The 288,358-nt window shown below is 36.7% G+C and overlaps 5 protein-coding genes across 6 annotated transcripts in view; 2 read left to right on the top strand and 3 right to left on the bottom strand.

The window, feature by feature from the left end:
• LOC149812039 (uncharacterized) overlaps positions 1-8,136 on the bottom strand; it is a 19,860-nt gene extending 11,724 nt beyond the window's left edge. The window contains exons 1-4 of the mRNA XM_089993730.1: positions 8,026-8,136; positions 5,851-6,028; positions 4,999-5,040; positions 4,857-4,916 (exon numbers count right to left, since the gene is read on the bottom strand). Coding sequence (XP_089849856.1) covers positions 4,857-4,916; positions 4,999-5,040; positions 5,851-6,028; positions 8,026-8,132 — 387 coding nt within the window. The 5' untranslated portion in view covers positions 8,133-8,136. The remainder of the gene's footprint in view (positions 1-4,856; positions 4,917-4,998; positions 5,041-5,850; positions 6,029-8,025) is intronic.
• Positions 8,137-44,955: 36,819 nt separating this feature from the next.
• LOC149812038 (beta-xylosidase/alpha-L-arabinofuranosidase 1-like) lies at positions 44,956-53,590 on the bottom strand. Its single transcript, XM_089993729.1, has 6 exons — positions 53,272-53,590; positions 52,095-52,264; positions 51,886-51,983; positions 51,104-51,454; positions 46,083-46,499; positions 44,956-45,762 (listed from the first exon to the last, which is right to left on the bottom strand). The coding sequence occupies exons 1-6, from the start codon at positions 53,533-53,535 to the stop codon at positions 45,188-45,190; spliced, it is 1,875 nt and encodes a 624-aa protein (XP_089849855.1). The 5' UTR covers positions 53,536-53,590; the 3' UTR covers positions 44,956-45,187.
• Positions 53,591-54,365: 775 nt separating this feature from the next.
• LOC149812037 (beta-D-xylosidase 4-like) lies at positions 54,366-55,606 on the bottom strand. The gene is made up of 4 exons (XM_089992964.1): positions 55,202-55,606; positions 54,631-54,702; positions 54,514-54,519; positions 54,366-54,428 (listed from the first exon to the last, which is right to left on the bottom strand). The coding sequence occupies exons 1-4, from the start codon at positions 55,604-55,606 to the stop codon at positions 54,366-54,368; spliced, it is 546 nt and encodes a 181-aa protein (XP_089849090.1).
• Positions 55,607-172,408: 116,802 nt separating this feature from the next.
• Positions 172,409-282,454, top strand: LOC149812036 (Protein kinase superfamily protein). Of its 2 annotated transcripts, XM_089993161.1 has the most exons (21): positions 172,410-172,892; positions 176,719-176,763; positions 178,017-178,055; positions 180,129-180,299; positions 180,397-180,549; positions 180,707-180,742; positions 222,331-222,374; positions 223,726-223,816; positions 223,901-223,942; positions 224,031-224,139; positions 226,628-226,742; positions 226,871-226,920; positions 238,483-238,561; positions 254,145-254,195; positions 258,595-258,736; positions 258,893-258,937; positions 264,938-265,039; positions 265,150-265,191; positions 270,678-270,860; positions 281,882-282,004; positions 282,074-282,454. In XM_089993161.1, exons 1-21 carry the CDS (start codon positions 172,497-172,499, stop codon positions 282,176-282,178), a joined length of 2,163 nt encoding a protein of 720 aa, XP_089849287.1. In that variant the 5' UTR covers positions 172,410-172,496; the 3' UTR covers positions 282,179-282,454. The 2 variants fall into 2 exon arrangements, with proteins under 2 accessions (XP_089849286.1, XP_089849287.1); XM_089993160.1 differs by having other exon boundaries at positions 172,409-172,892; positions 281,882-282,454.
• A 3,991-nt stretch (positions 282,455-286,445) lies between these two features.
• Positions 286,446-288,358, top strand: part of LOC149812035 (cytochrome P450 78A11-like) — a 2,123-nt gene continuing 210 nt past the window's right edge. The window contains exons 1-2 of the mRNA XM_089993718.1: positions 286,446-287,459; positions 287,741-288,358. The exon at positions 287,741-288,358 is cut by the window's right edge and continues 210 nt beyond it. Of these exons, the coding sequence (XP_089849844.1) occupies positions 286,446-287,459; positions 287,741-288,226 (1,500 nt within the window). The 3' untranslated portion in view covers positions 288,227-288,358. The remainder of the gene's footprint in view (positions 287,460-287,740) is intronic.

Here is a 288,358-nt window from a genome sequence, read left to right as displayed (position 1 = left end):
GGTATTTCCTTCTATTTGTGCCACTCTTTTTTAATCTTTCAAGAGCCCCTATACATGGAGTTTTGGGTTTTGAGGTTGTTCAAAGTGGTCATTTGGGTGAAAGGTTATGGGAATACATTTTGGTCATCAAGAATGTAGTGCTCCACTGCTTTATCTAGCAGCATGATGCTTGTATTGCTCTTGGCATGTAATTAAAGAGAGACTCAATAATGAAATTCAACTTGCAAACATACCTCCTTGCTCTGCCTATGAGAATTCAATTGTTTGCTTCATGTAGATAGCTTTTTTTAACTCATCATGAAAAAAAATATTTTTAACATTCAGCTAAAATAATAACCAATTGAATTATAACATGAGGGATAATACAATTCTGATGCTAACTATTTTTTCATTGGGCTAAATGTCTCTTTATAATCTATGCTTTGTTGTTGGTTATATCCCTTAGTAACCAACCTAGCCTTGAATCACTCTATGTTGTCATCTAATTTATACTTAATTTTGTAAACCCACTTGTTGTCAACTACGTTTTGATTTTGGGTCTCTCAATAATGGATCACGTATCATTTTAATATATGGCCTCATTTTCATCTTTTATAGCTTGATTCTTTAGCTTTCAATACTTCACTTATAAAAACTTGGAAATCAATTATAAAATTTTTATAAGAAACAAACTTTGCAATCAAATGTTTGGCTTTGATGGACCTCCTTAATTCTTCATTTTGATTCTAATTCTAATCACTTACCATTATTTCATTTTGTTGTTGAGCCTATTGATTTTCTTCTGCACTTAATTTCCTTCTTTTGTATGTTATGATCTCTTTCTGAACTGTCCTTTATCAGGTGCAAGGTTGTGCTGATTTTCATAATCATGTTGGAGGCTAATTTTTTTTATTCAATTTGATAAACTACTCAAACTCGTCTCCAACATATGACGGATCTTGAAATTGAGTTGATGACATGTTGATTTTAGGAGGCTGACAGATAAAAAATACTTTATTATGCTGATCATAAGCTGTCAGAGCAGCATTAATATGCAAAATGTCCCTATAACACAAAGCATTATTGAAAGTAACATGTATAGATATATAAACATGTCTCCTTTGCCCAAAAAAGCACTTATAACCTTTATGTAGATCAGAATATCCCACAAAAATACATAATTCAGGTTGAGATCAAGTTTCTTTTTATGAGACTGATCAATATTCATGTAACATAAGCATCCGAAACTTCTCAACATTGAGTAATCAGCTTTAGAATCTCACAACAATTTGTCTGGGGTTCTATTATCAATCCCAACATCTGACAATCTATTTATAAGAAAAGTGGCAGTATGAAATGCCTTTGTCCATAAAAATTTTGGAACTCCACTAGCAAACATTAATGAGAGACCCACTTCGGTTATATACCAATATTTTTTATACGTTTTGATGGGCCTAGGTTCAGTTTTAGGGGTTTGACTAGGTTATGATAGGCTTGGGTTAAGTCAAAGGTCAAGTTCTGGGAAAACAGGTTCGGATGGCCTGACAAATTCTAAAGAAAAATCACTTTCTCCTAAAATACAACTCTATAAATAATGAAAAATTAGGGGATGAATTAGGACACATCAGGAAAGCTGGGGTTAAAAATTGAGGTTCCTGGAAATTCAGGTTGTAGAGATAAAATTTTGCAAAATTTGGGTTTTGTTTTGGATTTAGATTCTGTTCAGTTTCTGACAGACCCTAAGAGAGTGAGTTATTTTCCTCAGAATAAAATTTAGAAAAACCTCAGAAAATAGGGTTAGGCTGGGGATAGGTTAGGAAAAGTCTGGATGAAATTTTAAAGGCTAGGTCATTCTGGTTTGGGATTTAAAAATCAGCAAAGTCACAACATGGGTTGGGTTCAGGTCTGATTCAGGATTATTTTTGGGCAACACTAGCAAAATGAAAATAAGTTTTGATCAAGCTGGGGAAAGGGTTTGCCTTGAAGGCCACAAACTCAAAAGAGTTGACGAGGTGGGCCTTAAGGAGGCCCTTAAGATCTTTAGAGCAACCTATGATGCTCTACTTTGCTCGATCTCTATGAAAGAACTACAAGATGGTGAAAGGTTGGAATAAATGAGGTTCGAATTGTAAGAGATCCTTAATCAATTTTAAAAAGTTTTTTTCAACGTGACTGAATTTCCTCCTTAAAGGTATCAAGACCATTATAACACTCAACCCAGGTGTTGGACCTGTGAGTGTTAGGCCCTATTATTATGCATATTCTCAAAAGGGCAAAATCAAAAGACTTGTTCAGGAAATGCTCGATAACAAGGTGATCTGACCTAGTTCTAGTCTCTACTCTTCTCCCGTACTCTTGGTATGAAAGAAGGACAACACTTGGAGCTTTTGCATGGATTATAGGGCGAAAGCAGTAACCATGAAAGACAAGCACCCCATTTTGATCATTGACAAGCTCTTGGACGAATTGCATTGAGCTCTGGTCTTCACCAAGATAGATCTTCAGTATGACGAGTGAAGACATTCAAAAAATGGCATTTCAAACACATGACAAGCAGTTTAAGTTTCTCGTAATGCCTTTTCGACTAACCAATGCCCCTGCTACATTTCAAAGAGTCATGAATGATGTCTTTCGGCCAATGATATGTAAATATGTCATATTTTTTGATGACATATTGATCTATAGTCAATCATGGGAAGAGCATTTAGAGCATGTAAGGGTTGTTTTCCAAACCCTCAAGGCGCACCACTTCATGGAGAAGAGATTCAAGTATACATTTGGACATCCGAGAGTGTTCTACCTTGGACACATCGTGGATTAATAAGGCATGAGTGCGGATCACGAGAAGATCGAGGCCATGCTCTCTTGACCTAAACTCGCATCTCTTAAGGCTTTGAGGGGATTCCTGGGGTTGACTGGCTACTACCAAAGGTTCATAAGGAATTACGGAATCATCGCAGCCTTGTTGACCTCCATGTTGAAAAAGAACACCTTTGCTTGGTGGAAAAAATCTGAGCTTGCTTTTAAGAAGCTCAAGCAGACTATGTGTGAGGCACCAATGCTAGCTCTTCCAGATTTTTTCAAAGAATTCATCATCGAGACAGATACTTGTGATAGCGGGACCGGGGCAATGCTAATACAAGAATTCCACCCATTGGATTTCATAAGAGCCTCTTAAACTGTGCCAGGGCTCTATCAACTTATTAAAAAGGATATGCTCACAATCATGCTCGCTCTTAAGAAATTGAGATTGTATTTGCTTGGAAGACATTTCGTGGTCCGTACCGAGCACAAGAGTCTCAAGTACCTCATGGAGCAGTGTATATTAACCCCACTTCAGCAGAAATGGGTGGCCAAGATGATGGGGTACGACTTCGAGCTGCAATACAAGAGATAAGAGAACCGTGTCACTGACGCTCTATCCTGACGATTTGAGGAAGAAAGATTAGAAGCCTTCGTGGTTGCATCAAGACTTGTGCTTGCAGAAGGTTTCTTGCCTAGTGAACTAGGCAAATTCCAAGGAAGAGGGGGTGATACAGATCCATTAGAGATCCAATCTGTATCAACAATGAATGAAGCAGAGCAAGCAAAGATCCAACTCAATTCAGCCTTGGGCGGAGCATAGCGCGACACAGAGCATGAGGCGGAGTGGAGTAGCAATGGTGGACCTAGATCCAAGGAGGGGCTTACTGGCCCATGTATGGCCCACCTAGATGTCGACCTCCCCTTGGGAGGAGCCTAGAAGGGCATGCAAGGGGGGAAACTCCAAAGAGACCTTGGTTTTATGAGAGCCTCTTGGTTTGTGAAAGGCTCATAGGATTTTTAATTTCATGTTTAATTTTATTTAAGTCTTTCTTATTAGAAGTGATGGCTTTAAAAGCCCCTTGAGCTTATATATAGTGCTCATTTTTGTAAGCTTGAAAAGAAGGAATTATATGGAATTGTCTCGCTCTCATTCTCAAGAAATCACCCTTCCCACCCCCCCCCTATTGGGACAGTTTTCTCTAACTCTCTCACCATCTTCCCTTGGCCCCCATGCCCTCTCTCTCTTTTCCCTTTCTTCTATCTCCTGTAAGTCCCTTCTTCTAGACTTGTTCACCCTGTCCTAGGGCTCATCCAGTTTGTGTAAGATGGTCCAAACCCTTATGAGGATTAGAACTACGTAAAAGCACAAAGTAGATCCAACTCTACTTAGTAGATCACATCAAGTCTCCCGTGGAATCAACTCAACTCTCATACCAAGGTGTTCGTGTGTTACATCCGGATGGACCAGACCTTTCTTCAACCTTAGGACATCCAGCTCAAGTTTTGTAAGTCCCTAGAACCTAGTCCCTAAGTCCTTCTTAGCATAAAACCTCACCTAAACCCAAATATGGAAACACCACTCTGTTGTTGTGATTTCAGAATTTACTCTAACTTAGAAATTTTATTTCTCTCAATCTGTACTTAGTCCAGACCTGACCTTAGACTCCCCTATATGTCTTAAACCTACCCTCCAAAAATCGAATCCTAGTAGCTCTTGTGCTTGTGCCATTTTGGCTTGTGTTTGTGCCTCTTGTGAGGTGTGTGAGCCCATATTCTATTTTATTACATGGTATCAAAGCCTTGAGCTCTTGATTCTTGTGGACAAAGTGTTTGTGTGGATGTGAGCTCATGGATTGTATGATCGTGAGTTCGTGGTCTTCAAAGAGCTTTGTTATCCATCATTTTTTCTTCTTCCTCTTACTATCTTGTTCTTCATCATGGAGGATTGAACCACATTGAACAATTAAGAGAATCAGAGAATCAACTGAGTCAGACTTGATGTAGTGTATTGATTCTCTGAATCGTTTTGAAAATCGGAAGGCAAAGCAATGCATCCAGGATAATCAACTTACCATTTGGATTGAGCCACATTGAACAACACCATGTGGCGACACAGATATAATAGCCATTGTCTGAAAAATAAACAATAGATCAATAAAACATCATCAGATTGAAATCATGTAAAAAACAATATGATTGTAATAGCTACCATACCTGTATTCCAATTGCAAACTGGTGGTACCAATCAGCAGAGTTCTGCAAGGGACAAGGAAAAAGAAAAACAAGGGAATCAGTGAAAATAGTTTCAGATAGTTTAGTATCATTATGAGCACATACAAAAAACAAAAAAATTGTGAACTAGTTTAAGAGAGGTCCCCATTAAGATTACAAATTTTATCAGAAATGCATGAAAACTAAAAAATATACCAAAAATCTATCAAGAAACTGAAGAATAGCGAATGACCACTATAGAAACAAACCAGAGGAACCAACAGTTTCCAATCAGTGCTTGAAAGCATATCATGGTGTTCCAAATTCTCCAAATTCAGACTGATCTGATCATCTAGTGAGCAATCTATTGATTTCATAACATGCTAAATCTTCCAAAGGAGACATGCCATGAAATTGAAATATTGTCCTCTGAGCTAGTTTGCAGTTTCAACTCACTAGAACTATTTAGCAGTAGAAGATGGCTTTCTTTTAAGTATTCTACAAACCATTCTGACTAAGGATGCAGATTGTGAAGTCTTGAGTTGTGGGACATGGTTCACTAGTAAGGGTTTTGCACCCAAGTAGAAATGGACATGAGGCAGGGAAAATGATGGTCCTTGTGCAAGATGGGTGGGGTTTATTCTGCAAGTGTAGCCCAAGAAAAACAGTAGTTAATTGCAAGCATATCCTGAGTATCGAAGAAGCCAAGAAGGATAAATTTTTAAAAATTATAACTATCTTGTTTCTCTCACATAGAAAATCAGCAAAAATTTCTGCATATTAGTACATTGGTCAATAAGTTTAATAGCACATAATGAAAAACATAAACCAAATAGTGCTACAGAAATTCAAGACCTTCACTAAAGCTGGATGCCTCTTCCAAAACTTGGCTTGTCCTTGCCTCGTGTTCTTGGTGTCTAAACCCAACTCACTGCGAACAACTGTAAACAACTTTTGAAGGGGTTCAGTGTCACTCCTACCAACTAGTATTTCCATGTACTCTGCTGTCTTAATAAAAACCTCCATTACCTTACTGCAAGATTGATGAGGCAAGGTCAAAATTCAAACAAATAAATGGCAGCCAGAATTGAACTCAAAGTAGAAATAAGAAATAAATAGCATCATTCTACAATGTCATCTGAATGTTATCTGCTTAGAAGTGTAGAACCCATTTGCCATCTGGGTGACTATACTTTTCAAGCTTTTCTCGAGACACTGGATCAATGAGTGCCTGATATGCCTTGAATATATACTCAACAAAATATTTATGACTCTGAAAATAGCAAGGACGTGTGTCTGTCGAAAAAAAAACACAACGCAAACACAGAAAAGAAAAATGGAAAAGACAAACAACAATAGCACAATATCCAACTTCAAAGCAATACCCAAATAGACATGGTTCTGCAATTCTTAAGAGTTGAAAATCAAAACTTAATAGTTTTCAGGATTGAATGGACTTTATAGATACTTCTAGTTGCATACATTCTAATGGATGTAGGTCTACATTGGGCATGAGCTTGGGCCATAAACTAAGAGAAACTTGTTGAAGAGAGACTTTGAAAGGACAACAATAGGTTGAATTCTTTCCTGATTTCATATGTATTTCATTGTGGAGCATATGAACTGATTATAGATTTGCTGCTTGTTAGAAGAATTCATTTTTCATAAGCAATGGGCTAATTATTTTGGTATCACAAGAATATACAGATTCAATTACAGTTTGCTTCAGCAGGGCACAGTAATAAATATTTGAAGATGGTCATGCATTGGCCAGCAACTTGTGTATTACAAGATTTTACTTCAAATCGGTCAAAAATACAAGTTATCTGGATTGTGGCAGATATTTGGCCAAAAGCAGCAAAGCCCACATAATTAAGCATGAAACTGAAAAATGGAACAAAAAAGAGTTATTTCTTGTATTCTCAGTCATAGTCTTTGAAGGCAATGAATTTACTGTGAACATCGTCTGCAGTTTGAGAGAATTTCAGATTCTTCTTTGGGTGAGATTTGCAGGGTTGATTGTTGCCAAATGAGCACATCAACTGATAGCATTTCAAAATCTTCTTTGGATTTGCATGACAAAACCATCAGAAGACTGTTTGCTAGCCATGTATATACCTAAGCAAGCAAATAACTCACTTACTGACCTGCCTATGCACATGTGCCGGTTGGATCAGAAATACTGTAGCAAAATTTAATGTTCATCTACCAGTGATCTAACGACAATTTCAACAAACTGTAGAACAGAGAAAAATCTGTCAGGAAACATGGGCTTTTAGACATGCCACATAATTAGGCTAATCAACATGGTTTCAAGAAAACAAATCTATCATCATCTAATATCATACCTTAACATCAACAATGAATTTACCTTACAATCGGAATATATGAACCATGCACAAAGATCTAGCAATATCAACAGCTATTCAAAGAAACAAATTTTAAAAAACGCACGATCTATTCAAAGAAACAAATTTAAAAATGCCCAACCAAGTGCTTATTTTTTTTCTCCATTTCAGGTGCCAGAATATTTGGTCATCTCTAAGATTCGATTTCTAGGGAGGAGAGGAGCAAAACTACTGTCTGCACACGAAATTACATCATGGGGCTCCTAACAGCTGCCTCGTAAGGATGCTGTTAAAATCCACTAAAACTTAATTCCATCGCCCCTCCCAATGCCACCCTCCTCTCCCAAATAGTGTTTTCAATAGTTGGAGATGATAGGGATTTCATGAATCCCCCATCATCGCTCTCAACTACAGCTCCCAAAAAGAGCCTTAGAGGAACACCTTATTCATATATCCAACAAAAATAGCATCCAACGCCCCCCCACCAGCTACCAAATGCCTCAATCACAAAAAAAAATGAAGAACCCACAAACCTAATCAGCTTCAAGAAACAGATATCAAAGAAATACCCACACCCATGAGCCCAACAAGTTGTCAAACAACTCCAGTCACTACAAATGAAGATGAAAAACACACCATGAAGCTTGTAGTATACAGGGGGAGAGAGAGAGAGAGAGATCACCTGTGACAGTTGATGCTGGCCCTAAGGAGAGACAATCCCAGCATGGCTACGAGAAAAACCAAGCGTGAAGCAGCTCCTCCGCTCCCCTCGACAACTCGATGATCCATTTTTATGTACATAAACAAAATGAAGGCCTTAGTCTTTAAAAAGGGCCTGTTTTCACATGGTCAGACTCTTTTTGGGATAATGGATAAAACATGGATCTCTGTAGATAATCTTCCCATTTTTTACTAAATGGTGTCCGTTACTGTATGCCAAAACTACATGAATTAGATAACCTCAGTGGCACTCCATCAAGAATACCAAATAGACACATGCACTGAAAATAACCGAATGGATTGGAAATTGTCATTACATATTTCTAATGATTGAATTGGTGAGAGTTCGTCTCTTTTGACAAATTTAGTCACACACACACTTTTATTAGCATTCCTCAGAAAGGCTAAAACAAATGTTCATCCAGAAACATATAATGTTTAAGTTCATTTTTAATGCTTACTTTTATGCTATCATAATCAACGTCACACATCCGTTTATGAAAGACAAAAAATCTTCTAATTTTTCTCTCTTGACGTGAGGCAATTATCATTGCCTTAAACCATCATGTTCATCAGCATGATTTTCATAATACTATTTAACAGAGGCTGTTTTTCATAACTATGATGATATCAGAACTTTACCTTGGTTACACTAAATGGCCTTCACTGTGAGATTGCTCTGGCTCATACAACTATTATGTTACTTGGCACACCTACAAATCCTCCTAAGGTAGAGATCTATAGATGGTAACATATGAACTCAAAGATTCTTTTGAGCAAGTTCTTTCTTCACATGAAGTTGGTGTATGAGTGGTAACTGGTATTAAGTTGGGCATAACCATTTGCAATCAGCCCTTCCATGGGTCTCTCTACTCTGCCTGTATCAACTTCAACAACATCCATATGCATTGCCTTCTAGCTACCTTATAAGTGAGCAAGTAATTAACTCCAAGGTCTTGTACTTTTCAAGGACTTCCATTGCAGATGCCTTCCATGGGTCTCTCTACTCTGCCTGTATCAACTATGTTTGTCAACTTTCTGTTCATTTAGTCTTGCTCACAGTCACTGGGATCCTACACTGCTTTAGTGCTTTTATGGTACTAAGAACTTTTTATTCAGATTTAGAGGATAATTAAATACTTTACTATAGACCAAATATAGTTGCATTATTTACCATGAATAGCAACCACAAAACCCACCAACAACTGGTTTTTGTACTGCATTCATTTCAATGATGTGAGTGGGCTAAAGGCTCCCATCTTTAAAAGGTTAAAACTGAAAAATGGATGCAGCACAAACTTATTCTGCATGGATGACCATTCATGATATGCAAGCTGTTAGTATATTTTCATGCACTGAATGGTGTGTAATGAAACGAGAATGTGCACAAGATACCTCTAAGGGCTACAAAGATACACAAGTGTGCACAAATACAATAAGCTACTTATGGTCAAGATGCAACTTCACAAAAGATAGCACAAGCGCAAGCCATCAAAGGGCTACAACACATAAAAATAACTAATTTTATTTAACATAAAATGCTCAAGGAAGCATGACATACAATATGGGAGAGATCCCATATAGACAGAGAAAAGAAGGGAGTAGGGGGCTAGTCCAACTAGTCGTTGGGCTAGTCCAACAGCTAGATTGACTGGCCGTTGGGCTAGTCCCAATGAATAGAAATGAATATAAAAATAAAAATTACAAAACTGCTCTTAATGGGTAGGGCTTATAACATAAGGGAAAAAAATGCCTCTAGATGGCATAACTTATTACATATATGTCATAATAAAGATAAAATACACACACACACACACACACACACACACATATATATATATATATATATATATATATATATATATATATATATATATATATCATACAAATTAACACTTTCCCTCAAACTTATGGTGTGATAACCGAAATTTTGTCTAGTAGGAAGTGAAATCAAGGTGACAAAAGCTCTTTGGTGAAGAAATCAACCAACTGATATTTGGGGGGCTCTGCTTGTGTGGCAGGAGAAGTTAGTACTTGTCACCTTGTATTGGGACGTTGCAAGTTCGAATCCCTATGGTATAGTTGTATAACTGACAGGGGTCTGCCTAACCCCAGTTTTTTCTGTAAAAAAAAAAAGAAAAAAAATATGAGTCTTCTTCAAAAAAAATCACCTACATAATGACAATCCATTTCGATATGCTTTTAGTGCTTTTGTGAAATGTATGGTTGCTAGTTATGTATATTGCACTTTTGTTGTCTCAACATAGTCTTTAGGGCATTTGCAAGCAAACCCACATGTCTTCAAGTAATCTCATTAGCCACACAAATTCTGATGTTGTAGTAATCATCACACGATATTCAGTTTCAGTAGATGATAAGTATACTTTTTGTTGTTTTTTACACTTTTAAGACACAAGAAAATCACCTAAAAAAACACAAAAACTAGTAGTTGAGTGTTTGTCATTAGGATCTCCTCCCAAATCTGATTCATAATAACCAATTAACTCTAGTGAGGATGAAGGTTGGCTAACCCCCTAATTGTCTCTATCAGTAATGATCATGTCATTGACATAAAGAAGCAAAATAACGATACTTGCATCAAATTTCTTAATAAACATAGCAGTATTTAAAAAGCAAAATGAGGAAGAGTTTCAGATTAAGGGGAGCGATGTTCATTTTTGGCTCAAGAATGACAACGAAAAAGATGATGCAATATAAAAGTAAAAGATATTAACAAAGTTGTTGTCGATTAAGAATCATAACATGAGTACAGTGTGGACATCAAAAAGTGTTCGAGAATGACAAAATTTGACTATACAAGTGATACATGAAAATATCTTAAAGCAACGATAGATATTGCACATGTGTAATCTTCAAAAACAATGTAAGAACTATGACCCAAGGATATGAACCTACATTAATATTATAATGTTGAACTTGCAAATATTGAACTCAAGTAGCATTGTCCTATGGACATTGAGCTTCGTGACTGCTTTGTATCTTAGGCTTGAATTTGAGAGTACTAAGTTTGCTCTTCTTTATAGAAATGGTGTTTTCTCTATTGTAGAGACACTTGAAGAATTGACTATGGAAGAAAATATGCTAAAAAAATATACTACTAAAGATGAAGATATTGTATTTGCCATGTCTAAGCTCGGAAAACACACATACCTACAAGCCTCCTTATTTTGTAAGGCATTTTAATGATCATGTTTGACGCTCTAAAATTTGCAAAAATTTTGACCAATTTTTTTTTTAAATGATTTTAAATGATATTTAAAGGAGAACACATTGAAAGAAAACTTGGTTTGTGAAAACGAATCAAGAGAAAACATTCTCAACATTGAACTGAACTCAAGATTCAAAATCAACTATGTTTTCTTTATCATTCAAAAGAAAGTTAATCGGTATACAGTCCATTTACAAAATTCAAAATTTAAAATACGTAGAAGTCCCAAAACACACAGCAATCTCAAGACTAAAATGGTCCATGATCCAACTTCAGAAATACTTGATCCTCGCATCCATCGCCACCAAGCGCACCTACTCATAAGTACCTGAAAAAGGGAAAGTAAGCATAGGTGAGACCAACTATTATCTCGGTAAGTAACTTGACCTTCAATCTTGCGATAGTGAACACGACATGGTCTACAAGCACACAAGACCTACCAAAGATCCAAGGTACAACTATAAGTGGTACAAACATTCCTCTTTGAAAAAACTCAGCACATAAATACATTCTCTAACTTTAGAGAAAAATACCAATAATATGTCACATAGACCAAGACATGCACAATCCTAAATGCATGCACATATTTTAATTACTTTCTCCATTTAGGTTTTTCTTTTGCTTTCTATACAATACAAATGCAATTACTTGTTCCATTATTAATTTCGTGTGTCCAAGGGAAAACACTTCCTAGTACGTTATAGGCTTACCGGTTTACAAAGGGGTATATTTTCAAACATAGATAATTTTAGTATTTTATTAACCCCAAGAGCATACGGTTATACCAACACCAAAAGTCCAAAACCCATTGTCAAAGATTTCTTTTCTTGAAAAAGTCATAATGCACTACCACTAGCGTGCATAGCTCGGCCTCCTCTATAAGGAGTTCTTATCCCCTAAGCTACCATGGTTGAGAACTGATCCACTCTCAGTGACCAAAAGATGAGGCCTCACCCATAACATGTCAACAGTCAGCTTACGGGATTGGTGCTAACTCGCTCAATGAACAAGTCCATTTATAGGTCACCCTATCTTTGAGGGCGTAATCTTAATCTCAATGTAACTTGTTTAAAATTTAGTTCATATGTATTAATGCAAGTTATTTAGGTACGCACACCAGTACCCTGGGCATTTTCCCAACCAGCTACACATAATTTTATTATGCAATATGCATTATTTTTGTGTAAATACTCTTTCATGTATGGGGTTACTCTTGTACCCTAATGTGCATCATATCATGCATACAACGATATATTGCCCACATCAGCACTACAACTTCATATTGCAACCCTCACAAATACGAGCCAAACAAGACCATACATGCTTAAACCTCATAATGTTATGTTGTCATGTGCTTATAACCACGCTTATCGGCTAAACTAAAAGGAAAAGAGCATAAATTTATACATGTATAACCTTCTCATGCATGGATGCCAACATACTTATGCATTTAAATATAAATCGGGTCTCTCCTTTGACCATCCAACCCATACCAGTGAATAAAGCTAAAAATACAACAAACACAGGTCTACCTACATGTTCTCTAGATTATTCACTTGAATCATAGGCTTAACAGCCTTTAATTGATCTCAAAACATCAATATATCAGATTTTGGGGCACATGAGTCAACTCTTCTATGCACAGGAGTCGACTCACAGGCCAAATAGATAAAATACAACTCCTAGGAGTCGACTCTCCTAGTTTAGGAGTCGACTCTCAGGGTACAAGGGTCAACTTTTTTCAGAAAGAGTTGACTCTCCCACTGCAGGAATCGACTCTTGGTCTGCAAGGGTCGACTCTGTAGGGAGCAAGAGTAGACTCTTTTGAAAATTCAGCTAAAGCAGGAACATGGGTCAGCTCTCCTTTTGAAGAGAGTCGACTCTTTCAAAACAAGAGTCAACTCCTCTGAACAGGAGTCAACTCATTTGAAAATAGGTCGACTCTTCATAAATAGGAGTCGACTCTTGTTTTAAAAACATGGGTTGATCTTGTCGAAAGAGAGAGGAGTCAACACCCAGAAGTAGGGGTCGACCCTCGGGCCTGCCCAACCTTCTGTAAACAGTAGGGGTCGACTCCTACCTGTTATAGAATCGAGTAGCTCTCAAAAATCAATTTATGAGTTAAAAAATGCCACAAAAATGTAGTTTTACCCCCAACAACTCTATCCCAACATATAGAGGGTTAAAACAAAAGATCTGGCACATATCATTCGTAAAATCCCAAGCATAAAATAGATTCTTAAACATTCATAACATGAATACGAACTTGAGTTGCATAAGCTAAAGAATAGATGTTTCAAACCAATGTTCATTTCCAACGTAGCTTTTACCCATAAGCCTAAACATCAACACCACTAAAAGCAATTAAACCCAAGAAACATGCTCAAACAATTATTCTCACATGAAATCTATTGCACATTCAATTTCTAAAAATTTTATCTTTAAAACATGGGTTTTCCTTAAAAACAATAGTCTTGATTTCAAATAAAACATTCTTTAAAACAATCATCTAGTTAGAACAAAATTTCAGTATGTGTATTGGTCAAAAAAACTAGATTTTCAAACATACTTTGCAATATAAACGAGTTACAAAATTTCTATTTATCTAACATGTACATAATCATATTTATAAAACTTTAGAAACAAGAGAGAGCTAAAAAAAATTTAATTCATAAAGTTGTTACAGAAAATCAATTTGTGAATACTTTATGCAATAGCAACTAATACAGATTTGCATATACACTTTTCTCAATAGCTACAGAAACATATCTCTTTGTTCTCAAAACATAACTCAAGGAAAGACTTGTCAAAACACATAGTCAAGTTGAAAATTCATGAAAAACATGAATGCATATTATAGATACAATAACATTGGTCCAACCAACCAATGCATAGATGTTTTGGGCTGGTTCAACCAAAACCCAAGCACAAAAGTCCAAAAATTACACATATTCCACATATTTTTTCGCAAAATCCACTCAAAAGTCGACTCTCCCAAGCACAAGAGTCGACTCTAGGCTAAGCCGAGCATAAACAATGCCCATGAGTCAACTCTCTTGACTCAGGAGTCGAGCTTCGAGCAAACTGCACTAAAAACAACATAAAGGAGTCGACTCTCCTTTTCACTGCATAAAGGAGTCGACTCTTTTGGTTCAGGAGTCCACTCTTTTACAGAAGTCGACTCTTTTTTATGAGTCAACTCAATCATAAAAGGAGTCGACTCTTTCAAAAAGGAGTCTACTCTTTTTGCCTCACAACAACACCAGATAGAACATGCATAGAGGATTTAGCCCTTGTTCTTCTGGAGTCAACCTTTAGACTAACCAAAATGTGAAAATGCATAGGGGTCAACCCCAGAAATGTAGGAGTCAACCCCTAAGGCATTTTTAGTTCAGTCCTACACTTTTGAAACTCTGAAAACTCGAGGTTTGAAGCACCCAACTCGCTTGAAACTCAACCCCAACATATCTAGGGGTGTTTCAAAAAGCTAAATACATCAACAACCAATTTTTTAACAATTAAAAAACATTCTAAGCATGTCATTCCACAACAACACATCCAAACATTCAAAGCATATTTTTTCATAAAAATCACCATAAAACTGCTTGTAATCCTAGCAAGCTCACTGTCTACAAAATAAAAAATGGAGTGCCTATCTTGAATCTCTATATTCGCATGTATAGGTTCACTAAACGCATTGTGCGCATCTCGCACACACCAACACAGACTCTCGGCTACCACACACAAACAAGAGAGTTGTTCACACCGAAACACATCCCCAAACACAAACTGAGGTACCTTTGAACACCATTCTAGCCACAACAACTCCAGTAATGATGCAACTCAAGCACAGGTTGGTGGTGAAGCTGGTGGGTCATCTACCAAAAGAGGGAGAAGGTATGAGTGTGTAGGGAGAGAGAGCACAAGAGAGAAAAAAGGAAAACTTGTCTCCCCCTTGAGCTTAAATAGGCTATCACAAAAACTAGGGTATGGATCTAGGCAAAGCTGCATCCAAGTGGTTCAAATCTGGTTGAGTTCCAACCAGATCCCAAAACTAAAGGGATGTGGGCTCTTAGTTAGCCCACTAGTTGACCTAACCAAAAGGTAAACATCACAAAACGCAAAACAACCAAGTGGCAAGGTCCACTTGACCTTGACAAGTCTGACCTGTTGGGGTTGGCTGAGCTGGGTAGCAGTTGTTGCCTCAACCAAAATGACCAAATTGCCCTTAAAAAGAAAAAAATGCTCATTAAGCCCAAATCTAACGCTTTTCTTAAAACAAATTATAAGAATGCCATTTGACCAATTTAAACAATATAGAATATGTCCTCTCACACAATTGATTGACTTAGTCAACTCAAAGTTGGATAACTGTCATCCAAGATGAAATTGCCCTCAAAACAACCTAAAATTGACTGAAATACCCTTAAAACTTGTCAGGCATGCTACAAACTCATTACAACTTCGTTTTCAATGAAATGAAGGCCATTCTTCTCAAAAAATTCATAAGAACATAACTAGACATAACACTTGCATGAAAAATCTATCTACATTTCCATTTTCTAGAAATTACAGAAGTCAAGAAAAAATTATCGGATATTACATCATGAGACCAAGAAGAAGATAATATGTCACTATCACAACAAACTGGGTCACATCAAATATTTTTGCCCAAAGAGAAGAAAAGAAGAAAGAAAAGTGGCATATGTGAGACGTTTATTTGGTAAGAGTAGTGTTGATAAAGGCTCAAAAAGCATTGCATCAATGTCTCTTTCTCAACTAATGGAGACTCTATAATCACTTTTCAAGAATCGATCACCTTCACTCTTCGGTGTTGCAATATTCACGAATTGAATCTCTCTGTTATATTAGATGTTAAACATCCATATTTTTTTCTTGAAAAGTGAGATATAGCTCAAAACTACGGTTTCATGTCGATCACAATATATTGATATGCGGCTTGATCTTGCTCCCAAATTTTTTCAAGAAAATATGTGTATTGTGGTTTCATAACTACTCGAGCTATGCTTCATCAAAGTGCACTGAGTGGTGAACTAAACTTTTTAGCAAAGTTCTCTCTCAAATATTTCATGCAATATCCTATATGACACTATGGCCATGTATGAGGGACAACATGCAAAAGCTTTGTGTGCCTAGCTAAGATAACTACCAATGGTCTTCTCTCTCTGAACTCATCAAAGTATAAGAGTTCTTCCTTTAGACACTCCAAAAATTATGTACACGACTTCTTGGACTTATTATCCACAACTACAAATGCTACTAAAAACAACTCACTATAAAGATCAATAGTATGAGCCAAAAACAATATATCAATATATTTTTCTTTTAGGAACGTGTCACCTACCATAAAAATTGGATGACATTCTTTTAAAAAGTCATTGATGCACAAATGAAAAGATAAAAATAGATACTTAAATCGATCTCTCCTATCAGTCTCAATGGCTCCTAGTGTAAAAACCAATGATTTTTCAATATTTTTTATCAATTATAAATATGATAATAATGTTTTACGATTTATCTTATGTTATTGGAGTGCACAATTGCATTCGCTTCAAAATTTTGAAAAGAATGAAAGTGATTTCGTCAAAATCAAAGCTCGTATAAGCCTAGAACATGCCCGACAATTTTAAGGGTACAATGATAATTTTAGTAGTTTCCAGTAGGGATCATAGTAACCTAAGGGTCATGGTCATCCATACCCTTGTTGACCAAACTCAATGAATTGTACAATCATTTTTGTCCAATTCTCAGTTTTTTAATTAAAGTTTGCATTTGATGTTAAATAAAATTAAGAATTCAATTAGGGATCTAGTTAGAAAAAATTAAAACCCAACTAGACTCTAACCAAACTGAACCAACCAGACTAGATCTGATTGAGTTTATCTAGATCTTACCCAAGATCCAAACCCATACCTTTCCTCAACAAACCACACATGGGTTTACACCCATAGTTTTGCTTAATACTTGTTTAAAGAAGTCTTCCACATAAATGGCTTGGTGTTGCCACTTGGCAACATCGAAGCTCCCTTCCTCCCCTATTTAAAGGCCCTCACCCCTCTATTTTTCACTCATTCACAGCTCACTCGCCCTTCACCTCTTCTCTCCCTAACTTCTCTCCTCTTTTCTCTTCTTTCTTTCTTTTTCCATCTGCCTCCCACGATGATGTATGCACCACCACCACATGCCTTGTGCTCAGCTCCGTGGCCGACAACCACCACCCAACACACCTCAAACCACCCTTGCCCATTTCAGTTTAAGCTGCCCTCCACCCGACCAGCTCAGCCTTGCACCCGAGCTCTCTTGCGCCAACTCAGCTCAGTTGTGTTCCCCCCACCTAGCTTCCATCTAGGCACCACCCTTCCCAGACCTCTTTATTGAACCCTCTCAGTTGTGCCACCCTGCTACTCGGTTCAATTCGATCATGCACCTGACCCACTGAGCCCAGCTACACCGAGCTAAGCTCAGTTCTGCCTCCACTGAACCCGCTGCTCGGCCTGGTCTTAGTTGAGTCACCCAGCTCCTCTTTACCTAACGATTCTTCCACCCGCTTCCCAGCCTGGTTCAACCACAAAAGCAACATGGTTCCTTGCTACCCCTTAACTAACCCGAGTCAACCCTGCTATCGATTCCACCTACCTATGACCTGGTTCCCTTGAGACACCTGATTTCCCTGCTTTTGCTTGCTACCTGGTTCGTGTGAGCTGAATACCTCTCAACTGGTTCGATCTAGGCTGTGACCTTCTCCTCATCGATTCAGTTTGGCCTCGTTGTGCTTATGCATCGCACCTCCATGGTTCGACTCGATTCAGCCGCATATGCTTGGGAATCACCAGAGATTCGTATCTTGGAGGAAAATTTCCCATAGATATTTTGGAAAATTTTCGCCTCTTGTCTATACGCTTTACAAAGTAGGTTCGTATACCAAACACTCATAATTTCAATGTTAAAAATATATTGTTGTTGCCCATGTACTTGTATGATTAGTTTATGTTTTGATAATCTCGCATGTGTTTTTTGTTATGCATAAACTAATATTTATTTCACATACATCATTTTGCATGAAAAACTAGGTTTTCATATCGCATGTGTTTTCATTACATACAAAATAATATTTTCACATGCATCGCTTTATGTAAAACTGATATTTTTATTGCATGTATTTTTTATGTATAAAATAATAGTTATTCTTATGCAGCATTTTACACATGCATCATTTTACTTGCAAACCCTGATTTTGCATATATTTTGCTATGCATAAAAATAATAGTTTATTCACATGCATCATTTTATGTGCAAACCCTAATTTTGTATGTGTTTCGCTATATGTCTTATTTTACGTACATAATTCATATGTTTTTATCATATTATTCGCACGTATTGTTTTAAAATTTACATGCACTACTTTAACTTGTCAAAAAAAGTTCACATATGTTATTTTGTGAAATAACATGTGTAGGCACTCATAAAAGTGTGAATGTACTTGTGTATAATAAGCATGCAATGATAATTGCTTAGCTCAATAATGGAGCTTTAGGTTTGCGGAATCCTACATGCAATGAGATATTCTGCCACAAAATAATGGCATGCATAAAATAAAACACTTGCGGACCGAAAGAGGCCAAGGTTCGAGGAACCTTTTTGGTGTCATAAGCACATAGTAGTGTGTAGAGCATATATTTGTATTGGGTTTGGTTCGCGTGCAAGCTCAGGATAACTTGAACCCTCAAAGTGCAGAGAAAGGCACTATATGATAAGTGAAACATGCCCCCCCACACACACACACCTAAAATTAAGATTCGCCTTAGAGGCGAAGTGCTTGTATATAAAAAGCAATCATTGAATGGGTTGGGTACAAAAGACTATGCTTATTACCCTAAACAAGTACTTGGGTTATTGAACTCCAGTTTGGCCTACAAGAGTGAGGCACATGAAATAATGATCTCTATAATAAAGATAACTCTTTAGACCCATTCATGAATGATATATACTCTAGAGAAGGTACATGATAAAGCCTCAAGTGATTTTGATATATTTTTTGGAGCAACGCATTATAGTGGTCTTCATTCCCTCATAGGTTTTAGAGGTTGAGGCTATCCACACGTCCTAGGTGATAGATCCTCAACTACTGCAATTAGTCCAGGATGCATCTTATTTTTGTTTTTCCTTAGCAGTGACTTATCCCAGTTATAGACCACCTACTTTGGGTCTGCTTCAGTCAAACATCTGGGTTAAAATACTTGAGAATAATACACTCCTAGCATATTTCAGATGACTGCAGTTGTCATCCCCCATGTATCAGGATGAATGGTTAAATATCAAAACAAAGATCTTTAAATCACATAGTTTGATGTGAAAATATACCCTAAAAATGCAAAACAACTAAGTATGTTCTTTTTTATGTTTTATTTATATTTTTCTTTAGAATGACTCTAGTCATAGCTGTGGATGAACTGTGATATCTGAGTTGCAACAGTAGAGCTAAATTATGGTACTTGAATATGTTTTAATATTTTGAATTACTTAAAATTGATGTAGACTTACCAGACTGTCAAAAGTCTGACCCTTTAATAGAGTTTTTGTCCAGGTTCAAGATAGTAAATGTTGTAGGGCAGGAGCGATATCAAGGACCAACACTCTCTAGAGGATTCAGGGCCCAGTTTCAGATTTTGTTTCCTAAGTTTTGTGTATTCAACGTTATATACATTTTAATAATGGTTATATAAATAATATTTGGGTTTTACTCTGATATGCTTGATGTTGATTCACCCCTATGACCCTCCCAAAATCGTTGAAACCCATATGTGACATTAAAAAATTCATTTTTCGCTGTCAATGTTCAAAAATATTTTTTTTTCGGGTTTTAAATTTTGGGGCGTCACACCTAGTGTTCTATGGTTTGTCATCATGAAATAATCCAAACGGGTAGGAAGCATCTTGAATGACTCTCCAAATGTACCATATATTTTTTTCTTTGTGTGTTCTCATCTACATCATGCTTGTTTGTAACTAATCTTTACACCTTTCTCGCGATTGATGTTATTGATGATTTCTCTTGGAATAATCTTTGAGTTATCATATAGACGTGCATGAATAATACCTGTAGACGTGCATGAATAATACCTGTAATGCAAATGATATTTTTTTATGCGAAGCTAATCTAATGAACCACCATATATATGTGCTCTTTTGTACTTTTTCACTTAAAAGAATGTTGCTTTGTGCACATTTGTGTAATGGATCTTCCAAAGGCAATCAATTATAGTTTATGGTTTTTTTCTCATAGATACGACAATCATTCTATTGTTGCAGCTCTTCAAGAATTTTGTTTTATAGTTATTCTTAATCACATGATCTTTTAGAAACTCATGATAATGCTTTAGAACATTAACCCTTTGCTTAACAGTGATGTTTCCATTATTTGAGTTTGTTATTAGCCATTGAAAACATTCTTGATCATTAAGTTTTTCGTTATCAAACTCGTTAATCATTTGAGATGTCTCTGCTTTAATGATTGTCAATTACTCTTCATTATATGAGAATCCATTGAACAAAAACATATCCAACCATGTCTCATTAGTATAAAAACAAAAAAACAATTTTACTACCAAATAAATGCTCATATAGCTTATACAATATACCAAGGATCGCCTTTTCAATTGTCATTTATGCATCATTTGTATTCGCTATTAATTTTCCTATGTCATCAGTGTCTTGGTCTTCTTTTATCATTTCAGAGTCATCCTCAGCTGACATGGTATAGTCATTATCATCTGATTATCTGTTGTCTACATGATCATTTTAAAACTAATTGGTTGTTCGGATGCACTAACTAAATCAAAAGTCATCATATTTATCTTTTTATTTTCTTCTATGTATGCATCATTCTTGCATTTTTTATTTTCATGTTTAACCATAAAAATAACACCTTTTAAATTAAAATAATATGTAAGAAAGGTCATCCATATAGCCTTTATATATTTAATTAACATAACTACCTACAACAATCACTGTAAATTCTATTCACTTTAACCTAACTCCATTACTTCTATTGAATGATTATGCATAATCAAACCCAACTCCTTTACACTAGTTGAATGCGCACAATCAACTCTAACCCCATTAGTGCATGACAAAACCATCTAATATTAAATAAAAGACAAGCAAATAAACATAAATCATTCACAATCAAATATAAGTACTACAACACCAACAAATATATATTTATGAAAACAACCCTATACATAGTCAACCCTACATGTATAATCTGGTGCCAAATATTAAATAAAATACAAGCAAACATACATAAATAATCCATTGCAACAACCAAACATAAATACTATAAGGCTATTAATATATATATGTGTGTGTGTGTGTGTGTGTGTGTGTGTGTGTGTGTGTGAAACCCCAACCAAATATGCTTGTGCACAATCAACCTCAACCCCATTATCTTAAGATAAAACTACCAAATATTAAATAAAATAAACAAACATAAATACAACACTAACATATATATATATATATATATATATATATATATATATATATATATATATGAAAACAACCGTAAATGTAGTCAAACACAAATATTATAAGGTTATTAAATATATATATATATATATATATACAAAAAACTTTAAAATGCAAAAAATAATACATATATATATGAAACTCTAAACCCATATTATTTTGCATAGTCAACCCTAACTTCATTACCTTAAGACAAAACTACTAAATATTAAATAAAATACAAGCAAACAAACATAAATTATCCACAACCAAACATAAATACAACACTAACATATATATATATACTTTAACCCCATATGCTTGTGCATAGTCAACCCTAACCTCATTACCTTAATATAAAAGTAACAAATATTAAATAAAATACAAGCAAATAAACATAAATCATCTACAACCAAACATAAATACTACAACACCAATAAATATATAAATATAAATATATATAAATAATCATAAATATATATATATATATATATAAATAATCATAAATATATAATCTGGTGCCAAAATATTACATAAAACACATGAAAACATACATAAATAATTCACGACAACAACCAAACACAAATATTGTAAGGCTATTAAATATATATCTACAAAAAAATTTCATAATGCAAGAAAACAATGCATATTTATATAACTCACCTTTTGACCTAAGTTACTAGAGTTGACCAAAAGATGGAAAAGTTGATCAAAAGGATGTTGCAACCTCATTGAAATACTGCAAGAAGAATATTACAGGAATCACCATAAAAGAGAGAGAAAAAATATTAGGGTTCTAGAGGAAAAAGGGTTAGGGTTCTAACGAGAAACAAAAAAAAAAAACTATAGTGGCTCTGTATGTGAATCAGCAAGCATGGGAAGGTAAAAACATTCACAAAATGAAATTATGAATGTCATCCTAGCATTATGCAAAGGTAAGAACATTCAAGCCATACATTACAAACATCATAGCTTTCTGTAATTTTAATTAAAAGAGGTTGAAAGGGCAACATAAGTGATGGTCATGAGGTCCGCAAATATGTGACACAAACTTGATGAGCTCAAATCAGACATGCGAAGGTAAGGACATTCACAACACGTATCTACGAATGTCAGGACACATTTGCGGATGTATTTTGGGGACATTCTAGAAAACGATTTGTGAAGATCTTACTATGTTTGTAGACTTACAATGAGAGTATTTAGTTAAAGGATGTTTGCACATTCTGAGAACATTCATAAAAATGATTTGCATATCAATAATTAGGTTTTAGGGCTTTTTGTGTTTTTTTCAATTAGCATTTAAGGTTTTTTAATAAAATAGATATTTATTAATTATTTCTGCATTTTGTTTTATCAACATTAGACATGATACCACATGCTTGATTTTAGTCAAAATTTGTGGGGTTTTTATTATTTTGTTTCAATTAGCCTATGCATGAAACTATGAATGATATTTGTTAGGATTGAGTGTTTTTATTTAGTTTTTTTAATATCATGAAAATTTAATTAGGTTTAGGGTTTTTTTCAATTAGCATATGTGGGTTTGAGTGGATGGTGTTTGTTTAGATTTAGGTTTTTTATTTTTTAAATAGCATGAACCAAGAATATTTCATTAGGTTTTAGAGTTTTTTGTGTTTTCTCTTTCTAATTAGCATTTAGGTATTTATGTGTTTTTTCATTTCAATCAGCATTAAACTTGATTTCACATGTTTGGTTTTAGTTATAAACTTAAAATTTTAGGGGTTTTGTTTTTTAAAATATTACATATATGATTGATGTTTGTTAGGATTTAGGTTTTATATTTAATTTTTTAAATAACATAAATATTTAATTAGGTTTTAAGGTTTTTTGTATTTTTTCTAAATTAATATTTAGGTGTTTGATTTTGGTTTTTTAAATGAAATGAATATTTAGTTAGGTATTTTTGTGTATTTATTTTTAATTAGCATTAAGCATGATTCTACATGCTTAATTTTAGTTAGAAACTTAGAATTTTAGAGTTTTTTTTTCAATTATACCATATACATGTGAATGGTGTTTGTTTAGGATTTAAGGTTTTTATTTTATTTTTTCTAATAAGATGAATTATGAATATTTTATTAGGTTTTAGGGTTTTTTTTCAATTAGCATTTAAGTACTTTTTTTTTTCAACCAACAGTAAACTTGATTCCACATGCTTGATTTTGATTATACTTAGAATTTTAGGATTTTTTAATTATTATATATATGAATGATGTTTGTTAGGATTTAGGTTTTATATTTAGTTTTTTAAAATAACTTGACTATTTAATTAGATTTTAGGTTTTTTTTTGCATTTTTTCCCATTTTACTCTGCATTTGTGCCCACCCTGGTTTAGATTCCGGGCTCCGCCACTGGATACAACATCTACTTTATGCTGTATGCCACCTGACTTAGTGGTTGTATAAATAGAAGATATACATGAGAAAATACCTAAGTTTCTATTTATTTATGCTTTATCACTTCACTACGAGGGTTCAAGCTTGAAAAATTCAACAGTATGTACTGCCCATTTTCCAGATAGGAATAATTTACCAGAGAACTCTTTGGATCATCTAGTAAGAATCATTCATTTGAAAATTATTTCTTTTTCTTCAGAATTAAATTGGAAGAAAAACTACCTTGTTTTCTTTGGCAGATGCACATGCTACTCTATCCACTCTTTCACAAATAATTAAATTAATTAGTTGTATTATTTAATCAATACAAAAACTTATGCTAATTACTGATTATCATCTTCAATTATATGTGAAAAAACACTATTATACAATTTAAGCTGAAATTTAGTGGCTTATTCGTATTAAATTATTTATAACCATTTAAAGTCACTAAGTAAGGATTTAACCTAAGTAACTAATACAAATTATTACGTTTACTGAAGAGCTAGTTTTAAGCAAAACTTAAACTTGGCCCTTATCCTATGTCACAAGGACACGCCATTTTGGTGGCTTGTCCTCAGTGATACGAGCGGACATGGATAACCGACACGTTCAGGTGTTATTGTAATATTATTTAATGTTTTAAGTATTATTACAATAAAATTCTTTTTTTAATATTAAAATATAAAAAAATAGTTCTTTTTTATTAAAAAATAAAAAAAATTCCATGTCCTCTAAAAAAATTTAAAAACTTGCAAGCTCGCATCTTCCTGTCCACGTGTCCTTGTGACATAGCCCCTATCACTTAAACAACACAAATTTTAGTAATTAAGAATCTACAGGCTGGCTGCCCAAAGGGTCGTGTGGGTCCAAAACCCAGTTATTGTTTTTGTCTTGCTGGGTCTCGGACGGTGGTGACACGTAGGTCCCATTGTGGATTCCGAGTTGCCGTGTTGACTTTCTGGAAATCTAAAATTTCAAGCATATACCGTGTCCAAGTTTCCAGCCTACACAAGAGGTAAAATAATTCCACATGCTGAAGTCCAAAAACTAATAAATATTTTCAGATGATAAGCATCTCCATTAATGCTCCACCTTTGCCTGCCATTTCTCAGCGAGAAAATGAACAGTACGTGCTTTTGAAAAGTTATATTAAAATAGTTTGTTGAGATAGCTGTATAAATGCCCTCACAGCTCACAGTGAGCATATAATTTCAAAATTACATGATGGCTGTACAGATGAAGCTATACCATATAATAACAAGGGTCAGTTATTTTCAATGGGCAATATTATATCCCAAAAAAGGTATTAGTTTAAAAAATTAACAATTTTTAACCGGGTGTTATTATGATAAACATACTTTTGCCTAGTTTTTATATCATTATTCATATTTATATTTCCATTTTTAAAAATATTTCATCGATATATGTATACACACACACCAGATCGTGACTATGATTAAAACTACCTGGGTGCATAATAAATTTGCGTACGAAGTAAAGGGCATTTTGGGAAATTGGGCTACAAGGGACAAGAATATGAAAGCGACGCGGTGGAGCTGAGCAAAAAGCATAAATCTGCCATCCCAGCTCAGCACGGTCACATACTCTCTCTCTCTCTGTCTGTCTTAGGGGTTCAGAGGTGTCTACCTGAGATCTTTTGAGCAAGAAAAGCTGTAACACGAAGGATACAGATTCAATCTTGCCATGGATGACAACAAAGAGGTAAAAATCCCATTGATACCTTCTCTTTTTTCCTTTTTAATTTGCTCAGGTATGAATATTGGGTGGTTTAATTTGTGGGTATGCGCTCTATTTGCTGATGACTAATCTGTGGGCTCTAAAATTGGACTCTGTTCAACTTTCAAGATACTATGATGGCCTCTAAAATGGACTGCCTCTGAAGATTCAAGATCCTTGTCAGTCCCTATTTGCTGTGTGTGTGTGTGTGTGTGTGAATTTTCTTTCTTCTTTCACTCCCATGTTTGGGTTGGCTGTTCTTTGTTTATTGGGTGAGTGAAATATGGGCCTGATAGAAACCTTGAGCTATCCTTCTTTTAGCCATGAGGTCAAGGACAGAGGAGAATAGCAAAGGTTATAGGAGTCTTTCATTTGGGAATTTATGACCACGGATTGGTTACTTGTCTCCGGATCATTAAGAACAGCCTTGGATCAGTGTGGCGTGTCTTGGGTTGGTTTAGGATGATAAAGGTGAACTGGTCATTATGGGTCTTGGTTGGCAGAAGTCTTTGCTGATGGCAATTGTTCAAACCATGACTTTGATCATCAACTGTAGTTTAGATTATTCATTTGAAGAAAACCAATTTTAGATTATGTCACAAGGACACTCCAATTTACTCCAATGTTGGGTCCCCTTACACGCTATTCTTAATTGGAATCTACAAAAAAAAAAAAGGCGTATCAGGGGGTCCTTTTAGTCGTGTCCATGTGACATGGTTTGCTTTTGTTTGATCTTTCATTTCAAATCTCTGGTATAGTGTAGTGAGTCTAATACAAAGTCTCTTTGGAATTTGATTAAGTGCCAATCTAACGACTGCCTTTCCTTTAAAATTTAGAGAGAGATGATGCGTAAAATTTGGTCATGATGTGAACAAAACTGCCTTAATTGAATGGCAAAGGCATTTGTGTTAAATAAGTGGCACGCCGTTGGGCTTCTGCATTTCACAACTTAAGTGGACTTAAAAATAGCTTTGTTATGCCATTTCATAGCTCTTAGGCACGTCTTGGATATGGAATCAACCATGATTACGAGCTTCAACGTTTGCGCTTGTATGATCACCTATGTCGTCCTCATTTCTGACTTGAAGTGGAAACATCATAGTTTGATCTGGTTTCTTCTCTTGAAGAATTGCATAATTTTTCATGAGACTGTTGATCTTATTGGTTCTGAGCTCATCACCTGCTAACTTCAAAAGAATTATATTGGAATCATGAAAATTATCGTTATTTCCAACTCTTTATTTGCAAGTTTCCCTATGTTGCATGCGGGAGTACTATTGACTTCTTATCAATGTTTTCCAGAAACCTGGTTGGATGTCAGTTCCCCAATTCGGAGCTTGGGATGAAAAATGTAATGTGCCTGACTACTCCATGGATTTCACGAAGATTAGAGAGTCCAGGAAGCAGAATAAGAAAGACTTTTCAAGAGCCAGTATTGGCAATGAAGAAGAGCTCGCCGTTCCCCATCATCATGATCACAATAATCATGTTGATCATCAACAGCAAGTCCAACTTCCAGTCCACTCACCAACTGTAAGACATAAGAGTTTAATGACATATTTCCATTAGCAGTTTCCCGGTCCATTTTTGTATTATATTTCTCACAGTTTCTATCAATTGTGCAGAGGCGGCGGAAGATATTGAGCTGCTTCAACTGTTGTGTAAAGGCATGACTTCCATTTAGTCATTGAGAGAGTTCTATGAATGTTTCTTGGTAATATTTAGATCTTTATCTACCAGAGAAGCCTTGTTTATTTTGTTCATGTATCTATCACTGCTTAAACATGAACACAAGAAGACTACTTAAATCATGTATTTTGGGAAAAGATTGCCATGTCATCAGGCTTCATATTGAAATCTGGTTATTTCTCCTTTTTTCCCGTCTATAAGACACCTATATATACATCTCGAGTGGTGTTTGGTTCTGCATCTCTGAGACAGCATATCAGCTTTTCAAACAGTTCATTGTTGGGTCAGTATCAGCCACCAAGAAAAGATGAATGACTTGGTTTCTTATCTCTGATGACCTTTTTCATTTTAGAAATGTCTACTTAGTTTCTTGTCTTGTTATGTGGACTTGGTTCGTGATAAAAATTGTCAGTGTTGGTCTAGATCTGTTTATCTGGGATTGACAATGCGGTATGCAAGGGTTTGGAAGGTAGGAGCGAGGGTTCAGCAATCAAAGATTAGATTCCTTGTTTCTGCATAATCTCGATCAAGGTCATATTGTTTAACAAGTTTCCTTTGTTTGGATTTTCAAAAATCCCAACATCTCTTGTAGTAGGAGAAACTACCTTTGGCATCTGATGAAACATGATCAGGCTCATGAAACGCCAGTTTCATATTTCATGTTTAACAAATGCCTGCCCCAAGGGTGGTTGGCATAGTGGGGTGGTGCCTCTTAGAAAATGACTTGAAATACATTGGGTTCAATAATGAACCCTACCTATGCACGTGAAGTGCAAATATACCCATTAAAGGGAAACAACACAAGCACATAATGTGCTAACACATAAAACCCATAAAAAGAGAAAAATATGACATAAAGTCATAAGTTGCATATCATTGAAGAAATAATGGAGAAGGGGTAAAAACCCCATTACAATGGAGCAAGAGCTCCCTCTAGGATTAAGAAAATACAAAGGGGAGAGCCCCTATTTATAAGCAAGAAAAGGAGCCACAAAGGGGGCTCCCAAGAGAGTCGTTGGGAGCCCCCAACGGTCACATATGTGACCGTTGGAGGATCCCCAACGACTCTTTGGGGAGCCTCCCTATGTGGCACAAAAGCCGAAAATTAAAAAGGGAAAAAGAAGAAAAATAAAAAATAAAAATGGAAAATTACAAGCAATATTCCAAAGTGGAATATGTGCAAAACAGGAATTTACAGAAATACCCTTTTGGGTGAATAAATAATATATATTTATATTCATATATATATATATATATATATATATATATATACATATATATATATATGTATATGTATCTATATATATATGAATATAAATATATACGAGATTACAAATGACGATAATACACATATTTTAACATCCCCCCTCAAACTTTGCGGGGAAAAAACCTGAAAGTTTGGAAAATCAAAGGGAAGTCTTGAGACGAAGTCCAATTCGTCAAAAGTCTTTAAGAAAAAACTCCATCTTCATGACAGTTTGAGCTAGGTCTTCAAGTCCAATTCCCCATCGATCGAATCCATGATGCATCTAATGTTCCACATCTTTAGCGATCCTGTAGAGAATCAACAAAGAAACAAGTAAAACATATCTTTGCACTTTTACTCAAATGGACCATTTCTAACTAGCATAATTATGGATGACCTATGTTAGAAATTATGCAAATTATGCAGAAATGACACTTAAAGTTTCAAAATCATACATCATGTTAAAACAAACTGAGCGGAAGCAAATTATGCAAAAATAAATTGCAAGAATGCATAATGCATTCATAAGGTCCAACATTGGATAAATATAACCCCATAATGGGGAATAACAAAATGATCCACAAAGGGATACCACAAGAAGCCTACGAAGAGGCATAAAATACCTATGCTTTATTGAATGAGAGCCCCAAAAAGGCCATAAAGAGCATATGCATATACTTATCATTAAATGAATTAATACTCAAAGAACTCATTAATGATCATGCTTCAAACATGTAATGAAGTCTCAAACAAGAGAAACGAAGTCTCCAAGCATACTTTAGGTAAAATAAACCCAAGAGTTCACAAGGTTTTAAAATCATTTATGAAAGTCATACTTAATTGACAAAATCCACATTTTGCATATAAGGGTGGCAAAAACCATAAGCACTTAATATATAGATTAAATGCTAAGAAATCAACTTGATATCCATATCAAAAATATGATTCATTTGAAAAACACAAGTCATGAATGAAATTTTGCAAATTTCAACAATAGTTCATCCATTACAAACAACTACCTCATTAGTCCTTCAAGACCCATAAATCAAGTGTATAAGCTACTAGATCAAGAATATAAAAGCCATTAAAGGCCAAAGACACACACAAAGGTGTGTAAAAGAACCTCTTGTCTATATATAATAATACTTGAAATAAGTGCATCTACGATAAGAACAAGAGAATACATGCCAACATGGACTAAAAAGTATCTCTTGTCTACGTAAAAAATACACTTAAAACCAAGTATGTTCAGCTACTAGAACAAGAGTAATAAGTCAACCATGGGCTAAAACACAATGCATATCTTGTCTACATAAGATGGCACTTGAAATGAGTGAAATAAGCCAACCATGGGCATACATCTAAGCGACTAGAATAAGAACACAAACGCCAACATAGGCTAAAAATCACACACCATGGTGTGAATCAACGTGCCTTGTCTACATATAAAAACACTCAAGTCAAATGTGTTCAGCTACTAGACCAAGAGAGCAAAAAGCCAACAAAGGGCTAAAAACACACGAAGGTGTAATAAAATTCTTGTCTACATATGATGACACTTAAATAATGGGCATAAAAGGAGAAGACTTTTGAGGCAATAAACTTGTAATGAAAATAAACCTCGAATAAAACAGTACTCCTTTTAAAATGAATTCTCATAACAATAACATGCATGTAAAAAAAATATCTTCAACAAGATACTATAATCGATAAAATAAAATTCTTGAAAATAAATGTGTGAACATACGCACACCAAGAACATATGAAACACTTGTGCAAAAAAGCACAAAATCACAAATGTGCAAATGCACTCATAATTTTCATAAACAATGGAAGGTTGGGCAATAATCCCTAAAACCTTGATTTCAATATACCTTAAAACATTTTAAGGTTTCAAACATCATATATTCATCACATTTATATATAAATAAGAGCATCCATAAGATCAATGGTCAACATCAAACTAGTGACACACTCATATACCAAATCATTCTAGAGTCCCAAGGTGCCCATAACTCACCTCAACCCCCATCTATAATATGGTAAGTGGACAATCTAAAAAGACATAACAACGAGTGTCACACTCATGATTAGAGATCATATACCAAATCATTCTAGAGTCTCAAGGTGCCCATAACTCACCTCAACCACCATCTATAATATGACAATTTGGACAATCTAAAATGATATAACACGAGGTGCCCATAACTCACCTCAACAAACATCTCTAATAAAACAATAATAAGGCCAAAACAATGATGCATTAAATAACATGTGATGGACAAATATAAATGCCACAAAAAGGCAATAAACACTTTAGGAATCATTTTTCAAAGAAAAGAGGACCGATTAAAAAAGGTCCAATAATCAATAATGTGCTTTATAACAACAATTTTGCATAAACACAAATTATGCTTAATCTTCAAACAAGTCATTTATACAAAAAAAAAACTTATTAAGCAATAAACACAACAACATAAAGAATTCATCAAGACAATCAAGCTTTTAATCAAAGAAATCATAAGAACCGCAATGGTTCACAAAGAAGGCTTTAACACAATACTCAAGGAAAGAATATTTAAAACACTTGAAAATTTATAGATTTAGGGATTAAGTCCCATACAACAATTTTTAAAAAATCCTTTGATTGTGATGAGATATGCGAAAACATACAAAGTGCTAAAAGCACTTACAATGATTTAAAAAGGACTCAATATCTAAATTCATTATATTTTTCACAAAAAGAAATGTGCATAAAGGCTCCATAATGCAAAAATGTCTACGAAGAGACAATACACATGTAAGCACAAAAGGCTTTATAAAAGATGTGCACGAAGGCACTCATACAATACTTGAACAAATACACACCAAGGTGTAAACAAACATGCACTAAGGCATGTATTTCATAAAAAAAAGAGGGAATGCATACAAGCGCAAATATTTGAGAAACAAATGTGCACAAAATACAAAAATACACAAAAGTGAGCAAGTATGCACTTTATAAAAAGAGCAATGCTTGAAATTCTCAAACTTTAACAATTGCAATTGAGGACAAAGAAAACCATATTATGGCCAATGTAGGCATTTTTAAAAGATACTATTAAGAGGTTTCGAAACCTTATGAAAAATACAAACCAACAAGTTTATAAAGATGAAAAATGAAATCATTTATACCAAAAAGGATACAATAGATGAACTATGCACTCTATGTAGTGTGAGAAATTCTTTTTAAAAAATCTTTCCTAATGGTTTATCATAAACAATTTTTCAAAAAAGAAACATTGAAAAACTTTTAGGAGTTCTTATAAGTTATCATTAACAAGAACTACTTTAGGATTCAACAAAGATTTTAGATGTGAGAGATTTTCATATAAGGATTATATCAAATTTTTCAAAAAATGCACTAAAATTCATAATAAAAAAGAGGAACTCAAATCAAATTAGGGTTCATATGAGAATTAAGAAATTTTAAGCAAAAATCATTACTTTAGCAAGAAATCATATATATAATTTTAAAAATTAACTTATAGGTCAATCATGAGATACTTATGTAAGAATTATAAATCTCACATAATTGAAGGTAATTTTAAAAAACATAAATTGCTATTATATGCGATGAGTAGTTCGATAGACGCAAATTATATATTTGAACAACAAACGAGTTCACCAAATTTGAGAGAGATATTTTTAAAATATACGAGCATACGAAATGTGAAAAAACATAATTCAACTATCATAACCATTAAACGAACAAACTATATGCAAGAAACATATTTTCAAATGCATAATACTTTAAGAAAAGGGATACATACCGAATAACTTCAAAACAAAAAGGAAGAGCAATGAATACTTCACCATTTCTTGAGTGACACGCTTTCCGTTGCACCCAAGGACAACCCCATCGTGACCTTGCTTTGATACCATGTTAGAAAATGACTTGAAATACATTGGGTTCAATAATGAACCCATACCTATGCACGTGAAGTGCAAATATACCCATTAAAGGGAAACAACACAAGCACATAATGTGCTAACACATAAAACCCATAAAAGGGGAAAAATATGACATAAAGTCATAAGTTGCATATCATTGAAGAAATAATGGAGAAGGGGTAAAAACCCTATTACAATGGAGCAAGAGCTCCCTCTAGGATTAAGAAAATACAAAGGGGAGAGCCCCTATTTATAAGCAAGAAAAGGAGCCACAAAGGGGGCTCCCAAGAGAGTCGTTGGGAGCCCCCAACGGTCACATATGTGACCGTTGGAGGCTCCCCAACGACTCTTTAGGGAGCCTCCCTATGTGGCACAAAAGCCGAAAATTAAAAAGAGAAAAAAATAAAAAATAAAAAATAAAAATAGAAAATTACAAGCAATATTCCAAAGTGGAATATGTGCAAAACAGGAATTTACAAAAAGACCCTTTTGGGTGAATAAAGAATATATATTTATATTCATATATATATATATATATATAGATATACATATATATATATATATGTATATCTATATATATATATATATACGAGATTACAAATGACGATAATACACATATTTTAACAGTGCCTTGGCTGCTAGACGTGCAGTCAAGGTTTGATTCCCATGTGTGTCGTCCTTCTTCTCAAGCCAATGTGTAGCATAGTCCCTGGGGGCAGGGGCTCTAATCTCGGAGTTTTACGCTGCCAGCACGACGATCATAGGTATGGCAGGCTGAGCCAGGGCGACCAGATCTTTGTGTGGGGTGCGGTTCCTTCGGGTTATAAATCCAAAAATATTGTTTAACAAATGCCCAATTGTGCTGTTAATCACAGGGCTCTTCAATATTATATAAGCAGACACAGTAGATATTGATTTCTCATTGAAGTTGTGAACTTCATAGCATTGGCTGTGATATTGATTTCTGAGTAAATTATGTCAACTTGTAAACTCCATAACAATATTGACCATTCTTGTCCAAAATATACATCTGTTCCAATTTTGGCTTCTGCTAGAGAAGGTGAGCTTGGCTGCCACGTAGCTTGTGGGTCTAAATGAAAACCTGCCTTTGGTGAAGCTATGCTATTGAAGTTAAGGATGAAGCATCAAGTAGCATGTCCTAAGGTGAACTGCTGAAGGAGTTGTGGCCATGTTCTTAAACTTGCATCACGTGAAGAGTTGTACTTCATGAACTTGGTTGCTTTCTCCTGTTTGGACCTTTCAATGCCCGTTTTTCTTTCACTCGTCAAACATGTGGGATTGAGATGCTGCATGAACTGAGAACTTGGAACATGGAATGATAACTTTATCATCAAACTACAAAACAATTTTATGTGCTTCATCTTTCCAACAGACCCCACATAATTTTTGTGCTAAACTTCTTTAAAAAAAGAAGAAATAAACTGATAACCAAAGCGTCAAAGGATAACTTCTGCAAGATGGAGGGCATAATTTTTCAATTGACCACCCAACCCAAGTCTAAAAACTTTGTTGGAAAAGTTTCAAGATAAACATATTTTATGGTAGGCATTTAGAGATTTGTTGCATTTATTGCTTCTCACAAAAATCTTTTGAAAAGTGTCGTCTTTTTTGATGGTTTAAATAGTCTTTACTATTTATCTTATACTTTAAAAACCCTTTTGTCTTGGGGGTAGCTTTTGTAAGTTGTTGTGCATCGTGCAGGTGTCAATCGTGCACTCATGCATGCGCAAGAGTGCTTTGCACTTTGCACTTTGCACGTTTGTAGTAGAGCGCTGTACATTTAGACACATCTAAGTTGTTTTGACTGCACCAAGCTCACCTTAACCTTTTTACCATGTCAACTTTGACTTTTTGTTTCTTACTTAGTTTGACTTGTTTGAAAGCGGGCATTTAAATGGTGTTTAATGGTCTTTGTGACTGTTGGGCAGTTTTGATGGTTTTTGACTGTTGGGCAAAGGTGGGTGAATCGTTCAATATGGGTGGGCAACCAGCCCGATGGGCCAAGCCAACCCGGCCCGCCATGGGCAGGGTTTAGGCCCGGGCCCATTAGATACCGGGCCGAAACCCGGCCTGTTATATACGAGGGCCAGACTCGGGCCGACCCGATGAGCTTATGTTATTTATTTATTTTTTAATAATATAAAATTTTAAATTTTAACTATTACGTAGTAACTTGGATAACTATTATTATTTACCTAATTAGTTACATGAGAACTTGCTATTTGTTAATTATTATTATTTACCTAATTAGGAATTAGTTGCATGGGAATTTGCTATTCTCTCGTTAACCCATCATTTTAATAAAGCATTTATGCATTTTAAGATTCGGTCAGGCTGGGCTGGGATAGACCCTGCCCGTTTCACATTGGCCCATTGGGCCAGGCTATGGGCTTCTCTTCAAATACGAGTCAGTTAAGAACCAAGCCAAAACCCGGCCCATTAGTAAATAGATCGGGTCAGGCCCGGTCCATTAGTGGGCTCGGTCGGGCCGGCCCGATGCCCACCCCCACCGTTCAGTATCAATTTGTCCAAATTTTTTAATGTTGGATTTATAACTATTTAATCTCATTTATCGGCTAAATCAAATTTTGACTTTCTAAGTCTATAAAGATTTCATTTCCTTCTTGGATGATTAGATTTTCTGATTCTCAAGTTTTTCTCTCTTTTTATTCTTTTGCTCTCATTTGGTTTGCAAAGTTTGTGTGTGAGGAGAGATTACATGATCTTGTGAAGTAGTGACGCTCTCGAGGTCTAAGTCTAGTTGTATCATGGGAACTTAGTCACAAATTAACCCGAAGTGGGGCGATTGAAGTTCTAAAGATAATGATTTTGAGAACGTGCCTCTAAACTTGGGATCTCGGATTTCCAAAATCTTGTCTTTGGTCACCATGTGTTCTAACAATTTAAAAACTTTAATTATGGGTTCTAGTTCAACATCCAACTCCATCAACCTCATGTGTCATGACCTTGAGAAGCTTGGTCGCTTTGATGGGTCAAACTTCAAACGACTTGTTGTTCGAGTTATACATCGACTATGTCCTCAAGAAACTATGTCCCACTATTGTTGCTGGAGAAGTTGAGGCAGAAGAACAAAAGAAAGAAAAAGAGAAGTGACACATAAATAACTACGGACGCAAAGGGCATATCCTAAACGCCTTAGTCAATTCACTCTTTGACATGTACTCTCCTTTGGAGTCGACTAAAGAGTTGTGAAATGCTCTGAAGTTAAAGTACAATACAGAAGATTTTAAAAATAAAAAGTTTCTCGTAGACCAGTATGTTAATTTTCTTATTATTGATGATAAACATATACTTACTCAAATTCACGAGAAGCAAATATCATCTTATAAGATTAAAGAATAAGGGATTTATCTTGATGATGACTTTCAAGTTGCAATAATCATTGAAAAACTACATGATTCTTGGAAAGAATATATTAATCATCTTAAATATAAAAATGAGAAAATCACTTTAGATTGCCTTCTTAAGGACATCTTAATTGAAGAAGAAACTTGTCTTCGTGATAAAAAAAATCAAGTTCTAAAAAGTTTTTGCCTAAAGTGAATATTATTAGTAATAGAGGAGACAAAATTATGAAATCTTAGAGAAACAAAAAGAATTTTGTAAGAAGAAAAAAGCAAACTGATAAAAAACAAATATGTTGCTATATATGTGGCAAGTTAGGTCATTTTGCTAAAGAATGCAAAAAACAGAAGAGGACTGATCCAAGCCAAACGAGTTAGAAGAGAGGCTTGTTATTGTAATCTTTGAAACCTTTATGGTGATTGCTAATATGGATTAGTACCTAAATACTGAAAGCACTATACATGTGGCAAGCGACATAAACTTGTTCAAGTCCTATGAAGTCGTAGGGGAGGAATATAATATCTTTGTAGGAAATTTTTCCTCAACTAAAGTGCTGAAAAAAGAAAGTATGAAAATTAAGTTCACCTTCAAAAAAGTCCTAACACTTGAGAATGTCTACTATGCTTTAGAAGTTCATAAAAACTTAATCTCTGCAGACCTATTGTCACGAAATGGTTTCAAAATTATACTTGAGTCTGGGATTGTAACTGTGTCAAAGAAAAAATTTGTGTAGGTATGTTTCAATGAATTTGTTACTTCTATTTATATGGTTGATTCCTATTTTCTTTAGTACTCATGATTAGAATATTAATTCTCGTAATATTCTTAATATGAATAATTTTAGACTACTTGCTTATATCAAAATAGAATATAATCATAAGTGCGAGACATGCATTAAAACTAAACTAACTAAATTTCTATTTTTTAATATAAAAAAAGATTATAAATTGCTTTAATTAGTGCATTCAAATGTATATAACATAGATAATGTTATAAGTTGTGGTGGAAATAGGTACTTCATAACCTTCATAGATTATTATTCTAAATTTTGTTATGTTTATTTGATGAAGTATAAATCTGAAGCAATTGTTAAATTTCTTCTTTATCTTGCTGAAGTATAAAATATATTTTAAACTATGATTGTATACTTAAGAACATATAGAGAAGATGAATATTTAGGTAGAGAATTTGATAAATTTTGTGAAGATAATGGTATTATCCATCAAACTTCTGCTCTCAACACTTCTGAATAGAATGGGGTAGTAGAAAAAAAAAACTTAATTCTTGCAAAAATAATGATGTTATGCTTCTTAATACAGGTCTACATCCCAACTTATGGGGAGAATCTCTACTCGCTGCTTGTTATATTCTAAATCAAGTTTCCTACTCTAAATATGATAAATCACCTTGTAAATTATATTTTGCTAAGAAATATAATCTAAGTTGTTTTCATGTTTGGGGTTGCTTATCATGTATGAAAATTCTAGAAAATGAAAAACATAAAGTACAACCTAAAGCATTCAAATGTGCATTTGTTGGTTATGTTGAACATAGTAAAGCATATAGTTTTTTGGATATTGCTAATGATATTATTATTAAATCTAGAGATAATTTTTTCATAGAATATAAAAGTACATTTGATTCTCTTATTGATAATAGGCATATTGTAGTTGAAGAACATCCTGTTAATGACATAATTAAAAATTCTAATGATTGTGAGACTGAACCTGAAATTGAAGTTAAGCATAGTCAAACACATTAGAAAACCAACTAATTTTGCTTCTAAGTTTTATACATTTCTGATTGAAAATGATCATGTGTCTTTTCATGATGTTGTCTTTTGAAGAAAAGTTATAAATGATGAAATTGATTCAATTAAGTCTAATAATGTTTGAAAATTAGTGGGTTTACCTGCTGGTTGCAAAGCCATTAGCTGTAAATAAATTTTAAAAAAAAGTTAAAGGCAAATGATATAATTGAGAATTTTAAAGCTCGTTTAGTTGCAAAAGGATTTAAACAAAAAGGTGTTGATTATTTTTATATTTTTTCTTGTAACCAAAATAACTATTATTAGAATTTTGATTATTAGTATTATGATATATAATCTTGAAATTCATTAAATGGATGTAAAAATGACATTTTTGAATTGAAAATTAGATAAAGAGATATATATGGATCAAACTAAAGGCTTTATAATGCAAGGGCAAGACAAAAAGTTTGCAAGCTTGACAAATCCATGTATGAATTAAAATAAGCCCCTACATAATGACATAAAAAAATTGACAATGCTATGATAAATTATGGTTTCAAAATACATGATGTTGAGAAGTGTGTTTGAAGTAAATATGTTTGTAACTCTGTCATTATAATTTGTTTATATATTGATGACATACTTATTTTAGATTTTATATTGAATATATGAACCAAACAAAAAGTTTTTTATCTTTATGAAATATTTAGGTGTTGCAAATGTTATTTTAGGAATCAAAATTATGAGAAATAATAATGGCATTGCATTATGTCAATCACATTACATTGAAAAAATTCTTAAAAATATGAATATTTAGATTGTTCACTTATATGAATAACATGTGATTCAAACATGAAATTAACTCCTAATAATTATATAAATGTCTAACAATTAAAATATGATAGTGTGATAGGTAGTCTTACATATGCAATAAACTGCATAAGGCTTCATAGAGCCTATGCAATGAGCAAGGTGTGTAGATATACTCATAACCTTAGACATCAATATTTGAATGTTGTGAATATGATTCTTATATATCTTAAGCATACTTTATGCTATGAGATTTACTGTATTAAGTTTCTTGCTGTTATTAAAGAGTATAGTGATGCAAGTTGGAACATTGAATTTGAAGATTCTAAATCTACCAGTGGTTGAATTTTTACCCGATAGAGGAGAAGTTGCTTAGAGGTCTAAGAAACAAACTTGTATAATTAATTCAAATATGAAATTTGAGTTTATTATTTTGGCATTTGCTTGTAAAGAAGTTGAGTGACTTAAAATATGTTAGTGGACATCACACCATATGAGAAGCTCATACTTGCTATTTCAATGTTTTGTGATAGCTAATCAGCTATATATAAAGTAGGTAATATAAAATATAATGAGAAGTCTAGACACATTAGCTAAGACAACTTTATAACAAATGATTTATGATAATATTATATCTTTAAAATATGTAAATTTATGTCAAAATTTGGTACACCCATTGATGAAAGGCCTTTCGAGAAATGTCATTAAAACATTAAGGAAAATAAAAATTAAGCCAATTAAGCATCATTCAAAAATACCCAACCTAGAGTATTGGAGATCCCATATGTCTAGGTTCAATGAAAATCGAATTGATGCATGATAAGTATTGAGCATATTTGTGTGAACTCATTCGTACTCATGAGTTATAAGAAATGTGAGGGTTGAGTTAATAGCTCTTAATGAGTTTGTAGGTCTTAAGTCTAAGAGGTGTGTTACAAAACACCTAGACAAATTGTAAAACCCGAGATTTTTCTTTGCCAATTAAAATGAATAAATAATGAACTTTATGTGCATCTATGATATGAACGTAATTTCTTGGTTTTCTTAAAATTCTTGATTTTTTTATTTTAAATTATTATGAAATTAAGTTTTAAGTTATGAAGAAAATTGCAATAATAATTATAAAATTTAAAATATATGGACTAAACAAAAAAATAAATGATTTATATATTATGGATATTGGATTTGAATCTAAATCCTAGTATTCAGGTCTAATATGGATTTAAACCTTAAATTGGTAGTGAATTTAGCTAATGGTATTTGGATGCAACCCAATTAATTTGGATATAATCTATGACATTTGGATTTAACTAGGAATAAATTGGATTGGATCTATAGGGTGGTATACTCTAAACAACATCAATATTGTTTTGATAGAAATTTTGGTGGATTGGTGGCTCACCTATTAGATTGGAGTCGACCTTGACGTTCATCATTTTGAGGGCATCAAAACTGACTATCTACATGCCTAAATTGGTTTTGATTTGAGTATTTTATCATCGACTAAAGTTCATGCCTAATTATAGGTCAAAAATTAATATTTTTTGAAATCGACTAAATTTCTTGTCGATATGTGTGTATACGATTAAATCTAAGATCACCATAATGATCTATATTTTAAGGGATATCTAATTTATTATTTAAACATCGAATTTTAATGAGTCTTTGGGTCTGTAGGCCTCCTAGAAGGTTACAATGTCACTAAAACCCAAGCTAGGGTAAGAAGTCTCTGCTTTTCTATTATAGCTTAATTAATTTTGAAATTTAATGAATTAAAACTTATAATTTATTTTTATATTTGATTAATAAAAAATATTAATAAATATTAACATCTTATATTAGAGATGAGACTCTTGCCTAAGCCCATCTATAAATAAAGGCACTCATGAGGATGATTAACAAGATTAGTTCTCTCTTCCTCTCCCATTCTCATTAGATTTTTTCTTCATTCTTCTTTCTTAATGCTTTTTCAGTAGCCATTGAAGCTGCTCCAAGGTTTTAAGACGAAAGATAAAGGTGTTGGTACATCCAAGAATATGTTTCAGGTAGGATTCATCCTCTGCGTAGCATATATCGAATTTCAATACATAAATCGTGTGTCTAGTCGATTCTACAGGTTGATTCATGGTGGATTAGGTGGTGCCCAGACAGACGCCATAGCTCTATTTTTGGATCCATAACACTTGTTTTTTGGCTCTTGGGCAATCAAGACATTTTAGATGTTAATGTTTTGCTAAGACTTTTATTTAATTTATGATTGAATGTTTTAAATTTGAGTGAATGGTTTTATTTAAACCTCTATTTCAATCATATGTGTATTGTGGTTTGATTGTAACTCGCTCAAGTTGAATCGGGTTTGTGTATGGCTTGTACAACATTTTCATTATTTTTTTTTATTTCTTAACAAATTTTTATACAAATTTGGGGTGTTACAACCAGAGTCAAGTTATCATGGTTAAAAAACCACTGTGACCCCACATTGACAAAGAGTTCTAGTAGGAAGCTGGTGTCGACTTTTGGAGGGAAATGCCAAAAGAATCTACAGAATGACATCAAAGCATTTTTGCTCTACTTTTTTTATGCATGCTTATTCATCGACTCGGGTAGGAAGACGATCCATGGATCATACTTGGAATTGTTGCAACCATTGAATATGCATGAAGAGTTATCGTTCTTGCATACATGTATGCAAGTTTGTCTGAGTGCAAGACTGACAGAAAAAATATTACAGGCATTTTGGTTTTTTTAAAGGTATGCATTCTTTCATGTTTTCTATTTGATATTTATTTGCATTCATTATCTATAAATTGTTGATGTGGTACTAATCTTTGTATTGATCCTTACAGGTTTGGACATGAGAGCTCATATCCATTAAAAGACCTTTGAGATGTAACCCTTTTTCTAAATTTTTACGTGCTGCAATGTGGAGATAGACATGTGACAATAAGGATAGAAATGATCGAAAAGGGTTGGGTCCTAATATCAATAAAACATATTGTATAGCATAATTATAAAACATCACCAAAGCACATAAGTTTTCTTTAAATAATCTATCGGAGGTATTCATTCTTTTGTTGAAGATGTTCATTCTTTTATTGGAGATATTCATGATATTTGTTACATTTTAGGTAACGTTGTGCCCCAACGTAGACATGGTAGATGAGAACCGTGAGGATATAGTTATGCACATGAGAGTCCTTATAAGGAGTAACATTCGGTAGGAATCCATGCACGATCCTAGAAATACCTTGAAGCCATCAAAGTATCTTAAGGAGATCAAGTTCTCATCTCATGGATACCATGAAAGATAAGGTCTCCAACTCCAGTCCAAAAAAAAAAAAATAAAGTGTCATTCATGGGAAATTTTTATGGTCAAATGACAACAAAGATTATTTAGATGAGAAATTAACATGCCAATATCTTCACTGCACCTCTCTTTTTGTGGTAACATGCTACTTAAAGGCAAGCTTCATGATGCATATTGGTGCTAACTTTTGCCGGTGATATCAAGCATATAACCTCTATTTCTATATGCTAATGTTGGCAAGTACTATCGAATATTAACAAGCAACATACAAAAATAAGTAACTATATGCAAAAATCCTTAAAGATCATAAACCTTAAATGATAAATCTGGTGACAAATATTATATGTTTAGATAGGATAACATCTACAACAATGAAAAATACATAATAAGTCCACAACAAAAAAGAAGAAGAGAAAACTACATTGTAAATAGAAATAAAAAATAACAAAACAATAGATATATTGTATGGAACTTACCTTAATACTTAACCAGAGAAGTGGAGGAGAAGGATACTATAACCTTGCACAAGGTAGAGCAAACAACTTTCACGAGAATCACCAGAAGGGTTGGGGTTCTATAGGGAGGAGGATTGGGGTTACTTCTCTTTCTAGATACAAACAAGAAAAAGAAAAAAAACTAAACGTGCATTTATATGGGCTAAAATTCTGTAATACAGGTTCGATGCGAATAAGAAATTTTGCAATATCGAACTTTCACAAATATTTTAAAATTTCACAATACTTCATGCGATACTCGTCCATAATTTTATAATTTTGGATTTTCGCAATCTTTTTTGGAATATCACAATCTTAGATGCCGTTTTGTTAACGAGTTTCGTGGGTGTATTATTTTAGCATCATAACATGTGAAAATAAAAAATTCACACTTAACAGGGGTAAAAGAGTCAAGAAAAAATTTAAAACCTGCAATATTATCCATTTGGTAGATTTGATAAATTATGAGGCATTTTTTAAAACATGTTATTTTTTCATAAAGCATGATCATTTTCCATTATAAATAACTCTGCTAGGTAAAAAAAGGTTCAGAAAATAGGGCATAGTCAAATGTCAAATGGACTGGAATCAATGGAGTGATTTTGAAATGTTGGACCATTGGGCAACTCAAAATAGTCCATTAGATCAGGTCAAGGTTAAAAACAGTTGGTCAAGGCTCACTACGTGGTCGGTCAAGGATTTGAGGATAAAGCCCTCCCAAGTACCAAAAATGATGGTCAAAGTCCAAGTATGGTCATGATTAAACCAAACCAAACTGAATCAAGTTGAGTTGAGTTAGGTCAGGCTGGACTGAACCTAAACCCAAACCCAAATTCAAGTCCAAAACCAAACCCAAAGTCCAAGGTACAAAGTTCAAAGTTCAAAGGTCAATTGACATGCCCCTAGTAAACCTTGACAAAAAAAGCAACTCTAACCCTTGTAAACCCATGTGAAGGTATCTTCTTTTCAATCTAGGAAAAAACATTTTGAAAGTAGTGAAGTTCACACCAAAAGCTAACTTAGGTAAATGTAGGGTATTGGGTAAGTAAAGATAGGTTCTAACCCACATAATTTTGAGACAAAAAACCCAACCAATTCAAATACTAAAACTGAAAAACATCAATTCTTTCACTTGTTTCATCCAACTTGGTCAAATGAAGATATGGTTGATCACCAATATTTAGCACCCCTAACAAATTCAAAAGTTTGACAGCAGTAATACTTTGTCTTGGATAAAAATAGTGGAGGTGCTTTTATAGCAAACAATTACTTACAAGAAAAATTTCTGTACTATTTTCACTATAATATTATATTCATTTGTCTTTAGTAGAGATCGTTTCCAGTGGCATCACATAAAGAATTAGCTCTTGCTTAAAACCAATAGGCACATAAGTATGGTGATGATGATCTGATTTTCTGTCTGAAAACTGGCCTAACAATGAAATGTTGCCCCGTGCATAAAAATTAAAGTGCCTTTTAACAATCAGTGTCAGAATATGCATTATTATTTTTTTGATAGGCAAGCTGGGGTTACGAAGACCCCCACCAATAAAACAACATACCATTGAGTTTTGAACTTGCAACGCCCCAATACATGGTGACGTGCACTAACAGCTCCTACCAAACAAGTGGAGCCCCCATTGGTACAATATGCATTATTATTAACAGTTGATGTTGAACCCTTTGATAGATTACTTTGATCGGATGTGTGCGCAGTGAGGGTGTAGAAATAGAGAGAGAAAGAGAAGTACGAAGGGTTTTTTTGTAAACTACCTGCGTCAAGGGGGATACTCGTTTTTCGATGGTTTTCATGTACGCAGGTGCTGGGTTAAATAGACCTCCCCTTGGTGTAGCTGTTTCCGTCCCAGCGTTGATTGTATATTTAATTCATGCAATTTGGTATCCTTAGAGTTAAAAACAAAATCAGTTTTGTTTCTAAAACTTATGAAAATATATGGTAAAAAACATTTGGATATGCCCATGAAACAGACAATCCATGCATTAATGAGAGGGAGCGCATGGACCCTGTGCATGAGATGCTACATGACCACCTCAGTTGCCATTTTAGGCCAACACCTTCAACATGGCAGCAAACAAGTTGGTGGATTAACTTTAAAAAGTGTAACATTCTAAATAGCTTATCCAGTATTAGTGAAACACTGCCATATTTTGAATCTAAGAAGTGAGAAGCCAATTGAGGGAGTATGGAAGTATACCAGGTCAGGTACTAAGGACATAATGTAAAAAGACTTTACCATAAAAAAATATCAGAACCTGCATTGCCTTTTATTCTCTTGGAGACTACATACATTTGAATGGAGGAATCAAGACACCAATTGAGTTGAAATTAAGAACCAAGCTGCAATGGAGTCTGCAAGTGTTCTAAGCCAGCTAGATTGATGAGACATTACATAGAAAGGATTTAGCATAGATTCTTTTCAATTGCAGAAAAAATAGCAAGTTTGTAACATACATTAGAAAATAGGTACATTTTCTGCTTCTCTGAGCTCAAGTTCCCTTTCCTTTGGAAGCTGTACTTATTCTCCATGGTTACTGATCTCAAACCTAGCCTAGCAAACCTTGATTTAAGTTCAGGCCCATGGCAACCCAATTCATATTCTCACTCTTAAAAGATGACTTAAGCTGCCTATCTGAAGAATATGTGAACCCAGCAGCAACTTTCTCTCACCAAGTTCATTGACAGTGCTCAAATCCTTACATACATCTACTTGAAACTGAACTAATGCTTCACTTTTAGACATGACATAAACCTTCTCAAATCCAAGAAGCTGTTTCTTGGGCAAACTACCCGCATGAGAAGGTGGGGTAAAGAAAAGAAGAACAGTATGGCTCCCATGCATTTCTCCAACATTCTGAACTTTGAGATGAATATCAAAGGTCAATGCTTGGCACATATTCTCAGCCATGTCTACAGCTTTGCATTTTTGGGAGAGGCAGGGGTGTCCGCTTTCAAGTGCCAGAGAAATGAGCTTGGGTGCACGAACAAGGCGGTGATTATACTGAGTGTAGCTCAATCCATCACCAAACAAATAAATTGTATCATCTGTGTAAAACCGGTAAGTTCGACCAGGGTATCCTGTGGCAGGATCAGGTCTCATGTTCATGTTAGTCATTGGAACTCCGTCTGCAAATGATTGAGGGTACCATGTCATTGGTAGCCTTCCACCTGTTTCATGCCACCATCATGTTGTTATAATTGTCATCATCAAAATAATGTCATCATTCATAACATAATATGCTAATGAAATTCAAACTCATCTTATTAGTGTTATTCTCACATAAGCACTCTTTAACTTAGAATTTTAGTAAGGTTACGTGCAAGGCAAATCATGTTGTCATCATCACCATAATCATATTGTCATTCATGACATAATATGCTAGATGAAACAAGATGACCTTCAAAGAGACTCATCCTACTAGTGTTACTCTCACCTACGCACGTTTAAAGAGAAGGTTATGTATAAGGCAAAAAAATTGGATACTTACTCGGATTATACTTTCCGAAGATGACATCAGCAATAGCAGTTCCACCCTTCTCGCCGGGATATCCCACCCAAAGGATGCTATTGATCTTGTTAGAAGCTTTCGCAAAAGAAATGTCGAATGGCCCTCCTGACATTATGACAAGAATGACAGTACCCTTTGATGCATTCGCAACCTGTTCAACAAGATGTTGCTGCTGGCCAGGAAGTGTTAGGTCGACCCTGTCACGGCTCTCGGCCTCAACTGATTGATCTGCACCCACTATCAAAACTGTGGCATCAGCAGCTGATGCTGATTTTACTGCAGCATCTGATTGAAAGTTGTTGGGGGAACACCATGCATTAAGACAACCAGCTTGATAGACAGTTGAAGTGTAAGCAGAGAGGCCTTGAAGAGGAGTAACGTATTTGCAAGGGGTGCCTGCAGTTTCAACAGCCAGATTTTCCATTATATTTCATTTCTTAGATTGCAGGGTGGAACTACAGTAAACACATAATAAATAGCACGTCCGATTCCACCATAACTGTCCATCAAAGAGATGCAAGGCCCTCAACAGACGAAATAATTGTTGAGAGTGGATCCAACTATTTCTTGTAAAATGTTGGATCCTGTCAGGTGCAATCAGGGTTCAAAACATCTCATGGACATGCCTACTGCCAGCATCATTCAACAAATCTACTCTGTTAAAGGCAAATGGCACATGATTTTAGTGCATTTATGTTGTATATTGTCATGATAACCGCGCACACACAGACACATGCGCAGGCTCACTTTTTCACCCAACACCTATTCAAGTTGAAGAGATAGTAGTCTTTGATGAAATTTGACCTGCTTATAAGAATTTCAAAAATAACACAGCCACCTTTTCATTATAGTGTCATTTGGTTTCTTTTGTCTTTATGGAAAAAGAAAAAGAATTCCTAATAGTTGAAATTAATTCGACACACATGCTCACACAAACTTTGAGAAAAAAAAAGAACCTTGGCAGATCAAGTTTGAATTGAACCAAAGTAGTAAACGCATACATACTAAAACAGTAAACTTTTAGAATATGTTGAAATTATCCCAAGTTGTAGCAAGCTTGGCCTGATTCTTAATGCTCAATGTTAGGAGGGCAGTTTATGATTTGGATGGATATATTATGATATGAAGTTTATACAAGAGAAACATGATTGACCATGAGAAAGAAAAAGAAATTGAGAAAGAGACAAAGAAGAAAAAAAAACCCATAATATTCAAAATAAAGAAAAAAATCATGAAATCCACCTTCAATTCTAGCGAGTCATAGAACAACGGTGAACGTAGAAACTTTTTTGTTTAACTATTATTTTTCAATATTATCCATTTCTACATCCATTTTAATTTCGGAATTTTTGCCAATGAGAGAGAGAGAGAGAGAGAGAGAGAGAGAGAGAGAGAGAGAGAGAGAGAGAGAGAGAGAGAGAGAGAGAGAGTAACGCTTGGGTATAACACCCAACGTAAGTGCAATGGATCATTTTAGATCTTCCATGATTTTAAGTTCAGAAGCCACAGAAAAAGGGCAAAAAAAAGGAAACATAAAAAAAGGGTTCACTAAAGCAGGCTCCACTACTTAGGTCACGGTCAAAAGCAGGAGTACTTTTAATGTTCTGCACAGGGGCTTGAAAGGAGTAAATTCCCAACCTCTCAAAAAGAAGGTCTTGGTCAAAAGCATAAAATGGTCTGAACTATGAATATCAGGGGCGGCAGTTTCAAGGTGAGCTTTTTATTCTCTTCATCAAGCAAAACTTTTGTTTTTGTCCGCGTGAGAAGAACATGCGCGACCCAAAAAGAAGTTTTCTTTTTCCCTAACAAATATCGAGAAAATATCAGCATACATATTATTTAAAAAATAATAGAATCAATTCAAACAAAGGTATTGATAAATTAAAAGCAAAAAAAAATCACGATAAAATCATGACATATTAGAAATACGTAATATTTTGAAAATCTTGAGATAATGTCACAAGATTTTTGAATAATATTTATTGGATTTCAAAATCCTAGCATATTTGTGACTGGTTTCAACTAGGAATGGCAGTGGACCGGGGGAAAGCGGGGCCCCGCCTCGCCCCGTTTGGATCGGGGAGAAGGGTATGAAACGGGGATGGAGGCGGGGACGAAGGTTAAAATCCATCCCCGTCCGAGGGTGGAGGTGGGGATGGACGCACACTTTTCCCCGCCCCGCCCAGTCCCCGCCACGATCCCCGCCCCGACCACTTTTCCCAGCAATATCCCCGCCCCGCCCTGCCTCATCCCCGTTTGAACCGGGGATGGAGGACATGAAACGGGGATAAAGGCGGGGGTGGAGGATAAAATCCATCCCCGCCAGGGAGGCGGGGCGGGGGTGGAGGATAAAATCTTGAGGCGGGGCGGGGGTGGAGACCTTGTCCCCAGCCCCGCCCCGCCTCACTGCCATCCCTAGTTTCAACTTCCAAGTATGGACCCATTTGGCCGTGAAATACTTTCAGTTTTTTTCTTGCTAGGAAGGGCGAGACCTCTTAGCAGCACATTGGCAGGCCTCCAGTTGATAAAACCCCTGAGGTCTGCCCTGCCTACCCGGAAATACACTCAGTTTCAACCTTGCGACTGTGGGACACCTCTCATGGGTTTTGAACTCATGTCATCCCGTCAACTTGTGGCGTTCACAAGTTGCCCCTACAAGATGAGTGGAGCCCTTGTAGGCAGCTTTGAGGTAAATTTACTATGACCTAAATGTCACAGATATCAGGATTTGGGTTTGTTGGATGAGGGAGAATCTTGTGATAAATAAAAAATTTGTTTTTGAAAAAATATCAAGAGAATATTCCATAAATATATACATATAAAAATATATGTAATATATAGACATAAAGGAAAAACATGGAGCACAAAAAATTGTCTTAAATTACAAATATCACAATTTTTAAGCTAAAAGTGACTTTGAAAATATCATGATAAAATCACAATATTAGTAAAATACCATGGATATTTGTCCCTAGGACTTTAGACATGGCCAGACCTAAATAGAGCGGGCAACCTCAAGGGCTTGAAGTATCCTTACCCAATGGGGTCCAAATTTCGTGAACCTTTCATGCACCTTGGATAAGAGAGGCATTGATATTTATCCTACAAACCCCTAACACTCAGCGTCCACCTAGGCAGGGACGGATAAGGATGTGGCTGAGCCCCTTGTTAATCAGTACCTTCAGTGGTTTATAGAAGGCTCTATCAGAGAATCAAAAACATGAAGCCAAGCTAATTTTAAAGACTAAATGCAACATGAAGGAAAGGGCTGGGACATAAGGCACAAAGTTCAATAACAATTTGGTCAAAAAATGCATATGCATATGGTTTATGAAAATGAGCAGGGATACGTGCATATCACCTTGTGTTGGGACGGTGCAGGTTCAAAACCCAATGGTATAGTTGTATAACTGGCAGGGGTATGCCCAACCCCAGCTTGCCTTTCAAAAAAAAAAAATCAAGTTATCTATCACTTCATGCTACCATTTGCACAATAGCAGAGGTATTTTTGGATTTGACGAAAACATTGACGTATTTTTTTTTAAAAGTTTAATATGTTGTATTTGACAGCAAGTGCAGGAACTGTCTAATAACAAAGAAAAGGTAAAGATGCCATTTTACCCTCTAAGATTTATCCAATCTAGCTATATTACCTCACCTAGGAAAAACCACAACAAATTTGCAGCTTTCAAAGAGCATTTGTTTGAAAAAGATGCTGGTTGATCAATATAGTCTGGCACTAGATTAACACCCTTGAAAGTTACCCCATGAGTCATAAGATATACATAAATGATGCAAGGCCGGCTCTGCCATTTCTTCAGTGTTGGCATCCGCACCTTGCAATGTAGGGATGGCCATTGGGCAAGGAAAGCCGGCTTGGTAGGAGCCCGACAGGCTCGCGCGAGGTACTCGTTTCATGTGGGCCAAGCTGGGCCAGGACCATTCATTTCTTACTTGGGGGGGCATGGTTAAAGGCCCAATTAGTAGTCAGATTGTGCACTCAGGCTGGACCTGACAATTTTTTTTTATAGGCAAGCTGGGGTTAGGCAGACCCCACTAGTTACACAACGTACCATTGGGTTTTGAGCTTACAATATCCCAACACAAGGTGACCTGCACTAACAGCTCCTACGAAACAAGCGAAGACCCCGTTGGTGCTGGACCTGACTACTATCAGAATGGATACTGGGTTACTCACTGAGTACCTGGATCAATGTCCACGCCTGCTACAATGCATGTGAATTTAGCTCAATGAAGCATCAGTTTCGAACCAAACATGAGTTTTCCAGTCCTTAAAAATGCTTATATTGGTTCAAAAAGGACAAGTCATTCACTCTTCTTCCAATACTTTGGTCAAGTCAGAAGCTTTCAATGTGGATTTTCTCTAAATAATGTGTGCCACTATGGTTAACTTCAGCTGGACACAGTTCGTTTTTTTTATTTCTTTTCTATTTAATGCATTGAGAAGTTCCATCACTCATCAAATTGGTACAAGATTCTTAGTAACAAAACTAAGCCCAAGAATGTTTTGTTTGCCTTACTAGAGATTGATGACTATTTAGTAATCGTTCTGCCTGTATTGTGATGGATGCAGCCCAAGATTATAGATGCTTACAACATCTGGCACAAGCTTTAGCAACAATGAATCTCGGTTCAAGATAAGATTAACTGTTAATCTATGTCGATATGGGCACGATCCGACTGATCACGTTTCAACACATGAATTTAAAATCTTTCTGAAAAACAGGACACAAACATGAGATACATGTATCAAATCCTTGTGCCTCAAATTTGAGTTTGTGGCACATGTATCCAATCCGTGTATCTCAAATCTGAGTGTGAGATCTGAGCAATCAAATGTACCCTTAGTCCCTGGTCGACACTGTTCCATTGGTTCTGAGTCTTCTGACAGTTTAATACACTTGTGATGCAGTATGGAATTTCAAAATAAATAGCTCCAGACTTTGAATGACAAGAAACAAGTGCAAAAATTTTTGTACCTTCGTAGTTTCCTATCATGGTTTTGGTGACATTTGCATTTGGTCCAATCACAGCCAAAGATTTGATTGCTGATGGTGATAATGGCAATGATCCATCACTGTTTTTCAGCAAAACTATGCCCTGTCTTGCAGCTTCTGTGGCTAATTCTTGGTTTTGAGCAGTGCAGACATCCTTGGGACCGAGTGTTCCATATGGCTGCTTGCTTGGATCCCCATCAAAAAATCCAAGTCGCATCAAAACTCTGAAGTTGTTAGAAATAGCTCCATCAATAGCTGACTCATATAAGATTCCGTCCTTCACAGCTGCCTCAGTATGTTGGCCAAGGAATGATCCACAATTGAGATCCAATCCTGAGGGATATACAAACACAGTATTTACTGAAGAAGGAATCTACTAAATTTAGTGGAAATTTCTCTGAGATGTAAAATAAAAAAGCTGAGTTTTACTTCAATAAGTCTATATTTATGGGAAGAGGAAATGTGAAAACTGATGTTCCATTGTATGGCCTGTATACACCATCTTAATGATTTCCATGAAACCAGTGACATTCCATATCATATAACTCCATCAAAGATGTTGAAATTTTACATTGGATATGCTACATTTTGAAAAGGATATGCAATTCAAAAATGGTTCATAGTGAAAAATGTGAATCTCAAAGTTTGAAATTGATGGTAGCTGTGTTGCAACTGTCTTTCACAGAAGATCCTGTAGTTAGTGTAAGATAAATAACCAGAATAAAAGTTTGTTATGTCACATGACCATCTTTAGCAGAGCTAACCTGCGATTATGCTTTTGGCAGCGGCTTCTTCTGGACTTTGGGTGTAGTGTTGGGAATTATATAACACATCAACTGAATCACAATCAGAAACAATGTATCTACAATCACAAAGAGAACCAGAAAGTTTTGAATCAGTTGTATGAAAAGGATAAGCTCATTAGTCTGCCAAAAGATGCAAGAGAAAAGTGTAATTTGTTGAAAGGAGAGACCCGTTAAGTTTCCATTCTCCTCTCACAGTTCCAGCTAGAAGGTCTGGATCAGCACAGGTTGGAATCCCATTGACTTTATTATAAGAACACATTACACTGGCAACTTGCCCGTCAATCACACAACTTTTGAATGGAGGCTGATATGTATCATCCATGTCCTGTTTAGTAACCTGAAGATAACCAAAATAAAAATTCAAATAACACCAACTGTAGGAAGAGCACAGAAAATTGATAAAGTGAATGATTTCTTTCATGCAATATTTGAAAGTAGAAACATGTTTTAGTGCTTCAACAGTCATGCAAAAATTCAATTTCTTGAAATAATTTGGATGATGGATGGTGCACCAAGTAGGTGTGAAACTGCATTGTACTGTTGGACACCAATTCTATGAGCTTGGTGCCAACCTTGTCCAAACCACCGGGGTTATCATATTTTATGAAATTATTGACTTGAATATTCTATGTATTGATCCGGAATACTCTCATAACACTTAAAAACCAATTGATAATAGATGCTTTCAATGATCCAACTTATCATTTAATTCTTTACACACCTCTCTATCAGTTTTCTCTATCGGTTTTTCAGTTCTATTATAAAAGAAATAAACTCCATATTTAACTAGTCTACAAACATGTAAGAAAAATAAACATGAAAAATAGAAGAGGATAATGCACAGCCTAAGGTTTTGGGGTATGTGCACAAATCTTTACCTTTATCAAGAAAACATGAGCATCATTCTCATCATTTGTTTTTATCACATAAAATAGAAGGATACAAATAGTAAATGAGAAGAATGACAAACAAGCAACATGACTTAAATAGAAGAACCATGATACTCCCAGGAAACTAGGAGAAAAAAAACCCCTCTGAATCATGAGAAGAATGACAAACAAGCAACATGACTTAAATAGAAGAACCATGATAATCCCAGGGAACCAAGAGAAAAAGACCCTCTGAATTTATAATTGGCTGAAGCAAGAAAGGAAAGTAATTATATTAATAGCAATTGCTTTATAACAATTGTTTCATAATCTTGGGCATATCATCCAATAAGTGCAGAAAAGAAATCTCACACACATGTTTATGAAGAAGAAACATGTGCCAAAGTACCAACAGGATACTGTTATTTTCAAGACAACAATGTGAAAAACAGATTAGAAAACCTTTTCAAAATACCTGAGCATTGAATGTGTAACGCTGAATACCTTTCCAATTGTCTACATCATACGCTGTATAGTGTTTACAGCAAGCAGCAACTTTTAGCCGATTTGGATCACCGCTGTCTGTCTCCTGCAAACCTCTCACATAGTGGGTGGCATACTTGCTACTAAGTAAAGGGTCTTCCCCTGGAGTTTCTTGTCCCCTTCCCCATCTTGGATCTCTAAATATATTAATGTTTGGACTCCAGTATGTTAATCCTGCTAACCCAACATTGTACATGGCTCGAGCTTCAGTTGAAACCACCTGTAAGCAAAATCGTTAAAATTCATTTTTGCTTAACCTCATAGCACAGCATTCGCTGGTCAATCTCTAGAAATGCAGATCATCAACTCTAGATCCATGGGCCAATTAGATTTCCTTCTTTTTCCCTTTTTCCCCTTCAACGGGATACAATTTATTGGTTCATATGTTTAATATTTTCGTCAACAATCTGATCTCTGGTTTCGTTTACTACTTTCACCATCAATGCCATCAAAGTTACAAAATCTGCAATAAATTAATAGAAAAAAGTAATTTATTAAAAAACACATTAAGTACCAATCACCCAACAAGAGGCAAATCTGCTGAGTTGAGATCAGGTTAATGGTATTTTTTAATGTCTTCATAAAATATTGATCCCTATAGAGCAATTTTTGCTTCAAAAGTTGGTCCTTCAAAAATTCAAACCACACTTTGTTCAGTCATCTATTAAATTTGATGGTAAAGGCCACGAAGTTCTTGAAATCCAAATATCATAATCCAGGTGCACTACTACGCTACAGGTGACTGATTCTCTAGCAGTTCAATTCCATTGCATCAAGTGCAACTACATAGAAGAGGAAAACCAGAAGAAAAGAAAGAAGAGAATGCACATGGATTTTGCAATTTAGCCATACAACCAAGTAGTAAAGAACTGAAACGGAAAGCCAACTGATATTCAGAAACCAAAATTGTTGAAAGTCTTTTCCATCTGTCGGAGATGTAAAATTTAGCAATGAAACAAAAACAGGGGGCAACAACAACTATTAGCTCATTGAAGCCACCATAATATAGCATTGTGTCAACTAAGCCTAAACGAGAACTGAGAAGGAATAGAAGAAAGAAGAACCTAATGTATTAGCATCTGCTTGTGACTAGAATCAGGAAGAAATGAGCTGTAACAGAAAAGCTACAAATTTCAAGAAGCCAAATTTTGTTCTATCCTCTTTTTATCTTTACCTTTTTCTGTAATGTTCAAAATTTAATAGCATTATAAAGTAAAAGAAATATACTGCTACTGCATTCGTTTACTATACAAGAACTACAACACGACCAGAACATATCATACAAGTATACCAAATGGACGATGAAGGCAACAGAATAAACATCAAGCAGAAAGAAGAAAATGCTAAAGTCAAATCCAGTAGCCTATACATGAAAAACCAGAAATGACTTCAGATTTTAGAAACTAAATTGGTATAGTCTTCTACCATCCACCTTTTCTTTTCTTTATTCTTGTATTTGACGTCATCTGCTTCTGTTCTTTTAGCATTCCAAACTACCACCAAAAAATAAACATGGGACGTGCAGCGCCATTATAATCATTGGATTTTCGAATTGTAGTATTTAATTATGTTATAATCTAGACTACCAAAACTGAAGGAAAATATCAGCGCATCAACTCAATCATGACTAGATTGATCAGGAAATCCTCATATTTTGGACCATAAATTGTTATAGCCCTGCTCCATTCCTTTACCACATCAAAATTCTATCACCAAATAAAAAAATAGGAGGCAATGTGATGCTCATTAGAGAAACAGATAAGAAAAAGAAAAAACTACTGAAGTTAAATTACATGAATCATATAAAACTGAGAAAGAAGGCTGTAGAAATTTTTGCCATTAAAGGTCGAGGAATAACTTGCCTTTCCCATTGCTTCCCACAGAGAAGTGTTAAAGGAAGCTGCAGAGAGAATAACCATAGGGAAGCTGGTAGCTCCAGGAACAAGGCTAGAGAAGTGTGTGCCAGGGCCAACATAGGAGACACCATGTAAGGCCTCAGACCACCACTCATAAGTAGGAATCCCAAGCCTGGCAACAGCTCCTGACTTGCTCACCAAGAACCCAATTTTCTCCTCCAATGTCAGCCTCCCCACCAAGTCCTTGACCCTCTCATCTATGTCCAATGAAACATCACAGAACCTAAGAGTACCCACACTGGGATTCTTCACTGCATCACAAGCAATCACTGGGCTCTGTCCTAACACACAAGAAGCTCCTAAAAAGAAGACCACCACCATCAAGATCACACCATTGAAGCAAGAACCCATCTCTAGCTTTTTGCAATTTCAGTACTTGGGTTCAGCTCCAATGGCCACCATTCTGCTCTTTGGGAGGTGGAAGTCCTCCCTTTTATAGTGGAATGCAGCGGCATACGACATGGAAAATTTACGCCATTCCCTCTTTTCCTCTTGGCGACCCGTGATTAGCCAGGGTGGATAATTGAATTCCATAATAAATATTTTTGTTGGGGTAACTCCTAAAGTCTTCATTTTCAATAATGAATGTGAAGTACAGGATAAAGAGGAATGAAAGAGGGAGCTAAATCTGTCAGAAGTTTTGAATCTAAGAGGGTTCTATGATTCTAAAAATGTAACAAAGGAGCCAAAAGCTAAACAAAAAATACACATAAAAAAAAATCACCAGTGGTCCTGTGGTGGTGATTGGATCGGCACCCAAAAGTACAAAGGATATGCATTGGGATGCTAGACATTGGCTCATATCTTTGCCACGATTGTTCACTCACGTGAAAACATGCTGTGCTTTTCTGCCTCAGCTCGGCTTACTAGGCCGTATTGTGGAAACTCCAGGCCTGGAGAATTTTGGAGATTTCCTTCCAACCCATGTCACATGCGCACCGGCACGATACGAACTCAAATACGAATATTGGTTTTTTGGTAAGTACGACAAGACTCTTATTGTTCAAACATTTAATTTATGAAAATATTATTACTTAATATATTTATAATAAAAACACATATTTAATATATAGATAAAAAAGTTAAAAATTAAAATTATTAAATCATAAAAATAATAAAAATATGAATGGTGTCTGCCATGTGTCATGGTGTGTCACATTTTGTATCATCAAAGTTGTGCTGGGACTCTATTTTAGTTAACGTGTCCATGTGATGCAACTGTCAACGTGGGACCGTGTTGCAAGTGGTAGACTCCGCGTGAAGCTGAAGCCAAGCCAATCAGCTGCCTCAGAAATGGTGAGTGGCTGGTTAGGTGATTGAAGATACGCCATCCAGTTAACCAATATTGTCAAGTAACGTGTGCTCATAGTCATGGATGTTTGGACGAACTCACCATATGTAAAAAAAAAAAAAAAACATTTTCAAAAAATACACCTACAGTTTTCGTGATAATAGGAAACACACCTAAGTTTTAGTATTGTTAAAAGGACACCTCCATTTATGCCCGCTAATAAAAAACACATCTTCGATGATATAACTTGAGTTATCACTAACCCAAGTTGAGTTAATAGGATACATTTATTTATTTATCTTCAAAATAATATTGTTTTAATTTAGGAAATTTTCAAAGGCACACCCATGGTTTTGGCTATAATGAAAAACGCAACTTAGTTTGAGTAATTGTAGCACACATTTAACAACTTTGATGGAAGCAAACCTTTTTTTTTTTAAATTAAGCACCAAAATGTTTGGGTGTGTTTTTAACAATATTGGAAACTTAGGTGCCTTTTGGATTAGCGCTCCAAGTTTAAGCGTAGTTTTGAAATTTTTTCTAACAAGAAAACTGAACTGGGTCGGACTCAGTTAGTATATGGGTACTATTGAATCCAACCTAGTTGGATCTAGTTTAATGGGATTTGATTTATTTGAATTCATAGCCAGATGGAAAAAAAGATAATATTGATTCTAGATTACCAATTGAATATATCTTATATGGAATCGAGTTGAATTATCTGTCAGATTCAGATTCGATTTGCACTAGGACCATGCAAAGTATATTGAATCTGATTCTACCTTCTTTATCAAATCTCACTAGTAAGATACCCAGACCCAATCTATTTTCATCCGTGGTGTATTACAATGGGTTCCTTGTTTCATTATATGAATATGGGCTTTGGGGAAAGTGGTCATTATCAGATTTCCATGATGGCATGGACGGCTAAGATCAAGTACTCACGTTACTCATTTGAAGCAATCATTGTTCCTTCATGATGTCTTAAGGATGGCTAGGGGTGGGCAACGGGCCTGGCCGACCCGGCTCGGCCCGCCATAGACCGAGTTTGGGTCAAGGTTTTAGGTCCGGACCCGTTAGCTACCGGGTCAAAACCCAGCCCTTTATGTACTAGGGCTGGGCCTGGGTCATCCCGCGGGATACCGGGCTGGCCTGACGGGCCTGAGCTATTTATTAATTTTTAATAATATAAAATTTTAAAAATAATTAATTGTATAGTAACTGTTATTATTTACCTAATTAGTTGCATTAATTTTATGAAAACTAAAAAGATAATCAGTTGGTCATATGAGAACTTGTTAATTATTTATTATTCATCTAATTAGTTGTACTAATTAGTGGAGTTTGGCCTGATTGGGCCCGGCGAGCCCGGGTTTCCGAGCCGCACTTAAAGTCCGGCAAACCGAGCTCTAAACGGGCCTGGGCCAGCCTGATGCCCATCCCTAGTCATGGCAGTTATTCTGATCCCTGAAACAATGGGCCCCAGGGAATGTGTGATCATATATCTTTGCAATGGTTGTTCATGTGTCACATTGCACCACACATTATTAAGGAAAAGGAAAATAACATACCTGGCCTTGCCTGGTTGGTTATGGAAATTATTAAAAGCCATAGTGGTAAAAGCTGGGAGGGGGGGACACTAATATGCAATCAATTATGGTTCAAGACAACCCACACTAGGTTGGCATTATTAAACATGAATTTATTTCAGCAGGAAATATTTAACTATTTCTTTTCTGCTCCGCATGGGACCAATTAACTACTAATAGATTGGCCTGGATAACATTTTTTGCCATCTAAGAAATGTGCTGCGTAATGTGGCACGAAATGAGGCCTGAAAAGCTCATTCGGTAGGGTGACTGATGCCATAAATTCAAAACCTAACCAAAAGTGCACATCTCTTGCTGTGAGACTGAAGTTTGATCTACTCTTTAGTAGCCAAGAATGACGTAGCGTTTTCATATCAACATGCTTTGTGAATTGTAAGTGAAATGATTTTGTCTTCATTATAAGAAAAAACAAGAGATGGGCACATGAAGTGGCTCACTAATTGTTAGGAAAGGGAATATATATATATATATAGCTTTTTCTTTCCAAATACAAGCCAACTGAGACGAAAACCTGTGGATTTCAAATAATGGAACTTGTATAATTAAACAAGGAAATCGAAACCATCCTTGTTGAAAATTTTGTCTACCAATTAATCATTTTTTACAGTGTGATCATAGCAGGTAATACAGGAAAGAGACTCACACCCCTGCGGTTGACGTCGTCATAGCTACGAGAGGGGTGGAAGGTTGAACAACACATGCTCACGACTTTATCAAGAGAGATTATGGGGCCAATTTCACTTCCAGGATCAAGGTGAAAGTCCTATATCCTTTGATCCTGGGTGGGTTGTGATGTGAATTTTGAAAACTGCTTTTTAAAACAATATTTTTAATAAAAACAAGTGTGAAGGCCAGACATCAAATAATAAAAACCGGCTCACACAAGTGGTGGAGTCCGGGTCGATCTCAGGGAACGAGAAATACTTGTATTCAAACACAAGCTAAACTACTCTTTATTGCCAAAAGTAAAAGAATAAATTAAATAATTAAATAACTAAGGGAGTATGGCCCTACGCTGAGGGCTTAAACAAAATAAATGGTTTTATTACAGACCCAATTAAATGAATAAATATCAGAAATAGAACCCTAATCTAAAAAGAAAAGAGAAGGCTTCAGTGCTTCGAGTCCTCTTATCCCTTCTTGAGGTAATGCATGTTTTCTTGAACTTTTGTTTTTCTGAGGGCTCCCTGAAGGGTCTTTCTGAGGTATGAAAATAGCTTTATCGCACGTTCCACCGCTTCTCTACAACATAGAAACACAAAAACAAAGCAGTACGACGAAGCTAAACAAGAAATTAATAACTAATAACTAAAAATATTCAGCAAAAACAAGATTTGCATTAACTAACTAAACTAAACATAAACTGGACTATGAACAAACTAATCTGACAACCTAACACTAAAGGACAAAATATCAAAACCAATTTAACTAACTATAATTCATGAATTAATGTAACAAACTAATGCCTAATACAAGAAATCAAGAAACTCACTAATCAACTAAATGGAACTAATCAATACTATAGGTTGTACGGTGTTAACAAATAGTAAGACATGGAATAATACTACTAGCTACCTAATTAATTGATCTTAGGTGAAATAAGAAAAATCAACTAATGTTAATACATACCCAAAACAACTAGCGTCTAATGTAGTAAACTACTTAAAAAGGAAAAAAAAAACTTAATAAGCTAAAACTAAAACAACCAAAAAGAAAGGCTGAAACCAATTAATCATGAGTTTTCATTTGACTCACAAACATTATGGCTGATAAGCAAAACACGCTGAACAAAAATCTATATTATAAACACGTCTGATTCATCTACCTAACTAGCATTAATACTATCCTAATTGATTAAGCTAACACTCCAGCCAAAATGCAATGGAAAATCACCCACCTATGCAAAAGAATCTTAAATGACACATCAAACCAAAACCGACTATTCTATACCCACTAATTTGATAGTATATAAACTAAGGACATCTTAGACTACTTGCTGAACAAAAAAAATTAAAGAAAACAAGACATTGCTATGATGTTAAAGAACCAATGCTATACTCAACCAAAAAAAATAAAAAATGCTAAACTGAATAACAAAAGACGCTGATTTGAATGAATAACACACGGAAAAAAAATATAAAATGATGGATGTAACCAGCACAAAACCTACTGAATGGAATAACATGCAGAATAGAATAGAACGTTGAATGGAAATAAAATGGCTAATCTGTGAACACAATATTTTTTTTCTTTTCTTTTGTTTTCTGTATTTTTTTTTTTTTGCTTTCAGATAATAAAGAAATATGTATTGCTGAACTAAGATGCGATATGCCAATGTGATTCTATGCAACTAGCTACGTTAAAGAGATGGGAATAAGGAGAAGGTCACTCACCGAGTGATTCTATGGATGGGTTGCGAAAAGACTGGTTAATCCTGGCTGTTGCTGCACCTTCCCAATGAAGAAGATGGAAGAACCGGTGCTGGAGAATACAGCAAGAAGAACAAGAAAAGGAAAAGGGAGAGAGAGAGAGAGAGAGAGAGAGGGAGAGAGAGAGAGAGAGAGAGCTTCAAAGTGGGCTGCGTGAATTCCAAAGTGAGAGACGTCCCTCTTTTCTGCTGTAGAAGACTACTTATAATATTAAATTAGGGTAAAACAAATTTTTCAAAACCAGTCCCACACTTTTCAATAGTTTTCAAAAAGACCCACTTTAGTAAAACCTATTTTATTGTCTAAAAAGAAAACTTCCTAAACTAATTAAAAATTACAAATTAGCTAATACAAACCTAAGCTAACTAAACTACCATTAAGAAAATCTAAATCTAATAAAAATACTAAAACCGTAGAGAAAGCGTTGAAAACTCGATTTTATGATAAAATTTGATTCAATGCGATTTCTCTGAACTAACAATAAAAATGGGTTTTTAGAGCGATTTTTAACACGGATCATGCATAAATAATGATTAATAAAATGCAAATATTATGCATGATCAAATACCCTCATGCTTATCGTTTGCTAGTCCTCGAGCAAACTGAAGCAAAAACAAAAAGGATAAACTAAAAAAAACTAATTTACTTTCGTAGGAATCACGGTTGCATTTAGCGTATGCAACAAGCCCTTTAAACCCCTGGGTTACCCCAGTGGACGAGTAAGGTCTCGTGAAGGTTTACAGTGATGCTACCCACAAACATATGTGTCAAGTATGCATAAGAATTTTAAAATACAAAGCATTAGGCCGTTAAGGAGTTCGTTTCCACAAATATTTCATGCCATTGCATCATCAAAACATGATTAGAGTCTTCTACTTGCCACCACAGAATAAAATATTTTCTTTCACTTTTCTAAATAGCATAATCATTTATGTTTCATCCTCAGAAATTCAAATACATACATATCATTATTTACTTATCCTCACTCATATGTGTTCTGCACAGGTTTTCTCAATATTTGCTTTTAAGCAATGAACTTTTCTCTTTTACGCTCTTTTCTCTTTCTTGATTTTCAATTTTCCACATTTTTTAATTTTTTTTTTCTGAGCACTATACCCAATTTCCAGTTTTTGTGACCCATGTAACGAGCTTTGGGTCAGTGACTCCCAGGCCAGACGACCTTAGGGCACCAGATACAAAGTATCCCTCAGACTTAATTGCTCGAGTCACTAGACCTTCAATTTTCTATAGTTTAAGTATAGTCTACTTCTCTGTCATGTGCAATGTCAATATCTATTAGGCTCTCTATAAAGTCCATGTAACGAGTTTTCGGGCCGATGGCTCCCAAACCAGATGGCTTTAGGGCACCAGGTGTAAACACCCCTCAGGCTCTACTTGCTCGAACAAAATAGGCCACAGATATCAACGTAGACAAAAAATTGACTTCCTTCATTATCCTTTTCGACATGCAACTCAAACACTTCAACTTGTGTCTAAGCCCATCTACTAGGAAGTACGAAGATATCAATCAACTAAACGTATGCTCTTTTTCACTTTTTGAGCTCATAAATGTAATATTGTTCATTTGCTTAGTTTTCAACAATAAAACTGTGCATATTCATACTTGTGATTCAAAATAGACTCTAACATGCATCTATAATCATTTCTTTGAAATCAACATAAGTAACCATGGTTTTCTAGATCCGTGTTAGAAAAAGTTTTTTGTGGGGCTTAAAAATTCTCTAAAAACGTTAGATGTTGCAAAGCAGTCATATAAGTTCAAACTCATTCCCTAAAAGCCTAATTTTAATGAGTTGACATAAAAAAATGCAAGTACAACGACATGAAAAGTTTAGGTGTGCAAACTAAACCCTCCCCCATGCTTAAATGACACTGTCCTCAGTGGCACTCCCCCATGCTTATATGAAACTAAGGGACTGCATATGAAAAACAAGATAATCGGGAGAAAAGAGTAGAAGTCACCTGACATGTAAATGCATGTCGTACGAATGCACAAGAATGGATACCTGATCTAACAATATACTCATGAGATACAAGAAAGCAAGGCAAAATAACGAAAAACCATCTATGATATTTACTAGATCCTACTAAAAATACAACATACAAACCTGTGCTCCCCCTCATGCATCCATGAGGTTAATAGCCTCAATGTCTTGCTGCACCACCATATCAGAAATGTAGGGCTTCAGTCGCTGCCCATTAACTTTGAAAATGCTACCCGTTCGAGGGTCCAAAAGATCTACCGCTCCATGTGGAAAAACTCTATGGACTATGAATGGTCCATCCCATCTAGACTTCAGCTTCCCTGGAAAAAGATGGAGACGTGAATGATAAAGCCACACCTTTTGACCAGGCTCGAACTGCTTCCTCACAATATGTTGATCATGGAAATGCTTGGTTCGAGCCTTGTATATTTTGGCACTCTCATAGGCTTCATTGCGCAACTCCTCAAGCTCACTCAACTGCAACTTCCTCTCAGCGCCAGCTTGGGCCATATCAAAATTGAACTTCTTGATAGCCCAATATGCCCTATGCTCCAATTCAACAGGAAGGTGGCATGGTTTCCCAAAAACCAATCGGTATGGGGACATGCCAATCGGAGTCTTGAAAGCAGTCCTATAGGCCCAAAGGGCATCATCAAGGCGCTGAGACCAGTCCTTGCGGTCTGGCCGGACTGTTTTTTCAAGAATCCGCTTGATCTCCCTATTGGAGACCTCGACTTGGCCACTAGTCTGTGGGTGGTAGGGTGTGGCAATCCGATGATGTACCGAGTATTTCCTAAGTAAGGAAGCTACTTGTACATTACGAAAGTGCGTACCACCATCACTAATGATCGCTCTAGGGACTCCGAACCGACTAAAAATGTTATGCTTGATAAATCGGAGCACCTCCTTATGATCATTGGTTCGGGTGGCCACGGCCTCGACCCATTTGGAGACATAATCAACCGCCACTAGAATATAAATAAATCCGAACGAAGGCGGGAAAGGACCCATAAAATCAATGCCCCACACATCAAAAATCTCAACAATCAAAATAGGAAGGAGGGGCATCATATCACGCTTGGCGATGCGTCCCGTCTGCTGACAGCGCAAGCACCTCCTACAAAAATCGTGAGCATCTCTATGCAATGTCGGCCACCAAAATCCTGACTGGAGGACCTTTGCGGCTGTCTTTCGACTAGAAAAATGACCTCCACAAGCCAAGGAATGACAGAATGATAGAATGGAGTCATACTCCTCCTCAGGAACACACCTCCGAATCATCTGATCCGGGCATAATCGAAACAATTCTGGTTCCTCCCAAAAATAGTGCTTTACCTGCGAGAAAAATTGATCTCTCTCATTGCGGTTCCAGTGCGAAGGGTACTCTCCAGTCACCAAAAAGTTGATGATATGCGCAAATCAAGGCAAACGCTTGACATGAAAGAGCTGCTCATCCGGAAATGAATCATCAATCTGCCCCTGATCAGTGGATGTCTCCACTGTCAGTCCGGATAAATGATCTGCTACAAGATTCTCACATCCACTCTTATCTCGAATCTCGAGATCAAATTCTTGTAACAGAAGGATCCATCGAATGAGACGTGGTTTGGCATCCTTTTTACTCATCAAATATCGCAATGCTGCATGATCTGAGTAAATGATGACCTTGGAGCCTAACAAATATGATCGAAACTTCTCAAGAGCAAAAACTACGGCTAGTAATTCCTTCTCTGTGGTGGTATAATGCATTTGCGCATCAGAGAGGGTCCTACTAGCATAATAAATCACATGAGATCGTCGCTCAATCTTCTGACCGAGAATCGCTCCAACCGCGTAATCTGACGCGTCACACATAATCTCAAATGGCACTGACCACTCAGAAGATCGAAGAATAGGAGCAGTAGTCAGAGCTTCCTTCAGGGCCAAGAATGCCTTCAGACAGGCATCATCAAACACAAACGACTGATCTTTCGTTAGCAGGTTGCACAACGGTCGAGAAATCTGGCTAAAGTCCTTAATGAACCTTCTATAAAAACCTGCGTGCCCTAGAAATGATCGCACCTGCCGCACAGAGGTCGGTGGAGCTAATCTAGCAATGGTCTCTACTTTGGCCTTATCAACCTCGATTCCTTTCTCAGACACAATATGTCCAAGAACAATCCCTTGTCTCACCATGAAATGACTCTTTTCCCAACTAAGAATCAGATTTGTCTCCCTACAACGTTGAAGCACACGAGATAACTTTTGGAGACAATCGTCAAATGAAGAGCCATAGACCGAGAAATCGTCCATGAAAATCTCCAGGACATCATCCATCATATGTGAGAAGATCGCCATCATGCACCGCTGAAATGTAGCCGGGGCATTACAGAGCCCGAACGGCATTCTCCTATAAGCAAAAGTGTCATAAGGACAGGTGAACGTCGTTTTCTCCTGGTCCTCGGGATGAACGGCCACCTGGTTGTATCCTGAATAACCATCCAAGAAACAAAAATACTGCTGGCCCGCGAGTTTCTCCAAGATCTGGTCGATGAACGGCAGAGGGAAGTGATCCTTCCTAGTTGCACTGTTCAACTTTCTATAATCTATGCATACTCGCCATCCCGTGGTAGTCCTCATGGGGACACTTTCTCCTTTTTCATTCGTCTCTACAGTGAGCCCAGACTTCTTGGGGACAACCTGGGTAGGGCTCACCCACTAACTGTCGGAGATGGGATAAATGATCCCTGCATCCAACCATTTGACTACCTCCTTCTTTACCACCTCCTTCATATGGGAATTTAGTCTCCTTTGCGCCTCTCTTGAGGGTTTAGCCCCCTCATCCATGATAATCCGATGCATGCAAAAGGAGGGATCTATCCCCTTCAAATCTGCCACCGACCATCCAATCGCCTCTTTATGCTCGTGCAAGACCTGTAAAAGCTGACACTCCTGTGTTTCTGTCAGGTCTGCGGAAATAATGACGGGGAGAGTCTGATCCTTGCCTAAAAAGGCATACTTGAGTGAGGCCGGTAAGGGCTTCAACTCAAGCTCAGGCAGACTCTCTATGGATGGTCGGGCTGGCTTTTCTGCCAATTCAGGAAGCGGCTCGAAGTGCCAGGTCCAACTCAGATCACTTGTCTGACTCTCTATCGACCCATGGCCATCTTCTTTGAGTGATTCATCAACCTCCTTCTGAGGTGGATCACTCAATAACCAGGTATGCTCTGCTTCTACCAGGTCCTGAATGAAGTCGACCTCGAAAGAAGCCTCATCGCCGGCAGGTCCCATCGCCGCATGAAAAATGTTAAGCCTCATCTTCTTGTTGCCAAATGAGACATCCATCGCACCTGTGCGGCAATTAATGCACGCATTGGCAGTGGCCAGAAAGGGGCGTCCAAGAATAATGGGGGTCTGTCGCATATCATTAACTCCCTCCATATCTAAAATGATGAAATCGACAGGGAAGTAGAAGTCCTCTACCTTGACTAACACATCTTCCAAAATCCCTCGCGGGAGCTTGATTGATCTATCTGCAAGCTGCAGGGTCATAGGTGTTGGCTTCATCTCCTTTAATCCAAATTTGTCATAAAAGAAACCCGGCAAGATATTGACACTTGCCCCAAGGTCGAGCAATGCACGCTCGACAGTGATGTCTCCTATGACACACGAAATAATTGGAGTCCCTGGGTCCTTAAGCTTTGGTGGGGTTTGGTGCTGCAACACCGCACTCACCTGCTCAGTCAAGTATATCTTCTTCGGCACTTGTGACTTCAACTTTCTTTTCTGCGTACAAAGCTCCTTTAGAAACTTTGCGTATGCAGGGACTTGCTGAATGGCATCAAGCAAGGGGAGGTTTATCTGAACGTGCTTGAATATCTCAAGCATCTCCTGCATATTCACTCCATGTTTGCCTAATGACTTCGGCCTCTCTAACGCCTCAGGAAAGGCGGCTTTGGGAGTATAGGACTTTGAAGGCTCAGATGGTAGAGCCCTCTCGCTTTCCTGAGGTGGGACGGTAGGGACAGGCTGCTTCTCACTCGTTCTCTCTCTTTCTTCTGCAGCCTCCCTCGCTTGGTATTGCTTCCCATTCCTGAGGGTGATTACTGCTTGAGCCTGCTCTTGATGGGCATCTGTCATATGCAAGCCATGCATCGGCTCCCTACCCCTAGGGTTCACCACCGGTTGGCTAGGTAAAGCTCCCTCACTCCGCCTGCTAAGCGCCTCAGCGAGTTGTCCCATTTGCGTCTCAAGCTTCGCAATAGAATGTGTATGGGAGCTCAGATTGGCCTTGATATCTGAGAAGACTTGCAACATCTTGTCCTCAAAAGACTGGCTGGACGAAGGCTCCTGGGACTGAGGTTGACTATAAGTAGGCTGAGCTGAAGGGTAGCTGTTTCTCTGAAATCCAGGCGCATAACCGCCTTGCCTGGGTTGGCTTTGGGACGGGTTGGGAGGTTGGGCTTGTGGATTTCTCCATGAAAAATTGGGATGGTTCCGCCAGCCCGGGTTATATGTACTGGAATATGGATTGGGTGCGGGCCTAGAGAAACTCTGCGCCATCTGAGCTTGTTCCTGGACAAACTCAGGGTATTGTGGTGCAACGGGGCAATCAGCAACATGGTGTGCAGGGCTAGCACACAACGCACACACCTGTAGGACTGAAGAGGGACCCGACAACAACTGATCCAATTTCTGGGACAGTTGGTCGACCTTGTTTTGCAACTCAATGTGCATCCCTATCTCGAATATACCAGCCTTCTTTGCGCCATCTTTTATAGGTGTGGCCCTCTCAGATCGTGAAGCAGAAGCATGGTGCATGGAGTTCTCGCTCAAGGTCTCAAAAGGGACCATGCTTCATCTTCACTTTTAAGCATAAAAGTGCCCCCCACAGGCAGCGTCAACCATTTGACGGTTCTTCTCAATGAGACCATCATAAAAATATTGCACCAGCTGCCAACGGGGCACCTGGTGGTGGGGACACTTGCGGAGAAGATCTTTCATCCTCTCCCACGTTTCATGAAACATTTCTCCCTCGATCTGTGAAAAGCTGGTGATGGCTTTTCGATACTGGTTCGTCTTACCAATTGGGAAGTATTTCTTTAAAAACTCCCTTTGCATATGTTCCCAAGTGGTAATTTGAACTGTATCGAGGGCCTTCAGCCAATGCTTGGCTTTATCCTTAAGGGAGAAGGGGAATAACGTCAACCTTAACGCGTCATCTCCAAAATTGTTGATCCGCACCGTAGAGCAGATCTCGAGAAATTCGTCGAGATGACGGTATGGGTCTTCGTTGCTAAGGCCATAAAAGGAGGGTAACATCTGGATGACACTGGCCTTGATTTCAAAATGGTTCGCTCCCACATCAGGTCTTGTGATGCAGGAGGCAGGAGTGTATGTGTTGGGCATGAAGTACTCCCTAAGAGGACGGATCAACTGCTGATCTTCAGCCATGGGGCTGGATTGATGGGCTCTCCTAAAGAAAGATTCAGGATCCTCAACAAATTCGGCAAGCTCAGGTTCAAGCGAACGTCGCCCGTGCATGCACCAAAGGGTAGACCGGTGCAGCAACCGTCCTAAATTGGGTTTTTCTACCTAACTAACGCGCTAGCGGCCAAACCACACAAAGCGAGTAACACAAACAATTACTGAAAACAAGAAATAAACAAGCACCACGCAGTTGCACTCAGTAGAGAATTTACAAAAATGAAATCTATGTGCACGGTACCAATCGTACACAGTCACTTCTAAGGGGATCCTAATGGGTGAGCTGTGCAGAAAAGTAAGCTTGTCTCTACGGTATGCACACACGTGGTTCTAAGCCTAAATGCGAAAAGCAAACTAAACAATCCTAATTAAAGAACTGAATTAAACTAACAACCTATAAATACGAGAACAAACACAAGGCAATAAAGTGAATACTAGTATTTCGCCGTTCCCCGGCAACGGCGCCAAAATTTGATGTGAATTTTGAAAACTGCTTTTTAAAACAATATTTTTAATAAAAACAAGTGTGAAGGCCAGACATCAAATAATAAAAACCGGCTCACACAAGTGGTGGAGTCCGGGTCGATCTCAGGGAACGAGAAATACTTGTATTCAAACACAAGCTAAACTACTCTTTATTGCCAAAAGTAAAAGAATAAATTAAATAATTAAATAACTAAGGGAGTATGGCCCTACGCAGAGGGCTTAAACAAAATAAATGGTTTTATTACAGACCCAATTAAATGAATAAATATCAGAAATAGAACCCTAATCTAAAAAGAAAAGAGAAGGCTTCAGTGCTTCGAGTCCTCTTATCCCTTCTTGAGGTAATGCATGTTTTCTTGAACTTTTGCTTTTCTGAGGGCTCCCTGAAGGGTCTTTCTGAGGTATGAAAATAGCTTTATCGCACGTTCCACCGCTTCTCTACAACATAGAAACACAAAAACAAAGCAGTACGACAAAGCTAAACAAGAAATTAATAACTAATAACTAAAAATATTCAGCAAAAACAAGATTTGCATTAACTAACTAAACTAAACATAAACTGGACTATGAACAAACTAATCTGACAACCTAACACTAAAGGACAAAATATCAAAACCGATTTAACTAACTATAATTCATGAATTAATGTAACAAACTAATGCCTAATACAAGAAATCAAGAAACTCACTAATCAACTAAATGGAACTAATCAATACTATAGGTTGTACGGTGTTAACAAATAGTAAGACATGGAATAATACTACTAGCTACCTAATTAATTGATCTTAGGTGAAATAAGAAAAATCAACTAATGTTAATACATACCCAAAACAACTAGCGTCTAATGTAGTAAACTACTTAAAAAGGAAAAAAAAAACTTAATAAGCTAAAACTAAAACAACCAAAAAGAAAGGCTGAAACCAATTAATCATGAGTTTTCATTTGACTCACAAACATTATGGCTGATAAGCAAAACACGCTGAACAAAAATCTATATTATAAACACGTCTGATTCATCTACCTAACTAGCATTAATACTATCCTAATTGATTAAGCTAACACTCCAGCCAAAATGCAATGGAAAATCACCCACCTATGCAAAAGAATCTTAAATGACACATCAAACCAAAACCGACTATTCTATACCCACTAATTTGATAGTATATAAACTAAGGACATCTTAGACTACTTGCTGAACAAAAAAAATTAAAGAAAACAAGACATTGCTATGATGTTAAAGAACCAATGCTATACTCAACCAAAAAAAATAAAAAATGCTAAACTGAATAACAAAAGACGCTGATTTGAATGAATAACACACGGAAAAAATATATAAAATGATGGATGTAACCAGCACAAAACCTACTGAATGGAATAACATGCAGAATAGAATAGAACGTTGAATGGAAATAAAATGGCTAATCTGTGAACACAATATTTTTTTTCTTTTCTTTTGTTTTCTGTATTTTTTTTTTTTTTGCTTTCAGATAATAAAGAAATATGTATTGCTGAACTAAGATGCGATATGCCAATGTGATTCTATGCAACTAGCTACGTTAAAGAGATGGGAATAAGGAGAAGGTCACTCACCGAGTGATTCTATGGATAGGTTGCGAAAAGACTGGTTAATCCTGGCTGTTGCTGCACCTTCCCAATGAAGAAGATGGAAGAACCGGTGCTGGAGAATACAGCAAGAAGAACAAGAAAAGGAAAAGGGAGAGAGAGAGAGAGAGAGAGAGAGGGAGAGAGAGAGAGAGAGAGCTTCAAAGTGGGCTGCGTGAATTCCAAAGTGAGAGACGTCCCTCTTTTCTGCTGTAGAAGACTACTTATAATATTAAATTAGGGTAAAGCAAATTTTTCAAAACCAGTCCCACACTTTTCAATAGTTTTCAAAAAGACCCACTTTAGTAAAACCTATTTTATTGTCTAAAAAGAAAACTTCCTAAACTAATTAAAAATTACAAATTAGCTAATACAAACCTAAGCTAACTAAACTACCATTAAGAAAATCTAAATCTAATAAAAATACTAAAACCGTAGAGAAAGCGTTGAAAACTCGATTTTATGATAAAATTTGATTCAATGCGATTTCTCTGAACTAACAATAAAAATGGGTTTTTAGAGCGATTTTTAACACGGATCATGCATAAATAATGATTAATAAAATGCAAATATTATGCATGATCAGGTTGCTCGTCATTTAAAAGAAAAAGGTGTACCTTTGAATTAAAGCATCAACTTCTTGTTCAGTTAATTTGTCGTTTGGTCACAACTTGACACTGAAGCCACAAACATCAGTCCGTTCCTTCACTGGCCTATGCGACAGAAACAAATAATGCAAGACACAATTGAGAGTCTGGTTCCACTACCCTTCTTCAGGATTTCATTGATGCAAGTTGTTTTGATCAAATCAGACTCCATAGATGTGATCTACATTGTCCGTTCGGTGAAGATTCGGCATTTAAATAGCCGGATTAAACCACTTGTTTGCAGTTTTTTTTGGCAATTCAAAAAACAGTGGTTGAGAAAACACAAAACTTTGTGATTTAAAAAATCATAATTTTTCATAAAAAAAAAAATACGATCCAAAACTTGATTCTTATTAAATCAACCATGAGATCAGATTTGATCCAAACAACTTGCATCAATAAGAATTCTGGTGGGTACCAAGATGGGAGATGACATATGGGATGAGTGGAACCAAATTGCACAAATGAGGGATTGATCATCTACACATGTCGCTAACTCTACCATTCAACACTTGGAAAACTTACACCTCTATGGATTGTCAAGGACCAAGTGACAAAAAGAGCAGATCCAATACCAAGTTTGCCATTTATTTTGTGAAGCAGAAACCATGTAAACTTTAGCCTCGAGTGGCTTCTAAATCGCCATCCTTCTTGTTTGCTTATTCGGTATTCTGCTTCTAAACCTTCCAAACCGTTGCTGTTTACTTAAGCTAGATGACTTCAGTACCACACTTTTTGCAATTTTCTTATGTTTATACACTGTTTTGGCTTGATACATCCTTTTTTATAAATCCAATTTTTTTGTGGAGTGAATCTGATGTCAGAACCATGTATATGGTGACACTAGAACTTGTAAAGGAAGTCTAGGATCAAGGTTTGTAGCATTGTACATGTAAAATGTGCAAACATATTGGGTTAGATCTAAACCCGAACATAGATTCAATATAAACCATTGATCCAAGTCTAAATTAAAAAATGATTGGAATATGTAAATTCAAATCCTTCATTGTGTGAGTTGCAGTTGTAGAATGCTTTCTACTTAGATGACACCACTTGCCAATAGGAAGACGTATCTCGTAGTAAACTTTTTATAATTGAGACAACCTCTTTAATTTGCATCCGAGTATCCAATGACCTCGAGGTGGTCTACCTTTCTATAGGTCAAAATATAGTCTTTCATTCTTTGTAAATAGTGTATGACCTTCTTCACAACCTTCTAGTGTGCAATGCTTGGATTGGACTCATATCTACCAAGCATCCCAACAACAAATGTGATGCCTGGTTGCTTGCAGGTTTGTGCATATTGCAAACTTTCAACTGTCGAAGTATACATGACGGTTGCCATATGAACATTTACATTATCATCCTTAGGACAATCCTTTATACTCAATTTATACCCTTTAACTGTAGGTGCAAAACCAAGAAAGCAATTCTCCATCTCATACCTTTTAAGAATTTTAAAGATATAGGATTTTTAGAGAGTCCGAGTACACTTTTAGTTTTATCATGATGGATTTCAATTCTAAGAACATAAGCAGCCTCACCCATGAACATATCAAAATGAGAGAAAATAAATTATTTTGTTTCATGTAACATATCTAAATCATTAGTTGCAAGAATAATATATCAACATACAAAACCAAAATTATGAACTTATTTTCACTAGCCTTAAGGTATATATACTGATCAACAATGTTTTCAGTAAATTAAAAATTCAAAATCACCATATTAAACTTTTTATACCATTGGTGAAAGGCTTATCTGAGTTTATAAACTAAATTGTTTGAGTCATCTACACTGAAAGCAGAAGTTTGTTGCATATATACCTCCTCTTTCAGATCCCCATTCATGAAAGTTGTTTTCATATCCATTTGATGCAGCTCTAAATCAAAATAAGTTACGAGGGTCATAGTTATTCTCAATTATTCCTTAGTTGAGACATGAGAAAAAGTTTTATTATAATCAATGTCCTTTATTTAAGTAAATCTCTTTATAACAAGCCCAGCCTAGTACATTTTCACTTGACTTTTAGAGTCTGTTTTGGTCTTAAAGATCCATTTATAACCAACAGGTATGACTCTATCATGTCGATGTACTAAATCTCATGCTTAGTTTTTTGTCATAGAGACTACCTCTTATTTCATGGCATTGATTCAATGTGATGATTTATCACTATCAATAACTTCTGTAAAGGTTAAAGGATCATTATCAATATATATGAAGTCGTTGGGTCTTATAAATACATCATATAATCAAGGTGGATAGTAGATCTCTTGATTATCATTGACCACAATACAGGTGCTACTGGTGGTTCAAATTGAACCTATGCATCCTGTTATTGTTGTACATTTTCATCAACAACTTGTTTTACTTAGGATTGAGGTTCATTGGCATATTTTTCCCTAACATCAATCAAAGAGAGAATTATCAAGAAAACTGAGTTTTTTTTTTTACATATATAGAAACTAAAACCTACATTTTCTCAAATACAAGACTTTGAGATGCATTTATCGCAATAGAACCATATTCAAGAAATCTCGCTGGATAATAAAACATAAAACTCTTTGATTTTTCTGAATAACTAATAAAAAATCCACTAGTCATTCTAGGATCAAAGACTTTTATATATAGGTTATACAATTTAGTTTTAGTTAGACATCTTCATATGCACATATATAAAAAGGAAGGTTTTCTACTAGTCCATAACTCATAAGAAGCCCTTTAGACAACCATCATAGGAACCTTGTTTAATATCTGTATTATTGTCTTACAGTACAAGAAATTTGTGGATTAGCAACAATCATAATCCGTCATTAATCCATCATAAATCTATCGCTGAACAGTTTAGCGATGGGTTAGCGACGGATAACTTTTATCGCAATTTTGTAGACGCTAATTAAAGACAGAAAATATTTGTCGCTACTTCTGTCATTAATTTACGATAAATTAGTGAATGCCACGATTCATCGTAAGGTCGTCGTTAATCCACAGAGATTTGGTTTTACGAGCAACACACATATGCCGCTAATGTAGCGACAGAATTACGACGGATTACAATCCATCGCAAAACATCGACCGATTCAGTTTTCTGACAGATAAATATTCATCCCTAATCCATCGCTAAATTGGAGGTCAATACTAATTAGCGACAGAAAATATCTATCACTAATCCATCGCAAAAAATAAAAAAAAAATTGTTTGAAATATAAATATCGAGAAAAATTTTCTCGTTATATAATTTATATATCCTGTGTATAAAAAAAAAGTACACATAAAAAATACATATACAAAGCAGCTGAAACAAATTATCGATCCACTATAATCTTCGCCAAGTTCTAATTATTTACAAGTGAACATCTACAAAGAGTTTCTTTTGAAACAACAAAAAGGTACAACAAATTCAACACATGAATCTAATCATCGCCAAGATTCTGAGCATTATCTTCTTCATTGTCTTAATCTACCCTTTCATCCATGCCTCCATCAGCTCCTCTACGCTGATTATCTCCAGCATCCTACAAGAGAAAAGAAAGGTTAATATTGATAAACAAAATATAATGAAATAAATTATATGCAATGCACCTAATCTAAGGAAATCAAAGTAACATGAATGAATTACACATAGACTAGCTAGCAATAAAGTGAAGGACATTAATAGAATTCAGATATGTGTTCTAAGGCTGATAGAAAAAAATTCATAGTGATTCAATCATGCATATATTGTTCTAAGGTTGTCAAAAAAATATCATAGTGATTCAAGCATGCATATATGTGTTATAAGGCTATCAAATAATTGTCTTTTGTATCACTATCATGCTTATATGTGTTCTAATGTTGTAAAAAAACTCTCATAGTGATTCAATTATGCATATATGTGTTCTAAGGTTGTCAAAAAACTTTCATAGTGTGATTCAAGCATGCATATATGTGTTCTAAGGCAGTCAAACAATTTCATAGTGATGAAATCATGGTTATATATGTGTTCTAAGGTTGTCAAAAAACTTTCATAGTGATTCAATCATGCATATATATGTGTTCTAAGGTTGTCAAAAAACTTTCATAGTGATTCAATCATGCATATATGTGTTATAAGGCGGTCAAAAAACTTTCATAGTGATGAAATCATGCTTATATGTGTTCTAATATTGTCAAAAAACTTTCATAGCGATTCAATCATGCATATATGTGTTATAAGGCAATCAAAAGCTTTCATAGTGATGAAATCATGCTTATATATGTTCTAATGTTGTAAAAAACTCTCATAGTACTTCAAGTATGGATATTTGTGTTCTAAGGTTGTCAAAAACTTTCATAGTGATGAAATCATGCTTATATGTGCTCTAATGTTGTCAAAAAACTCTCTTAGTGATTCAATCATGCATATATGTGTTCAAAGATTGTCAAAAAACTTTCATAGTGATTCAATCATGCATATATGTGTTATAAGGCAGTCAAAAAACTTTTATAGTGATGGAATCATGCTTATATGTGTTCTAATGTTGTCAAAAAACTTTTATAGTGATTCAATCATGCATATATGTGTTATAAGGCAGTCAAAAACTTTTATAGTTATGAAATCATGCTTATATGTGTTCTAATGTTGTCAAAAAACTTTCATAGTGCCTCAAGCATGCATATTTGTGTTCTAAGGTTATCGAAAACTTTCATAGTGATGAAATCATGCTTATATGTGTTCTAATGTTGTAAAAAAACTCTCATAGTGATTCAATCATGCATATATGTGTTCAAAGGTTGTCAAAAAACTTTCATAGTGATTCAATCATGTATATATGTTTTATAAAGCAGTAAAAAACTTTCATAGTGATGGAATCATGCTTATATCTGTTCTAATGTTGTCGAAAAACTGTCATAGTAATTCAATCATGCATATATGTGTTATAAGGCAGTCAAAAACTTTCATAGTGGTGAAATCATGCTTATATGTGTTCTATTATTGTCAAAAAACTCTCATAGTGCTCCAATCAAGCATATATGTGTTCTAATGTTGTAAAAAAACTTTTATAGTGATTCAATCATGCATATGTGTTATAAGGCAGTAAAAAACTCTTATAGTGATGAAATCATGCTTATATGTGATGAAATCATGCATATACTAGCTTGAAATCTAACGACATGAAACAAATGACATTAAACTTTCATACTTGACAGACACCTGCAGACGAAGTTTCCCTGCCCCGAAAAAAGTTGCACAACTCATTATGAACAACGTCAGAAATTGCTTCATGTAAACAGTCACGCATTATGTTCTTAAGAAGCTACCAGACACCATCTTAAGAATTAGCCGGGTCAATCGGACGCTTGGAGTTGATGATGGCAGGCGAACTCTGAGAGCTCTGGCTGGAGAAGGCAACAACTGGTGTGGTGTTCATATTACTCCCAAACCCGAACACACGACCCTTTTTGGGTTCACCGGTTGCAATCATCCATGTTGTAGGATCAAAAGGCGGATGCTGAGTGGAGTCATTGCTATATCGCTCTACCATTTGCTGCTCGTATAACTCTTACAAAGTAATGATTACAGTATGGATTAAAAATTAAGAATTACAATATTTATGGTAACTTATATATTACAATGTTTATTAATACAATAAATGCATACCGTTGTCGCTCTCACCTTCTCTGATATGAACTCTCCCATGTTCTTACATTTATGTGTTTTAGCAAACACATCCTTGTAAAGCATAATGCCTCCTTTTTCTATTTTCTGCGTGGTTAAATGATAAAAAATTTATTTAAAAAGTATGCAATAATACTTATAAATTTGACAATATATATTGATAAGTTACCATTTTCTTCAGGTGGCTCCCAAAAGTCCTAGATCCACCTGTGTGTAAATGGGTATCAGACATCTTTGCTCAATTTTGTGCAGCCTTTGCTGAGCGGTTTCAAAATTTATGCTCCGCCCAATTGTCGCATATTGCATCCAAAAAATCTGACTTGATAGTAGGAGGGTTATGGCCCTTCCACTGCAGTGGATCATCTATCCTACCAGATGCTTTTATTGCTGCAGTCTTCATATTGTGCAGCATGTCTGTAAATCGACTAGCAACCACCTTCTGCCACACCCGCCTCGCATCCTCATCCTCCATTGCAGTCGTGAAGCGATTCGAAGCCTACAAATAATTTCAGAAAGTTAGTAGACATGACTATAACAAAAAATTAAATATGAAACACATTATCTATAATAAATGATTGTATGCCATGAATGGGGACCACAATCTATCAAACACCTCCTTCAAGTACTCTTTCCATTGAGCGACCGGTCCTGAAAGATGTTGAACTAGTGTCTGTCTAATTTCTCATATTACTTCTTGTGGCTCGAACCTCGCGTTGTACATGAATTGGTACACATTAACTATCGATATACATTATTTATAAGATAAGTATTGGATAAGTGAAAATGAAATACTTACAGTCGATTATCGATATACACTATTTGAATGACTCATCGTGTGTTAGACCGAGAAGACCCTGCATCCGGTGTTGGCTCGTGATGTGTATGAATAGCTGGTGTAGGTGGGTCATGTGCAGGCAAAACATCATCTATATAAAAATGAGTTATAAATTCACATAATTCATATTTAAACTAATCAAATATATAATTAGTTAAATGATATATATATCGAAGCAGCCCATGAAGATGAAGGCTGAGACTGGCTACCACTGGTGCTCGACCACTGTGACCTCCACGAACCATATTCTAACAAATAAAATTTTTATTAAGATCAGTTACACAACTCTATATCTTCATGGATACATAATCGAATTGAAAATAACTTCATGCAATATATTCAAACATTGCAATACATTCAAATCATTTAGATCATTACAATACATTCAAATCATTCACATTAAACATTGCAATACATTCAAACATAAGGTATGTATTACAAGATGTATTTCACTAGCTCGAGTATGCTTCCTCATCACTTGTTTGACTTTCATATTCTTCTTCTTCCTCCTCCTCATCTTCCTTATCTTCTTCATTGGGTGCCTATCCACTTGGTATATCATTTGGATTGCATTCTTTTATATGTGTGTCATTAGAAAATGGAGATGTGACATGCATACCATGTGCAACATCGTGACCATAAGAGAATTCTACATATCATCTGATTGATAGTAATCACCCTATTCAGCAATCTTGTCTTTTTGTAACTGATCATACTCGGGCTATAGTTTGGACTTCACCTTGCAAACTGCCCACCATTCATTTCTATCTGACTTCCTTGTATTCAGATATGAAGTATAGTAAACTTGTTGAACTTGTGAGGCTAATATGAATGGTTCATATGTTTCAAACCTTAATTTATGATTCACCTATACAATGCCTAAGGCTTTGTCGACTCTTGTTGCTCTGCGATCAAACCAATGACACTTGAATAAAGTTATCCTATTATTTATGCCTAAGTAAGTTAACTCCATTATTTCTTCTATAACACCGTAGTAGTCATGTTCATTTTCACCGTAGTTGCTACCATTGACACAAACACCACTATTCATCGTTGACTTGTTTATACCATAGTCTTTTGTATGGAAGCAATAACCATTTACGATGTACCCGTTGTAACATTGTACAACTTTGGTCCGACCATTTTGTAAATCACATATTCCTTGGTCATTAACATCACCATGGCGGACCTACAAACATAAACAATGACTGTGATCATGACCAATGAAGTAACTTATTGTTATTTTACACGAAAAGAATGTATGTCATCATCCTTACCAACTGTTTCAACCATCCCACAAACTTATTTTCACGTTCTTTTTGTACTTCTGAATCAGTGAGATGTGAAAGTTCTCTTCGCAACTCTAGATCAAATTGTTTGCACTTAACAAAGATTTATATTATCGAACCATGTACGCACGTATAGAACTTAGTGTTACATATTAAGTATACTTACTCGATGTAGGGGTCGATCACTAAGCAATTAAAAAGGATATAGATTTGTGTTGCATCTTGCTCTCGATCTTTCAAGAGTCTTGACCTGCAACTACCAAAGGCATGCCCAAGTGGTTGAAATATCGACAGTTTGTCAGCTACAGTAAATTGTTTGTCATCATCATTACGAGGTGGGAAAGTGTAACGTGTTGGAATGTGAGGTTCAAAGTACATAGATGAGAAATTTGAAATCTCTTCTAAAGTGTACACCTCACAAATAGAACCCTCCATTCTTGCTTTATTCCGAACCTTTTTTTTTGAGGTCTAACATGCATTTGTCAACAATATACATCTCGTAATACAATAAATTTCTAATAGCATTGAAGAGAAAAATATAAAAAAAAAAATATATACCTTTCAAATGGGTACATCCACCGATATTGCACAGGACCACCAACCCTAAGTTCATATGGCAAACGTATAATCACATGTTCCATAACATCAAAAAATGTTGGCGAAAATATCTTCTCTATCTGACAAATAGTAGTGACGGCAAAATCCTCGATATTCTTTACCTCAGTTACTACAAATTCTGATGCGCATAATGCTCTAAAAAATCTACTTAACTCAGATAATACCTCCCATATAGGTTTGTCTAACATATCATGGAATGCTAGGGGAATCAACCATTGCATAATGACATGACAATCATGGCTCTTCCACCCATATAATTGTCTCTCATCTATCTTCATAGCCCGAGCAATGTTAGAGACGTATCTATCTGAAAATCTCAATTGTGTCAACTATTGATATACCTGTTTTACTTGATTTGGTCCAAGCACGTACCTTGTCTTTGGTTTCAGTACTTTGCCATTGTACTCTTTGAGTTCCAATTCTGATCTTTTACAAATTACTTTTAAATCCATACGGGCCTTCAGATTATCCTTCATTTTTCCTTTGACATTCATTACCGTATTGAACACATTATCAAACACATTTTTTCCCACATGCATCACATCCAAATTATGTCATATCAATAAGGTTGGCTAATATAGTAGTTCCCAAAATATAGATTTTTTTGTCCAAATGTGATCCTTTCTAAATCCAAGGAAGGATGTCGGACTACGAGCATTTGTCAGTTCATGTGGAAAATATCACAATCGTCTTAAAATCTCTATGCCAGACAACCGTGTAAGTGAACCTTCCATTTCAGTTATACCTGCTCGGAACACATTCTTTTATCGTCGGAACGGATGGTCGCTGAGTAGAAATTGACGGTGACAATCAAACCAGCACGGCTTTCTTTCATGCATCAATCTAAAAGATTTTGTATCCTCCATGTAGTATGGACATGCCAACCTCCCATGTATGCTCCAACCAAAAAACATACCATATGCAGGGAAGTCACTGATTGTCCATAGAACAACAACCTTCATATTGATGTTTTGTTTTTTGTGGGTATCGTACATGAGAACACCGTCATCCCACTGTATTTTCAGTTCATCAATCAATGACCTTAAATATACATCAAGATTTTGGCCTGAAGAGGTTGGATCAGGGATCAATAGAGACAATAAAAGATTTTGACGCTTCATACACAATCTTGAAGGAAGCTTGTTTGTGGTGACAAATACTGGCCAACATGAGTATGGAGTTGATCTACCCCCAAATTGATTAAATCCATCTGTATATAAACCTAGCGTAACATTTTCTCATTTTCATTGCAAAGGTCTGATGAGTACGATCAAAGTGCTTTCAAGCTTTCACATCAACAGGATGTGTGATCTTGTCTTCACCATGTCGAATTTTATTTGCATGCTATCTCATGTGTTTAGCTGTCCTTGAAGACATATACAATCGTTGCAATCTAAGGGTGAGAGGAAAGTAGCGAAGTGACTTGTATGACACTTTTTTTGACCTCGTGCTACCATTGCCTTTTGTCTTTGGCTTGAACTGAGGATGCCTACATGACGAACATGATCTGCTATTTTCTTGATCTTTAAAATACAACATGCAGTGATTTGGACAAACATCTATCTATTGATACCCCATGCCTAAAGTGTTGAGCATAACCTTTGCACGATAAAAATTTTGTGGCAATTTCTCATCTTTGGGCAACATACTCTTCACAATAGAGTACAAACGGTCAAAACATGATTGACTCAAATTATACTTGGACTTCAAATTCATTAGTTGAAGAACTACAGACAAGATATTGTGATTTTCGCAACTATTTCAAAGTGGCTCATCAGCATCTCTAAGTAAATCATAAAATCTACTAGCTACATCGTTTGTTGATTCTTCCTCTACCCCAGTTGGTACATCACTAGGACCCATAGCAAAACTCAGTTTTAGTTCTGCGGCATCAGATATCAAATTCACATATGGCTTATCGTGCACCACATCCACTTGTGCATCAAAATTGTTCCAAAATTCTTTACCATGAAGCATCCAATTCTGATAATCACTCACAAAACCCTTCATGTATAGGTGATGTCGAATGCCATGAGGTTCTACAAATTGATTGTTCTTACACATTGTGCAGGAACACCTGATCCGACCCGTGAGATCCACTGTACTGAGACTTGTCATTGCAAATTCAATAAAATTGTCAACACTATCCATATATTCAAGTGATACCTCATTGTCAAATATTTTACGGTACATCCATTCATGGTTTGCAGTCATTTTGTCCTATGATGTTACGAATATTATCCTAACCAGTTAAAAGAGAATCATAAGAATGCTATGATGAAGAAAATATATAATTTATCATGCATTCATGGTAGAAAATATATATATATATATATATATATATATATATATATATATATATATATATATATATATATATATATATATATATATCACATATATATGATGTCATTCAATCACAAAAACTATGACGCATGCATTGATAACTTAATATTTTCGTGTGCAAAACCATTCATTTGAAGCATGTTTGAAGCATTGATAACTTATCATTCATTTTCATGTGCAAACCCATGCATAACACGATACATTCATTTGAAGCATGTTTTCATGATACAAATTCACATGGAAGACATAATCAAATGGAAAATTACTTCATACAAGCATGAATACAGTTACATCAAATATTGCAATACATTCAAATCATTCATATCAAAACTATGTCAAACATGTCGTTGCAGCAAACACACTTCGATATCCCGCTAACTACTACCATGACTAGCATGGAATCCGAACTCCAAAAATAAGAGCACTTATATTTTCATACATTCAAATCATGCTCGGCATGATCTCTGAACTTCATCAAATTTGTTCTAGATATCCATAACTAAGTGAGTGTGAACAAAAAAGTGTTGCATCCAAGAAAATAAATAACCTGTGATGCACTTGCATCACTTACTTACCACGGGTATTTTCCCGATTTGAATGCTATTGTCTTTGCATTTTTTTTCTTTTTTTTTTTACATTGTATTTTTAGTTGCATGTGATGCTTAGCACTAAACATCATGCAATTAGCTCAGCTACGCACCTAGAAAGCATATTTATATACGATCGTGGGTCGGCTGCGGAGCGAGGCTACCAGAACAGGAGGACGACAAGGTCACCGATGTGGGTCAGTTGCCAGGCCAAGCCTGGTCCTAACCTCGACCGAGAGGGAGGTAAGCTCAGTTACCTAGTGAAGCCCGACCCCATCGAAACAGAGAGAGAGTAAGAGAGAGAGAGAGAGGAGCAAGAAAGGCCCAAAGGAGAGGGGGAGGGGCGGAACAGGACCACCTGCCAGACCCTTCCCGCACACAGATAGAGGGAGGAAGGCACGACAGGGGTATTGTCGACCTTCTATCGGCCCTCCGATAACCAACACAAAGTGGAGGGTGCCACAGGGGTCACCGACCCCCTGCCAGCTATCCGGCAAACCACAATAGAGAGAGGGAGATGACAGGGGGTGGCACGTTGCCCTTTTGCTGTCCTCCCACCGACATAACAGAGGGAGCGAGAGGGTGCGACAGGGGGCCGTCAGCCTCGTGCCGACCTCCCAACGACATAACAGAGAGAGAGGCATGGCGCGACAGGGGGCCGTCGGCCTCCCGACGAGCCCACAAAGATAAAGGAGTGAGGAAGGGTGCGACAGTGACTGTGAGCCTCCTGGCGGCCTCTCGGCGAGCCAACAGAAAAAAAAAGAGGGGAAGAGGGAGGGCACAACAGGAGCCATCGGCCTCCTGTCAGCCTTCCGTCAAGACAACAAAGAAAGGGAAGAGGAGGAGAAGAACCAGAAGGCGGAGGAGAGGAGGAGAAGGGAGAGGCGCGGTAGGGGGCCGACGGCATCCTGCCGGCCTTCCGGCAATAGAAGAAGAAGAGAAGAGGGGAAAGAGCGTACCTAGGAGGGTATCGGTGTCGGTCGGCGTTATCGTATGCAGGGTACAAAAGAGGTGAGAGCATACCGGTGAGGTGGCCGACCATTGCCGCTTCGTGGGTTGCAAGAAGGGGGTGTCGGCGCGAGAAGAGCGAGCAAGAGGAGGAGAGGAGCGTTGCTGAGAGAGAGATGAGGGGAAAGAAGAAGGGAAGGGAGGAGGTCGCCAGAGAGGGAGGCAGTCGTCGGAAGGGGAAGAAGGGAGGGTGGGCAACGGGGTGAAAGAAAGGGATGAATGAAACAGAAAGGGAAAAGACAGGGGGCTTGCATTAAGGTTTTACGAGAAATTTAGCGATGGATTAGCGACGACAAAATTCTGTCACAAACACCATCACAAATTTGCGATAGAGTAGCGACGAAAAAAATGGTGTCGCTCATTCGTCGTGAAGTAGCGATGAAGTGTGAGACAAAATTCTTTTGTTGCTAATCCATCACAAATTTGTGACGGCGTTTGCGATAAAATTTTTCCATCGTAAATTCTGCAACTAATTCCAATTTTAGGGATGGATAGTTTGCTCTCGTTAATCCATCGCAACTTTGCGATGGATTATTTTTGTCATAAATTTTTGTCGCTAAATAACATTTTTCTTGTAGTGCTAAGAGCTTCACCTTACACAGTCAAGAAAATATTTGTGTGATTTAACATCGCCTAAACTATTTCCTTGAGTATATGGTTCCCCATTTCTGTTATACCATTTTGGTAGGCACTACCAAGCAGAGTGTATTGAGGCATAATGCATTCCTTATTTAGAAACTACGCTAATGACCCTTCATTTTATCTCATCTCAGTGAAATGATCATAGTATTCTTTACCTCTATTAGACCTAAGCGCTTTTATAACTTTACTCATCTGTCTTTTTATTTCTTTTTTAAAGTTCTTAAAAACCTGAAAAACTTCATATTTCTTAAATAGTAAGTAGAGATACATATACCAAGAGTAGTCAATTATAAAGATGACAATACTTTTCACCCGTGTAACACAGGATAAATGACCTACAAATATCTGTATGCACAATCTCTAATTTTCTAATGCTATGTTTGACATCTTTTTTATATGTGTTAGTCTGCTTAGCTTTTATGTAGTCAATACATTGTTTTGTATCTCCCAAGTCAACGGATTCAAGAATCCTTTCATTCATAAGTCTTTGGACATTCTCTTTCGAGATGTATCCTAACCTTTGATGTCAAAGCAAATAAAATTTATCATCCTTTAAACCACGTTTATTGTCAATCATTGTATTCTCAACAGAGTGAGATTCTTATATATGGAGTTTGATTCTCAAACTATCACATATATATGCAAAACCAACATGAATAGATTTTTTAACAACAATAAGCTTGGAGTTTTCAAAATTAAATGCAAGACTAAACTTATCAAGTTTTGAAATTAGAATAAGGTTCCAACTATAAGATGAAATATAAAATGTATCAACCAAATTCAAAATAAATCCAGACTCCAAAACAACTATGCAGGTCTCAACGCTCTTTACATGCAAACACATCTTGTTTCTTAAAAAGATGCTTCTTTTATACTTCGTTGATTCTTTTTTATTCAGAAATACTTGTAAAGAGTTGACAATATACACCATAGCATCAAAATCATTATACCAACTATGCAATGGAATATAGATTAAATTGCATTCATGAAAAATGAATGACTTGTTATCTTTCTTCTCGAGTCATTTCTTATGGTTCAGGAAATTCACCTTCTTATGTCCCTTCTTTTTACAGAGGATGTACTTTATAAAAGAACCTTCAGTCTGGGATTTAATATTTGCTTGAGAGTTAGAACTCTCCCTGGATGTTTTCTTTTGGCTTTTCTTCTTGAAGGAACTCTTATTGGTCCTAGGCCTATACTCTCCCTGGTGAGAAGTCATATGTGCGCATTGCACCTTCTCACCCTTTAATCTTTTTTCTACTTCAACAAACTTAGTTAAGAGGTTATTAAAGGGCCAATCATTAATATGTGTATTCTAGGAGATTTTTAAGGGTATATATTTTATAGACAATGAGGTCAAAATCAGATGAATTAAGAAGAAATTAAAAATAGATAGCTTCATGTCATTCATTTAAGAAGCAATGTTTTCCATTTTAAAAATGTATTATCGGATATTACTATCTCTAGAATATTTCGTAAACACTAATTTGGACATGAGAGTACAGATCCTAGCTTTATTGGAACTGACGAATTGAGCCTCAATTTCTCTCAAAAATTTCTTCAGAGTCCTGTTGTGAGGGATGACACCTCAAGTATCCTGTCACTCGAGATTGCAAAAGCGATAGGCTAAGACTATTTAAGTGTTCACATTTTTCAAAGGTATCCTTTTGACCAGTTGTACTTTACTCTGTTAGAGTAGGAGGTTTGTCAATTCTTAAAGCTAAATGTAGGTCAAATGTATCCCAACGTGAACAACATTGTTTCTTTCTGATCAGAAAAATTAGATTCATCTAAAGTGAAGATATTGTTAGAACCATCAACGATCAAGGAACTTGGTATTACAAGAACAAATGAAATCATTTAATAATTGTTCATACAAGATTCATATTGAAAAGTCAAACTCGAGACCATTTATTATTTACCTTTTCTAAGGCAAGCCCAATAAAGTCATTATCATTTCACTTTGGTGAAATCAATAATACTCATAGTTGTTTTGCATCTTCAATTAACAAAGAATTGACTCTTAATTGAAGAAACTAGTAAATCATGCTACCAGAGGGAATTCAATACTATACCTTTGAGTACAATCATGCTTCATAGCCTGGTGTACACCTTACTATTATATCTTACATAAATTCGAAACATAATGACCTATCTTTGGATATAATCATTATTTCATAAAGTCACACACAAACGTAATATTGAATAGCGCTCTCAACACGGTCAAAAGAACCTTCAATCAACACAACACAACTCAGATCACTTTGACGGTTACAAAAGTGAGCTGATCAAGATTTTTTTATGGTAAGTACTTGCAAGGTATGTCACAACACAAAATTAGTGCATACATTTATAATCTCATGATAAATAATCATGGATAACTCAAAATAATATGAAAGATACTAAATGTCATGCTAAAGTCACCAAAAAGTATAAGAGTTATGAGAAAGACATGCATTTACAAGTAATATCCGAGAGTGAGCCTGAAAAATAGCCTAAACGGGTCCTTAAAGACCCTTAATTAGTCACTAAAAGCCTTGAACTGATCACAAAAATCATGAACTGGTCTTGAAAACCCCTGAACTGGTCCATAAAAGTGTGAACTGGTTCCAGAAACCCTAGAACCAGTCTAAGAATGCATGAACTAGTTTTAGAAATCTCAGAATCGGTCTCAAAAACCCCTAAACTGGTCCTTAAAATATCGAATTGGTTCCTGGAGCAGTTCTGCTCCATTATGAGTTAACAAGGTCAGGTGACTTGATCTGACCTAATATCGGACCAAGACCCAATTTAACAAGATATCGAGTCCATTCGGGTGGGACTTAGACCTGGTCCTCCCGAAACCCATGTACCGGGTTCGGGTTTAGGACCAGTTTCAAACGGGTCAGGTACTGACCCAATCCACCCAAAAATCATCTAGGTCAGGGTCAGACCCGGTCCACCCGAAACCCTCAAATCGGGTTTGGGTCCAAGACTTGGTCCAACTCAGACCTGGTGCACCTGAAAACCCTGAAACAGGTCTTAGATCAGGTCAGACTAGGGAGAATAGGATCCAGACCACCCAAAACCCTTCTTGTACAAGGTTCGGGTCCGAGATTGGATCCCCACCAGGTGGATCCTAGACTAGGTCCGATCGGAACCCATAGATTGGGTCCAAGTCCAGTCGAATCGAGTTTTTCACTGTAGCTACAGTGCTATAGTGAAAACCTGACCCTCCACCTATCAAAAACTGTTTTTTTGTATGTTAAGGGTCCTGCCCCCTTTCGTCTACTCCATTCGACCACCACCGCCAGTGTCCGACCTAGATGCCATCGACAACATTTGGCATTCGACAACCAGCCGCCATCAACCTGGTCCATCTGTCGATGGTTGTGGCAGCAGAAAGAGTTCCAAACCATATTTTGCCACCCTCCACCTGTAACTAAGTCAACACTGAATGACGACGATCGACCTTCGGTGGCCAACTACTGTCGTACCCAGCCATTCGCGATTGACGTTAGTCAACAGAATGGTTGGTTGCACCGACTTGAATGTTCACAGACACAATCATAGGCCAGCCCCTACGGCTGCCACAGGCAGCTGACCGCAAACTACCAATGATGATGGCCAACATCTGAAGGCCTATTGTTGCCCGACAAGTCCTGACCCAGCCTACTGGCGCTTGTGGGGGCTCGAGCAGATGGTGGCTAGAGGGCACTGAAAACCTAGGTTAAACCCGGCTTTCTGTGACCAATCTTGCCAGCGGCAACCACCACCAGACTCTGCAGGGGGGGCAGAAACAACTGTCGGCATGCAGGTGGTGGGTCGCTGGCCAACATCTCCCCCTTTGTTGCTGACTTCCCAAAACCTGAATGGGAGTCCGGCAAGGGAGGAGAGAAAAAATGCCGATGAAATGAAATTCCCCTAAGAGGGCATCATGGACGTCGGTGCACCTACACCCTATACATCGCCGGAGTTGCGAAGTGTGAGTCCATAACCCAATGTTAGCTTAAATGGATTAGAAAGCGCCACTTATCGGAAACAGCCATGGATGATCTAGATGAGGCTTCAGTGAAGGTGAGTTGTCGGAATTCTCCTCAGTCAATCTACGCCTTCGATGAGTTCAGGTTGAAAGGTGAGCAGGACCCTTTAACCTCAGAGAATAAGAGAAATAGTAGCTATCATCAAAGTCCTGTGGAGTCCTATTTATAATGGAAGATTGGTGGGAGGCTCATAATGAGCTGTTTAACATGAGTAGACAGTTATGCTGTAACCCTCAAAACTCGAGCCAAGAGCCACTTTCATGTTTTCCCTTGATGTGCTCCGGTCAATATGGGTCACGTTGGATCCAATCCAAAAAATCTTACAAAAAAAAAGCAACAAAAGGGAGGAGGGGCGATCACTTTCCTTCTGCAACAGTTTTAAGGATTAAGCGGGGCAGGACTACAATGTAAAAAATCACGCAAACATTCAGTTGTTTGCATGTATACAAGTCAAAAGATGCTTTGGAAGTTTATGATGCACTTAGACACTGGCTTTTTTATATTTATACGGAGAAACCTCCTCAGGATTAGAGACCTAGCCGTGTTGCCTCTGCCTCACATACTTGTCCTGACAGCATAAAACTCCGTGAGCTTACTCCCATTTAGACAAGGGCTTGACTGAAGAATTTGGGTGGTGAATGAGAATTATATATGAATAGCATCCTCTGAAAATAAAAATCCTACTGCACTAGTGGTGGGTCTAATGACATAAGAATTCAAATTACCTCTGAGGGAGGTGGTAAAAATAATTTCTTAAAAAAAGTAACAGTATTATCTATATATGAATGCCATGAGTTTGAACCCACCAGTACCACAAGGTCGAAGCTGAGTGTACTCCTTGGTGAGCAGGGAGACCTTAAGGATTTTACCAACTAGAATGCTGGTGAAAGAGAGAGAAACTCAAAAGAAAAAAGGAAAAGATCCACCGGGTGTATTATTGGGTCCTGATCATACAGAGTTTAGATCCAGTGTAACTGGACACGGATCAAGTTCATGTCAGGCCTTAATCACGCGTGCGCAAACCATCAAAGTGGTGAACTTTTTAATTCCTCTTTTTATGCCTGGGATCCCTGACTGAATGGTTGGACGAACTAACTAGGCCCATGCATGGCTCAATCACACCCAGCTCATAAGAGTGTGCATCATAAATAAAATGCGGATTATTAGGGCAGGGTACCCTTGGTGATGGGATCAGGTGTAATCACATTGCACAAATGTAGGGGTGGCAATTTCTGACACGACCCGCCAACCCGCCTCTTAGGCGGGTTCGGGTTGGGCTTAAGCCAACCCGTTTAATAAACGGGTCGACCCGTGTAACCCGTTTATTAAACAGGTCGGGTTCGGGTTGGGGGTATGCCAACCCGCCAACCCAGCTGACCCGTTTAATAAACGGGTTAGGCGGGTGGGTCAACCCGCCAACCCGTCTACCCGCCAACCCGACCCGTCAACCCGTCAACCCGACCCGCCAACCTGCCTACCTGCCAACCCGATCCGTCAACCCGCCAACCCGACCCGCGAACCTGAAAACCCGTTTACCCGACCCAACCCATTTATTAAATGGGTTGGCGGGTCGTGTCGGGTTACCCGTTTATTAAACGGGTCGGGTTCGGGTTTGCCGCAGCTGACCCGTTTAATAAACGGGTCAGGTTCGGGTTGAGGTATGCTGACACGCCAACCCGACCCGATTGCCACCCCTACACAAATGTAGTGTGGGGCTGCACTAGATCACCATCCATCTGATGTCGGGCCCCACTATGACAGACTGTACAATATAAAAGATGGAGGGTGATTAGGTGCAGAAGGAGGTCTATGCAGATATATTGCTAATTTTCTCTGTATTTTTAACTATATTAAAGGTTCACAACTGACTAAGTCCGCACAAATATACTGTAAATCACCTCCGCAATTTTAATTATATTTGAAGGCTTGCAATATATTTGTGTAAGTATTAGGAGGTCTGTACAAATTTATTACAAAGGGTAAAATAATCTTAAAAAAATAAAAAGTAAAAATAAGTAATTTTTAACATGATTTTTTTTTATATATATATTTATGAGTTTTTTGCAAGAATGGATAAAGCTTGTCATAATTAATCAACTTGTTGAGGTCCTTGTAACCCAGCTGGCCTGTTATGTTGAAAATGGATAAAGCTTGTCATAATTAATCAACTTGTTGAGGTCCTTGTAACCCAGCTGGCCTGTTATGTTGAAATTGGTCAACAATATTGCACTCCTTTGTTTCTATGTGGGGGATTGCCTTGACACGATAAGTCTGCTGTCTTTTCCACAAAAAAGTGACACCGAATGAGCTCAATACTTCTCAAGATAAGTCTTGCAATGATTATCAAGGACAGTGAAAGTATGCTTATATTTTAAATGTTAAATGAGGTGCATTATGGCTGTCCAATGAAGGCACATGAACATGTCCATACACAAGCTGGGAAAAAGAGCTAGTTGGCAAGCAGGCCTGTCTTGGTGGATCTGTTTGATGTGTATTATGTGCAGAATTATCAATTTATTATTGACAGATGAGCCTTATACTATGAGGTTGTATTATATATGCTGATGCATGAACATGGCTGCACCTCCATGCATCTTGGCCTATTTAATTTAGTTATTGCTAGTAAACTGTTTGTCTTTACCGAACTTTTGGCTAAAGTTTTGTCTTTAGAAAAGGCACTCGAAATTATATGAAAATGAACTTTACATCTGTTATTTTTAGAAATTAAACATGGCAATGTTTTAAGAGGAATTCTAAGTGCTTGGACTTACCAGGCCAATGAACATTGACTGCCCTCTACCGTCCAATTTAACAGATCAAATGGTAGGTTCAGATCAGGTGATATGTCAAAACACAATTTTTGCACCAAGAGGGTTTGGCCTAATGGGGTGGGGCCTTTTCATGGGTGTCACCCCTCTGTGCAAACCAATGCTTAGCATAGACACCGGGGTCAGGGGTCCAGGCCTCGGAGTTTCACGCAGCCAGCACGACTGTAAGTATGGCAGGCTGAGCCAGCATAACCAGGTCTTCGTGCTGGGTGAGGTTTCTTCGTGTTATAAATTCAAAACAAAATCACTACCACCCATAGAAGCATGGCATCAGCAGTTTTGGTAGGCCCCACCCTTGGTACAATGAATGGCAGTGATGAAGGCCATGGGCAGTGGTGATTTCAACACACATATCAACTAATCTGATTTCTCAAATGGTGGGGGCTAAATCTTCCAAAAAACCAGTTAATTAGCAGCGGCTTAAAGAGAAACAATGACGTTGTTAAAGGCCTTTATAACCACAACTAAAACTAGTTTTTGCATTATTTCTTTAGAATTAATGTCCTGTGTCAACCCTCACTCTTGTCCAGATACAGGGGCTTCACATTGAGGCAAGATCCATTATCTTTATGTTACCATAAATTACATAAAAAAACAAGCAACATTTGCAACAAAGAGCTGGGTCGGATATCCCATAATTCTCTCCTAGATGGTCAAAACCCCATTCTGAATCTGACAATATTTGGATCATTACTCTCAAGCCTGATTTATATTTTAGTGGGTCAATCTTAACTTTCATTTCCAGATCCAATAATCCGGAAATGGGCCTGTTGCAGTGGCGGAGCCAGAAGTTTTTCCTTGGGTGGGCAGACTTCGGGTCTCGGAGACAATGCTATGGTCTTGAAGGACGATCTATTTATTCGGACCAGTGGCGGAGCCAAAAAAATTCCGCTGGAGGAACAGTCATTCGTGGAGAGATAAAACTTAAATAAGCCTTTGAATTAAAATAACAATTGTTACAAACACAAACAACTAAATTTATGAACATAATAAGATAAAACCTTAAATTGTACTTTTAAACTAAAATAAAAATTGTTCACTTAAGAAATACAAACAACTAAATTCATGAAAATTTTACAATTGGCATCTTCTATTTTTCATATTTTGAAAGCAATTCATAATTGCATCATCACTGATGGTATCAAATGTCTCCTTCTCTATGTAAGTAACCAAAGCATCATTGATCCATTCATCTCCCATTCTATTACGTAGACGACTTTTGATATTGTTCATAGCTGAAAATGCTCTTTCAACACTTGTTGTTGCAACTGGCAAAGTTAATGCCAACTTAATCAATAGATACACATGAGAAAATACAATGTGCTTTTGAGTTGCTACCATCATCTCTGCTAGCTCTGCTAAAGATTTTAAATTTGAAAATTGATCACTGTTTTGCATGTCTGCAATATATATATATATATATCCAATTGATTTTCCAGTCTAATTATGTTTACGTTAGAAAAGTCCTTAGGGTAAAGCTCAACAAGACGAATCAACTTATCTTTATCAAAAGCAAAAAAAGAAATCTTTGGACTCAAGCATGCCATTGAAAGGAGGAGCTATGTATTTGCTTCAGTGAAACGATCATTCAACTCTTGAAGTTGCAAATCAATAATAACATAAAACACATCAATACGATAATGATGCAATGCGGTGATCTTTTCAACCTTACGTCTTGGTCGTCCTTGAGGTATATATGAGTCACCTAGATCAGGAATCAGAATATCAAATCTCTTACAAAATATGAACACTTTGTTTATGAGAGAGTTCCATCCATTGTCTCTCAGACCTTGAAGGCACTGTTTTGATATAGTGACTAAACTCATAGCATTCACAATGTCTTGATCTTTTCGCTGAAGTGCTTGTGAAATATCATCAGTTATTCCCAAAACTTTACACATCAAATGTAAGCAAAACACAAATTCGAAATCTTGCAACTGATGATATAAAATAATTGCATCTGAACTTTTTCCTGAATATGTATCTTCTGTAATGAAATCTAACACTTGAATAACAGAAGAATACATACTGAGTAAATTAACCAAAGCATCGTAATGAGAACCCAACCGAGTATCACCAGGTCGTTTGGAACTTATTTCTTGATTTAATCCTCGTCATGTTTCAAGTTCACCCAATGCAAGTGCTTCAGCAATTCGCATAAATTCTGCTTCTCGAATAAGCTCAGATCTCTTGCATGAAGTGGAGAAAAAAGTTGACAACCTGCCTAATATATTGAAAAACACATCAAGCAATGAATTTTTTTTAGCAACACCAACTAATGCCAATTGAAGTTGATGTGCAAAACAATGAATATAATATGCATATGCATTTTCATGTAATATAAGATTTTTCAACCCATTAAACTTTCCTCTCATATTACTTGCTTCATCATAACCCTGTCCACACAAACTTGATATGCTTAATTTATTCTTACAGAATGCTTCTTCAACTGCTTGTTTGAGTGACAGAGAACTTGTTTCAAGAACATGCACAGAGTAAGAAATCGCTCAACCACTCGACCTTTTTCATTAACAAACCGTAAAACAATAGCCATTTGTTCTTTAGTTGATACATCACGAGAATCATCAAGTAAAATAGAAAAAAAAGTATCTCCAAGTTCCATGATAATAGCATTTGTGGTTTGTATAGAAGCAGCCTTGACAATATCCTTTTGTATATCAGGAGATATCAATTTGTTATTTTATAGAGCACTTTTCAATACAACTTTATTTATGTCATTAATGATCTTTGCAAATATCTTAAACAACTCAATAAAATTTCCTCTATTAAGAGATTCTTCAGCTTCATCATGCCCTCGAAATGCCAATCCTTGACTTAACAAGTATCTGATTGCATTAACAGTTGCCCAAAAGCGAAGTCTATATTCATCTTTCTGTCGAACACTTTGTTGATAAAGTATAGAATCAATATGTTGTTTTTGTTGCATCAAATTTTGACACTTCATTCGTGCTGAATTGTGAAAACTGCCAGAGCTTCCAACATGTTTATCAAACCTCTTCTTGTCTTTCCAGTTATCAAATCCTTCAGATATGAATGCCTCTAAACTAATCTTCTCTGTGCTTTTTTGGCTTGAAAAGATAACACTGAAAACAATATGCTTTATGCTTACTTGTACTATACTTCAACCAATCCTTATACTCATCATACCAAGCTGGAATGAACCTTCGTTTTTGATGGTTTAGTTGAAACATACAATCTCGAGGTTGACAAGGACCTCGGATCATATATGTTCTACGAACATTATCTTGGATATTAGGATGATAACTAGAAATAGAAGGATGAAGTGCAGGGTCTGCAGGTAACTCTGATTCATTATTTTCTGTTTTGCATATTTTCTGACTTGGTTCTCCTTCTCGAGTTACATAAGATTTATCAAAGATTGACCTTTTCGTTATAAACTTATCCATTCCTACGCAACAAAAAAAATATATGGCAATGTTATATAAGCCAAATCTCATTGCAAAAAAGGATCGAGTAAAATGAAATGACAACAAGAACAAGGCAGGGGGCGAAGCCCCCTGTTGGCAATCAAAGGAGGCAGTGGAAGCAAAGTCCAGTGTCAGTCTAAAAAATCAAGTTCTTAATGAATGATAATTCATTTAGCCAACTCATAACACATAAAATTGGCCATTGAAATCAAGATAAATAGGTTTAACCTTCTTTCATAACAAGCTGTCAGAATGCCTACAGCCTATGTCACATGGATACGACTGTAGATACAGGAATACAACCATTTTTATGAAGTTTCCAGTATGACTTGTATATAAAGGGATATGGATGACTTTTCTTGAAAGTTTAGGATAGCATCCTACAAGTTTCTATAAATTTACCATACACAATCTAAATCACTTAAACATTTATATACTATCAGACTTTTCATACTAACCAAAGTCCTTGTCAGAAAAAAACTTCCGTAGTATGAGATACCTACAGATAAGCACCATGCTCCCACCTCTATACCTCATAAAAACAGTTCACCTATATGCCCCTTCACCATTTTCAGAGACACACTCCGTGAAGTCATAGTATAAGGAAGCCTTTAGTAAAGAAGTGAGGGTCAAGATTACACACACAGAGAGAGAGAGAGCTGGAAGAAGAATTTAAACAATAAAGTTCATTAATCTCGGAGGGGGGCGCAAATGGGTCAAACATTCTTGCTTAGAACGTGTTTAAAGATTACTGAATATCATTAGTTCACGAAGGGCAGACCATTCTTGTTATTGATGAAACCTAAGAATGATGTTTAAAAGATAATAAATTAAAGCTTAAAACCGTCAACACCAAAGGCAACATGAAATATAGCCATAGAGAAAAGCACATTCCAAAAGAATCAAGGACAGCCTAATCCCACAGTGTCTCAATATTTTGGCACATGCACTACAGAAACAACAGCATCCCCCCCCCCCCCCCCCAAAAAAAAAAAATGGAATCCTAAATCAGGCATGGACATAAGACCCCAAAAGAACCAAAACCAATGAAAACAACAACATGCCCCTCTTCCGCTAGACAAACGCCCCCAATGAGCAATGACAGTAACAAGAAGAAAGAAAACTTAAAAGCACCAAAATGCAAACCTAAAATAGCCAAGACAAAATACGAAACAATCAACAAACCCCAAAAGAACCAACACCAATGAAACCCAATAAACGCCTCTGTTATTGCACCATTGAAGCAGCACCACTTTGAGGGCACAAAGCCAAAACAAACCCTAAAAGCACCAACAAAATGCCAACTTTAAAGCAATGGGAAGGCAAAAAGAACTCCTAAGACATCAACAAAACCCCCCAAATTTGAGACACCCACATCCAAGAAAACCAATCTTTACGCAAACCCATCGTAGAAAAAGATCACACAAATGAGCAAACAGAAATCCTAAAAAGAAAACGAACACATTACAAACCCCATAAACAAAACCACACGTCAAGTGCCCAAAAAGTCAAGCAACCAAAGAAATCCACAAGAAAAAAGAAGAAACCGATAACACAACCAAACCAACGGCCAAAAACCACCGATCTCCATAAACACCGGCCAAAAATTTACCTGAGACAGTGCGATGGCCGGCTGCTAGCGATGGTCGCCGGAGATTGGTGAAGGTCCGACTGACTGCGACACCGGTGCCTCGCGTCGCCGGAGATTGCAGCAAAGAGGGAGAAGATCGGAGGAGGGCACCGCCACCGCGGGTTCACCGAAGGGAGGCTGACGGCCCGACGGCACTGCAGAGCACAGGGGTTGCTGTCGGCGAATGGGGTTGCCGCCTTGCCTGTGACAGAAGGGGTGCCTCGCGTCGCCGGAGATTGCAGCAGAGAGGGAGAAGATCGGAGGGGGGCACCGCCACCGCGGGTTCACCGAAGGGAGGTCGGCGGCCCGGTGGCACTGCAGAGCACAGGGGTTGCTGCTGGCGAATGGGGTTGCTGCCTTGCCTGTGACAGAAGGGGGGCACCGCCACAGCGGGTTCACCGTGTTAAGAAAACCACGAGCAAGAAACAACCAAAAGGAAACAAAGAACAAGAACAATCTAACGAAACACAAGAAGAACACAGATTTACGTGGAAAAACCTCTCCTCAAATCCGAGAGAGAGTAAAAAACCACGGCCGCCCAGAGAGAAATCTTATTACTCTTATCAGACAGTTACAAGCTCTGGAAAGAAAAGCGAGAATATAAACAAGGCAAGGGCGACAACCCTATCCCTAACCAAATCGGGTCGGATCCACTGTAAACCGGGTCCCAAACAATAGCCCCAGAAAAAAATTCTTCTGGGGGGGGGCTGCCCCCCTATAACCCCCGCCAGGGGCCCCCCCCGGGACCCGCGCAGGGGGGAGCCCCCGGACCCCCCTTCCTGCAGGGGAAAAAACAGTGAATCAGGCTCCACAACTCATCACACCGAAGGGAGGCCGGCGGCCCGGCGGCACTGCAGAGCACAGGGGTTGCTGCCGGCGAATGTGACAGAAGGGGAACGTCGGAACGGAGGGGCAGAGCTTTAGAAAACTGGCGAGGGTTTTACCCCTCGCCCCTTTTGGCAGGCTCTAGACTCATCGAGAGCCCGGGTCCCGGTCGACTCGGTTTCATGAGTCCCGATTTGACTCGGTTTCCCGAGTCATTAGTCGACTCGGTTTCAAAGTTTAGGGTGGGCGGCCGCCCACCGGTGGCTCCGCCACTGGCCTGTTGGGTACTCGACCTCATATACAACCTACTCACAGCATTAGCTTATCCTATGATAGAAGCAGATGAGATGTGGGACTGTTTGGCTAAAGTTTGTGTTATGAAAAAGCCACAATTGGAATGATGAAAACCACAAGATAAAGAAAAGAACATAACAAAAGAAGACACAATGCAAAGAAAAGAAGACACAATGCGTGGTTCGACACTCAAGCCTATGTAGGTGACGGAGTATAAAATTTACTAGCAAGATGTGACAAAATATAATGGCGAGATACAGAGCTCCAAAAACCCTAACCTCCAATACACCCGAAAACTCTTATACCCAACTCTAAAAGAAGGCAGCAATAAGCCATCCGTGATCACTACAAACCTCATTGAAAAATTCTTTATATGAACATCAAAATATTTTCGGATTGGGCCCTGGATTGGAGTGGATCCAGAATTCGAGATACTTACACAACAGTTTGCCTATCAGCATTTAGCACTCTATGTGCACTACTCATGTTGATTCTCTAGAAGTAACTCTCTAGAACAAAACCAAGAGTTCATGATCTTTTTGAACCCCACCACCATGACTTCCATTAGAACTTTTTTACTCAATCCCCTAAAAGCTTCCATTTCATGCAACACTTTTGACTTAAACTGGCATTTCACTAAAGACTTCCAAATCAGTTTGCTTATATGAAACTGAAAATTTTAGTTTGTTTGGAGGGATAGACCCACACACATGGCCTCCTAAATTTTTAGGGCACTAATTTTCTAGAAAGGCATCCCATCTTTGTTATTTGCCTGCTTTTCCGTTGAACTCATAAGTGCCAATAAAAAGTTTTCATATTTTTTTGAAGAAAAATGGTTGGTACTGCTGGTTGAACTTGCATACGATCTTATCAAAGTGAATCTACATAATTACCAAAATTAAACTGAGCGGCTATCAGATGTGAAATGATATGTCTACTTTATGCATTTTTTCATGTTTGTTTCTACAAGTGAATTTTGGTAATTGATGGATTATGGCATATATGAGGGCATGGTTATGGCGTATGGAACTTGATAATTTGATGACCTTGGTTGATTTTCCACATAACACATTCTATACATAAATGTGAGACAATACTTGAGGTGAAAACCATGGTACTATTTTGGTGGAAAATGGGTCCGTGATAAACCAATTTGGTGCTAAACCGCATGCCAAATGGGTTTTTTGGGCTTCTTTGTGCTTTTTATGCGGTTTTGGTCCTATAAATGTGTTGGGCATGGTCAATTTACTAAGAATCCACACCTGGATCACATCTGTACAGTTAGAATTTAAAAATAAAATGAAAAAAGCCCGAAAACCCCATTTAGCAGGCAGTTTAACACCAAATTAGTTTAGTACGGACCCACTAAATGGGTTTTTCAGGATTTTTTCATTTTGTTTTAAAATTTCGACCGTACGGATGTGATCTATGTACTTGATTTTAGAGGTATCAGCTCTTGAAGCCGTTTGATTCCAACACATTGGTGGTTTTTTATAAAGTTCGAAAAATCAATGGTCCAAAATCTTTGTAAATTTTTTAGGCTCCAAACATCATTTTTTTCATCGAAAACACATGATCCAGGTGTGGATTCTTAGTAAATCGACCATGCCCAACACATTTATGGGGCCAGAACCACATAAAAAGCATTAGAGAAGCCAGAAAAAACCATTTAGCACACAGTTTAGAACTAAATTGGTTTAGCACGGACCCATTTTCCTATATATGTATATATATATATATATGTGTGTGTTCGAATCTTTTATTGAAATTTAGATTTTAGAACTAGATTTAGTTTTTGACCGAATGTGGGATTCGTTTTTTTTTTTTGACAGAGGAAGTGGGGTTAGGCAGCCCCTACCAGTTATACAACCATACCATTTTGGGGTTCGAACTTGCAATGTCCTAACACAAGGTGACTTAAACTTGCAACCATTCCGAAAGTGGGGTTCGTTTTTGTAAGACGTGAACCTTTCCTCCTCTTGATGAACAGGGATAGGCCACGCCAAGGACAACGACTCTTCGATCTTTACTTCTGAACATGCAGCATAACGTACCTCTAGTCGAGCTCCCAAAAAAAAGTGAGTTTGATGGTGTAGAAACACCACCAGTACTTGAAAATCATGAAAACAGATAGGTATAAGAAAATTATAGAAATTACACATAATAAATAAATAAAAACAAAAAAAAATGAAAATAAAAAAGGTGCTGGGACTCATCGCAGGTTTTATGAAGCCCTCCTAGATAGACGAACGAACACAGTTGATCTGGCAGAGTCACCATAAGGCCGAGGCTTTAGAGATTTGGGTCCATCAGGATAGATCCACTAGGCTAAAGGGTACCTAGGCTAGGATTCATTCTCACAGGGTCAGCACTTTCATACTTAGGCTCTAGATGTTTAAAATGCGGGATCTATGTATCATCCTAGAATAGATCTTGGACCTACACCTGTTAGATTCTAGTTCCAGTTATCTAGATCCAATTTCTGTAGCAGGTTAATCCTAATTGGCCATAAAAATGACATATCAGTGATTCAGTATGTGATTGGCTGAAGCTACATGGCAGGTCATGGTGGGGTGAGGGAGATTTCTTAAGGATTACAAACTGTAGATTGATAGGCTGCTGGATATGGTCTAGGGTCGAAATCTCAGATTGGATTGTGAATGACAATCTAGATAGGGTTTATTCACATTTCTCATGCAATTCTGATACAAATAACGCGAACACCTTCTCACGGTAAATAAGTATGACGATACATTAGAAAAGTTCTAATGACAATCCAGAAATTCTGGCAACAATCTACCGTTTTTTACTAGTTCTGGAGAAAATCTAGGAGTTTCTAATGACATTCCAAGGTTTTTTTATGACAGTCTAGCATTTATTGTTGAAAAACAACTTAGACTTCATCAGCATGTTAATTTGTTTTAGCTATAACATTTTATTAGGAAGTATGATTGAAGTGCAGTTTGATGCATTAGAAAGTTAACATTTATATATATAAGAATTCTCTTATATAAAATTTTGAATTCTAAAAGAAATCTAATGGCTAGTTCCATGAAAGAACATGAAAATTTTTCATGAGGTACAACTAGCAAGTCCATATTAGTTCATCTTTGATTTGAAGGTATTGAATATATCCAAAATTCTGAGCTTCGTGTTATTCTTACCAATAGACATGTCAGAGCTAGAGGCATCCCAATCAGATTAAATGGGATGACAGTTTTTCATTCTGAATATGTAAAATCGCAATTTTGATCAAATCACACATCGCACTATACTAGGCCTAATAATTCCTTAAGAGGTTTATCTGAAAGATTTGCGATGTAACTAGGAAGGAGATATAACAAAATTACTTCCAATGAACAACTTTAGACTATAACTATGTGTTGTTAATAATATCCCCTCTTCTTGTTCCTTGCTAATGTTTTTGTTTTTTGACAAGGGAAAATTTTATTCATTGAGCAAAACATCATATATTTTACAGCTTTCAAGACAGATTCAAATCAGAGCAACATGGACGGCATGTTCCGTCCTGTTGCATCCACTACCACCTTTTACAGCAGCCACACAACCAGTCTGAAGTTACTGTATTTTCCTGTTTTCGGTAGGGTGGGCATCAGGCCAGCCCAGGCCGTTTGCTAACGGGCCGGGTTTTGACCCGATTCTTAACGGGCTCAGTTTTGAAGAGAATCCCATGGCCTGCCCTCGAGTAGTCCACTCTGGAAGATCCTCGCTTTGCAGCCAATCCGCTGTGATTCCTAATTAGACTTGAACCCAATCCGCTGTGATTCGAGTCTGGTGTGGGTGCAGATTTGACTGAAATTATGGAACCATATAGATTAACTGGTTTGGATAGAAATAAAGTTGGGTATATACAGGCCGGGTCTTAAACAGACTCGTTTTTTTTTCAGATCTGGATGTACGAATAGATTCAGATATAAACCAGGTTGGGCACAAATGGATCTCTCTCTAATTTGATTTGGGTTTGGATTGAAGACTGAGCGCACGACTGGTTTCCGTATCTCTTATAATCACATGGATAATTGATTAATAGTTCGATCTTATATCAATTTTAATAGAAAAAATGAATGTTTGCAAACACATTAAGGTGCTTAATGGGAGATACATGCAAAGGTTTCAGGCCAAAGAATCTCAACTAGTAGTCATTAGCTACTATTTTGGGCTAATACTTTTGAAACAAAATCATTGTATACATTGGAATCTATAAAGCACATGATACGACACGACCAAAGAAACATCACCCTTTGTTCAGGAAAGTTTTGACAGTATATTACTCATGTTGGAGTATGTCTGCAGCCATTTCGACTTGCTCCATCGGCTGGTTCTCTGGCCTGTTGGTTATTTGATGGAGGACTTGCAGTCTTGCAATTTGGACCTTGAAGGAAGGTTACTGAAAAAAAACTCCAGAAAACCTAATTCCTAATTAGTGCAACTAATTAAGTAAATAGTATTAATTAACAAATAGCAAGTTTTCATGCATCTAATTAGGTAAATAGTAATAGTTATCCAAGTTACTATGTAATAGTTAATTTTTAAAAAAATTATATTATTAAAAATAATAATAAATACATCAGGCCCATCGAGCCGGCCCGAGCCCAGCCCATGTATATATCGGGCTGGTTTCAGCCCGGTACCTACGGGCCGGGCCCAAAATCATGGCCCATCGGGCCGCCAGACCCGTTGCCCACCCCTAGTTTTCAGTTTAATGGCTTCTCTCACTTCGCTGTGTTTCTGTAGTGAATCCTTTGCAGGTTTGGGACAGCTCCGTCAAACCTTATCTCGTTACGATGCCTAAACAGTTGGCACCATCTGGTCAGCACCCATCACCGCCATATGAAGTTGTCCTTGCTGCCCACAGCACCCTGTCAACGAGTTAAAAACAGATCACACAGACACTTACACAGGCTCGGTAAGGGCTATTTTCAGAACAATATGTGTAGAGCACTCAACCACCTGCATTGGGAGAACATGTGTTATGTATTTTCTTGCTCTCACATAGACTGCACATGCTTACAAGTTGAACACACATTCTCTGCAAGCTGTCATCAGTTTTAGCTCTTCCATGTATCACTAACCGCCCTAAAAGTGAAGAGCGCAGTGGCAGTCCATTCCCGAAGTAGGCTATATTTGGGGGTCCGAATGAGCGCCACGTATATAAGCATGTGGGGCTCGTATCCCCATGTATGTCGGAATCACTTAGCGTCGGAGTCCGGTGCGGTTGCAAAGACTTAAGTACTCTTTTCCATCATTTTCACCATGAAATGGTGGTTCGAGAAAATGACAAAAATGTCCTCTATCCAGAAAAGGGAGGATGATGTTAACTCTTCAAAGTCCAAACGTTCCATTTTCGCCCTAAGCAGTAAACTTTTGCACCATCTACTGTAACAGAAGCTCCCTTTGACGACGTACCCTTTGCCATCCTCTATTGTCATCGGAGCACTCTTTGTCTTAGTCCGATGTCGTCGGAACAACCTTTGCCGTCATCTACGTAGTGGGAGCATCGTTGCTACCATCGGTTGCATCTACCTTCTGAGTGTTTCTGCTCCATTGTCGGATTACTAAAACTTTCATCATTTCAGTGAGTTTCGTGTAAGGTTTCGTTATGCAAACAAATCGATTTGTAAATCTGAATGCTAAATCTTACAACTGGTTGTACTATTCATGCTAAATAACACTTATTTTCATCTGAAACAAATTGATTTGTACTTATCCACCTTCTGGGCGTCAAAAAATATTTTGTACGATTTATTCTTATGAAGGCCAAACATTACAACGATATGTACTTATGAAGGCTAAATTTCTACAATGATTCGTATATTGGAATACAACAATGATTTATACATTTAATGCAGTAGTGATTTGTACGTTTGATACAACAACGATTTAAACGTTTGAAGCAGTAGAGATGTGTATTTATGATTTATGAAGTTACCACGATTTGTACTTAAGTTTGCTAAATCGTACAACAATGTTTACTTATGAAGCTCAAACGTTATAACGATATGTATTTATGAAGGGTGCAATTTCTACAATGATTTGTAAGTTTGAAGCATGGACAATTTATACAGTTAAATCATTAGCGATTTGTATGTTTAAAGCATCAATGATTTATATGTTTGATGCAGTAGCGATGTGTATTTATAAAGTTACCTTGATTTATACTTAAGTTTGCTAAATTTTACAATAATGTTTACTTATGAAGCCAAATATTGCGATGATTTGTAATGTTGGTGATTATATAACGAATGCGATAATTTCTAATAATATATACTTGGGGAGGTGGTTATAACATATAATGATGTTGTTAAATTTATGTACTGTGCAGGTTAGCAATGACTAAAATTCGTAAGACAAGAAAACCCCCACCGTTAGATAGGCTATGACTATTGGAGAAATTATTCGTCAATCTAATATATATGAGCGTTATGAAATGTACCAAAATATAATAAAGATTGAGAATGATAAAGACAGGGACAAAGCATTGAAATTGTATAATATGGAGCCTGATCCATTAGATATTAAAGATGAAGAGCAAAGAAAGAAGGATGAATAAGAACTAAAGATGAAGAAGAAGAAGGAGGAGGAGGAGAAGGAAAAGCAAAGAAAGAAAAGGCAAATGAAGAAGGAGGAGGAAGAGGAGAGAGTAAGGCAAATGAAGAAAGAGGAGGAGGAGAGGAAAAGGTAAAGGAAGAATAAGGAGAAGGAGGAAGAGAAGGAAAGGCAATTGAAAAAGAATAAGGAGAAGGAGGAGAGGGAAAGGCAAAAGAAGAATAAAGAGGAGGAAGAAAATGAAAGGCAATTGAAGAAGGAGAAGGAGGAAGAGAAGGAAAGGCAAATGATGAAGATGGAAGAAGAAAGGCAAAGGAAGAAGCATCAGGATGAAGAAGAGAAGGAAGGAGAAGGAAGACGATGAAGAGAAAGAAAGGCAATGGAAGGAGAAGGATGATGATGAAGAAAATGAAAGGCAAAGGAAGGAGAAAGAGGGCGAGGAAGAGAAGGAAAGGCAATGAAAGTAGAAGGAAGATGAAGAAGATAAGAAAAGGGAAAGGAAGAAGCAGGAGGAGGAATAAAAGGAAAGGGAAAGAAAAAAGCAAGAGGATAAAGGGAAGGAAAGGGAATGGAAAGAAAAAGTAGAAAAACAGAGGAGGGAGGCGACTGAGCGAAAAAAGGAAGAAGTAGAAAAGCAGAAGAGGAAGGTGGCGGAGCGACAAAGCAACAAGAAAGGCAAAGGAGGACAGGAGGATGAGAGAATGAATGGAGAATAAGAAAGGCAGAGGAGGGAGGAAGAGGCACGAATGATGGAGCAACAAAAAAGGTAGAAGAGGGAGGGTGGGGATAAAGAGGAGAAAAGTGTGACCAAGATTCGTAAATTGCTCATGTCTGTCATGATTTACTGTAATACGTATTATTATAAATAGTGATTATTGTGATAATGATTACTATATATTGTGATTACTGTGATAGCGATTAGTATTTATAGCTATTATTGTGACCTATGTATAGCGATTATCGTAATAGTGATTAGTACGCAAGGATTTATTGTGATAGGTATTAGTATGTATAATGATTACTGTAATAACGATTACTATATATAGCGATTATTGTGATAGTGATTACTATTATAGCGATTATTATGATAGTGATTACTATACATAGCGATTATTGTGACCTATGTATAGTGATTGACGTAATAGCGATTAGTATGTATAACGATTACTTTGATATCAATTATTGTATATACGATTACAGTGGTAGCGAGTGTACAATGATTATTATATATAGCGATTACTATATACAATGACATGTAAAAGTACAAATTGGACTAATTATGATTTGATACGAATAATATGCTATTTTGTGTTACAGAAAGGTCAGAAGAGAAGTAGATCACCAGGTGAAAAGCTCAGAGAACGGTGTTAGTGGCATGTAGTTCTGTCGTGGTATAGACAACGGAGTGAATACCAAAAAAATTGTTTACGAAATATGCACTTCGGCGGCCATATGGACAAACATTATTTTGAAATGTGCTAGAACACCATGACCCACTTGGTCAATAAGTGAAATCATAAAACGAACACATTCCAGTTTGATGGTTTGAGATCACCATGACCCTAAAAGATGCAGCGCGGATTACGGGTCTTAAGTGTCATAGAAGTGTTGTCCTAACACGGGATTCAAACTATAACCCAAGTGACAAATGCACGACCCTTCTAAGAATGTCAATGGAGGAATGACGTGAGTGTATTTCTGGTGGAAGCAATTCTTCATCGATTTTTTTTTTTTTGTAATAAATGGGAAGGTCGGTCCGCTGCATGTGCATATGAAGAAGCTGACCAAGAGTTGCACGGATTCCTTCTTTATTTTTTTGGACTTACTTTATTTTTTTATTGTTCGGGTTCAAGAATAAGTTACTTGTGGTTGCAGTTCCTAGAAGACTTAGATGAAGTTGACAACTGGGTATGGGGTGTTGCTATGCTCGCACACTTGTACAGCCAACTTTACCATGCGAGTAAGGGTACCAAAACCGTCGGAGGGTTTTGACCATTTGTCCAAGTAATTGTTTATTACATATTTGGTAATTATAGACTAAGATCGTTGAAGGTTATAGTATTACTAATATATTGTTTTGTAGGCCTGGGCGTGTGAGCATATTGTCACCTTGCATCCTCAGTGTGACCCTGCGATTTGTGGTTTTCCTAAGATTGGACGGTGGGCAACAATAAATGTTAAGGAGGATAATGTTAAGTTCATTTTAGATGGTCTATAATTAAATGAGGTAAATGGTTTAAAATCGTTAACAATCGTTTTAGCATTTATCATTCATTAGTATTGTTAAAAGCAATATTCATAAATATGAGGGGTAGTCATACATAATTTAGCATAATTGCGTATGACTACTTGTAATCGCATCCCACCTAATCACCTATTTAAATAGGTGATTAGGGTTAATGAATAGATGAAACTCTCTCTCTCTCTAAAATAGAATCTAGGGTTGACAGATTCAACATGGTATCAGAACAGGTCTCCCTTCTAGGATGATGATGCTGTCGCTGATCGTGAAGAATGACTGGATGCCGTGAATCGGATGATGATACTGTTGCATATTGTAAAAAAAAAAAATTGGATGCCATGAAAAAAAAATTATTCTGCTTGTGTCTGGTCATAGTAACGCATGAAAAAAAATGGTGATCTGAAAACAGCGATTGGATCTGAAGTTGTTGATCGTGGTGATGAGGTTGTTGCTGATCAGGAAGCGTGAAGAAGGTTTGGATGCTATGGATTATGATCTGCTTGTGGGTCTGTGTCTGATCATCATGACACATAAGAAAAGTATGTTGATCTGAAGTCACAGCTCAAATCAGATTGGCGTCGTCCTAGGTGGAGGTTGTTAAACTATGTTGCAGTCAGTGATTTGACCTAAAAAAATTATTAGATTGTTATCGAACATCGATGATCAGATCATTATCGTCAGGATTAACTGGTAGGTGTTCTTGTCTTGAAGTTGGTCATCTTTGCTGGAAAAAATTTCAGTCTTGAAGTTGATAGTCATTGCTAAAGAAAATTTTCAGTTTGTGGTTGGAGTGATGATCTGATCGTTATTAAGATCTGGAAGTAGATTACACAGGAGACTCTTGTTGCGTAGAAATAGTGGAGAAAAAAATGGTAGTGTCTAGTTGTTGTCCTTGGTGTTTAAATATTTTTTTGTTATGGCTGATTCACGTGCTCTAAATAACGACCAAAAAGCAGAGGCCATTGATGAATATAAGGCCTTTGTGAACCCCTTTTCATACGCATCCTCGGTTAGGCTAGATGATTCTAATTATGCAAGGTGGTCTCGCACCTTCATGATGTCTGATTCTGGTCATCGAAAAAAACACATCATGTTGTAATTGGAGCCCACTGAAAGAACAGGAAAATATGTCTCCTGGGACAAAGACAATGACATTGTGATGTCATGGATAATGAACAGTGTACAACCTCATATAGTTGATGGACTGATTTATTATACCTCAGCTAAACAAATGTGAGACAATCTCCATGATACATATTCTCATGAAACCAATGTGAGTCGACAAGTTGAGTAGGAGATTTATCAGTTGTGGCAAGGAGATCAGACTTTAGCCCAATACTATGCCCCTGTTAAATCTGCTTTGAGAGGCTAAATGCACACAGACCCTTATGTTGCACCAAACATAAGACCCATCAAGAGCAGACTATGGTTGCTCGGTTCCTTACAGGATTATCATCTGACTTTTCAGTTGCCAAAAGTTCAAATGCTAACTAGTTCTGATGTTCCTACTCTTGTAGAAGCCTATAATCGTCTGAGTAGGCTTGCCATCACTCTTCCTCAAACTCAATCTAAATCACAAACATCTGCTCTAGCAATCACCTCAAGTCATGGAAGAGGTACTTTCTTGATTTTTTGAGAAAGAGTTTGCGGTCGTAGTACTGGAGGAAGAGGAAGGCTTCAACGTACTTATTGTGGTAAACTTGGACATCTTAAAGATAGGTGCTGGGATAAGATTGTTCAACCACCTATCCCATCACCTAAACTGAATATGTCCAAGGATCAAGTTGCTAAACTCGAGGTAGGAACCCCACTACCTCCTCCAGCGATTCGGTTATTCTCAGTCGTGCAGAGTATGATGAATTGGTGTCTCACCGGATTCCTAGTTTGAGTGCTCCTATGCCTGTTGCTGATGTGGCATGCTCTACAGGTGATAGCCTGAGTTATCAAGGTAGCATATGGATTATTGATTTGGGTGCCTCTAGACACTTGTGTGGGACTTTCCATAATTTTTCTAAGCTACATCCTATTATTGAACCTCGCAATGTTATACTTGCTAATGGGAGATCTTCTCCTGTTGTAGGCCAGGAAAACATTCCTATATCCCCTACACTTCAATTGACTAATGTCCTTCATGCTCCTTCATTTCCTCAAAACTTACTATCTGTTAGTCATATTGCTAAGGAGCATAATTATGGAGTGATATTTGATCCTGTGTGTTGTATTTTTCAGGACTTGCTGACGAGGAAGCGGATTGGTGGAGTCCATGAGGAGGGTGGTGTCTATTATCTACATCAGCCGGTTGGATCCATGAATTATGTGTCTGAGCCATCTTCCAGTTGCTATCAGTGGCATCTCCATCTTGGTCACGTTCCTTTGTCAAAGCTTCATAGACTTATTCCTCAGATTTCTTCGTCTGATTCATTTCAGTGTGATGCATGTCAATTGAGCAAACATCACAGAAGCTCTTTTCCTTCACGTCAGAGTCCATTGAGTCAAGAAATGTTTGAAATTTTGCATGTTGATGTATGAAGACCTAGTAGAGTACCCAGTCGATCTTAGTGTTGTTATTACTTAGTTATTGTTGATGATTTTTCCAGATTAGCATGAGTTTTCTTAATAAAAGAAAGGTCGGAGGTTGCCTCCATTCTTATGTCTTTTGTCATTGAAATAAAGACTCAGTTTCATTCTCTTGTCAAGATTATCCGCACTGATAATGCTCTAGAGTTTAAGTCCAATGAATTGTTACAATTTTATCGAAATTGTGGCATCTGTCCTCAAACTACTTGTGCCCATATATCTCAGCAAAATGGTGTTGCAGAGCGAAAACATAGGCATCTTCTTGATGTAACTCGCACTCTTATGTTGCAATCAAATATGCCACCCTCATACTGAGGGGATGCTATTCTCACTGCTTGTTATCTCATTAATTGTATGTCGTCTTCATCTTTGGAAGAACAAATCCCTTTTCAAATTCTCTATCCTAATGCTCCACTATTCCTGATTTCTTCCAAAGTATTTGAATGTGTTTCCTTTGTTCATAAACTTGGCCCTAACTGTGATAAATTATCTGCTCAAGCCATCAAGTGTGTCTTCCTTGGATATCCAAAAAATCAAAAAGGCTATTGGTGTTATGATCCCATCTCCCGTCGAGAGTATGTTAGTGCGGATGTATCTTTCTTTGAATTTGTTCCTTATTTTTCTACCACTGCATCCAGACTACATGTTGAACATGGTGATGCCCTGCATCTTCCCATTCCTCCTTTTCCCTTGGAGTTGTTTTCTCATACTATGTCTCATTCTCAGTCTCCCCCAACTGCTCGGTATCATGATCCTACTTTGGTGTACACTCGCAGATCATCATCTGAATCAGAACCTACATCACTGTCTTCTTTAAAAGTAAGTTCTTCTGAAAATATTGAGTTGTCTAATGTTGATGATGATAGACCTATCGCTTTCAGGAAAGGTAAAAGACAATGCACATTATATCATATTTTCAAGTTTGTTACTAAGACACGGCTTGAGGTTCACATGAAGAATTGTATTTCTGCTTTATCTACCACATATGTCCCACTTAATCATCATCAAGTGTTATTAGATCCTAAGTGGAAGCAAGCAATGCAGGTTGAGATGGATGCCTTGCTCTCATGCAACACATGGGATTTGGTTGTTCCTCCCACTGATGCAGATATCGTTGGATGTAAGTACACCATTAAGTATAACTCGGATGGCTCAATCGAAAGGTACAAGTCCTGGTTGGTCGCCAAAGGGTATACTCAAACATATGGAGTTGACTTCTTTGAGACTTTTTGTCTAGTAGCCCATCTTGGGACTATTAGGTTGGTCATATCTATAGTTGTTCATTATAGATGGATTTTATGTCAGATAGATGTGAAAAATGCCTTCTTATATGAAGAACTGTCTGAGACTGTGTACATGCAGCAACCTTCCGGATTTGAGGTTCAGGGGGAGTGTAGCAAGGTGTGAAAACTAAAGAAGGCCATATATGGTCCTAAACAAAGTCCCCGTGCATGGTTTCAGAAGTTATTTGAAATTATGTTTGTATTTGGCTTCAACCGGTCATCTTCATATCATTCCTTGTTTATCAAGAAAACCTTTGTTGGTATTGTGGTTGTGGTTGTATATGTAGATGATATTATTCTTACGAGGAGTAGTGAAAAGGACATCTCAGACACAAAGATTCATCTTCAGAAGCACTTTGTCACAAAAGATCTCGGTTCTCTTAGATATTTCTTGGGCATAGAGGTGGCCAGAAACAATGAGGGGTTAGTTCTATCACAGAGAAAGTATGTACTTGACCTACTGCAGGAAACAGGGTTGTTAGGTGCCAAACCAGCCAGTATACCAATGGATCCTAAACTGCATATGTATGATGAAAACACAGAACCTATTGATAGTATAAGTTTTAGATCCTTGGTTGGTAAACTTTTATATGTCACTGTAACAAGGCTAGATATCTCCTTAGCCATGAGCAAGATAAGCCAATTTATGGACAAGCCTACTTGAGTGCATTGGCAGACAACTATGATGATTCTCAGGTATTTGAAATCCTCTCATGAAAAGGGATTGCTATATAAACAAAGCTTCAACCTTGATATAATTGCATACTCAGATGCAGACTATGCAAGGGCCATCGATGATAGAAAGTCCACCACAAGGTTCTGCGTGTTTGTCGGAGGAAACTTCATTACTTGGAGAAGTAAAAAACAAATTGTGGTAGCTCATTCGAGTGTTGAATCAGAATATAGAGCTATGACTCAAACAACTACTGAAATGATGTGGGTTAGGTCCATTCTAAAAGATCTGCAAGTGATGATTTCATCCCCAATGTTAATGATGTGTGATAATCGAGCAACCACCTATATAGCTAACAATCCAGTTTTTCATGAGAGAATGAAACACATTGAAGTTGATTGTCACTATATATGTGACTTAGTGCAGGCGGGGCATATTTCTACTAGTCATGTGACTTCTGAAGACCAAGTTGCATACGTCTTCACCAAGCCTCTCGCAAGTGCAGGTTTCTCAAGATGTTGCAGCAAGTTGAGCATGATAGATATATATGCTTCAGCTTGAGGGGGAGTGTTAAAAGCAATATTCATAAATCTGGGGGGTGGTCATACGTAATTTAGCATAATTATGTATGCCTACTTGTAATCACATTTTACCTAATCACCTATTTAAATAGGTGATTAGGGTTAATGAATAGATCTCTCTCCCCCCCTCTCTCTCTCTCCTTCTCTCTCTCTCGTCCATCTCTCTCTCTCGTCTCTCTAAAATAGAATCTAAAGCTGACAGATTCAACAAGTATAAATCATTGAAATATTTAGCATTCTTAAGTAATCATCGCTGCAATATTTGTCTTCGTTAGTACAAATCGTTATCGCAATAACATTTAGCATTCATTAGTATAAATTGTTATAATGTTTAACATTCTTAAGTAATGATCATTGCAGGATTTTGTATTCCTTAGTGCAAATCATTATCGCTTTAAAATTTAACTTTCATTAGTGTAAATCGTTGTAATATGTTGTATTCATTAGTGTAAATCTTTTTAATACAAAGCACTCATTAGTAACAATCATTGTAATATATTTAGCAATAGTTATTATAAATTATTTTCATATTTAGCATTCATTAGCGTGAATAATTATGTCTATACCTAAACTACAATCTCCAATATATAGGTTATGTGGAGAGAGACTGTATGGAGATGGGGAGAACGAGGACCAAAAGATTGTTGTTGATGCTGCAAGAATATCTGGCTGTGATATTTGGCTATTTAGTAAATCTGAAGCCGAGTTGCAACATGGTAGTCGAGTTCTCCTACAAGCTAGCTTGGGACAGTCTACCCTAAAGCAGCATGTGAAAGTGAGAAGGGAGATGAATAGTGGTGGGGCCAGGAACATATTGGCACGAACGCTTCAGAAAACAATTGGATAACTGGAACAAATGAGGTGTTTGTGCCATAGCATATAATTTAAAGAACGACAATATGTCCCCAAGTATTTCAAAAAATATTGAAAACCCATGCATCAAAATCTGGAGATTGAGAAGAAGCAACGTGAAAATATTGGGAACCCATGTGCCCCTCTTGTCCCCCAGCATGTTGTCTCTCAGCATAGAAAAAATGCCCATCGTGTCCCTCTAGCTACAACTACGATTCTCTCAGTTGCAATACACGATGAGGAGCCAACACAACTCACAAAAAAGAAAGTAGTCTCCGCCACAAGGCTAGAGATGTTGGAGAGGGAGAATAAGGAGTTAGGGAAGCAAGTGCAGAACTTGAGGAGACAAATGCGGTCATAATATGGTATACTGGTAGAGATGATTACCAGTGGTTTTAAAAAGATCGAGGGAACCAAGAGGCCACCAAGGAAAGAGAGGCCACCAAAAAAAATAAAGAAACGATTTGTATGTCATAGTCCATCTGAGTCATCAAGTGTGACTAAATAAACATTATGTGATTTTTGTATCCCGATAATTATTTATTGTAATTTTATAATTCTTTGTTCTAATTCTATAATTTTCTTTTGTAATGTGACATTCTATAAATGTATAATTCTTTTTTTAATAAGTGTAACACACAAGTACCACTAAACAAATCATTGTAATGTTCGACCTTCATAAAAAAAATTGAAGAAGTGTTTAGCGTTGTGTACAATAGAAATTATGAATTGCTTTTACGAGCTGTCTTCCTATCGTGATTTACACAATGATTGATAGAAGTCTGAAATGATTTGTACCTATGAAGGCAACGTGCTATCGTGATTTGCTTGATACCGATTGACTTGCAACCAGTTATAATTCTTTGTTGTAACGTAACATTCAATAATTATATAATTCTTTCTATAAGAGATCGTGATTTATTTTTTATAGAGGAAGTGTTCTATCACGATTTGTATAGCCACAGACATAAAGTGAAAATGATTTGTCCTATCACGATTTGTATTTATGAGTTTTGTCTATGTGAATGATATGTTCTATCGCGATTTACACAATGACTGATTCATAAAAGGTGGAAAAGAAAAATAATAAACAAATCGATACAATGTTTAGACATAGTAAAGTACAAATTGAGGTAACTTCAATTATGCAAATAGAGAAAACTTCAAAAATACAAATCGATTTCGTTCACAAAGACATATCATTGTCGCGGTAACTTCATAACTATAAATCGACGTAATTTATAACCACATTCATTTACAAAAAAATATGAGTATTTAGTTACAATAGATCATGATCAATGGTTTGGCTTAGATAAAATACATGACCATCATCATCAAAGAAAACAGACATCAACATCACCCCCATGTCCAAATAGTGATATGCTTCGAATGCAATCTAGGTGCGCATGAAATCCAACTTGCTAGTGCAGAAAGCTTCGAAGCAGAGCAGACAAAGCTGGAGAATGTATGGGATCACAACAGGCAGAGAAGATGAAGCTCGCACAATTGTAGCATATTTCTCATGAAGTATATCGAAGATTTGGCAGATAATTTTTACACAGATCTATATTAGGGTTTTACATAGATTACGGTTTTACGCATGTGTACCTATTCTTCTTCTTCTTATTATTCTTCTTCTTATGTCGTTATTTTTTTCTTCATCTTTTTCTTTTTTCTTCTTCTTTGTTTTGTCTACCTGTGCATGATAGATAGGGGGGTGATGATGATAACCGAGGATAGATTTGTTATATCTACTTCGATATACTTCATGATAAATATGCCATGATGTTTATTGGTAAAGTATAAATTGAGGTAACTTGATAAATACAAATCGACTTACAACCACAAGCTACTTGGATATGAAAGCACAAGTAGACATGTTACTTGGTAACTTTAAACTACAAGTCAAAAATGATTTGTGTTATTGCGATTTTCTTAAAACTGAGTTGTCTTCCTACAGAAAATATGATTTGCTTTTACAAGTTGTCTTTCTATCGCGATTTACATAATGATTGATAAAAGGCTGAAACGATTTGTACATATGAAGGCTACGTGCTATCGTGATTCGCTTGATACCAATTGACTTGCAACCAATTATAATTCTTTGTTGTAATGTAACATTCTATAACTATATAATTCTTTCTATAAGAGATCATGATTTATTTTTTATAGAGAAAGTGTTCTATCATGATTTATACAGCCACGGACATAAAGTGAAAATGATTTGTCCTATTGCAATTTGTATTTACGAATTTTGTCTATGTGAATGATATGTCCTATCGCGATTTACACAATGACTGATTCATAAAAGGTGGAAAAGAAAAATAATAAACAAATCGACACAATGTTTAGACATAGTAAAGTACAAACCGAGGTAACTTCAATGATACAAATTGAGGTAACTTCATAAAGACAAATCGATTTTGTTTACAAAGATAAACAAATACATATCATTATCGCAGTAACTTTATAACTACAAATTGATGTGATTTACAACCATATTCATTTATAAAAAATATGTATATTTAGTTACAATATATCATGACCAATGGTTTGGCTTAGATACAATACATGACCATCATGGATATAGAAAGAGTTTAGACTCAGGTTAAAGTTTGGACCGGACATATAAGAGATTTGGATCTATTTAAGACCCAAATAAATTTCCTCTAATGTAAGAAGTATTTTAGATCCATTTAGAGACCAAATTGAATCCTACTAAGAAAATAAGGCATTGAATCTACTTGAAGACTCAATTAGATCTCATTATATAAATTAACATTTGGAGATCCAATTAGATTTTAATAAGTAAATAAGGCTTTTGGATCTACTTGAAACCTAAATGGATCTCATGAAGGTAAAATGAATTTGTTTGAATCTGAATTCAATTCGAGACCCAAATAGACCCTACTTAAGAAAACAAAATTTGGATTCACTTAAGATCTAAATGAATCTTTTTAGTGTACTTTGAATTTCACTAGAATATAATAAGTGTTGGATCTATCTAAATTCTAAATGGATCCTACTTAAATAAATAGAATTCGGGTTTATTTGAGACCCAAATAAATTTAATTTATATATATATATATATATATATATATATATATATATATATATATATATATATATATATATATATATATATATATATATATATAAATTTGTATCTCTATATATATAATAGTTTAGATTGGGTTTGGATTTAATGAGTGTTAAATGGGCCTCATAACCAACCCAATCCAATCACTCCCCTACCTAAACCCATCAATTCAATCAAATACATCCCATCCCACCAAATCCGTTTGAATATCCTATTACGGTTTCCCTTTACAATCTTTGTTTATGTGAATGATATATCTTATCGTGATTTACACAATGACTGATTCATAAAAGGCAGAAAAGAAAAACAATAAACAAATCGACATGATGTTTAGACTTAGTAAAGTGCAAATCGAGGTAACTTCATAAATACAAATCGATTTACAACTTGATACCGATTTAAGTTTTATATTAAAATAATATTTTAGTAACAGTTGCATATCAATATAAGTAAATCGCGATATTACATATCGATATCGTTCATAAAGACAAACAAAGACATATCGTTATCGCATAACTTCATAAATACAAATCGATGTGATTTACCACCATATTCATTTACAAAAAATATGTGTATTTAGTTACAATACATCATGACTAATGGTTAGACATAGATATAATACATGACCATCATAGATATGAAAAAAGTTTAGACTTGTATCAGGGTTTGGACCGGACCTATAAGAGATTTAGATTCATTTAAGACCCAAATAAATCTCCTCTAATGTAAAAAGTATTTTACATCCATTTAGAGACCAAATTGGATCGTACTAAGAAAATAAGATATCGAATTTACTTGAAGACTCAATTAGATCCCATTATGTAAATTAACATTTGGACTCATTTGAAGATCCAATTGGATTTCAATAAGTAAATAAGGCTTTTGGATCTACTTGAGACTAGGATGGCAAAATCTGACCCGACCCAACAACCCGCTTCTTAGCCAGGTTTGGGTTTGGCTTAAATAGGTTTATGTCGTAAACTGGTCGACCTGCCTAACTCATCTATTAAATGGATCGGGTTCGTGTTAGGGGTATGCCAACCCGTTTGACCCGTTTAATAAACAAGTTAGGCAGGTGAGTCAACCTGTTTACCCAAACCCGACCCGCCAACCCGTTTACTCAACTCTGACCCGCCCGCCAACCCGTTTACCCATTTACCCAAACCCGACCCGCCAACCCGCCCGCCAACCTGTTTACCCGATCCCGACCCGCCAACCCGCCCGCTAACCCGCCAACCCGTTTACCCGACCCGACCCGACCCGTTTATTAAACTGGTTATTTGTGTCGTGTCGGGTTACCCGTTTAATAAAGGGGTTGGGTTCGTGTTTGCCACAACCGACCCGTTTAATAAACGGGTCCGGTTTGTGTTGAGGTATGCTGACCTGCCAATCCGACTCGATTCCACCCCTACTTGAGACCTAAATGAATCTCATGAAGGTAAAATGAATTTGTTTGGATCTGAATTCAATTCAAGACCCAAATAGATCCTACTTAAAAAAATAAGATTTGGATTCACTTATGATCTAAATGAATCCTTTTAGTATACTGTGAATTTTACTAGCATATAATAAGTTTTTGATCTATCTAAATTTCAAATGGTTTCTACTTAAATAAATAGAATTTGGGTTCTTTTGAGATCCAAATAAATTTAATTAAAATATATATATATATATATGTAAATTTGTATCTCTCTCTCTCTCTCTCTCTCTATATATATATATATATATATATATATATATAATAGTTTAGATTGGGTTTGGATTTGATGAGTCTTAAATGGGTCTCACAACCAACCCAATCCAATCACTCCCCTACCTAAACCCATCAATTCAATCGAATACATCTCATCCCACTAAATCTGTTTGAATATCCTATTACGATTTGCCTTTACGAGCTTTGTTTATGTGAATGATAAATCCTATCGCGATTTACACAATGATTGATTCATAAGAGGCAGAAAAGAAAAATAATAAACAAATAGACACCATGTTTAGAATTAATAAAGTACAAATCAAGGTAACTTCATAAATATAAATTGATTTACAACTTGATACCGATTTAAGTTTTATATTAAAACAATATTTTAGTAACAATTGCATATCAATATAAGTAAATCGTGATATTACATATCGATATCGTTCACAAAGACAAACAAAAACATATCATTATCACGTAACTTCATAAATACAAGTCGATGTGATTTACAACCATATTCATTTACAAAAAATATGTGTATTTAGTTACAATATATCATGACCAATGGTTTGGCATAGATATAATACATGACCATCATAGATATGGAAAGAGTTTAGACTCGGATTAGGGTTTGGACCGGACCTATAAGAGATTTAGATCCATTTAAGACCCAAATAAATCTCGTCTAATATAAAAAGTATTTTAGATCCATTTAGAGACCAAATTGGATCCTACTGAGAAAATAAGATATCAAATCTACTTGAAGACTCAATTAAATCCCATTATGTAAATTAATATTTGGACCCATTTAGAGATCCAATTGGATTCTAATAAGTAAATAAGGCTTTTGGATCTACTTGAGACCTAAATGGATCTCATGATGGTAAAATAAATTTGTTTGAATCTGAATTCAATTTAAAACCCAAATAGATCCTACTTAAGAAAACAAGATTTGGATTTACTTATGATCTAAATGAATCATTTAAGTATACTATGAATTTCACTAGAATATAATAAGTTTTGGATCTATCTAAATTCCAAATGGATCCTAGTTAAATAAATAGAATTTGGGTTCATTTGAGGCCTAAATAAATTTTATATATATATATATATATATATATACATATATATATATATATATATATATATATGTGTGTGTGTGTGTGTGTATGTGTGTGTGTGCGTGTGTGTGTGTGTAAATTTGCATCTCTCTATATATAATAGTTTAGATTGGGTTTGGATTTGATGAGAGCTAAATGGGTTTCACAACTAACCCAATTCAATCACTCCCCCACCTAAACCCATCAATTCAATCAAATACATCTCATCCCACCAAATCTATTTGAATATCCTATTGCGGTTTACCTTTTTGGGCTTTGTATATATGAACGATATGTCCTATCGCGATTTACACAATGACTGATTCATGAGAGGCAAAAAAGAAAAACAATAAATAAATTGACATGATGTTTAGACTTAGTAAAGTATAAATCGAGGCAACTTCATAAATACAAATTGATTTACAACTTGAGACCGATTTAAGTTTTATATTAAAATAATATTTTAGTAACAGTTGCAAATTGATATGAGTAAATCGTGATATTACATATTGATATCGTTCACAAAGAAAAACAAAGACATTTTGTTGTCGCGTAAGTTTCTAAATATAAATCGACATTATTTACAACCACATTCATTTACAAACAATATGAGAATTTAGTTATAATACACCATGACCAATGGTTTGGCCATGAAACAATTTGTATTATGAAGATCTTATCTTGATATTCTATTTTCTATAGCGATTTGCAAATAAAATGACATTTTTTAATTTATGTGTAATATAATTTATTTGTTTATTATATGCTTTATGCTTATATTTTGAAAATGAGCAGGATTTGAAATGACATTTCCTTTATAAATGAGTGATACATCGCACAAGTTCAGGATGGTGTTGCTTCGCTTTGCTTCGTGAGTAAGAAACAAACGAACCAGCATTTTCTTTATAAATGATGTGTTCATGGGCCGAACATATAACCTACTTCATCGCAAAGGAGGTATCGATGGCGAAGAAGTTGACGACGAAAGCTACACGACTAGCGATGATGAATCAGGCATATATTTTCTAAACCTCATGATAAGTTTCTTCAAAATTTGTCTCTTATGTCGTATATTCAATTTGTTTTGTGTACTATAGAAATGAATTGCAATATAATGTGACAGATCATTTATTGAATATTTTGCTAATATCAATGGAACATCCCCAGAAAAAGGTGCCCAAAAACTCAGGAAAGAGCTCCAAGAGAACATCAATCGGCTTCAAGATGAATTTGCAGAATGAAACACTGTCAATAATTTTATACGTATGAAACCACTATCAGTTATACATTTACGTATGCCATGGGTATGTATGTTAACACGTGCATATTTATTATAAACAGACTATATACGATTTTGTCATGTATATTCAAAGCAACGCAATAACTAATACTAGACGCATCGTCAGCCCTTATTTCATGGTATATTAGTTCTCTTATATGTTTATTATATTTTTTTATTTACTCTTGTTGCTTTGTGTTTTAACCTTACTATTATCACTATTTCGTTCAACAAATTTTTTGCCGTCAACTGTCGTACGCCATTGGATTTCAAGATAGACTACAATGTTGGGGTAATGATGATCACTGTGGAGACTTTTGGTCAAGTGAAAAGGTAAGTAAAGAAACTTGTTGTCCAAGGTTTATGAGGCATAACAGTCCTAACACGATTTATACTAGCGATTTGTAAGATATTACATCGATTTAAGATATTGTTTTGATTTTTAATATCGATTTGTATGTTGATTCTTAATATTGATTTCTAAGCTATCAATATGAATTTTCATATCGATTTGTCAGATATTTTATCATCGATTTGCAAATATTGATTCCTACATTATGGCAATGGTCTAAGCATTCAGTCTTATACGTGATGGATTTATGAAAACAATAACTATGGTGCTACAACTCATTGAACTTTCACACTGGTATACGATGTGATATTATGCATTTGGTAAGTTTTTATCTATAAGTGTATTATATCTTGTACGATGGCCCAAAATTTACTTTCTTCTACGTTAACCACAGGTAGGATTCCTCAAAGACGTCTTGGGTATTAACATTGGTGAGTGGAGGTTTTATTGCACACTCAGTGCTCTTTTACAAAATAATAGCATAGATTGTAGCGTATTTATAATGAAGTATATTGAAGCAATATACAATGCACAATAACCTAATTTTGACATTGTATGCTCTACACTTAAACATATTTTATTATCCTATATTATTGGGGACTCAATTTCTATATTGTTCTCACATTACCTTTTTGTTGCAGAATGATATACCTGGATTCCGCACAAAACTATGCAAAAATTGATGGAGTTTCTAAATACGGAAGAGAAAAAAACTCAGACGACAATAATACCTAGAAGGCAACGAATGACATGACCCCCCTAGGAGTAATATGATGTACAAAGATTTGTAATAGATTTTATAGATTGTGTATACAAATTTTGTAAGACTGTATATACAAATTGTGTAAATCTCTTTGGGTTGAAATAAAAATTCAATAATTACCCCGATTTTAAGAGGAATGCTGATAAATACTGATAAATGTTGATATCAAGAGGAATGATGATACATACTTTCAGAATGAAAAGATTTCTGTTTTTCATCCTTTAACATAGGACACTATGTAAATTGATGTGGTTGTAAATCGCGTTGATAGGCTACATGATAAAACGCTTTTACTATACACGTCAACAAATTAGACTGTTATTTATAGCAAAGGCAAATCATTGTCTCTGACATAGACGCCATTGTTTAAATCATTGTACGACACTATATGGTATACTGATTCAAATACAATATATGTACAATGATTTGTATATGTGAAGGATAGATGAGACAATGATTTTTACTTATGACGCCCAAACGTTACGACGATATGTACTTATGAAGCGTTTAGTGTTGTGTACTATGGAAATTATGATTTGCTTTTATAAGTTGTCTTCCTATCGTGATATACACAATGATTGATAAAAGGCTTAAACGATTTGTGTGTATGAAGGTTACATGCTATTGTGATTTGCTTGATACTGATTGGCTTGCAACCAGTTATAATTCTTTGTTGTAATGTAACATTCAATAATTATATAGTTCTTTTTATAAGAGATCATGATTTGTACAGCCACAGTGAAAATAATTTGTCCTATCACGATTTACGTTTATGAGCTTTGTCTATGCGAACGATATGTCCTATCGCAATTTACACAATGACTGGTTCATAAAAGGTGAAAAAGAAAAACAATAAACAAATCGACACGATATTTAGACTTTGTAAAGTATAAATCGAGGTAACTTCAACGATACAAATTGAGGTAACTTCATAAATACAAATCAAATTTGTTCACAAAGGCAAACAAAGACATATCATTGTCGTGGTAACTTCATAACTACAAATCGACGTGATTTTCAACCACAATCATTCAAAAGTATGGAGAAATTGATGGAGATGTAAATCATAGGATAAAGGTTGGGTGGATGAAATAGAAAAGTGCAACTGGAGTATTGTGCGATCGTAGAATGCCATTGCGGTTGAAGGGAAAGTTTTATAGGACGACTATTAGGCTCGCTTTACTATATGGTACGGAATGTTGGGCTGCCAAGAGACATCATATTCAAAAAATTAGTGCAGCTGAGATGCGTATGCTGAGATGGATGTGTGGAAATACAATAAAAAATAAGATTCGGAACGAGGAGATACGTAAGAAGGTAGGCGTTGCACCCATTGAAAATAAGATGAGAGAGAATCGTTTATGGTGGTTTGGACATATTCGGCGAAGGCCTAATGATGCTCCAATTAGAAGGATGGAGAAATGGGAAAATATATTAGTTAAAAGAGGTCGGGGTAGGCCTATGAAGACATGGATGGAGGTGATAGGAAAGGATATGAATGCTTTGAACCTCACCGAGGACATGGCATTGGATAGAAATGATTGGAGGAGAAGGATTCATGTGGAAGACCCAGAATGATCTTCTTTTTTGGTTCATATCGCCGACCCCAATTGTTTTGGGATGAAGGCGTAGTTGTTGTTGTTGTTGTTGTTGTTGTTGTTGTTGTTGTATGGGTATCTAGTTACAATACATCATAACCATTGGTTTGGCTTAGATACAATACATGACCATCATCATCGAAAAAAACAAACATCAGCATCAGCATCACCCCCACGTCCAAATAGTGATGTGTTTTGAATGCAATCCAAGCAAAGAAGATGGAGCTGCAGAATGTATGAGATCCCATCATTATCGGTATGTTTCTACAAGCAGACAAGATGGAATTGCACAACTGTAGAATATTTGTCATGAAGTATATCTAAGATTAGGTAGATATTTAGACTTAGTAAAGGTGGAAAAGAAAAATAATAAACAAATCGATTTGGCCATGAAACAATTTGTATTATAGGCAAATCATTGTCTCTGACATAGATGTCATTGTATAAATCACTATAGGATACTATATGTTATAATCATTCAAATATAGTATATGTACAATAATTTGTATATGTGAAGGCTAGATGAGACAACAATTTTTACTTTTAATATAGTGTATTCACAGAATAAGTTTTTATGCAATGATTAAACTATAGTATATGTACAACGATTTATATATGTGAAGGCTAGATGAGACAACGATTTTTACTTTTAATACAGTTTATTTACAAAACTTTTACACAACGATTCAAATACGGTATATGTACAACAATTTGTATATATGAAGCCTAGATGAGACAACAATTTTTACTTTTAATACAGTTTATTCTCAGAATAACTTTTTACGCAACTATTCAATTATAATATATGTATAATGATTTATATATGTGAAGGCTGTATGAGACAACGATTTTTACTTTTAATACAGTTTCTTCACAAAATAACTTTTTTCACAATGATTTAACTACAGTATATGTATAACGATATGCATACGTGAAGGTTAGATGAGACAACAATTTTTCCTTTTAATACAGTTTATTCACAGAACAACTTTTTGCATGTGAAGGCTATATGAGACAACAATTTTTACTAATGGTATAAGCACTGAACAATGGCGATTTACCTATAGTATTTACCAATGGTATCAAAATTGTAGCTCTGTAAGCTAGATGAGACAATGATTTACACATGTGAAGGATACATATTACAATGATCGATCATGTTAATACAATCAAATACAATTATGTAGATGAAGAATTCACACGCGATTCTTGTGTTTCATTGCTCACTTTTGAATTGAACTGAGTCTGTCATGAAACAAAACAATATAAGACACTACATTAAGTTTGACAAGAAATGCAAACATCCTCCCAACATTGATTACATACCAAAAGACTTGTAAAACTGATGCCATCGTTCTACTCAAACTGGTCTAGAAGATTAAAGGTTTCAACGTTGTAGTGCATGTCTATAGGGTATTGCTGCATGTTGAAAATTACACAAGTTAGATATTGATAAGTTGCACGTAATGCAATTTACATGAGAAGCAATATAATCTATTACATACTTGTTTATGCAAAGGGCTTGGTTGCTTTTGCTTAGGGGTTTGTTGTTTGTTAGACCTTTCATTGCCAACCAATTCTAGTGCATCATTTATCCTCCGATGACTGCGATTAGAGGCAAGTTTCCTTTTGATACCCTTTGCTAGGTGAATTTGTCTATCGTAATCTACAACGTTGACTCTTGACTTGTTGAAGATGATGTTTACGTTTCGGCGTAACTTCTCATGCGAGTCAAGGGAAGCATGTTTTTTGCCTTCGTTGTTTGCTCTCATTTTCTTAGATTGGTCTTCATGAGCTACAACGAACTGATGGTGAATTAACTGCATGTTTTCAAGTAACTCTCTTGATGCTTTTTCTATGCATACATAGGCTTCTTTACTTTTAGATGTCAAATCTGCAACAAGCATAAGTGACTTTGATAGTTGTTTGTAACGGAAGGATATGTGGCACTTCGCATCAACATCAGATGCACTGATATTATTTGTATCCAGCAGTTCAATCTTTGCTTGTCTCGTCCATCTTTGTATTAAATATGACTCGGATATTTCTTGTATCTTTTCTTTATTAAGTGCCTTTAATGCATGATGACATAAAATACCTTTAAATTCATACATTTTACACATACATTCAACTATTTTATTGTCAACATTGTACGTAATATGTGCTTCTTGACTTTTTGGATGTGCTTCGCCCTCCTATACAATATGGTATTTATGCATATTCTCGGTTTGCAAACGTCCTTCTATATTGCAATTCATGACCTATATAACCTCCTTCTTAATCCATTCTAATATAGTTGGTGTATACAGATCTATAGGTCTCGTCAATATTTTTAAGCCCAAAGTTATAGGGCATGTGTTGAAGCATTTCACATCTTGTTCAAGCTCATTCTGTTTAAGACCATCTACAAATAATTCATATTGTTCTATAAAGCAAAACATTGTTAAACATGAATACAAGGTTTTCTTCAATGTGGCATGCATATATTTAGCTCTTTGTGTGCTTATCATACATGCACAAAAGTATTGTCTTTCATATGCCAATGCCCACTTCTCTTTGTCTGCATATAAATTTTGTAACCACACAGAGTCTTCAAGGTCGTACAGTTGAATTATTTTTTTTCAATCAGACATAAAGGTGACCTCATCTACGCTCTCAAGTACATACCTTATAAACTTTTTATCAGACCTTGCCTTCTGATTAAATATGTGTTTTATGTTTTTTGCTGCATTTTGAAAGATATGCCACAAACATAGGCGATGATATGCATCTGGCCATACATGAGACACTGCAGTTACAATTGCATGATCCTTATCTGTAAGTACAGCTTCAGGGTGTTTCCCATTCATTGCCTGTATAAATACTCTAAACAACCACTCAAAGCTTTCCTTGGTCTGGTCATACAAAAAAGTGTTGCCTAATATGCAATTTTGTGAGTGATGGTTCACTCTCACAAACTGGGTAAATGACCATTGTTCAGTATTAATCTTCATTGTCGTATGAAAAATAAGTACGTCATTGAAGCATTCATAATCTATTCTTGACTTTAAATCTGCCCAAAACATATTTACAACATATCCATCTTCATCCAGTTGCATTGCACTAAAGAAACTAGGGTCATTGCTTGATTTCTTATATAAGTAATCAACCAAAAAACATATTTCTCCATTCTTCTTGTTATTTATCTTCTTCCTTCTCAAGTAATTTCTTAGATCCATAGGTGTGAATGACATATTCTCGCGACCACCATCTATGTGCGTGCATAAATTGTATGCATTTCTTGGTGCAATGCCAACTCTATCACCTATTTCAGCAATTGTAGCATGCGCTTCAGTTACTTTACAATGTGACCTTAACATAAAAGTCATAAATGAAGTTGTTAATTCATAGTTATAATCACTCATTAAAGTATGGACTACATATTTCCCATTCGGAAGTCTTTTTAACACCATTCTCGTTGGACAACTACATCTTAAATCTGGCTTGCTCCTTGTTGGATTTTCACTTGACTTCTTCTAACCTTCCTTAGAACAAACATATGTCTTTCTCACCATGACACCCTGTGCATTTTTTTACCAAAAATACCTTCTAACATTGAAGCCAAGTTTGAAGGCATAATCATTGTAAAATTTGTATACAACTTCCTTGTTATTAAACTGCATTCCTTTTATGAGAATAGAGTCAATTGTATTGTCATGATCGTCTACCTCATTATCAAATTGCATTTCTTCTGCTGGAACATTCAAGTCAAGAGTGAATCTAATGCCTGCACTCTTTTTATCATGTGCATCATTGGTGCACATGTTCACTTCTTTAGGTGCGTCATTAGTACAAATGTTCATTTCTCCATAACTTTTCAATGATTGAGATACATCATCTTCATCACAACCAGATGATTAGCTCACCATTGTCATAAGTAAGATATCAATTTGCGTTAGCCAGCTTATATGTTTACTACGATTTATTCAAGATGCATATAACAACGAATACCGATTAGTTAAGCAAGTCAAAGAAACGATTGAATGAATCACAATATAAAAGCAACAATGATTTGTTATTTGCTTATACTATGCATCGAGTTGTTATTTATCATGCCAATAAAAAAATGATTTATCATATATGTGTGTTGACGACAGCGATTCACGTAGCAACAATTTAATTATATCTACGACGTTGTGAAGCGATTTCAATAGAAATCGCTAAACAATCAGTGATTTGAATACGCAAATTGCCACCGTAAGTGCGCAATAATATAAATTCTACACACACACATTTTAAAATTATACTACAAATATCTTACAAATCGATACTAGAAAACATATAATATCTTACAAATTGATATACATATTGCATAATATATTATAAATTAATACGGCAATTCAGCATAATAGCTTACAAATCGATATTAACAAACAAAACAATATCTCACAAATCGATAGTATGTTACTACAACCACGATTTATGATACATTGCATATACTGAGTGAATGGACGCTATCAGATAAGGTAGAGGCCCTTCCTCACATCGGTAACCAAGCATTCTTGTCAACAGGTCCCAACATTCTATAAATATCTTTAATTTTTCAACCGTCGAAAAGCGAACATCCACCTTCAATAACAAAATAATGCCTTAATGGCACTCACGATGATGTACGTTCTTCAACAATAGCATGATGACATGGAAACGTACTCACAACGCCTTAATGGCACTTATTGAAATGTTTGTGCATCATTGCTTTTTTTCATACTGCCTAACGAAAATGAAGAAGAAGAGAATACTGTAAAATGAGATGGCTAACAAATCCCCTATGATGCCCACCAATGATCGAACAAGTTGATTGATTTATAGTTATCTCCATGAGGTAGGAACGAACCCGAGAATGTTTTGTAACACAAGGCAGGAACGAGAAGGCGGCAGTTTGTTGTAACACAAGCTAAAAACCAAGGCGAGAACCTGGACTTGCGAGAAAGTGCAAAGCTATTTACGGGAGGACATTTCTGTTAAACGCATATTTATCTTACGGAAGGACATTTTTGTCAAATGCATATCTATCTTTTTTATATGTTATTTTATTATAAAATCATCATGGGTAATATTGGCATATGAATTATCGTGGGTCTCAAGATATTCCTCCGTACACTCCAAAACACATGAATTTGTCTTCGAAGGAGAACACACAACCCCCTTGTTATCATCGCAAAAATTGTCCCTCCTCCCTCCGCGAGAGTGAGAGAAACGATTTTGCGAGTCAAACTCGACCAAAGTTTTGAAAATGATTTTGAAAATTACTCGCATCCGTTTTAAAAATTTGCGGGAAAATTTCGTGGAATGGGATCCGCCTGTCGGTACGAGGTTCAACCGTTCCTTGCGCCTTTACCAGGGGTAATTGAACCAAGGATCAAATGTGCGCTTTGACTTAGTTAAATTATCTAAATTATGCTCTATTTTCCTAGAATGCACAAAGAATCAGGCATGTGCTATGGAATTTTGAAAAGATGCAAGTTTGAGAAATATGATGTTTGCATGGAAAATTGAAGTGTACTTGGAAAATGACTGAAAAAGTACTTGAAAATAGAATTCCTGGGAAAATCATTGAATTTCATTGGAAATCAGAAATTGAATTGGAAAATGAATTCTCAGAAAAACTTGGCCTTTGGGAAAATCGATTTTGAGATTTAGATTGCTTTTCTGAGGAAATGGATTTGAGAATCTTGAGAAAGTCAAAAAGTTCATTGGAAAATGATTTTTGAAATGGAAAAAGGATTCTCAGGAAAATGGGAAATCTGAGAAAATTGATTTTTTTGAGATTGGAATTAAGGATTCTGAGAAAATCAATTTCTGAAATAATTTAAAAAACTTTGGAAAAATCAATTTTGGGATTTGAAAATGAAATTGGGAATGTGAAAATCTTGAAAAATCATGGTTTGAACTTGGGAAATATTTTGAAATCTCATTTGAAAATTCAGAGTTCTTAGAAAATCGAATCCTGAGAAAGACTTGAGAATTTTTGGGAAAATCGATTTATCTGAAATTGAAATTGGAGAATGAATTTGGAAATAAGACAAACTGAATGAATAAATATGAATTTTGAAAGGGAATTTCATTGAGAAATTGGGAAAGTCTTTTGAAACTTTGAGAAATGCAGTGCATTTTTTTGAAGTTAGCCTAAGAGTGTAGGCTGAATGTGGCTAATACGAAGATCATAAATCTTGGTTTTCTTCGTATTCTGATTATGACCATAAATACAAATCCCACCAAATTCATGAACTTCTTAAGAGCTTGTGCACGTGCCATTCGTGTCAACCATAGTGATTTTGGAAAATGAGCATATGCAGCATACATCAGATATCAAATTTTTTAGAAATCAAACTATATGCAATGAAGTCCTATTCTATGCAGGAAATATAAATTCTTATTTCAAATTATTACAATGCTTTTTAAATTGAATTGAATAAATAAAAGAAATAAAATAACAAAATCTTCTTCTTGAATTTTCCTGCAAAACATGAAAACAATGTTCGCACAAAAATTAGGTTTTTCTGAATTTATCCAAAAATATTAGAAATTATCGGATATTATTCAGATATAAACCCAGAATCATACCCCCTTTGATATAAACATGAAAAATAATGAATAAATTTCAAAATTAAACTTGTAAATTCGAAATTGGGGTCCAAATGACCAAAATGCCCCTGATGACCTTAAATCAAGGTTTTCTGAAAGAATTTTTGTAAAATTTGGAATTTTAAAAATCAAATAAAATAAATCAAACACAATATGATGAAATATGATGGTAAGCACGAAAATTTAAAGAATTAAATATTGAGATTTTGAAAGTTAGGTCAAATGACCAAAATGCCCCTAATAACCTTGAAGTCAGGGTTTTCTAAAAGAATTTTTATAAAATTTGGAAATTTGAAAATCAAATGAAATAAATCAAATACAACATGATGAAATATGATGATATACACAAAAATTTATGAAATTAGAAATTGGAATTTCAAAATTTTGGTCAAAATGACCAAAATACCCCTGATAACAAGACTATGGCCTTGAAACTAGGGTTTTCTGAAATAAATTTTGCAAAAATGAGAAATTGAAATGAAAATGAGATTAAAATTAACCCTAATATGACATGACATGCTTATTTACATGATAAAAACCCTAAGACGGCGAAAATATCATAAAATATCAAATTTAACTTGATTTTCGCTTCTAAATTTAAAAAAAAAAACTAACATACAAAACAAATGAACTTGGAATTGAGCCAAATTTGTCATGGACACATAAACTAACCCTAGGAACAGAATAGAATCAAAAATATATTTTTTTGTTATTTTCTAAATATGGAAAATAGCCAAAAATCCTAAAAAAATGAGAATTTTGCCTAAAATGTTGATTCTAAATGGGATTTCGGATATCAAACTTCCATAAAAAATTCCCAAGAGGTGATAGAGGACAGTTAGGCAAGGATTTTTGCCTTTAAAAGATTCTATTTTTGACCTATGGTCGGAGCTGGAAAGCTCCGGCAAGTCGGATCGGAATCCGGCGACACTAGGATTTAGGGCAAACAGGCAGGTTTCGGGAGAAAATGTGGTAAAAATAACAGACAGATGGTAAAATGGCTGAAATTGTGGGAAAATGTACCTGACAAATATATAAAGTTTTTATCTTTTTACAGCTATGGGATTTGAGTTACAATTTGGAAATGGACACGCTGTTATCAGAGACCCAGATCTCTCGATGTTCTGGATATTGGAATCTGTTAGACACAAAAGATAATTTTTGGAAAAATATTTGCACAATCCCACAAATTCCCAAATTTTGAGAAATGATTATAGTAATGGGTTATAAACAACTTTTATGTTGAAAGTTTTTACATTTGAGATACGGATTAAGCGGACACAGCACCTTAGAATCGGTCTATACCCTAACAAGGAAAATTTGAGATTTTCCCAAAGGTATGAGAAAATCAATTTTTAATAGAGGCCAAATATGTTTATAAGAATTCCAAAATTTCCAGAAAATTAGTATATTATGCTGTGAATCTACTGTAATTTTTAGGGGGAGAGTCAGATCTTCCATCTAGAAGATCTCGGAGGTTTTTAGTCTGCTAAAAAAAATTCTGGAAATTCCAGAAAGGAAAAATCCAGTTTTGGAGTTTGATCGGTTTAGAAGGGTTCCCAAACCAAAATCCATTCGGGTTTTTTATAAGAAATCATAGATAAATGAAGTCACTCACAAATAAAAATTCAAGATTTGTCAACGAGAAATTAAACATGAAATGACTACTGGATGCCTAAACTAAAACAAGATAAATCACAAATATAACTAAACTAAGTAATTAAATGCAATGCTCATGACATTGAATCTACTCAAAATGATAAAAAAGAAAAAAAACTATCAAAGAGTGGTAGAACCTTGATTAATATGTGCTATTGTTGAGAGGGGATCCGACCCACCTCTCGGATGGATCCCTTTCTCTATAAGCTTTAATCACAGAAGGTAGATTATAAGCCCATTTTCATACTTGATTTTATATCAAATTTATCATCCTAAAAGAAGTACCATGATGTTTTAATGGAAGTCAATACAGCATAAGAGTGAATATAGACTTACCTTGGATCGACTGCAATGGAGGTGACAGCTAGAGCCTATTGCCTTGATGGAGAGGAGTTGTTGTAGTTTGGAAGTGTTGGTGGTGGAGCTACTACTTGGTGGGTGCTTGAAACGAGAGTGATGCTGGCTGGTGCGACCTTGGAAGAGATGACTGCTCAGGTGGCTGCCTTGCTGTAAAGAGGATGTCGGCTGGAGCTTGAAGATAGTGTGGCTGAAGCTGTAATGGTGTTGCGGGCTGGACTGCTGATTAAGGCTGGAGTGGGATGGTAGTGGAGGAGGCTGTTGTGTAAGGAGGTGAAGAGAATCAAAGAGAGGATGTAAAGGGAGAGAAGGTATAGCCAAAGTATGGTGTTTTTATTGTTGAACTTAGGGAAAATAGAAATAACTTAGGGTTTAATTAGGGAGGAAGGAGATTTTACGTGAATGGCTGGAGAAATAGGGAAAGGAAGGAAGGGAAGGGAAGAAGGAAAGAAAAAGAAGAAGGGAAAAGGAAAGAAAAGGAAGAAGGGAAAAGGAAAGAGGAAATAGAGGAAGAAAGGAAACAGAGAGGCTAGGGGGGTCGACCCCCTTGTGGGTCCCACCTTAGGTAAAATAAATAAATAATAAAATAAAGGAAATAAAGAAAATGTAATAAAAAATTTTCTTTTTTATATATAAATTAAAAAGGAAAATGCAAATGGATGGGCCATCTCAAAGCGGGTCCAAATTCTAATTTTGAAATTCATTTTGACAACTAGAGGGGTAAAATAGTCTTTTCAGAAAGTTTTCGAACGAAACGAGCTATTTTTGGCAGCTTTTGAAACGAGCTCGGAATTTGAAGTTCAATACCCCGTTGCGAAGCAAATCCAGTGTAGAATTTGAAAATTTGAGTTTGAAATAAATCCAAATTATTTTTCTCGATAAAATATTTCCAAATTTACACTCTCGAGGGTAAAAATGTTAATTTTGGAAACCCAGGGTTTGAAATTGATTTCTGAAAACTTTTAAAACTCGATCTGGATTGAAATTTATAAAACTGAAATCCTGGACTTCGAAAATGGAATGAAATGTGATGAAATGTTATGAAATGCTGAGAAATGATATGAAATGATGAGAAATGACATGAAATGCTATGCGAAATGCAGACCTTGAATGAAGAATTTTGGATGTTAGACCCTAATTAGTACTTATACCAGTTCAAAATGTGTTAAAATTGATAAAATTTGCAAAATGGTTCAAGTAATGATTTTTGGGTTCAACCGAGCTAGGGTGACATTGAAAATTAGGGTTTGAGCTGGATTGAACTGAAATGAATTGGATTGAACTGAAATAAATTGGATTGAGCTGGGTTTTAGAGTTTCAGAACTCAAATGAACTGACCAGACACTGACTCAACTGAACTCTCTGACTAAATTTTCAAGAAAAGCTATCATTTTTAGAGAAATGGCATGGAATGGTCACTGGAGTGAAGTGAATTACGAATTTGAGCTCGGTTTCAGCTAGAACAAAGGTTAGTAATAATGACATGAACTAAAATAAAAGCTCGAACACTAGCTCAACTGAATGAACTCAGCTCAATTTCAGCTGAAAGAGCTGAAACGGGCTAAAATGGACTCCTAAACACTTGGAAGAGGTTTTAAACTGAAAGTGGAGCACTTGAACTTTTTGTGAGCTCAGGATAGACTCAAAAAAATATGACTGACTGTGAATGACTGACTGAGAGACAATTGGCTTGGATTTGAGTGAGAAATGAGCTCATTTCTAAAGAAATGATCACATTTTGGCAGGAATGGTCAGAAATGAAAATGGCCTTCTCACTGTGAGCTCAAATGAGCTTGAAATGACTAATACTCTAACTATTCTGAACTGACCAATGAGCTTGGTTGACTCTAACTGACAGGAGTCCGGGATGACCTAAGGGTAAAATGGTAATTTTCTTAATAAAAATGGGTAAAGTGGTGATTTTCTGAAATTAACTCAAGGTTTGACTCCTACACTGACCTAACCGGGTTGGCACTGCACGACGGGGGTTGTTTGAGAATGGATGGGGAAAATTTGAGGTGTTTACAGATGCCCCTCTTTGCTACTAAACTGGCTTGAAGACGAGCTTAGTGGTAAAGAAAAACACACCAAATTTGGGCTATAAAAATGCCCCAGTTAGAAGGATCTGACTGGATATGAAAAAATTAGCCCTGGTGAAAAATGATAGATATGACATGAAGAATGAAGAAGAAAATTTTACTTCAAAAAGAAGTGAGATTCAGGTTTTGCTCTTAACCTGGATGGGACGAGAAATACCTTGTGTAGAAACGAATCTCAGGTTTGACCCTTAACCTAACTGGGAATGAAATACCTCATCAAAATGAGGCTCAGGTTTAATCCCTTAACCTGACCGGGAATTAAAATACCTCATCAAAATGAGGCTCTGGTTTAACCTTTAACCTGACCGGGAATAAAATGATGAGATTCTCGAATGAAGAACCCATGATGGAACCTTCGGACTTCCGCACAATGAATCCGATAGAGATTTTGCAAAAGGATGAAATTAGGGTCCCTAAAGCTTGAAAAGGGGTTTGATTTTGGGCGCATCATTGCTGAGACTAAATAACTTTTGAAATTGATGACCTTTTGCGACAAAATGATTTGTGGCTTAAACTCAAGCCAAAATTGGACTGTCTATGGTGGGACAGTGGGGATACAGAGAAGTGTGCAAATCTGAGAGCCCAGGCACTCAGATTATACTATAGAAGGGAAGGAATCTTGAAAACTCCTGTTATCAAGTCCTAAAAGGGATAAGAAATGGTGTCAGGATGCACCAAAGATGAACCTCAAGCTCTCGCTTCATGCTAGAACAACTAGAAAAATATTGTCAAAATGTTGAAAATTGTTGTTGATTCAAAATAATTAAAAGTGATGCACATTGTTTTGAAAATATTCCCTCTTTTCTACCTAAAGTATTACTTCCGATTGGGCTTAACTCCGTAGAATTAAGATTCAAATTCAAATTGCTTGCAATTAACTTTTTTTCAAGGAAGCTATCAATTTCTTTGATATGAATAGAAAAGAGAGTATTCTTGATATTGTGAAAGCAATTAGTGAAAGAATATTGATAATAGAATTTCATAAAATTTAAAGAGGATTCCTTGTAGATTTGGCAGTCTGATATCCTGTGATTCTTTTCTCAAGATGATCTTTTTGCATTCTTTTTTTTTTGTGTGTGACAGAATTGGAGCTTTTTTGGGGATTACATCTCTCTCTCTTTTTTTGGAAGGGTACGTCACAAACTCCTTCAACTTAGAGATGTTCTGATTTTTCTTTCTCTCACGGATTAACGGTATTGGTTCTTTAGTTGGAAATCTCTTGATGATAGCAGAAATTAAATATCTTTTAGGGTTTGTCGGGAAGCTCATTGTAGTCGCCTTCATCTTGATGGTGATCTGAACTTTCCCTGGAAGTATCCGTCACAAACTCCTTCATCTTGGAGATGATCCAAATCTTCTTTGGCTCCGGGGGTCTAACTCGCATAATTCATCTTCATCTTGACGACAATTAAGAGATCACTTTTGCAGATATTTAATTGCAGCTTAGGTGATGGAGGAGATATAGAAATTGAGTGGATTTTTCTGTATCACCTAGGATATTTCGACTGCCTTATTTTTCAAGAATGATCTTTAAAAATGTGTCATTGACTGCGATCAATATCGATCACTTATGTCTCGGCAACAACATTGAATTTTCTTTGTTGGCCATATCAAGGATTTATTTTGCATCTTTTTCTTTGACCAATAGAAAGATTTTGAATTTTGAATCTTTTTTCGCGAAAGCTTTGTCCTTTCGAAAGCAATACTAAGGGTATTCTAAGGTAAAGATTTTGTGCAATAAAGATTTTGCAATCAACAAATATTTAATGACAAATTGGCAAAATTTTCTTGAAATTCTTTGTGGAAGCGAGCGTTTGCAGCACGACTCAGTGCATTCATGACAAAAAATTTCTTCTCCTTTTCCCAAAGGCGAAGATTTAGAAATGGAAAATAGAAATTACTCCTCTCTTCCTTGAAGAGGAGGTGTTTGCAAAATGAACTTTCGAAGAGAAATTAAGCTTTCGTCAGGACTTCTTAACATTAGGCTTCTCTTATAGAAAGGGGCCGGTAAATTGGTCATGAAGAAACGAGTCCATCACATTTTCTCTGAAAAGAGGGTCCTCCATGATAAAATGACCTAGTATGAAATTGTGGTCACAAGGAAAGTGAACTTTCGTCGAAGTTCTCCCTGAACTAAGGGCTCCTTGTGTGAAATTGGAAATTTGTTTTGCAAACGGTTCACAACGACACGAGTCCCTTCAAACTCACCCTAAAAAGGGGCTAAGTGAACAAAGGATAGCATGCGAAAAGAATGAGCTCCCTAGAACTCTCCCTGTAAAAAGGGTCTCTCACAAGAGAAAATGATTAAAATTGGTATTAGGTGACCAAAAGGTCAAAATTGGAATTTAGAAATTCGAGATTGGAAATTGATTGACCCAGGGTCGAAATTGGGAATTTGGAAATTGATTGACCCGAAGGTCAAAATTGGAAATTGAAAATTGACAATATGAAATTGGAAGTTGGAAATTAGAAACTGGAATTTTAGAAATTGGGAATTGAAAATTGATTGACCCGAGGGTCAAAATTGGAATTGGTTTACTTGGAACAACATGGGTTCAATAGGAATTCAGCCTAAGAACGACATTGGTTCACTTGAGAACGACATTGGTTCACTGGGATCGACATGGGTTCGGTAGGGATTCAGCCTAATACCGACATTGGTTCAGTTGAGAACGACATTGGTTCACAGGGAATGATGTGGGTTCAATAGGGATTCAGCCTAAGAACGACATTGGTTCAGTTGAGAATGACATTGGTTCACTGGGAGCGACCTGAGTTTAATAGGGATTCAGCCTAAGAACGACATTGGTTCAGTTGAGAACGACATGGGTTCAATAGAGATTCAGCCAAAGAACGACATTGGTTCAATTGAGAACAACATTGGTTCACTGAGAATGACATGGGTTCAGTAGGGATTCTGCCTAAGAACGACATTGGTTTAGTTGAGAACGACATTGGTTCACTGGGAACAATATGGGTTTGGTAGGGATTCAGCCTAATAATGACATTGGCTCAGTTGAGAACGACATTGGTTCACTGGGAACGACATGGGTTCGGTAGGGATTCAACCTAAGAACGACATTGGTTCAGTTGAGAACGTCATTGGTTCACTAAGAACGACATGGGTTCAATAGAGATTCAGCCTAAGAACGTGGATCAGGAGAACTTCAACCTACAAATCACATTTCTGAAAATACCAATCCAAAAAGGGGTTCGACCTAAGGACTGTAAAGAATATTAGATCAGGAGGATTTCAACCTACAGATCAAATTTTTGAAAGTGAGATTAGTTCCAAAGGGGTTCAACCTAAGAACCAGGGATCAGTAAAAATTCCACCTACAGATTAAATTTTTGAGAATGAGATTGGTTTGACAGGCGTTCAACCTACAAATCACATTGGTTCCGCAGGGGTTCGACCTACGAACTATCAATTCCATAGAGATTTAACCTAAGGACCACATTTGTTCCGCAGGGGTTCGACCTACGAACTATCAATTCCATAGGGATTTAACCTAAGGATCATATTGGTTCCACAGAAGTTTGACCTATGAACTATCAATTCCATAGGGATTTAACCTAAGAATCGTAGTTTAAGAAGGAAGGGTTCAACTTATGGGTTTTGAATTTGGAAAATGATTTTTTTTTTATAAAAAAAAATCTTAGTTCATGATTTGAATGGACCATCATAGTTAGCAGCTCATGGCCTATTTTCAGGATTAACCCTTTATCCTGAGCGGGGAAGCTTGATACAAATGCAGGTGAATGCAGATGAATGCATGTAAATGCAAATGAATGCAAAATGAAGTAAATGAGTGCACATGCATGCAAAATGGGAGATTGATTTGATCCTGCCTGCATACAGAACATTTTGAAAAAAAATAAATTTTCAAGAAAAATGCCCCAGTGTAACTGGGGAATAAGATATTGGATGAAAGGATAAGTAATTGATATTTGATGAGAATTTTTTGAAGATAACAAGGTAAAAACTGACAATGAGCTTCTTGGTTGATCGGGGAGGCACTCTGAAAAAGGTTACCCCTTGTAAGAAGACATTAAACATTTGCAAAGGCGAAATATAAAAGATGGCGTCAGGCCATTGACAAATTTATCAATACATTGAAGAAGGAAGTAACAGATTGATAGAAGAACCGAGACTGCATTGTCCCTTTAAAATGACAAAATGAGGAAAGTGACATAGTCTTGACATTGACAATTTTTAGAAAACTTGCTCAAGATGGTCGACTGGTGTCTTCTTTATCTTCAATAAGGATATTCTTGTCGATGCAATCTTGAATGATATTCTTCAGGACAACACAATTCTCAGTGTCATGCCCTACTGCCCGATGAAATTTACAGAATTTTTCTTTGAATCTCCCCATGATTGTTGTGGGATCAGCTGCTTTAGGTAAATGGATCATAACTTTTGCGAGCATGTATTCCAAAACACTATCTAGTGTCTGGTCCAGAGGGGTGAACTTTCGATCCGTACTCCAATCCTTGCGTTTTGGCTTTTCTTGATCTTTCTCTTTATGTTGAGGACTAGATTGAAGTGGCTTATCATTGTTGGAGAACTTTCCTTTTTGGCCCTTGGATCCCTCTGAATAGTTATCATGATTTTTCTTTTTGCCTTTGCTATCATTGGCAGAAAGAGTGAAGTGAGCCTTCTTCTTCTGCTCATTCTGATTGTTACCCTTTGTAAAGATGAAGTCTTCATAAACTTCATTTTCCATGCTTAGCTTGAGCCACTCGGCTCATTCTGTCAGTTCGATGAAGGTTTTTGACGGTGTCGTGGAAATGAGACCTCTCAAGGGTTGCAAAAAAATATTTAAAATTAGTGACAATGCATGCCCCTCTGATATCGGGTCGCTCATCTTATTGCAAGCTGACCTTCATCGATGAATGAAATCTCGAGCCTTCTCATCTTCTTTCTGTTTGAGGCCGCAGAGATGGCTGAGGGTTGGAAGTACCTCAGCATTAAAGAGGAATCGCTCGATGAACATATTTACCACTTTGTCAACATCTTTTAATTCAATTGAATTTACATGCTCTGAATACCATTTAGCCGCAGTTTCCTCCAAACTACGAGGGAAACAGTGAAAGAGAGCTCGATTATCTCGCTTGAATTTGGTGCATTCAGCAAAGAACATGGCGAGGTGAGCCTTAGGGTCGTCAGAACCATCAAATTTGATAAACTTTCTGGGAAGATTATCCAAATTGTCATCCCCGTCCAAATCATCATAGAAGTCTTTGTTGGTGAAGACTTTCTTGCCTTTGTCGCGGGCCTGCAGATCTCGGACTATCTTGACCATATCTCTGAACTGCGGTTGGTCAGAATCACTGATAGACTGATCTTTGAATTTATGGGCTGCCCCTGCCCCTGAGTTGATTTTCGAAATTCCTGATGAGTCTCAAATTCTTCATCTGAATTTTCACTGGTTCTTCTTCATCGGTTGTATTAGCATTCTGAATAGACTTCTTGGCTACCTTCAAGATTTTCTTGACCACCCGACCTTTTGCCTTCTTATTGACCTGGGTTTGCTCTCTACTGGCTTCAGCTTGTTCTGCCAGCATCTTGGTCATCATCTTTTTAAACATTGCATACATATGAGGATCGATGCCATCATCTGCTTGCTGACCTTGACTTTTGGCTGATCGGGGTGAGTCCATTTCTTCTTCTGAAGCTGTTGAATATGCAATACCTTCAATTGGTGCAGTTTTTTTCCTAACCTCATCTGAACCATTTAAATATCATGAATACTCTCTGCAGAGCAAAGTTGATGGTTAGGCTTTTGAGAGAGATTTTGACTGGTAGAAAATATTTGCTGAGAATTTTGGTAGACAATTGAAAGAATATCCCATTACTAGGGATTGAGTCATCGCTGAGATTATGACAATTGCATTGTCATTCCTTTGCAAAGAAAATAAACAACTAAAAATTATGCCTTGTTACCTAGGCGAGGTCGTCAAACCAAGAATGAAGAATTTGAAAGATTTTTTTTCTTTTTTATTCATTAAAAGGAAAATATGATTGCATCAATAATAAACTTGAGAAAGAGGGGGCAGACAGACAATTTGCCACCACTCTTTATAATCAGCAGAGACACGAGGACCAGGAAAAAGTGGAAGAGTAATAAAAGAGTCACAGCCATATCTGGTAGAATGATATGTTCCGGACCAATATGTTGATGTAAGGTCGAACTCTGGCACGACTCTTGATAGCAGCTGCATCTCTACGCGCTTGTCTCTAAGAAAACTATCAGACACACTGCTCCGAATGATAATAAGTGCTGAAGAATGGACCAAGTAGCTTGAATCTCTTGCCATATGCATAGGTGTATCTCGGAGGTGATAATTCTTGATCAAAATAGTCTCACACCACTTCTTCTTCCTGCAAATGATCAATCAGAAATCAGTATCGCGCAACTGGAAGGAGCTTCTTGCCGTTGTATCTGAACGAACAAGCTCTAGTCGGCACAAGGTGAAGGAACCAAGACTAAAGTGCATCCCTTGACTAAAATGGACCCTCCAAGCGTGAAGCGGGTCAATCCTCTGTATAGAAAAGCAAGCACGAAGATGGCTATCGAGAGACGCCTGGTCTGTCGACTTTTCCATTTTCTCAGAAACTGTACTATTTTGACGTCTACATAATTCTGTCTGTCTGAAAAGAAAGTGAGTCCTACAGTGCACAGAACCATCGCATGCTGAATTTTCTCTCGAGTTGTCCTGGATATCGAACTGACTTCCGCGAATGCCCCGTACTGTCGGTAGATCTCGATCTGACTCACATATTCATTCTCATTTTCTTTAATCAGTGGCCAAGACTTGCGCCCTGTCATGCGAGCTAAAGCATCTTTGGGATCCAGACCCTTGACATTGATAAAAAAATTTTGCTCTAATGGATCTCCAGGTTGACCGGCTGGCTCGGGCAATCCCATAATCTCTGAAAATTCATCCATCAGCAGGGTCATCTCGCCCCATGGGAACCAGAATGTGCAAGTGCGCGGATTTCACCCCTCTGCCAGTGCATGAATCAGATTGTCGTTGACTGTCAACTTTTCCACTGTACATGTCAGTTCCAACCCACAATCGCTCGAGTGGTCCAGAAACATACGAAAGGAGTTCTTGAACCAAATGTAGTGTTACGACAATGAAGCCATACATGATACTTCAAGTACAAGGTTTTGATGATGAGCAAGTGGAATCAACTGCATTTCAGCTAAGGCTATGAAAAAATTGAAGAATTCAGTGAAGAATCTTTGAAGACTAGTGTGCAAATGTTTAATTCATTAAAAGTCTTAGATTCTTGTAAGAAGCTTTACTTAGAGTGCATATTTAGGTTGCATTTCACCTTAAAAGTCTTTAGAAAAACTTTTCTAAAAGAAACACTTTTGAAAATCTTTTTAGAAAACTCTTTTCTTAAATTTTCATATTTATTAGTCGACCAATAGACTTACCAGTCGACTAATCCTTTCGCGCCATATTTTCTAAAAACTCATTCTTGTCAAAATTAGTCGACCGAAGATTTTATCAGTCGACTAGACAGAATGTCTGTTTTCTGGAAAATTAGCAGCAGTCGACTAATGGTTTTATCAGTCGACTGAACAGAACATGTGTTTTTTGAAAAATTTAGCAGCAGTCGACTAATGCTTTTTATCAGTCGACCGAACAGAATGTTTGTTTTTCAGAAGTTTTTAGCAGCAGTCGACTAAAAGGTTTTTCAGTCTACTGATGATATTATCAGTCGACTAACTTTTCTCAAGTCGACTAAGTTTCAAAAGTTCATATTTTCAAACGGCTCGATTAACAGATCAGTCGACCGACGATAACTGTCAGTCTACTAATAACTAACTATTAGTCGACTAACTGATGTTTCAGTCGACTAATTTTGTCGTTTTCCTGAAACTTCAAAAAGGCGTGTCTTTTCATTTTTCAAACGTTTTGATCGTTCAAAATGGACTGTTTTGACACCCTTTCATACTCTCAATATATGGAATCTTTTAACTATAAATATGAGTGCATTTAACAGAGAAACAACAAGAATTCAATCAATTTGAATTATTTACTTATTGCTTTTCACTCCTATTCAGTCAAGTATTTGTTTTCTCACTCACATGATATTTTCACTTCAGTTTTTCACTCAAATCACTTTGAGAGATAGTGAATTCGTGAGTAGAGTGTTTGAACAACCTCAAAAGTCAATTGCATCTCATTTGCATTCAAAAGGAAGGCTCATAGGTTGTATTGTAAGTTGTTATTTCTTTTCTGTAAAAAGGACTCCTTGGTGTAAATGAGTTGTTTGCTTTCAGTAGGATTGTTACTGAAAGTGGGACCGGTTATGGTCTGTGTGATCTTGTAGTTTACAAGGTTGATAGTGGAAATCTCAAGCGGGTTTTGCTTGGGGACTGGATGTAGGTCGGGTTAGACCGAACCAGGATAAAATCTTGTGTTCTTTGTGTGTTTGCTTTGAGATTTGCAAAATCATTCAATATTCCGCAGAAATTTTTAAAAGCATTATTCACCCCCCCTCTAGTGCTCGTTGCCTCGATCCTAGTGCACTTTCATTTGGTATCAGAGCACAGGTTTGCTATTACTTTGATTTAACCATCATCTAGCATGACAACTACAACATCTCAGCACAAAGAAGGAAGCTCCTTTGTTCGTCCTCCTCTCTTTGACGGAACAAACTATGGATACTAGAAAGTAAGAATGACAATATTCTTGTAATCCATGGATCTCGATATCTGGAGGATTGTTTCAGAAAAGTACCAAACTCCATCAACTGATTTCAGCCAATGGACCGATGATGAAAAGAAGACTGCTTCACTGAATGCCAAAGCCATGAATGCATTATATTGTGGCGTTGACAAGGTAGAATTCAATCGCATCTCTCAATGCTCTACAGCAAATAAAATCTGGCATACTCTTCTCGTGACACACGAAGGTACGTCAAAGGTAAAAGAATCTAAAATTGCTTCTTTAGTTCATAAATTTGAATTGTTCAAAATGAAGCAAAATGAATCTATATCGGACATGGTAACTAGAATGACCGATATAACTAACACTTTGAAATCCCTTGGAAAAGAATATTTACAAGTGGATTTAGTCAAAAAGATTCTAAGGTGTTTAACTCCTGAATGGGAGAGAAAAACCACTGCTATTGAAGAAGCAAATGATCTCAATACTCTCACTCTTGAAGACTTAGTTGGTAACCTAATGGCATATGAGGTCCAACTTCAAGACAGACAAGAAGAAGAGCCTAAGAAGAAATCTCTTGCTTTTAAGGCTACTTCTGACTCAGAAAATTCAAAAGAAGATGAAGATGAAGATATTGCCCTCATCACAAGGCAATTCAGAAGATTCATCAAAAAGGGAAGATTTCAAAGAAAGGTAAAGAAAGCAGATTCTTCCATTCCCAATGAAGTCAAGTGCTTTAACTGCAAAAAGGCAGGACATATCAAGAAAAATTGTCCTCTTCTCAAATTCAAGCCCAAGGACCAATTCAAGAAGAAAAAGGCATTTCAAGCCTTTTGGGATGATAGTGACTCCTCTTTCGATGAAGAATCAAATGAAGAAGTCGCCAACATGTGTTTTGTAGCACAAGAAGATTCGGTAAGTCAATTTGACTATGATGAGTTATTTGAAGCATTTAATGATTTATATGCTAAATTTAAGAGTCTTAGTTCTAAAAATAAAGAGTTAAAAACTGAAAATTTAACTCTTGACTCTCAAAATAAAGTGTTACTTCAAGAAATAGAAGATCTCAAGAAGGAAAATTCTTGTCAAGCACTTGAGATAAAAGAAATTGGAGTTAGAACCAATCTCTTACAAAATGAAATATTTAGTCTTATAGAAAAGTCAAATGATCTTCTTTCTATAGTGACCAAATTCACAAATGGTCAAAAGAATCTAGAAAAACTTTTTGGTTCTCAAAGATGCTCGGTTAATAAAACCGGATTAGGATATAGCTTCTTTGATACTCAAAATAGACCAAACTATGTGGTGAAAAATCAAAGACATTATTCTCAACCTTTTGCTTATAAAACTAAACTTTCTAGTTCTAATAGAAATGCATCTAGAAATGATTATTCTAGAGATGTTTATTCTAAATCTTTTTATAGAAAGAATATCTATTATCAAAGGAAACCAAAATCCAAATGGATATGGGTTCCTAAGACTAACTCTCATGGACCCGAAAATAGAAAGGGGTCAAATGCTCTATTTTCTGATTTTGTTGTAGGTACACAACATAAGGAGCAAATGGATATTGGACAGCGGCTGTTCCAAACATATGACTGGAAGGCCGGAGTTATTTTCCACCCTCCAAAATAAGGATGGAGGAACCGTCACCTTTGGTGACAATAACAAGGGAAAAGTGATAGGTATTGGTAATATTGGTAATCCAAAATTTCTTTTGATAGAAAATGTTCTTTTAGTAGATGGTTTAATGCATAATTTAATATCTATCAGTCAATTATGTGATAAAGGTTTTCATGTTTCTTTTGAAAATGATTTATGCTTAATTTCTGATTTTCAATCTAAAAATATCATTTTTAAAGGTAAAAGAAGAAACAATGTGTATGAACTATATCTAGATGAATTACCCTCTTTTAATGAAAAATGTCTTATTGTTTCAAATGAAATTCAATGGTTATGGCACAAGAGACTTGGACATGTTAACTTTAAAATTATTTCAAAATTATCCAAGAATGATCTTGTAAGAGGCCTACCTAGAATACCATATAAAAAGGATCACTTATGTGATGCTTGTCAAAGGGGTAAACAAATCAAGAGTTCTTTTAAAGCAAAAGATATAGTTTCAACAAAACGTCCTCTTGAACTTTTACATTTAGATCTATTTGGACCATCTAGAATTCAAAGTTTGAATGGTAGCAAGTATGCTTTTGTTATAGTAGATGATTATTCTCGGTTTACATGGGTGATTTTTCTAAAAAGCAAAAATGATGCTTTTTCAGAATTTTCTAAACTTTGTAGAAGAATTACAAATGAAAAATCTACATCTATTATTAAAATTCGTAGTGATCATGGTGGTGAATTTGAAAATGAATCTTTTCTAAAGTTTTGTGATTTACATGGTATATCTCACAACTTTGCTTTTCCTAGAGCGGCTCCACAAAATGGAGTTGTTGAAAGAAAGAATAGAACTTTGCAAGAATGTGCTAGAACCATGCTTCAAGATAAAAATTTACCAAAATATTTTTGGGCTAAAGCAATTAATACAGCTTGTTATGTCTTAAATCGTGTTCTTATTCGACTAATTTTACATAAAACATGTTTTGAATTGTATTATGATCGTATACCAAAGATCTCATATTTCAAAAATTTTGGTAGTAAATGTTTCTTGTTAAATACCAAAGATAATCTTGATAAGTTTGATTCAAAATCAGATGAATCAATATTTCTTGGATATTCTTCTAGAAGTAAAGCATATTGTATTTTCAATAAAAGAATATCTTGTATTGAAGAATCTTTACATGTTGCATTTGATGAGAATTGTAAGCAGGTTATACCTCTAAGCGAAGAAGAAGAAGCAATACTTCAAGAAGAACCCTTGATAGAGAGTACTTCTCAAGAAAATATTCCTCTTCAACCGGTTTGGAAAGAAGTTCCTAATCATCCACATGAACAAGTTATTGGTGAAATAAAGAGTGGTGTCCAAACTAGAAGGCAGTTGGAAAAATATATTGCAAATGTTGCTTTCATATCTAAATTAGAACCAAAGAATATCAATGAGGCATGTGATGATGAATTTTGGCTTTTAGCCATGTCATAAGAACTTAACCAATTTACTAGGAATGATGTTTGGGATCTAGTTGATAGACCAAAGGATCATCCAGTAATTGGAACAAGATGGGTCTTCCAAAATAAGCTGGATGAAAATGGTGAAGTCATTCGTAACAAAGCAAGGCTAGTAGCACAAGGCTATAATCAAGAAGAAGGCATAGATTTTGATGAAACCTATGCACCAGTGGCTCAATTAGAGTCAATTCGAATGATGCTTGCTTTTGCTAGTTACATGAACTTCAAGTTATATCACATTGATGTTAAGAGTGCATTCTTAAATGGACACATTAATGAAGAAGTTTATGTAGAGCAACCTCCAGGCTTTGAAAATGAGAAATATCCAGAAAAAGTCTACAAATTGAAAAGAGCTTTGTATGGACTCAAACAAGCACCAAGAGCGTGGTATGAAAGACTATGAAATTTTCTAGAACTATCTGGTTTTTCCATTGGTCGGGTAGACTCCACTTTATTTATTAAAAATCTTAATTCAGATATTCTTATTGTGCAAATTTATGTTGATGACATAATATTTGGTTCTACTAATGATTCTCTTTGTAAAGAATTTGCTAAAGCTATGCAGGAAGAGTTTGAAATAAGCTTGATGGGCGAATTAAACTACTTCCTTGGACTTCAAATAAAGCAAACTGAAGAAGTAATCTTCATCAATCAGGCTAAGTATACAAAAAGAACTTCTCAAGAGATTTGGGATGGACTCATCGAAATCAAGAAGGAATCCTATGAGTACAACTACTTCTCTTGATAAAGATGAAAATGGTAAAAGTGTAGATACTAAGCTCTACAGAGGTATGATCGGATCTCTATTATACTTAACTGCTAGTCGACCTGATATTATGTTTAGTGTTTGTATGTGTGCAAGATTTCAAGCTAATCCAAAGGAATCTCATTTAACTGCAGTAAAACAAATTCTTCGTTATTTGAAAGATACTTCAGATTTCGGTTTGTTTTACCCAAAATCATCTTCTTTTGATTTAGTTTCATATAGTGATGCAGATTTTGCAGAAAGTAAATCTGATCGCAAGAGTACTAGTGGAACTTGTCATTTCTTAGGAAATTCCTTAGTCTCTTGGTTTAGTAAAAAGCAAAATTCAGTATCACTCTCAACAACTGAAGCAGAATATATAGCAGCTATTTTAGCATGTTCACAAGTACTTTGGATGAAACAGACCTTAAAAGATTTTGGTTTGAATTACTCCACAACAACTATTTATTGTGATAACACTAGTGCTATAAATCTTTCGAAAAATCCTATTCAGCACTCAAGAACTAAGCATATTGAAGTTAGACATCATTTTTTAAGAGATCATGTGTTAAAAGGAGATATTTCGTTAAATTTTATTTCCACTAAAGAACAACATGCCGATATCTTCACTAAACCTCTTAAAAATGAAAATTTTATGAGAATTAGGAGAGAACTAGGTATTTGCTCGTTTTTGGATTTATAAAAATGTTGATTTTTGAACAAAATCTCAAAATCGCACTATATTAGTCGACCGATAAAATTCTAGTCGACTGGTGTTTTAAATTTTGGAATGTATCACACCATATTAGTCGATCAATATATTTCTAGTCGACTGATGATATTTTTAGAATATGTCACACTTTTTAGTCGACTGATAAAGTTTTAGTCGACTAATTTTTTTTTTTAAATTTTAAATGAAGGGACCCGACACCCCTTGGATTTGTTTTAAAACCCGTTTTAAAAAAAAAGAGGCATCGTTTCACTTCGTACCTTTTCCTTTTTCTTAAAAACGAAACCCTTAAAAAATGAAAACCCCTCTTTCTCTCTTGCCTCTCTCTCTTCCGAAAAACCCTCGGAGTGCCATTCGACTCCATCTTCGCCGGGATTTTCTTACCATAACAGGAAGACGCCGGAATCTTCTGGCCGTGATCTTGAAATGCCGGAATCCTCTTGCAGTGACTGGCGCATCTTCAAAACACGCCGGAACTCTCTTGCTGTGACAGTATATTGCCGGAATCCTCTTGTGGCCGACTTCTCTTCGCCGTCAGCCACTGCATCGTCCTTCGTTTTTTATCGTCGGAAAGCTTTTTCCCCTTGCCGGACGTCATTTAGAAGCCGACATTTTTTTTGTGGTAACTTTTTTAACCATGCCTCGTACGAAGTCTGCATCTGCAAAAGGTTTAGGTTCTCCTCCTCCTACACCTACTTCAAGACATGGTTTTTCACTAAGATTACTTCGCAATCCTCTTCTCTATGACACTTTTGGATCAATTTCTGCACTACCTATTCTACCAGGCCGAAATGTTCTATTTCATTTGTTTTCTCGTTACAAAATAAGAGAATTATTTTCTGGTATTTCACATCTTTTTTATGCTTGTGCAGATACCCTTCACTATCCTTTTCTTATTCACTTGTTTTACACGAATTTACAAATGGATTATGAAACTGGAGTTTTGTCCTCTCTGGTTCGTGATGTTGAAATCGAGTTTGATTCGAAATTACTTAGAGAAATTCTTGAAATTCCACCATCAAACACTCTTTTCAACACTATTGAATTGAATGATGAAAGAGTTTTTGAACAAATTCTTCTTTCAGAAGCACCTCACTGCCCTCCTTTCAAAAATACTAATCTTCAAACTCGTGCACGCATTGCTGGACGAATCCTTGCCCACAATGTTCTACCCAAAACTGGTTCTTTTGATTATTATTCCACAGATCTATCTACGGCTCTTTATGTTTTATTTGGAAATATTTCTGTCAACTGGGCCAATGTGTATTTTACAAACATGTGGAAACAAAAACCATTTCTTCCTTATGGTTGTCTTTTAACCCGTATTTTTAGACATTTCAAAGTTCCTTTAACAAATGAAAAATATATTGAGCAAAAAAAGTTCTTTGATCAAACAATTTTTAAAAGAATGAAAATTAAATATCTGCCTCCTTTAAATGTTGATCAAACTAAACCATCTGATCCTAATGAACCATCAATTTCTGAACCTTCACCTTCTGCAACACCTTTATCTCATGCAAAAAGAAAGAAATTTTCAACAAATCAAGACCATGATGAAGTTATGTAGAGACTGGAAGCTTTGGAGCTGCATCAACACACTTTTCGTGAAGATGTGACTCAACAACTTGCTTCAATTCAGAAGGATGTAACTGCCATTAAGGATTTGCTAAACTCTCTTTTCTGATCTTTGATCTTTGAAATACATACTTTATGGGTTGTAATATTTTTAGACTTGTATCTCTATTTTGCTTATGCTATTTTTGCCCTTACTCTTTTTTATTCTGACAAAGGAGGAGAAAAAGATAAAGATAGCAATTACATTGCAGGAGATCTTGCATGAGAAATGCAAAATTAAGAGAAAAAGAAAGCCATGAATGAATGTATTTCTAAATGCATGAAGAAATGATGAATGGAAATGCAAACCAATCAATATGTGATATATGTGCTTTAAATGTGCTAACTTTTAATGTTTTGCAGCATATTGATAGGGGGAGTAAAATCTCCATCTATGTATCTAAATGCTTCATCTTTGATTAAGTTTGTCATCATCAAAAAGGGGGAGATTGTTACGACAATGAAGCCATACATGATACTTCAAGTACAAGGTTTTGATGATGAGCAAGTGGAATTAACTGCATTTCAGCTAAGGCTATGAAGAAATTGAAGAATTCAGTGAAGAATCTTTGAAGACTAGTGTGCAAATGTTTAATTCATTAAAAGTCTTAGATTCTTGTAAGAAGCCTTACTTAGAGTGCATATTTAGGTTGCATTTCACCTTAAAAGTCTTTAGAAAAACTTTTCTAAAAGAAACACTTTTGAAAATCTTTTTAGAAAACTCTTTTCTTAAATTTTCACGTTTATTAGTCGACCAATAAACTTACCAGTCGACTAATCCTTTCGCGCCATATTTTCTAAAAACTCATTCTTGTCAAAAATTAGTCGACCGAAGATTTTATCAGTCGACTAGACAGAATGTCTGTTTTCTGGAAAATTAGCAACAGTCGACTAATGGTTTTATCAGTCGACTGAACAGAACATGTGTTTTTTGAAAAATTTAGCAGCAGTCGACTAATGCTTTTTATCAGTCGACCGAACAGAATGTTTGTTTTTCAGAAGTTTTTAGCAGCAGTCGACTAAAAGGTTTTTCAGTCTACTGATGATATTATCAGTCGACTAACTTTTCTCAAGTCGACTAAGTTTCAAAAGTTCATATTTTCAAACGGCTCGATTAACAGATCAGTCGACCGACGATAACTGTCAGTCTACTAATAACTAACTATTAGTCGACTAACTGATGTTTCAGTCGACTAATTTTGCCGTTTTCCTGAAACTTCAAAAAGGCGTGTCTTTTCATTTTTCAAACATTTTGATCGTTCAAAATGGACTGTTTTGACACCCTTTCATACTCTCAACGTATGAAATCTTTTAACTATAAATATGAGTGCATTTTACAGAGAAACAACAAGAATTCAATCGATTTGAATCATTTACTTATTGCTTTTCACTCCTATTCAGTCAAGTATTTGTTTTCTCACTCACATGATATTTTCAATTCAGTTTTTCACTCAAATCACTTTGAGAGATAGTGAATTCGTGAGTAGAGTGTTTGAACAACCTCAAAAGCCAATTGCATCTCATTTGCATTCAAAAGGAAGGCTTATAGGTTGTATTGTAAGTTGTTATTTCTTTTCTGTAAAAAGGACTCCTTGGTGTAAAGGAGTTGTTTGCTTTCAGTAGGATTGTTACTGAAAGTAGGACCGGTTATGGTCTGTGTGATCTTGTAGTTTACAAGGTTGATAGTGGAAATCTCAAGCGGGTTTTGCTTGGGGACTGGATGTAGGTTGGGTTAGACCGAACCAGGATAAAATCTTGTGTTCTTTGTGTGTTTGCTTTGAGATTTGCAAAATCATTCAATATTCCGCAGAAATTTTTAAAAGCACTATTCACACCCCTCTAGTGCTCGTTGCCTCGATCCTAGTGCACTTTCATGTAGTACCACCGAGGGAAGAAGGGTTCGGTGTTGAGAACTGGATGCTCGAAAAAACTTTGTCGCACCTCGTAGGAGATGTGACCCTCAGGAAAAACAGAATTGAGTTGACTGGATGCCATTGGACTGAAAGATAGGAAGATTGAAATTAGACTTGAAAAAAATATAAGAATTTTAAAAATTGCAGGCAGGATAAAATAAAAAGCTGAAAATTCGAAGTCCAGAGGAACGGAAGAATGGAAAATCACCTAAAATTTTGAAGAAAAAGTGGATAATTTGGAAAAATCGTTCAAGGTTTTTGAGAAAAAGGAGATGTTTCACAAAAGATGAAAAATGAGGTATTTTGGAAAATTGTCCAGTATTTTGTAAAAATATGGGAAAATAAGATGAAAAATGAATATCATATATTCAATCACAAACAATTATGCACATACAACAATCTCTAAGAAGCTGACTCTAAATGCATCAATTTTGAAAGAGCTTTAGGACCTTAATCCTGACTCTAGGCTCAGATCAACTGTATAAAATCATGCTACGCCGATATACTCGAGCTGAGGCTCGAAGTACGTGGCATAAAATTTCATCTTCGGTTTCAGGCTTGTGTTTTCCCAACATCCTTGAGCACCTGCCGATATACGTTGGACTTTGTCCCTTGGTACGTGACAAGGGGGCATTAGCCCAAATAAGTGGCTCAGTTGTGAGGTTTTGTCCCGAACTATGGTTCTGAAAGAGAGCCTAGCAACGTGAAGACCGGGTAGACATAGGTGGGGTGGTTTTTGAAAACATGAGCACATGCAGGCAAATCAGAAGGCTCTAAGACTTAAAGAGATAAAATTTTGAAAATTTTGAAGAAACAAACAATGTTTTCATACAAATCCTAGATTGAGGAGTGTTGTATTTCAGACCTAAGTCTAAGTGAACATGCATAATTCTCCTCTGTATGGTCCTACCAAACCATGTCTAGTCTACATGCAATTCATGTCAGCTAGGTTTAAGTCTAGTCTCCTAGGTTCACATGATATCAGAAATTAAAAGCTGACAATTCATGGAACATGATTCAGAAAATTGAATTAAGTCAAGCACACAATTGATCAGACGAAGACATGTCCCATCTCGGTCGCCAAACCTGTTATCATCGCAAATTTTTTACCTCCTCCCTCTGCGAGAGTGAGAGAAACAATTCTGCGAGTCAAACTCGACCAAAGTTTTGAAAATGGTTTTGAAAATTACTTGCCTCCGTTTTGAAAATTTGTGGGAAAATTTCGTGGAATGGGATTCGACTGTCGGTACGAGGTTCAACCGTTCATGGCGCCTTTACCAGGGGTAATTGAACCAATGATCATATGTTCGCTTTGACTAAGTTAAATTATCTAAATTATGCTCTGTTTTCCTAGAATGCACAAAGAATCAGGCATGTGCTATGGAATTTTGAAAAGATGCAAGTTTGAGAAACATGATGTTTGCTTGGAAAATTGAAGCGTACTTGAAAAATGACTGGAAAAGTACTTGAAAATAGAATTCCTGTGAAAATCATTGAATTTCATTGGAAATCAGAATTTGAATTGGAAAATGAATTCTCAGGAAAACTTGGACTTTGGGAAAATCGATTTTGAGATTTGGATTGCTTTTCTGAGGAAATGGATTTGAGAATCTTGAGAAAGTCAGGAAGTTCATTGAAAAATGATTTTTCAAATGGAAAATGAATTCTCAGAAAAATGGGAAATCTTAAAAAATCGATTTTTTTGAGATTGAAATTAAGGATTCTGAGAAAATCAATTTCTGAAATAATTTAAGGAACTTTGGAAAAATCGATTTTGGGATTTGAAAATGAAATTGGGAATGTGAAAATCTTGAAAAATCATGGTTTGAATTTGGGAAATATTTTGAAATCTCATTTGAAAATTCAGAGTTCTTAGAAAATTGAATCTTGAGAAAGACTTTAGAATTTTTGGGAAAATCGATTTATCTGAAATTGAAATTGGAGAATGAATTTGGAAATAATGCAAACTGAATGAATAAATATGAATTTTGAAAGAGAATTTCATTGAGGAATTGAGAAATTCTTTTGAAACTTTGAGAAATGCATTGCATTTTTTTGAAGTTAGCCTAAGAGTGTAGGTTGAATGTGGCTAATACGAAGATCATAAATCTTGGTTTTCTTCGTATTCTTACTATGGCCATAAATACGAATCCCATCAAATTTGTGAACTTCATAAGAGCTTGTGCATATGCCATTCGTGTCAACCATAGTGATTTTAGAAAATGTGCATATGCAGCATACATCAGATATCAAATTTTTTAGAAATCAAACTATATGCAATGCAGTCCTATTCTGTGCAGGAAATGTAAATTCTTATTCCAAATTATTACATTGCTTTTTACATTGAATTAAATAAAGAAAAGAAATAAAATAACTAAAACATCTTTTTGAATTTTCCTGCAAAACTAGAAAACAATGTTAGCACAAAAATTTAGGTTTTTTATTAATTTATCCGAAAATAATAGAAATTATCGGATATTATTCAGATATAAACCCAGAATCATACCCCCTTTGATATAAACATGAGAAATAATGAATAAATTTCAAAATTAAACTTGGAAATTCGAAGTTGGGGTCCAAATGACCAAAATGCCCATGATGACCTTAAATTAGGGTTTTCTGAAAGAATTTTTGTAAAATTTGGAATTTTAAAAATCAAACACAATATGATGGAATATGATGATATGAGCAAAAATTTGAAGAATTAAAGATTGAGATTTCGAAATTTAGGTCAAAATGACCAAAATGCCCCGTATAACCTTGAAATCAAGGTTTTCTAAAAGAATTTTTGTAAAATTTGGAAATTTGAAAATCAAACACAATATGATGAAATATGATGATATGAACAAAAATTTATGAAATTATAAATTGGAATTTTGAAATTTGGGTCAAAGTGACAAAAATACCCCTGATAATAAGACTATGGCCTTGAAACTAGGGTTTTCTGAAATAAATTTTGCAAAAATGAGAAATTGAAATGAAAATGAGATTGAAATTACACCAAATATGACATGACATACTTATTTACATGATAAAAACCCTAAGATGACGAAAATATCATAAAATATCAAATTTAACTTGATTTTCTCCTGATTTTCGCTTCTGAATTAAAAAAAAACTAACATACAAAGCAAATAAACTTGGAATTGGGCCAAATTTAGCATGGACACCTAAACTAATCCTAGGAACAGAATATAATCGAAAATAGATTTTTTTGTTATTTTCTAAATATGGAAAATAGCCAAAAATCTTAAAAAAATTAGAATTTTGTCTAAAATGTTGATTCTAAATGGGATTTTGAATATCAAACTTCCATAAAAATTTCCAAAATTTTATGGGGTGACAAAGGACAGTTAGGCAAGGATTTTTGTTTTTTACAGATTCTGGTTTTGACCTATGGTCGGAGCTGGACAGCTCCGGCAAGTCGGATCGAAATCCGGCTACTCTAGGATTTAGGGCAAACAGACAGGTTTTGGGAGAAAATGTGGTAAAAATAGCAGATTGATGGTAAAATGGCTGCAATTGTGAGAAAATGTTCCTGACAAATATATGAAGTTTTTATCTTTTTACAACACTGGGATTCAGGTTATGGTTTGGAAATGGACACACTGTTATCAGAGACTCGAATCTCTGGAATTTCTGGATATTGGAATCTGTTAGACAGAAAAGATAATTTTGGGAAAAATACTTTCACAATCCCACAAATTCCCAAATTTTGCTAAATGATAAAGTAATGGGTTATAAACAACTTTTATGTTGAAAGTTTTTACTTTTGAGATACGGATTAAGCGGACACAACACCTTAAGATCGGTCTATACCCTGACAAGGAAAAATTGAGGTTTTTCCAGAGGTCTGGGAAAAACGATTTTTAACAGAGGCCAAATCTGTTAATAAGAATTCCAAAATTTCCAAAAAATTAGTATATTATGCCATGAATCTACTGTAATTTTTAGGGGGAGATTCAGATCTTCCATCTAGGATATCTCAGAGGTTTTTAGTCTGCTAAAAAAAATTCTGGAAATTCCAGAAAGGGAAAATCCAGTTTTGGAGTTTGATCGGTTTAGAAGGGTTCCTAAACCCAAATCCATCCGGGTTTTTTATAGGAAATCATAGATAAATGAAGTCACTCACAAATAAAATTTCAAGATTTGTCAACAAGAAATTAAACATGAAATGACTACTGGATGCCTAAACTAAAACAAGATAAATCACAAATATAACTAAACTAAGTAATTAAATGCAATGCTCATGACATGAAATCTACTCAAAATGATAAAAAAGAAAAAAAACTATCAGAGAGTGGTAGAACCTTGATTAATATGTGCTATTGATGAGAGGGGATCTGACCCACCTCTCGGATGGATCCCTTTCTCTACAAGCTTTAATCACATAAGGTAGACTACAAGCCCATTTTCATACTTGATTTTATATCAAATTTATCATCCTAAAAGAAGTACCATGATGTTTTAATGGAAGTCAATACAACATAAGAGTGAATATAGACTTACCTTGGATCGGCTACAATGGAGGTGGCAGCTAGAGAGGTTGGCGCAGGGGGCTGGAACTGTGGTACGGCCTTGGAAGAAGTTGCAACAATGGTTGCTGGATGCCGGCTGGAGGTAGGCTATGACTGGAGGCAGCCTGTTGCCTTGATGGAGAGGATCTGCTGCAGTTTGGAAGTGTTGGTGGTGGAGCTACTACTTGGTGGCTGCTTGAAACGGGAGTGATGCTGGCTGGTGCAACCTTGGAAGAGACGGCTGCTCAGGTGGCTGCCTTGCTGCAAAGAGGATGCCGGTTGGAGCTTGAAGATGATGTGGCTGAAGCTGTAATGGTGATGCGGGCTGGACTGCTGATGAACGCTGGAGTGGGATGGTAATGGAGGAGGTTGTTGTGTAAGGAGGTGAAGAGAATCAAAGAGAGGATGTAAAGGGAGAGAAGGTATAGCCAACGTATGGTGTTTTTATTGTTGAACTTAGGGAAAATAGAAATAACTTAGGGTTTAATTAGGGAGGAATGAGAGGGAGGAAGGAGATTTTACGTGAATGGCTGGAGAAATAGGGAAAGGAAGGAAGGGAAGGGAAGAAGGAAAGAAAAAGAAGAAGGGAAAAGGAAAGAAAAGGAAGAAGGGAAAAGGAAAGAGGAAGTAGAGGAAGAAAGGAAACAGAGAGGCTAGGGGGGTCGACCCCCTTGTGGGTCCCACCTTAGGTAAAATAAATAAATAATAAAATTAAAAAAAATAAAGAAAATGTAATAAAATTTTTTCCTTTTTTATATGTAGATTAAAAAGGCAAATACAAATGGATGGGCCATCTCAGAGCGGGTCCAAATTCCAATTTTGAAATTCATTTTGACAATTAGAGGGGTAAAATAGTCTTTTCAGAAAGTTTCTGAACGAAATGAGCTATTTTTGACAGTTTTTGAAATGAGCTCAGAATTTGAAGTTCAATACTCTGTTGAGAGGCAAATCCAGTGCAGAATTTGGTAATTGAGTTTGAAATAAGTCCAAATTATTTTTCTCGAGAAAATATTTCTAAATTTAGACTCCATGGGGTAAAAATGTCAATTTTGGAAACCCTTGGTTTGAAATTGATTTATGAAAACTTTTAAAACTCGATCTGGATTGAAATTTATAAAACTAGAATTCTGGACTTCGAAAATGGAATGAAATGTGATGAAATGTTATGAAATGCTGAGAAATGATATGAAATGATGAGAAATGACATGAAATGCTATGCAAAATGCAGACCCTGAATGAAGAATTTTGGATGTTAGACCCCGATTAGTACTTGTACCAGTTCAAAATGTGTTAAAATTGATAAAATTTGTAAAATGGTTCAAGAAATGGTTTTCGGGTTCTACCGAGCTAGGGTGACACTGAAAATTAAGGTTTGAGCTGGATTGAACTGAAATGAATTGGATTGAGCTGGGTTTTAGAGTTTCATAACTCAAATGAACTGACCAGACACTGACTCAACTGAACTCTCTAACTAATTTTTCAAGAAAAGCTGTCATTTTTAGAGAAATGGTATGGAATGGTCATTGGAGTGAAGTGAATTACAAATCTGAGATGGGTTTGAGCTAGAACGAAGGTTAGTAATACTGACATGAACTAAAATAAAAGCTCGGACACTAGCTCAACTGACTGAACTCAGCTCAATTTCAACTGAAAGAGATAAAACGGGCTGAAATGGGCTCCTATACACTTGAAAATGGTTTTGAATTGAAACTGGAGCACTTGAACTCTTGGTGAGCTCAGGCTAGACTCAGAAAAACATGACTGACTATGAATGACTGACTCAGAGACAATTGGCTTGGATTTGAGTGAGAAATGAGCTCATTTCTGAAGAAATGATCCCATTTTGGCAGGAATGGTCAGAAATGAAAATGGCCTTCTCGCTGTGAGCTCAAATGAGTTTGAAATGACTGATATTCTAACTATTTTGAACTGACCAATGAGCTTGGTTGACTCTGACTGACTGGGGTCCGGGATGACCTAGGGGTAAAATGGTAATTTTTCTAATGAAAATGGGTAAAGTGGTGATTTTCTAAAATTGACTCCAGATTTGACTCCTACACTGACCTAACCGGGTTGGCACTGCATGAGGGAGGTTGTTTGAGAATGGATAAGGAAAATTTGGGGTGTTTACACCCCTCTCGCCAAAATAGGAGATAGCATCGTCAGCTATGCAGAATTTAAACTTGGTAACGGTTTGGGGGCGTAAAAAAAGGAAGGGCAATAGAGATTTTGATCTTGTGGGCCCCTCCCCAACCGTCCATCATATTCTTCAGCACTCTCTCGTTATGGGCATATCTCTTTTCATGATGCTCATCATTCCAACCCCCACAACCATGCCTCTTCCCCTTTCTTGGCCCATTAGGGCTTGCATGGCCTCATCCCTCTCATGGTTATTACCAAACCACCAATAAGGCATGATGGCGTAGCTATTGCTTAGGAGCATTTCACGATGAGTCCCTTCCCTTTCTGACTATCGAAAAACAACATATTACTCGGTCGCTTTGATTTTTTGGTGACCCTGCATCACATTTCTAATGGCCTGGTTGCCTTAGACCTACCTTCACCACACCACAACGACTTTTGCTTCATAGTGCTGCTTTTGAGTTGCCTTCACGTTCATCACTTCTTGGCCATGATCAGCATCTCCACTATGCAATTTTTGGCTTACGTACGATCTCTACTTGTTGCTAAAGCCATTTTTTAGTCATCCTATATCTTCTTGAAAATCATTTTTTGACAACAGGGTTTGCTTGTAGGACAGTCTTTCATGGTCGTTTATGCTTTTCCTACCAGCCCGAACCTCCGAGACACCTGTTTTGCTTTCATATGGATCCAAAAAAATTTAAAATAAAAAGAAGGGTTTTAGGAGAATTTTTTTAGAAAAGGTGTCCAGAAATCAGATCCCAATTTGAGAGTTGTTAATTTCAAAATTTAGAAAGGAGGCCTTATGGGTATTCATACCAAATACTATGCATAATATACACTATGATATATGTATTATGTAACCTAAACTAACAAAAAAGAAAGAAAGAAGAAGAATTAAAACAAGAAAGTGGAAAATAATAAGAAGGAAACAAACCCTAAATCTATAATCAAGGGATAGGATTAATTTCAACCAATGACTTAATCCTAAGAAACTATAAATATAGTAGAGGGGCTCACCCCCATTTGATCCTCTTTATTTTTTTAACCCTTTTCTCTCTTCCAAATTTCTCTTCTCTTTTTTTCTCTTCTCTCTCTTTTCTCTACACCAAGCCTTTGGTGTTTCACCCTTCACTCAGCAAGGGAGGGTTTCATGTGCATGAAGAAATCTCTAGGAAGTTGTGTGTGAAGCTGTGGTTCATGTACAATTGCCGGTTTGTGTGAGGAAAATATTTTACGCCCGTACGATCAAATTTTGCCAGAAGCGGTAGGGGGATCTATGCTCTACTTGTAAAACAAACTTTGTGGCATGAATTCTATTGATTTTTCATAAGTATAGACCCTAAATCATGCCTTCCACACATGGGTTTGTCGTAGGGCTATCAAAGAATGAAAATAGAATGAGTTTTTGAGAGAAACCCCTTTTAGAAATTGTATTTTTCCTAAAAATCAATTTCTCAAAAAATAAAAATATGAAACCTTAAAATACTTAGGTTATTCAATGTTTTTTTTTATAAATCTCGATTTGGGTTAGTAGAGCATGTTAATATAGATGTTCTGTAAAAATTTGAAGTATTTTCATGTTTAAAATTCTTAGATATTATGTATTTGGTTTTATTGGGTTTCTAAAAAAAACGGTAAATTTAGTGAAAACCATGATATACTTAATTAAGTCCATGAAAAAATTAATTGTAATTTGTAGATAATGTGCATGCTGATATTCTATAATTATTGTTTAATTTTTTAATTTTTATTCATAGGAAAATTTTATGATTTACTTATTAAATTATGTAATTTACCGAAATTATTTCTGGGGAATCAAGCCATGTGTGGGATGGATATATTTTTAAGGCCAAACAACTGAGAAAAATAGATTTTTCCATTATTGATTATGTTAGTTTAGTTTAGTGTGATTTTTATAAATTTTTTGATTTAATTCATGTAAAAAAAATCGGAAATATGGATTTGGGTAACCCATTTTGGCCCCACCCGAATATATAGGCCCGGTATTTCATATTTTCAGCTTGACACCCGATCGGTTAATCACTCGTATCTTCCTTATCTGGAAAAGTTTTGATTAGCAATTTATTGTGTTGAAAGCTAACAAAATTTCACATTTACAATAAAATTTTTATTTTGGTCTTTTTTCATGGAATGAGCATGGTTTTGTGATAGTTAAAATAAAAAAGTATAGGTCTATAGTAAAACAATTATAACTTTCTTATAGTGATAATTTTTTATGAACGGTATGTGGCATTGAAAAACTGACAATTTTTTTTTAACTATAAAATTTTTAGCTTTATTCACTGAATGAAAAAAAAATTATAAGCTCTATAACAGTCAGACAGAGTTGGACCTTTCACAAGTTTGGAACTAGTTTAAGACGCGATCCTTGAACACTTGCGTAATTTATTTATTGATGTGCATGCTATTATGAACAATATGCAGACTCTATATATGCTGCAAAAGTTTGTTTTTTTGCAAGAAATGATATGCCAATGTTGAGGCATGAATAAATGTTTAATTAATGAGATGTGTTCGCCTATGTGACTACGTGCTAAGGGAGCGAAAGGTCCGACTTATGTATTTTATTGAAAATATTTCAATGTTATCCCTATTGTATATTTACGCATATCCTTGTGATGATGATGATGTGAATGTGTGGATGCATGCAAGTTATAAATGTTTATCGCATTTCTTATGTACATGCACGTGTATTTACAAACATAAAAATGAATATGTTATCGAATACAATGCCCTAAAATGGCTAAATCCTCTTTGATGGATTCAATCATGATATTGCATGTAAGATATTTAATTTAAATAAGTGAAACATGTGAATTAAAATAAGGGTTTGCAAAAATAGGGTAAGTAGTACATCTGGCTTCGTGAAATTCTGCTTTGAGCTCAGAAGGTTGATCCTCTCCACTCACGAAGATAGGAAAAACCTCTGCAACATAGGGAAAATAAACTCATTAGTAGAATTCTGATGCATCAGGATAGAGGTATTGAGAGTCTCTTTCACTTTTGTCGTCCCTCACCCAGGACTGTTGAAAGGTGCTCGATCAGGCTAAACCCACTCCTATATAAAAATATTGCCTACGCCATGGCCCTGATGCAGGTGTCTGCCTATGTTTGTGCTAACAGGGCTAAGAAGTAAAACTTCAATGTATATGCATTAGATAGGCATAACATGCATCATCTAAAAAAAATGTAATTAAAGATAAGACTTTGGCCCATGCATATGAATAGCTTTTGCAATGATAAGTACATGAATTTTTAATTTTTCATGCATTTTAGCGACTTAAGTTGAAATGAATGATGCATATTTGATATTTTTGTAAATAGTATACTTACTTGAATTATTGGAATGCATGTTGAATTGTTTTAGATTCAATTTAATTTAGTGCATGAAAAGTTAGATGCAATTTTTGCTTTCATATTTCCGCTTTACTTGTTTAGTATAGCTCCACCCTACTAAGACATTGTATGTCTGGCCCTTTGATTTTAATGTTTTTTAGAAAGTGAGTAGACTTACATGCGATGGTGGGACCGAGCCATACCTTTCCCACACCTTTGATATTTTGAGACTCTGATATTTTTATTTTTATTTATTTTTAATTAGATAATTAAAAATAATTATGGATGATTATGATATTTAATTTAATTCATGAATGTTTGAATTTTTAATTCTATGGTTGTATGGTTATAAATGTATACGAGAAGTAGCATACCAAGTTTTAGTCCTAGTAGAATTTTTTTGTTGTTATTTTGTTAAAAGATTTAAAAGTATTTTAAAAAAAAAATCTACAATTTTTTAAGATTTAAAAGTTGGGATGTTACATGTCTGTCCTACAAGGTTGTGTGCATTTTCTCCTTTGGTAGGGATCAACCACGCTAGGAACTCGAAATATTCACTTGTGAGTCTTTAGCTTATGAGTGTACATACCTCATATGCGGATCCGATAAAAGCGAGTTTGATGGCATAAGCCACCAAGGCTCTATAAAAAAAAGAACAAAACACGGTATACCATGATTAGGAAATTCTAAATGATAAAAACACAATAAATGAATGAAATAAATAATAAAATACACTAAATCTCACCTCGATCATAGGTAGTGCATGTGAACTTCTCATAAATGCAATGACTTCTTAAAAAAAATATTCAAATGACAAAAATTTTACAGCAAAAAGGGCAATCTTTTTAAAAAAATATTTTTTATTTTTTTGAATTTTTAAATATCTCTATTTTTTAGATTTTGGTTTTTGGTTTTTTGGATTTATTTATTTATTTATTTATTAGATTTTTTATTTTCTCTTTTCTTGGATTTTCAAATAACTATTTAAAAGGCAATCAAAACAAATCAGTCACATTCCCAAAAGATATGAGAATGATGAATTTGTGACTCTAGACTGTGAGAGGTATACCTTATCCAAATGGTGCAATTTTAACTCATGTAACTCTCTGACCTAGTGTCGAGAATAGGGTGTGCTTTGGATTTGCCCTAGCAATAGGTTATAGATGTTGTGAGGATAGGTCTATGACATTTACGTCTTGAGGTGAAATGTGTCTTATATTCTGATTATGTTCTCCTCTTTTCCAACCTTGATCTTTTAAAATATTAAGATTTGAATTTTTGTTCTAATGTTGTAGTATATGTGGCTCTATAAAATAACAGATGGTGTAGATCTTACACATTATTGAAATTATTTTTTAAACTTTTGGCTTTCTTGACCCAACATAGATTTGCTCTATATAGTGCAAATTGCAAGTAACTCCATCACTATTTTCAATATTAGAGGCAGAAGCTCGAATTGGGTATGTGAAGATCTTGGTTCTTCCTTGGATGCTACCCATGTGTAAGGTGAGATCACCAGGTTGATAAACAACATGAGCGTGAGAATGACAAAGCTAGATTGTTTCTTAACAAATTTCAAGTTATCCTCAAAAATCTCGTAAGAACTTTCTTCTTCCTCGAAAGAGGCATAAGAAATTTCAGATTTTGAATTCTCTATGACATAATCTAGACAATTTAGTTGAACATAATCATTTGCATCTATCGAGTTGAAAGAGTCAAAGTGGTCCATCACATCAGCATATTCATGGTATTTCTCTTTAATAAGAATTTGAAACGCCTCTTCTTTCTCTAAAATGAGAGTATTAGTGGTTGGTTCTAGCACGACATGAGTTTCTTTTTTTGTAACCATGACAAGACTTTTCTCTTCTAGAGTTTTTGTAAGGCCTTCTTCTTTCTCCTTTATAATGACAACCTCAATAGATAACTCTAGCACAATCTCTTTTTTCGAAACTTGGCCAAAAGTATTCCCTTCTTTCTTCTTAACTTGAGTCTCACTTGGTGAACCTGAGTGCAAGCAAACTGTGGTGTAATGTTTCTTTTCGATTAGCAAAATCAATGTAGACTTTGGAAATTATGACATTTTTTTTTAATACTAGTTCAGCTTTGTTAATCATATGAAGTTTCTCATTATGAATGCAACTTGGTTCCTCTTGAGTTTTTTCATTTTCCAAGACCAGTTCACATTTGTCAATGTGGTCCTAAATTATGTGACAAGAACTTGATGATATCTAGAGAACTTTATTGGGTCCTTTCCTTTTATTTGAAAAGAATTTGACACTTTGGGTAATTTAAAGTCCCCATTTGCAACAAACTATTCAAGACTTGAGATTGAATCTGGTGGATCTCAGTAAAGTTTCTGTCATTGGGTCATCTAGGATTTTGAGTTTGCCCCTGGTTTTGCTTGGGAGACAGGATTTTTTTTTGCTCTTCTAGGAGTAGCCACACTAACCTGGCTCATAGGTGATTCTTCCTTTTTAGATCAATCTTTTTTAGACCCAGTATTATCCAGAATCTCATTAAATATGCCCCTTTTAAGATTTTATTCCATCCAAGTGGCAATATCAATCAGATCCACAAAGGTATCACACCTCTGAGTAGCCAATATGCCTTTAAAAGATTGATTGAAGTTGTTCATAATAAGGGTGATGGCATGAGACTCTTGGATTAGGTTTTCATATGGTGATATACAACTCACCAACTTTTATGAAGTCTTGGGTGTCCTCATATTTCTTTTGCCTAAGATTATAAAGTTGACTGATCGGTTACAAAACGTCCACCTTGAATATGAACTGCTTAATAAACAAGACTTCGCCCTCAAGGCTCCTTGGGAACCATCGAATCAACACCCAATCATTCTTTAGAAAATTTAAATATCCTTCCAACAACAAGATGATGTGAGTGAAGATTTCTGGTTTCATTGAACTTAACGAACTTCCATGAGGTGATACCCAAAGGTTCGTTATCCTTACTCAAAATGAACCCTTTAATTTTGTAGGGCCTTCTTTCTCCTTTGGTTCTTTACATCTAACGACTATGTTTCTTAGATCTTATAAATCTTGGACTCGCTCTTCATACGCATTAGAGCATGATGATATAGCTTCAATAATCGATACCACTATCTCCGGAATACTGATGGACTGGTCCTTTATGGCAGAAACACTCTGATTTTTTTGTTTACGGACCTATTTGTAGTTCTTTAACTTGGCTTCATTTTTCAAGAATCTCTACTTTATTTTTTGTATCAATATTCTCAAGATGACATTAAATTTTTTCACTTCCTCTAAAATGGATCCTCCTAAGAATTCTTGGATTACTCCTTTGCCCATGTTTGATTCTTCATATTAAGAATAATTTTCTTCTTCCTCTTCACCATCTGATTCCTCCACAAATAATTGATTAAAGGAATCCCCTCCAGACAGAAGGTATGCCCCCATTTCTTAAAGTAAGCTTTCGGCCAATAGGGCATGCAACTCACGGATGCCTTTAGGCTTCTTCACAGTATTCATAGGTGGATCTTGGGCCATAGACTTAGGTTTCATATACAGGCCAACGTTCGCAAGACCCTATCTCAGCTCAAAAGTGATTGAGTTCTTAAGAGGATTCGTAGAATACTTCTTCTGAACCATGACTTGAGATCTTAACAAACAAGAGTCCACATAAATCACACAATACATAGATCAAGTTTTTGAAAACAAAGTTTTCTTGGCCTCCTCGAGCGCTCCACTAATTTGTGAGGCTACTTTAAATGGGTTGGTTCCTTCTTACCGAACCTTTTGCTATAAACCAGAGTTATGTCTATTGGTACGTGCGAGAGGGTTTTTGGTATCCTTGGTCTACCACCGATATACCCAATCTGATGGTTTATGGTAGTAGTAGGGAGATCTGAAGATCCAAAATATGGGACAAGATGTGGGCTTTTAAAAAATCTATACAAAAAAATAGTGACTCTACAGTCAAAGTCCAAAGAAAACGAAGATAAAAATAGAAAGAACAACGACAAAGCAAACAAAGTCTCACACAAAATACAGATCCAACTTATTGGAGGTTGATAAATTTTCTTAGAAAAATTTATGCCATGAGATTTCTTTAACAAGGGTTTCTAAATTATATTTTCTAATGATAAAAACAAGTAAATAAACAATAAGTCTACCTAAGGTATCTACCTATAAAGCAATAAAATTAAACACTCAAAAGCACTATATTTTTTAAAGTAAAATGATTTTCATAGGAAATTAAATTTTTAATTGAATCAGACATGGATCCCAAAGAAACCTTTATCCAAAAGATTTCTCCAAATCCAAATACAACTCAAGCAAATAAGAACTGGAAATGGACAATGGGTAATGAAATTACTGGGTTTTGGAAACCAAAAATGCAAATATGATCCAAAACTTGAGTTTTCACTAGAATTTTCTGAAATCCAATAACTGGGCTAGACATTACCACTGGTTTTATACCCAAAAAATGGCAGATTCTGAAAAAAAAAATGATTCACTAGAAGAAGATGAACATGTGTTGAAATACAACCCCAACGACATTCTTAAAATAGGAAAAAAAATGGCGTTGCAACAACTATTTTGATTCATTAAAACTATTTTATGAACACCTATGCCAAAAATTCAGAAAAACAAAAAAAAAAGAGCAAAAATATATCAAAGTCAAATTTTCAATGTCACCAAGATCGCCTCGATTCGATAAACAACTAGAGAAAAAGGACTTCTAGAAAACAAACTATTTAACCATTTGTTAGGCTCTCTTTTGGATCTACTTTTGAAAGTTCAGAACTTGGATCAGAAGGGAGTGTTGGGCTAGCAACAAACATGTACTCTAATCTGAGCACGACGGAAGCGAGATGATCAAATCCAACATTTTGGGCTAGACATGTATGGGGTGCGGACCCCCGTCGGACATGATAGAGTAGTGGTTTAAGGGCATCCACGGTGAAGGTTTTGGGAAGTTCTAAAAAAAGGCCTACGAAAACAAAGAAATCAAGTAGGCTAAAAATGTCCTCGGATGCCAATTAGGAAATGGTTTCAGTTTAGATCAAATATGGATTGAATTAAAGGCTTTCTGGTCACCTAAGAACATGGGTCAAGGTTAGGGTAAGCTGCTAGGTAAGGGAATGGTAAAATAGGTTGTTGGAAGGCTAAGAAGGTCAAAACATTAAAAATAGGGTTTTTCAAAGTTCAAAGAAAACAAGGATAAAAATAGATAGAGCAAAGACAAAGCAAATAAGGTCTCACTTAAAATACATATCCCATCTTGTTGGAAGTCGATGATTTTTCCTAAGAAAATTTGTGTTATGAGATTTCTCCAACAAGTTTTCTAAATTATATTTCTTAATGATAAAACAAGTAAATAAACACCAAGTCTACCTTGGATATCTACCTATAAAGTAATGAAATTAAAAACTCAAAAGCACTATGTTTTTTAAAGAAAAAAGATTTTCACAAGAAATTAAATTCTTAATTGGATCAGATATGGATCCAAAAGATCTTACCAGATCCATATGCAACGCACGAGCATATAAGAATTGGAAATGAACAATGGTTAATGAAATCACGGGATTTCGGGACTTAAAAATACAAATCTGATATGAAACTTGAGTTTTCACTGAAATTTTCTATAATCTAATAGTCGGGCTAGACATTACCACTGCTTTGGACCAAAAAAATGGCAGACTTTGAAAAAGCTCAAAAAAAAAATAGACAAAAAGATCTTTTCAACACTTGATTCACTGAAAATGATGAACATATGTTGAAATACAACCCCAACAACATTCCTAAAATAGGCAAAAAATAGGCATTGCAAAACCTATTCTGATTGTTCAAAACTATTTTGCAGCCACCTACGCTAGTAATTTGAAAAAATAAAAAAAGAGAGCAGAAATATATCAAAAAATCACATTTTCAATGCCACTAAGATCACCCCGATATGATAAACAACTAGAGAGAAAGGACTTTATGCAGTCAAACTATTTAACCATATGTTAGGCTCTCCTTTTGATCCAGTTTTGAGGGTTTAAAACTTCGATATGAAAGGAGACCTGAGCAAGCAACAAACATGTACTGTAGTCTAAGCCTGATAGAAGCTAGAGGATCGAACCTAAGGTTCTTGTCCCTCTTAGGTAGGGTTGAACGTGTCTAGGGTGCGGTCCTCGGTTGGACACAATAGAGTAGTTGTAACGCCTCATAATTTAAACCCAAAATTTTTAATATTTTTTTTTAAATAGCGAAAACAATATTTTTCTTTGGGTTAACCATTCTGGACGGGTTACAATACAATCAATCATCATAATTGAATTAAAATGTGAATAACATTCACTAATAAAATTTAATCCGGTTTCAATAATTTAAAATACACATTCGAGTGTTTTCACTCTGAAAAAACAAAATTGTTTTTCCAAAACTATACTTGAAAAAGGAAATGATTGGCTTTCGACGCTACCCCAGCATTCTACATCTGCTTCGCAGTTGCACATCATAATTTACCTGAAACCACATAAGACAAGCCAGACTCGTGAAAGCTTGGTAGAAAATGTTATTTAGTACTCGTAAATTAAAACAAGTATGCAAAAGAATATTCTTATAACTCACACATGTAAACAACAATCATCAATTCAAAGATACATTCATTATAATTTCTCACATGATTTTCAATCATAAACAATTACATGTTTTTTCATACATGAGCAGTTAAATATATATGTACACTTAATATGCATGAGCAGTTAAGGATGCATGCACTTACCATTATAGAGTGACCGACTATTTATGCATGAGTGACTTAATTGTCTTTAATTATATTTTTTTTTTATAAATGATGAATGTCATGACTAACTAAATGCACAATCAATTTAAGTTTCTACTTCTTAGACTTGTGGGTACGACACAAACAATAACCTAGATTAGGGCCATGGCGCAGGTAGTGTATTCATACAATTTGTTTCTTTGGACCTGATCAAGTACCTTTTATCAGTCCTTGGGTGAAGGACGACCGTATCGAGAGATCACTCCAACACCGTTATCCTGATGCATCAGTTTTTCACTCGAGTTTCTAATCATCCACCATACAAACTATTGTAAAGGCTTTCCCTACCTTTGTGGTTGGAGAGAAAGAACCTTCCGTGCTAAAAAATAATATCCACAAAGCCAATATGTATTGCTTATCCTCTCCTTGTAAGTAACAATAATTTAGTGTCACATGGTTAACCTTTTTACTTCATTAAGTGCATGCAGTTCACAATACAAATCTAATTAAAGATTTGGCCTCCTTCCAGGCTCATGGATGCACAATTTCAAATGTAAATCAATAGTCATACACCATTGCACATTTTTACATTTCATATTTTAACATTCATTAATCAATAGGCATTAATCATACACAATTAGATGCATCCATATGCATTCCCATTAAATGTGTATTTCAATCAATTCGATAGTGATTTGCAATAAGACCAATTTGTTCAACGAGCACCTTATTCAATTCATGCCCTTATTTGGGAACTCAACACGTGACAAAAATCAGTGTTGGAACTGTATTTACAGTATCAAATTTTTTATAACAAATAAAATTTGAAAATCAGTAATATATTGCATTCACTATTGTCTCAATCCTTAGTCGGTTTGGGACTCATTGGGCTCCCAAACTGACATGTTGTTACGACTGTCATAGTATTATGTACATTTTATGAATAGAGCTCACTTTCTAATAAAATATAGAAAATTTTGTCAGCTTTCTGATGCCATAAACTACTCATAAAAATTTCACGGAACGAGGGAGATACAACTCGTTTAGTGTTCGCCTATATTTTTATGTTTTGACTGTCATTGTTTTGTACATATTCAGAGAACATGACCCAAAATTTCACAGATTATGTAAAATTTTGTTAGCTTTTCAATACAGCAAACCATTCATAAAAACTCCTTCGAATGAGGAAAATATAAATGATTTACGAGACATATATAAGACCGATTATGCAAAATAGAGGGTAAAGTGTATTTGGGTGAGCTACTAACACGAGCATTTTTAATTTTTTTTTCCACAGACATCAAACCACTCGTAACTGAATTCAATTAAGCCTAACAATGTACGCATTATCGACATAGGGTTACTTACGTATCAACTACACAAGCATAACAATTTAATTGGATAAATGACCCATTAACCCGAAAGTGATTTCCTGAGAAACGCTTTCGCTGTTTTCCATACAGTAGGTGAACTTTATATCAATACTAAATTTTCTTTCTTACATGATTAATAGTGTAGTTCACAGATTGCAAGTGATATCTTGAGGTTTTTTTTTTTAAATAATAGTCATTATATATATTGCTAAGTTTATATATGATTACCTTCAATAATTTTCCAACAAATTCAACAACATTTGACGTCATCTTTCATTCATCACACTGGCTAGTGGACTTCAGATTTTTGGACCAAGTGATGCTGTTGAATTTGTTGGAAAATTATTGAAGGTAATCATATTTTTACCAGTGCTTTGTTGTTATTGCAAGCTTGTCTGCGTATCTTCCTTGAATTATTTACTGTGATTCTTAGAAGATGATTGAAGCTTTGTCCTCTTTTTGCAATAGCATAACCTTGTCGTTCTAACTGAAATAGTCAATGATATAAATGAAAGAATAATGTATGATCCTACCCTGGAGCTAACTTCCTTTTCAACTTTCTCTTGAATTGTTGGTCATATGTCATGGTTCCTGCTAAGGACAACTTGCATTTCAGATAAAAATGTCGATCTCTTGCGAAAAGTATTATGAAGATATTTGCTACTCATATATCTCATGGTGTTGGAGCTGGTGAGGGTCTACCAAAATCGAGTAAATGGACTTAGTCATATCTATCCCAAATCAATACCATTTACATCCCTTATAGTCGTTCCAATTCACAGCCACAGTCAAAGCCAACAAGGGCTCAATCATGTTGAATCTTGTTGCGTTTAGGTTTGATCAAATTGGCTCATTTGGATTTGGGTTAGGACCAGCTCCGTGTGGGTTGTATTTTACCTGCCCGTATAAATTATTGATCAGTGCCTTGTGGGTCAAATCTAGACACACGCTTGACCTGCACATGCATCTGTTCCTGTTGGCATCAGTTGGGCTAAATTTCCCTGTGATCTATGACTTAGTAGTTGCTTGACATGAAGATGGACTTCTTAGCACAATAAGAGAACTTAAATATGTTACGTTGCATATGCAGGAAGACCTGTATGAGTAAGTGCCTTGTTCAAGAAGCTGTTCGTGAGCGGTGTAGCAAGGATAATTGTACTGCATTGGTAATAGTTTTCTGAAGAAAATGAGAGACAAGTGTTGTTGCATACATCAGTGTTGGTTGCTGTTTATGAATTTCAGAGGATTGTCCAATCCCTTAATCTAGCTAAATCCAAGTTCACCCAATTGAAAGCCGTGTACGAGCATGTTTTCACACGCGGGCTGTGAGACGCATGACATTGTATTGGTTTTGCAATATTTTAAATGATACATTGTTCTTTTGAATGAAAATATTTTATTTGTGTCATGTTATCCTCGTTTGAATTTATTAGAGTCAGTTTTATATGCAACTTATCTCGTCGATGTTTTGAACCCTTGTTTGAAAATATTTTTGCTGATGATTTCAATAAAGATTTTTTTTTTTAATTTTCACGTAAAATTCACTGTGGTTAAAAATCTCGGAGCATTATAGGAACAAAAGGTCAAAGACCAAACCAAACCAAAACCGAAAGTCTAAGGTCTAAATCCAAATTCAAGTTCAAAATTTATTTGCAATCGCAAGATTTAAGCTCCTTCAGGTCCTTAATCTTGATACAAGACCTCGCTTACCACAAGGGATACCACCCCGTCGAAGTTTTATCTAGAGATAAAGTAGTTTGGGGACCACCAATTGGAGACCACAAGAATCTTAGGTTATGCGAAAATTACCTTGAATTGCGCAGAAAAGGTTTTAAAAAACAAAATGTCGCATTTAATGCTTGTAGAATTCACACGGTAAAAAAGAATTTCACATCATCTATTGCAAAACTTAACAATTTTCACAAACCTTTTAGTAGTATTGCAAACATTTCAAGAATTTCACAACCAACAATGAGAAACTCTTGAAAAAATTTGCATTATAATCACATAAATTCACACGCTAAAATAGAATCTTGCATCACTTAAAGTCAACAACAACAACCAATGCAAAACTCTTGACAAAATTTACACTCTAATCACTTATATATTTACTTAAATTTGCACGCTAAACATGAAATTTCACATGCGAAAGTTTGTGAGTTTCTCAAAAGATGAATTCTGCATGAACAAACAGACTTTCACAACCACCAACACGAAAGTCTTGATGAAATTCGTAAGAAGTATCATGATTTTTGTATTATATATAAGAAATAATTTCTGCAAAAATATAGTATAGATTCTATTTTTAATGAGATTTAACAAGATTTGTAGAGCGTTGTGACGTAAGGCGTAAAAATCAAGAAGTTTCATTAGTGCTAAGGGTAGAGAGGTCCTAAAAATGTTGAAAACCTACAAAATTGGTCATCGGGCATATTTTGGCAAATTGTAACACATCAAATTTATCTTACAATACAATCAATTTTCACTCATTAATGGATCCATCCAAAACCTACTAAGTTGCCAAAGCTTGTACTTGCATGAGAAAGGTATGGCAATAATACTGGTATTATTGTGGATCTTAAATTTCTTTCACGTAGATTTTGGCCAACAGCATTATACACACAAGTTCGGTAGCAGAAGTCTCGAATGAGTTGAGCAATAGTTTCTCTGCTCACATCTATTAAATTCAAAAGGAAGTCATAAACCTCAAAAAACTGCAATTGTTTGTGGTGACTTTACCAAGTTGAAGGGGATTTCGAATGAGTTGGCCTCATATGTCGACCTGCCTACATGCTTTTGCGGGCAATGAAAGTTGTCCATGATCTACAACAACAAGATCGGCTTCTTATGGGCCTTATTGAAAGCTTTGGAGCAATAAGAAGCCAGATTGGTGAGGTCATCACAATTATCGTGTGAATCTACCTTTTTTGTGAGAGTTTTGCGATATTTAAACAACGTACCAATATCGTGCAAAATCTCAAGAGGTTGGCTAGTGCGAAGGATAAAAAGGTCATAAACAACGTACCAATTATCGTGGGCATCAGCGATAATCGTGGGCATCAGCGATTTTGGATGTGAGGTGAATTTTTGCAAATTCTGGGGCATTTTGCAAAGACAGTACTGTCATTTTTCACTAGTATTATCCAACTTTCTTAGAATACTTGTTCGTGCAGTGCCTAGATTTTCACACTTTGATACCAAATGCAGCGTGAGGAGAATGAGTGATCCTCCAATTGCCATTAATTAACAATCACCAACTAGGGATGAGATTTAGTTGAGACTCGCAATTGATGTCTCTTTTGGGGAAGCAGATCAGGTCATGCTGAACATGTGCTGACATCGTGGCCATCTCATTTGCATTTTAAAAAGCTCAAAAGTCAACAAAACCACGTGGCATTCATCCAAAACGCAAACAGACGGCCACGGCATGAGTAAAAACGCTCACGTTCAGCATGACCTGATCTGCTTCCTTTCAGTGAGAAGTGATCTGCCTCTCATGTCAGAAGAAACCCTAGGGAAGAATTAAGAGAGACAAGGAAGAAGATGATAACATCATTTTGAGGGAAGCAATCTCCTAATGATAATGATTTTTGCTGTTTCCTTGATTCCCCCTTAACTTTTGCATCTCCCAGTTATATATATATATATATATATATATATATATATATATATATATATATATATATATATATATATATATATATATATATATATTCCTCTTGCGTGGACAAAATCCTCGTGCTGATTTTGATTCCTCACCGGCCCCACACTCCAAGAAATGATGGATCGGTTCATTCCCAACCGTACCTCATCTATTGGGTTAGTTCGGGTTCAGTTCATGTTCAGTTTCACAAGATAAAGTTTTGAATCAAGTCTGAAAACAAACATATTCAAACTGATCTTGAGTTCAGTTCGTGTTGGGTTTCACAAGACTGATTTTTGAATCGATATTTTAAAATAAAGTGTATTCAAACCGATTTGGCCTATGTTTGAGTTCAGTTATGATTTGTGCGAGAGAAGGTTGGGGGGAAACAGAGGGTTAGGGAAATCTTGGTCATACATAAGAGAGAGAGAGGGCTAAGGGTTTTAACATGTGCAATTAAGAGACGGGGATGCGGAAGTAATTTTCCGTCACTTTTAACCCCGGTCAATCTCTGACCATGGTTAGCTTGACGGCCTCTTAACAGAAAAGCTATTTTGCACAAACGGCCAAAAAAGCAAGGACCAATTTACAAAATTGTATCATGACTGAACTATTTTGCAAATCACGAATCAGGTGGGAACCAATTTGCAAAAAAAACTTGTTTAATTGATTGTCTTTTAGGCTTCAAATGGGTCTCAGCATATCCATACCTACATAAGGATCTATTGGTCCCAGCCTAATTAAGGTGACTGCTGCATTTGGATATTGACCCATTGAGCCTATCCAAATAATGTAGAGTTGGGTCTGGTCACATTGGGCTTTACCCAGTTAAGAGAATGAAGACCCAATCCCAACTTGGACAAAATAACAATATATTCTCTCACTTAAAAAGTGAATAACAAAATAGCATGGCTACGTTGGGTTGAGTCAAACAAGACAGAGAAAATTGTAACCCGAGCCCGATGAGTATACTATTAAGTTGTGGTTCGCCGATCAGTTTTGAATCAGTATTTTTAAGCTCACAACTGGGAATTCAGGATCTGTTTGGGTCCGATGCATGATACGGATCTGACCCAGTGATAGTCCAAGTCAATACTTGGATGGCAGTTGACCTGGGGAAAATGGAGCCCCGCCCCGCCTCACCCCGTTTGGACTGAGGATGAAGGGCATGAAAGGGGGATAGAGGCAGGGATGAAGGTTAAAATCCATCTTGGTGCAGGATGGAGGCGGGGATGGACTTATGCTTTCCCCTGCCCTATCCCCGTACCGATTCCCACCTTGCCCCGCCCCATCCAATCCTTCTAAGGGATGACAATAGACTGAGGTGAAACTGGGCTCTGCCCTGCCTCGTCCCGTTTGGACTGAGGATGGAGGACATGAAACGGATATGGAGGCAGGGGGTGAAGGTTAAAATCCATCCCCGTGTGGAGATGGAGGTTTGGATTTTGAGATGGGGCGGGGTGGAGACCTTGTCCCCCGCCCCGGTCCATCCCTGGACTTTGACCAAAGTGCATGTAAAACAAGGGACGGTAAGGAGAAGATTTTGAAAAATGTTGATCATCCGTTCCGCTGCATATATAACGCTTTCGGATAAAACTCCCTCCTCCATATCATTCTATCCTCTCTGGTTTTCTCTCTCTGTCGTCCTGACTACTAAAAGAAGGAAAGAACAAAAAAGGAAAAAAAAATGATACTCCATTCCCCGCCAAGTCCATTGACCCTCCTCTCCTTCGCTCTCTCTTCCAACTCCATCCCTTGTTCCGAATTGCAAACCCTCTCCTCCTCCTCCCGCCCTCTCCTTCGATCCCCGACCCGCCGCTCCCTGCCCTCCCCGCGGGCCCTTCTCGGTTCGAAGGACGCCGAGGATTCCTTCACCAAGTACTCCGGCTACGTCTTCGAGGGCACGGCCGGCTCCGAGGCCGCCTTCCTGGATTCCTACGACCTCCCAAGGATCTCTGCCATTTACAGCCGGAGGCCGTTCCTTCTCCTCCGTCGCCTCCTGCAAATCGTCCTCACCTTTGGACGCTGGTTCGCGTTTCGTTATGTCGACGGTTTGCTCGGTAGATCGGACCAGGTGTTCAAGGTAAAGACGTTTCGTTTGGTGTTGTTGCTTTCTCTTTCAATCTGTTTCTCGCGTGCCTTGTGCAATGAGCATTTGGAAAATTTCTGATTTGTTGATTTTGTGTTCTTGGCTTGTCGTATTGTCTTATGTGTCTGGATGAACTGCGGCCTTGTGGTGGTTTGTCACTTTAGTGTGATACGCTTAATGCATAACGATCTATAAATGGCCTGTTTATTACTTGTATTCATACTACAAATGATGAACTATTGAAGTGAAGAAAGGAAATATAGGATTTTTTTTAACCAATGCTAGTTTGAGGCACCCATTTATCCAGAAAAGGAAAGAAACCTATGCTCACTTGGGATATTTTGTTGTGCTACACAATTCAGTGTCCCAGCTTATCTCATTTTTCTGGGTGAGTGGGTGCACCTGAAGTAGGCCCTTGAGGAATCTTGGATGGAGAAATATTCATCCTCTTCAACACGAGCCCAAGGTCTGTTCTGCCTTATATATGCAGCTGTTCGCGTGGTGGAAAACCAGTTCATTATACAAACCATAACGAATAACCACGTATCCTAATTTAGATGTTGTCCCATATAGAATAATAAATGTATGCATGAGCTTCAGATTTTGTGGATGGTGAAAAATGGTTGTTTCTCATCGCTACTAATTTGACTGCTAAGATTTGTGTGGAGTGGGGTGCTATCATAAGGGATCAATAATAGAGGCTGTTTGAAAGGACATCGATAGGAAGGGAAGAAATGAATGTTAGGAGTCGGTTCAGAAGACACAACAATTAGAATAATTTTATTGTGATGAAAATGGTATGAATCCCATGGCGGTTGTGATGATTTAGGGAAGACATGCTGACTCTAAAAACGGATAATAAACGGTTAGCTTTGAAGCCCACAATTAGGATTTTAGAGCCCATAATCTAGGGCTTTTGGAAGGGGATGTGTCTCTCCCAGTGGAGTCCATAAGCACTTCTATGGGGGTTAAGATCATGGTTAATGGCAATTGGCAAGGAGCAACAGTGATGTAGTGAGGCATGGGTACGACAGGGCTCAAACTTTATCATGTAGACAAAGTAGAGAAATTGAAGTTCAAGTCATCATGAGTGTCATGGGGGCTTTAGAGAATTCTTTGCCTAAAGTCTGACAAGAACAATTGAAAAGGTTCTAGTAGGGGATTTTGGGGACTTGGACCCAAAAAAAAACCTAGTACCTAGAATTTGTAAAATATTGAAGCTTTGAGACCTACTACCCTATGTGCATGAGATGGACATCCTATGGCATACAAGGGTTGTCAGTAGTGTATTGGAGTATGTCGTGGAGAGTAATTAAAGCATTTGGATTTGATTCGGATCAAATGGTGGATGTATATCTTGTTGAAAACACATGACTGGACTGGAGTACGCTATTTGGAGTTCGAGATCAAGCACCTAGAGACATATCCTCAAGAATGTCTCTTTAGCTAGTTACAATTTTTTTGAAATTTCAGAAACGGCAGCATGCAACTACGTTCCTAAGTTATGGCTAGCTACGGACCTCTATCAATCCTTAGTTTCACAATTCCAAAAGATATCTTTCCATACCAAAGTTTGGCAGCCGAACAAGAATGAAAACTATGTAGATCTTAAAGGAAGAGAATACATCATTTTTTAACAAAATGGACTGAAAACCCTCAATATGTTGTTAAAGGCCACAAAATGGACTGACAACCCTCAATATTTATACGATTCATTAACACTCAATATGTTGTTAAGGGACACAAGATTATGGTCACTTCTCATGTTGCATGGACTGCCAAAGCATTTTAGTAACCTCCTGCAAGAAAAATACAAAAAAATATTCAACGTTGTTTATAAAATGCCTTGGACATTCACAACCACACCTGTGCATGTGTGTGTGTGTGTATTCATGTGGTGGTATCATGTTCATCTTCCCAGGTTGAACTCTGACAATTATGGATGTGTCCTGATGGATGCATATTGTAAAATTCATATGTTTGTTGATATCCAAATTTAAACCAATTATTTTGAATGATCAGATACAAATTGTGCCGTGGTGTATGTTGTTTGCTGATGATATTGTTTTGATTGATGAGTCTAGAGTTGGGGTTAATGCTAAGTTAGAATTATGGAGACAGACATTGGAAGCAAGAGGTTTTAAGTTGAGTAAGAGTAAGACAGAATACATGGAATGTCGATTAAGTAAGCAACGAAGTAGTGATGGGAGTGTAGTGAAGCTTGGTGAGCACGAATTACCGGTGGATGAGTCTTTCAAATATTTGGGATCTATCATTCAAAAGTATGGAGAAATTGATGGAGATGTAAATCATAGGATAAAGGTTGGGTGGATGAAATGGAAGAGTGCAACTGGAGTGTTGTGCGATCGTAGAATGCCATTGCGGTTGAAGGGAAAGTTTTATAGGACGACTATTAGGCCCGCTTTAATATATAGTACAGAATGTTGGGCTGCCAAGAGACATCATATTCAAAAAATGAGTGTAGCTGAGATGCGTATGCTGAGATGGATGTGTGGAAATACAATAAAAGATAAGATTCGGAACGAGGAGATACGTAAGAAGGTAGGCGTTGCACCCATTGAAAATAAGATGAGAGAGAATCGTTTACGGTGGTTTGGACATATTCGACGAAGGCCTAATGATGCTCCAGTTAGAAGGATGGAGAAATGGGAAAATATATTAGTTAAAAGAGGTCGGGGTAGGCCTAGGAAGACATGGATGGAGGTGATAAGAAAGGATATGAATGCTTTGAACCTCACCGAGGACATGGCATTGGATAGAAATGAATGGAGGAGAAGGATTCATGTGGAAGACCCATAATGATTTTCTTTGTTGGTTCATATCGCCGACCCCAATTGTTTTGGGATGAAGGCGTAGTTGTTGTTGTATCAGATACAAATTGGAAAACTAAACAAAATTGCATGAAAAAATCTTTTGGAGTAAATTACTATATGATAGTGGAAAAATCTACCACAAATTTTTTTTGGTGGATATTGAAGAGGTCATGGCAGCCATGCAAGTTAATTTAGGGCAGACATGGTATTGGACTAATTTGACCAAATTGTTTGAAAATTCTTCTTATACTGTATTACTCTTTTTTGATCTAAATAAGGGTGCGGGTATGTTTGTGTTATTTTTCCTTGATAGCACGATTAGTCATATTGCATGCAATCAAATGATTCTAGCAGTGAAAGTTGAAACCTTAAGTCAACTCTAATGGAAGTTTAGTTATGGAATTGGTTATTGCAGTTGTTAGATAGTGCTTAAAGCTGACAACACAAGGCCTGATTCCCGTGCCATTTTAAGTACATAAGCTTCAAACATGTTCACAACAAAATAATGATCTGAATTTTCTTGAAAAAAGCATAAAAATGACCTAAATTCTCAAAGACTGTATATATGCATGCCTATAACTAAGAAACTATACATAAACAAATAGCGACTGGATAGTGGATACCATTTGCTAAAAAAAGATAGAACATCATGTGCACATTGTGACAGTATGGCTTTAAAGAACATTTCCTTTATATATATATTTATTTTGTTTATTAGTGCATGTTGAGCCTTAATGAAATATGTGAAAAAATTTCAGATGCGAAGCATGGTCAACAAGGTCTTCTTGAAACTTGGTCTTTTAGCGTCTCAAAGCACAAATTTTAGTTATTGTATTTTATCTTCTGTTTGTTATTAATTATGAGGTTACTTGATTCCTATTTCAGACACTAGCTTGCCTTTTAGTTGTTTCTAGACTGCATTATAAAAAGTTTATTATTGCATCATTATATTTTTCATGTGACAAGATCTATTTTCCTCTTTACAGGTTAGAGCAGCAGAGCTTAGATTGCTGTTGGTGGAACTCGGACCTGTATGTTTGTTGTTGACAGTCCACTAGCGAGCCACACATATTAGATTGTTAATTGTAACAATTATACACCTGTTGTCCTTTTAAATGGTTGACACACATACATTGCTAGATTACATGAATGTTCTGAGCTTCTAACTTTGTAGTTTTTGAACTAAAGGTATTATAATTTTTATTTATTATAGTAAAATTATGACGTGTCCAGAAAGAAAAGTGGGGTATATGGCGATTGCCTATTTTTGTGGAGATTTAAGGGCTAGCCAATTTCCTAGTTTCAGGAAATGAGAAGGAAAAAAGGGAACAAGTAGTTTTCGATGTTAAGGCATTTTGTATATTGTGATACTGTATATCCATTATATAGGTTCTACCTAAATATTTTCCTCTTCCCATTTTTTTTGGTTCAATATTTCAAACCACAAGTATCCATGTCCCATGAATTTTTAAAGTATTGTAATGTGACCCAATATTGCAATGCATATTGCAACACTAGGTGTTTCCAAGTACACCCTTAGTGCATTGTATATGAATTTGCTTTAGGAAGTTATATTAAGAAGGGAATGCATAATGGCAAGCTGTTCGACAGCAAGTTATTGGTGGGCCAAAACTAGAAAGAAGACAAATATATCCCTTGCTTGGTTAACATTATATAACAAAGAGCCTTGATTATATCCATCCCTCATCTAAACCTGATTGGAAAAGCAAGTAGGTGCAACAACAAAATAATGGGAGTTATGCCATCTTCAATTCCTTGGAGCACACATAGAATGGCCACATTAATACTTTATTCTGCTATTTGTGGCACTAAGTGCTTCCCCTAAGGTACTAACCATGAGAATAACTGAGCACGTGAAAGAGGACCCATGCCAAGGGAATTCAGTAACTAATCAATTACCGTTTCACAGGAAAAGGCCAAATTGGATAACATAGAGAAACAAATCATTCTTGTCAAGGTTGTTAACTTGAAATTAGGAAATCAGGCCCCGGTCTTCTGACACTCCTTCAACACCATACTGGAATGGATTCTTGGGTATTGATGCTCTATCCATTCTTTGCTTTTTCTGGCTACTTTTTTTCAACCAAGTTTCAGTGTCTGTCAAGTCTGACCCTCAGATGCCTGAAATAAAGATTTCTTGAAATATTTTGTTGGTGGTGTTTCATAACCAAAACTAAATTTAAGCTGGATAACATAGTTTTTTTCCTTTTTTGTACAATAATTTAAATTGCACCTAATTTGACCTAAAATGCATTTTTGACAGGCTTTTGTCAAAGTTGCTCAGGCCGTTTCATCTCGGGCTGTAAGTTCGATACCATTTTTTACTTCTTGGAGTGAAAATTTGATGCAAATTCTTTCAGTTTATTTAGTCAGTAGCTATAAGACACTACCACAATTTGATTTTCTACTAGATTGTACTTGCTATTAAGTCATGGTAAGGCTAATGAAACACCATTTCTATTGCCTTCTATTGCTTCAAAATATCTCTCTGAATGTGTAAACCTTGGAAAATTGAGGGTGCTTATGGTTCTATTCTGTTCAAGTCACTATATCCTTTGTCTGGTTGCATCAGTTCAATCTATCAATCTACAAATAATTATAAATCATAGGAGCAACAGAATGATGAACTATAAGAGCTCTTCTACCATGTCAGTATTGATGGTCCTCCATGTGGAAATGATTAGAGAAAGAGAAATAGCAAGAAGGGCACAAAGAAAGGGTATCTAGTTAAGGGAAAGCTGGTTTCATCCGATTCATGTAATAGTGATACAGAAAATACCTTTGTGATCAGATATCCATAGAAGGAATCGCACACTAGAAATATATACTGGACTTGTATTCTTTAAAATCTTGATTATGAGCAAATGGGCAAATACAAAGATAAAAGCATGTTCTGGGGCCATGTCTAACTTAAAAGATATTTACGAGTGAAGTTTCTCTAGCTACAGTTCTAATATTACGAGGTTGTGCAAATAAATTTTTATATTCATATACATTACTAATTAATAACAGTTATAACTGCAAACATCTTTTTGCTTTTCTGCTAAACAGTGGGAACAGCACTTGCTACTAAGCCTGGGAATATGTCATACTTGAAGATCTTTAACTGATGACTTTATTGATGGAGAACTTTAACTTCCAGAATTTGCAATGCTATGTAGTCAAAAGCCCCGACTAGGCCGCCTAGTTGGTCTAAGCTAAGTAAAACGCCTAGGCTTTGCAATTCCTAGGTGGGTAAAGGTATCAATTTTGCCGACTAGGCACCGACTGAGCTGCCTCTGCCTAGGCATGAGGGCAGTTTAGTTATTTATTATTCATATATATATATTGTTATTTTCTTGTATATATAATTATATGTGTGTGTGTGTGTGTGTGTGATTTGTTCTGGGAAATCATGAACACATGCTTAGTTATTATATTTATATGTGTGTGTGCGTGCTACTTTGCTTTTGGGATTTTTTCTGTGAAACATTGAAAGCATGCATAATTAATTTTAATTGATTGTGTTTTTTATATATGTGTGTGTTACTTTGTTTTTGATGATTTTTTCTATAAAAGTCTGAAAGCATGTTTAGCATTATGAATTATGTAATATGTTATTTATATATGTATGTGTAATTGTGCTTATGTGAAAGGTTGAAAACATATTTTGTTTATTATACTGAATATGTTATGAATAATTGAAATATATATATATATATATTTGTGTGTATAATAATATATATGTATATTCTGGTTATGTATATTAATATATTTTGTGAAAGCATGTGTAATTTTGTACTTGTGTAATGAAATCATCTTATTAGTAAAAGAATTAAACATATTTTAATGTATATTTTGTGTACATTTTTATATTTAATTGGGGTACCGACTAGTCCGCCTAGTCCTCGACTAATCTTTTTAAGGGTCTACTGACTAGGCACCGCCTAACGCTTTTGACTACATAGTTGCAATGAAAGTTATCTTGGATGGACATGGACTTTAAGTCAAGTGATTTTACCATAATTTACATCTTTTTTTTTTCTAAATTCACTATGCTTTGTACACTCATTTTTTTCTAGGAATGTTCTAAAATTGTATTCATCATCTTGCGTTTTGGAAGCTGGTGGTTTAGCAAACAATGGAATGCACAGATCTGATGCATTGTGATTTTATCATTGTATTGTCCCTGCAATACTGGTTCATAGTATTCTCCAAAATGCTACAATTACTACACCTGAGCATGAAGATTCCAGCTGCAGACTGCTAATTTGTATGATATTTGGTCTGAAAGCCTTCTCTTACTTTATCTCCCAAAACTTCTGCCTGTATTTATCTTATTTTTTGCTCATTTCATTGTTTAGCATGCTTCTTAATACATGAGCTTCTTTTCTAGGATATTATCCCACCAGCTTATCTTGACGAGCTTTCATTGCTACAAGACCAAATTGCACCATTTTCTACAGAAATTGCTTTTAGTATAGTGGAGAAAGAACTTGGGTTACCATTAGATATGCTTTTTTCAGAAATATCACCAAATCCGGTTGCAGCAGCATCCCTTGGACAGGTAATTAGAAAGATCGTTCTTAAGGATTCATATACTGTAGCTTTTGTAGCTACTGAGTTTCATCGTTAAAATTAATTCTTTTAAATTTTGTTCTCAGGTTTATCAAGCTAGGCTTCGGTCGAGTGGGCAGCTTGTTGCTGTCAAGGTTCAGAGGCCTGGTGTTCAAGCTGCTATTGCATTAGATATCTACATTTTACGTTATCTTGCAGGGTTTCTACGAAAAGCTGCAAATCTGAACACTGATCTTCCTGTAATACATCTATCCTATAGGCTATATAGCAGGATGAATTATAATATTTCTGGTGAATATATCTAGTTTAGGTTGCCAGCTTAGATGACTGCACTTGTAATTATTGTTAAAGTTGTTGATAATATTTGAGTGAATTAATGAAAAATTCATGTAACAGGCTGTGGTTGATGAATGGGCATCAAGTCTTTTTCGGGTATGTTTTTTCTTTGTTCATTCTTTGTTAATATTGAACCCAGGTACACACATGAATTGTGGTAACAATATTCGTACTGCTTAGAGTAGATAAAATTTCTTACAAGGATCATATATTGGGTTTTATGAAGATGTACATGAAATGAAAACAAATCTTGGAACCTCAAGGGATAACAGAATTTCAAAGTGGGAATATTTCATGACAGAATGGTACTTCAGAAAGAATGCGACTTGACAAGCTTATTGCAATTTAAGATGACGCATAATTAGCTGACAAAAACAGCCAACACATATCTTCTAGTAAGAATATGTCTTGAACTTCCAAGCAACATAACACATTTATTTTTTCTGTAAAGTGGTTTGGTCTATTTGGATGTTTTTTAACTGATAGATTATTTTTATTAGGTCAAATTTATTATTATCTAGGAAATAGATAAGGTTTAATATGCTAAAATTTTCTAAATCACTTTGATTTTTGAAGTATATTAAGAAAGAATGCTGATCTTTTAAGAAGATAGCATAGCAGCTTTGTTTGTTGACATAATTCTGTTTTCTACAAAATAACATGACATATGGCAAAGCTATGGGAAACACTAAATTCTAAATTGAGAAAATTTTAACCATCTTCTTAGTTTAACTGTTAAAAAGGAGTAACAAGAAAACTAATTACTTGGCTTCCATTTGTATTGTTTTGTAAATAGCTTGTCTTAGAAGCTTCAAAATAAATAAAAATTCATTCCCATTTTAAAAATAAGGGGAGGCCTGTTTCTCTTTTCTTCTTTTATTTATTTGATTTCCTTTTAGCCACGACCATCTCTCTTCACCTCTACCATCACCACCATTGCACCACCCCTACCACCACCACCATCATCATGGCCTCTCTTGAGAAGTGTAAGTCTTGTAATATACCTCTGTTGAGAAGTGTAAGTCTTGTAATATACTGGTGTACCATATGTATTGTTAGTTTTCTGCTACTCTCTTCTGTCTTGTATATCGATTATTTATGAGGGGTATTTTTGTATTTTAGTAGGACATTAGAGAGTCAACAGTTTTTGTCCTGTAGTGAAACCAAAATGGGGTCGTCCTTTTAAGATGTATTCCTTCTCATTTAGCAAGCTAATGAAGTTCTTGTTATTCCTCTCCCTTCTCTCTTCTTCCTCATTGCAGTTACTCTAATGTTTGCATTTGTGATATGGTATCAGAGCCATATCTTTGTTGAGAAGAAGATTGAGAGGGAAGCTTCATTCTCGTGCCTTCACTAGGTTGTTGATGTCAGCAAGGTCTGTACACTGTAAGGGTTTGATCAGATTAGATAGGGGATTCAATAACTCTTGATTTTAGAGACCTATTGAATCAAGAATCGGGCTGATCGGTTCAGTTTATGATTTTCTATAAGTTTTTCTTGGAATTTTTGAAAACAGTGATAAACTGGACCAGTTTTGAGTATTCTATCTGATTTGATCTGGTGGATGGGTTTGGATGACTGCGAATGAATGTATTGGGATCATTTTTAGTATAAGATGTACAAAGTGGTTGGTGAGGTTATTTGAGAAGATTTTTGAGTTTGTCCATTTTGGAGTGGTTACTACTGACAGTAACTGCTTTCTTTGCTCCATGTGCATATCAGCATCTCCATTTTGGTGTGTTTGCCTGTTTGCAGTTGATTTTGTGTTGGGTTTGAAGTGTTGCGTTCCTTGCCACTATTTACTCACCATTTGGTATTGGGTGTGAGTAATAGTTTCCAATATCTTCAGCTTTGGGCTTCGGCAACCAAGTAGTTGATTGTATGTGGGTGTGGATTCTTGATATATGTGCTGATAATCTGAGTGAGGCTGTTTCACATCTGCATATAGTGTATCTTGCTGCTATTCTTGTTGTGGTTGTCTTCTTGATATTTTTGTGCGGGGTGTTGTAGCACAACAATATCTATTACTTGGAAGTGTGTATTGCTTGTTTGTTCTATGTGCAGGGTTATTAAATCTTGTAGTTTGGGGGTTGTGGTTGAGTATGGAGAAGAAAGAAAACATTCATATTATTTCTGTGAAATTGGATGGGACAAATTTCGCATATTGGGAAAAGTTTATGCGAAGCATCATTAGGGGATATGGATACATTGGGTATCTAGATGGTGCAAAAGCTAAGCCTAAGAAGGGAGAGGCTAACTATGTGGAATCATTGAGAGGGAAAGGGACAATGCAAAGGTGAGGCCCAGGCTACTTGGCTCCATAGAACATAATATATTTGTAAATATTATGAAGTACGAAGCCACCAAAGATGCTTGGGCATATTTGAAGCAAGTATATGAGCAGTCTAACTGGGCTAAGAGGAATTAATTAGAGCAGGAGTTGAAGGCTCTAAGGCAGGGAAATGAGTCCATTCAGGATTTTTATGCTCGATTCCATCAAGCATCAGATGCATTGAAGTCCATGATAACTATCACTAAGGGTGATAAGTGTAATGAGTGTGTTGATTGCAATAATCCGGATGCATAGGCTAGAGATCAAAAGCATGTGATTGACTTTCTCAAGGCACTCCGTCATGAATTTGATAGTATGCACAACATCCTTTATCGATTATTCCTACCCAGTTTGATGCAGACATTGGGGGAACTTTTTTGCAGAAGAGACTAAGCTTAAGTTTCTTAGTCCAGTCTCCAGCAGAGAATGTGCTTGCCGTGGCTCGTTAATTTGGGGGTAGAGGAGGAGGTCAACCTAGTGGAGGTCGTAGAGACATGAGATCCATTCAGTGGCATTTTTGTAAAGGCCTTGAGCACATGAAGAACTCGTATCCAGTTCTTAGTAAGAAGAAGAAATGAGTAGCAGTTGTCGCTTCTACTGCAAAAGAGAGCTTTAAGACATAAAATGTTTCATAAGATGTGATCAGCATTGGTCCTCAGACCGTTGTTTTCTCTGTGTCCAGTTCAACTGCGCATGTGGGTAGTACTCATCTTCAGTTGTTGGAGCAGATGCAACAATAAATTCATCAGCTTCAGCTTGTTGGGCAGTCTGCCATTGCTCCTTTTTCTAGTCCCTCCTCGTCCTCTAGTACTGCCTATGAAAGCATTCTTAATAGTCCCCATGGTTGGTTAATAGACTCAGGAGCATCCTATCATATGACAGTTCATGAGTCTAAGTAATTTTAATATTTCACAAGTGTATCATGTTTCTTCTTTAGCTGTGAACCTCATTTGTGTTAGTGAAATAACTAAATTCAATTGTAATGTCACCTTCTCTCCTACTGATTATGTTGTGCAGGATCAACTTTCAGGAAGGAGGATTGAATTTGCCCATAGAAAAGGAGATTTATATTACCTAGACTAGCTAGATATGAGCAAACAAATGGAAGTTGGTCTGGTGTCACGAACCAATAGGCGGAAGCATACAAGTCACAACAATGGTGTTCCAATACAAAATATATCAAGGTTCACTATGAAACAAAATCACTCAAAGTGCATACACAAGAGACCACTAAGGGCCAACACGAAAAGTAAAAAAATATAATTTTATTGAGAGCAAAATTCTTAAGAGAAGCTTGTTTTACAATATATGTGAGAGCTCTATTTATAGAGCCAAAATGATACATATGGGAGGCAGTCCAGCTAGCTGCTGGACTTCCTCCAACAGTCATATTTATGACCATTGAGAGCAGTCCAACAACTAGTTGGACTGTCCTAACATTAATTGATTAAAGACAAAACATTAATAAATACAAAATATAAAATAGAAAAGACAAAAAAATGCATGTGCAACATGTGCAGTCTCTAGTAGACTGTGCCTATTAGAACAAGATAAAAACTACCGTTGTGTCCTATTGGGCACAACCTATTACATAAGTAAAATGACCAAAATACCCCTATTAGGTAAATTAGTTTACATACATACAGTGATATTACCGAAATTTTGCTAAGAAGAAACATAAACCGAGGTGCAGAAATGGCCTTGGTGAAGAAATTTCCTAACTAACATTCTGAAGTCATATAGGGTAACTCAATAGTTCCATGCAGATATTCTTCTCTTACATAGTGACCATCCATCTCTATATGCTTGGTATGCTCGTGGAAGGTGTGATTGCTAGTAATATAAATAGAACTTTTGTTGCCACATCTTCGTTGGTCCATAGATGATTAATCCTATATCTTTGAGAAGGCTCCTCAACCAGATGATCTCCATGGTGGTGACAACCATTGCTCTATATTCAACTTGTAGACGATAGGGAGATCTTCTGTGCTGCTTTTTACACCTCCATGAAAAGAGAGAATCTTAAAAACACACAAAAGTCAATGGTTGAGATTTTGTCATTAGGGTTACCCTAGTCAACATTAGTATAAGCAATTAAATTCAAGGAGGTGGCCTGTAGTTGTAGAGCTTTTGATATATTTGACAATATGAAGAACAACACTCATCTGTATTGTTGTAGGAGTATGCTGAAACCGGCTTACAGAATGAACCACATGAGCAATATCTGGTCTAGTAATTAATAGGTATGTCAAGCAACCAATTAATTGTCGATAGGGAGTTGGATCCTCAAGGAGCACTCCATCTTCCAGCCTCAGTTTGATATTTATAACTTCTAGCGTATCAACAATCTTTTCATCAGTTATTCCAGACCTTGCAATGATTTCAGCAACCAACTTCACCTGCGACAAGATATATATCCTTGGCAAAAACAACAAAAACTTCAATACGTTAAAAATATCTCAGATAGCCAAGGTTAGTCATACTAAAATGATCTTTAAGAATATTCTTAATCTCACGGATTCCTTTCTTGTCACTACATGTAATAATCATGTCATCAACATATCTAATACCATCATTATAACTTTTAACGAAAAGCGTAGTATCAGAATAACAAAATTTATAACCAAGATTCAACATTATACTATTGAACCTATCATACCATACTTTGGAGGCTTGTTTAAGCTCATATAAAGCTTTCTTAAGTCGAATAACCTTTTCTTGCTCAATTTCATCGCTTGGAGGGGGTTCCATGTACGCTTCCTAATTAAGATTACCATTTAATGACATCAAATTGGTATATATGCCACTTCCTAATTGAGACTAAAGCTATAAGGGTTCTAACAACAGTGATAGGATCTACCGGGGCAAATACCTCCTGATAATCTATGCCATATTTTTTAGAATATCCTTTAGCTACTAACTTAGCCTTATATCTTTCTAATGATCCATCTTATTTGGTTTTAACCTTGTAGACCCATCTCCCTATCGTTTACTGAAGCTGAATATAGATGGAGATCATCTATTTAAGGAGCCTTCTCAAAGATATGAGATTAATTATCTCTGAACCTACGAAGATGTGTTGCGACAACAAGAGTTCTATTTATAATGCTAGCAATCACACCTTTCACGAGCGTACCAAACATATAGAGATGAATTGTCATTACGTGAGAGAAAAATATATGTGTGGAACTATTGAGCTACCCTATGTGGCTTCTGAATGTCAGTTGACAGATTTCTTCACCAAGGCCCTTCCCGCACCTCGATTTATGTTTTTTTAGCAAAATTTTAGTAATATCACAGTCATTTTGAAGGGGATGTTAAAATATATATATTTTTGTATATGTAAATTAATTTACCCAATGGGGGTATTTTGGTCATTTTACACATATAATAGGTTGTGCCTATTAGGGACACACCAGTCTTTTTATTTTGTTGTAATAGGCACAGCCTACTAAAGACTGCACATGCCTTTTTTGTCTTTTCTATTTTACATTCTGTATTTTGTATTTATTAATGTTTTGTCTTTAGTCAATCAATTTTGGGATAATCCAACTAAATACAGTTGGATGCAGCAACAACTAGCTGGATTGCCTCCCATATGTACCATTTTGGTTTTATAAATAGAGCTCTCACATATATTGTAAAACAAGTTTCTCTTAAGAATTTTGCTCTATCATGAACCAATGGGCGAAAGCATATAAGTCATAACAATGGCATTCCAATACACAATATATCAAGGTTCACCATGGAACAGAAGCACTTAAAGTGCATATACAAGAGGCCACTAAGGGCCAACACAAAGAATAAAAAAATATAATTTTATTGAGAGTAAAATTCTTAAAATAAGTTTGTTTTACAACATATGTGAGAGCTCTATTTTTAGAGCCAAAATGGTACATATGGGAGGCAGTCCAGCTAGCAGTTCGACTGCCTCCAACGGTCACATTTATGATTGTTGGGAGCAGTCCAAAAGCTAGTTGGATTGTCCAACATTAATTGACTAAAGACAAAACATTAATAAAGACAAAATACAAAATATAAAATGTAAAATAGAAAAGACAAAAAAGGCATGTGCAACATGTGCAGTCTCTAGTAGACTGTGCCTATTACAATAGGATAAAAAGACTGTTGTGCCCCTATTGGGCACGACCTATTATATGAGCAAAATGACCAAAATAACCCTATTGGGTAAATTAGTTTACATATACAAAAATATATATATATTTTAACAATTGGTTTGGATGAGTTTGTTCGGTGACATAAGAGATTGAAACATATTTTTAGCTTTAGGTTGCAATAATTGGTCTCGTTTGATAGCTTAGGAGGGTCCAAGCTTGTAGTTTCGATTCATGTACAGGAGTGCGAGAGTTGTAGGTTGGCAAAGGGTCATGCCTTGCCTTTTGGGTTTAGAGAAAGGGAATCTTGGGGTCTATGAACTTGTGCATTCTGATATATGGGGTCCATCTCCTATATTGTTTAAGGGGAGTTTATAATACTATCACATTCATAAATGATTGTACAGGGTTTACATTTTATTTCATGAGAAATAAAAGTGAACCTTTTGAGATATTCAAAAAGTTTTGTGCAATGGTTGAAAATCAATTTTATGCTAAAATCAAAATTCTTCGTACTGACTTTAGAGGGGAATCTACTAGTGGCGTATTTGAGAATGTTTTGCAGGATAAGGGAATTAAACATTAAAAAACATGTCCCTACAGATACATATTGGAAACTACCAGGGCCTTGCTCTTAGGTGAGTGTACCTAGAGAATATTAAACGGATGCGTTTGCATGACAATTTATCAAATCATTCGTATGCCATTAACAACTCTTAAAGGTATATCCCTAGATAAAAAGTAAATAAAAAATAAAAAAGGTAAAAGCAAAGAAAAGGAAAAAATAATTATATATATATATAATATACATATATGTACATTTTAACAGTTTCTTGAGTTTTCCCTATGGTCAAAAGGGGTATAAGTGTTATGACCCCAGTGGAGAAGCAAATTTGAATATCTAGACATGTTTTTTATGAGGACACACCTTATTTTAATCAGGTTGAGGCCAAAGAGAAGGACTCAGTTGATTTCTGATTCTTGATACCATTCTCAATGGAAAAAGAAGTTCAGAGATATGTGGGGGTTTAGGGAGAGATAACTTAGGGCAAAATGGTAGATTTCATCAAACTTATTCTAGAATGCAAGAAAATGTGGTGGACATACTATTTCTTGATCAAATTGAAGTAGTAGGAAACATAGAGGCCAATTCTAATCTCCTTCCTGTTGATCCAAATCATGTGAGTTTGGAGTGTCCTTCCACATCTTATTCCTACGTCGTAGTACTGGAGTCTTAGGTCCTACTCTCTTTGTATCTTATGAGCCTTTTGTTCAACATTGTATTTTCTTAATTCTAATCTATTCCTATGTTGACCCTAGTTCTTATGCAGAAGCTACTTCTATAGAGGAGTGATGGTGAGCAATGACTTAGGAGCTAGAAGCTCTTGAAAAATGCATGCTTGGGATCTTGTATATCTCCCACCAGGAAAAAATGTGGTTGGGTGCAAGTAGGTGTACAAGATTAAGTCTAAAGTAGATGGGTCGATTGAAAGATACAAGGCCAGACTAGTTGTTAAAGGTTACAATCAATAATTTGGATTTGACTTCATTGAAACTGTTGCCCAGTTACTTACATGACAACAATAAGGACCTTGCTTGTAGTTGCTGAATTTTGTCTATAAAACCTTTTTGTAGTTGGACATGAAAAATGCTTTCTTAAATGGAGATTTGGAAGTGGAGCTCTACATGGAATTTGTAACGACCCCAACTCATACCCAAGAAAAAATGCAGATTTTTTTTAAACCATTACGGAAATCTTTCTAGAGACCCGAGGCATTTACAATTCCAACACAACTGGGAAACTCGACGAACCACAAGGGATCTTACACCCATCTTCTAAATCATAACAACCAACTTTATTAATTAAGAAATAATAGTCATGAGACAATTGCAAAATATCAGAGTGTATAAAAATTAAATGAAAAGAAAAGAGTCACGATGTCCAAAGAGTCTGCCAAGCAGTCATGTAGTCCCCTCGTAGCTCTTCTCATGAGCAAGTCGCCTCACTGAGCATCTGAGGTTGCGAAAAACACAAAAGTAGGGGTGTCAGAAATCCAAAGAATTTTGTGTACGAATCCCTCTAATGAAACAAATAAGCATAAGGAATACAGATAAGATCCATGTAATAATTTAGAGGAATGCAATTATGACAAATTCATAATTTAAACAATCATTTAAGTAACATTGAACAAGTGCTAAACAAGAGAAAACAACTACTATCAATAAAGAACATTAATTATGCATTAAAGACATGTTATCATGCAACAGAGAGCACATATCATGCAATCACTCATATATCACAAGAAAACAAGTAAATATGCATGACCTAATGCATAACAGGAATATATAGGATTTCTATGTATATGCATGAATAAATTATTATATTTTATCAGGATATTCTTTTCATATGCATGTCCCTGTTAAATGTACACAATTTAAGTTCTTCCTTTTATTAACGTTCCCCACGGATACACCAAACGAGTAAGAATTCTCGAGGTCAAGTAGGGTTCCCAGGGTAACTTAGCACATAAGTTGTATTTTGTTACTGGGTTTTAACTTAGCTCTCGACCGAATCAACCTTCAGAACATTAGACCTTCACATCTAATGTCGGGATACCAGGGACCTCCACATCCACAAGTGCCACTTTCTTGGTATACCAAAATAACAAGTGTGTCTACACACCACCCCAGGTAAAGTGACAAATTCTCCCTAAAATCGTGGTAAGGAGAAATAACTTCAATATCGGGTTCAGGGGTAACAATAATGCACACGGAGTTTTTGTATCCTCGTAGTTCCCCAAAACCGAAACTCTAAGAGTCTTCATTCTAACGACGAGATATCTCAGAATATATATTACATTATTCTTTTTCTTTATCTATTATTAATTCTCATTCATTAATTTACAATTCAGCATGCAAATTTAGTAACCCAAGTTTGCATATCTAAATACGGGGTTCATCACGGGACCACAGCCCGCGAAAAACATAAAACAATGCAATATAGTGAAACAATACCAGTGTGACTTTTGCGATGTATTAAAACAAGTAAATAAGGAGCAATCCAAGCTCAAGGCTCACCAAGCCTATGAAGATTCATTTTGATCATCGATGCATAATATGCAAAAATCATAACATGCCATATATGCAATGATGTCAACGTGCTTCCATATGCGCATTCCTATATACTAATTTAACCAGGTGCATAAACAATAATATTCATATGCATGTGCTTGAGTTCACATCATCATGTTAAATGCATGCCTTCATTTAATTTACATGTTCATATCAAATGCATGCTTTCATTCATAATTCACTTCACAAAACACATGCGAGTACTTAAGCAAGCAGGTTCACGCAATGTCACATCAACTTCATGTATGCCCATGCCCGTGAAAGCAAACATGTCATAGTAATGGGATTGTGCATGCTATACCAAGTGCCAACATAAGAAACTTCCACTCTTTTGCATACATAAGCCAAGTCCAGTTCAAATAACAAATCTGAAAATTTAATTACATAGCTCCACATATTCATTTTATACATGCACATGCACTAGAACAAACTTAAAATAACATATTGCGTAGGCATGTCAAATCAAGCCAAAGCATACTAAAAATTTCACTCTTAGCACGGATTGAAATCAAAATATATTTACACTGAAAATTTGCATGCACTATTGAATATATTACATATTTTTGTTTTTTTGCAAACAGCACCCAACCGACCTAGTCGGCTGGGCCTGGCAGTCACTACACAAGCCCAACCGGGCCTGTGGGCATCCGGCCAAGGCCTGACAGCCAGCCGAGTACCACTCGGCTGGGCTGCCAGTCAGCCCAGACCACAAAAATATTTATTGTTGTTTTTTTCCCTTTTGAAACACTTCCCAGCCGAGCCCACTCGGATGGGTCTCTGCGACTCGACAGGCCTGGCAGGCCAAGCCAGGCCTACTGAACTGGTTTAGCAGGCCAGCCGAGCCGAGCTCAGCTGGTCTGCCTACTAGACCGCTACCCCAAAAAATAATATATATTTTTCTTTTTAAAGACTTACCTACCCAGCAAAAGAGAAAAAACAAAAAAAAAAACAATATATATACACTTTTTGATATGTATGTGTATGTCGGTTTATCACACAAGTATGCATGTATGTGCATACTTGAAATCCATCATGTATGTATTAGAAAAAGGAATCTTCACGTTCAGCTGTGTAGGAAAAGCAGGAATGAAATAATGGAAGAAGAGGCTGCAGGAAGAAAAGACGTCAGAGTCTGTATCTGCGTCTATCATTGTTTAATAATATATTGAGTACATAATTTTAGGGTACGAAAATACCCTCTAGCAACATCTTAAATTACATTACATAATAACTGGATCTTGACCCGGTTCATTTTATGGATCGGGTCGGGTCCTGTACATACACAAGTTGGGTCCAAGACCCAATAACGACTTCTTTTCAGTATGTACGTGCAATTTCCATTCAAATATGCCTGTATATCCAATTTCACTAACAAGTGAGCACACGTATGTAGAAATACACTCCAGATATGCATATATAGATGGATTCACTTGTAGTCTATACGTGCACATGCTGAGTTTTACACTCAGTTATCACATGAATTTTGTACACATATAATCGTCATAGAGCATACAACTAACCCAACGGTTTTAACATAAACCCTTGCAACATCACCTCAATTCACGTATGCATGACTATGCGTACTTTCACCCAGTTATGCGTTAACAAAACTGCATCAATAACAAACCTATATGGATTCTTTTTTTTTTGCATTCAAGACTTCACAGGATTCAAAAGAGAAAACTGAACGTGCAGCCTTAATACATTCCTTTTCATATAAATCCAGAACTTGATTTCTATTTTAACATGGAATAGAACTTGCTCAGAAATGATTTGGAAAACACTCACACCCTAGATCGGCGGCTCATCCAATATACATATATACATGTATATATGTAGCAACACATATATACATGTATGTATGTAGCAACACATATATACTTATATATATATATCTATATGTATCCCCAAAATAAATTTCGAAAGAGATGAAAAATCCATTAGTTTTAACCATGAATCTTAGAGTAAATATTCAGATTTTACTCTTTTCCCATTGGTTTCACTAAACTATTGCATAGAATATGAATCCATGCTCCTTTTCTCATTCGAAATCAAAAGAGAAACCCGTACCTTCACCGTGAATCGAAAGGAGAACAAGATTTGTAAAACCCACGTAAAAAAAAAATTATCGGACCCGGGTTGGGTCGGGTCTGGAACCGTCCTGGGCCCGTTCTCGTTAGGGTTTTGAAAACCCGACGCAGGGGGAGGATTTGTTTAAAAACAAACCCTCTCCCCTGTGCGCCGCACCCCGCCCGTGCCGTTACCCTCCCTCCCTTTGCAGAAATGGAAACCCCTTTGGGGTTTCCCGAATCGGCGCCTCCCCGTGCCTTTAAAAGCACGCAGGGGGAGGGTACCTCTCTGTGCTCCTCCTCTCCTCCCTCTCGAGTCTCCTCTCGTTCCCTGCGCACGACAGCACGGTCGACGCCGCCGCGCTTCTCCCAGGTACGCCCTTCCCTTCTCCTCCTCCCCCCATCTTCTGGTTCTCCTCCACCTCTCTCGTATCTCCTTCCTCGCCCTCCTTGCACCAACACCCCTGCTCGCAACCCCCTATGCCATCGACTCCCTGTGGGCGGCTGCGACCCCAACGCCATCCTCACCCTCTCTCTGTGTTCACCCACTCTCCCTTTCTGATGTACCTTTGAGCTCCGGCCTGCGAGCCATCGCCGGTGACGCCGACCTTGTCGGCCCCTTCTCAGGTAACTCTCTCTCTCCCTTCGTTGTCTGCTTCCTCTTCTTCTTCTCCTTTCGGCAGGGGCGTCGCCACTGTCGCCTGAGATTTTTGGCAGGCAGGGCAACAACATGCCTTCCCTTGGTCTGTTTGCCCCTGCCGATTTCTTTTTCACTCGCCCTCCGACAGGCTGGCAGGGGTCGAACCCCTATCGCCTGGGCCTTCTTTCGATAGGTCGGCAGGGGCCGAGCCCCTGCTACCTTCGGTTCCTCTGACAAGCCGACAGGGTGATGGCCCTGTCGCCTCTTTTCTGCAGACCGGTAGGGGCCAAGCCCCTGCCACCTTTACCTTCTCGGCAGGGGCTTCGTCCCTGCCCTTTGTGTCTTTCATCGGCAGACAAGGGCAAGGCCCCTGCCGCCTTTGGCTTGGTCGGCATGGGTGATGCCCTGCCCCTCTCTGTCTCCCTCTTCTGCCTCCCTCCCTGATTTGCGTACCCTACAACCCAGTTGTAAGAAATGGTGGGTTCCTTGGCACATGCACAAGACCAAGCACAGGAAGATGAGAGGATACGTAAGAGCTGCAGAATCCTTCACTTGAGGCTGCAATATTGACATTCCATTAAGTATATAATGTTACAATTACTAGGGTACGAGAATACCCATTACACAACAATGTAATTTACAATATGCCATTAATATAATAAATGAACATGTGCTTAAATCTGAAATTAGATACACTTGAATTGGCTTTGGATCTGATCCAATACCCAGTACGTGAATAATGTCTTCTTTTCATCCTCCCTCAAGTTGTACATGGTTTTGAACCATGAACAACTTGCCTTTCAACATCCAGCATCTGTCCTTGATAAGCCCTTTGGTAAACAAGTCAGCAATTTGATCAGTAGTTCGAACAAATCCTGGTTCAATTTCCTTCTCTTCGACTTTCTGTCTTACAAAATGTTGATCAATTTCAATATGCTTGGCACGACTGTGGTAGATAGGTTTGAATGACATGTTGATGGCACTTTGATTGTCACATAAGAGAATACATTTAGATATTGATTCTCCTACTTCTGTCAGCAGATGTCTGATCCATGTTACTTCAGCTGTAGCAGTTGCCATTGATCTATATTCTGCTTCGATACTCGATCTCGCAATAGCTCTTTGTTTCTTATTGCTTCAAGAGACAAGATTTAGGCCATCAAAAACACAATATCCTGAGACCGACCTACGCTCATCTGGATCTCCTGCCCAGTCTGCATCTGTGTATACAAGAAGTTCATGCATGTGACGTTCCTTCATACTCTTCTTGTACACAAGACCATCCCCAATAGTTCCCTTCAAATATCGAAGAATGCGTTTAACAGCTTCCATATGCCCAATGCACGGTTCATGCATGAACTGAGATACCTGATTAACTGAATAGACAATATCAAGGCGAGTAAAGGTGAGATATTGAAGCATCCCTACTATGCTGCGATATTCTGTAGGATTCTCATACAAATCTCCATCTTGGGAACAAAGTTTCTGATGAAGTACACTGGGCGTGCTTAGAGGCTTGCAATCTTTCATACCTACCTTGCTGAGAACATCAATAGTGTACTTATGTTGAGTAAGTGTCATGCTTTCAACAGTTCTGTCAACTTCTACTTCAAGGAAATATCGCAGTTGACCAAGGTCCTTCATCTTAAACCTGTGATTCAAGAGTTCTTTGACCTGCTCAATATGTTCATTAGAGTTACCTGTAATGATTATGTCATCAACATATATCAATAACAAGGTAACTGTGTCTTTACATTTGAATATGAAAAGAGAATGATCAAGAAGAGACCGACTAAAACCATATTTCTCTATTTCAAGAGAAAAACTATCAAACCAAGATCGGGAGGCTTGCTTTAAACCATATATAGCTCTCTTTAATCTACACACATATTCTTTGGAGTTCCCTTCTGCATACCCCGTAGGTTGCTCTATATATACTTCCTCCTTCAGAGTTCCATGTAGGAATGCATTTTTTACGTCCAGCTGATTGATAATCCACTGGTGCTCAATAGCCAATGATAATATAATTCGAATAGTGCCCATTTTCACAACCGGATTGAAGGTCTCGTCATAGTCTTGTCCTTGCTCCTGCGTGAATCCCTTGACAACCAGTCTAGCCTTATATCGTTCAATAGTACCATCCGGCTTATATTTTATTTTATACACCCACTTGGACCCGACCACATTTCGATCATGTGGTCTGGGAACAATCTCCCAAGTGCCATATTCATGAAGAGCCTCGATTTCTTCATTCATAGCTTCAATCCATCACTTAGAATTTGCTGCTTGATAAAATGTTGTGGGCTGATCTTCTTTACCTAAAGAGGTTAAGAAGAGTTGGAAATCCATAGTGAAGTTCTCATAACTTACCCATATGTCAATAGGATGTCGGGGTCGAGTGGATCTTCTGGGAACAGAGGAAGAAGAATTCATCTCCTGATCAGAATTGGAGATGGTCCCCTTCTCACGTCGAGAGTAAACAATACCTTTATACCTTCCGGGAGGCAAGGATAGATCTGAGAGCACACTTTCCTGAGTCCTTTGGAGAGCATCAGACATGTTTCCCTCATCTCTTTGATTACATTCTGAAGGACAAACATCATTAACACTAGAAAAGAGATCAGAGTGTAACCAGGGGTGATAAACTTCAATTTCAGGAAGAGTGTTAACATTGTGGTCAAAATTCAATTCATCAAATACAACATTCCTGGATATTTTGATACGCTTACTCACGGGATCATAGCATCTGTACCCTTTATAATCATCAGCATACCCCACAAATCTGCACTTCAAGGCCTTATCCTGAAACTTGTCACATTGAACTGTCAACATGAACATAACATACACACCCGAATACTCGCAAATCATGATAATTTGGATGAACACCATGTAGAGAAAAGTAGCGTGATTTGTTTTCCAGGATATTCATGGGCAATCGGTTTATGATATGAACGGCTGAATGAAAAGCCTCTGCCCATAAGGTAATTGGAAGGTTACTATCATGCATCATGCTCATTGCACTCTCGACAATATGGCGATGCTTGCGTTCAGCAATCCCATTTTGTTGAGGTGTATGAGGGCAAGACACATGTCTACGTATTCCATTACGTATTCCATTTGTCTGAAAAAAATTAATAGTCATTTGAGGAGAATTCACCCCCTCCATCACATTGGAAACAAAGAATATTATTAGAAAATTGATTTTGAACAAAGAAATGAAAGTTCTGAAATAACTTGAATGTTTCGGATTTACATTTCATAAAGAAAATCCATGTATACCGAGAATAGCTATCAACAAAAATAAGATAATATCTGATGCCTGATATAGAGGGAATTGGAGCCAGACCCCAAACATCCGAACAAATGATTTCAAATGGTCTTGAAGCTCTTTTATTAATAGAATGAAATGGAAGAACATGACTCTTACATTGCAGACAACTTGAACATTTTTTATCATTGACATTTAAACTTAGACTTGTGAAGAAGACTGCTTGAAACACGCTTTTGAATGAAACGACTATTACAATGACCCAGACGACCATGCCAAAGATTCGGCTTATTACACTCAGAAAGACTAAAAACATTCTTAGGAAGGGCTGAAGAAGATGATGATGTGAGCTTCAAGGTGGAAGGATTCTCTTGGAACACGTACATATTCCCTTCGTGTTTTCCTTCAGCGAACGTTTTCCTCGTGTGAAGGTCCTTGACACAAACAGAAAATGGAGTAAACTTGATGCAGGGCAGGACCCGATTGGACCCAACGTGCCACCCGATCCACCACAAAGGGTAGATGATCGGACCCATGTGTCCGATCCCATCGCAGGTACGGAGCCGCGACGCAGGGATGTACCCCTGCGCACCTACTCCAGGCGTGGTCCGGTTCGAACATCACAAAGCCAGCAACCGATTGAAGCTGACCCGGATCACAATTCGGGTCCAAGATTGGACCCGCGACCCGGCTCCAGTAATAGTCTTTAAAAGACCCTCTCCTAGGGTTTCGTGGACACAGAAGATGAAAGACTCAGCAGCCTTTGCCTTTTTTCTTTAGTTTTGACATTGCTTGTTCCTTTTTTTGTTTTCCCTTTCAGTTAATCGTTGTTACTTTATTCCTTTACTGTTCATTGTTTCCCCTGTATTGCTGGAACCTTATTGAAAATAAAAGACAGCATAAGCCACACCGATTCCAGGTGGGCATCGATTCTTTCTCCCCAGGAACGTTGCATCAAAGTGGTATCAGAGCAGACATCCACCTTCATCAGCGGGATGACTCTTGAAGCAGGGACCGATCCGGTACGAGGCGAGGAGCGTGAGGAGACTAGCAGCAAAGATCCAATGCTGCGGGTAATGGACGTGTTGACGAAAATCCAGGAGAATATGCTGCGCATGAATAGAGATATCGCCGGCCTGTCGAAGCGACTGGATGGGTTTGATGAGCGCTTGACAACCCTCGAATCGCACAAAGAACCGTGCGCAATACCAGGTGCAGACCTCGTTGATGGCGCGTCCGCAAGCTTGAGTCCCAATGTTGCAGAACCCTATCAGCCGACCCAACTCCAGCAAGGTCGTGTTGCTGCCTTCTAGCCGGCTCCAGTATCCACCTCTGATTTGGGCACTTTTCAGCAGCACCAGGGGGCCCCGACGAGCAACAACCCCCATGTAGTGGTACCTCACCCCAGGCAGCGAGCACCTGCGTTGGTATCACAGGTCGGACCGAGCCTGCAGGACCCCAGCGGTACGCTGGGTCCACCTGCAGGTCTGGGCTCGTGGCCGCGTGTCCCTGCGACTACGCCGCAGGTCGACCCGAACCTGCAGGGCCCCACCGTTGCGCTGGGTCCACCTGCAGGCCCTGGCTCGTGGCAAGGCGTCACGCGGGTTGCGCCGTAGATCGAGCTGGGTCACGCTGGGCCCTGCCGCAGACCCGGGTTCGTCAGCCCGACCCGGGAGGGACTCACCTTTCCCTCCCGACCCCGCGCGGGGAGGCTCCGTGGTCGCACCCCTACGAGCGGGAACAGGCGAGGCCCTTTTGGTTGGGCCAGACCCAAGAGGGTCCGGTCCAGCTTTCGCTACAGCAGGGCACATGCCCGTTTCGGGAGCGGGTTTGGGTCTAGAACCCCTTCACCCGACCTACCTAGTTGGGTTCGGTTCGCGGGCTGCCCCGAACCAGATCCAACCTATTAGTTTTGATCCTCAAAATAGACCCCATGTTGACCCAAACCCATATCGGGCCTGGACGGAGCTCCAGTTTGGATTTGAGTTGGGTCAAAATCAGACCCATAGTCTTATGGATCGTGGATCGAGTTCATACCAAGCCTCTTATCCCTACAACTCGACCCTCGATCCAACCTATCCACATTTGGGTCTGACGAGTAGTTTAGGAATAGGCCCGATTCACATCCCATCGGGCGAATCAACCCATCAATATATCAACCAGACCCTGTACCCAAACCCAAACCAATCCATCAACCCAACCTTGACCCAGAACCCAATACAACATCCGACCCAACACCAGTATCCTAACCCAAACCCATATTATACCATCCCTACCCACCAGGAACCCGAGACCCACCCGAACCATCTACCTTATCTTGGACTTCCTGTCATCCCGGTGCCCCAACGCCGACCGCAGATGGCTCCCATCCACGGGCAAGCTAGACAAAGGCAGACTCAGCAGGGGGCAGCGCGACCTGAGCGCCGGCCACCCATCGGTGGGGTTCGTCAGCTCCAACACCCAGGCGAGCAGTACCGTCCAGAGGGCGATAAGGCAATATGGGATGACGACGTTTTCTGGAACGAGTATCCTGCTGGAATGGTCGAGGCTCGTCAACAGAGAGCACCAAAGCACTCCTCCACTTATGGGGTGAAGCTGGATCTTTCGGAGTTTGCGGGGCGGTTCGACGCAGAGCAGTTCTTCGACTGGTCTTATGCCGTGCAGTTCTTCTTCGACTACCACACCGTCGCTGAACACCGTCGTCTTTCTAGCGTCTACTCGACTGAGAGGCCTAGCACAGACATGGTGGGTGGAGCTACAACGATTGAGAGAGCGGCAGGGACTAGAGCGCGTACAATCATGGGAGGAGATGCAAAGATTGATGCAGTCACAATTCGTGCCTTTAGATCACGCCGAGAGAGCCTACAAGGAGTACCTGACCCTGCGTCAAGGCACCCGAACTGTGGCAGAGTACACTGCGGAGTTCTATCGTCTTTCCCTACGTGTGCAGATCGAGGAAACGGCCCGCCAGCAGGCCACGAGGTACATTTCGGGTCTTCGTCCTGCCATTTCTGATGATTTTAGTTGTATCACAGTTGAGACATTAGATTAGGCAAGCAGTTACGCCATGAATGTCGAGGAAAAGCTGAAAAGGAGGCAAGAATATAGGACCTCCCGTAGTGAACCCACCAGTCGACCTAGGTCGGGTTTCCCAACCAGGGGAGCAAGCTTCCCTAGTGACTCAAAGCCTAGAGCAGACTTTAGCAAACCTGACCAGTCAGGACCAACTTTCCATACCCGCTCCAAAGCCAAACCTAGTGAGTCGACCCTTCGTTGTTTTAGGTGTCAGGAGTTAGGGCATGTCGCGTCTAAGTGTCCCACTGTGAGCAAGAACACCCATCTTGTTGAAGGTATTGTAGAGTCAGCATCTGAGAGTGAGAGTGAGAGCAAGTCATTAGTTGAGGACGAGGATGAGAGGGAAGTTATAGAGTTCGACTGTAACGTCGAAAGTTTGTTGTCCATTCGTCATGTGTTGACCACACCCCGGGAATCGGCCCCATCGAAATGGTTGAGGAATAACATTTTTAGGACCCGGTGCAACTGTGAGGGTCACGCATGTGATGTTATCATTGATACCGGGGCATGCGAGAACATGGTGTCTGAGAGTGTAGTGTCTACCTTGAAACTCAACACCGAGAAACTGTCCCAACCCTATAAGATGGCTTGGTTCAAGAAAGGAAACGAGGTCCACATCATTCAGCGATGTCTAGTCCGATTTTCCATGGGAGAACACTACCACGATGAGGTGTGGTGTGATGTAGCCCCTATGCACGCGTGCCACATCCTTTTGGGACATCCCTGACAGTTTGATCGCCAGACAACTCACGATGGCCGCAAGAACACATACTCTTTTATCTTTAATGGCCATAAGATAGTCCTTCTCCCTATCAAGGAGACCGATTTTCCCACCGTGGATAAGCCTGAGCGAGTCCCCAGGCTCGCGGGCCTCTCGTACCGGCTTTTCTTGAACCATTGTCAGGAAGATGGCTATTGTTATGCCCTGGTGGCAAAGCCCTTGATGAGTTCGTCAGTGTCTATTCCTGCGGACGTTGCCCCTCTTATAGAGGAGTTCCGTGACATTATGCCGGATGACCTACCTGATGGATTACCTTCGACAAGGGTAGTCCAGCATGCCATTGACTTTGTGCCGGGATCGAGTCTACCCAACCTCCCCGCATATCACATGAACCCCTCCGAGCATACCGAGTTATTGAGACAGGTTCAGGACTCACTGCAAAAAGGTTTTATTCGCGAGAGTGTTAGCCCTTGTGCAGTACCCACCTTGCTCACTCCTAAGAAAGATGGGTCCATGCGCATGTGTGTTGATAGTCGCGCGATCAATCGCATCACGATCAAATATCGTTTTCCCATCCCCCGTTTGGACAATATGTTTGATATGTTATCTGGTGCCTCCATTTTCTCTAAAATAGATTTAAAAAGCGGGTATCACCAGATTCGTATACAGGAGGGGGATCAGTGGAAAACGACATTCAAGACATGTGATGGGCTGTATAAGTGGTTAGTCATGCCGTTTGGGTTATCTAATGCCCCAAGTACCGTCATGAACATGATGACCCAAGTGTTGCGTCCGTGTATCGGGAAGTTTGTTGTTGTCTACTTTGATGATATTTTGATTTATAGTTCGTCTTTGTCCGATCATTTGAGTCACCTGCGTCAAGTCTTAGAAATTTTGAGGAAAGAAAAATTGTATGTCAATGTGAAAAAGTGTGAGTTTATGACGTCCAGTGTCGTGTTCTTAGGTTTTATTGTGTCATCTGATGGAGTCAAGGCAGATCCCGCAAAAGTTCATGGGATTGTCGATTGGCCTACCCCAAAGACTATAGGAGAGATCCGTAGTTTCCACGTGTTAGCCACTTTTTACCGACGTTTCGTTAGAAATTTTAGCACCCTCATGGCCCCCATCACGGAGTGCCTAAAGGGTACTAGCTTCCATTGGATGCCCGCTACTGGAAGAGCCTTTACGATCATCAAAGAAAGAATGACTAGTGCTCCTATCTTAGTTCTCCCTGATTTCAGTGCAGTCTTTGAGGTTAAGTGCGATAACTCTAAAGTGGGAATTGGTGCCGTCTTAGTCAGAATCGCCGCCCTGTTGCTTTCTTTAGTGAGAAGCTGACTCAGTCCAGGTGCCAATATTCCACTTATGATGTTGAGTTCTATGCCGTTGTACAAACCCTTCGTTATTGGAGGCATTATCTCATTTATAAGGAGTTTGTCATATACGCGGATCATGAGGCATTGAAGTACTTGAATAGTCAAAAGAAGCTAAGTGCTCGTCATGCCAAGTGGGTCAGCTTCCTGCAAGAGTACACTTTCACGATTCGTCATCAATCGGGTACTCTGAACAAGGTAGCTGACTCTCTTAGTAGGAAAAACAACCTTCTGATGACTATGTCAGTATGGGTTATTGGGTTCGAGCAGTGCAAGGAGTTATACCCGATGGATCCTGACTTCCAACAAGTCTGGGAAGGGTGCATCTCTTCAGATCACCCCGTCGACCACCGTTTTAGTATTCATAATGGTTACCTCTTTCGTGGGAACAAGTTATGTGTGCCTGATTTTTCCCTTAGGCTTCAGTTGATTTCCGAGTTACATGAGGGAGGGTTAGCTGAACATTTTGGACATGATAAGACGTTCGCCTTGTTAGATGAACGATACTTTTGGCCCAAAATGCGCAAAGATGCAATCAAGTTCATTCAAGGGTGTCATGTGTGTCAAGTGTCTAAGGGTCATCATCAGAATAGTGGTCTGTATACTCCGTTGCCCATCCCTGAGCGACCGTGGGAACACGTATCCATGGACTTTATCGTAGGCCTTCCCAGAACTCCACGTCGTTTTGATTCAATTCTAGTCGTTGTTGACCGGTTCTCCAAAATGGCTATTTTCGTCCCGTGTAAGCGAACCACTGGCGCCTAATTAGTAGCTTCCTATTACTTCAAGGACGTCGCCCGTTTCCATGGCTTACCCCACACTGTCACCTCTGATCGTGACACGCGTCTCTGATCGTGACACGCGTTTTATGAGCCATTTTTGGAAATCGTTATCGGCTTTATTAAAGACCAAGCTTCAGTTCAGTAGTGCATATCACCCCCAAATAGGAAACCTGTTACAGAGTCTAGTGGGGGAGAATGTCAAGACTTGGGACCTTGTATTGCCTCAAGCCGAGTTCGCATATAACAATTCCATTAACCGGTCTACAGGTAAATCCCCGTTTCAAGTGGTGTATGGTCGGTCGCCCACCCTTGTCGTTGACCTAGCCCCTCTGTCCGATCTTCCAGATCCGGCTCCAGATGCATTTGATGCCGTCGAATATATGCGTGACATCCACAGACAGGTCCGAGCCAAACTTGTTGAAAGATACGAGGCCTACAAAGATTTCGTAGATCAAAGTAGTCGTGATGTCCAGTTTCAAGTTGGTCAACTCGTTTGGATTTACTTGCGTCCCGAGCGCTTTCCAGTAGGCACCTATGGCAAATTGAGTCCTAAGAAGTATGATCCTTTTAAGATCCTTTGGCGATTGGGTTTGAATGCCTACCTCCTTGAGCTGCCCGACGATTGGCATATTTCGCCTATTTTCAACGTGTCTGATCTATATGCTTACTATGGAAACAACAAGTCGTCAGAGCCGACTTCTTCCCAACCAGGGGAGAATGATGCAGGGCAGGACTCGATTGGACCCAGCGTGCCACCCAATCCACCACAAAGGGCAGACGATCGGACCCCCGTGTCCGATCCCATCGCAGGTACGGAGCCGCGATGCAGGGACGTACCCCTGCGCACCTACTCCAGGCGTGGTCCGATTCGAACATCACAAAGCCAGCAGCCGACTGAAGCTGACCCGGATCGCGATTCGGGTCCAAGACTGGACCCGCGACCTGGGTCCAGTAATAGTCTTTAAAAGACCCTCTCCTAGGGTTTCGTGGACACAGAAGATGAAAGACTTAGCAGCCTTTGCCTTTTTTCTTTAGTTTTGACATTGCTTGTTCCTTTTTTTGTTTTCCCTTTCAGTTAATCGTTGTTACTTTATTCCTTTACTGCTCCTTGTTTCCCCTGTATTGCTGGAACCTTATTGAAAATAAAAGACAACATAAGCCACACCGATTCCAGGTGGGCATAGATTCTTTCTCCCCAAAACTCAACTAGAGCATTGATGTCATCTACAAGCTTAGAGACAAAAACAATATTTTTCTTGATATTTAGAGCATAAATGACATTTGAAAGAGCAAGAAAAGAAGTAGACATAGGAATGACAAAGTTTCCAATGTGAGAAATATGATGGTGAGACCCATCTCCAGTGACTATACTATTTCTACCAGCATAAGGAACAGGAGTTAGGAGCTTACCAGCATCACCAGTGACATGAGTGACTGCACCAGAATCGACATACCAAGTGCTCTGATCATTTTGTTTTAAATTCAATTCAGCTAGAGCAGATAGTAACAACTCCTTGACTTTACTATTGTTCTTCAATTTATCTGACCCCTTTCTTGTCTCTGGTTGTTTGCCTCTATTTTGAGGATTAAACCAGCAATTACCTTTGATATGTCCCCTTTTATTGCATAGAAAACAGGTGGGTATAGATCTTTGCCTCTGTCCATTAGGAGGAATATTGGGTGTAGGTAATATTCCACGACTTCCTTGTCCATTTCTTTCTTGTTCCCCTCTTTCTCGAAAATCATACCTACCACGTCCTCGTCCATAGGCAACTCCTATGGCAAGGACATCGTGTGCCCCAGCTTGAGCATGAGTATCTTCAGAAAATCCCTTCAAGGTCATCTCATATTGTAAAAGTTTGGCACGAAGGTCTTCAAATGTAGGTAAATCTGGCAAACACAATAAAGAAGTAACCATCATATGATAATTCGATCCCAGCCCTTTCAAAGTTTGCTGCATCATATCTCTGTCACTAACTGCGCATCCCACGATGGCCAACTGATCTGTAATGGTCTTCATTTTGTTCAAGTATTCCATGATGGTCATGGAGTCCTTCTTAAGCATTTGAAACTCTTTCTTCAAAAATAATACTCTGGCCTGAGAAACTTGAGAATATGTCTAAACCAATCGATGCCATAATTGCATTGCAGAACAGTCATCTGGAATTGCCACAAGCACCTCCTGTGACAGGGTGGAAGTGATGTAGGCAATCAAAGCTTGATCTCGCTTCATCCAAGATATATATTCTGGATTTCTGACAAAAGTAATGGAAGTGACACCCTCCCCCGCCTTGCCATCTTGTGATATGAACTCTGGAGGAACATAAACAGAGCCATCTAGATGTCCAGAAAGATCCTGACTTCTTATAAATGGGATAATTTGTCTTTTCCAGGTGAGAAAATTGGAGTTATTTAGTTTTTCAGATACAAGTTGACTAAGAAAGTTGGAAGAGAGGCCAGATTGAGAAGAAGGGAATCCATAGGTGATTGAAGGCTGAGCAAAACTCAAAAATAAAAGAAGTCAGAAACAATACTGGAGTAGAACCAAAGAAGTCAGAACAAAAAAACAAAACTCGAAACTCGGTCTTTTTTTTTTACGGGTAGCAGACCCAAGACAGAACCAGAGTTATGCAGTAAACTGATCTGAAATGCAAAGAGCTGAATATGATTTTTGGAGGTAACGTTATTCTAAAATGTAAAGAAAAAGAATCTGATATTTTACTCAGTTCTGAAGAAAATATCAGATTAGGAACAACTTATGAAATCACACAAAGATTTGCTCATGCGTGACCAAAAGAAATCACGTGCGTGACCAAATGAAATCACGTGAAACAGTGTGAGAAGGAGAAAGATTAGATGCAAATAGTTGGGAGATGCAGATTTTTTAGAATAAGATAAGTAGATTTCAGAAATAGGGATACAAATTTTTAGATGAGAAGGAGAGAGAAATAGGGATGCAGATTTCAGAAATACGTTGACCGGAGAGAATCAATAGATTTCAAGAAGAATAAGAAAAGAAATACCTTGGATGAAGACGTTTGAGAGAGGATTAATGGCTTTGATACCATGTAAGAAATGGTGGGTTCCTTGGCACATGCACAAGACCAAGCACAGGAAGAGCAGAGGATACGTAAGAGTTGCAGAAACCTTCACTTGAGGCTGCAGTATTGACATTCCATTAAGTATATAGTGTTACAATTACTAGGGTACGAGAATACCCATTACACAACAAGTAATTTACAATATGCCATTAATATAATAAATGAACATGTGCTTAAATATGAAATTAGATACACTTGAATTGGTTTTGGATCTGATCCAATACCCAGTACGTGAATAATGTCTTCTTTTCACCAGTGTCGGGCTCGGCCTGACAGCCGAGCCCACCACTCCTCGTAGCCTCCTTGAAGACCAGGGACAGGCTTGGCCTGAGGGTCGAGCCTGGCCTCCTCTCCTGCCCTTGTTCGTTTTCGACAGGGGGCCCTGGCCCTGTTTCTTTTAGGCTCGCGTCAGGGGGCGAGGCTCCCCTTCTATTCTTGTGTTGCTTGGCAGAGGGCTCCACCCCTGCCTCTTATTAGTTTTCCTGGCAGGGGCCGATCTCCCTCCCATCTTTTCCTGTTTTAGCAGAGGGGTGCTCTAGCACTCTCTCTTATTCGCGCAAGGCAGACGGTCGACGAGCAGGGAAACACTCCTGCTCCCTGCCTCTTCTTTGGTCACTTTCATACTAACATTGGGTTTCCTGCAGATTCCGCGTCGGATTTCCCCTCGTGCCCCGTGACCCGCATCGCCTACACTCTCAAACGCTCGCAGCGACGCAACCTCACGAGGTAGGGTAAAGTCGCACAAATGGCAATAGATGAACCTAATTAAGTTGAAATAATTAAGATGCCCATGCTAGACATGCTTAGAGTTATATTGCTTCTGCATTGCGTATTTTCTTGTTTGCATGCTCATGGGTCGATGTACAATTTCATTCTTCGATTATTATTTTGTGTAGTTGTTTATGAGTTTGAGGTGTGGTTTCCTACTTCTTGAAATACCTATGTCCTTCTTTACTTGCATACATTTTTGCCTGCACGTTTTCTTTGAGTGAGGTACGACTTCGTGTCTCATGTATTACTTATGACCTTATGTGTTTGCCTATCTAAGTGGCCAAGGTATGGTTTTGGTACCTCGTGTATTACTTATGTGCTTTTCCCTCGATGTGCGGCATCGCAAGTTGAGAGTTGCTTGTTGTCATGTTATAACCTCCATATGCTCACATTTATGGTAAATATATACTTACATAAATGTAGTCTTGTGCTTATCCTGATTTCACTTGTTTTCAAAACACTAGAAGTTGTGCTTGTGCATTGCAGTTCTTTAAAAGAGGGTTTCCTTCTGCAAACCTAGTGCTCTTCAAATTGCACAGCTTTTGCAAAGTTAAGTTTTAAGTCTCGCAGGATTGCGAAGTCACATTTGGGCCCTCCCAAGTCCACACACTTAGGAGAAATGTTTTATAACCCTGATTCGAGTTGCGACCCAATTCGAATAACCTCGATCAGGGGCATGAGCCTATGAATGAGTTGGGTTCTGTTGAAGGACCCATTCTTCATTTATCAAACCTAGTGTCACGTGTCGTGCGAATCATGTCGATACTAAGATAAATTTGGGATGCAAGACTGATAGCGATGTGCCTTGTGTGAATGACTCAATGTGATGAATCGTGCCAAATGAGCACTCCTGTATTCTTTGGATCGTTATGAAGTTGTGTGTTGGGGGTTTCTTTTGAGAAGCCTACACACCCCCCTTTTTCGGTGTAGCGTACTTTTAGACATGCACAACATGTTAAGTACTTTGTTGATCGGACGAGAGATTCGAGACGACCTTGTATCATGAAATATGCAAAATATTATTGAAATGAATTCAAGACTTATCTTGCCAAACCGTGTTGTGTTACTTCTTTTGCAGATAATATCTGTTGGGGTTTCTTTGGTGAAACCATATCCCGTTCATCGTAGTCGTACTTTTGACAAGTACGTCCGTACTTTTTGACAAGTATGTCTTCTTACGTTGCGATGATTGGATGAGTAGGTTGTGGCAACCTCGATAAGTGCAAATAACAAATGCTGAGATCACCTAAATAGGTGATGATTTCCGCCTTCATCGACAAGATGCTCGAGTTGGGTCGAAAGACCAAAGTATGTAGAATGGGTCTTCAGTTAACTAACCGTGATGTACTTATTCGAACTGCTGACTCCTGTTAGGAGAGAGGACATGAAGGTACAAAAACTTCGATGGACAAGCCAGTAATGGCAGTTACGAGCAAAAGACTCGGCTTACCCAGTTATCAGAGTTAGGGGAAGAGGACTACCATAATTATCCTAGGTGGTAGCTCTTCATGTTTAGGATGCATCCATTGTTTATGTTGCTTTGGGGATTTCTCTCTTGGTCACCGACCGTCCCCTTAGGTGCGGACTCAGTCAGCTATCCAGGTTATCATAAAATACATAACATAATAAACCCTCGGATCAGTCTAGGCTGTTTCTAGAGTTGTGCCTTGTGCGTACTCACTTGGCCAGTTAATATCGAAATATAATTTAAATCCGATCACACAATTTGTTGAGTTATGCACGTATGAAGGTTATAGTATCCAACGGATTCAATACTTATGGAATTGTGTGTGTGGTTGATGTAGCATTGTATTTTGCTAGTTAAATTTCTTATGCAGTTCTTTGCTTGTAATAGTTAGTCTACTTGTGCCAGTAAAATGCTTGTAATAATTTTAGCATCGTGCTCATGATAGTTTGCTCCATGACTTTGTTGAAAGCAAATTGCTATTTAATTGCCTGTCTACTTGACATATTAAATTATTCTGCTTAATTATGTTCTATATTGTCTTGTCTGTGCACCTACCATTTTTTAGTGAAACTGACCCATTTTATGGGCAGATGATAGATAGGTGATTGTGATCATCGCAAAATTTTTCCTCTCTTGTGGTTTCTCTCTCTTCCTTCTCTTTCCTTTTCTAACCTCTATTTTCCTCCTTTTTGAAGGGAGAAGAATAAAAGAAAGAAAAGAAAGAGAGAAGAGAAAAGAAAGAAAGAAAAAGAGAAGATGAACTATTTTGCGCGGTCTCACTTGACCTTAATTTGAAAATATTTAGAAATTTAACTCGCCTCCGTTTTGAAAATTTGCGGGAAAATGGAGAGATGGGATTCGCTCGTCGGTACGAGGTTCGACCGTTCCTGGCGCCTTTATCAGGGGTAATCGAACTAAGGATTGAATCTATGCCTTTTGCTTTGCCTAAATATAATCTAAGAATTTAATTTAACTCTAAATGCAAAAAGAATCATGCTTGTGCAATGCAAGAATGTATGCTTTTTTGAAAAGAATGTTTTGGAAATTTCCAAGCATTCTGAGATGAACTTAGTAAGGGGATGAAGAAATGTTTGAATTTAACTTAGAACTTGAGATAGATCAGAGAAGTTCTAAGCTTTTGAAGTAAATTAGGATTTTGGAAGAATAAATGAGAAAGAATGACTTGAAGCTTTGAAATGAAAGGAAAATGAAGTTTCAAAGTCAAAATCGACTTTGAATTTGGATTTTGAATTTAGACAAGAAAACAAATACTTGAGAGAGAATTGAATTTGGATTTAGAAGTTTGAAATTTGGAATGGATCTGAGAAATCCGGATGGTATATTAAGAATAAAAATGGATTTAGATTAGATCCGACAATAGAATTGAAATCTAGGATTTGGAATTGGATTTCGGATCCTAAACGGAATGGGATCCGAGATTTGGAGTCCAAGATGGACTTGAGTTCTGGATCCTAGAATGGGCTCGGATCTGAAGTCTAAGATCCAAAGTAGAGTTGGACTCTGGATCCTAAGATGAATTTGGATCTGAAGTCTGAGATCCAAAAGTGGAACTGGATTCTGGATCCTAAGATGGGTTTTGGATCTGAAGTCTAAGATCCAATGTAGAGTTGGATTCTGGATCCTAAGATGGTTTTGGATCAGAAGTCTGAGATCCAACATGTGAAATTGGATTCTGGATCCTAAAGAGGAATTGGATCTGAAGTCTAAGATCCAAAATGAAATTGGAGTCTGGATCCTAAAGAGGAATTGGATCTGAAGTCTAAGATCCAAAGTGAAAGTTGGATTCTGGATCCTAAAATGGATTTGGAATTGTTGAATTAAGAACTTCCAGGTTTTGAATCGAACTTGAAAAATTGAAATTTAAAATTTGAATCTTGAATATACAAATGAATTTCAAAGTCAAATTAGACCTTGAATTTTTGAAGTTTGAATTTGAAATTTAGAAGATGAAGGGAATCAAAAAGTTAAATTGAACTTTGGATTTGATTTGGAGTATTTGAATATAAATTGAATTTGGAATTTCAAAGTCAAATTGAACTTTGAAATCTGATTTGAATTGGAATTTTTGAATATAAAATACATTTGAAATCTCAAAGTTAAATTGAACTTTTGAGATTGAAAATGAAATAGAATTGAAAATGAACAGATGAATTGGTTTTTACAAGAATTGAAGATTGATTGAAGAAGATATTTACATCACTTGGAGTTTTGAAAAAGGATTTTTTTGAAAACATGATGCAGTTCTATCCTAAATGATGAATGAATTTAAAGAATTTTGAAATTGGATTTTGAAAAGCTATTTCATTCTTTTAAATGAATTAAAATAAGATTGAAGACATAATACATCCCTGACTATGGTCATTGAATGTATTATATAATAATCTATATTTAAATTCAGGTGAAGAATAAAATATATTTGGTGCTTTTATAGAATTTAAAATGAAATGAACTCTCAATATACCCTGACTATGGTCATTGGTATATATTTTGAGTTAATTTTAAGTTAAATTCTGATAAAAGGAGAAAATATTTAAGGAAAATATGATGAATTTTGAAAACGGATCCAGTGTGGATCTAGTGTTATTTCGTAAAAGATAAAAATCCTAAGTTCTGTCCACACCCTGACTATGGCCATTGACGTGGATCATCAACTTAGGATCAATTACCTCTTACGAAAATGGTGCACGTGCCATTCGTGTTTTACCATTGTGAGAATTTGAGAAATAAAGGAAAAAAAATGCATGAAAACAAGCAATTCATGATGTTTATAATGCTCATCCATTCTATCTAGAACTGGAAATATAAATATTTTCATTATATCTAACTATTACGTTATAGGAATGAATTCTGAAAAGATGGAAAACATCTATCTTGAAAAAGGGAAATCCATAATCCTGCGAAACAAAGTTAGCTCAAGGCGAATGGAAGATATCATATCAGAGTACAAGTGCATGAGTCTATACTTACTTCACTTTAGAAAATGCACACGCAAATCACTGCTCTTATGCTAAATTGGAAATATATTTGCATGACTTAGTGGGAAAATACACAGGAAATTTCTAACTACCATGCAGCTGATTGGGAAGTCTATGTAAAAATTGATCTACATATTCGGTGAAGATATCTAACAGATGTCAAATATGAAGAAACCCTAAAAACTAACTATGGGTGGTTGTGGGATGCACTACTTGATGAAGAGACAGCATGTTGTGAATGGCAGTGAAAGGTTGTGAAAGAGGATATGTTCAAGTATAGAGTGATGACAGTGTGAATGAGAAGGTTACAACAGCTGTCTAATTGTAGTAGCTGAGGGTGAATTTCACAGGTAAAATGACAGCAGCAGGAGATGAAGTTTTCCAGCAGTATGATGATGAAGTGGCATGTGTGGAGAAATGATGCAGTGGCAGGTGGATGAGGGCACAGGTAGAATGGAGAGTGCTGCAAGGGTAAGGTGGCTGAAGGTCACTGCTGGTTATGATGAAAGTGTAAAACCGGGTGGCTGAAGGTAATGTACTGTGTGCGTGAAATGAGGAAGGTGATGCTGTGGAAGGTGTAGTGGAGACTTGCTGTGAGGTGTTTGTGAAGGTGGCTGTAGGAAATTACAACAACTGCTGTGGAGGGTGGTAGAAATGGTGGTGCACAGGATATATGGTGATTAGTGTTGCAGGAAAAACAAATCAGCATAGGCTATGGTGAATGCCAAGGAGGGGAATACAGATACTGTGCAACAAGGCATAATAGATATGCTGGAAAGTAGTCAGTACACGTGGAGGTGTGAATGGATGATAACGACTTCAGTCCAGACGATTCTATCTAACACTTCAAGGTGTTTTTGTAGAAAATCCACAGGTAATGTCATTAGGCCTGACACCTTCACCAACTTCCAGTGACAGCTGAATTTTTAATGACTTTTCAAAGTATCATAGCTCAACCCAGATGTTGCTGCAAACACTTCAACTATTGGCTTGGTACCGCCAATATCTGCAACACAACATGTAATCTTTAGAACAGAGTAATCCAGTGCAAGAATAGATAGAACAGCATTGACAGTAGCTGATGGAGATTCCTTCACGGGACCTACTGTGCTGATATCAACATCAGTAGGCCCTGATCACTTTTACACCTTAATAAGAACCGACCCAGGTATGTTTTCTCTTTCAATAGATGGTTGTTAGGAAACAACCATGAACCAAATCCCTGACAATGTAAAACATAACTCATGAATAACAGGAGTAAGCTGCAACCTAAACATATCTGAAACAAGATGGACAAATCTGTAATGAAAGAGAAAAAAAGAAAAGAAAAGAAAAGAAACCAAGGGATACAAGACGCAATAGAATGATCCATCTGCATCAATTTATTTCGCTTGGAGAAAATTTTGGATCATTGTTGTAAATTCTAAGGCTCGACTTTCCAGCTTCCTTCACTGCTACAACGTAAATCAACCTGTGGCCAGGGAACATTTTCACACAGTCCAGCACTTGGCTAAAGCTTCACATTCTGCCAAACGTGCTGAAGGTGGCCTGCTATCCTCATGATACCTATTCATGTCAATCTCGGAACCAGATGGACCAACTAAATAGCAGAAAGCCTATAAAATGCTGATTTTACCAGTGATCTATGAAAGACTTCGCTCTGCTGCCCAGGAACCAAACTGAATATAGGTTTAGTATATATTTCAGATTAGGACAATGCCAGCATATTGGTGGCTTACCCCATAAAAAAAAAGGCAATCAAACAGGAATAGAAAGAAAAATTGCTAATGGGAAATTAAGACTTAGAAGAAAATTAAAATACAGATAGCAAGTTTAGAATCAATGAGAGCATCAAACATAGCCCAGGATCCAAAAGGGAATAAGATGCAATCTTATGATGCTCAGAATGATTTAATCACAAAGATGTATGAGCTTGCAGAGGAAAGAAAAAAAAAAAACCGTGAATGAGATTAGCAAAATATGCTACAGTGTCACTGCTAACGTTAATGCTGGGAATGCATGACCATGTCTATGATGCTATACATGATGAGAAAACAGGGAGTTGGGGATCGAGGGTGGCAGATTGTATCAAGATTTGGGGCAAGGTTTGTCCTAAAAAAAAAACGTTTATATTGATGCCACCAATATGGACCAAACGATCCATTGGTACTAGCACAACCTCCTAACTTCCCCTTTAGGTGTAGGTGTAAACAGATAGGGAAGAAGTTTATGAAATGACGTCTTGACCCAGCACAGGGGAGATAGATATCGATCAGACTGGTGGGGGCATGACAATGCAGATCAGCAGATGACGCCATCTAAATGTAGACAAACCAAATTGGAAGCAGGCATCAGACATTGTGGGGATGCAATAAAACAGGAGATGGTCATGGCAAACTGTAACAGGTGATTAAAAAAAAAAACAAATACTTGTCGAAAATCAGGTGAACAGGAAATCAAACTAAGAAGAAAATGTAATGAGCAATTACATGTAATATATAAAATAACAAAATAAACAAAACAACAACAAAAAAAAAATGGATGAGATGTCATCGGATATAGCCTCACTTGCAGAATTTGCTGAAATGGAGGCAGTGATGCTGTTGCATCATGTAGCATCAAGTTTGCTAGTAAACAAATTAATACTACAAGCATGCCTTTATGGGTAGTAAAATGAAGGAGAGGGAAATCGAGATCATGATGGAGCCAAACTAGAGTGAACTAAATGGTGAGGAAGAAGGTGACATAAGGTAACGAGGCATTTGAGCAGAATATAGGTAAGCTATTCACCCAAATGAGATGCAGAGGTGGGATAATGAAGTGAGAATCAACATGATGATAAAAAATAAATAAATGTACATCATGATAATGAGAAAGATGCAGGGCAAACTAAAACACTTTTTAAATAAACATGGAGGGAGATAAAGAGAAATGAGACACCCATAAACGAACAATAAAAAAAAAAACTAGATAAATCAATGGTAGGGAAGAAGCACAAATTGTAAGAAACAGGGAGGAATTGATGTTGGAAGGTACTATATAAGATGAAGCTGAGCCTCTGATGCAAGTTAGAGTTCAAAATAAGCATAGGAAATCCACAGCGTAAAGGAAAAATCATTTAAGGCCAATCAACGAAGATAGGATGTAAATAATTAATCAAGTTCTGCAAAAAAATTAACTAGATTCTAAAAAATAAGGGGGAAGAAAATGTAGGAATCGACGGATTCCATTGATGTTGCAAGAGGTGGGTCGATCCTGTTATCTGCAGGTCGACCCTTCCCTTTGTGCCTCAAAAAAAAATAATCAATGAAGAAGGGTGAAAACTTAAAATGAAATACCATGAATAGAGGGAGAAGGGAAACAGGGAAAGAATTTTAACAGAGAATTAAAAAAAAAAAAAACGAAACAGTTACTTACCTGTAGCTTCGCAGGGGAGGGGAGGTCGATCAATTTCCTCCAGCTGAAGGAGAGACAAAAATTTGATCAGATCAGAAGGGTGCGAGGGTGGAGCTGGATCAGAGGATGGGATAAATGGAGAGGTAGGAGACGGATCCTTCCATCGACCGCTGTGTGTTCCTTTTAAACTGGGAGAAGGAGGATTCGAGAAGTAGTTGGTTAGAGATGGAGGGAGGAGAACCCAGGCGATGGTTTTGTTGAAAATCAATGGTGGGAGGCGGAGGGAAGCCGTTGCAAAATTTCCTCAAATTCCCAATAGAGGATCCTCTTTCAGGATTTTTCTAAAAAGTGGCTTTTGGTTTTCAAAAAAAGAGGTTTCTTTTGAGAAATTTTCTAAAAAAATAGTTTAAGATGAGGTTTTTAGTAAAGGTTAACTTCAAAAGGCTAAAAATTATTTGTTTTTCTCGTAATTTTTCCAATTTTTTGGGTTTTGTGTTATTTTTCAATTTTTTGTATTTTAGAATAAAATCCTAAGGTTTTACGAGAAATCAAAGGTTAAAAACTAATTTTTTGGTGTTTTTCTGAGAAATATTTACAAAAGTATTTTTCTGAGAATTTCATACCATTTCGGGAAATTTCTTCAGAAGACTGGGTTTTGACCCGAGTTTTTTTAGAAAATGTTCGAGTTTTTTTGAAGCTCGAATCGAGAAATTCGATGTGATGGATCCAAACGGATGTCGAATGGACTACCCGAGTCATTTAAAGGTTATTTTTGGTTTTTTCTATAATTTTAATTTAAAATTTGAACAATGAGACTCGGATTTGGATCTGGATAATGGATCCAGATCCGAAATCAATTTAAACATATAAAATGAATTTAATTTTAGTAAAACTTGAGAAATGAACTGGAATTTAGATTTGAAATGACCCATTTGCTTAGAAAATGAATTTAGGGGTAAGAAGAGAATATTTAAAAGATTTTGAAAAATTTGGGGTGTTCACAGAGATACAGTCTGCGATGACACGATGGCGTGATGAGATTAAGATAGAGCTCTTTCCCTGACGTTTCGCTCTTGAGGACGTGTTGGAAAATTTGGTATAAAGTGTATTTCAAAAATTCTCTTTTAATTAAACCTTGAGTTACTAAAACTGTTTTAGTAAACTTCTTTTTGGTTTCAACAAATATAATGAGTTGTAAAATCCCATGAACAAATTCTCAATTATTGAAACTGCATTTTGAAACCATTTGATTGCAATAGTTGTGCGAAATTCGACAAAGGAAAGTTTACGCTGTAATGCGCTCAAGGTCCATTGCCTTGTTATAAAAATATCATTTTCCGTTGAAGTACTATTTAAACTCTGATAATCGTATCATTTCAAAGCTTTCTAAACTATTCTAAAAGTTACAAGTCCTGGATTTTTGGGGCGTTACAAGAATGATGGTGGAAAACGTCGGATGGCTAGAGATCTGTTGATCTCCCTGTTCTTCTTCCTCTCTTTTCCTTTCCTTTCTTTTTCCCTTTTCTCTCTCTTTTTTTTTTTTGTAATCTTAAATATCTAAGAGGGTGAGTGACCCCCCCCGAGGGCTGGAGAAGGAGAGTTTCCTCCTTTGAGGACTCTCTCTCTTTTCTTTTTCTAAAATTTCAAAAACTCTCATATTTGACTTTTTTCAAAGTTTTCAATTTTTTTAAAAGTTTTTCTAAAACCTATTTTCGCCTTCTTAGGCATGTACAAGAACTCTTTTAAAAAGTCCTAGTCATCCAAATAATTAAAATTCAGAATTGAATGAAATTAATTAATTATTTAGTATTAAATAATTAATAATTATCTAGAAGTTTCCAAAAATAGCCAAATTAACTTGAGAGACTTAACTTTATTTAACTTCAATTTAAAACTTTTAATGAATTTAAAGCTATGGGTTTGGATCTGGATTCAGATCCAAGATCCAAATCCATCTCCAAAAATCCAAATGGGTTTTTGACTGGACCAAACCCAGATTAATATGGGTCTTGGATAGAGTTCAGATCCATATTAATTCAGATTAAATCCATTGGATCCAGTCGGATCCAAAACCAGGATCCGAATCGACAAACTGTGCCTTTTTCAAAAAAATGTGATTTCTGGGCCAACTGGAACTCAAATTCAGAAAAGTAACATATCGTTGTGCTCATCATTCTGAGACGCATCCAACAATATATAATATGAATATAAAATTCTGAATTTTGCCCGAAAATAACCCAAATTTTGCTTGAATTTAAAGGCAAAAAATAAAACTCTTTTCTACATTTTAAGTGGCTCGTTTAGACCTAGTTGAGGAGACTTGGGCCAAGCCGAGACTCAAAAGCATTGGTCTAATATCGAGGTTCAAACGATTTTTCTTTTATACTTAGCCAATTTTTTAACAAAATCATAAAATGACTAAGTGCGAAAATACGCGACATTACAGAATTGCCTCAAGAGTATTTAGATCCTCTGGGTCGACTATGCAAGTTGAGGAGAGCCATATATGGGTTCAAACATGCACCTTGTGCATGGTTTGAGAAATTTAATAGTGCAGTAGAATTTCTTAGATTTGAGTAGAATTATCATGATCATGCCTTGTTTGTGTCCTCCTTCGATTATGGAAAGTGCATATTACTCTTGTATGATGATGATATGGTTATTACAGGTGATGTGCAAAAAATATTTTATGTGCATGAAGAAACTGGCAGTCTGGCTGGCATATTTTAGTTGAAAGACTTGGGAAATCTTAAATATTTCCTAGGCTTAAAAGTTGCATATTCAGAGAGAGGTCTCTATTTGTCATAACTTTAATATGCAACAAATCTCGTAGTGAAGTCTACTTTGGCAGATGACTCCAAGGGAACTGCTATTTCGATGGAGGCAAATGTTAAATTGAGGGCTACAGATGAGGAAAGGCTTGAGGATTGTGTGTTATACATGCAACTTGTGGGTAACTCAATATACTTGACCATCATTAGACCTGACATCACATATACAGTCCATCCTATTAGCCAGTTTATGAGTATACCCACTTCAATTCATCTCGCAGCGGTACTTAGAATCATTCGATATGTGAGAGATACTATGCACTTTGGGATGTTCTTTTCAGCTTTATCCTCCATAGATATTAGAGCATTTTGTGATTTGGATTTTGGAGGATCGACTAGAGATCATGTCTCAACCACCAGATTTTGTGTTTTCCTTGGGAGCCCTTTGATATCTTGGAAGATCAAGACATGTGTTACTTTATCCACAACTGAGGTTGAGTACAAAGCCATGTCGTGGGTTACTGCAGAAACCTTTTGGATATGATGGCTTTTGAGAGAGCTTGGTGTCGAAGTATGTGGGCTATGTCACATGGGTGCGGGTGCGGGGGTGCGGCACTTTCAAAAAACTTGGGTGCGGGGGTACGGCAAAAATATAAAAAATTATATATATATATATATATATATATATATATATATATATAAAGTCCAAAAGTTGGGAATAAATGACCTTGGGTGCATTGACCGCACCCAGGGTCAGGTTGACTGCACTGGGTGCCGCACCCATACGTGTACCCACGTCGCGCCGCGTCGACGCGGGTGCGGTACCTAGTTGGTCGAGTCCCTATGACAGTATGTGGGAGAACCTCCCTGTATTATGACAACATGAGTGTCATTCATAGTGCTAAAAAATCAGAATTTCATGAGAGAACAAAGCACATTGAGATCAATTGTTACTTTACTAGGAGGGCTTATAAAAATGAAATCATTTCGTTAAAGCATGTGTGCTCAAAAGAGAAAATTGTCAATGTGTTTACAAAGAGTTTAGCTCCTTCACACTTTGAGCCCTTCCTTTCCAAACTTGGGATGATTCCTCTAGCATCATCTCGAGTTTGAAGGGTAGTGTTGAGAACTGTAAGTCTTGTAATATACTTGTGTACCATATGTATTGTTCGTTTTATGCCATACTCTTCTCTCTTGTATATAGATTATTTATAAGGGGCATTTTTGTATTTTAGTAGGAAGTTAGAGAGAACAATTTTTGTCTTATACCGAAACCAAAAAGAGGGTCGTCCCTTTAAGATGTATTCTTTCTCATTTGGCAAGTTAATGAAGTTCTTGTTATTCCTCTCCCTTCTCTCTTCTTCCTCATTGTAGTTACTCTAATGTTTGCATTTGTGATAGCCTCACCTCCACTACCACTGCCATAACCCCTGTCCTCACTTTGTGATTTTTGAAAAATCATCAACTTTAGAAAGACTGAGCTGAAATCAATTAGTTGGTTCAGGGGATTTACTTTCAAATTACATAAATAAAAGGAAATGATTAACTTTTGAACATTTAAAACAAAAACTATAAATCATATCGGGGATTGAAACCCCCCTCACAATCTCCGTGGTGGCCTCCCCGGACCACAAGTGAACAAAAAGTTGGATCTACATTGGATCTCACTTGAATCACTCCATCTATCCTCCTGAGGAGAAGTTTGGTTTCAAACTCTGGTTCAAACCGGAGTACGCCATGCTAATGTGCCTTGGATGATCCACATCTTCGAGTTAGGTGCTGATGAGCGCATTGAACTATCCATGTGGCTGAGAGCCCTCACAGCCCAGGCACAACAATGCAATTATAAGGGGCATGCTCTACCACTGAGCCTTTCATGCCAGGTAAGGAAAGGTGTCGCGCCCCATATGCCCAACCGTGGCACGTGCGTGCCATGGCATAGTTAGATCACCTTTTTCGCTTCTTTAGCCCTGTACAACCTTTACCTAAAGCCCTGTGTGGCTCAACGGGCCATTATGGCCTTGTAAATAGCTTAGGGTGAAACGTGGTGCCACGAGCTCTGTGCCAACATGTGCTCATGCTGCCCCCCATGGCTAGGGGGAACCCTCTTGAAATTTTTATGGTTCTCCTGGTGTTTTTGGGGTTCCTCCTATCCTTGGGGGGGGCTAACACCCATAACTCCTTTAGAGCGGAACTCGTTCGTAGATAGAGCTCCCATCGAAGGCCCACTCTCTAAGACCGTCCCACCTCACATTGCTCCACAATGAGTCTTCGTGCCACCTTCGTGCCGTGCCGCTTGGCCAACTTATGAATACAAGTTGAATTCTTGGACATTGTGCCTCCGCCCCTTTCGGTTTCCTTGCTCAGTGCCTTGCTGCATCACTTGTGTGCTTGCTTGTGTTGCCTGCAGGTTGTTCGCGCTCTTTGGTGATGGCCTGTCACACTGCTTGCCTTTGTGGCATTGCGTGTGGTCGTCCCTCCCGGGTTGTTGCTTGCCCACGAGCCTCTAGTCTCATTGGGCCTCCCAGGTGCTGAGAGCACTGGTTGGGCATTCGCTCCTACGCGGTGGCCTTCGATAGTTGCCTCCCACATGTTACTTTCGCTCCTTGATGCCTTCTCTCGAAGCTCCGCCTCGGGTTGCTCTAGTGTGTCGTTTCCGCCTCACAGGCTTGCCTAGTTCGCATCCTAGGCATTACACGGTCCTCAGAAAAAAGGCTTTGATAATTCAATTGCTTACATTAACTAATTTATCAAAACTATAATCATATGTCACACAGACTTGCCTTAGAGGATGTTGCACCTACATTGACGCGGCGTAACCTGGGTGAGGGTGCGGCAAATATGAAATTTTGCCGCATTGGGTGCGGTCAACCCACACCCAGGATTATGTTTGTCCAAAATGTACTCGGTCAATTTTGATCGAGTCCATTTTGGTCCAAAATAAAAAAAAAGTGGGGGGGTGGGGTGGGGTGGTATTAGGGTACGATCCTCCCAGCTTCCTTACTCCTCTCCCTCCCTGACCGATTGCTCCTCCTCCTCTTTCGATGGCGGCGACGATGACGACGACCACATGTACCTCTCTCTCCTCCTCTATTTCTTCTTTCTTTTCCTCCTCCCTCCGCCGCCACCTCCCTTCTCCCTTCTTCTCCTTCCTCCTCCCCTCGTTGGCGCAAGAGCTAAACCCCAGCCTGCTGTTGAACCTGGACTTGGGTTCGGCTCTGGTGAACTCGGGCCTGGGTTCACTAGAGGTCCAGAGCCAAACCCAAGCCTGGGTTCACCATAATCGAACCTAGGCCTACTGGTGAACCCAACATGATGAATTGATGATATATGATAATTGTTTTTATTTCATTAGTATTAACTTAAATTGCTAAAAATTATATATATATATATATATATATATACACACACACACACACACACACTCCCCACACCCAAGTTTTTTTAAATTGCCGCATCCGCACTTGCACCTATGTGACATAGCTATAATCTCATTATCAAGAAACTAATTTTTAAAGTCTAAATCTAATTACAGAAATATGTGGCTAATGTTTACTTAATTGACCCTAATGGTAAAAACTATAACTAATGATGCATACAATTAACTTAAGCTAACCCAATGCTAATTATTAAAAGTTTAAAACTCTAATTACTTACAAAACTAATTTTTATGAGATTCTAATTATTAAAACTGCAATTAATAACTTACCTAGAATCGCGAGCTTTGAAGGTCACCCTCGTGCCTCCTCTCCGTAGCCCCTCCTCTTCCTCTCTCTCCTTTTCATCCCCTCTTGGGTCACCCCTTAGGGGTATTTATAGAGGGGCTAAGGCGACAAAAAATGGTAGGTAGGTAGGTTGGGAGGGGGGTGAAATTACAATTTCATCCTTGGCCTTCTTACTTATTTACATGTAAGTCCCTAATCTTATTTCTTATTTACCCCCCTATTTGAATCCATTAAAAATATCTAAAAATTCAAATTCTCAAGGTATAAAAAGTCAACTTCAAGCTTTCAGTGCAAATTTCAGAATTTTCCTGTTGGGTTAAAAATTGCGCCTCTTGAAATCTTAAGTATTTCTTTGGTCCTATATTTTTAAAAATTCTCTTTTTATATAATATTACTTTGTGTCAAAAGCTTGGGAGAAAATGTTTCATAATTTAATTGTCAAAAATATTTTCCTGTTATGGGCACCTTTCACTGCACTTGGACAGATAAAGACCTAGGTTTGAATTTAATATAAATCGCTATATTTGAAGTAAAATTAAAGCATATAACTGAGGGAAATAGGGTAGGGTATTCCATTCACCTCCTCTTTAAAGAAATTTAGTCCTCTAAATTTCATGTACCTTGGAATACATGAGTATTTTCCTTTCATTCTTTATCATGACACTTCCTAGCCCTTTGCATGAAGCTTCACTATAAACTTCAAATCCTCTAATTCCAGCTCAAATAGTCAAACTAGGTGTTTTAACTAACTGAATCAAAACTTCGTTCACATTCTTTATATCCATAAAAGTTTCATATTCTTCTGTATTAACTATGTCTTGCAATACGAGAGAATATTCTATATAAATCTTCTATGATAGACTACTTATCTTAGGAAGCTTCTAGCTCCAGTCACCTTGCTTTGGCTCTCCTTATTTGGCTATAACCTCTACCTTGGAAGGATCTACTGATATACAATCTTTATAAATCACAAACTAAAAATATTATATGTTTTAACCAAAATGCGCACAATCCTTGGATGCTCTTTATATTCCTATTATTGAGAGTAAAAATGATGTCATCGATAAATACAATAACAAATTTATCCAAGTATGTCTTAAAAGCTATGTCACAGGGATTCGGCTAGCAGGGTGCCGCACCCGCGTCGACGCGACTCGACGCGGGTGCGGCACCGGGTGCGGTCAACCCGATCCTGGGTGCGTTGACCGCACCCAGGATCATTTAGGTCCATTTTTTTTAAAAAAAAATTTTGCCCAAATAGGCTGCGAATTTTTTTTTTTAAAATTATGCTGTCAGCAGTTGTTCTGTCAGCTGCTGACAGCTGCAACAACTGTCTGTCAGCTGCTGACAGCAGCTGTCTGTCAGTTGCTATTGGCAGCTGACAGCTGCGAAATTTGAAAAAACCCGCATGTTCCCCCGACCCCCTTTATATATATATTTACATTTTTGCCCCTGCCGCACCCCCGCACCCGGGTTTTTTGGAAGTTCCGAATCCCCGCACCCGCACCCGCACCCGCGCCCGCACCCATGTGACATAGCTTAAAAGTTGTAAGAGGTTTTGTTTGTAACTGAGAGGTCCTCTTATAGCTGGCTGTAGTTATTCTTTGGTCTAGCTGTAGTCTTATCTCACATTTGTCATTCAATTTGTTTGACCATATGATTATGATGATGGACTTGAGTTGTAGTGATGTATAGAGAATGATATTTTTTTTTTCAATAAATTGTTTCGAAATGTAAATGAAAGTGGACAACAATTTGGTACTTAACATGATCTTATATAAGAGGTATGGATGCGGATCTCTATGTTTTGCAGGCTTATGTTATAGTTCAATAAAATTATGCTCACTGTGAAATCATTATTATGTGACCATGCAATTTGATATTGAAAGTACTATGATACATATTGTAATGGACAACCTTTAAATTTTCATATGCTATGTCCTCTGTAGGAGATGGACTACCGAGCAGAAGCAAGGAATGGTCAAAAGTTCAGGTATAGGGACATGAATGTAGACTCCATTATAATTTTTGCATTTATATTTTCATTTTAGAAGGTTTTTCTAGAATTAGTCCAGTTAAAAATGATTTTTGTTGCATGTCTTGTTTGGATAACTTCAGAAAAGTTTCCCTTTTTCTTTTCTTGGCTTGCAAAACTTTACACGTATATGTGTAGGGAGAGAGTTAGTTCATGTGAACTAGAATTATGCCAAGACTTGTGAGAACATGATTCTTGAATTAAACATCATTAATTTTACAATGTTCACAGAGTAGCTGGGAGTCCTTGCAAACATGTGCTCATCTAGGAGTAGAACATGGAATTTGTTGTGATAGTGGCTTGAGGCTTATTACTGATGGAAAAGGTCACTGCAACATAATGATATGTGCCATGCCTAATCCCTCTATTACAGACACACTAATTTCAGCTTTGACTTTCTGTTACTAAAATCCCTTCAACTTGATCTGAGTTTTACTGACAAACCAATAGGAGGGCCAAGAATTTATTGAAATTGAGAAGTTAAACTCTGTTATCTTCATGACCTCTGCATAAGATGGATAATCTCCCTTGAAACTAAAGCAAGGGGAAGACCCAATAATTTATCCATGTTAATGATGTATAAATGAACACTTATAAAAAAAAAATGAAACACAGGAAGGGAAACTGAGGGAGATGCCCATAAGAGCGCTATATGTACATGAAGAGATGGAAGAAGTAACTCACCAGAGATAATGAGGTGGGCACTAGGAGAAGGTTGTGCACTAGATGTGTAGTAAGAAAATTGTGCACAATTAGGAACACAGATGTACTAGCAGAAGAGTGACACACTACTGTAGAAAAATGCACCTAGAGGAATGTGTACTTGCAAGGAGAAGGGTTATCAAGACTAGAGCATCTTCTGCAGCCTTTGTTACTTAAAACGAGGCAAGTGTGAAAAATGAGAGTTTAGAAATGTAAAGAAATTTAGAAACTGTCTTTTTCATTTTTGAGAAAATGTTTGGATATTATGTGTTTTCTAAAGTTTTCTTGCTACTTCTGGAACAAAAAATTCAATTTGGAACATTAGAATTTTGAACAAATTGTAATTTTTCAAAAATTGTTGGCAGCATCTTGGAATTCAAGAAAATTCCCTTGGGTTATAATAGAACCTTTTTAGTAAATTTATTCAGTATTTTTAACATCGGATTGGAGTAAGAATAAAAATGTGTTCTTGTTCTGTGATTTGATTTATGTAATGAAAATTTGTTGCTTTGGCTTCATGTATGTTATTGTCACTCTACTTTCCTTGTAATTGATTTTATTGCACAAAGCCTTAATATTGTCCTCATGAACTTCATGTGTTCTCCAGAGAATTGTATGGGAGACTGCAAGATGTTGTGGTACCAATCATGTACTTGGATCTATGTAGTCGTCAAGTTCTTATCATGGAGTGGGTTGAGGTATGCCTTGTTAATATGCTTGACCATAACATTCCATATGTACAACAGGCATCAAGGGAGTTAAATACTTTTTGTTTTGTGCAGGGTAAAAAACTATCAGGAGTAAAGGATCTTTACCTCATTGAGGTTCAAAAATGACTACAATTCCCTTATCCATTTTCATATTGTATGATGCCTTAGTTTGTTAATTGTAGATATATGTATATTGGAACAGGTTGGGGTCTATTCTTCTTTAACTCAGCTTCTGGAATATGGATTTTATCATGCTGATCCACATCCTGGAAATCTTTTACGTACTTCAGAAGGGAAGCTGGCATACTTGGGTATTTCATAATAATTGGTATCAATTTTGCATAGCTACTTGAAAAAATAGCATTTTAAGTAAATTGAGTTGTCTATTTCCTTGGGGATTTGTTCATTTTGGATCCAAGAATGTTCTTACACGGATTGGTATAGGTTCATACTCAATTTTGGTTACAAGTCTGTTGTAAAATGGATTGATACTGGTCATGGGTTGCATATCTTTATAAATATATGCTGCAATCATGCTGTATGTCACATAGGTAAGGGTGCTGGTGGGGATACATAGGGTAACACCACAAGAGTTTCTCAAAGTATGGGTATGGTATGTCTGTATATATGTTTTTTTAAAAAAAAAGTGTGCATGTATGCATGCATATAAATAAATAAAAATATAAATAAATAACTATAAAAAAATAAAAATAAAAATAAAAATTATATATATATATATATATATATATATATATATATATATATATATATATACACACACACACAGAGAAGGGCATAATAGTGGATGCCCTTCCGTTGAACGAATGTTGGACATGCCCAGTGCGTTCGATTTCATTTTTTTTTCGTTTTAGGGTTGTTAGTCCTGGACCGCCACTAAAGACCTGGGCGGAAAATCCACCTTTAGTGGTGGCCGAGAACCACCGCTAAAGGTTTTTTTTTGTGTGTAAAATCAGCGCCCACCGCTGATCGCACGGGCACGTCTGCTAACAATGGACGACTTATGTCGTCCACTGTTACACCCTACTCTCTCTCTCTCTCTATATATATAATGATCCTGCATAACAGGTAATGAGTTGGGTCTGGATCAAGATGGGTGCGAAACTCGTCTGAATCATAGTTACCAGTAAGCAAAATGGACACGGGAAGCAATGCCTGAAGTGGAGGTGGGGAAGCAAGTGTTAAAAAAGTAGTATGAAGCATGAAGCGGGATTTGTTTTGCAAGCGATTGTGAAAGTGTGTGAGAAGCGAAAGAGCAAACATGAAGGAAACAAGTGGGAAGTGAGTGAGAAGTGAGGAAGAAACTTGGAGAAAATGAAAAAATAAATAATAACATGAAAAACACAAAAAACAAAGGGGAAGCAAGGGGGAAACGAGTGGAACACAAATGGTAAACAAAAGGGACGTGAGAGGAAAGCAATTTGAGAAGTGAGTGCTTCACACAAGTGGGAAGCAAGTTTCCCTCACACTATCTCTTTTTGGGGAAGCATGGTGCTTCCTGCTTTGGAAGCCAACTTCCCCAAGGGGAAAGTGCTTCTGGTAACTACGGTCTGACCTGTACCCATGAAGTACTAGTACAAATATCCATGTCGAATAGTATTGCTGCTATGACACCCTTCCATAAGTACCCATTTTACATAGAGCATGCCAGAATAAGAACAATCTGATCGAAGTGCATGAGTGAAAACATTAGCAACACCTTGCATTGATATCATGAAAGATTAAAGATAAAGGTATCGCATTATTTAAACCAAACTTCAAAACTCAGAAACCACCTGGCAGAGTTAGTACACATTGCAAATGATTAAAGATGACAAGCAAACCCTTTTCTCCACTTTATGTTGTGAATGTGTACTTTAAAAATTGCGTGCATGACAATGTTTGCACTGGTAGTACTAGGTGATAGTGCTGGGAAGTGGGAACTGTATCTTCAAGTCATTGTCCCTTTTGGTTCGCACAACCAAAAAATTATTCCAAAGATCTCCAGGAAATGTCTTGGAAAGAGGCGAGGGAACCAAACCAGTTGGCAGGAAATTTGGAGTGTTTGAAAGCAGAGTACAAGAGCCACTGTGGGGAATCAGGAACTTTTGAATGCATACAATATATAGTATGTAAATAAGACATAAGTTTGTTCAAAATTGGTTGGGTTTTCTATTTGTAGTATAGAAATATGCAACACATGCACATGCTATAGCATGCTGTGATATCCTTCTCTTGAAATATTTTCTATGGACATACTACCCAAACACATTACCATGAAAAGTACCTGAATGTATATGCTAACGATTCTCTCTCTCTCTCTCTCTCTCTGTAATTTTGATCGGATTACAGGAGCAGGTTTTGATACAGAACAGGGGTTAATATCTGTTTGCATAAAAGAAAAATCAGTATTTTTACACTTTTAGTAAAATATCATATGATATATTTGCAGACAGGATTGTCTTGTAAAAAATTGGCTTCCATTCTTTCCATTTTTTTTTCTTGTTCGTCATTTTATCTGGATTATACCATATTCGTTTTAAGCTATTATTCCTCAATCTCATAGTCCTTGAGAAAAATACGTGGTTGTATGTAATTATGGTCATGTATGGTGTTTTGAATGCTGTAATAAAGCTTTAATTATTTCTTGTGGAGGAGTTGTACTCATGTTGCTTTTTTCGTCATGTACAAGGGTAACACCCTTATCGTTATTATGTTTTTTCATCTCCATCCTGTCTTGTCTGCAATCTCAGCATCTTTCTTCTCTTGAATGACAATAAAATACATTTCCTTCATTATTAGATTTTGGAATGATGGGTGAATTTAGACAAGAGCTACGTGACGGATTTATTGAAGCTTGTCTGCATCTCGTGAGTCGAGATTTTGATGCATTGGCTAACGATTTTGTGACACTTGGGTAAGTGGACATCTTGTTTTTTTTGAATTTTTTTGGTCAGTGATTATAAATATAATATGGTAAAGAAGAATGATTTTATTATCTTGGTAATAGTGTGTTAATGGTTCACTTACAATTTTTCTTTCTAGGCTTCTTCCTCCAACTGCAAAAAAGAGTGATGTAACCACTGCATTAACGGGTACATGCCATTAAAAACTTTGGTAGTGTCTGGATGTAGTAAATTTCTGTTAATAAATATAGGACATATTGTATGTTTGAACTGTTTATTCTTTCTTAAACTCTATTTAAGTAACTTAAACAAAAATAAAGAAAACCACTCCAGCTCTTATATGCTTGTGGAAGGTGTTTTTTTGGGTGTTGTATGTTATGCTCTCTTAAAATTGTGATATCTTCATTAAATTCAATTCAGCTTGGTTTAATAATCGTTTCAAGGATGAAAACTGAGGTGAACTGACAAGAAACGGTTTAGGTTGATCCATGGGTCGAACCAGTGTTGAAATGAGGGCTATTTCCATAGTCATTGACTATCTCTAGTGTAGATTGGCCCTTTTATGTCTATGGTGTTTTTGAAATGTTGTAAAGGCATTATTGTCTTAACGCTTAAAAGTCTTTAAACCCTTAATAAAAGAAGAGAGGTCATGTGTTGAGACTCTTTTCCCGTTTACTTTTTCCTCTTGGTTTCTCTTCTCCCTTCTCCTTTCTCCTCTCTTCATTTTTCTTGTGTTTGCAAGGATAAAGAGCACATGCCTAGTCTGAATATGGTATCAGAGCTTACACCTAAGTAGTTGCCATACTGGTGTCACTTGGTTAACCTGGGTGGGACCCAAATAAGATCTGTTAGGGGTTCAGTAGTATAGCATTTCAGTAGCTTTTTGAAGATTTTTTGAAGATTTATAGTAGCTGTTTGGTGAGTGTTCCAGATTTTCAAAATATTTTTCTTTTGCCTACTTTGAATCTTGTGTAGATGTTCTATGCTGTGATTTCAGCCGATCTGCAAAAGATTGTTGGTTGGAATAGGTGTGTTTTGACCCTAAAGACACTATTATATTTGTGGATTTTGTTGTTGGGTGGATTTGCAGATATTGGGTGGAAGTTTTGAGTGTAGAGGAGGTGGCAATAAGCTTGGTTGTTGTAGAAGTTGGTGTGGAGCACCAAGAAATGGAAGTAGGACGAGGGGTGGACATCGGTTGGGCCGGGCTAGATTTGGGGCCCAAAAAAGCCCGACATGCCAGAATTACATACAAGACAGTTGCCTCTAAGGGCTACAAGAATGCACAAACACAAAGAGACCACTTATGGGTCAATTACAATCTCAAAAAGAGATACACAAGCATAAGCAAAAAAGGGTCACTTATGGACCTAATACAATCTCACAATAGAGAAATCACACACAAGCACCTTTAGAGACCAACAACATAAAAATATAAGATGTGTTTCATTCACAAAATGTTTAGAGAAGTATAACTTTACAAAGGGGAATAACACCCTTTAAATAGACAAAGAAAGCCACAAGGGGCTAGTCCAACTAGTCATCGCCACTACCAGGCTGTCCGAATTACATATGTGAAATGACCAAAATACCCCAGAGGGGAATTTTTGTTTACATACAGAAATATATATATATATATATATATATATATATATATATGTGTGTGTGTGTGTGTGTGTGTGTGTGTGTGTGTGTGTGTGTGTGTGTTAACAAAGACCGCTGAGAGCCCGACCCAACAGGGGCTTGGTTTGACTTCTTTCGGGTTCGTGTCATGGAGTCTCGCCCGGTACCCATTGCTAGGGCCCTATTGGGCGGGTTGGGTCGAGAGAGAGAGGTTTTGGCCATGCTTGCATTGTGCAACTCCCACCCACTATCTAGTACCACCATCTCTGACTTTCCCCATTGCCTATGAGTTTCTACAATGGGAGAAACTTGGTGGAGAGAGAGAGAGGTGGGCATAAATGCATAGTAAAAGAAAAAAATAATTTCTATGACAATAAACTATACTAGCAAGTGCAAAAAAATTAAGGAACTACAAAGTGTCATATTCATAATTAGGAACCTTTGTTGAAACTAAACATGTTTTCTTGTTCGTGATCAAAGTGACTCCAACTCTAGAAGTCCAATGAAGTCTAGAAAGAGAAGGGCCAAATTCAGCTGGGCCAACTATAAGAAACCTAGATAATCCCATTGCTCTTTGCCTGGTATCCCTTATGCAGTTTTGTATCCTATCGTCATGTACTTTCAATGCCATTTTAGCCCCATTCTAAGGACTATAGAACACGCCATGGATATTCCTCAATGGAAGGAGGCTATGATCTATGAAATGCATGCTCTTCTGAGGAACCAGACATGGGACCTTATCACTCTACCTCCTGGAAAGAAGGTGGTGGATTGTAAATGGGTGTACACTCAAGTTTAAGGCAGACAGGACCATAGATAGGTACAAAGTTCATTTAGTGGCCAAGGGATATACACAAACTTATGGGATTGACTATCAGCAAACACTTGCTCTAGTAGCCAAGAATCAAGATGTACTCTATAGAAGTAATGATAGCTTTGGCATTTCACAAGTCATGGCCACTATACCAGTTTGATGTGAAGAATGCATGCCTCCATGCTGACCTATAGGAAGAAGTATACATGGCTCTACCTTTTGGTTTCTCTCCAAGTGCAGAAAAAAATCTAGTTTGCAAGCTAGATAAGGCTATTTATGGGCTAAAGAAATCACCTTGTGCATGGTTTGATAAGTTCAACAAAGCTATGATGGAGTTTGGGTACAAGAAGAACTGCCTTTACTCACACTATTCATAAAAAATGGGGAACATCTGAGCATTGATATAGTCTACATGGATGTCATAGTTGTATTAGGTGGTAATGATAGAAATATCTAAGCTGAAACAATATCTAGAGATATTTAATATCAAAGGCCTAGAAAAGTTGACTTTTTTTGGGAATTGAAGTACTGCAATTGTCTAAAGGGTTGGTTCTCTCTCAGAGGAAGTATGTGATAGACCTTCTAAAAGAAACAGGTATCTTGGAAAGCAAGCCTATCAACACCCCGATGTAAGTAAACCATAGACTATGTAAGAATGAAGATAGCTCATGTGAAGACAAAATCCGGTGCCAGAGACTATTGTGGAAAGTTTATTTATCTCACCATCACTAGACTAGATTTTGCCTATGCAGTGAGCATAATGAGAAGGCATATGCATGCTCTTAGCTAGTCTCATTTGCAAGGAGTGATCCGGTGTTAAGATACCTCAAAGGGAACCCAATAAAAGGGATTCTATATGCAAATCATAATCATTGCAGGGTAGAAATATTCACAGATGCTGATTTGGTAGGCTGTTTGAAGGATTGGAGATCTATTGCCAGATTATTTTGCATTTGTAGGAGGAAACTTGGTGTTGTGGAAGAGTAAAAAGCAAGATATCGTTTCATGTTTAAATGCCAATCAGATTATAGGACAATGGCATTGAGAGCATGTAAAGAAATATGGATAAATTTTGTTCGACAAGAAATTAGTATAAGTATGGATTATCCTATGTTGTTTCACTATGACAACAAGTATGCTATTCAAATTTCCACAAATCCATCTATCATGAGAGAATACAACACATAGGAGTGGATTGTCACCTCGTTAGCGAGAAGATTGAAGATAAGACCAATGTTGTACGTATCGTACAATACATATCGTTACTATGAGGAATATCGATATGCTATGAGTGTGTATCGTACAATATAGGTCCATATCGTACGATATAGGTCCATATCGTACGATACAGGTCCGTATCGTACATTACAGAGTGTATCATACATACTTAAAAAGGGGTTGAATCATAATTTTCAGTTTTGAGTTTTAACGACCTCTTGAGGGCTGACTCCCTCATTTGTATAGAAGCCATTACTGATGTATCCACATACCTCAGGACTAGTGAGAACAATTTGGGGGCGTATTTTTGCGCAACGAAGAGGGCTTTTGCGGTTTGCTAAAGTAAAAATGAATTTCTACAAATTTTCCACTCAAAGAAGTGGGTTAATGTAAAAAATCTTTATTATGAGTAAAATTACAAAGTTACCCTCTAAAAAAATTCTGCCTCGAAGGGCGATGCCCCTTGCAACCTCTCGCCAACTTACTGCGAAGTTGGATCCGCAAAAATTAGAGATTTATATCAAGGTAGAAATCAGGCTCCACGTTCCTCCAACAAAGATGACATAAGATGATCCAATATGGTAATGAGACACTCAAGTAATGAGTGAAAACCGATTGAAAATCGAGTGCAACTATTGCCATAATATTTTTGTTTATGTAATTTGAAAGTATGAGTCTTGTGGCATATTCTTAATTACAAGATATTTAATATTTTATATTGTTTTTGTGAGATAGTTGATGTTTGATGATGTTTTATGCAGCTCATAGAGACATAAATGCTTCATATGTGATTTTATGGTTGTATTTTGTGCAATTCATCATTGTATCATGTGTTATGATTTTTTTTAGAATTTTTGCTAGTTTTTTTCTGATTTTTCATGATTTTTTGGATTTTTTTTATTACAATTTTTTGATTTTTTATTTTTTACAATACATATCTTATTTTGAGCCCGATCGATACAGGTAACAATACGATACTTACAACCTTAGATAAGACTTTTGAGATCATTGATGTTAGAACCTAGATTCAACTCACACATCTTCTCACAAAGGTTGTATGCAAGGCAAAACATGTTGATCTTTTTGGCAATTTGGAAATGATTGACATATTCACCCACAACTTAAGGGGGAGTGTTCAAGTGAAGGCTAATTCTGTCCATAGTCATTGACTATCTCTAGTGTAGATTACCCCTTTTATATCTATGGTGTTCTTGAAATGTTGTAATGGCCTTATTGTCCTAACCCTTAAAAGCCCTTAAACCCTTAATAAAAGAAGAAAGGTCGTGGGTTTAGACTCTTTTCTCATTTAATTTTTCCTCTCTCTCTCTCTCTTCTTAATTCTCCTCTCTTCTCCTTTCATCTCCATTTTTCGTGTTTGTAAGGATCTTAGTTGTCAAAAGCGGCGTCTAGGCATGGCCTAGGCAGGCTAGGTGCAAGGCCACCGCCTAGACTTATGGGTCTAGGTGTTAGAGATTGTTTTCTCGCCTTGGCACCACCTAGGTGGGGTTTAGGCTGTCTCCGCTTAGGCGATAGGGACATGATTGCCATTTTTTTGTTTTTCTTCTTTCTCCCACCCCTAACACTTTATTTTTTCTTTTCTTTTTTACCTTGTTATTTTTTTTCTTTTTTCTTTTCCTTTTCTTCTTCTTCCTTTCACTCCTTTTCTTTTTCTCCCCCCCTTTTTTTCCTTTTTTCCTTAGTATTATTATTTGTTCTTTTTCTTCTTCCTCCTCTCACCCCTCCACTCACTTCTTTTTTCCTCCCTCCTCTTTTTTCTTCCTTTTTTCCTGCTTTATTTTTGATCTTTACATGCATGCCTGTGTTTTTCATAGTTATATATAATGTTTTATATTCCATTTTATGCAATTTTATGAATTTTGCGAAATGTTACACAGGCTTACACACTTTATTCATAGTTACGATTATATGTTTGTTACTAAATTTAACTATATATTATAATATTTATGCTTTTCTTAATGTTTTGTTTTTTTGGTCCCGTCTAGGCTGACTAGTCCTGCCTAGGCCCCGACTAGTCCTTTTAAATGTTTTTTGCCTAAGCTCTAACTAGCGCTTTTAGCAACTACGACAGGGATAAAGAACGTGTATCTTGATTGAATAACCAGATCTAATTAATGAGTCTATGGATCACATGCAAACATAGATACACCTACTCTCTATTTGGATCCTCATAGTTTGGATTAAATATGTAATTGTAAGGAAATAAATGCTTTTTTCAAACAACCACATTATGTCCACCAAAGAATCAAGTGAACAAGCACAACAAATGTCCACTAAGGACACACAGCCAAAACCCACACAAGGGTATCCACAAGAGAGCTAAAACATAAATAATCTCTTTATTTATCACAAAGTATGCAAGAAGCATCTGTACATTGAGAGAGGGCGTAACCCCCCTATTTATACACAAGAGAAGAGGGGGAATTGAGACTCAATAGAGTCGTTGGAGCTAGTCCAATGACTATTTGTAGCCGTTGGACTAGCTCCAACGTCTCCAGGTCTAGTGAACTAAATGCTGACTAGTTGGACCTCTTGTTTAAAATGAACTAGTTAAATAAATAAATAAAAATAACGAAAAGAAAAATAAATAAATAAATAAATATATATATATATATAACACATTTCCATACATTCGTATGTACATATGTAAATGCACATATATGAATATATATTATATATATACACCATATATATATATATATACAATTTAACACTCCCCCTCAAACTTACGATACAATAACCGAAAGTTTGTCTAAAATAAAGTAATATCTAGGAGCAACGAGAGGTTTGGTGAAGAAATTTGCTAACTGATATTCTGATGTAACATAAGGCAGATCAATAGTTCCATGAATATACTCCTCTCGAACGTAGTGACAATCAATTTCAATATGTTTAGTACGTTTATGAAAAGTTTGATTGCTGGCAATATAGATCACACTCTTGTTGTTACAACACATGCGTGAGACACCGATCACTTGAACTCTCATATCAACAAACAATCTTCTGAGCCAGACTACTTCTATCCTTGTTGTTGCCATAACCCGATATTTAGCCTCAATTGATGAAAGTTAGACCTACTGCTTCTTGCATTGCCACAAGATCAGATAGTCACCTAGAAAAACACAAAAACCCGTGGTTGAGTGTCTGTTATTTGGATCACCTCCCCAGTCAGCATCAATATAAGAAATTAAATCTAATGAAGATGAAACAGACAAAAAAAAGCCTCGAGAAAGCGAGTTTTTAAGATATCTAATAATACACAAGACTGCTCCCATGTGAATAGAAGTAGGATCCTGCTGAAATTGACTAGATGTGTGTACATCGTGTGCTATATCAAGTCTAGTAATTGAAAGGTAAGAGAGTGCTCTAATAAGTTGTTTGTAAGGAGTAAGATCCTCAAGAGGTTTTTCATCATCAAGTTGCATCTTGGTGTTGATTCCATACCTGGAGACAATGTCAAGGGCAAATTTGATTGAGACAATAAGTACCCTCTACGAGAGTAAACAACTTCAATTCCTAAAAAATACTTTAATAGACCTAAATCAGTTATTTCAAATTTTTTCTTGAGAAGTTTGTTAATATTTTCAACTTCCTGTTTATTTCCTTCAGTGATGATCATATCGTTCACATAGAGAATAATAATAATAATACCTGCACTAGAATCTTTAACAAACATGGCAACGTCAGTTAAATAAGTTTTGAAGCCAATATCAAGCATAACTTGAGTAAATTTGTCATGCCAAGCTTTTGGTGCTTGTTTAAGACCATAGAGAGCTTTGTCCAGATACCCTTAGGGATATTAATACCAGGTAGTGCCTTCATATAAACCTCTTCAACCAAGGTTCTGTTAATAAAGACATTTTTTACATCTATTTAGAATATAGGCCATCTTCTAACTGATGCTAAGGCTACTAGGGTCCTAACAATGGTAATTCTAGCAACTAGATCCGAGGTTTCTTCATAATCTATGCCATATTCATAAGAATATCTTTTGACAATTAACTTAGCTTTCTACCTTTCAAGAGTTCCATCACTCTTGGTTTTAACCTTATATACCCATCTACAACCTATGTGTTTCTTTCCTTGTGAAACATCGTGAATGGTCCAAGTACTAGCCTTTTCTAAAGCTTCTAACTCTACCCTCATGGCTTCTACCCACTCGGGATGTTCTTTAGCTTGACCATAGGTTGAAGGTTCTACATATGAATGGATTAAAACAATGGATACCTTATATTTTGGAGAAAAAGAGTCATAGGATACAAATTTCGTAGGTGGTTTAGAAATCCTCGATGACCTTCTTGTTTGTGCTTTAATTGGTTCAGAATACTTTTCTAGTGCACATTGGGTGATTAAGATCCCTACGCCTAGAATAATGTAAATAGTCTTTATCTTTATTGGATTGCTCTTCATCAATCACATCATCATGACCATTATCAACATCACATATATCAAGACCATTGTCAAGGTCACATTCATAATGACAATTATCATAATTTGATATTAAATCAAATAAAAAGGAATACTCAGTTACTTCTTTACCCTTTTCAAAGCCAAGAGAACCTTCCTTTTCTAAGAAGGAAACATTCCTAATTTTTATTTTTAAGATCAAAGCATTTGTAGCCTTTTTGGTTATCTGCATTACCTAAAAGGGTACAATGAGAAAGTTTATCATTTCTATTAGTACAAACAAAACATTTGCACCAAAAAACTCTTAGTTTAGAATAGTCTGAAACTAATTTAAAGAGTTTTTCAATTAGTGTTATATTTTGCAAAGATGAGGATGGCATTCTGTTAATGAGATATATAGTAGTTAAGACAACTTCAGCTCAAAATTCTTTTGGTACTTGATTTGCTATTAGTAAAGTTTTGGTTGTTTCCATAATATGCCTGTATTTTCGTTCGGCCAAACCATTTTGTTGTGGTGTGTGAGGGAAGGATCTTTAATGTGTGATATCATGTAAGTTTAAATAATCTTTAAATTCTTTTGATAAAAATTCTCCTTCCTCAGTCAGTACAAAAAATAGAAATATCCCTTTCAAACATATTTTTGACTAAGTTATGAAATATTTGTAAATGTGAGAAGACTTCAGATTTATGCTTAAGGAAGTAGATCCAAGTATGTCTAGAAAAATCATCAACAAAAACCATATAGTACGCATATCCACCTTTTGATATAACTGGTGTTGGTCCTCATACATCTGAATGTATTAACTCAAGCCGTCTAGAAGAAACAAAAGTTCTTTTAAAGAATGATAATCTCTTCATTTTACCAAGAATACAATCTTTACACGTAAAATTTTTAGAATTACAAAATTTTTCCAAACTTGGTAGGTTTTGGATTTTGGATACACTAGGGTAACCAAGTCATTTGTGCCACAAATCCAAATCCATTTTCTAAACATTATAACAAACACTATAATTGGAAACTGACAAAAGATTTAAGTTTAACTTAGGAATATATCTAACTTTTGGAATAATAATTTTTTGGAGTTTTAATTTTTTTTGAAATTCCCTACTCTTTTTTATTTTAAGAGATGTACCATCAGCTGTAAAAACATTTGACACTTTTGAGTTGGTGTGACATTTAGATAAAATTTTACTATTGAGGGTCATATCTAAAGAAGCACCAGAATCAATAAGCCAAGGAGTTTCATTGGGATCAAAGAATGATGAGACTGCAACTCCAGTTGAGGCTTCATTTGATGAAGATGCCCCTTTAAGAAGAAGTTGGAGGATTCCCATTAGTTGAGACATGAATATGGGTGCATCATGAGGTTTTACGTCATTTGTCTCTTGTGGAGAACCGACCGAAGCTACCTTCTTTTTCTCCCTTCTACACTTCGGACATTGAGGTTTAATGTGTCCTGGTTCATGATAGTTATATCTAATAATTTTTTTCTTGTCATACTCATTGCCTTGTTTTCAATGACGCTTGTTTTCATATTCATTGGCTTGTTTCCAATGAGGTGGTTTGTAAGGGCACATGTAGTTTCTCGGTCTAGAGACAACTAGGACGGAGTCATCTTCATTCTTTGAAGTGTGCCCTTTTAGCCTATTCTCCTCTATAAAGTAACTCTTCTATAGTATCAACAATAGAGGAAATTTTACCTTTATAGAGAAAAGCCGATTTGGTACTTTCAAATTTCAGTCTCAATCCATTTAGGAATTGATAAAGTTGCTTCACATCAAGTTGTTTTTAACGAAACTCAATGCCTTCGGCACAATACCATTTAGGCTCAAGAAGAGGCAACTCCTCTCAAAGTTCGAACAACTCATTATAGTATTCTCTAATACTTTTGTCTTTTTGAGTCATAGTCCGAACTTTGTTTTGCAAGTTGCACACATGTGCAATATCCTTAAGGGAATACATATTCTTAAGGTATTTCAAGTCTTATTTACATGCTCAAACTTTCCTAGGCTTGTTCATTTCTTAATATCGACGCTATTGATTAGCCAAGACATGATCTTGACATGCCCCATTCTCCACTCTTTCTACTTTTTCTCATAAATGATTAATGGTTTATCCTTCTAACCATCTATAAGAGGCACTTCTTTTTCATTCATTACCTTTGTGAGGACTAATTTGGGTTCCGGATCGAAATTATCTACTAATCCCCATAATCCCTTTTCTTAAATATGGTGCTTTATGATTGAAGACCACATTACAAAGTTAGTTTCATTGAGTTTTGTGGGTATGATGGTGACTTTCTCATTGTCATTCATTCCTACAAGGGATAAGAGAGAAATAAAGAGAAGGTGAGAAAAGAGATGAGATAAGAAAGAAAAGGGAAAGAACTAGCACGAGCCCCGCACCACGAACTTTGAGTGAAATCACATAAGCCAACGAACCAAAACCCACACAAGGGGTATTTATAAGAGAGTTAAAAAATAAATAATCTCTTTATTTATCACAAAGCATGCAAGAAGCATGTGTACATTGAGAGAGGGGATAGCCTTTATTTATACACAAGAGAAGAGTGGGAAGGGAGACTCAATAGAGTGGTTCGAGCTAGTCCAAATGACTCTATTTGTAGCCGTTGCACTAGCTGCAATGACTCCAAGACTAGTTAACTAAATGTTGACTAGTTGGACCTCTAGTTCAAAATGAATTAGATAAATAAATAAAAAAAATAAAGAAAGGAAAAATAAATAAAATAAATAAATAAATACATATATTAATATAGAGAAATTGGTAGCTGCTCATACATTAGGTGCAAAATCATTCGTGCTAAATGGGTTTTTCTGCCCTTCTGGTGTTTTTTTTTGCAGTTCTGACCCCATAAATGTGTTGGGCATGGTCGATTTACGAGGAATCCACACCTAGATCATGTGTTTTCGATGAAAAAAAATGATATTTGGAGCCTCGAAAATTTACAAAGATTTTGGACTGTTGATTTTTTGAACCTTATAGAAACCCACTCATGGGTCGGAATAGAACACTTCAAGAGCTGATCCCTATAAAATCAAGTACATAGATCACATCTGTACGGTTAGAATTTAAAAAGAAAATGAAAAAAGGCCGAAAACCCATTTAGCACTATCATTTCGCACCTAACGTGTGAGCAGCTACCAATCACTCTTTTAATATATATATATATATATGTATATAACACATTTACATACATTCGTATGTACATATGTAACTACACATATATAAATATATATTATATATATACATAAACCATATATATAAAAATATATATGTAGAATTTAACAGTAATACCAGTTGTAGATCCAGTAAAATCATCTCATCAAATAGGAATCAAACTTGATATAATCTTTGTACATCCAAACATATTCATATTTAGATAGTTTGTCATCCAGACATTAATAATCTTATTTACAATATCATTTATAAATATTTGAAAATACTGTTTATTTTTATTGTTAATAAAACATTAAACCTAATACACACAAGCAACTCATTTTATATCTTCATGATTCTTTTAGACCAATATCTTCAGAATGTTAATGGTTTTTCATTGGCACTAATGTTTTTGTGAAACTTAAAACTGAATATTTCATCCTGTTCTTTTTCACCCGGTGGCTCTAACAAAAATTCATTTTCTGATTCATAGGTGTCTTCCAGAATGCCGTCTCAAAAGGAGTTCGGAATATTAGTTTTGGTGATTTATCTGGAAACTTGGGGCGCACCATGTATGGCCCTCCTCAGCATAGCATTTTTCATTTAAATCACTAAAATGCAAATACAATATGAAAGAATCTAAGTGAACATGGGTTTCTTAAGTTATATTGCAATATGCTTTTTCAGAAGTGTGCTGCTTTATGTATCAAATTATGGTTTAACATTAATGTTATAGTAACAACAGGAAATTTCACAACAAAGACAAAGAGTTCTAGCAAAATGAAACTAATTATTCTTGTCCATTTTATCATGATACTTTGAGTTGGTCTTGTATTTTGTATTCACGTCTGCTACTTGTGGGCATGTTGAATATTTTTGCTTCTTATGTTGTCCTGTTGACAACATTCTTGGATGTGTTGAAATAATGAAACTACATGAACTATATTGAGCCTTTCATCAATATATCTATTTTCTCTTCCATTCTTCCTCCTTTCTTCTGTTCTCTTTCCACTTGTCTGTGTGAGCAATATCCTAACAGTTGGCTAGGGATGGAGAAATAATTTTGTCTGTTATGTGCATTTTTGTTGTTTTACATCATGTTATGCTTGCAATATTCATGCAACACTGGCTTTTTTGTAATCTGTCCTAAGTTGGTGTTAGAGACTCCTATGTGAATACAGTATCACATCCCTAATGGAAACAGCTTGGAAACATGTACCCATCCTTCTCTTCTACCTCTCACTAACCCTTGTGTGCAGTCATTAACTGCCATTACCAAGGTTGCCAAACTAGGAAGCGGAAGCGGGAAACGATACAGGAAGCGGAAGCAAGGCATTTTAAAATATATACGAAGCGGGAAGCGAAGTTTCAATTTAAAAGCAAAATATGAATAAAAAATTAAGCAATATGGAATCAAACAAGAAACAAATAAAAACTAAAATAAAATTGATCATTATATTTCATGATTTTTCTGTAAAAGAGTTAAATTTTTTTTTAAAATCTAACAATGATGGTTACCAATTTAAAGAAAGTACATGGAAAGTGAGTGAAAGCATGAGAGAAAATACATGAAAAAGATGAAAAGAAACGTGAGAAAAGTATATAGTATGCATAGACCATGTGTATGAGAAGCATAGAACAAGCGTGGGGGAATCGAGCTTACCATGAAGTTTCGGAAGCGAGGAGTATTGCGCTTCCGAAGCGAGTTTCCGGGAAGCGAGCTTCCCACCTACCTAAGAAGCTTCCGGTAACTCTGGCCATTACTAATGTGCACGGCATAGAAGATTCAACTCTGATGTGTATCAGAGCACTAGATCCTCCTGAGGTAACCCTACCTTCTACATTTCCTAGGCCTCTTCCAACTATTTCCTGTTTTGACCCCATCTGCAATATTTCTTAAGTCTTTCACCCAAAACTTTTCAGATTCTTGTTTCTTCTGTCCTTTCAATTCTAATCCCTCTTTTGTAATCTAAGATTCTAAACTTCAATCTCACACCTTTGCCTCTTTCTTCTTTCCTAATGATCTCTTTTATAAATTTCACCAGGTACATTCTTGAACCTCAAAGCAGATCAGCCCATCTGATCTGCAGTTTATCTCTATTAAAAAAAGCACAGGCCGTATGCCTGCTGATGTTATCACCCTGTTTGGATGATGTTGTCAGTGATCTTAGCCTGATTCCTGCCTTCGTGTTGGCTGTTTCCAAAAATTATCATTCATTTGCTGTTTAGGCTTGATAGGTCACTTAGATGGATCTAATCCAGTCCCACCAGAGTTTATTACAAGTCTCATGATAAGGGCACTAAGCCTGTCTTTTCAAGCTCAAATCCTGCATATTCAAAGTGGAAGAAGAATGACCTAGCTGTTATAGCATATTTGATGGCAACTTTGTCATAAGAGGCACTTGTACAAGTCCCTGAGTTGTTTACACCCAATTTATGGGCACTCCTGCATATATGGTTCATCTAGATCTTCACGCCAAAGATATTTCAACTTAAAGGGGAGCTTGGTAATATCTGATGTGGTAACTCCTGTTAGAACTCATGTCTGAAGGGCTTCTTTGTCTTTTCTCCTTTATGTATTATGTTGTAAATGTAAAATATACCAAAGGGTATACTTGTAATTGCTCATATGTTTTTCAGCCTTCAATATATAATCAAGATGGATGTCCCACCTAGGGAAACAACCCCAGGTCATCTTCTTTTGTTTTCTGTGTAACAGGTCACACAAACCGAGAGGTTCAACAGTCTTCACATGGTATCATAGCCAGGTTGAGGTAGTAACATCAAGTCTATCTCTTTTTCTTTGTAAGTCAAATCTGATCACAATAGATCAGATCTTGTTTTTTCTTCTCCTTTCTCAATCTAATCTGATCATGCTAGATCATATCTTGTTTTTTTTTCTTTCCCTTGATCAAGTCTTGTTTCCCTTTTTTCTTTCCCATTTTATTCAGATCTGACTCTCGTCTTCTCTCTTTCGGATCTGATAACATCAGATCAGTTTGGATCACATACAGTTAGATTTGATCACGTTGAATCAAATCTGTTGAATTTTGTTCAAATCCTCTTTCTTTTATTCATTCCGACTATGTCACACGGACTCTTCTAACAAGGCACCGCACCCAGGCGGGTGCAACACTTGGACACAACTTCCTTTGTGTTAGGTGAAGTCAACCACACTGAGGTCCATTTCTATCCGAAAGTAGATTCAGTTAACCCTAATCAAGTCTATTTTTATCTATATTATATATATAAATACATAAATGCACACAAATACACATAGTTAACTTAAAACTGTTAAAAATTATATGTATTTATATATATACATATAATTTTTAACAGTTTTAAGTTAACTATGTGTATTTGTGTGCATTTATGTATTTATATATATAATATATATAATCAAGCCCGGATAAAGGAGGAGGGTTGTGGTAGGCCTGTGACAGCCAGCATAAAAAACTTAGTCATACCCTATGAATATGAACCAATATGAGAATTTCGTTGGGGCGTTCCCTACTGAGCGACGCGCTGTACTCTATAGGCCCGGAGGCAGTGATAAATGGGCAAGGGTTGCTAGGTCGTCGCCCGGAAGCGACGCGTCACACCGGCGCCCGGGTGTGGTGTCAAATAGGCAAGGGTTCCCTCACTTTGTTGGATGGGTGGGGGTAAAGAAATTAGTCCAAGCCCATAAAATTAGGTTCGCCACTTGGAACATAGGGTCTTTAACTGGTAAGTTGGTAGAGTTAGTAGATGTTATGTGTAGGAGAAAGATTGATATTTTATGTCTACAAGAGACCAAATGGGTAGGTGAGACTACACTTTCTCCCGGTATAACCTTACAATCGATGCAACAACCCCTATCTCTCTTTCTAAGTAGGAAAAAATCTATCTGACTCGTATTAACACCACTTTTAAATGTTACTAGGTGAGACTCTCTCTTCCTAAACCAAGTGTTTGCTAAGATCATATCATAGGACAAACCAAAATCTAAAATCCTTTCTCCACTATCGTTTCTTTCTCCTATACCATAGCCTCCATGAATACTCTCAAATCCATCCCTACTAATGCCTACATGCCCATTAAGGTCACCGCCGATGAAAAGCCTTTCTCCATAAGATATCCCTTGTACTACTCCATCTAAATCTTCCCAAAATTGACGCTTAGTGGAATCATCTAAACCTACTTGAGGTGCATAAACACTAATAATATTAATAATATCCGTACCTAATACTAATTTAATAAGTAAAATCCTATCACCCTTCCTACGGACCTCAACTACATTATCTATAAACTCACGACTCATAACAATCCCTACTCCATTCCTATTCCTATTTATTCCTGTATACCAAATCTTATATCCCCAAGGTTTTTAATTTTAGATCTTAGAATTAGACAATGCCGCAAAAGGGATAGACATAGGATAGATCCTAGAATTAAGTGGTGGGCACTGAAAGGAGCTAAACAAGGAATGTTTGTAGAGCGGGTTGTTAAGGAAGTTGATTGGTGTCTCGAGGAGGATTCAGAATCTATGTGGAATAAGATAGCGGGTGGCATGAGAAAGGTGGCTAAGGAGGTATTGGGTGAGTCTAAAGGCGGTGCATCGCTAGGTAAGGATACATCGTGGTGGAACGAGGATGTCAAATTAGCTATTAAGGTTAAAAGAGAGTGTTATAGAAATCTAAGTAAAAGTCGTGATAATGAGAATTTGGAGAAGTATATGACAGCAAAGAAGGAAGCTAAAAAAGTAGTTCGGAACGCGGGGGATAAGGTATATAAGGAGGTTTATGACAAGTTGGATACCAAAGAGGGTGAGAAGGATATTTATAGGATTGCAAAAATGAGAGATAGGAAATCGAGGGATCTGGGTATGGTTAGATGTATCAAAGATGAAACGCAAAGGGTTTTAGTCAAAGATGAAGAGATTAAGGAGAGATGGAAAGATTATTTTGATAAGCTATTTAATGAAAGTCATGCTCAGGATCTTGGAGACTTTCCATTCTTTTTCATGAGATGAATCGTGACTTCATGCGCAAGATTCAAAAGAAAGAAATTGCAGAGGCTTTGAAGAAAATGAAATCAAGAGGGGCAGTTGGGCCAGATGGTATACCTATCGAGGCTTGGAAATGCTTGGGAGAGAAAGGTTTAGAATGGTTGACAAATCTTTTTAACAAGATTTGGCGGACAAATAAGATGCCTAATGAGTGGAGGAAGAGTACTTTGGTGCCTCTATATAAGAATAAGGGTGATATACAAGATTGCACAAACTATCGTGGTATAAAACTCATGAGTCATTCTATGAAACTTTGGGAGAGGGTGATTGAGTCTAGGTTGAGGAAGGTTGTCATGATATCGGAGAATCAATTTGGTTTTATGCCTGGAAGATCTACTATGGAAGCTATACATCTTCTTAGACAACTTATTGAGAGAAATAGAGAGAGGAACAAAGATTTGCATATGGTTTTTATTGATTTGGAGAAGGCTTACGATAGAGTACCTAGGGACGTTCTCTGGTGGACAATGATGAAGAAAGATGTTTTTCTCAAGTACATTAGTATAATTAAAGATACGTATGAAGGAGTAGTAACCAATGTCCGCACTTGTGGAGGGGTGACAACCAATTTTCCTATAACGGTTGGGTTACATCAAGGATCTGCTTTAAGCCCTTTCCTATTTGCTATAGTGATGGATGAGCTTACGAGATCAATTCAAGAAAATGTGCCGTGGTGTATGTTGTTTGCTGATGATATTGTTTTGATTGATGAGTCTAGAGCTGGGGTTAATGCTAAGTTAGAATTTTGGAGACAGACATTGGAAGCAAGAGGTTTTAAGTTGAGTAAGAGTAAGATAGAATACATGGAATGTCGATTTAGTAAGCAACGAAATAGAGATGGGAGTGTAGTGAAGCTTGGTGAGAAAGAAATACCGGTGGATGATTCTTTCAAATATTTGGGATCTATCATTCAAAAGTATGGAGAAATTGATGGAGATGTAAATCATAAGATAAAGGTTGGGTGGATGAAATGGAAGAGTGCAACTGGAGTGTTTGCGATCGTAGAATGCCATTGCAGTTGAAGAGAAAGTTTTATAGGACGACTATTAGGCCCGCTTTACTATATGGTACGGAATGTTGGGCTGCCAAGAGACATCATATTCAAAAAATGAGTGTAGCTGAGATGCGTATGCTGAGATGGATGTGTGGAAATACAATAAAAGATAAGATTCGAAACGAGGAGATACGTAAAAAGGTAGGCGTTGCACCCATTGAAAATAAGATGAGAGAGAATCGTTTACGGTGGTTTGGACATATTCGACGAAGGCCTAATGATGCTCCAGTTAGAAGGATGGAGAAATGAGAAAATATATTAGTTAAAAGAGGTCGGGGTAGGCCTAGGAAGACATGGATGGAGGTGATAGGAAAGGATATGAATGCTTTGAACCTCACCGAGGACATGGCATTGGATAGAAATGAATGGAGGAGAAGGATTCATGTGGAAGACCCAGACTGATTTTCTTTGTTGGTTCATATCGCCGACCCCAATTGTTTTGGGATGAAGGCGTAGTTGTTGCTGTTGTTGTTGTATATATATATATATATATCGTCACTGCACCCCTGCACCCAAGTTTTTTTAAAGTGCTGCATCCGCACCCGTACCCGCACCTACACTTATGTGACATAGTTCCAAATCTTTCGTATTCTTTGATCTGAATTTTTCATTGATTGAAATTAAACTCTGGATATTCTATGTAGATCTAACTCAAATCAGATCTGATTCATCTCTGCCTATCATAACGTGAGAGCCCTCCCTTTTATTTTTCCTATTCACATTTTTTTGTCCCAAAACCAAATAAAATCATTTTTTTCATTTGGTGGATATCTATGTCACATAGTTGCGGGTGCGGTGATGCCGCACTTTAAAAAAACTTGGTCTGGGAGGGTATATATATATAATTTTTAACAGTTAACAGTAACACTGATGAAATAAAAAGCAATTATCATATCATCAATTCATCATGCATGCAGTAAATCAAATTAACAATCTAAAATTCTATTCTTCATCATAAAAACTAACCCCACAATTAAATCAACCTAAATATATTATGAAAACAATCAAACAACTAAAGCAGAAAAGAAGTAAATTATACTAATAAAAGAAGCAAACACTGCATAATTATATACCAAAAGCATATCCTATGCAATGTATATGACGATGAGGTAATGATCTTAATAATTTTTTGCTTTGTCATCAAATTCATCATAAGGAAGAGTAGGCTCAGATAAGTTCATATTTATAATGTTGAAATCACGCTCTCCCTCTAAGTCACACTCCTTTGGGTTTACATCTTAAAATTTGGATGATCTTTGTCTTCATAACAAACCTAATTTGAAAATGTTAAATAATTGCATATTTAAATGAAGAAACTAAGAAATAGTGAAATAACTAAGAGAGTAATTAGTATCTGTATTCCTCGTTGGTTTGCGAAAGTAATCGAAGATTGGAATGAACATAGACTAAATCTTCTGCATGCTTGCTGGTGAGTTTGTTTCTCCTCATGTTGTGGATTTGAGCATATATGCTCCAATTTCTTTCACAACAAGATGAACTAGCAGACTGATATAACAATCTGAATGCAAGACGTTGGAGAAGAGGTGTTTATGATCCATATGCTGACCACCATATGATAGGATCTATATTCTCTTTTTCTGTGACTTGATTTATATTATGTGATTCTCGATAAAGTCTTGCCATACAATATTTCTATGCCTTGATAGCTCTAGGTCTAAATTTGAAGGGACACGACCAACACCACCTTCTTGCCACTTCTTTGCATAATATTTGGGATTGATAGAATGTGTCATGCAATGCAAAGGAGCGTTGCTCTTATCTATCTTCTAATTAAAATTGAATGTATATGAAAACTACAACTTGTATTTTTTCAATCATATTATCCAATATTTCATAAACTTTATAAAGCATGGGCTCATTATCCCTGTGACAGGTGGATATTGAGTAGTTGTCATACTACATACCCTCTCCAAGATCCGCAAGTTAAAAAAAAAACTAGAACTTGCGTGAACAGTTTTTCTTTGATATTTGAGATTCTAAACTCAAATCGATTTCCATATTTCAGATTCTAAAATCGATTTTAAGTCCGAACAATTATCTCATCTTCTTCCAAATGTCTTCTCATTGCCTTCTTTTCTCAACCAACTTTTATGAAAAGTTGGATGAAATCAATTTCATAACGTGGAAAAAGCAAATTATTCTGTTCATCTTCTGTCACGATTTGATGGGACACCTCGATGGTTCTATAGCTGCACCCTTGGAATTCATGCCGGTTACTAAAGAAAAATCAAAAGAAAAGGAAAAGGAGGTAGCGAAAGATGGTGATTCTGATGAGATGGTTTATGTTAAGAACCTGGATTACGTCACTTGGTTCAAGAATGATCAAATGGTAGTGGCGTTCATCATGACAATACTTTCTAGACCAGTGCTTCTGCATACTTCGATAGGGGTAACTGCAAAGGAACTTTGTGAAGTATTACATAGGTGGTATGAGCATATATCTACTCCTAAAGTATACCACTTCAAATCTAAATTTGGATAAGTGAAGAGAGGCAACGACAGTGGCATATTTTCTTGATCGCGTGAAGTTCATTATAGATCAACTGGCAGACATAGGCAGTCCCGCAACAGATGAAGATGTATTTATCCAGACTCTTCGTGGATTCGGTGATGACCATAACATGTTTAAGGCTATGTATATGTGTCTTGAGAAAAGAGGTAATTTTGACAAACTTAGATCCGTGCCACTTGAATTTGAATCCAACTTTGGTATCTTATCCAAGAAAGAGGATTCTTATCCGAACCATGAGGTAATGATGGCTGCCACCTCAAACCGTGGATGTGGAAGAGGCTGAAATCAATATGATAACAGGAATGCAAGGATTCTTCCCAATTGAAATGTTCCTAATCCAAATGGAAATCGTCAGAATGTAACATGTCAGATGTGTGGAAAGCAGGGATATTCATGTTCTAATTGTTATCGAAGATATGTTCCAACATATTGTCCTCCTATAGTTACTTATCCAACACGTTTTCGTCAGTTTGCACCACGGGTCAACAGTATGACAGGGGGAAGAGGTCCACAAGCAGCAACCTATAATGCAGCTGTTGGGCTTGGATCCTCCTTCTCTCCATGACAGACTCAGGATATGAACTCCTCGAGTGCAGCCTTTTCCCAGGTTGGCATGCATGGCATTAAAAATTCTTATGGTTCACCATGGATAACAGGGAAATATCATTAGCCCACGCCCCCTATTGGTTCTCAGTGGCCTATTAGTTCAGATCAGCCCACCTGTAGAGCTTCTTTCACTCCTCCAACCATATAGCTGAGTGCTTGGTTTCTAGATTTAGGTGCAACACATCATGTCACCGGTGTTGCAGGTAAACTCTCAAATCTTGTTCCTTATCGCGGTAGTGGAAAAATAGTCACTGGTGATAGAAAAGCACATTCCATTACCCACATTGGAACTGCCACCATTTACACTTCCCATGATCTGTTTCATCTCTCAAATACGTTTCTTGTTCCTAACCATAAGTGTAATCTTGTTTTTGTGTCTCAACTTTTTGATTAATCTAACTGTAGTATTTCTTTCTCTTCTTCTTCCGTCTCTGTAAAGGATATTCATACGAAGCGAAACCTCGTTGAAGGAAAAAGATGCAGAGAGTTATATGTTCTCAATGAAGCTCCTGTTGGTCGTCCTCAAGTTTTAATGTTAGATGAAGTCGTCCTCAATAATGATGTTTTATTATGACACAAGGGATTGGGTCACTGCAATTCTACCTTTCTTGATATTTTATGTAATAAAGGGCTTATTCCCTTAAAGAATGAGTCCAACGGTCGTTCTTTGTCATGTATTCAGTGTCAAGTATGTAAGAGCTATGATCTCCTATTCAATATTTCTAATAAAAGAGCTCCATTTCCTCTTGAGTTAATAGATTTTGATGTTTTGGATCCAACACCCGTGATGTCCTTATCTAGATCTCGTTTCTGTGTAATTTTTGTGGATGATTTCTCTCGTTATACATAGATCTATTTTTTGAAAACTAAAGATCAAGTATTGTCTGTCTTTTAAAAGTTTAAAACTCTCGTTGAAAATAAGTTTTCTAGCAAAATATTACGTTTCCATAATTATGGTGGTGGTGAATATGTGTCTGCAACTTTTTCTAATTACCTCGATGATAATGGAATCAAACGTGAGCTGTCTTGTTTGAGAACCTCTCAGCAAAACGGGGTTGCTGTGAGAAAGCACCGACATATATCTGAAACAACACTCACTCATATAGAGGAATCCCAAATTCAGTTGAGTCTATGGACGGGGGCTTTTCACACAACCACCTTTTTGATTAACCGCATGCCTCTCACTCCTCTTGGAGGATATTAACCCTATTTTATGCTTCATGGGCATCACCCTGGTTATTCTTTTTTAAGAACCTTTGGAAGTAGATGTTTTGTGCACATTCATAATTCCCTCCATGATAAGTTTTTACCTAAGGCTCAAGTATGCAAATTTGTTGGATATGATGATGTATACAAAGAATTACAAAATTTTTCCAAACTTGGGAAATGTTGAATTTTAGATATGTGAGGATGGCCAAGTCTTTTGTACCATAAATCTAATTCTAATTTCTGAACATTATAACAAAAAGCATTCTTGGGCAATTCCAAAAGTCCATGTAATATAGTGCACCTTCTTTATGGCCTTCCCTAATCAGCTTCCTTGACTAGCGATCCTGTACCCAACAATCATGAGAAGAGAAGGATATATTACATCTATAGTCAGCTATTTGTGAAACAGATAAGAGATTCAAATTTAGTTTAGGGATGTATCTAACTTCTGGAATAATTTTTTTTTTATATTTTTGAAAAGTTTCAAAACATCCTACTCCTTTAATTTCAAGGGATGTACCATCGGCTGTAAAAACCTTTGACATACTTGAGTTATTTTTAAGACATTCGGATAGGCTATCGACATTTGGGGTCATGTGAAAAGAAGCACCAGAATCTAAAAGCTAAGGAAAGTTACCTGGATCGGAGAGAGATGCAACAACTGCTCCAGTTGAGGCTTCAGTTGAAGATGATACCTCTTTGAGAAGAGGTTGAAGAATTTCCATCAATTGAGCTATAGAAACAGGTGCATCTTGATCTTTTGTCTCAGATTCAACAGATGCAACTCTTTTTTCGTCTCTTCTTTTTAACTTTGGACATTAAAGTCTATAGTGCCCCGGTTCATGACAGTGATGACAAATGACTTTTCTTTTGTCAAAGTCACTATTTTGTTTTCCAAAATGAGGCGGCCTATAAGTGCGTGTATGATTTCCAGGTTTACACACTGCTAGAATAAAATCATCATCAACTTTAGAAGTATTTTTTCTGAGCCTATTCTCCTTCATGGTAAGCTCTTCGATAATATCGACAATAGAAGGAATTTTTCCACGATGTAAAAGGGCCGATTTGGTGGATTCGAACTCCGGCCTCAAACTATTCACAAACTGATAGAAATGTTCCATATCGAGTTGCTTTTGGCGAAGCTCGATATCTTCGACACAATTCCATTTGGGCTCAAGAAGAGCCAACTCTTCTCAAAGTTCAGACAACTCATTGTAATATTCTCGAATGGTTTTGTCTTTTTGAGTCATTGTCCGAACTTTGTCTTGTAAATTGCACACATGTGCAATGTCTTTGAGGGAATACATATTTTTGAGATATTCTCAAGCTTTATCGGCATGCTCGAATTTAGCAAGACTAGAGCATTTTTTAATGTCTACGCTATTTATTAGCCATGACATAATTTTTGCATGCCTTATCCTCCATTCTTTTCATAAGTGGCTAACACCTTGCTCTTCTTCTCTTCCGTTAGAGGAACCTCTTTATCACCCTCTTTCTTGGTAAGTGATAATTTAGGTTCCGAATCGAAACCATCCACTATACCCCATAATCCTTTTCCCCAAATATGGTGCTTCATGATCAAAGCCCACATTACGTAATTAGTATCGTTTAGCTTTATGGGTATGATGGTGATCTTATCATTGTCATCCATCTTTTACAAGGGTAAGAGAGGAATAGACGAGAGAAGAGGAAAATAAAAGAGTAGATAAAAGAGTAAGAGAAAAGAACCAAACAAATTTTTGTAGCGCAAGTCTTCCTTTCTTCAAACAAATCTTCTTGAGCCAAGAACAAGGTGATGAAACACTTTTTGCAAATGAGGCATGGAAATCAAGGCGGAAGCACTTCAAGATCTACGGTTTCCGTTGCTCTGATACCATGTAATGAAATAGTGGTCTTCCACAAAAGCACTTGAGTCTATCAAAAGAATGTCTAAAAGACACTTCATGCAAAACCCATGAAAGGGTATAAAGGGAAGAATACAATAATAAAATAAAAATCTTTATTAATAAACAAAATGCTTAAAAAGCATTGAATTACATTCTTGAGGGGAACACCCCTATTTATACAAAATGGGAGAGGAGGAGAGCTCATTTTGAGCTCTCCTTAGAGTCGATATAGCCGTTGGACAAGGGTCCAATGACTATATTGTAGTCAAGTTCCAACTAGGAACTTGACTAAACAGTATATCTAGTTCAAGTTGAACTAGATATTTAAAAAATAGTAAATAAAGAAAAGAAAAATAATAAAGAGAAAAAATATATATAATAATATATTATTATTATTCTATATATACATATGTTACACTTTATTTTTAACAAACCCTCTAGGCCCGGAACATATCAACTCATTAATTACATTAAGCAAAACATGACAACATGTATATCAAATGTAAGAACTCAAAGGAGTTTACAATAAATGAGAAATTAATTAAATTCATACAAAACACACAAGACAACCAATATGAAAGAAATCTAAATATTGTCAACATATATATCCAACATGCAATAAAAGCATATTCAATGCACATAATAATGCATGAAAAATTCTCAATGTATAAAATTTTCCATACTGGAAAAAACGAGCAATTGAACGAATTAGAAAGTTCATTGAGGGATTTTAAAAATCTCACATAACAAAAGGAATGATATTTGCAAATCTCACGACCAATTTGCTCACCATAAGCAACCACCTCTTTGCCCTCTCACTCAAAATCCTCAAAATTCAAGTGTATCACCGCACAGGGCAAGAGATCAAACATAAATGTCAGCAATAACCATACCAGTGACCATGCACTAGCAATACTAGTTATCTGACAATATAAACCAACTACAACCACAAGCGGTGCACATCTCTCACCTCGCAAATGATTGTAAAACTGCAAATAAATAGTCAACAACGACCTTGTTCATGTCATCTCCTTGAAGTGCGATCTCCTTTCCATTGGCATTCTTGGTGAGGACTAGCTTTGGTTCCTTCTTGGTTCCATCGGCTAATCCCCATAGTCTTTTACCCCAAGTACGGTGCTTCATCATGGAAGCCCACATCATGTAGTTGGAGTCGTTAAGCTTCACGAGAATGGTGGTGATAAACTCTTTGTCCTCCATAATGATGGCAAAGAAATGAGAGTGAAAGGAAAAGGGAAAGAAGGAGAATAAGGATGGTGGATAGCAAGGCTTCACTAACACCACAAGCTCAGATCCACAGGAACACCTCGATCACTAGTATTTCAAGAATAAAAAGCTCAAGGCTCTGATACCATGTAATGAAGTAGAGAGAGAGACCACATTGGCACAAGAGCCAAAGAGAATACTCAAAACTTAAATAAAGAATTTTATCAAGGATAAAATGTACAAAGAATGGATACAAACTTAAATTAAAGAATTCTATTAGGATTCAAAATTTTAAAAAAATAAAGAATTTTATCAGGGATAAAATGTACGAAGAATGCATACATTTGAAAAGGGCACAAGAGCCAAAGAGCACACTCGAAACTTAAAAAAAATAAAGAATTTTATCAAGGATAACATGTACAAAGAATGTATACAAACTTAAATAAAGAATTTTATTAGGATTCGAAACATAAAAAAAACAAAGAATTTTATCAGGGATAAAATGTAGGAAGAATGCATACATTTGAAAAGGGCACAAGAGCCAAAGAGCACACTCGAAACTTAAAAAGAATAAAGAATTTTATCAGGGATAAAATGTACGAAGAATGCATACATTTGAAAAGGGCACAAGAGCCAAAGAGCACACTCGAAACTTAAAAAGAACAAAGAATTTTATCAGGGATAAAATGTACAAAGAATGGATACATTTGAAAAGCGGCACTGGACACATTAGACACTGTAATGGGCAGATCTCCTTGGTTTGAAGAGTAAAACAAAGCACCAAAAAAGAAAAGATGAAAAAAAGGTTCCCAAGCCGAACTGCACATTACCCATGACATAAGAGAGACCAATGTATCTGTAGCACATTGTCTATGATATAGCAAACACCTATTATATCCTAACACTATTATATACATAATATATAATATATAGACAAGCATACACATGTACTTATACATATTTAAATGTATAAGTATTCATACATATGTATGTATTCATATAGAGGCTAGATACCATTCTATGGCATCTATAACAACTGAAGTAACATGAATTCAACATCTCTTACTTCTCTCCCTCAAGGGCCTAGCAAGTCTATATTGTATTGTGACAACCACAGTGCGATCTTCGTATCTGTGATTCTGATTCAATATAACAAAACCAAGCATATCAAAATTGGCAAGCATTTTGTTCATGAGAAGGTAGAAAATCCGGCGATTGAGCTTTGATTCATGGGGATAGGGTCACTGGTTACCAACATCATGACTATCTCTTCGACTTCAATATGGCACAATGATCATTAAAAGCAAATTTATCGTCCTAGACCATGCTCGGTTTGATGGGGGTGAGATATTCCAACAATCAGCGAGGGATAGAAAAGTAATTTTTTTCTTTTATTTTGTGTATTCTTATTAATTTTGCATTATCTTGTGCTTGCAATACTCAGCTAATATAGTTATTCTTATAATGTACGCTTGGGGGCGTTAGAGACTTCTATTACAAATACAATGAGGCACATTCCTAATGAAAACAGTTTGGGGAACTTTCAAGGAAATGTGTACTCATCTTTCTGTTCCACCTCTCTATAACTCTTGTGTGCAGCCATTATGGAATGTGTGCATCATAGAAGATTCAAATTTGATAGTCTGTTGGTAACTCCCCTATCAACCCTGTTATTCTGGGTGAGAGTTTGTTCTACAATGACCATGGTAAACTGGAGTATTGTGGATCATGAGCTGCAGCATGCTGGTCGTGATGCAAACGAGTGGATCTTCTAACTTTGAGTTGGATGTTGTGAATCTCCTGTAACTTTATTTTGTTTTATGTATTCTTTTCTGTGATATGTATACTCACTTCATAAATCTTTATGCCGCATGAATTTTTCAATTACATGAAAAGGAGCTCTCTCTCTCTCACCCGTGTGCACACCATTAGTACTTAGCTTGATCTTGATATCCTATGCTAATAGTACAACCGCTATCTAGAGTTCGTATTTACTAGTACATTAAATGATTAATTTGAATGGATCAGGATGAATAGCAGTATGCCCAGGGTTTTCTATATGATGCTAGGTTAGAAATTTAATCAATTATTTTGGTTCTTTTTCTCAAATGTTATAACTGCTCCTGCAGAAAAGTGCAGCATATCTTTGTACTGTCTATCCAGCCATATGTTATTGGGATGAGATATTCCATTCAGGTTAGAGTTGAGGACAGACTGATCATGTCAGTTCATGGAGTTTGTATCCCAAGTAACCGGTGCATGCACACACACCCTTGCTTATTATCTGTAGCCATTGATTTTCTAGATTTTAAGGATGTTGCTTCATAATCATGTACAGTTTTTTACATTATGCTTTGGCTATGTCATGAATGCTACTTGTGCTATTAATCAAAATTTCCGTTTCTAGCAGTTTATAGTCACATACACTTGCCTTGATCTCCATCTGTATGTGATATACCATCCGTTCCTGCTAAGCTTTCACTATCCTTTTAGTTACAAACTGGACAGCAATATCATTGCCTTCTACTTCTGATCTTGTAGATACTTTTTTTTTGGTTAAATTCTTACCAGTTGAATTGTTTAAGCATACATGCAGGTACAAGTTTAAGTTTCAAATACCATCTTACTTTTCACTGGTTATTCGAAGGTACTAATTGTGTATCTTGTGGATCCTCTTTATTTTGTCATTTAACCATATGCAACTGGATGCACACATGTTGGAAAACTTCCTGTCAATTGGATCATAATAAAAGAAAATTTGTTGTTCTTATCAAAGTCTTGAAGTTTGTAAATTAGATTTAATCTTATTGACGATTCATTGATACCAGTCCTAGTTATGCTTTATTTTCATGTTATATTGTGGATAGCCTCTCGGATATGCACTAGTTTTTAAGCTTTGAAAATCATGGGACTGCCACTCCTACGAACAAAGAACCTTTCTTCTTCTCCAACAAGGGATACTTTTTGCAAGATCACACACCTCTATCAGAATTCCCTTTTGCCTCCGTACCTCCCGCGCTCCCTTGAACACAAGCAAAACTTGCCTTGGTGGAGTAAAACCCCACCAATGCTCATGACCACAAGAAAAAGAAGTAAATAATGAGAAATCTACACGAAAACTAATTAAAAACAAAGAAATGATAGGAAATAAAATGAAATAATGAGAAAAGAGAGGAGCGAGCATGCACTACGGGCTTAGGTAACCATCCTTACAAGCTTTTCAGTGAGCACAAGCACTCCAACACGGTATAATTGGATTTTGGAAGATTTCCTACCTCATATCTGGATATTATGAGATATTTCTAGGATTTTTGACTCAGTCTAAATAAACTTGGGTTTTCCTAAGGTTTAATACCAAGAAAACCTAAGATGGAGAGAGGGCTAAACCTAATATCTAAAGCTGATAGGGTAATTGTGTGGTTTGAAACCTAGATTTAGACAATTCACAATTTTCCTAACATGGTATCAGAGCCAAGAAAATTTTCTTGGTATTTTGCCTCTTTGGGTCTTGGGACTCTTTGGTTCGAGCTCGTGCTTCATGAAGGAATCATGATCAATGTATGACTTGGATTCAAGAGAGATCTTGATCCAATATTTATCTTAAATCTCTCTGTATATATATATATATATATATATATATATGATTATTTTTACTTGAGTTGTCTATCTCATGCATTACACATGAGAAAACACTCATTTTTCTTATCTTTGAAAAATCATTTTACTTTTTAAAGCTAAACCTTTAAATGCTTTTCAAATTTATTGTTGGAAAAAGATCTTTATTAAATGTTTTATAAGGTTTATATTATTTATTTGACTTTGTGAAATGCTATTTATATATGTGGCTTCTATAATATCTAGTTTGAATCTTAGGTTTTTGAACACTCTTTATTTAATATGTACATATTTGATCTAGTGTTCTTGAGCATGTGTTTTTGGCAGTTAGATGCTTTATTTGAGCACTTCGTGGTGTAAATTTCAAAATATGTCTTTATGTATGACCTCAAATTCTTGTGTTTTCGTTTTTAAGGGTTGTTATCTTTTGTTGAAGCTATTCCTTGTGATCATGACTTAGAAACTTGTGGTATTTATGTTGAACTCCTCTATGGGGTTTATGATTGCATTCTAAATATACATTTTTAAAAAAAATTATCAAGAATATTTGTGTTATTGTGTGCTCTTTTGTGTGTATCCCCTTTGTGGGACCGTCCATAGTGACCACTTTTATGCTTGTCCACTTTTGGTTTTGAATAGGCTTTTGCTTATGATCGAAGATTCCTTGATTCTTCACATAGATCTATAGGATCATATTGTTCTTTGGATATTATAATGTCTTTCTTTATGCATTCTTTGTGAGCTTAATGAAATTCTCTCTCTCTCTTTATATATATTTATTTATTTATTTAAAAAGTGTACTTTATCAGCCTTAGTGGCTTATATTTTCTTGCCTTCTTGGCATGTGTTTGTGCCCTTAGTGGCCTTGAATGTAGATTTGTGATAATTAAGAAAATATATCCATGTGTCTACTATAATCATCAACAAATATAACATAATATGACACTCCTCCTTTAGACATTACCGATGCCGGTTCCCATACATCCAAATGTATTAACTCAAATGATTCCTTAGAGAAAAAATTGTTTGAACCATAAGGTAGGGATTTCATTGTTTTGAGAATGCAATCTTTACAAACCAAATTTTTTCGATTACAATTTTCAAGAAATGAAAACAAATGTAATTCAGACATACTAGTATTTCCTAATCTCCTATGCCAATTCTCTATATCTTTCTTTTCAACAAAATTACATTAAGTTTGATTTGGCAAGTGTAGGTTGTCCATGAAATAGAGATCCCCTCTTCTATGGCCTCGCTCAATCGCCCCCTCAGACTGGAGATCCTGGACCAAGCAACCACTAGATGAAAATGAGATCTTGCATCCTTGATCGGTAATTTGAGAAACCAATAAAATATTTAAATTTAATTTTGGTACTATTCTAACATTTAGGACAAAAGTTTTAAGAATTTTTAGAAAAATCATTTAAAGTATCAAAGCTTTTTTATTTTAAAGAAGTTTCATCGGCTGTAGATATATAGGAGTCATTAGGATTATCATAACATTTAGATAGCAGGGACTCATTAGGAGTCATATGAAATGAAGCGCCAGAATCAAGAATCTAAGAAGACTTGCCAAGATCAACACATGTGGACACCACTGCACCAAGGAGTGAAGAAGATTGATTTTTGAATAATGGTTGCAAAGTCTCCATTAATTGAGAAAGACATTGATCCAATGCTTTTTGAGCCTTCATCAATGCTACTTTTCTCGAACAAGGAACCCACATACGCCACCTTTTCTTCTCTTTAAGAAAAGAGGTTTGATGTGTTCAGGTTCGTTGCAAAAGTGACAAATTATCTTCTTCTTGTTCTCATAGTCATTGTGAGATCTTCCAAAATGAGGAGGCTTGTGTATAATTTCCGGGTCTTGGCATAGCTAACACAAAATCTTCATCTTTAGAGGAAGGTTTCTTTAGTCTATTTTCCTCCATAGTTCTTCAAGATTCTCTACAATAGAGAGAACACCACCTCTATGGAGAAGAGCGGAATTAGTACCCTTAAATTCGGGTCTAAGACCATTGATAAATTGGTAGAAATGCTCTGCCTTTACTTGTTTCTCACAAAGCTCTATGTCCATAGGACAATGCCATTGGCCTTAAGTAAGGCTAATTTGTCCCAAAGAAGGGATAAAGCATTGTAATATTCTTATATTGCTCATATCTCTTTGGGTCATAATCCTTACTTTGTTTTGTAAATTGCATACATGTCCAATATCTTTCAAGGAATACATGTCTTTAAGTTATTTTCATGCATCACTTGCATAGTCAAATTTTGCCAAGCTTGTACACTTTTTGATATATACACTATGAATGAGTCATGCCATGATTTTGGAATGTCCCATCTTCCATTCCTTTCATCTCTTCTCATGGTCGACAACGGCTTTGTTCTTGTCTTTCCCTTGAAGTGCAACTTCTTTTCTGTTGCCGCTTTTGGAGAGGACAAGTTTTGGCTCTTTTTCAGTGCCATCAACCAAGCCCTTTGCTCCAAATGTGAGACTTCACAATAGCAGCCCACATCAGATAATTGGTGTCATTAAGATTTATGGGAATTGAGGTGATTGACTCATGATAATGAGCAAGAAAACAAGATAAAAGAGAGGTAGATGACAAAGCTCCTTTGAACACCATTAACTCACGATCACACAATCCACAGGCTCACGTCCACCCAAACACTTTGTCCACAAGAATCAAGAGACCAAAACTCTGATACCATGTATTGAAGTATGATATGGGCCCACACACCTCATAAGAGGCACAAATACAAGCTACAAATGGACACAATCACAAGAGCTATTAAAGGGCTAACAAGAGGGCACACAGATACAAAATAAATATTTTTAATAATATTAAAAATGCACATAAAATGCATTGAGTTACAAGGGACAAGAGGTCCCATATATATAGACAAAACAAGAGAGAGAGAGAGACCACTTATAGCCGTTGGGGAGCTCCCAATGGTTATTGTGGTCAATGACCATTTTGCCCTTGACAAGAATAAAAAGGACAAACAAAACCCTAAAATATACATTCTAAAATAAGAAAGAATAAAAAGTATATATATTTATATATATACATAACATATATGTGTTCATATATATACACACTCAAATACATATTTTAACAAATGTGCTTGCGTGCATGTGTGGGAGTGCGTTTTAAAGGTGAATAATTTCATGGTTGCTTCCTATCACATTAGTTTTATCGAACATTGTAGAAGTAATGCTTCCATGAACATCCTTTTTTGTTCGCTTTTGTCCTTCAACTGCTTGGTATCCAAAACTGACATGGATAGCCTCAAGGTCTGTGTTCTAGCTGCTTAGTCACTGATCACGTTTCCTTGACTTTTACCTTTTGATTCCTTAATGATTTGAAGGAAGCTTGTATTTTTTTTATTTGGTCATATTGACTCCAAACTTGTCTTGGTTATTTCAGCCTTGCTGTGTTAGAAGGAATTGCTCTAAGCTTTGATCCAAATTACAAAGTTTTAAGTAGCGCGTACCCATGGATTGCTCGAAAAGTACTCACTGATGCTTCTCCAAGCATCAGGTCTACTCTTGAAACCCTCCTTTATAAGGTAAACTTCTTTCTGTTTTTTGTCTTATTGCAAAGATGATGTAAGCAATTGCCTTACAAGGTTCTTGTAAAGTAATACATTCAAATATAGGCTATGTAAAATAGTAAAATGTCTTTCTATGAATGATGATTCAATCCTTCAATTTTGTTGCTTTAGGGTGGCACGTTTAGAATTGACCGACTGGAGTCTTTGCTTACTGAGGTTAGTTCTCACACTGCTCACTAACATTTCAAGTTATATTTCTGGTGTACATGCGGTAAAACGGTTAATATGAATCATTGCCTCTTATAAACAATGAACTGGAAATGGAAGCAACTGTAACCAAGTAAAATTGAGCTAGGGAATTTATCAGTATGTAAAAGTGAGCTTGTATTTATCATTAACTTTGGGATGATTTTTTCTCTCTTATTAGTTGTATGTTGCTTTATTTGCATTGATAATGGAAGAACTTAGGGATTACGTGGTTCCCTTGTTAAGTAGAGTGGCCGGATTTTCTAAAATCTGTTCCAATTTCTCAAAGTACCCTCCTTGTCAGACATTATTTCCATTAATGTTCACTTTTCTGCTCGGGCATAATGTGACTCATTTGATTTTTGGTTAACCAGAACAGTGTGTGTTGTTAAAATGTAAAACTGTACATATATGTATATATAATAATATTATATTATTATATATATATATATAAATACATTTTTAATTTCTTTCTTTTCTGTATTTTTTTTCCTTTATTTTTATTTTTTGTCTTTATGTCATCTAGTTCAGTTTGAACTAGAATGACTGTTGCTAGTCAAGTCCTGTCCAGACTTGACTAGCAATAGAGCTGTTGGACTGACACATTCCAACAGCTCTAAATAGAACTGTTGGACTGTGCCCAACAGCTCTATTGAGTCCTCTTTCAGCTGTGTATATAAAGGGGTGCAGGCCCTCTTGTATTTCACTCCAATGCTTCTTAAGCAATTGGTTTTTCATATCAATAAAGAATACATTTTTATTTTTATTTTGTTTCCAGTTATACCCTTTTTAAGGGTTATGCTTTAGTGTCATTCTTGACACTTGCTCTTGTTAATCAAAGCTCGTGTTTCGAAGATCCCCATTTCATTTCATGGTATCAGAGCCGCAGAAGTACTAAATCTTGAGGAAAAGCTGCCTCGGTTTCCGTGCCCGTTTGCAAAAGTGTTCGCCACTTGAAGAGAAGTGTTTTATCACTTCATTGGAGAAGATTTCACATCTTGTTGTATTGTTTTTTTTTTTTCTTTCTTTCTCATTTTCCTTCTTGTTTCTCTTCTATCCCTATTCTTTCTCTCCTTGTAATCGATGGATGACAATGATAAAGTCACCATCATGCCTATGAAACTAAGCGATACGAACTATGTAACATGGGCTTCAATCATGAAGCACCATATATGGGGAAAAGGCTTATGGGGGATTGTGGATGGTTCCGATTCGGAACCTAAGCTATCTCTTACTAAAAAGGAGGGAGATAAAGACGTCCCTCTATCGGAAGAAGAGAAAATCAAGGCTATTGCCTCATACGAGAAGAAATGGAAAGAATGAAGAATATCTCATGCGAAGATAATGTCATGGCTTATCAATAGCGTTGACATTAAAAAATGCTCAAGTCTTGCCAAATTTGATCATGCCGATAAGGCATGGGAATACCTTAAGAATATGTATTCCCTTAAAGATATTGCACACGTGTGCAACCTCCAAGAAAAAGTTCGAATGATGACACAAGGAGACAAAACTATTCGTGAATATTACAATGGGTTGTCCGAACTTTGGGAAGAACTTTCCCTTTTAGAACCAAAGTGGCATTGTGCCGAAGACATCGAGCTTCGTCAGAAACAACTCGATGTTGAACATTTTTACCAGTTTATCACTGGATTAAGGCCGGAATTTGAAACCACTAAATCGGCCCTACTTCACCGGGGAAAAATTCCTTCTATTGTTGAAACTATTGAAGAGTTAACAATGGAAGAAAATCGTCTCCGGAAAGGTTCTTTAAAAATTGAAGATGATTCCGTTTTAGCCGTGTCTAGACCAGGGAATCATGTTCGATCATATAGGCCTCCTCACTTTAACCGACAAAATGGTGACTATGATAAGAAGAAAGTTATTTGTCATCACTGTCATGAACCGGGACACTACAGGCCACAATGTCCCAAACTTAAGGAGCTGACAGAAAAAAGAGCTGCAATTGCTGGATCGGAGCCTAAAGATCAGGATGCACCAGTTTCCCTGGCCCAACTAATGGAGATCCTTCAGCCTCTCATCAAAGGTGCCTCTTCCTCATCTGAAGCTTCAACCGGCGCAGCAGCCTCATCTTTTTCTGATTTAGGTAAAATTTCTTGGCTTCTTGACTCTGGTGCATCTTTTCATATGACCCCAAATAATCAAAGTCTATCCAAATGTGTTAAAAATAAAACAAGTGTGTCAAAGGTCTTTACTGCTGATGGGACTTTTCTTGAAATAGAAGGAATAGGAGATTTTGAAAAAATTTATAAAACAAAATTTTTTTTTATTCCAGAAATTAGACATGTTCCCAAATTAAATTTAAATCTTTTATCTGTATCTCAAATTTCTGATTATTGGTGTAATATTTCTTTTTCTTCTCATGGTTGTTGGGTACAGGATCGCCAGTCAGGCAAGCTGATTGGGGAAGGCCATAGAGAAGGAGGACTCTATTACATGGATTTTTTGGAAATGCCGAAGAAAGCTTTTTGTTATAATATTCAAAAAATAGAGTTGGAACTGTGGCATAAGAGACTTGGTCACCCACATATAGCCAAAATCCAACATTTTCCAAATCTAGGGAAATTTTGTAACTCTGAATCATTTGATTGTAAAGATTGTATTCTCGGCAAAATGAAAAGATTACCATTTCAGAACAGAACCTTTTTCTCTTCAAGACCACTTGAATTAATACACTCGGATGTTTGGGGTCCTGCACCAGTAATTTCTAAAGGAGGATTTGTTTACTATGTTATTTTTGTCGATGATTTCTCCCGACATACGTGGATGTACTTTCTCAAACATAAGTCTGAAGTATTTTCATACTTTCAAACTTTTCATAATATGGTTAAAAACAAATTTCAAAATGATATTACTATTTTTCGCACAGATTCAGGGGGAGAGTTTTTATCCACAGATTTTCAAAATTAGCTTAAATTGCATGGCATCACACATCAAAGATCTTGTCCTTATACACCTCAACAAAATGGACTGGCAGAACGAAAACATCGCCATATTATAGAAACCACTAGAACTTTATTAATAGCAAATCAAGTCCCTAAAGACTTTTGGGCAGAAGCTGCCTTAACTGCCACCTATCTCATTAATAGGATGCCATCTTCTTCGTTACAAAATATCACTCCCATTGAAAAACTTATGAACATTTCTCCAGATTACTCTAGATTAAGAATATTTGGGTGCAAATGTTTCATATTTACTGACAAAAATGATAAACTTTCCCCTCGTGCGATTCCCTGTGCTTTTTTAGGATATGCTGAAAACCAGAAAGGTTATAGATGTTTTGACTTCAAAAATAATAAACTATATGTGTCTAGAAATGTTTCCTTTCTTGAAAAGGAGAGCTTCTTTGATTTTAGAAAATTAAAAGACGTCACTGAGTACTCCTTTTTGCTAGATCTAACATCAACATCTGATGAATATGACCTTGATTGTAACTTTGATGATGATCCAAGAATTATTGATCTTAATGTTGAAAATGAAGAAGTTCATAGAGATACTAGTATTCAATATTCCAGGCGACAAGAGTCTAATACTCCATGTGCACTTGAGAAATATTCTAACATTCCAACTAGACAATCATCCCGAATCTCGAGGCCTCCAGAAAAGTTTGTATCATACGAGTCTTTCTCACCCACATATAGGGCAGTTATTGCATTAATTCACTCATATGAAGAACCATCCACATATTTTCAAGCAAAAAATGATATCAAATGGATAGAAGCCATGAAAGTTGAATTAGATGCACTTGAAAAGGCTTCTACATGGAATATTCAAGATCTTCCTCCAGGGAAGAACTATAGGATGTCGATGGGTTTATAAAATTAAAACCAAGAGTGATGGTACTCTTGAAAGATATAAAGCCCGTTTAGTAGCCAAAGGTTATGCCCAAGAATATGGGATTGATTATGAAGAAACCTTTGCTCCGGTGGCTCGTATGACTACTGTCCGAACCTTAATTGCCTTAGCTTCTATCAAAAAATAGTCTATTTTTCAAATGGATGTCAAAAATGCTTTTTTAAATGGAAAGCTAGTTGAAGAAGTATATATGGAACCCCCTCCTGGTCTAAGTATTCCTAAGGGTAAAGTCCTTCGCTTAGAAAAAGCTCTTTATGGACTTAAACAAGCACCAAAAGCTTGGTATGATAGGTTTAGTCGTGTTATGATTGATATTGGTTTTCAATTCTGTTTAACTGACACTGCTTTGTTTATTAAGAATTCTGATGCAGGGATCATTGTGCTTCTTCTCTATGTGGATGATATGATCATCACCGGAAGCGATAAACAGGGAGTTGAAACAATCAAAACACTTCTTAAATCTCATTTTGAAATGACTGATTTGGGCTTGTTGAGATATTTTTTAGGCATTGAAGTTGCTTATTCTCCTAGAGGATATTTATTATCTCAGACTAAATTTGCTTTTGATATTGTTTTCAGGTCTGGTATTACTGATGATAAGAAAGTTGACACTCCAGAAGTTGTTAATGTTAAAATGAAGATTGATGATGGAGAACTTCTTGCAGACCCTACTCCTTACAGACAGCTTGTCGGGGCACTTTCCTATCTATCCATTACCAGACCAGATATAGCACATGCTGTTCATACAGCAAGTCAATTTCAACATGCTCCTACTTCTGTTCATATGGGAGCAGTCATGCGTATTATCAGATACATCAAGTCCTCTCTTTCACGAGGACTTTTCTTATCTTCCTCCTCTTCTCTTGATTTAATTGCATATACTGATGCTGATTGGGGAGGTGATCCCAATAACAAACACTCAACCACTGGCTTTTGTGTCTTTTTAGGGGAATCATTAATCTCGTGGAGGTGTAAAAAGCAGCAGAATGTATCTCTCTCATCCACCGAAGCTGAATACAGAGCCATGGCAACCACGACCATGGAAGTAGTTTGGCTCCGACGACTGCTTGCTGACATGGGAGTTGAAGCAACAAAGGCTTCACAAATGTGTTGTGACAACAAAAGTGCGATCTACATTGCCAGTAACAGAACATTCCACGAACGCACCAAACACATCGAAATGGATTGTCACTACGTCAGAGAGGAATATCTACACGGGATAATTGATCTGCCATATGTCACTTCAGAATATCAGTTAGCAGACCTCTTTACAAAGCCTCTCGCTGCTCCCCGATTTCACTTTCTCTTAGACAAACTTTCGCTCATTGTACCGTAAGTTTGAGGGGGAGTGTTAAAATGTAAAACTGTACATATATGTATATATAATAATATTATATTATTATATATATATATAAATACATTTTTAATTTCTTTCTTTTCTGTATTTTTTTTCCTTTATTTTTATTTTTTGTCTTTATGTCATCTAGTTCAGTTTGAACTAGAATGACTGTTGCTAGTCAAGTCCTGTCCAGACTTGACTAGCAATAGAGCTGTTGGACTGACACATTCCAACAGCTCTAAATAGAGCTGTTGGACTGTGCCCAACAGCTCTATTGAGTCCTCTTTCAGCTGTGTATATAAAGGGGTGCAGCCCCTCTTGTATTTCACTCCAATGCTTCTTAAGCAATTGGTTTTTCATATCAATAAAGAATACATTTTTATTTTTATTTTGTTTCCAGTTATACCCTTTTTAAGGGTTATGCTTTAGTGTCATTCTTGACACTTGCTCTTGTTAATCAAAGCTCGTGTTTCGAAGATCCCCATTTCATTTCATGTGTAAACTTGTTTGCATAAAATGGCTAAGCATGTGACAGCATGCTTGGTCCATGAAGTTCCCAGTCACAGAAAAAGTGTTATATACATATTCTTCTATTATATATTTTTTTGTTTGACAAAAACAATGAATAACAACATTGTAAAGGTTAGGCTGATATTCTTGGCAAAAACTAGGATGGTTGTATCCATGGATCCTATTTTATATCCATGTGTCAAATTCCATTTTGTTCACACTAATATTCTTTGTGTTTGTGGCAGTCTCTCCGTTCTAGGACAGTTTTCGGAAGGAATGGTGCAGAAGAGGATGCTGACTCTAGGATGGCTGCAAGGCAGCTACTTTATTTTACTTTGAGTGAAAAGGTGCTGCTGATGCTGCATAAGTTTCTAATGATCATCATCATTACTGCTACTATTGCTACTCTAATTATTTTCAACCTCACCACTTATAACCATGCACTTATGTCTTGCAGGGTGAGTTTTTGAGGGATATACTCCTTACAGAAACAACAAAGGTAGATCTTTTGGTCTTTGCTTCTGTGGTATTTGGTAGTGTTTGTATATATTTAATTTCTTGTTGTCTATGTTAATGTTCATTTTAAACATCATGTTTTTTGAATGAATATGTAATAAAACAAGGTGTGCACAAATACAATGCCACTAAAGGGCTACAAGGTGCTCAATCACAAAAGCCAGTTATGGGCAAAATACACAAAGCCATAAAGGGCTAACACTCAAGATAATAAATATGATCTTTTATTAAGATTGAATGCAAACAAAATGCATAACATACAAGGGACTTGAAGTCCCATATTTATACACAAATAGGGAGTGAGGAGCTGCCAATATAGCTGTTGGGAACTCCCAAAGGCTAGAACTATAGCCGTTGGGGAGCCCCCAACGGCTATATTGTCGAGGACAATAATGCCCTTGAAAATATAGCAAAGGTTACCAATATAAAAATAGAAAAATAAAAAATATGAAAAGACAGTTTAGCCCCTAATGGGATGTTCCTATTACAAGGGTCAAAAGTCCAAAATATCCCTAGAGGGTACAACAAATTACAACCACAAACATAATATATATATATGTATATGTATATGTATACATATATATATACATAGAAAATATATATATATATATATATATATATATATATTATATGAACATATATATGTACAAGAAGCACACATGTCATATTCTAACACCTCCCCCTCAAACTCACGGAATGATAACCGAGAGTTTGCCAAGCAAAAAGTGAAATCTCTGAGACGTTAGCGCCTTAGTGAACAAATTTGTTTGTTGATACGCAGATGGTACATGTGATAATGAGATAGTCTTCTTCAGGAATTCTTCATGGACATAATGGCAATCCATTTCAATATGTTTTGTTCACTCATGAAATGTATGATTGCTTGCAATATAGACAACACTTTTGTTATCACAACATAGTCTTGAGGGTTCATTTATATAAACTCCAAAGTCTTCTAGTAACTGTCGCAACCAAGGTTGTTTGTATCGTACGATACACATCGTTACTATGGGATGTTCCAATATGATTCCCACCCGTATCTCTATACGGGTCTGTTGTGAAGACACCTTTGGAATAAGGTTCCTGGACAAACAACAGACAAAAGAGGAAGAGAAGGAGAAGATGGTGAATCTCAAACTGACGTCTTGCCCTATTGTGGGTGGCATTTTGCTATATGTATTAAGTTATGAAGGATTACAAGAATACCATTGATGTGATTGGGTATTTACAATGTGTTATAATTAATCATGATACAAGCTAGATCCAAATCCAGATCAGATCCGAAACATATTCTTAACATGCCCCTTCAAACTGAACATGGGAAAGAACCATAGACAATTTGGATTTTAAAAACCAATACCGATTCACGGGAGGCGCCTTGGTAAATAAATCTGCCACTTGATCTTCTCCCCAAATAAATATAGGGTGTATTTCCTTGGATTCAACTTTTTCTTTGACAAAATGTTGATCGATCACCACGTGTTTCATTTTTTCATGCTGAACCGTATTAGTGGAAATAGAAACTGCATTGTGATTGTCACAATACAATAAAGAACTGGAAATGGGCTGATGTAAACTACATAAAATATGCTTGATCCATGCAACTTCAGCAATAACGACTGCCATGACCCGATACTCGGATCGATCAATGATTTTCTGTTTCTTGCTTGCCCAGGAGATGAGGTGAAAACCTAAATAAACTCCATAGCCAGTAACGGATCGTCTCATCATGGGATCATTGGCCCAATCAACATGCGAATATGCAATCACCTTAATAGAATGATGAGTATCCACATCAATCGGTTTAGTGTAAATGAGCCCATCATAAAGAGTACCTTTGATATATCGAAGAATACGTTTCACGGCTTCCATGTGTCTTGTCTGAGGCCTATGCATGTACTGAGATACCTGATTTACAGATAAGATCAAATCAAGTTTAGTAAATGTTAGGTACTGAAAAGATCCAACAATACTTCAATATTTTTCAGGATCAGCCAAATAATGATTGTCTATTGAATCTGCATTAAAATGTGAGTGAACAACCATTGGAGTATCTACGGGCTTATATTGTAACATCCCACTCCGCTGCAAAATGTCGCGAGTATATTTTTGCTGAGCAAGGACAAGACGATGTAGTTGTTGGTCCACTTGCAGTCGAAGAAAAAATCGAAGAAGTCCCAAGTCCATGTGAAATTTCCCATCTAATAACGACTTTAACTTAGTAATTTTGTCATCACTATTTTTTGAAATAATAATGTCATCAACATAGACTAAAATAATGGTGATGTCGGACTGTACTCTCTGTACAAATAAGGTCACAATGACTTTTCTCAAAACAAAGCATCTTCACAATAATACTAAAAGTGTCAAACCATGCTCGAGAAGCTTGCTTAAGACCATAAATGGCCTTTTTCAATCTCAATGCAGTGGTGTTTTGATCTCCTTCTGGATATCCATGTGGATGCTCCATTATACACTTCCTCACATAAATCTCCATGCAATTTGCTTTTTTAACATCTAACTGAAATAAATTTTATCCATGTGATACAACCAATGATAAAATAATTCTGAATGTTCCAATCCGAACTACAAGACTGAAGGTCTCATTAAAATCTAGCCCATGCTCCTAAGTGTAGCCCTTAGCTACAAGTCTGGCTTTTAAGCATTCAATGCTACCATCCGATTTACGCTTGATTTTATACACCCAACGACATTGAACAACATTTTTGTATGTAGGTCTAGGAATGATGTCCCATGTGTGGCACTCATGAAGTGCAACAATTTCATCATTCATCGCCTCTATCCAATGAGAATTTTGACTTGCCTCAGCAAAAGACTTGGTTTCTTGAAATGTTCAAGGGCTGAAACATTATAAAAGTCCAGAGAGAATGATTCATAGCTTACCCATCTAGCTAGTGGGTTTCTCACACAAGTAGACATACAAATAGAAGGATTGGCTGAAGGATGAGTGGTCAGACTGCTATGAATTTGTTGCTGAATTGCACCCGGAACATTCGCATCTAAAGATGCATTTGTTGTATGATTAAGAACTGACTCGCTAGACTGTTGTGGCTGATCCAAAACAGGAACAATGTGAGACACATTTTGCTGCACAGACAACATTTTCAGACTGCGATGATGTCATGTTATTTGTTGTTCCATGGCAAACAGGAGGCTACTGTACCATTTTTCTTCTGGTATAAACATGATCAAAAGATGGAAACTGTGTGGAATGGACTGCCCATATGCTGTGAGAAGGAAGGACATCAATTGTGTTAAACGGTAAAGGTGCAGCAGCACTATGATTTTCTGCACTTGGCACACTACGAGATGAAGGCCAAAACGATTGCAAAAGGCTGTGATTAGTTGGCTGTTGCATGCTGCCACACATATACTCATGAAAAGTAACATGCTGTCATCATATCCAAGGAATTGACAAACTGTTGCCTTGGGAGATAATTTGTTTCTCAAGAAACTGTGAATATAAACAAAACATTGTCAGCCATATGCTTTCAATCGAGAGTAGTCCGGATGCGCTCCATAAAGCAGAAAATAAGTCTATTCTCTTCCAAGAGTAGATAAGAGCATTCTGTTTATCAAGTTAACTGTTGTGTGGAAAGCTTTCGACTACACAACAGCTTTTGGCTATAATCCAGCTTTCAAATTTGCATCATGCATCATTGTCAAGGTTGTTTCAACTGCATGCCAATGATTATGTTCAGCAACTCCGTTTTGTTGAGAAGTTCTAGGACAACTCACGTTTAATACCATTATCATGTAAAAAACACATGAAGTCATTTGACATGTATTCACCACCACCATCACTTCGCAGGACCAATTTTTCTTGAGAATTGAGTTTCTACATATGATTTGAATTGATAAAAAATTCATATGAACTCAAAGAGTGCAATAGGAGAGGTGAGATGAGATGATGAGAGGAAAAAATGGGGCCTATAAGTAGATGAGAGTTAGGCTAGGGTTAGTTGGGCTTAACAAAATTAAGAGAGAAAGAGGGTGTGTCAGCTAGAGGAGAAGTGAGAAGCATCTAAAAGCTTCACTTTCTCTTCATGGTTACCCTAATTGGGTGGCTCCCACCTTGTCCCCTACCTCCACTAGGGAGGTCGATCCCTATGGAGAGAAGTAGAAGCTTCTCCAAGCTTCTCTCCCTCCACATGGGTCACTCAGATTGGTTGGCTCCTCTACTTATCCACTTGGCCACTTGCTTTCCTACTTGTTTGCCCACTTGGTCTCCCACTTGCTTACCTACTTGGTCTTCCACTTGGCCACTTGCCTTGGGCGCCCCCTCCACTTGGATCTATTCCAAGTGGAGCTAGGTCCATGACCTAATGGGTCGACCCAAATCTAGGGTCCCCACTAGGTCCACTCCCAAGTGGATTTAATTACTTTAATTAAATTAATTCTAATTTAATTACAACAAGAAAAGTCAAATATTAATTTAAAATCCTAATTAAATGTCAATTGTAATTTAAATGCCTCCAAAATTCCAATTTTAAATTGCCAATTTAAATATGAATCAATCTAAAGGTTAGTTCAAACAAAATTAGCAATTTAAATGGCCATTTAATTATAGTCCATAGTTAAATGCCACAAAAATAAATTTAAAGGCAATTTAAATATACATTTAAGGGCAAACATATTTGGGCAAAATTCCACTTTTTATTGATTCATTAATCATGGAAATTCATAGAAATTCTCAGATTTTACAGTCTGATCCATTTGCATCGTATGTCCAAGTGGAGCTCATTTCATCTGCCACTTCACCTTTTAGTGTAGCCAAATATTGAGATATTAACTCATCATTGATTTTAAAGAATTCAAAAAATAATTGTTATATAGTCTTATCATTTCTATTTTGATTGACATGCCATCAAAGAAGTTCTATAGGGAGTTAAAAGGTTAAAAAATATCTAGATTAACTCTTGTGTGGGTATGAATCAATTGCGGACATACTAACTTATTTATCAATGACTTTGTGAACAATATGATCTTATATATTAATAAAAAATTTAACTATATTTGAAATCAAAATTCTCAGGTATTGTTAGAAATAAATATCCACAAAATGTGGCTCGTTGACTGACCTTATTGTACATGAAGACTTCCAATTGTTTTCTTCTTTAGATGACTACCTTGTACCTGACTGAACCTATATCTCACTAATAGCATTTTGCATCAAGAAAATTTTAGATAAGAACTACTCATCTAATGAGCTCATGCAACCACTGGCCATTGTCATTCAAAAGTTATCAATGCACTATTATATTTTAAGTAAGAAAGTGCATATTTCTTTTTGTGTCCTGGGAAAGAGTGTATTTCTGTTTGTGCACTGTGATGCTTCTGAAATGAGTATTTATGTTTAATGCCTGATTACTTGAAGATTTTAAGATTATTTAATGGATTATGTGAGCAAAGTAGGAAATAGATGATGACAATTGACAATACATGCAGGGACTTGATGCGCTTGGTCTTGCAGCATTTGGTTCTATGACTTCTCGTGCTATGTCATTGCCATTTGCTGTACCTATGTGGTCATCATCCATTGTTGATGAAGAAGATGTCTCAAACTTGAGAACATTATATCGCCTTATGTTGCTATTTTCTGCGTTTCTGCAGAACAAAACTTCAAGTGCAGTAAGTGCCTGGCAACCTTTTCACCATGTTTTATAACATGATCCATTTATATATGAAGGAAACTTGAATCTAAGAGGTGGTACCTGTAATGAAATATGCGGAATTAGGTGCAAAAGCACCAAACAAGTCCAATAGTGGACAAATACAAAGTCTAAATAGGCACAAAAATGCATAAGCAAGAAGTCCACGATGGGACAATATAAAATACCTGCAAAGGGCAACACCGACAAGTAAAATATTACGGATATTATTAATAAGGTGCTTGAAAAACAATGAAAAAAATAGGAGGAACTCACCCCTATTTATATACAACACAAGAGAGGGAAGACCATTGGGATCTCCCCTTATAGAGTCGTTGGGGAGCTCGCAACAGTCATGTTTATGTCAGTTGGGGCTCCAACGACTCTATGAGTGGGACCCCCTAATGGCAAAGAAAAGAAACTAAAAAAAACAAAAGAAACTAAAAAAAAAAAGAAAACGTAAAATATAGTTGTTTCTAAACTTTGAGGGGGAGTATTAAAATTAACCGAAAGTTTACCAAGGAGAAAAATAAATCGAGGAGCAGGAAAATCTTTTGTAAAGAAATCCGCCAACTGGTACTCCGATGTGACATACGACAATGCAATAGTTCCTCTCAGATATTCATCACGTACATGGTGAAAATCCATCTCGATATGTTTAGTTCACTCAAGGAAGGTGTGGTTGCTTACGATGTAAATTGCGTTCTTATTGTTGCAGTACATCTTCAAAGGTGTTGAGATGATTATTCCCATATCACTGAGAAGACTTTTAAGCCACACAAGATTCATTGTTGTTGGAGTCATTGCACGATACTCAGCTTCAGTTGAGGATAATGATACTTTATGTTGCTTCTTGCATCTCCGTGAAATCATAATCACCTAAAAATACATAAAAACCGGTAGTTGAGACTTTATCATTGGGATATCCACCCCAATCAACATCCGTATAAGCATGTAAATCAAATGAAGAAGATGAGGATAGAAAAAACCCTTTGGTTATAGTATTCTTGATGTGTCTGACAATTCTTAAGACAACACTCATGTGCACAGTGGTAGGAGCATGTTGAAACTGGCTGACGGAGTGAACTGCATGAGCTATGCCTGGCCAAGTGATGGATAAGTGAGTGACCCAACTAGTTGGCAGTAAGGAGTTGGATCTTCAAGCAGAGTCCCATCTTTCAGCTTCAATTTAGCGTTAATCACTTTTGGGGTTTCTATGTTCTTATCATTTATAATACTAGACTTGGTACGAATATTAGCAATAAGTTTCATTTGAGAAAGAATGTACCCTCTGGGAGAGTACCCAACTTCAATACCCAAGAAATATCTTTAAAAACCTAAATCAGACAAATCAAAATTTTCTTTTAAAATATTTTTAATATCACTAATTCCTTGTTTGTCACTTCCAGTGATGATCATATCATCTACATAAAGTAAAAGAATAACAATCATAAAACTTTTAACAAAAAGAGCAGTGTCAGTATAGCATGAATGAAAACCTAGATGAGTCATTACATTACTAAATTTATCATGCCAAGCTTGAGGAGCTTGTTTTAGATTATATAAAGCCTTTTTAAGTTTAAGAATTTTACCTTTTTCAATACAAAACCCCGACGAAGGATTCATGTATACCTCTTTATTTAATTCACCATTTAGAAAAATACTTTTTACATCTAGTTGGTAGATGGGTCATTTTTTAATAGATGCAACTTGTATGAGTGTCCTAACACTAGTCATTTTAGCTACCAGAGCAAATGTTTCTTCATAATCAATTCCATATTCTTGACAATACCCTTGTCACTAACTTAGCTTTGTATCATTCTAGAGACCCATTACTCTTGGTTTTAACCTTAAAAGCCCATCTACATCTTATAGATTTCTTTCTTATCGGTAACAAAGTTATTTTTCGTGTTTGAGCTTTTTCAAGAGCTTTAAGTTCTATATTCATTGCTTCAACCCATTCTGGAAGATTTTTTTGCTTCATTGTAGTATGTTGGTTCATGATAGGAATGTAAAGCTATTAGGCATGACCTATATTTTGGTGTTAATGTATCATAGGATACAAACCTATTTGGTGGGTTAGAGATACGATTGGATCTTTTAAGGCAGGTTTCTTCTAACGACGAATTTTGAGAATATTTTTTTAAAGCATTTAAAGGATTCCTTTGCTCACACCGAGTATAAATTTGTATGAGTTTATCAACAATATCATTATTTCTTATAGATGGTTCCTCATTTTCATCAATTGAATGCACATTATCATCACCATTTTCATTGTCATTTAAGGTATTATCCCTGATGTCATTCAAAGAATCATCACAAGAAGTCAACCCTTCTTGTGGCAAGAGATCAATTTAAAAAGTATAATCAACTTCATTATTTTCCTTGGTTCTCTCAAAACCATTTTCATTTTTCAAAAAGGTTACATCTTTAGAAACATATAGTTTGTTACTCTTAGGGTCAAAACATCTATATTCTTTTTGGTTTTCTCCATCACCTATGAATACACATTCAATGGCTTTTGAAGACAATTTATTTCTTTTATGCAAGAGTACAAAACACTTACAACAAAAATTCGCAACTGCTTGAAATCAGGTGTTCTTTCAAATAACTTTTCATAAGGAGATATGTTTTGCAAGGATGATGAGGCCATTCTATTTATCAAATATGTTGAGGTTAGAGCGGCCTCGACCCAAAAACTTTTTGGAATACCTATAGAAATAAGTAGTGTCCTAGTGGTTTTTATAATGTCTATGTTTTCTTTCGGCTAATCCATTTTGTTGGGAAATTCTAGGACATGACTTTTGGTGACAAATCCCGTTTAGTTCTAGATAATTTTGAAACTCATTTGATAAGTATTCACCACCCGAATCAGATCAATAATAGAGATGTTGCTTTGAAATTAATTTTTGACAATCATATGAAATTTTTAAAAGAAAGAGAACACATCAGATTTGAAATTAAGAAAGTATATCAATACATATCTGGTGAAATCATCAATAAAGGTAATATAATATGAATATCCTCCTTTTGATATGACGAGAGAAGGTCCCCAAACATTCGAATGCACTAATTCAAAAGGTCTCTTAGAGACAAAGGTTCTATTAGGAAAGGAGAAGTGAATTTTATCTTTCCAAATATACAATCTTTGCAAATTAATTTTTTTTTCATTGCAATTTTTTTTTTCCAAAAGAAAGAAGATACATCTTTGAGAAGTTTGGTTGTCCAAGTCTTTTATGCCAAGTTTTAATATATTTATCTTGGACATAATTACAAAAAGAATTTAGAGGAAGATTTAGATAATTCATGAAGTAGAGATCTCCCTTCCTATGGCCTTGCCCAGTCTGCTTCCCGGATCGGAGATCCTACACGGAGCAACCCATACATGAGAAGGAGATTCCTCCTCCATGATCGAAAAATTGTGAAATGGAAAGAAGGTTTAAACTTAAGTTGAGGAACAACCTTCACTTTTGGCAAAAAAAAAATTGAGAGGAGTTTAAGGTTCCAATACTTTTAATTTGCAAAGATGTTCCATCGGCAGTTGAAACATAGAAAGTTTTTGAATTTGTGCCTAAATCAGATAAACCATTCTCATAAGGTGTCATATGAAAGGAGAGGAAAAGATGTGGCTATTGCTGTAACGACCCCAACTTATCCTCGTGAAAAGTGATTTTTTTTAAACAATTACGAAAATCAAACCCAAGAATCCGACGCCTCACAGACTTAACAATTACCAAACCACAAGTTATTGTATTGAATCAACCAAAGAAATAACCAACTTTATTATCCAATAAAATGAATGTCATAGAACAAAAATAAATAAAGTATGCAACACAAAGCCACACTGTCAAGAATATCAGAAATTGGTCACGCAACTCGCTGGCTCCATGTGGCAGTCACCCCAATCACTGAGCTCTTGGTCCTGAAAAACATTTTGAAATACCGAGTAAGAACCAGAAATTCTTTGTACAAATTCCTCTAATAATCCAAACAGAATGAAAAGAACATAAACCAAATTCATGCATAAATTCAGAGGAATATCACAACAATTTCATAATTAATTTATCATCCAAGCTTTTAGAACAAATATGCAATAACAATTTTCATATGAGACATAATGAGTGAGAATACATGAATTAATGCAGAACAGTAAAGATGCATGATTCAATGCACATGCATGAATAACTTATTAAGCTATTATCAGAGTTTTCCTTTGCATGCATTTTCTATTAAATGCACACAATTTTGGTTCCACTTTTCATTAAACTTGTGGATACTGAAAATGCGCCCAACAATTCCTGAAATCCAAGATAGGTTTTTGGTTGTAGCTTAACACACAATTTATATTTTATTATTGGTTTTACACTTGTTTCTCGACTGATATTTGGAATCAACACCATCCATCAGAATATTAGAAATCAACATTTAATGTCGGGATATCAGGGAAATCAACATGCACTCAAGGCACTTTTTTGGTATACCAAAAACAACAGTGTCTCGATGTAGCTGGAGATTTGAGTAACATTTGAAGTGCCTCCGATAATTGAGTTTGTTTACTGGTTCTTCTTTCCTTGGTGTGGTTTCTTCAATAGAAGCTACCTTTTTCTTTGGGGTGTCATATAACTTGGGACAATTAGGTTGTATATGACTTGGCTCATGACAATGATGATAAATAACCTTCTTGTAGCCACCAATATAGCTATTTTGTCTCTCAAAGTGTGGAGGCTTGTAAGTTTTTACATGAATGACAGGCTTGGACACAACTAATACTTCATCACCTCCTTTTATCATACCAAAACGAGTCTCTTCTTGGCATATTTCGGCAACGACATCCTCCAAAGGAAGAGGCTTAGATCTATGAAGAAGAGATGATGTAACTTGTTCATATTCGGGCCTAAGCCCATGTAAGAATTGGAAAAAGAGAAAAAGTGCCCTTTTTCTATTTGCTCTTTTATAATTCAACATCTTCTGATGCAGAGTGTCCTGAAGATCCGAACATTGAAGATAAGTTGGATCCAAATCCAACTCACCAGACCCGATCCAGGATGCGATCTGTTGTAGATCCAATCATGTAGGATTATCTGAGTCCAATTGGATCTCAGAGAACCAAAGTCCATTTTTTTTTGCATTTTTATTTTCGATTCTATTTTGTCAAGTTAAGGAATCATATTAAGTATTTTTTTTTATTTTTATTTTTTTAGGTGCCAGATTCTACGGATCTGGATAGTTCTGGTGCCTTGTAGGATCTTTTTGTGGCACTAGAGTGTGTATGGGGATTAAGGGTAGTTTTCTTTTTTTTATCGCATTTAATTTAATGCTTTTTGCTTGTGGGTCCATATATTAACATTGATTGGATCTTGCCTGAGATCTAAACATCGTTGGACCCATATGGGTGGCACCACCTAGTGTGGACATCTATGGCCCTGATTTGAATTCCATGAAGGGCTGTAATTCCCTCATGCTAAAAATGGCTTAGTCAAGCCTTGGGAGAGCCCTAACTTGGGGAAGGGTTCTCTCTCTTTATGAGGCCCCTTCCCATGATTGATAAATGCTAGGGGGGCGTCCAGCAGAGGAGGCTTGAATTTTGAAAAAGAGAAGAAAGGAAAAATCGACTTTGGTGGTGTGAGAAAGGACAAGAGTTCTGTGGGTGAAAGACCCTTTCGTTGTTGCTGTTTACCTTGGTGGAGGCTGTTGAATATCGTGTTCTTCGATCTTGTGGCTGCAAACGAGATAACACCGTCCCGAACTTGTTATCTTTTGCTTTGTGTATTGCGTATTTTCTGTCTTGACTGATAGATTCCGTGTTATAGATTGTCAAATAACTTGATACTTCAAATACTCAATACATAAAATAAATGCACAGTGTTTATAAGCTTTACACCACAAAAGAAGTGCAATAAATGCAGTGTTTATAAGCTTTACACCAAAGAAAGTGCAATAAATGCACAATGTTTATAAGCTTAAGGAGACAACTCCTTACTATAATACATTCATACAATGGGCTCACATAGCCCTTATTTATAAGCATACTTAAGAGACGTTGGGGATCAGCTCAACGTCATTCTTTTTAAAACTGTGTACACAGTCAGTGGTTGACTGTTGTACACCGTACACAGTCAGCCACTGACTGTGTACAAAAACATTATATATAAAAAAAATGGGAAAAAATTAAAAAAATAAGAAAAAATAAAAAGGAGGAATTACAATCATATTAAAAAACATGAATATGCGTAAAATGTAGAAATGACTAAAATACCCCTACAACCAATACAAGAAAGAAATATATATTTTATATATACATGTAGATGGATACATGTACATATATATGAAATATATATATGTATATGTATCTTCTTTTTTATATATAATATATATATAGAAAATACATTGTCTTATAAATTACAATTTAACATTACCTATATCACATACGTGTAATAACCAATGCATATCTCCTTTGAGTGTGTGAGTGTGCACATAAATTACACATACTCATCATGCATACATGCTCACAAAAATATCAATAACCGAGCCATGATCACATTCATAATTGCACAGCCAGTACAATGAAATGCTAATATAACAGTTTACATATTCACCGGGCAGAAGTGTAAGTTTTTGCATATGCTAGGGAAGGTGGTCAGGTTTACCAATCCCGGACCCGCCATCCTCCTGGCTAAATAGTCAATTCAGTCCAGCCGACTGAGCCTGTCAACCATCCCAGCCGACTATGCATAAGCTTTCATAAAAAAATTTGGTTCGCATAATGCTATGGATCCATACCAGAAAGGAAATCATGTGGGAAACACATAAGAACCGACTAACATGAGCAGTTTGATTTTTCAGAATCCATGATTACAGGTAACATTCATAGGGACTCACTCGTAATTCAAATGATAAATCTGTTTAACCAAACCAGTTATATACATATGTTGCAGGAACAAAACTGAAAAATCTCAAGCATAAGCAATATTTTCAGCTATTACGCATGAATGGAATTAGTATTATGGATAACACTAACTATGACCACCATATTTAGCTTAATGCCCGTGTACCAACACGCATTCAAGCTGTTTAACTTCACAAATTCCGCGTCAGAACAGCCCCCCCCCCCACACACACACACACATGTAGTTTTATAACAGGAGTTTTATTTTCTGTTCAGCACTGAAACAGCCCACAGAAGGTGGGTACCTAACAAGTATTTTCCCAGTCAGAATTTCGGTTAATCACTATACAAATTTCCCAAAATCAAACTATTCAGGAAAAACCCAAATCAAGTGTCTACCGAACACCCTAAGGTTTCAGACCTTGACTATTTATATGTTTACCAAGAAATTCTTAAAATGTACATGCTTTAATGATATAAAACTGTGTAAGACCATACATGATCACATGAAATCGGATGAACTCAATTCTGATAATTAAGAAAATGAATAGAAATCAAGTCTGATAACAGGTAACTAAGACATCTGTATTCAGATTGAATATCAATTAATAACCACACAGGAATATATTTGATATAACCAGCACATTAACATATAGTCTTTTATTATAATATAAATTCTGGTTTGATGACAGAACACAAAGTTTCATAGAAATCAAATTTAATCACAGTTCAAAGGACAAAATCATAGGTAATCGAATTGGATGACAATCTACAACGTAACTGTCAAACCATAATATAGCCGACAGTTCTACACCTCCTAAAAACATATGAAATTTATAATCCCATGGCATAAAAAAAATCCGTCTGAAAACTTCATAACGATTTATACTGTGCAATGCACATAATGCACATTGTATAACCTGCCTAAATCAGGTTATACATGACTCTTCTCATACACATTCAAAATAAAGAAACCCCATGCCCTAATTCGTATACCCAAAAAGAATTTGGAACAACATAGATTCGAGTTATCAATTCCAAGATCGATAACCCCCAAATCTGACAGATTTGGGGTTTCTAGGTTAGGGTTAGCCCAGAGAACCCCAAAATCCATGTCACCACGACCGGAACCCCGACTCACAACATTGGGTTTTCCGGTAGCCAAGAAATGCATTGACATGCTTCGTAATGTGAGAAAAGAATCGGGATTGACATGCTCATAACATGAGGGAAGAATCGGTATTCCCCTTGTCCGACCCAACCACAGACAGATTCAATCCACACCTACACAGAAAAAGAAACAGAACCCTACCAATTATACAACCATTCTATTGAGATTTGAACTTGCAATGACCCAATAGAAAGTGTCGTGCACCAACTACTCTATCCAGTGGAGCGGAGACTCCGTTGGTTCTTGAAAACAAAGAAAACAGCCACCTACAGGGTTTCTATGGATTCTCATCTCGAACAAATACACATAATCAAATCCATATTCGATTCCTCACCCAGATTCAAAAGAAGCACCGTACCTTTTTTTGTTGGTTTTCCGATGACCGGAGACAGCCGTTGCGAGAGAAGGGTCGGCTGATGTCGCTTTCTCTGCGGTCGAGCCTCGTCAGCACTGCCGTGAAGGGGCGATCGGGAGGGAGAGCGAGAAGGAAGAGGTGGTGGCCGACGACTGATGCTGCCTCTCGAAGAGGGTCGTCGACGATGGCAGCAACAGGTAATCGGGAGGCTTGCTGGCGACGAAGCTCCCACCGGCGTGCGCAAGAATGACAGAGAGGGAGGCGAGCGACATAGTGAAGAGGGAAAAATGGCAGAGTGAAGGGGAAGGCTTCCCCTTTTAACGAGACGATCCCTTCTCCCCTCCGGAAGAGATGGAGGGAGTCGGTTACGCCTTGCGTAACTCCCCTCTCTTGATTTTCTGCAAGAATCGTGCCCTAGGCACAATTCTTGTTTACGGAACTTTATAAAACCTCACACGGGTTCGGGTTCGGGTTCGGGTCCGAGCCCCGCGACCCGCGACGTTGGATCCATTGTTAAAGTGGATCCGGGTTGCCCGTGAATGGCAGATCCTCAGTTGGATCCATTTGGGTCCGACTATGGATTCGACCCATCATACATAATTTTAATTATTATTTTTCTTATAACAAATAATATTAGTTATTTATTTATTTTAGAATTGTTATTATACATATACTTTAATACCCATTTGTAGGTTTCTTATGGATCCGGGTAATGAGTCCTAGGCCCAAATCATATAGAATCACTCAATTTTTTTGGGTATTACACACCTGTTATAGACTTAGCTTCCGCGCGTGGAGATCCAATTGGATCTCGGATCGCGAATCGACTCATATATCGATTTACACCATTTTGGTATCAGAGCCTCATAGTAGGATCTACACCATCTTCACTAGCAACCCATTTGGGTTCAGGAAGAGATAATTCATCCCATAAGGGACTAAGAGTGCTAAAGTAATCACGGACACTCATATGCCCTTGTTTGATGGTACATATTTTTTCTTGAAGAAAGAATTGCCTTGCAAGATCTTTTTGTGTATACATACTTTTCATAAAAAAACCATGCCTCGTTTGCCTTGCGGAATTTAGCGATGTTGACACATATTTTGAGCTCAACATTGTTCATGAACCATGCGAGAAATTTGGCATGTTTACTTTTATAATCTTCTATCTTGGATTGATGGTTTTCAATAGCTTTTGTGCGAGCATTTTCTTCTAAAGCCTTTTGTTGTGCTCCTTCCATCTTGGTGAGTTTGAGTTGAGGTTTCGGAATAGAGCCCATCACATATCCCCAAAGCTTCTTGCCTTTGAGGTTATTTTTTATGGCGGATGCCCATATCATGTAATTGGTACCATTCAACTTGAAAGAAATATCAATCTTTTGCTCATTTTCCATTTTGGCTTAGAGAGAAGAAAGGAGTATGGAAGAACACGGAAGAGCTCCTCCACTTGAGTTACCGCAAGCACGTCGATTTTCGAATCACGATGTTTCAATGGTTACTCTTCAAGAGACCAAGAGCACAAGAATTAGGTGCAAAAGCGCCAAACAAGTCCAATAGTGGACAAATACAAAGGCACAAAAGTGCATAAACAAGAAGTCCACGATGGGACAATATAAAATGCCAGCAAAGGGCGACACCACCAAGTAAAAGAATAGGGATATTATTAATAAGGTGCTTGAAAAGCAATGAAAAAATAGTGGGGACTCACCCCTATTTATATACAACACAGGAGAGGGAAGACCTTTGGGAGATCCCCTTATAGAGTCGTTGGGGAGCTCCCAACAGTCATATTTATGACCGTTGGGGCCCCAACGACTCTACGAGTGGGGCCCCTAATGGCAAAGAAAAGAACCTAAAAAAACAAAACTAGAAAAATATAAGAACAACTAATACAAAACAGATTATATATATATATATATACATGAGTATATATACATACATATATATATTTTAACAGCACCTGCCTCATTGCAAGTGCCTTGTAGGCTTCTATCTTTCTATGCAACATTTTACCTTTTATCTTTGGCTCACCAACCATAGAAGGGTCCAAATATCTTAAGGTGAGAATCAGAGATTTGAATCCCAACATGGAACACTTTCCTAGCTTATCGAGAAAAAAATTCCTTTTCCTTCACAAGGCAAACCATTAGGTAGACTTTACATTTTAAAGGTAGGTTACCTCATGCATTCTTCCTTTCTCCATGGGCAAATTAGTTAACAGCTTCTAGTGACATTTGAACCTGAGGCCCCCTCAGCTATGATAGCATGACCACCAATCCAGCTATCAAATATGTCTGTCGTGTTCTTATTTTCTGCCTCTGAATTTGTAAAGCATTTAGTTGCAGTTGAAAATTTAAGTTTGCTAATAGATGTGTATGAGTCGATACTCACCAGCAGCTAGCTGATTGAGAGCTGGTTTCTTAATTATGTGAAGCTGTGGAACAGGATTTGGATGACTAGTGCCAACCACCAAGTGGCACTAACTCAAATTTCCAAGTACTTCACTGATTGCAAGCATTTTGGAACAGAAAATCTTGTGTTGCTTATGATGCTTTTATATTCAATTAATTTTGATATCTTTAACCCCAGATAAATGTAGATGCCAACACCGATGCAGAAGCTAAAACTCCTGGAGAGGAGGCTTTGCTTGTCCTTTATCAACTAAGTTCTTTGCAGGATCTACTGCCTTCTACCCTTGCTGTCCTTCCTGAGGTAGTTAATTTGCAATTGTTATTTTCCTTTTGTCTTGTCCCTCGTGTTATTTCCAAAATTTCGTGGCAGGTTCCTCCAGAAGCACGACAGAAAGCTTTACTAATAGCTGCAGATATTGTGGGAAGGTTAGCATCACGGATGGTTGCAAGGACCATCCGCAGGTTCATAATTTGACCTTTTCACAAGCTCTCTCAAACTGTGCCTGTGTTAAAATTTTCAAGACGAGATGTCGTGTTAAAATTTTCAAGACGAGATGTCATTCTTTTGATAATTTGTTATTCTTCACTTTTTAAGCAGTTTATTAGTTGTGCATAAAGTTGTTCCTTCCACATCTTTTAGTGAAGTGGAAATAATGTTATTTATGATTGTATGAACATGAAAACTTAAGCCTATTCTTTGATAGGGTTTCAACATATGGAAAACTAACAATACCTATGGTATTTTCCAAAAGTGAATTTAGCCTGCTGAGTTTCTGAATGCTAGGAATAGGCATGATATTGATAAGCAGTATTAGACAGTGCGATATTTGTGTATTTGTATTTGGGTTTGGATCCGGATCCAACCTATGTATGTGTAACATGTCCAGCGTGTAATATTGGGCATTCTTGTAAATACTTGTAGCATACAAGGGTTACTTGTATAACCGTGTATTAGGTTTTATGCTTTATATTAAAAGGAAGAGATCATGCCCTTTTCAGTATGGGAAAAACGTGATCAGTTGCAATGCAGCCTCATCTCTCTCTCATCTCTGCAGTTTCCTGATTGTCAGATTTTGGAGATTTCTAACATGGTATCAGAGCAGATCTGACCATAGGGCTGAATTTTTTTCCAGAATGTGTGTCTCGAAAGACTTTTTTTTCCTTCTTATCTCTTTTCTGTATCTTTGTTCTACTAATCCTTCTTTTTCTTTTCTAAATTCTAATTCTTCTGATTTCTTCGCTATTTCCTGCTCATTTTCCTTTTCTGCGTCAAATATTTCTAAAACTGATTTGGGTTTGTGTCAAATCAGTTTTTGCATCATTCTATTTCTCTTTTCCTGTAACATCAGATCTGTGTATGAACAGATCTGAGTACTTTTCAAGATATATATATTGGTTTTGTTCGGCACAGATCTGACGTCTGGTACTGTTTCTGTCATAGCAGTTCTGCGTGTGAACAGATCTGATTATTTTTCCAGATATATATATATATATATATATATATATATATATATATATATATATATATATATATATATATATATATATATATATATATATATATATATATATATATATATATATATATATATGATGTCTGGGGCATTCAGATCTGGATTTTCTTTTCATTTTATATAACAATCGATTAATAGTCAGAGGTCGTTCCATCTGTGCATACAGACTTGCAGACCTATCTCCACTCGTATCCCATCCGTGTGTACAGATTTACAAATCTGTCCGCACGATTCTGTCATTATCATCTATTGTGTACAGACTTGCAGATCTGCCATTTTTGTCATTGTTGTTTGTTGTGTGCAATTCCAAATCAGATTGGCAGTCTACATTCCATTGATGAAATCATATCAGACTTATCTTGTGCTTCCTTTTAGTTATTTAAAAAAGAAAAAAGAAAAAAAAGGAAGACAAGACTCGTGTTTGTTGTATCTTGATCTGCGAAAGTTTACATACTGATTGCACATGCAAATATTATTTTTCTGCCTAAGTCATGGATTCTTCTTCTCAATCATTTCTCTCATCTAATTTTCTTGGCCAACTTATTTCTAAAAAACTTTCCAATTCAAATTTCTTGACTTGGAAAAGACAAATTCTTCCATTCATTAAGAGTCAAGATCTTTCTGGACACTTAAATGGATCAATTCCAGCTCTTCTAGAAGTTGTCATACACGAAACCAAGGATGGGAATGAGGCTACCACTATACAACAAATACCAAACCCTATATACGAGAATTGGATGGAAGCGTGATCAAGCTGCAGTTGCTTTTATCATTTCCACTCTCTCTCAAGAGGTGTTGGTGGGAATTCTAGATGAGTGTTCAGTAAAAGAATTATGGGACAGATTAGTAAGGACCTATGCTCAAATATCAGAGGCTAAAATTTCATTTCTTCAGCGTGAATTTCAATTTCTTACCAAGGGCTCCATGTCTGTAATGGAGTACTTGAAAAAGGTCAAGAGCATCAGTGATCAACTAACAGTTGTAGGGTATGAGGTGGCAGAGAAAGACAAAGTCAGACAGACCTTGAATGAATTGAGGCTGAAATTTCATGTTCTTTCGACCTCACTGTTGTGCCTACTAGACTTACCGTCTTTTGAGGACTTGCAGGCAAAACTACTCCAATATGAGATGGCTCTGAAGGGGATGTTGTGAAGAATCCTTGCAAACAATCAAGTTTTCAAATAGCTTGATACTTCAAATACTCAAGACACAAAATAAATGCACAGTGTTTATAAGCTTTACACCAAGGTTTTAAAACCCGTGACTCGGGACTCGACTCGTTCTTTATTGACTCGTGACTCAGCGGGTCAACTCGGTGACTCAGACCGGGTTTTGTTAACTTTTGATTTTAAAAGAAAAACAATATATAATTTGTCTCAAACCATATATATATATATATTTTCTAACAAATATTTATTAGTTATGATGTCTTTGTAGAAGGATCACTACAAATATTCAAAGTTGCTTATCATGGCTTCAATGAGATGTTCAAAGAAGATAAAATTGCAACTTATGAAAATACTTTGATACGGGATTCATTTGAAGTTTTACTGGTAATAATGAGCCATTACGTGTGCGTGTGTGTGCATGAAGTTTTATTGGTAATAGTAAGCAGTTTTGTGTGTGTACGTGCATGCAGTTGGTTGTTTTATTTACCATTAAGGAAATTTGTGATCTGTCAGCTGAGAATCAAAATATATGGCAATCGTTGTTAACTTGGTACAATTTATTTTAGTCTATAATAATGTTGAAGTGGAGGACATTCATATTTTTGAATACATGCAGTATTTGTCTTCGTACACTAGGGCCTCCAACTAAGTACAACACCTTTTTTTTATTTTGTGGCAACCCCTGATGTTTGTATTGCGCTAATTAAAAGAGGGGCCTTGAGATATTTTGGTTTGCTAGCCATTTGAAATTTTGAAGTAAGCTATTGCACTTGAAAAAGTCCATTACTAGTCATTCTGTAGTTTCTATAGACTTTTAATGAAATCTTTTTAAGAGTAAGCCGGTTACTTGTTTGATTTGTTAAGTAACTCTTGAACATATTTTTGCCATTGTCATAATGAGGGGAAAACTACATGCTTTCTTTTGTGCTTCTTTAAATGTTCTCTATTGACTCTTTTTTATTTCTAGAAATCTTTGCAAGTCTAAACACGCTACATTTGAGTTGTTAAGAATTAACTGTTAACATATTTGTGTTGTCATCATAGCAAGGTCAAAATACATGATTAGGAGAATCAAAGAAATATTGATTGATGGATAATAAAATGTGACATATTTACCTTAAAAAGTCTATCTATTCTAGGAATTATAGGTTCTGGGGCGAGTATTAGAAAGCCAGTAATTCTCTCAATAATATTATAAAATTTTTTATTCTGAAATACTCAAAAAATCAAATTTCAAACATCCCAGAACTCGCCCGAGTCAACAGCCGAATCTTCGCAGCCCGAGTTAAGCTTGTCGGGTTGACTCGCTGGAGAGCCGAGTCGAGTCGAGTCAGTCGAGTCACCGAGTTGACTCGGGGAGTTAAAACATTGCTTTACACCACAAAAGAAGTGCAATAAATGCACATTGTTTATAAGCTTTACACCACAAAAGAAGTGCAATAAATGCAGAGTGTTTGTAAGCTTAAGGAGACAACTCCTTACTATAATACTTTCATTCAATGGGCTCACATAGCCCTTATTTATAAGCACACTTAAAAAGTATCCCAACGGCTATTATTAGAGAAGCTGGGAATCAACCCAACGTCTATCTTTTTAAACTATGTACAACAGTCAGTGGCTGACTGTTGTTGACTGTGTAAGTTAAAATTGCCTTATTTGGACAGGAGATGGAGAACATGAAACAGAGATGAAGGCTGGATGAAAGTTAAAATCAAAACCGGTGTGGGGACAAAGGCAAAGATAAAGGGTTGGATTTTGAGACGGGACAGGGGTGGAGACCTTGTCCCCCCGACCCTGCCCGAGTCCACTGCCATCCCTACTTCTTACCTTCCATGTTACAAAAGAAATATTATATGTAACTAACAAAAACACAACCATTAATTCCATGCAATTAAGCATTTAACAACATTCTCTCTTTGGTCGCTTTTACGCTCCAGCAAACCGCTCGCACCCCCACGTAAACCCCTCTATTTAAACACCCCTCCCCTCTCCCATTTCTCTATCCCGAGCTCCCCCCGCTCATTCTTGCTCTCTTGCTCCGTTACTATGGAATAGGAAAATGGAGGTTGGTATGGGTTCAACCCAGCCTTCCAAGGATGCAAACTGGTTTCTCTACGCTATTCCTTATTTCATGGGTACCAAAACCCTGGAATTCTGTGATGGGTGGGCTCTGTTATCACTGCTGGCTGCCTTCGTCGCCACCCTCGTGGTGTCGTGGTGGCTTATTGTCGGGGGCACTGCCTGGAGGAATGGCCGGAACTCCCGCGGAGCCGTTCCCATCTCGGGGTTCAGGGGATTGCCCGTCATAGGCAGCCTCCTTGCCCTTAGCCGCGGCTTGGCTCACCGCACGCTGGGCGCCTTGGCCAATCGCCTAGGCGCTAGGCAACTCATGGCCTTCAGCCTCGGCTCGACTCCAGCGATTGTTGCCTCTGAGCCGCATACAACAAGGGAGATCCTCACCTCACCGCACTTTGCCGACCAGACACTAAAGCAGTCGACCCAACAATTGCTCTTTGAGCGGGCCATCGGCTTTGCGCCGAGCGGCACCTACTGGAAACTCCTGCGCAGGATCGCAGAATCCCACCTCTTCGCGCCGAGGCGCATCACTGGCCACGAGCTGGGGCGCCAGCTTGATGCCGCGGTGATGCTCGGCTCCATCGAGGCCGAGCAGCGGTCCAACGACTTTGTGGAGCTCCAGCGTCACTTGCAGGGCGCGGCGCTCAACAACATCATGGGAAGCGTCTTCGGGAGGCGGTACGATGTGGCATCAGAGAACCGCGAGGTGACCAAGCTGAGGGAAATGGTGCGTGAGGGGTTTGATCTGTTGGGCGCATTCAATTGGTCGGACTTCCTCCCTTGGCTCGGCTACTTCTACAGCCCCCACAACATCCGCTCTCGTTCTGCTGCTCTCGTCCCTCGTGTCCGCAACTTCGTTCGCGGCATCATCGACGTGCACAAGATGAGAAGGGCCGATGGTTCTAACCCAGGGGATGATGCAGACTTTGTGGACATTCTGCTCTCCCTGGCAGGAGAAGAGAAGCTCGGAGAGGATGACATGATTGTTGTCCTTTGGGTATCTTATCTATCATCTCTTCCCATCCCATCAAGTCTTCTCTTTACTATTTTTTTGGTTGGTTTGCTAGATTTCATTATATATGAGTACATGTATCAAAATTATGGCTTGTTGCTATTATTGGTTGTTTCATTTACTTCTTCTTGGTCTTAGCCTTTTTGACAATTTCAATGAGCAATGCAGTATTGTGTGTGCTTTGTTGGGAGTAGTTGCTGGTTTCGGTTTCTTGATTATCATATGATGCAAATGAAGTCTCTTTTTTCCTTTGCATGTGGTTGCAGGAAATGATCTTCCGTGGCACTTACACGACAACCCTATTGGCAGAGTTGGTGTTGAACTCTCAGATTCAGGCTAACCTTCAGAGGGAGCTTGATGAGATGGCGGGGAAGGAGAGGAGCGTTACCGAGAGGAGCGTTACCGATGTTGATGTCGCCAAACTCCCATACCTACAGGCGGTGGTGAAGGAGACGTTGAGGGTGCACCCACCTGGCCCGCTACTGTCGTGGGCGTGCCTCTCAACGAGCAACGTACATCTCAGCAATGGGATGGTGGTGCCGGCCAAGACGCCGGCCATAGTGAACATGTGGGCCATCACCCACGACCCTAAATTGTGGGAGGACGCCTTGGTGTTCAAGCCAGAGAGGTTTGTGGTTGTGGAAGGTGGGGAGAGCGTGGATGTGAGAGGAAATGACTTGAGATTGGCTTCGTTCGGTGCGGGCAGGAGGGTGTGCCCGGGCAAGAACCTTGGGCTTGTTACTGTGAGTTAAAAGAACGTGGGATGAGTTAGCTTCATATGTCTCATACTCGAATTATTTTTTTGAAGCAATAAAAGCAATCCAAGACATACAACAAAGAGATCGCCTTATGCAGTTTTTGATGGGGTTAAATGATAGTTATAA

This window comes from Nuphar pumila, chromosome 17 (assembly GCF_984573655.1).
Source record: "Nuphar pumila chromosome 17, dmNupPumi1.hap1.1, whole genome shotgun sequence".
NCBI lineage: Eukaryota > Viridiplantae > Streptophyta > Magnoliopsida > Nymphaeales > Nymphaeaceae > Nuphar > Nuphar pumila.
This window is presented reverse-complemented; position numbering and strand designations above follow the sequence as displayed.

What these genes read in the sequence shown, in the direction of transcription:
- LOC149812038 (XM_089993729.1), bottom strand. Translation starts at nt 53,535, where the DNA reads ATGTACAATGTTGGGTTAGCAGGATTAACATACTGGAGTCCAAACATT. An exon ending in GTTACACATTCAATGCTCAG is followed by an intron (nt 52,265 to 53,271) that starts GTATTTTGAAAA and finishes GGTTATCTTCAG; the next exon opens with GTTACTAAACAGGACATGGA. An exon ending in CTTCGGAAAGTATAATCCGA is followed by an intron (nt 45,763 to 46,082) that starts GTAAGTATCCAA and finishes GGCATGAAACAG; the next exon opens with GTGGAAGGCTACCAATGACA.
- LOC149812037 (XM_089992964.1), bottom strand. Translation starts at nt 55,606, where the DNA reads ATGGGTTCTTGCTTCAATGGTGTGATCTTGATGGTGGTGGTCTTCTTT. An exon ending in TGTGGGAAGCAATGGGAAAG is followed by an intron (nt 54,703 to 55,201) that starts GCAAGTTATTCC and finishes TTTCATGTATAG; the next exon opens with GCTACTGGATTTGACTTTAG.
- LOC149812036 (XM_089993160.1), top strand. Translation starts at nt 172,497, where the DNA reads ATGATACTCCATTCCCCGCCAAGTCCATTGACCCTCCTCTCCTTCGCT. An exon ending in TGTAACCACTGCATTAACGG is followed by an intron (nt 226,921 to 238,482) that starts GTACATGCCATT and finishes TCTGATTCATAG; the next exon opens with GTGTCTTCCAGAATGCCGTC. An exon ending in GGAAACTTGGGGCGCACCAT is followed by an intron (nt 238,562 to 254,144) that starts GTATGGCCCTCC and finishes GCATACATGCAG; the next exon opens with GTACAAGTTTAAGTTTCAAA.